Source organism: Kogia breviceps, chromosome 15, assembly GCF_026419965.1.
Source record: "Kogia breviceps isolate mKogBre1 chromosome 15, mKogBre1 haplotype 1, whole genome shotgun sequence".
Lineage (NCBI taxonomy): Eukaryota > Metazoa > Chordata > Mammalia > Artiodactyla > Physeteridae > Kogia > Kogia breviceps.
Window position 1 is genome coordinate 5030815 of NC_081324.1, and position 288358 is coordinate 5319172.

General features: G+C 38.6%; 1 protein-coding gene and 3 long non-coding RNA genes across 12 annotated transcripts; 1 reads left to right on the plus strand and 3 right to left on the minus strand.

Annotated features, from left to right (window-relative positions):
• Positions 1–24951: 24951 nt before the first annotated feature.
• Positions 24952–25614, minus strand: LOC136792709 (uncharacterized). The gene is made up of 2 exons (XR_010836917.1): positions 25443–25614; positions 24952–25137 (listed from the first exon to the last, which is right to left on the minus strand). It is a non-coding gene; the product is annotated as an uncharacterized lncRNA (long non-coding RNA).
• A 4284-nt stretch (positions 25615–29898) lies between these two features.
• Positions 29899–39145, minus strand: LOC136792649 (uncharacterized). Its single transcript, XR_010836741.1, has 4 exons — positions 38115–39145; positions 33226–33311; positions 30379–30572; positions 29899–30253 (listed from the first exon to the last, which is right to left on the minus strand). It is a non-coding gene; the product is annotated as an uncharacterized lncRNA (long non-coding RNA).
• Positions 39146–40149: 1004 nt separating this feature from the next.
• On the minus strand, positions 40150–48959 carry LOC136792648 (uncharacterized). Its single transcript, XR_010836740.1, has 3 exons — positions 48039–48959; positions 41051–41228; positions 40150–40389 (listed from the first exon to the last, which is right to left on the minus strand). It is a non-coding gene; the product is annotated as an uncharacterized lncRNA (long non-coding RNA).
• Positions 48960–49414: 455 nt separating this feature from the next.
• NETO1 (neuropilin and tolloid like 1) lies at positions 49415–154889 on the plus strand. Of its 9 annotated transcripts, none has more exons than XR_010836738.1 (11): positions 49415–50838; positions 52840–52893; positions 53134–53271; positions 58344–58592; positions 105370–105411; positions 105530–105657; positions 114552–114780; positions 138785–138898; positions 141087–141535; positions 142503–142577; positions 143447–146781. XR_010836738.1 is itself a non-coding variant. In XM_067014579.1 (11 exons), the coding sequence occupies exons 1-10, from the start codon at positions 50811–50813 to the stop codon at positions 142561–142563; spliced, it is 1602 nt and encodes a 533-aa protein (XP_066870680.1). In that variant the 5' UTR covers positions 49415–50810; the 3' UTR covers positions 142564–142577; positions 154823–154889. The 9 variants fall into 9 exon arrangements, 7 of the variants coding, with proteins under 7 accessions (XP_066870680.1, XP_066870682.1, XP_066870681.1 ...); XM_067014579.1 differs by lacking the exon at positions 143447–146781 and adding an exon at positions 154823–154889 and having other exon boundaries at positions 140977–141535; XM_067014581.1 differs by lacking the exon at positions 143447–146781 and adding an exon at positions 152825–153196 and having other exon boundaries at positions 140977–141535.
• Positions 154890–288358: the final 133469 nt, after the last annotated feature.

Genomic DNA, 288358 nt, shown 5'->3' on the forward strand with positions numbered 1-288358 from the left:
ATGAAGGAGCAAACCTCTCTTCTCCTGGTGACCTGAGTCAATTACCCCAGCGGCATGTTAACTCTTTTCACTGCCTATTGGCCTGCTGGAATGAGGAACACAACATGACCCGATGCCAGCCATGACTTTGAACTTTGTGATCACTTGCTATGTCCCTGGTACCAGCATCTCCCCTTGGAACCAGGACTTGTTCAAGCAGAGCGTAAAGTGGAGAGGACAGGATGCACAAGTTACCCAAAGGTGCTTCTACCACCTCCTACTGGCTGGCAGATTGAAGTGTATATTGAATCTACTAAGACCTTGCTCATGAAGACCCATCTTCCTCTTAAAGCACGTTCCTTTGTCTGAGGTGACGCTGGGTGAGATCCCGGGAAAATAATCAGTCTCTGAGCTCTGGCACAGTGCTGGTGGCAGGGGCACTGCAGGTGAAGAAGGCAGCCCCGGCACGTGCGCCATGGTCATAAGGACAAGCACTTCCCCCTCCAAGGTGGAAGGCGAGTTATCCAATCTCCCTGGCTGTTCTGTGTGTCCTCTGCAGTGGCTGATCTCTTGGGCGTTGATATGAAAAAACAAATTCCATACAGTTTTGCCTACTTATAGGCTAACTGATAGCAACAACTTAGCACTCTGGAAATTGACTATAGGTGAAGAAGAGTCTGAGAATCTCTCATGCTTGGGAAACCTCTGAATTTAAGGAGAATTCCAAATTATGTCTGTAGACACTCCACAAGCTGGAGGTAAAGCATAACATGTCACTCCTCAAGTGTCGGGTGCGTATAGTGACTGTTAAAGGATGAACGCCATGAAATCCACATTCTTGCTGGACAAGTTGGAGGAATGTCCTTGGCCCAAGAGACTCTAAAGGGCTTGTACCAACCTGGTAAAGACAGGACAGAGGCCCAAGGCGCAAAAGAGTCTGAACAACAAGCCAGGAGCTCAAATTAACCAAACTCTCATTTCAAACAGGAAGTGTGGCATCAGATTAAACTGGCACCTCACAGTCACGTGTCTGCTTTTAATTTAAGGCCTGGAGGCATCAGCTAATTTAGGGTGGGTGTTAACCAATGTGATAAAGTCTGATTACAAATGGCAGATACACCAATGACACATGGCTCTGCCGGCAAGGACCTCACAGTGGGTACAAGAAATAATTTAAATGTTCACAATACAATAAGATTAGGGCAGCATTCCTAAAGGCTATGCAACACAGAAGTGAACGGTCTTGTGAGATGTGCTTGGGCTTCTACCTGAGTTCAAGCATACATCTGTAACTTATTAGCACGGAGGGATTAGAACTGCTTGTAGAAGTAACACAGGACAATACATAGATTACTACTTCAGGAGGTAGGAATTTCCAGTTGCAGAAGGGATGACTGGACAGCCGACTATTTGCCAAGTGTTGTGTGCACAGAGCTTTCAGGTACATGTGCTTATTGCACTAATCTGCTCTCTGGTTATCATCAAACACACTTGTTATAGTTACGCGTGAAAGGAACACGAAGTCATATAATTTTCCCAAGGTCTGTTGGCAGGAAGAAAAGGATTTGAACCCACATCTGAGTGACCCTAGTGTTGACTTCCTTGTCGTGGAACCACATTCTTGGTAACCACCAAAGCTATTCAGTATAGCCCAAGTACCATACACGAAGTCCATCTATAAGATGTTTGTTTAGATGTATCAGTTAGGGTCCAGTTAGGACACTGAAGCCACACCAGTTGTGTTAACAGAATTTGGGAAGAGTTTAACATACATATAATCATTAGCTAGTTTTTGAAATCTGAGAAGACAAAAAAGCAACTCAGAAACCACTGGGCAGTGCCAGAAGCAGCTACTTCTTGAAAGGTTGAACGAATAAAGGGCAGGGAGTGAGAGTATTCGAATTTAGACATTTGAAATGTGGGCCTTTGAGTTGGGATGCAGGTGTCTGAGGAGAGCCTCATCTCATCAGGACCCTCACTCAGGAGCTCAGAGAAGGGGTCCGTGTATCTGTCAAAGGAGTAATGTGGTTTGTAGAAGCGAGCTCTTGCCTAACAAAGCAAAATATGCCAGGATGAATTTGAAGCTGGGAGATAGTAGTTTAAGAACCATCATGCTCATTGAGGCTGCATTTCCAAAAGCCCAGATGCCCTTTTTGATTCTTTTAGAAATTCTTCCCAGAGGTACAACTAGTTATAAGTTACCACCATTACTGAAATTAACTAGTATCAGGAGCTGCTGTTAAGTATTTTGTTTCCCAAATGCCATAATTTACCAAAAGGAATTCAGAATGTTGTTGATATATGATTCATGTTAAATTTTTATTTATAAAATAATAGTTAATTTTAATTTGCATTTTGAAATTAGTGCAGGAGTGTTGGTATTTTTATCATAAACCCATGAGTAAATATAGTTCCTCTGCTGCAAACTTACATAAAATATTTACTTAAGCGTAATTATACCACAAAAGCTTATTCAAATGCCAGGCTCCGTTCAGAGATTTTCACAGTTGTCTTGACTCTAGACAGGAGGGTTAATCACAGTGTAATTACTCTGACCTTAAGCCACATATATCTTTTTAGTTTGTTTTTGTTTTTGTTTAAAAATTTTTATTGAAGTATAGTTGATTTACAACGTTGTGTTAGTTTCAGGTGTACAGCAAAGTGATGCAGTTATACATATACGGTCTTTTTATATATCATGCTATTTATAATGGTTTTCGGCAGACTAGCCTTTCAAATGTATAGGAGCCTATTTAGTGAAAGGAGGGATTACAACTGTCCTCAAGAACACACGGAGATCAGTAAGAAATGGCTACTGGCCTCCACCTACATGCATAATGAGCTTCTGGAGATAAAGGAACTATAAAGAAGCTCTAAGCTCATGCTGAACTGGAATTTCTGTAGAAGATAAGCCAAGCACACAGGAAAAGTACATTATTCACAACATCTCATCAGAACCAAATATATGCTACAATCTATAAGTACAATAAAAATTGAAAGAGAGAAAGAAATTCCCGGTGAGACTCAGGGAAGCTTTCGAGAATGAAGTGGAAACTGAGCTTGACCTTGAAGAATCATTGCCTTCTGCTCTCACTTACCACCTGCGCCAAACACTTTATCAGCACCTGATGGCCTCCCCACTCCTCCCCATGTTAGCTGTCTCTCCATCAGTCTCTGAGTTCCTCCAGGTCAGGAGCTTTGCCTTGTTTACCCGTGAGTATCTAGTTTGCTTTGATAAGCATTATCCAAACAGTGTGTTATAAGGATCTGGATTAAACATTAGTGTTCAAAGGACAGCAGCTCCCATTCTTCCTCAGAGTCTCACCAGGAAGAGAGGTGTGGAAATGCACAGGACCCTATACTAAATGCTACCTGCAATGGCCAACCCTTCCGCCTGCACCCAAGACAGAAGGAATGCGCGCCAGGCAAAGAGAACAGCCATTTATCGTATTCAGTTCAATGAGTTCTGACAGTTGTTTCACCCAGCAGACCAGCGCTGCGAGCAAGATGCTGAATGGTTTCATCAGCCCCCAAAGATACCCCATGCTCCTTTGTAGTCTACCCTCCAGACACAGGCAGCCGCTGCTTCACTGTTATTATGGATTAGTTTGTATTTCATATAAATAGAATCATCTGGAATGCATGGTGCACGTACATATACATTATAGTTACACCACTTGGTGACTGGTTTCTTTCACGCAGCACAATGATTTCGAGTTTCATCCATCTTGCTTCACGTATCATTAGTTGGTTCCTTTTTATGGCTGAGTATTACTCAATTGTATGGATCGTTTGTCTATTCAAGTGTTGATGGACATCTGTGTTGTTTCCAGTTTGGGGCTATTATGAACAAAACTGCTATCATCGTTTTACTACAAGTCTTTGTGTGGACAGTTGTTTTTCATTTCTTCTGAGTAGATACAACTCCTCTTTTTTTATGGCACTATTATTTGGGCCACTTGGTGATAGTGGCTGAATCGATATACAAACAATTTAGCTACGTATCATAAAAGCTAAATCTGATCAGCATTGTATGAATATATTAGAATTAGATTTTTCCCCTTGTGTTAGTTAAATAATTCTATTTGTCATCCAAGTTTATTTTTAAGTATTTAATATTATTTTCAGGTGACCACAGAAACTAATTACAAAAGCAACTAGTCTGTAAAATCAGAATGTCTTATAAGTTGACAACCTATTTTAAATGCAGTTTTGAATAAAGAACATCCAAGTGGACAGCTGGGGCAACAGTAGAAGAATTGCACGGCCACGCATGTTGTGAGTAATTTCAGGCCTCATCTGAAACAATCGTACAAGCAGAAGCGTTCTATCTCAAGTCAGGCACTGCTCAGGGCATATTACTACCATAACAATCTACTCCAGACAACTCCAGAGGTAGGTGTTTTTATTACAGGTGAGGATTATTAAAATTTTAAGTAACTTTTGCCCAAGGTCACAAAGCAGACCCTGGGAGACACAAAAGGGGACTCAGCTGAAGTCACCTTCCCCAGAGGCCACACACAAACCTTCAAAGACTTTACCAAACTTTGCTGATTGAAGGGGGGAACCACGCCCGGCGCCTGACAGATTGACTAGAGATTCAATAAATATAACATTTTATACTTTAACTGAAAAGTGTTCTAAGGACATTTCATTGACATCAAGTATTTGAAGGTTCTTTTAATTGCATTTAATTTTTCAAAATACACCGCCCATCATATTTTCCTTTTATGGTAGACTCATGAGTTGACCGATCTGTCCTGGAAGCAAGTGGACTTCATGTTGGGTGGAATCTCTCCATCCTTGAAGACTTACATCCTAGAAAACAGCCCCATCAGCTTGTTTAGTCAACACCAGCACCAGTTAGTGGTACAGGACAGCCCTAGTCCTGACAGTCTAATTCAACTAGCACTATTGGAATCCTATATCCTTAGCCTTTTGTCTTTACTTTTGCTTTTGAAAAAAGGTAAGAAAGAGGAGAAATAAAAATTTAGCATAGAAGGCACCTTATGTGGAGGAATTGCTATTCCAAGAAGCTTCTATTTGGGGACCAAAGTCAGCTCTGGCCAAGTATAAAATATGCAATAGCAGAACAGGCCAAAATGACCATAGCTCACTGGAAATTGCTCAATAGGCATAACTGACATATGGATCAAGTGACCCATCTCCTCAGCTCACATAAGTCTCTTCATGCATCTGGAGCTGATGTTATCTGGTCTTGACTGAGATTTCCAATAGATTAAATCTCTGCATAATTCATACCCACATGTCAATTTCCATATAAACTTTCACCTCATCATTCTGTTCCTCGCCGCTACAGAAGAAAAAGAGGAAGCCTTAGAGACATCATCGTATGCATCTATCCATCTGAATTAGATGAAATGCAGAGAGAGCTGGCACTTTTGTCTATAGACGGGATTTAGGCAAAGGTGAATTATTAACTCAAGGACAAATAACCCATCAATCTTCATACGGTTAAATGATTTGATAGTCACTTTAACTCCCTTTTATTCACACTTTTCAAGCCCAAGCAAGATATTTAACTTGTGTTATAACTCGGAATGGGAAAGGGAGTAGGAAGCAGGGAAGAGACTTACCTATACTTGAGAAGATACCAAGGCCGCTCATCAAGTCTCAGCCCCACATAAACTGAATGGAAGCCTAAAAGTCTCCACTCACTGACTCTGGATATGCCCTGGTGTGTGCTCCTGAAATAGGTTATGAGAAGAACAGATCTAAATACATTCTTCTCTAACATAGAGATGGAGAAGCTATTTTTATACAATCAGTTTAACTAAAATAATAAAGTTGAAAACTTTCTAAGGATAATACTATTGAGGAGAGGGGAATTTCCCCCTCTACACCTCTTGAGTTTTTGTGGCTGCACTAATAATGAAATTGACACATGACAGATGAAGAGGAGAAAAAAGAACAAATTTTAATTGTGCGCACAGGAGTCTCATAGAAATGGGACCTAAGAAGTGGTCAAAGCAGGCAGCTTTTATAATTTAGATAAAGAAACAATGCATTTGTGAGGACGTGACAAGACAAAGAAACAGGTTTGGGGTGCTCAGTTTGTGAAGAATCTAAACAGAGTTTGGGCTTGAGGTAGTAAAAGAAGTAACAAGATTTGTTTATACTACAGGCTTCTTAGCCTGAATTCCTTATTTCTGATGATCTGGGTATCCTTCTACCCCCAGCTGCATGGAGGGCACCTTTCACATGAGAGATTTATTTCTTGCTTTCAGGGGGACAGTATGGAGGGTCAGAGTGTCCCTCTTGCATTGGCCATTTTTTGAGTAACTTTAAAAATAATCAATATGTCATTGTGGCACATTTTCGGGTGGCCCTTCCTGAGCCCCAACAAAATAGTGCTGTAAATGTAAGAAATTTATTATAAATGCATCATAGATTGCAAATGTTGTTCAGAATCAAGTTAAGAATAAAAACATGAGGTTTTCTTCCCTATTTCCTGTCCTCATTCCCATTCTGAATTATACAAGTTAAACATCAGGCTTGATCTTAAAAAGTGTGAATAAAAGGGAGTTTAAAATCATTTCAAAGTATAGCGATTGATGCGTTATTTGTTCTTGAGTTAATAATTCACCAGTGCTGAAACTCCACCTATAAACTGAAATGTCAGCTTTCTTTACATTTCAATTACATTGTTCCTGAATTTTGCAAATTATAATTTCTTGTACAACTTCATAATCTTTTACACCACTAAAAATATTGATTTTATATTTCTCTCTCAGATTTATAACTTTGTGTATGGTGAATGATGCTGAACTTTGCAAAAACTAATAACTTATTAATAAATACACAGAACTCTTCAAAGAATAATTAATATGGCAGTAAAATAGCATGTATAGCATTGTATCAAAATATTAATACTAAAATGCTAAATTATAAAACTGGTTATTCATTTTAAGGTTTTCTATACAGAGAGAGATAAAAGTATAATACAATTACCAAGCCCAAATCTAACTTTTGATCTAAATTAGACACTGTTTGAAATATATAGCTGAATTTTAAAAACAACTATTTATTCAATACCTATTGAGGGGCTGTTACATATGGTGTTCTCATACTCTGTCTTAATCCAATATGGAGAAAACAGAGTTTAGGCTGGAAAGAAAATTCGAAAAGTGATACTTAGAAGTCATGAGAGCTGAGAAAAATTTCACAGCAAGGAAAGCATATGTGACAATGTAGGACCTGAATTGCATCTTAAAGAAAACGAAAATTTGGGTAGAAGAGGAAGAGAAAGCAAACTCCAGGACAGAGCAGTAGTTTGAGGAACATATGGATGTAAAAGAGAGCATAGCTGTCGGGCACAGCTGTTTGGCTAGAAAATAGATTTCACTTAGGAGAGTAGAGAGGAAGGAACCTGCAAAGTTATGTCATATACTGTTATATTTAATTATAGGGGGTTCTCCTGGAACGTAGCAAACAGCTGATTCTCTGAAGAGTTTTAAGGTCATTCTGGAGGCTAAAATGAAAGCACTTTGTCTATCAGCCCCTCAGTCTTTACTGTTTCCGTATTTCTTCATAAGTAACAGTAGGGTTGGTGCAAAGAACATCAACAGAAGCATGGCTGGGTTGAGCTGTGGGCAAACTATCTCTCACATCAGAGTATCAATGTCAGAAGAGGTATGGGACTTTCGTCTAAATGACATTTTTCCTGGGCAAACTTCTCTATTTGTCAGCCGCACCATTCCCTCTATTTCTATGCTCACTGTTGGAACTTGTATCGTGACAGTCACCCCAGTAGACTGGGTAATTGTCTTTTTCCTTGTCTGTGTTTCTTCCTGGATGTCTACTGAATACAAAATCACAAAGTGTAAGTGACCTGAAAAAGAAGAAAAGGGAATTCTTGCTCCACATTTGGAAAGAAGAAAAGGGACATTAAGAGCAAGTGTAGGAAGGACCATGCTGACCAAATATTTCATTTGCTCCCATACATTTCCCCATCCGTCCTTGAAGTTGGGCTTCAGCCACATGGGCAATTTGAGGAATGGATTGTGCGTGGTGAGGCTGTCATTTTGGAGCTGAGGGATTAAAAATCCAGTGTGCTTGCACCGTTTCTCTTTTCTCACTAGGCAGTGCTTGTAAGAGGTCTCAGGGCAAGATAATGATGAAACTTAAGATGAAAATAACCCAAATATCTGTGACAATTGCCGGACTCACTTGGCGTGTTGTGAGGGTGAGAAATAAGCACTGTTGTGTTTAACCGATGAGATTTTTGTGATTTAAGTGTTACAGCAGCTGGCGTAAATGATTCTGAAACAAATACACATCCTAACCAGCTTAAGACTTGTCGCTCCTGCTTCCTTAAGAACGTTTAGCCCTATTTAGGGTCAAAAGAATGGTTTGCTAAAATTTAATATTGCTGGAGAAATTAATATTGAGCTTTTAAGTATCACCTCAACTTCAACTGCATGAAGACAATAATTATAATCAAAGTTATTCTGAATTTAAAGGTCAAGGTAATAAAAAAACACCTCATCTGAGGAGACATTTACAGGAAGATCAAGTAGCTGATATCATATGGATAATTTGAGAGTCTGAACTTCTAATACTCCAGAGTGATATGTCACATAAGTAAATAACAAATAAATCAGTACTTCAAAAATTCATCTATGCAGAAATTGTGGTTGATTTGATCGAAGAGTGTTCAAAATATTTTTATTGATATAAATTTAGCCATTATCTGTAATATCTGTCACTACTTTTTTTTCTTTACAAAGTCCTTGAATAGAAGAACTATCACATTTGACTTGGACCCTTTAAATAGTTCTTGAAAATATATACAGAGAAGGACTTATTTCTCAAAACTGAAGAATATTACTAATGCAGCTGAATTACTTTGGAGTAAAAGACTTGCTTTTGAGAAAAACTCAGTGATTAGTTCTGTGTGAAGGAAAGTTTTATGTCATTTTGCTAATCACCAAAAAGTCCAAAACCTGTTCTCTAAGGTAGATTAAGAAAATCTTTAAAATGCCATAAGGAAATTACTATTGTTTCTTCACCATTATATTAATTGATGTATCTGTAATTGCTAAATATGAGTATCCCGTGTGAATTGACCTTAAATCACAAGTCAAACAAGACCACAAAATCAAAGGGACTGTGCAGAAAAAGTTAACACAGCCGGCCTGAGACTGGATCCTTAGAAAGTCCTGCTTATAAGGTTGGCCCTTGGATGAGGTCTGGGAACTTGAACTGCAGTACAGTTCCCACCCTTCCTTGATAAGGATAACTCACTGTGTCTAAACGTTTTGTGCAAATAATATAGTTTAGGCTGAAGCTGCTTTCCTCTGAGAGACTGGGAGCTTGGTACATGCTAGACAGAAGGTGCTTATGCAACTAGCCTCCAATAAAAAACGTGGGTACTGAGTCTCTAATGAGTTTCCTTGTAGACTTTTACATGTGTCATCCCATCTTGTCGCTGAGGGATGGAGGGCATCCTGTGTAGTCTCTCCACCAGGCGAAAACTCTTGTTGCCTTGCACCTGGATTCCCCTGATTTTGCCTATGTGCCCTTTTCTCCTTGGCTGATTTTGCTTTGTGTCCTTGCACTGTAGTAAATCATAACTGTGAGTATGACTATATGCTGAGTCCAAGGAATCATCAAAGGTGGAGGGGGTCTTGGAGACCCCTGACACAGTAACAAAAATTACGAAAATTATGCATTTGTCTGCAGATACTTTTCCGTATGAGCCTGTTTTCACACGTGGTACGTTCATGCAAGTCCTTATGCACTTGCTTAGTTGGAAATAGATGGAAACTCTGTGAACAGAAAATCAAATTTCTCCAGAAAAATGAAACATAATTAATTTGATTTCTCAAAAACTAGGATGTGTACAAAACACTGACTAAAAATCATGGTTAGGGCCCAGCTTAGAATCTGTTTCTAAACTAAACATAAATGTCTTATTTCATATATCAATTTGTTGTTTTATCATTCTACAAGCAATTGCTTTACTGAAAAAATATATTTTTAAATAACAAAAGCACATGGGCTGATTTATGATTCATTTTCAAAATATCCTCAAGTATGCATGCAATTTCTAGGCTTTTATTTTGCCCTTTCCACCTCTTACATTATTACATGCTCCATGATCAACTTATTAACTGTACTAAACATTCCTTTAAATCAAAAGAACTACTACTTTGACAAACGCTATGGCACATTTTTAGGCCTTATTTATCTATAACCTACAAATTTGAACTTTGACTATTGGATGATTGAGAGAGGAAATATCATATGGTAAAATAATTAACAAAACAGGCATTACTTATAATTGTCTCTATAACCACATTTTCAGGATAAAGGTACCAAGTCCTAATATGATTGCTCCAAACCTACTCCACATTATAATGTCTTTATACATGTTTAGTTGTTATTAATTGTATGTTATCTACTGTTTATTTGCATCTCAGCTGGTAAGTTCCTTAAATGAACAACTTTGATATATTCATTTTTTATCATCCAGAGTTAAATTAATAATACTCAGTACTTTCGATTATTATTCTACTAGTAGCTTTTCTTATCACAAGTTCCATAAGACCTGTTGACTGTAACAAATTAGATAGAAGGGAACTCATGTAGAGCAGCCCATTTTGAGAACAGGAGCCCAGCCTCGCAGAGTCCAACAGTCTCTTATAAGAGTAATGTAGATGGACAAGGCATGGTTGGTAGAAGGAAATGTTATAGTTTTAGTTATTAGCCTCAATCTTCAAGACCACTGCAAATTTCTTTTTTCTTTTTAATTAATTAATTTATTTATTTATTTATTTTTGACTGCGTTGGGTCTTCGTTGCTGTGCGCGGGCTTTCTGTAGTTGCGGCGAGCGGGGACTACTTTTCCATGCAGCGAGTGGGCTTCTCATTGCAGTGGCTTCTCTTGTTGCGGAGCATGGGCTCTAGGCACGCAGGTTTCAGTAGCTGTGGCACACGGGCTCAGTAGTTGTGGCTCACAGGCTCTAGAGCACAGGCTCAGTAGTTGTGACACATGGGCTTAGTTGCTCTGTGGCATGTGGGATCTTCCCAGACCAGGAATCGAACCTGTGTCCCCTGCATTGGCAGGTGGATTCTTAACCACTGTGCCACCAGGCAAGTCTCCCTGCAAATTTCTTGTATCCTCAATTTGTTTCTCGGGTACCTTGCTTTCTGCATTTCCAGGTTGACTTATTAGTGTTCAACCAAATCAGCAACTCTGGGCTGTTTCTTGAATTTAGCAAGGACTATTCTACTCTATCTTGGTACAGCCCTTACCCAAGCAGAACAAATGTGCTGGGTTCAGCTCTAGGACTTTGAGAATCTCACTGAGACCCCAGACCAGGTGCAGTTTGGTTTCTCAGGACTTACCCACACCTCAGCCAGCCTTAGTGGCTGAAGCTGGTAGACCAGGAGTTCTGACCACTAGATGCCCTTGAAATATTAGTTAATACTGATGCTCACCTCCACTGCCAGGCTGATTCAGAATTCTGATGGAATTCTGAGGCCTAGGTATAAGCATCTATAAAATTTCTCCAGGTTCTGGGGACATATAGCCAAGCCTGAGGAGCATTGATAAAAAGGGTGATCATAAACCTTGCTTTATCAGATTCCTCTGTTAATTGTTCCAAAAATGTGTGCATGGTAAAGTAGCTTGGACAGGAAATGACAGGGACTGGGAAATGAGTTATCTGTGCAGGAGTGAGGGACACAGCCATGGGGGCAGACGTGAGGATGGTAGATCTGAATTTGGCTTCACTGCATAGGAGACACTTGGACCTCTAGCTCTCATGTGTACCTGTAAAATAAGAGTAAGACCATCCCTCTCTCAGGTTTTTGTGAGAATTAAAAGACATCAGTAAGGGTGAATATTATCATGTAAAATGATCAGTAATTAAACTGAAAGCCATTTAGGAATGAGTGTGGATGCATCATAACATTGTAACTCAGCCTTCGGGTTCAGACCACTTGGGTTGGCGTTCTAAGCCTGTCACGGAGCTGTGTGATTTTAAGCAAGTGCTTTAGCTTCTCTAAATTTCATTATTTCTTTCTACAAATGGTGATTTTAGGTGTTTTGTAAACAACAACAGAGACACGCTAGCACAGAACATCCGCATGCCATTGGCTAGTGAGTGGAAGCTGTTACTGTTATTCAAGTGTCTCATAACCACTTCATGCTAACAGTGACCCTGACAGTGTCACTTGAAGTGCAGTCATTATGTGCGACTTAAAGCTGAAAACACCAAAATCCTAGACTACTTTTCTGATCTTCCAGAGAAATAAAAACCTTAAGTATTCAAGTGACTATTTTCGTGCTTTGTTCATTATGCAAGATTTAGTTCTCATGAGATTAGAAAGAGTAATGTTATTTATCGGTCTTGATACAGTGTTGTAAAGTTCATAGAACTTCAGTGCGATGCTGAATGCTTGTAGCAGTGAGTGCATTTAGTCTGAGAAATAAATTTTAGCTACGTCAGAGGTCAGAGAAATATATTCTGTCGGAGGAACGAGTATAGAGTCAAAGATTAATATAGCTGTTGATATTATATTTGATTTCCTACTGTGTAAAATTTTTATTTTACCTAAAACCATAAATTTCAGGTAATTTGTACAAATTATTTTTAAAAATCTGTTGTCAGAAAACGGAGGTGAATAATAAAATGTTTGCTTAGCAATTGTGTTTCAACAAATACAGACAGTAAGCAATACTTGTGTAAATGACATATATGAATGAATGACATTCACGAATATCAGTTTGTGGAAGAAAATGTTATTTATGCTCTTCGGATATGGTGTCCCCACACATTTTCTAAGAAGTACCTTATTTCTGAAAATGTAATGTTGTATCATATTCTTTTCTTTTTTCCTATCTTGGCCCATCTCACAAATCCTCAAAATACACAATTTTTCTTTCAAAATAAAAAATATGTTTACCTATTTATCCTGAAATTTTTATGAACAATTATAATTTTTCCATAAATTTAGAAAGCAATTACTACCATATAATAACACATCCTATCCATTAAGAAAAAAAATTACCAAGTAGAATTTCTTCATTTAGTGAAATGAATATTGTACTATCTTCACTTTTGATTAATAATTTATTAGTAATGATTATCAACACGCTTAAATTCGGTACAACCTAGTCAAAGGGAGAGAAAAAGTGTTTAGTATTCCTAAGAACTGGAATTAAATCTTGCTTCTATCAAAAAGAAATATCAACACCCTTTAAAATCAGCTAGTATTTGTGAGCATCTGTCTACATACTTGTAAAATTAAGGACTTGACCTCATTGTTCCATGAAGTGCTTTCCCATAAATAACACATTGTGTAACACATTGGAAACACTGAATAAATATTAGCAATTTATTGTAAAAAAGACAATAACTTAAGCATCCTCTTCTTCATATTCACTTCAAGTAATTAGTAATACTTAAGTAATCACATGTACCAAGCAATCTTGTATATATAAATGACTTTTAATAAGGAAAATAATTTATAATTAAAGCAATCACCCAAAAGAAATATGTTTAGTAAATTCAGGTTTTCTAAATTCCTAACTTGTCCTTATGTGCCTACAATTTCAATAAAGAATATAATCATTCTCATTTATTTGATTTCATGAAAGCAAGTTATTTTTATTTTCTCATATTTCTTTACATAACATCTAATTTACATTGTATAATGGTCTATAAAAGATTGCCAGACTAACATACATTATATGATTTGAGATAAATTGTTCTGGAAATGATTATAAATTTCTGTTTTCCTAACACTAATTGAATACAATGTTTAAAGTCTTTGGCATCCTTCTGTGTTAATCAGTATTCAGTGGTTGAGAGCCAATGACTTCCCTAGGAATACTGATCAAAATCCTACTCAAGACTTCTAAAATTTGCTAGTCAGATGGGGACTTAATACAACACTGGATTTGTTTCTATATTATTACTTGCTAATGCATTCTAATTCAAAAGTCAGATTATTATACATATACACTAGAAAAGACTGAGAATAGTGGTTAATTGACCTATTTTAGATTGTTTTATAAAATAAATATTTAAAAATTTTACATCTCCCTCTAGAAGACCAGCCTTCACACCAATAACAACTAGAGGAGCTGTAAAAGTGATTTTAAGAATCTGTTGAAATGCATCGGAGCAACCAAAGCAGCACTGACATTAAGGCCCATCATTTTAGAGGAAAGGGAGGCCCAGGGATGGGAGTCTTGTCTTTGGTCTTTGGCAATACTTTTGCAATTGGTGCATTTGCCCATTTTAAGGAGCAGCTGACACTGAGTAGAGCTTTCAGTGGTTTCAAGGAGCTGTAGTGGGAGTGAAAAATGATTGAATTCGGGATTCTCCAAGGAGCATGTACCTAGGTAAGCACACCAGGATTTTATATTGGACCCAATAATGCCCACAATGTAGGAATAAAAGCAAACCTGGTAAGCCAGTTATGAAAAAACTCAAAGGCAAATTCCAGTACCTCAGTCCTTACTTGGTTCAAAATTATCTGACCTCATCTGAACTCCATTGCTGGAAGTATAATTCCTCTCTGGGGGAAAATAAAGTCATCTAGATGCTTAAATTATCTTTATAATGTTTCAGACACAGCTCATTATTCAATCAGAAATAATAATGCATAAGAAAGACAAGAAATGACGAAAATCAAGAGATAAAAATAAGTGTAGAAATAGACACGTGGGACATGACAATATTGCAATTCACCAATGAGAACTTTAAAATAACCATGAGTAATATAGAATATTAAGGGAAAATAAAACACTACTAGAGGTAATCAAGAGAAATTGTGGAAAAAATATAAAAACTGAAACAAGACAATAAATGGTTTTAACATTAGTTTATACACACATGGATAGAGGAACAGTAAGCTAGAAATAGGCTAGAAGAAAATATACACATAAAGGCACAGAGATAAAAACATGAAATATACAGACACACATGGAAGATACAAATAGAATATAAAGAAAAGATCTTGAAACAACTGTGATTGGAATCTGAGAAAAGAGGAGGGAGGAAAAAAATGGGATAAAAACATATTTGAAGATGCATTGTATGAAATCGCTCTCACCCCCAAATATGAAAAAAAAAAACAGCAACAAAAATATTCGCAGTGCTCTATAACCCCAAACAGGGTAAATATAAAGAACGCCACACAAGCATATCACAGCAAAACTTAAAATTTAAGACAAAGAATCTTAAAAGCATCCAGAGAAACATGGACTTCTCAACAAGTAAAGATAGAAGGTTTAAGAAAATAAATAATTACCTTCAAAGTAAAAAACCAAACATAATGCTGATCCAGAATTCTATACATAGCAAAAATGTCCTCAGAAAGAGAAAGACAAATGAGCACATTTTCAGATAAATGAAAATTTAGAAGATTAGTGAACAGCAGATCTGCATGAAAGGAAATAATTAGAGGATTCTTCAGACAGAAGGAAAATGATCCCAGGTGGAGACATGGATATGCCACAAGGAATACAGAGCCCACTGCAAGTAAATATGTGGATACATCTAAATGGCTATTGATTGAATAAAACATTAATGATAAAGTCTTGGGTATATGAATGTATAGAACAGTAAAATAATTGACAACAATTGCACGAAAAAATAGGAGTTGGTTAGAGAATAAACCAAGAGTTAAATTGTTTTAAGGTCCTTGCAATGACTAAGTGTTAAAAGTCTACTATTTGGATTTTAATGTTAATGATGGATTTTATGATTTCCATATCAAACCCTAAAAATTAGTAAAATAATATATAATAGAGGAAGAAAATGAAATACAATAAAATTTGGTTATTTGAAAAATAGGAAAAAAGAAATAAAGGAGTATAAAGAGTTGGGACAAAAAAGTGCAAAGAAGATGGTAGATTTATGCACATATACCTGTAATGACATTAGATAAATGAGTAAAATTATCCAATTAAAACTCTAACCTTATCAAATTAGATTTTACAATAAATCTACTATAAGCTTCTTATAAGACATATCCTTTAAAAATAGAGCTACAGACAGAGGGTGAAAATAAAAATATTTCAAAAGATATATGTTGCAAATATGAAACAAAGGAAAGCTGGGAACAATATACGAAAAAACCCCACCAGACTCAGTGTTCCTTAAGAAAAGATTGCTGAGATAGAAACATTTCATAATATGAAAAAAATCAATACATTGGGAATGTATAAAAAGTCTAAATATGTTTGCGCCTAATAAAATAGCCTCAAAATATCCAAGGTTAAAAGAAAAACAGAATTTAAAAGAGCACCTGACATGTAAAATCACAGTGGAAGATAATAACATGCTGTTTACATGATTTAGTCGTCACTGATTAAAAGTGACGACTAAAGACAGGAACATTTACTCCACGCCTGTCACAGCATCCTTATGAGTTTACAATTACACTCTCATGGGTTTGTTGAATTTTAAATGTGTAATTAACATGTGAAATACCTGGGGACCAAAAAGAGCAGAGGTTTACAATAAATAAATAAGTTGGTGATGCTGTCAACAGCGAAGTATTGTTTACTGTCCTTTGAATAAAAATGAATTCTAGTGATGCCCTTAAAACATCTCGAGTGTGATCATACCTTACAAAGTAAAAAGGATCATGAAAAAATGAAAATAAAGAGCCATGAAAGTTCATGTAAACATGGAAAAGGTTATAGAATCCTGGAGAAACAAGTTGACAAAATGAGGACTACAAGAGGCCCTGGAGGTTTAAGAAATATATGCACGTTGTTCCATAAAACATGGAAGGACCCAAATTTGTAGCAAATTCCACGGCAGTTTTAAAGTTGAGCTGCTATAGTAAACTGGGCATTCTTGATACTTGAGCATGGAATGTGTGCACAGGGAAAGAAAATAGCATTGCACTTTACAAGCACTATATTGTAAGTGGAAAATGCAATGTCTTAAAGAAAACTGTATTTTAAATTGGCAAAAAAAAAAAAAAAAAAAAGAAAGAAGTGCACAAGCTAGTCCATTCTGAACTACACTCATAATACCCCTGAAATCATAGCTTTCAGAATAAGTGCCTTATCAACTTGAAAATGAAATTCTGTAGTATTGTGCTGAATTAGCTCTCAAATAATCTAAACTGAAATTATATTACAAGGAAAAGGTTAATTTGTCAGTTTCAGTGATTGTCAACTAAAAAATTTGAAATCAATAATATTAATATCATTTCTCATCCCATTCTTTATTTTCTACTCTATGTAGAAAATTTACATCATGCCTTTATATTTGACTAACATGGAGGTGCTTTGTATGGGAAGTAGAATCTTTACTACTATTGTTTCCAATTTGTTAGTTAACTAAATTAAAGATACTTTTAATAAAACTAAAAATGATTATTTCTATCTTTACAATTTTCAATAATAGAGTTTTTGTCTGAGAAAAAAATTTAATTACTTGGTAAGGTAGCTGTTTCCTGAAACTCTGTCAAGGATGATTTATTGTCATTCTAAAAGGGCCCAATCAATAAGTTACGGAATGTCATGCATGGCACAGATTTCTAGTATTTACTAAAGACAAATGGGATGGAAGAGTTACGGACGTTTCCTCTTGGTGCCTCGCTTCCTTCATCTCACAGCATTTTAGTGCCAAGATCTGCTCCTAGTAGGGGTTTCAGTCTGGGAAGTTCCCCGCTCTGTGTGGACAATCTGGATTTGCCTGACCAGAGTTTTGTTACTTCCCTTTCATGGTCAAACTCACCTCTGTGCTTCTGAATCTGGATAGGTAGTTCTGTAGCTTACCACACATATAAACAGTGGTTTTCTAGAGGCCTATAAGTTTGTAATTACAATCACAAGTTACAATTTCAGGTATTAAATATCCTATCCACTGAAAATAGTGATGAGTGAAGAAAATCAAGATAAAAATGCCGTTACCGTTAGCCTATTACCAGATTTCTCATGTCGAAGGTCTTGTGCTCAGAAACCAATTTTAACAGGAATCCAGTGAACATCAGTTAGAGGTTGTGGCACTTCACTGTGTGCTATTCCTACTGCTTATTATATGAATAAGATGCTATTTTCCCGTGATGTGCTATCAATGTCTTTGCTGGATGTTGAGAGAAACCACCATGATAGTGAAAAATAAGCAAGAGCTTGACTTGCCCCAATCAAATAGAAAGCTGTCCTCCCATATGGACCTGCTTTGACTATTGTTTAATGTCATAAACCAAATTTCTCAGTAGCTGTTGTAGAACGAGGCAAAAATGATGGACTTCTACACTTCCGGAAGAAGGGTGGAAATTCCTCCTTTGCTTATTTATTTATCACGCATCTTCGCAGAATGAGTGGTAACATATCTTGTATATTTCAGGGACCTTACTAACCAAAAAATATCTTGCCTTTCTTCTTTTTCTTGGATATCCCTAAAGACTAAAACCTCACTCCTTTATTTAGAGATTTCAAATTCTCTATAGAAAGTTTGTGTGTGTGTGTGTGTGTGTGTGTGTGTGTGTGTGTGTGAGAGAGAGAGAGAGAGAGAGAGAGAGAGATTTCATACAAAGAGAAAAAGAGATACCATATACTCCTTAAATACACTAAATTTAATTTGAGGCGGGGTAAAATATAGAGCCACTGCTTCTCAAAATTCTGAATGGGTATCTGGGAACTCTAAGCCAAAGCAACTTATGAAAAAAAAAACCCACAAAATTTATTTTACATGCCTCATTTTATTCATAAAATTAGAATTTTTCTATTGTTTTGTTACATTTTATTACCCATTTCACATAAACATATTTTCTCTTTCCCGTAGGTTTAAGAGAAAAACTCAGTATTATTTTTCAGTCCTAGTAAGATCAGCAATCATTAAAGTGACTATCATTAGCTCATAAAAGTCTAATTCTGGTGATTTTGGGAGTCAATTTTACATTTATTATACTTATTTATGGATGGGTTTGTTTATTTCATGCTGAATTTCACTTGGGGGAATCTCTGAACAAATTAAACTGTTACATTTTAACGTAAATATATATCCATGTGGAGGACAGCTTTCCAAAATGATCCACGATCAATTATAACAGGAAGGGTCCACATTGTCTTGCTTTCAAAATGCTAACAGCATTATTTGTCAAGTTGTGATATTTTAAATTGAAATTGAAGAGGTGTGGAAATCTTTAAATATATACAGAAATATTCAGCGAGGACTCGATACACGTAAGGCAGTATATTCAATGTCTTGAGTGCATGCTAAAACTTTTTTTATTTGTCCAACTAAGATCATATCCCAACACTTTGACATTATGTCCTTGAAATTCTTGTTGAAGGATTCTGAGTAAGCTATCATTTCTTCTAATCAAAAAATGAGTAGTTTTGTAGACCTAATACTAGTCCAGTGTAAAAATAATAATAAGTAAGAGGTCTAGCTTAATCTATTAGAAAAGTGAATGGATGTTTTCACGGAGATGTAGATTTCAATCAGTCATTAAAGAGCTTTCATCAAGGCTGATTTTGGGTGGTAGAACTTTGAATCAGTCCTCAGCTTTCTCTGCACTAACCACATAGCAAGTGAGTGCCTTTGAGAGCTTTGCTGATGGTGATGTCCGGGTAGCTACAGAATGATGATGGAATGACGGCTGGCTTTATCATTCCCTATTCAGTTGGAATGTGAGAGCTCTTTCAGTCCAGGGCAGCTGCCACTGGCTACAATTCCATTTGCAACCATACCGGATAAAAACAGAGCATAAGGCTAGTGAATGCCTATTTCTTTTCTTCCAGAAACATCATCACTTTGCAGAAGTTTATATAGTCAAAGCCACTGAATCCATCAGTTTTTGTAAGAATGCCATAACATACACTGAGTTATGTTACAATACTATTCTAGTCATGACACCAAAAAGGAACACGGTGAAGAAAATGCTAGAACAAATCAATATCAAGTGTTTTTAGTGGATTACATATCACTTAAATACATGGAAAATCATTTACATTGAGGGTCTTCTACCTTTAGGTAAAGGAGATGCAAGAGTTCTCAAGACATAGCGCCTATACAAGAAAGCACTTTTGAATCATGCCATTACAAAGCTGTGATCAATGCTGTGGAATGGACAATACAGGCTTCAGAAGATACAAATAAGAGAATGTTTCCTAAAGAAAATTAACTTTAAGACAGAATATTAATGAAGAGTTGTTATTAGCCCAGTGAAGGGGATAAGGATGGGGCTTGAACCAGGTAGAAGTTTCAAAATGACATTAATCAAAATAATAGGTAAAATATGTATCACCTATAATATATACTAGGCATTGTTCTAAGTACCTTTCTTAAATTAACTCACGTAGTATTCGTAAGAGCCTTGTGAGATAGGTAACATTACTATTTCCAAATTGTAGATGAGGAAGTTGAAGCCCAGAGATGTTAATTAACTTCCCCCAATCACACAGCTAATAATACCGGCACCAGGTAATCTGTCTCCCGAGTCTTACTATGGCCATAGTCCAAAGGAGAAAGCCTCTCTGAGGTGTCAAAAAACTCTTTAATCAAGATACACATATATCCCTCCTGTCTCATTAAAAGGTACATTTCCAATAACATTTTGCTTCTTATGCAATTTACAAAACTATCATATATTTATGTTGTTTTGATTATCTGTTTACCAATAATAATTATAATGCTACTCCAATTAAGAAGAAAAAAATTGACAACAATTTAGTGTCACAAGAACATTTTAAGTTATATACATATATATATAAATTTATATATGTGTGTGTAGTATACAACCAAATACATATATATCTACATATTTATGTGTTTAGTAAAATATTTTCAAAATTAAAGCATATTATTTTAGGATGGGACACTGGAGGGAAGGTAATATGCAAATAGAAATTCAAAAAGGAAAATGCAACACTGTAAAATTCACAACTGTTAAAGAAAAATTTTTTCCTGTATGTCTGTTTTCTTTTTGCGGTACACGGGCCTCTCAGTGTTGCGGCCTCTCCTGTTGCGGAGCACAGGCTCCGGACGCGCAGGCTCAGCGGCCACGGCTCATGAGCCCAGCCGCTCCGCGGCACGTGGGATCTTCCCGGCCCGGGGCACGAACCCGTGTCCCCTGCATCGGCAGGCGGACTCTCAACCACTGCACCACCAGGGAAGCCCGTTCTGTAGGTTTTAAAAGTATTATGAGTATTGAGTGATACTGGTGTCTATAATCTATGGTATATATAAGTGAGAGAAAATAGTTGTATTTCGTGTGTCAATATTGCAAAATACGTCCTTTATAACTATTTAAATTTGAGATGAAAAACACAAGATACCAATTTAAATGTGAGAGGATCATGCTCAAGCACTTAGTGAAAGGATCTGTTTTCCCTCCAAAATCTAGAAATTTTATTCGTCTTACCTCCTTCCCATCACACTGAAGGACAATGAGATAACCTTCAATTTGGCCCCATCCAAGAGAAGGTCACAAATAACCACCCGGAGGGCCCGGAGGGTATTAGGAAAAAAATTAATTACTCAGGAGTTACTGATTAAATTCTTAATACACAGGGTATGAGAAATTAACTTATAATGTTTTTAGATTACAAAATGTTTTGGACGTCTGTATCTTTGCAAGGCACATCTTGATGAGCCTTTTGGATTCTTAGAAATGACATGTGTCTGCAGATGGGATATTTCCCCAAATAATTTTTTTAGAAAGAAAAGACCCAAGAGATTTGTTCTCCTTTTCATTTTCACTGAAGTTCAACTGTCGTGAAATAAAAAGTATTTGGCAATGTATCTTCTGAGATTTTTAAGAGCTATATGTCTATGGCCTGGCAAGCTGCCAGAGAAGTATTCCAAATTCAGATGAAAACAGGTTATGCAGAAAGAGCTAACCCCGAGTGACTCAATAATGCTCATTGTTTGAAACTCATGAGAGTTAAGTACACTCTACAAGCCACTATCAATGTGACAGAGCTGTTTAATTCCCTTTCTATTGTAATTATAAAAGAGGTAATTGTTGCTTCTCAACAGTGGAAAACTTTGTCTACGATTGTTCCTTCAACCCCACCCTGTGACAGATGGAGGGGGGCAAATCCTCAGAGAATGGAAACGGTTCCCAGAGACCTTGTCTTGTTTCTGCTTTCACACCTACCAGGTAACCCTAGGTAAAAACAATAACAGAAATGAAAACTTCAAAGTTCAAATTTCAAACTTTCTAAAAGCAGAAGAGAGTCTCTGGGCCAGCGTGGAATCCATCAGTGTTCTCAAAGTGAGGTCCCTGGACCGGCAGTGTCAGCGTCACCTGGGACTTGTTAGAAATGTAAATTCTTGGGCCCCAACCCAAACCGACTGAGTCAGAATCCCTGGGGAGGGGTCCAGAAGTCTGTGTTTGAACAAGCTCTTCAAGTGATTCTGATGCACCCTAGGATCTGGGAAACGCTGGTCTGGAGGAATGTCCATCCTCTTTGGAGTGATCAAGCCCTGAATTTTAATCCCAGTTCTGACCCTTACGATGCATACGGCATCTTCTCATTGACTTAACATCTCTCAGTTTTAGTTTTGTCATCTATAAATTGGAGACAATATCAACTGAGATGATGTTCTTGCAGAGACGATGAGGGTAAAACACCCTCTCAGAACGCATGGATTGCTCCCAAATCAGCAAAACTAGCAGTGTCCTAGAGGCAGATGATGAGAAGGGAAAAGATTTCAAGCCTAGGACAGAAGACACTCTGTTAGCAGAATCAGATGTATAACTGCACAAATGTTCTGAGAAAGAAAGCTATTCCTGGTGGCTGCTCTCTACCAAATGCCACCAACACACCCACCCATGCTAAAGGGCTAATAATTTGCCTAAAATGGATTGTGTTGCGTCTTCCCAACTGGTCGGGTGCATTCTCTGAAAATAACATGGAGTGCCACACACAAGACCTCAAGAGTAAGAGTATCTACACAATTTGGCAGAGGAGACCGGCAAGTTGATATCATTGTTGTCTACATCAGATCAGGATCATTACTTCTGTTTACATTTCAGTGTGAATGAGTTTTTGAGTTCACTTGAACTGGGCTGCATCTTCTCAGATAGATGGGTGTTTATGTGTCCTAAATATTTAATATCCACTACTCTTCACGTATGCTCATTGTCTTTACAATGAAAGGATTCTACGTGTTTGTTCATGACTGTATCCCCAGCACTTAGAAGTGTGTCTGAACATAGCATCTGTTCAATAAATATTTGTTGAATGAATAAGCTTGTCTCTTTGCCACTTTCATTAGTATATAATTTTCAATATATAATTTTCAAGATACAGTTTTTTCATTAGAAATGAAATTCTCTCCATTTTGAGAAACAATTTCCAAAATTTTACATTATCAGAAACCTATCCTTCCTGTATGCTGAAAAGTTGAGTCCTTTATTAGAACTCAACACTGTAGCCCACTTTCCCTTTTTATTTGAAGCACTGCAAAACGGCAACCTAAGGAAGATGCCTTTGTTTTCATATGATCCTTTTATTTTAATATTCAACATTTAAAAATTAAAAGTACATGATGCCACATGAAAATACAGGAGAAGACAATTGCTCGGTTTTCTACAGTAAATCTCTATTTGGAATAATAAAAATAGTCAGCATAGTCAGCAATCCACAGATCTTGTAGGAAAAAAAATTGACTTGAAGAAACTGCATAGAAAAAAGTGAGACATCCATTTGCTTTTACAACCTCTCTGACAGAACGGTCAAGAATACCAAGAACAAAAAAGGGAAGAATACAGAGCTCAGTAGGACAGGATCCAACAACTAGAAAGCCCCGAAGGAGGGTGGTGTGAGGGACTCTGCCTTACAGGGACACTGGGGTAAATGTAAATCATTGGCTTATTGACAACATATTCATGAGAGATTTCTTGAAAAAATAACCAAAACCTGCCACTGCAGTCAAGTAACTCAAGAAAGAAGAAAATAGAAAGGATTAGATTTATGGTTCTGCAGGTTGAGAAAAGTTGAAACTATTTTAAAGGAAAAAATTAGGAGAAAATAAAGGCATGAGCTTTCTGATTTTATGTCAGGAAAGGAGCAATGGGAGATTGATACTCATTTCTGCTTAACATGGGTTATGTAGAATTTGGCACTTCAGTTATTTTATTCCTGGTTTCTCTTATTTTCAAGAATGTCACTTGTGTTCATATCCTTAAAATGACTGGAATGAGGTGTATTTGGGGGTGGGAGAGATATCTCTGGGGTCATAGTTCACAGGTTTCTGTATCACCAAGGATCTCACTGTGGAATTTGGAGGATGAGTCAGGTCTTCAAGGTCAGAGGTCAGGGGCATGGCTTCCTGAGGTAGGTTATCTAACCCACTGCCTGAGCCACTGAGTTTACCGGCAAGACCATAAATTATATATTATTATTTAGATGTCCTAATTAGGGAGCCCTTCCACATCATTGTGCTTGGACAAAATCTTATGTTTGACTATGGTGTGGACATTATATTACCCTAAATCATCCCCTCACTTAGAAAACACAAGCTGGGTTTGCACAGTGTGACCTCTGACCTTCACAGACTAAACTGTTGCCTACCAAAGTCTTATTATACACACTTCCATCCATGGATTGTATTTTCTTACAGAAATTTTATACAGCCTTCTCAATGTCAGATCCTTCAATTCAATTTAAATAGTGTTTTGATTGGCAGATTCCTTGAATGTAGCAAGCTTTGTTAACAATATTATTTATTCTCACTTTCTTCTGGTTTGAGAATCCTTATTCGTCTGGAAAAGAATAATTTGAATTGATACTACATCTTTTCATTTCTAAGCAAGTAGCAATCACACTCTCTTGATGATGCTGAATAAAAGAGATTTATCCAAGAAAAGTTGACACAATTTCCAAAAACTTGAGAAGGTCCTTTAGGTAGATTATCCTGTATGAGCCATTCATCTATGGAGCTTATGGGGGAAGTTAACACAAATAAAGATGTAAACACCTGCCAATCACAAACAAGAAGACCAAAAAACACAGTGGTCTAAAATAGATGTTTATTTTTCTGTCATGTCACTGTCCACCCATTTCAGGGAGATAGATGGGCAACTCCTCTTCTCGAGTTCATTAAGGGATCCAGGTTTATTCAATTAAACTGTTCTTTTATCTCCAAGGAAGACACCCATCTCTGTGTAGTGGAAGATGGATCACTGGTATTTCTGCATTCTGGTAGAGTGGAGGAGAGAAAGGAAAGTCCCAGGACTAACGATTCCCTTCCAGCCTGAGTCCAGGACTTTCCCCACTCTGTGGGGAAGGCAGAGGCAGGCATTAGAGAAGCACAGAGGGATGACAGTCCCTGGTGGGACTGAATATATCTGTGTATCTACCAAAGGTAGTGAAACACTTGTTTCCACTGGGATCTGTCTGGATTCCCTGACCACATGGGCAAGAGAAGACAGTGGCTAAGTGGGAGGAGCCTTCTCTTCTCCTGAGCCTGGGGTTGACCAGGAGACCAGGAGGCATAGACTCACTCTTGGTGCTTGGACAGTGAACTGACAGTCCCCTGATGGCCAGCTGCTCCATAATCAGACCTCAATGGCAGATGACATTGGCATTTGCAAATGACATTTTCAGCTCAGGCCATCCATCAACTGACTATGAACCTCAAAGAGTAGGTAGAGAAAAATAGTAATATCAAAGAGCTGAAACCTCATAAAACACCCATAATGACATAGAGCAGAGGAAGTTGACAGAAGACGCCTACATATATAAACAAATAGACAAAAAATTAAAATTCAGGAGTACATACAAAGATTCAAGTACAAAAGACTTCCTAGAAATATGTTTTTTTTCTAAAAAAAGGTTTAAAAACAATATATACTATGCTATAGTATGACTGTGTGTATGTGTGTGTGTATATATCTCCTTGGGGAGATATCAGCCATATGCATACATACATCCCCATATCCCCTCCCTCTTGAGCCTCCCTCCCGCTCTCCCTATCCCACCCCTCTAGGTGGTCACAAAGCACCGAGCTGACCTCCCTGTGTTAGGATGCTGCTTCCGACTAGCTAAATATTTTACATTTGGTAGTGTCTATATGTCAATGCTACTCTCACTTCACCTCAGCTTCCCCCTCACCCCATGCCCTCAAGTCCATTCTGTATGTCTATGTCATTATTCCTGCCCTGATGCTAGGTTCATCAGTACCCTTTTTGTTTTTTTTAGATTCCATATATATGCGTCAGCATACGGTATTTGTTTTTCTCTTTCTGACTTACTTCACTCTGTATGACAGACTCTAGGTCCATCCACCTCACTACAAATAACTCAGTTTCGTTTCTTTTTATGGCTGAGTAATATTCCATTGTATGTATGTGCCACATCTTCTTTATCCATTCATCCGTCGATGGACACTTAGGTTGCTTCCATGTCCTGACTATTGTAAATAGAGCTGCAATGAACATTGGGGTACATGTCTCTTTTTGAATTATGGTTTTCTCAGGGTATATGCCCAGGAGTGGAATTGCTGGGTCATATGATAGTTCTATTTTTAGTTTTTTAAGGAACCTTCATAGTGTTCTCCAAACTGGTTGTATCAATTTATATTCCCACTAACAGTGCAAGAGTGTTCCCTTTCCACCACACCCTCTCCAGCATTTATTGTTTCTAGATTTGTTGATGATGGCCATTCTGACCAGTGTGAGGTGATACCTCACTGTAGCTTTGATTTGCATTTCTCTAATAATTAGTGATGTTGAGCATCTTTATGTCTTCTTTGGTGAAATGTCTGTTTAGATCTTCTGCCCATTTTTAAATTGGATTGTTTGTTTTTTTGATATTAAGCTCCATGTATTTGTATATTTTGGAGATTAATCCTTTGTCCATAGTTTCTCCCATTCTGAGTGTGTCTTTCCATCTTGTTTATGGTTTCCTTTGCTGTGCAAGGCTTTTAAGTTTAATTAGGTCCCATTTGTTTATTTTTGTTTTTATTTTCATTACTCTAGGAGGTGGGTCAAAAAAGATCTTGCTGTGGTTTATGTCAAAGAGTGTTTTTCCTATGTTTTCCTCTAAGAGTTTTATAGTGTCTGGTGTTACATTTAGGTCTTTAATCCATTAGGAGTTTATTTTTGTGTATGGTGTTAGGTAGTGTTCTAATTTCATTCTTTTACATGTAGCTGTCCAGTTTTCCCAGCACCACTTATTGAAGAGGCTGTCTTTTCTCCATTGTATGTTCTTACCTCCTTGTTGTAAATTAGGTGGTCATATGTGCATGGTTTATCTCTGGGCTTTCTATCCTGTACCATTGATCTATATTTCTGTTTTTGTGCCAGTACCATACTGTCTTGATTATGTAGCTTTCTAGTATAGTTTGAAGTCAGGGAGCATTTCCACTAAGATCAGGAACAAGACAAGGATGTCCACTCTCACCTCTCTTATTCAACATGGTTTTGGAAATTCTAGTCACAGCAATCAGAGAAGAAAAAGAAATAAAAAAGAATACAAATTGGAAAAGAAGAAGTAAAACTGTCACTGTTTGCAGATGTCATGATACTATACATAGAAAATCCTAAAGATGTCACCAGAAAACTACTAGAACTAATTAATGAATTTGGTAAGGTTGCAAAATTAATGCACAGAAATCTCTGGCATTCCTATACACTAACAATGAAAAATCAGAAAGAGAAATTAAGGAAACAATCCCATTTACCATAGCAACAAAAAGAATAAAATACTTAGGAATAAACTTACCTAAGGCAGTGAAAGACTTATACTTGTACAGAAAACTATAAAACACTGATGAAAGAAATCAAAGATGACATAAACAGATGAAGAAATGTACCATGTTCTTGGATTGGAAGAATCAATATTGTGAAAATAACTATACTACCCAAAACAATCTACAGAGTCAATGCAATCCCTATCAAATTACCAGTGGCATTCTTCACAGAATTAGAACAAAAAATTTTACAATTCCTGTGGAGACACAAAAGACCCTGAATAGCCAAAGCAATCTTGAGAAAGAAAAACAGAGCTGGAGGAATCAGGTTCCCTGACCTCAAACTATACTACCCTATCCTTTTAAGTGTTCAATCCTTTCAGAACTATGTAGACATAAGTGATTTAATCAGAAGCCCATCCTGCAGGCTACTAAAAGTCTTCTCAATAGACAGAATAAATGTATTTAGAACTAAACTTCTTTTCAGGGAAGTGGTTGTTACATATACTTGATACATTTCAAAATATTTAAAATAACTATATCAATTTCAATAATTTTTGTCCCTGTCAAAGTTTAAATGATAATCTTCATGAATGCATGTCAGTGCCCCATGTGCCATATGCTATAAATCCAAGGAGATTATTGAATTTAGTTATCAATATTTATACAGTAGTTTTTTTGACAAATGCTCAGAGAATTGTAAAGTAGCTATTATGTTTAGAGATAAAGACTATGAGATAGATTTGCTTCATATTCCAACAATGTTTGCTATTGTTTTAAGCCTATACTGTTGCCATAGTTACAGCATGAGGCTCAAAAATCCTCTCTTCTTTGTAATATGTTAAAGGATAACTTTATAATATTCTGGTAGACTATAATGTTCACCAAATATACCATCATATAAATACAGTTCTTATTTTACTATCAACCCCACTATATCAAATATGAAATGAACATGAATTTTTTTGATATTAACTATGAATAATAATGCTTAATATTTTAGGGATTCTTATCAAAACAAACTAAAGGAAAGGGAGAGAAATAAAATAATTTTTAGTTTAGTTGGTTTTGTTACACTATTACAATTATGCATTATCATTTTTATTCACAGTACTCCAAGGCACCCATTTGTTTTTCCAAATCAATGCTTGAAAATTAGAATACAATTTATAATTTCTACATCAGTGGAGACTTATTGTGTCTTTGAAACAGTTAACACTGGAAGGAAGCTCTTTGAATGGTGGCCCTCTCTTTCCCTCTTCCCGTATCTCAGATCTCTCAGACTAAATGTTCTACACTCCCCCTTCACCATCGAATTCTGTGTATGATGATTAAGTCACTTATCTTTTCAGTCCTTACTTTCTGCCTTGAGAATGCAAGGATGACAGAGAAGCACATTTGACATTTGACATCCCCCTAGCAAAGATGGGAAATGAATACGATCGGATGTTGTGAGAATGAATGAAACCGCATCTGCAGAGAGAATGTTAGCTTTTCAAGAAAACAGCTAGCACGTTGCAGGTTGTCTGTTGATTGTAATTAATTCTTCAATTAGACAGGCAGGCATAAAAAAGAGCAAACAAATGTAAAGAAACCCCTTGCCCCAAATGCCAACTGCTAAGAACTTTTTATCTTGAACTTTCTGATTTCCATTCTGCCTGTGCACTTTCAGGACAAGGTGAGTGCATTTGCAGCAACGAAGGCTTTTGTTGAATAACTGAATCACGCAACTCTTCACAAACCATCTACTACCTATGCCTGCCTGAAGTTGCCTCCCTGCTCTAGTGGCTAATTCCTTAAACATACCAGTCATCTGTCACACTGAAAAGTCCTATGAACGGCTTCAACATGATTGTTTTTTCTTTTCTTTTCTTTTTTTTTTAAACATCTTTATTGGAGTATAATTGCTTTACAATGGTGTATTAGTTTCTGCTGTATAACAAAGTGAATTAGTTATACCTATATATATGTTCCCATATCTCTCCCCTTTTGCGTCTCCCTCCCTCCCACCCTCCCTATCCCACCCCTCTAGGTGGTCACAAATGACCGAGCTGATATCCCTGTGCCATGTGGCTGCTTCCTAGATAACATGATTGTTTTTTAACGAACAAAGAAAAGTGGTCTCTATTTATTCCTTTCATTCTCTTGAGGTAAAGAGATTTGTTCTCAATTTAAAACCAAATACAATTATCAATATCCCTTGGAAATTCGACTTAATTAAAATGCTCTGGTCATAAAATCTGCCAAATAAAAACTTGGTTAGGTTTTTCAATTAACTGCATTTAATTAGAATTATATAATAAGAAGTAGAGCTGCTTGTGGAGCTTATCTTAATCAAAGAGGTTTGGGTTTGGTCAAAATAAAGAGAACATTTAAAAAGGAATGGATATCAATAGGATAAAATGTTTTTCTTTCCAAGTTAAGTCCTCATCTGGCTGACACAACAAAGGAAAAAGTCTCACGTTCTTGTTTAGTCTATTGTCAGGAATGTATTCTCAGGACTCAGGTCGGCTGCAGCCTAATTCCTGCACACCTGCAGCCTCAAGGCTGTAGCTCAGTCCACAGGGCAGCTCTGTGTTTGTACCCAGCTCAGACCCAGTTCACCAGGCTGTTCTCATGGCACTTACCTGAAAAGGAAAAGGTCATAAAAAGCTGGCATGTATATCCTAGGATTTATGAATTTTATTTTCCTCAGTTCAAAAAGACAAAAATAATCTCTATAGTATTAAATTACAATGCAACAACACCTTACCCCAGTCCTTAAAAAGAAAGGATAAAAAAGTGTGTCATTACGAAAAATTATGTGATCAAGGTGTGTCATCTGCACTTCTCTTTGAGGTCCTGGAAATTATTTTCAAGGGTGTTGACAATAATTACGTATGAACATCATCCCGACTTGAAAGCAGGCTTCTTTCCATGCAAATCACATCTATGACAAAACCTAAGGAAATAAAATGTCTTGAAGTCAGCTTGGATATTGCACATTTAGAAGCATAGGTTAATATTTATAAATTTGCATGAGAAAACTTTTGATGCTCACAAAATCGTAAATTTTAGGGTAAAGAGCTTTGTTTCTTGTTGCTCAAACTGCTGTGGAAAGAATAGAACCGTATATTTTAGAGTTGGAGGCTTCATCGCAGTCCTCTTGATCTGGCATTCTGGTGAAACAGGGCATTTTACAGGAAAAGGGAAAGGCAACTTGGCATAGGTCATGGCTTGACCTAGGTCAAAGGGAAGACCAGAAATGTAGACACCTGAGCCTAAAGGTGTGCTACGTTGACTTAACTGAACAAGATACTACTTGTTTGCTTGCTTTTATTTCTTCAATTTAATTAATGCATTTTGAGACTTTCTATGAAAGTAATGCTAACTGCTATATCACAAAAGCAGAGCAGACGTTTAATTGTTGCTCACATAAAGTCCAATTGGTGACTGTCATAAGGTGCTTTTTCTTCAAGCAGAAGCTGAGCATAGTGAGTGATAGAAGAGCCATCCATGGTCTAGAATTCGGTGATCTCTCAGCATAATTACATCTGGCTTGCTGCCACCCATTCTTAAGCAAATTTGACGGTGGACAAGTCTTATAAATGTACCAAATTTCCTACAGTCTTTTACATCATTCTTAAAAACACGAAACAAAGTATGGATAAACAAATACATGAGGAAGCCTCCAACTTGAAGTAACACCTAAGGTTCCTAGTAAGATGAATAAAAACAAAACCAAATAAACATACCAAGGTGAAATCTCATAATATTTTAGATAATCAGGAATGGTGAGAATATTCTGAATGTTTCCAGAAATTAAAATGCATTTAAACTACACACAGGAAAGAATCTCGAACTTTTTTTTTTTTTTTTTACTACTTCTTCTCAGTACCAGACTCTAACTGCTTTCAAAATACGGAAGAAAAAAATATTTCCAATCTAAAATTTTTTACCTCACAAAACTATCAATTAAGTGAAAGTTAAATAAAAGACTTTTCAGTCATAGAAAAACTCAGAAAAATTCTTTCCACTTGCAAGTTTTTCTCAGGAGATTACATGACAATGTGTTCTAGCAAGCAGTATATTAAACCAAAAAAGTGTTGGATCTTTGGATCTGATGTATTAGTTAGGTCACTGGTTACTCTAATCAACTGAAAACCAATAAAAACTAGCACCGAGCCAATTAATATTAATAATAATAACAACAACAGGTTGGGTATTCTTTAGTCACTTGTATAATAGTTTAGGGGCAAGGTTTGTTTTAGGCTCAAACAATGCCACCCACAACCGATTATTTTCCTCCTTTAGGTCACCCTTCCACCTGTTGACTCAATACTATCTCTTTTCTTTTGACTGCAAGTGAACACGACAGATCCAGACACAGCGTCTTCTTAGGCTTATGTTCCTGGGAGAAGAGAGAGCTTTTTTCTCACAAAAAATAAGCAAAGGTATAAGGCTTACCTACTCTCTTGGCCAAAACTGACTACTCAGGCCACACTGGAATAAGAGGAATTAGATTAAATGATTTAAACTATCAATTCCAATGAAATCACACTGAGAGCGGGGTAAGGTGATTCCCTCAAATAGAATCATGGATAGAGCTAGGAAGGAAAATGAATGTCAAGAGAGCAACAAATGCCAAATATCCACTACACTTGAGAAGCAAGAAATAGTCAATCCATTTGAAAAACAAATGAGTGAAAGAGTGTCAGGCTGTAAAACCTGGAAGGCAGCTGGATCTATGTGGAGCTGGATGAGAGAATGTTCAGGTTAGAGATAAAGAGAAAAAAAATTCCCCTAGAACACTTGCTAAATTAAACTTTTCAAAAAACAATTTTATTATAGAGGGGATATTACAATTTAAAAAGTCAGAAACTCCAATGAAGAAAAAAAATTCTAGGTGAAAGACACATAATCATGGTACATTATTTGACTTTGCAGTGAAGCATTATTTCCATGATCATATTGTTTTACACATTAAATATTAATTGTTTAAGTTCATACAATACGAGTCTCACCAAAAGAAGCAGGGGAGGTAAAGTGGAGTGAAAATAGCTAAATCTTTAGCTCTCATAACAAGAAGCTAATAGGCAGTGTCTAACTTTGAGAACTCAGTATATGCAGTCTAAGTAACTTTGGAGATATGGGTGTAACAACACAAATAAAAAGCTAAAGGATGAAAAAACTATTGCCTTGGAGAGAAAGAGGTAAAGAGAAAAATAAGTTGAGATGGTTGTTTCACATTAAAACTCCATGTTCATGTATTGTTTGGGCAAAATTAACTTTACTTTTTAAGGATAAGCTCAAGATATCTGTTGGACCAATGTCAACTCCAGAACCACAGTCTTTCAAATTAAGAATTATCCAATATTATATCAATTTTTTAATAATGAGTAAATTTTTGTTTTTTCTTAGATTTGCTTTTCTGAACAAAATATCGCCAAGAAATAATATGGAAACAAAATAGTCATTTTCCTTCTTGCATTCTGCTAAAGCTGAGTTCTTACTTATCACTGGCCCAAAGCCTGTAGAGTCCAAGTTTTGGCATAATGGATCAACAACTGAACATAAACAATGGAATTGATAAATGGGAGTTTGCACTGTCATACCTTTACAATCCATGAATGGTTTCTTCTGTCATCTATGAAGTGAAATAGTCTTTATCATTCACCTTCTCATAGATATTAGAAATTGTCTTCAGGTAACAGTAACAGAGAAAGATAGATCAAAATTAGTTTATCTGATCCTCTTCATTTTTCTACAGTTTAATTGTATCTGTAATGAACAAACCCAGCAACCTTGAATGAGAAAATAAGAACGTATTATGGCACAAAAAGGCATATGCAGCTTGAGCGTGAACATAAAGGAAAGAGAGAGGAAAGGAGTGTCTTGCAGCTTGTTTCCATCCCACCTATGTTTCTCATGAACATATCTATGTGAATACTGCAAGCCTGTTTTAGTCTTGACTGGTGGGTATCACCTCCTTCTCCTCCACCTGCTGTTTCTCCAGGCACATGGTTCCTCTCCCAGCAAGTCTCTGCATTACACAACTTGTAGCAATGACTTAATGCGAAACAATATTTTTGCTATTTGATAATTCTTGAAACTGATTTAGGAAAAAGGGGATGGGGTGAAGTATGACATGCCCTTCTGGCATTACTAGCTGCAAGTTATGCATTTGACGTTTTATTTTCCTAATACCTAATCCATTTTTTTTGTGAATGTCACGGGGTACTTGTTCAAGGCCCCAATATTACTGAAATTTTTTTCATCATAAATGTTAAATTCCAATTCAGATAAATCTATACACAATTTTAAAAGCTGTATAATCACAAGCTAAATTTCAATGTGTATTGGAGAAAAATTACTGCATATTTTATTGAAAAACAAAACAACAATAGCATGTATTATTCACTTACTGACAATTCTGGAGGTAATTTCAAACACCCAATGATTTCATCAACAACACATTTCTTTCAATACTCCATACCGTCATCTTCAGATATTAACTTTAACCATAAGCTTGCTCCCTTATGGTCAAAGTGGCCAGGAAATCATCTCTTTATACAGCTTCAGTTATAAAGATTTATAAGATAATGCTCATAATTGCTGTGGATTTGCCTCTAGGCTGACATAATAATAAAAAAAATAATGGATGATATCATCTTATAACTCACTATTGGCTTTTCCTATAAAACAAAGCAGTTATTTATCAATAACCAACTAAAACATAGTGATGATGTTTTATTTCTTAAAATAAGCAAATTATATAATTTCTTTTGTATTTATCTAAAGAATATTTTGGTTAATTTAATTTTCCAAAGTTGGGTCTTACTCTTAAAATTTTTCTAAATGGAGATTCTAGAAATTTGATTAATTTAACAGATTAACATCATATTTAAGTCCTATATTCTACTATCATGTCAATTTTCTGTTTATTCATTTAACCTTTAATTCTTTCACATATTAATGCAGTTTATTTATGTTTTCAACTAAACAAATGATAACATAGTGGAGAGGCAACATGATAAAATGTTCAAATATGTGGATTCTACAGCAAAACTTTCTGTGTTTGAATCTACTCCTTGGTATATCATTCAGTCTCACCGTGTCCAAGTTTTTCTGTCTGGAAAAAAGAGATAAAATGCACATACCTCATAGGGTTATCATCTTTGTGTGAGTTAATATATGTAAATTGCTTAGAAGAGTGCATGGTTCCTAATAATTACTAAGTACAAATAAACAAATAAATATACACAGTCGAAGGAAATGATATACTGTTTCCATAATTGCCACACTTAGCTGTTTGTGTATGATTAAAAAGCTCAAGCATCAAAAGCAAAAATAGGCAAGTGGGACTACATCCAACAAAAAAGCTTCTGCACAGTAAATAATCAACAGAGTGAAAGACAAACCTATGGAATAGGAGAAAATATTTGCAAGCCATATATCTAATAAGGAGCTAATATCCCCAATATATAAGGAGCTCCTACAATTCAATAGAAACCCCCCCCCCAAATAATCCAATTTTAAAATGGGCAAAGGACTTGAATAGATATTTCTCAAAAGAAGACATACAAATGGTCAATAGATACGTGAACAGATGCTCAACATTACTAATCATCAGGGAAATGTAAATCAAAACCACAATCAGATATCACCTCATACCTGTTAGGGTGGCTAACAAAAGAAAAACAAAACAGAAACTAACACAAGTGTTGGTCAGGCTGTGGAGCAATTGGAACACTTATATACTATTGATGGGAATGTAAAATGGTGCAGCCTCTATAGAAAACAGTGTGGGGTTTCCTCAGAAATTTAAAAAGTGAACTACCATAAGATCCAGCAATCCCACTCCTGGGTATTTATCCAAAAGAATTAAAATCACCATCTCACAGAGGTACCTGGACTCCCGTTTTCACCGCTGCATTATCCACAATAGCTAAGAGGTGGAAGCAACCGAAATGCCCATCAGTGGATGAATGGATAAAGAAAATGTGGTATATAAATACAATAGAATATTAGTCAGCCTCAAAAAAAAGTAATCATGCCATATATGACTACATAGATGAACCTTGAGGATATTAGTTAAACAAAGAAGGATATAGTGCATAATTCTGTTTACATAATGTATCTACCGTAGTCAATCTCACAGAAGCAGAGAGTAGAGTTGTGGTTGCCGGGGGCTGAGATGAGGAAGCAATGGGAGTTGCTGTTCAATGGTATAGAGTCTCGGTCACACAAGATGAAAAAGTTCTAGAGATCTACTCTACAACAATGTCCATATAAATAACAGCACTCTACTGTATACATACAAATTTGTTAAAAGAGTAGATTCCATATTATGTGAGGTTTTTTAAAACCACAATTTTTTTAAAAAGAGTTCCATCAATTCAAAACCAGAAAAACTGGGTTTGTTTTGGGTGGATATACCACACAGCCAACGGTCAGCTGATGACCTATATTCTCCATTTTCAAATTCTACTCCTGATAGAACAAACCTAAAGAGTTTGGGCTTTGTGCTACCACACCTGCTGTCAATCTGCCTGGAATAAGATTTTGTCAGACAAAATTACTTTAAATCATATTATATCAATTAGGACTCTTTGCCTGTGCGAATGACAGTAAATCAATGCACGCTGACTTTTGCAAAACTGAACTTATATTGACTCATAAAACCGAAAAACCCAGGAGTAGTACTTTAGGCACAATTTGATCCAGAAGCTCAAATAATTTGGAAGAATTTGTTTCTGTTCTGCTTTTCGCTCTATTGGCTTTTTTCCCCGCGGGTCCTAACCATCCCTAGGCTCACTTTTTCCTTTCTGGCAGCTGCCCGACCCTGAACGCTGCATGCTTCTTTCCAAGTACACCTGTGTTATCTTATAGTACATACGTACCGTATACATAATATATATAGTATATTATCCTAGGTAACATAAATATATATAGTATATAAGCACAAAATTATCATTACTGAGCAGTCCAGTAGGTTCAGTAATACTCAACAGACCATTTAGCCATATTATTAAAGCCCTAAGGTAAACATCCATTTGGCTCCTATTATGTGCAGATCACTGTACCGATGGACTCTGTCTGAATATTTGACAGAAACAGTGTCATTGTATCATTTGCTCGATTTGCTCAGGTGTTCATCACTGATCAGTCACTTTGGCCGAAGAACTTAATGTATTAGTTGGATGACCCTAAATCACCTTCTACCCTGGAGGCAGGAGTGGAGTAGTATATTTTTATATTTTATACTGTTTAAGGAAAGTGCAAACTTGTTATATTTTAATAATCTCTTTAAAAACTCTGTTCCATATTTCATTTATTTTATCCAAATTCTGCTTACAGTAAGGGGCTTTAATTTCATATTCAGTATTCCAGAAGAGCAGATTTTCTTTTCAAGCACCTCTATCCATATGTATGTAGTTATGAATCCTGAGTTATGTGCCTAAAACTTTAAAAATGAGTCAAAGGTATATACTAAGAATAAATTATTTTAAAAATCCTTATTGCTAAAGGTAACAAGAACTATATGTTTCATCTTTAAAACAATGTCCAGATTGTCTAAGGAAATGCAAATCCTTCATTTCAAAAAGATAGACAAGCTGGTACTTGAAAGTAAATTCTAGATAGATAAGATATTACATTCTAACATATGTATAAATATTCATTTCCTATCTATCTACTATCTATCTAATATATTTTCATTTATTAAGCACTTTTTTCCCATTTTGGGGAATCAAAATTGTAATTATTTTATTCTTTTTGAAAGTAATCTATACTATTAGTATTATTACCTAGGTAAGTTGGCCTTGGATGTGCAAAGCATATCCTGTGGCTGTGTAAGGAGTGTTATTTTAGGACAGCACATTGGCTCTTCATGAATCAGTCTGACCTTCTTCTCTCACTCCCTGGCAAATCTACTCTGTTTATTCAATACCGAACCTTCTTGAAAAGGAAAACAAACACTCAAAAAGAAGAGGCTTTATATAAGAGCTTTGTTCCTCCCTGGAGGATTTTGTCATCTGAAAACTAATTTGGGAGAAACTCCAAAAACAAACAAAAAAGATAAATGTCTACTCACTAAGATGATTGTCATGACCACAAATGTACACAATACATTTAGCATTAGTTTGATTACCCCTCTGAATTATTTGGAATCATTCCTAATATGCATTGTAGGCTTCTGCAGCTGTAGCATCTATTACAAATATTTTTTCCCATTTTTAGAGTTGAGGTTTCAGGTGGAATCTTCATGGTAGCTATATGAATATCGTGGGGAACACCTCATTCAAACTTGGAAATAAAATTGTTTTGTGGAGCAAAAGAAAAAGCTAACTGGGTATAAATCTAACAGAGTGTGTACTCAGTGTACAAAAATATGATGAGCTCTATTTTCTTTTTGCTAAACTCAGTCTACCCTCAAGCTCTAACATTTGCTCAAATACAGGAAGACAATTATTTTCTAAATTGAATATACATAACCACTTACGATTTAAAACTCACTTCCCAAGGGCCATTAGCTGATTCTCGACTGACGACTAGGCTCAAGGATCACCATGTCCCAATGGCGGAAATTCTGTTAGTGTTTTGAAGGGAACAGAATTATTAGTAGGACTTGGGAATTAATGAGCAGGTGCCATGCTTCGGGACAAAATGTAAATATCAATAAGACATTTTTGACATGGGGGAACTTTCCTATAACTCAGAATTTAATGACTTGACAAGGACATCTAAAGCAAGCACTAAAGCTACTAATAACTCACTGGAATATCTCTCTGAAGCGTTAAGAAAACAATGGCTTACAATGGATCAGCTGGAGATGCTGCTTTTGAGGGCAGGTAGCACCCTCAAGAACCCTTCTCAGTTTCTGCTAATAATCTCTTTCATCTCAAAATGGAGACAGGACTTCCCTAGTTAAGCCACGCTGAGATGTGAACCTAGTATTTGGTCTTGAACCTCGTAGCAGGTGAGGTTGGATCTTGAGAGAGCAAGCATCATTCTGTACGGCATTTGCCTTGCAGTAGGGAATTACATGGTTTTGAGACAAGGGGAGGCTGCTTTTCTTGAGCAATTGTAGATGAGACACCTGAGCTGACCCAGATGATTTAGGGAAATCTGAATGTTCAAAGTTCCCAAGCACAGCCCCCATGGTATCTCCATCATGGGTCTCAGGGTCCCACTTTCCTACCCCAGCCTGACGTTAATATATAGATAGTAGCCACATGGCATATGCCAAGGCACCCTATTCTGTTTTCTATCCCAAATTTCCACAGTGCATAGTTGCTGGTCATCCTTCAGTATACTCCATATCCAATCCTTCTTGAGTTGAGCAATTACAAAAGAAGCCAGATGCTCTGGACAAGAGTAATACTTGGGATGGGGCTATTATGAGCTGGGGCAAGGTATAGGGAATGGCTAACTCAAGAGGGAAACATTACAGTTTTTCTGACCCAAGACACACTCCAAATTCCCATCACCTAATTTCAGGTGGAGAAGAACAAGCTAAGACTTAAATTTTTGTTCTTTCTTTACATAAGCATCATATCAAGACAGTCCCAAGGGAATAATGAAAAATTTCACAATTGCTGTGTAAGTACTCTGAAAGGATGCAAGGCATCTGCATGAGATAATCTGAGAACATCACACACTAATTTAGCCACCAAGTGACTATTCCTGAATGAATGACCTCAGGTCAGACCAGCAGGAAAACTACCCAACTGAACCCAGCTCAAATTGTTGACCCACAAAATCATGAGCTAATAATGGATTATTGTTTTAAGCCATTAAGTTTTGAGTTGGTTTATTTTATAGCAATTAATAACTGACACACAAGGAGAATATATTAGAAATATTGAGCATAACAATAATCATTGTTAAAATGTTAAATGAGGGCTTCCCTGGTGGCGCAGTGGTTGGGAGTCCGCCTGCCGATGCAGGGGACACGGGTTCGTGCCCCGGTCCGGGAAGATCCCACGTGCCGCCGAGCGGCTGGGCCCGTGAGCCATGGCCGCTGAGCCTGCGCGTCCGGAGCCTGTGCTCCGCAACGGGAGAGGCCACAACAGTCAGAGGCCCGCGTACCGCAAAAAAAAAAAAAAAAAAAAAAAAAATGTTAAATGAGTCGATTGAAACAGTCAACATTGAAGTACTGTCCCTGAACGTATCAGGAAAAAAAATTCTTGGATATGAAGAACAGATGTAAGATTATGCACACATCTCAGAATGAAAGAGGGGTAAGATAATAACAAAAAATGGGAAGAAATATTTCATGTTAATAATAACAAAGAATGTTATAGGACCTCGAACCAAAAACACATATGAATACTGAACAGAATATTTTGGAGAAAAAATAAACAGCTAGAATAACAATAATAAAATTTAATAAAATCAAATGCAAATGAACTTTCTAAAAGATTATGAAGAAAGGAAAAAAGAAAACAACCAATGCAGATCAACAGATCTCAGAAAACAGATCTCAACACAGATCTCAGAAAATAAGAATTATATTGACAACAATCTTCTGAAAAGAAACATGGGGCACAAAAAAGTCAATAGAGCTATATTGTTAGTGTTAAAGAAAAAACACTTTGAAACTGAAATTTAAAAGCATGTAACCTGGGCTTCCCTGGTGGCGCAGTGGTTGAGAATCCGCCTGCCGATGCAGGGGACACGGGTTTCGTGCCCCGGTCTGGGAAGATCCCACATGCCGCGGAGCGGCTGGGCCCGTGAGCCGTGGCCACTGAGCCTGCGCGTCCGGAGCCTCTGCTCTGCAACAGGAGAGGCCACAACAGTGAGAGGCCCGCGTACCACAAAAAAAAAAAAAAAAAAAGCATGTAACCTATCACTTAAATTCAAGAGTGAAAAGAAAGATATTTTTAGCATACCCAATTTTAAAGACTGCTTAGATGATGTGTTATAGCAAGAAGAATAATGCCTTCAGGAGGATATATTATTGTATTCTGATATTAGTTCTGTATGTTTATCCTTTGAATTTACCAGTTTTGTTTTTTGCATATGATGTATTTATTTTTAATAAATGCTTAATAAGAGTTTAAAATGAGTAATAAACTCATTTTGTTTGTTACGTTGAATTAAATTTCTGCTTACATCAAATAAATTGAGCTTATGTTCATATGTTCCCAACTTTTGCTAATTTTAAATATATTTAAGCAGTCAGTTTCTGAGAGGATGTGTTAAAAATCTTAAACTGCAATTATTATTTCATATAATTCACTATTTTTTCATTTGTTCTTTTTTACAAAATGTTAATCAGGCTAAATTTTAGCTGTATATATGGTGAGGAACATTATATCAACTTGTCATATTTATTTTTTTCTATAAATATATAACAACTATTTTTTCACATGATATTTCTTTTGCTTTGATTCTATTTACATAATATAAAAATTGCCATCTCAGTGTACATACCTAACTGGGACATCTTTTGCCCCACAGTGGCCACACCCTTGGTCTCCCTTTAGTTTTTTTGTTTTTGTTTTTGTGGCCGCACTGCTCAGCTTGTGGTATATTAGTTCCATAATCGGCGATCGAACCCGGGATCCCTGCAGTGGAAGCATGGAGTCCTAACCACTGGACCGCCAGGGACCTAAGGACACATACAGACGGAAAGTGAGGGGATGGAAAAAGATATTCCATGCAAATGGAAATCAAAAGAAAGCTGGAGTAGCAATTCTCATATCAGACAAAATAGACTATAAAACAAAGACTATTACAAGAGACAAAGAAGGACACTACATAATGATCAAGGGATCAATACAAGAAGAATATATAACAATTGTAAATATTTATGCATCCAACATAGGAGCACCTAAATACATAAGGCAAATGCTAATAGCCATAAAAGGGGAAATCGACAGTAACACAATCATAGTAGGGGACTTTAACACACCCCACTTTTACCAATGGACAGATCATCCAAAATGAAAATAAATAAGGAAACACAAGCTTTAAATGATACGTTAAACAAGATGGACTTAATTGATATTTATAGGACATTCCATCCAAAAACAACAGAATACACATTTTTCTCAAGGGCTCATGGAACATTCTCCAGGATAGATCATATCTTGGGTCACAAATCAAGTCTTGGTAAGTTTAAGAAAATTGAAATCGTATCAAGTTTCTTTTCTGACCACAACACTATGAGACAATATATCAATTACAAACACATGGAGACTAAACAACACACTACTTAATAACCAAGAGATCACTGAACAAATCAAAGAGGAAATCAAAAAATACCTAGAAACAAATGACAATGAAAACACGATGACCCCAAACCTATGGGATGCAGCAAAAGCAGTTCGAAGAGGGAAGTTTATAGCAATACAATCCTACCTTAAGAAACAGGCAACATCTCAAGTAAACAACCTAACTCTGCACCTAAAGCAATTAGAGAAAGAAGAACAAAAAACCCCCAAAGTTAGCAGAAGGAAAGAAATCATAAAGATCAGATCAGAAATAAATGAAAAAGACATGAAGGAAACGATAGCAAAGATCAATAAAACTAAAAGCTCGTTCTTTGAGAAGATAAGCAAAATTGATAAACCATTAGCCAGACTCATCAAGAAAAAAAGAAAGAAGACTCAAATCAATAGAATTAGAAATGAAAAAGGAGAAGTAACAACTGACACTGCAGAAATACAAGGGATCATGAGAGATTACTACAAGCAACTCTATGCCAATAAAATGGGCAACCTGGAAGAAATGGACAAATTCTTAGAAATGTACAACCTGCCGAGACTGAACCAGGAAGCAATAGAAAATATGAACAGATCAATCACAAGCACTGAATTTGAAACTGTGATTAAAAATCTTCCAACAAACAAAAGCCCAGGACCAGATGGCTTCACAGGCGAATTCTATCAAACATTTAGAGATGAGATAACACCTATCCTTCTCAAACTCTTCCAAAAGATAGCAGAGGGAGGAACACTCCCAAACTCATTCTACGAGGCCACCATCACTCTGATACCAAAACCAGACAAAGATGTCACAAAGAAAGAAAACTACAGGCCAATATCACTGATGAACATAGATGTAAAACTCCTCAACAAAATACTAGCAAACAGAATCCAACAGTACATTAAAAGGATCATACACCATGATCAAGTGGGGTTTATCCCAGGAATGCAAGGATTCTTCATTATACGCAAACCAATCAACGTGATACACCATATCAAAAAACTGAGGAAGAAAAACCATATGATCATCTCAATAGATGCAGAGAAAGAAGCTTCTGACAAAATTCAACACCCATTTATGATAAAAACCCTGCAGAAAGTAGGCATAGCGGGAACTTTCCTCAACATAATAAAGGCCATATATGACAAACCCACAGCCAGCATTGTCCTCAATGGTGAAAAACTGAAACCATTTCCACTAAGATCAGGAACAAGACAAGGTTGCCCACTCTCACCACTCTTATTCAACATAGTTTTGGAAGTTTTAGCCACAGCTATCAGAGAAGAAAAAGAAATAAAAGGAATCCAAATAAGAAAAGAAGAAGTAATGCTGTCACTGTTTGCAGATGACATGATACTATACATAGAGAATCCTAAGGATGCTACCAGAAAAACTACTAGAGCTAATCAATGAATTTGGTAAAGTAGCAGGATACAAAACTGATGCACAGAAATCTCTGGCATTCTTATACACGAATGATGAAAACTCTGAGAGTGAAATTAAGAAAACACCCCCATTTGCCACTGCAACAAAAAGAATAAAACATCTATGAATAAACCTACCTAAGGAGACAAAAGACCTGTATACAGAAAACTATAAGACACTGAGGAAAGAAATTAAAGATGATACAAATAGGTGGAGAAATATACCATGTTCTTGGATTGGAAGAATCAACATTGTGAAAATGACTCTACTACCCAAAGCAATCTACAGATTCAATGCAATCCCTATCAAACTACCGCTGGCATTTTTTACAGAACTAGAACAAACAATTTCACAATTTGTATGGAAGCACAAAAGACCCCGAATAGCCAAAGCAATCTTGAGAACGAAAAATGTAGCTGGAGGAATCAGGCTCCCTGACTTCAGACTATACTACAAGGCTACAGTAATCAAGTCAAGACTGTATGGTACTGGCACAAAAACACAAATATACATCAATGGAACCGGATAGAAAGCCCAGAGATAAACCCACACACATATGGTCACCTTATCTTTGATAAAGGAGGGAAGGATACACAGTGGAGAAAAGACAGCCTCTTCAATAAGTGGTGCTGGGAAAACTGGACAGGTACATGTAAAAGTATGAAATTAGAACACTCCCTAACACCATACACAGAAATAAACTCAAAATGGATTAAAGACCTAAATGTAAGGCCAGACACTATCAAACCCTTAGAGGAAAACATAGGCAGAACACTCTATGACATAAATCACAGCAAGATCCTTTTGGACCCACCTCCTAGAGAAATGGAAATAAAAACAAAAATAAACAAATGGGACCTAGTGAAACTTAAAAGCTTTTGCACAGCAAAGGAAACCATAAACAAGACCAAAAGACAACCCTCAGAAGGGGAGAAAATATTTGCAAAGGAAGCAACTGACAAAGGATTAATATCCAAAATTTATAAGCAACTCATGCAGCTCAATAACAAAAAAACAAACAACCCAATCCAAAAATGGGCAGAAGAACTAAACCAACATTTCTCCAAAGAAGATATACAGATTGCCAACAAACACATGAAAGCATGCTCAACATCATTAATCATTAGAGAAATGCAAATCAAAACTACAATGAGATATCATCTCACACCGGCCAGATTGGCCATCATCAAAAACTCTAGAAACAATAAATGCTGGAGAGGGTGTGGAGAAAAGGGAACACTCTTGCACTGTTGGTGGGAATGTAAAATGATACAGCCACTATGGAGAACAGTATGGAGGTTCCTTAAAAAACTACAAATAGAACTACCATATGACCCAGCAATCCCACTACTGGGCATATACCCTGAGAAAACCATAATTCAAAAAGAGTCATGTACCAAAATGTTTATTGCAGCTCTATTTACAATAGCCAGGACATGGAAGCAACCTAAGTGTCCATCAACAGATGAATGGATAAGGAAGATGTGGCACATATATACAATGGAATATTACTATGCCATAAAAAGAAATGCAACTGAGTTATTTGTAATGAGGTGGATAGACCTGGAGTCTGTCATACAGAGTGAAGTAAGTCAGAAGGATAAAAACAAATACTGTATGCTAACACATATATAAGGCCCTGCCTTTTAAAAAAAATAAATTTATTTTATTTTTGGATGTGTTGGGTCTTTGTTGCTGCAAGCGGGCGTTCTCTAGTTGTGGCGAGTGGGCTTCTCATTGCAGTGGCTTCTCTTGTTGCGGAGCACGGGCTCTAGGCACGCGAGCTTCAGTAGTTGTGGCTCGCGGGCTCTAGAGCACAGGCTCAGTAGCTGTGGTGCACGGGCTTAGTTGCTCCGAGGCATGTGGGATCTTCCCGGACCAGGGCTTGAACCTGTGTCTCCTGCATTGGCAGGTGGATTCTTAACCACTGCACCAGCAGGGAACCCTTTTTTTGCCTTTTTTAAAAAAGATTTTATTGGAGTATAGTTGATTTACATTGTTGTGTTCAACAAGTAAATCTTGTCTTTTATTATTTTCTAAATCATCCATATAATATCCAATAAATTGTTATAATAATAATACTTTATGTCTTAAACTAGCCAAAGCAAGTAAATTTAGGTGATGCTATTAATTTATATACTTAAAGATAACAAAATTATACCTAACCCATAAGTATCATTCACACATCTAATTTAGCAATTTTAAGTAGTTTTGTTTTCTTCAGTGGATGTTTTGACATGGAATATGTATATTTATTCTTCAGCTTAATGTATTTTCTAAATATGATTAAATCTCTTTTTAAACTCTTGATGGAAACTCATCTTCTCCCCAAAATAAAGTGAGTGGATATAGTATGAAGGTGCCTCCTTTACAAAAAAATGCACTTTTCAATCTCAATATATATCTTTAGAAATGTTCTTTTAGTTTATGCTGATTTACAGATTACTAGTGTTTAATTAGGCCAGCGGTTACTAAAAAATCTCAATCTTATTTTTATAAGCTACTGTTAATTAAAAATGAACCAGAAGAAAAATAAAGGTTTTTAAAAAAAACGTTGGCATAGATTGGTAGATAATGGAATTATTTTTATTCCCCTCATATTTTTCCAGACATAATAATACATTTTTCTTGGAGGACAATTAACAGTAAATATGTAGCAACATAGACAACAGCTACATATCTGCAAGTATAGGTGAAAATTGGTTGAGTAATGTGCTATGAAAGTTCTTGCCCACAAGAGGCTAATATTCTTGTGATATAATACAATATATTCGTACTAGGAAGAGAATCATATTTTATATTCCCTAGTCATTTTCATAACATATCCTGTCTGGTTTAAATGTGAGATTTCAAAGGTCCTATCTGTCTTTTATTTTATGAAGATTTTCTACTCTGTCAGGATATATTTACAGACTGAAAGGAAATGGCTTCATCAAAACTGCTTAAAACCAGTTTCATACTAGAATATTGCAGATAATTTTCCCCAAAAATTCCATTATTTGGCAGCAATTATTTATCAGGTGTTTTTGATAAACTAATATTATGACTTGTATATTGAGTTAATAAAATGGAAGAAACAGAACTTTATAGCTCAGAACTATGTCAATTAAAATATGGTAGGAAATTTTCAAGAAACTAATATAATACAGAATGTATCAGAAACACTATTGATTTTGGTCATTTTTTTTTTTGGTAACATCACTTATTTTAGCTATTAAAAAAAAACCTTGAAGATATCAATACTGCGGATGAATTAATGAAAGATCCCTAGTGGGCCTGGAGCTCTATTATTTTCGATAGAGAACTACATGTATGTAGCTAAATACTACTTACTTTTGAATCAGAAGAGCAAGTGTCCTACACCAATTCTTTATAGGGTTTTGGAAATCCTCCTTATCACTCATTGTTATAGGGTGCAGGCTCAAAGGAAACCAGTGACAGTGTAAATTGGGTTCAAGAGGCATTAATTCTGCCATATGTCCTATAAGTAGTCTATACTGCAATGCTAACTTTGGAGAACTGTGGCAAAGCACCCTCTTCTTGGACAGCACACTGAACTTATAAAAGCTATCAGTTTATAAGCTCTCTCTTTCAACAAAATCACATCTTGAAATTTGGCCATATGTGTGCAAAACCTTCCCTTGGAGAAGCTGAACTTTTCCCATATGTCAGCTTTTCTCAGAAAGTAAAAACTCGTGGGTCTCCGTCAGGGAGGCAGCATTACTCAGCAAGCGGTAGTTCAGAACTCAAAAATGAGAAGAGAGTTTGCCAAGCAAGCAGGATGTGGTGGATGGTTAAAAGTACTTGTGCATGTGTGTGTGTGTAGGAAAATGAATGGACTCTTCAAGGAAAAAGTTGCAGCCATAACCTGGAAGGATTAGGGGAGGAGAGCAAAAGCCTTAGCATCTGCTTGACTCTGTCTCTTGGTCAGTGAAGAAGTGAATACAGGACCTGAGAGCCTCTGTCATGGACCAGGTCTGGGATATACACTCTCATTCCATCAGCACTGAGGTTAGAGCAGTTCAATCCTTCAGCTCCAGGCACAGCCCAGGAGGCAGGCCCCGATTTATGAGAATTTGATCTCAAATACAGACATGCTGGCCAATGGGATATGGGAAGAATAAAGACATGGACAAAAGTTTTGGGTGCCCCTCTTTTTTTCCCCCTGGGATTTCCTTCCTGAATTTCCTGGATCCCCCTTCAGATGCAAGGACCACCCATTGGTCTAGGAATATTTCAGTGGCCACTCCCTTGGCTACATTACAACGACCTGTGTCCTGGGAAAGCAAAGAGAAGGGAAAAAATGTTAGACATACTTGAGTGGACGGATTTAGCAAAGACCAACTTTCCCTTCTACCTTCAAATTGCTATTGAGAAATACAGTGGTTTCCCTTAAGAAAAATGTTAACGTTGCCACTGTTTCATTGAAGGATATTTTTTTTCCAAAAAATTATTTTTGTAAATAAGATTTTTGGATGCAAAAAATAATTACGATCCATTCTTAAACATGTCAACATTCTACTACCAACTTGCGTCATTGACCAGTTTTCAATGACCCTCCCTCCCCCATCGGTGACCTGTTTTCTTTGTCATCTATTCACCATCTACTAACCGCTCTAATCATGCACTAGCCACTCTTTTTCAACTCCTCCCATCCACTCATCCCCCCCGCCCTAACACACACACACACACAACCCCCGCGCTGGCACAAGAATCGCACGTGGGTCACACAACTCTTTCAGGACCTTCTGCTATTTTCCCCTTTGATCCTTTTACAAGTACATACGTGGGCAGATACACACGGATTTTCTGAGCCGCTCCTCCGGGCTCTCCATCCGTCAGCTCACCCCTTGCTCCTTTCTCGAGCCTGTAGCTCCTCTTGCAGGCACCAAGTTCAGATGGAGTTGGCGTTCCGCGGGCGCGCAGTCTCTCTCCCTCTCTGTGTTCTGTCTCTCCTTCTCTCCCCTCCCCTTTTCTCTAGGTCTGGCGGTCTGGCGTTCTCCTTCTCTCGCTCTCGCTCTCCATTCCATCCTGCCCCATGTACCCACTTTCCATTAAATGGACGGAAACACACACACGCCCGCCCGCACGCAAGCACGCGCGCGCCCTTCTCTAACTGATCACTTTACCCCACCGTCGAGGGCCTGCAGCTTCCGAGAATCAAAGGGCCAAAAGCTTGATGGAAGGAGTCTTCGCGGTTGCTTCCAGGGCTCGGGGATCTCCCCCCTCCCCGGGCCTTGGGGGTGACCTCATTGCAAATTATTGACCTGTAGACCTCTACCCTCTCCCAGCGGCTCTGCAGGGAAAATGAGGGCAGGACAGCAGCGAGCGTTCACCCGCACCCGCGCGCACGCACGCGCCCACGCGGGCTGCCCCGAGCCGCAGCAGCAGGTGCCAGAAGGTGGAGGTCAGGCCGGAAGCCCGGCGGCGGCAGCAGCCCGGCAGCCACCAGTCTCTGGGCCACTCTCCCGGTCCTTGCCTCTCTCTTCTGCCTTTTGAGGTGACCCTAGTCTTAGCAGCAAAGCGCCTCTCCGCTTTCTACCTCCTTTAATTCTCCCTACGCCACCTCCTCACCGCCATCATCCCCAACAGGAGTCCCAGTCCGGTCTGCGGAGTGGGAGGCACGGGGGCTGCGGCTGAGCGGCCCTGGGGTCTGGCGCCGCCGAGGCGGGGGCCGGGAGTCGCCGGCCTCTGCGTGGCCCGGAGGTGCGGCTAGTAGCGGCCGGTGGGCGCGGGCGGAGTCCGCAGCGGCTGGAGGGCGGGACGCAGCCGGGAGGGTAGGAGGTGGCGCTGCAGCGCCCAGGAGGGACTCCCCGCTCCGCGCGCTCCAGCCCTCCTCGGGCCGCCCCGGGTTTACTGTTCTTCATATTCATTTATTTGCATTTTACAAACTGGGGTTTTTTTCGGAGCTATTTGCCTACCAACTTTTTCTTTCTTTCTTTCGTTCGTTCGTTCTTTCTTTCTTCCTTCCTTCCTTCCTTCTTTCTTTTCTTTCCTTCCTTCCTCTCTCTCTCTCTCTCTCTCTCTCTCTCTCTCTCTTTCTTTCTTTTTTAAAATTTCCTCTTCCTCTCCGAGTTGAACGGCTGCGCGCGCGCGCGTCTGTCCATGAAGGGGTGGGGTAGGAGGTGATCTGTGTTTGCCTTGGGGGTTTTAAATATTTTGGGGAGGGCGAAGGAAAATTGCTAGAAGCTCGTGTCTTTGCAGGAGCAGTTTGTTACGGGCGACCTCCGCGTAAGGCCAGGTGATAAAACGCGAAACTTTTAATGCTGCCTTTGCCTCCGGCGCGCCCCTGCCTCGTCTCCCAGCCCGAGACCGGAGTGAATGGCAAAGCCTTCACCCCCGAAGGGAGACAGAACCCGTTTCTTCTAGACAGATGGAATATGAGGGGTGGGGGGACAGATCGACCGGAAATTCTAATCGTTAAAAAGTGACAATTTGAGCCCCGAAAGGGATTTTCACATGGCGGCCCCTCCCCCTCGCACGCCTTTTATCCGGCACGAGGATGCAGCTCTGGCTTTGCCGGCGCCCTTCTGGCCCCCTCGGCCCAGGCTGGCCGAGTGACGGATCCCAGCCTGGTCCTCCCCCGTCCCCCTCCCCCTCCCCCTCCCCGGGATCGGAGCTGGTGTGCTGTACTTGCTGCTGCCGCTGTCGCCGCCCCATTCCGCTGCGCACCAGCCCCGGGGGCGCCGGCCGCGCGGAGCGGCCCGGTTTCACGGCGGCCCCGGGCTTCCCGGAGGGCCGCGCAGCCCCAGGCGATGACTCAGTCGCCCACCTGGTAACTGTCATTTTCCCAATCCCCCCGCCCCCCTTCGCCACCTCGGTGCCCCTCCACCACCCTCCGGCCCTCCTCCCAGACGCCCACCCCCCCACCCCCCGCTCCTCTTTCCGCGAGATCGCAGAGGTGGCGCGCAGCCCGGCGAGCCGATGACGGACCCCTTCCTCCGGTCTTCAATGCCTCAGCGGAAGATCCCCAAGGGTTGGAGAGACGAGCGCTGCTCGACATCCTCCCGCGGAGGCTGCTCCGACCTGCTGCTCGTGGTGTATGAAACTGGGGACTGAGCGAGCCCCAGCCGCAGCCGTCCGCTCCGTGGCTGCCGTCGGTCCGGACCGGGCCCCCCTCCTCTCGCCGCGCCCGCCGCCCGGCCCCGGCTCGGGACGCCCCAGGGCTCGCCCGCGCGCCGACTGCCCGCGCGCCCTCCTGACGGCTGCGGCTGCGGCGGTGATGCAAAGGAGGAGGGTGCTGCCGCCGCCGGCGCTGATGGTGGCGCCCGGCGCCCGGGTGTGAGGCGCGCGTCACGGCGAGGATGCTGCTGGCCTCGCGGCGCTGAGAGGGCGAGCGCGAGCCCGGGGCGGAGGACGCACGGGTCCGGATCTAGCTGCCGTGTGGGCTCCGATCTCCTTCTCTCCTCTCTCTCTTCCCCCACCCCCCCGCCTTCATTTGCTCTTGGTTTGCATATCCAAAACCCCTCTCGACTCCGACCTCTCCCCGACCACTGGAAGTCTCCCTGTCTCTAAATGGAATTAGTGGAGATCGGAGCCTCGGGTGTAACGAACAGACATGATCTATGGACGCAGTTTGTTTCACAGTGAGTACCTTTCCCGCCGCGCCGGGGCTCTCCGGGTGCCGTCCTCCCCGCCTGCCCTCCCTCGTGGCCGAACGCGCAGGGAACGCCTGGGCACCGCCGCGCTCCCGCCGGACCGCGCAGGCCCCGCGAGTCTGGGGCAGATGTAAACTTTCTGTATCGCAGCATCGTAGAACCGGCGTGCGGGCTGCGCAAGGCGGTGGTCACTGGATCGCAGAGTCTGCCGCGGAAAACCGCCTTTCCGTGGGCAGGAGCATCCCGGGGCACAGCATGGCGAGTAGTTCGGGGGTGGGCACGTGCGCAAGAGCGAGGTGGCCTGTGGCAAGAGCGAGAGAGCTGACCTGATAGTTCCTTTCGGGGGCTTCTGGAGCTCGGCCGGCCCGCCTGCCCACCCCGTGGGTAGTTTGTGGTTCACCTGAACGCAGCCCCCGAGGGGAGGGCGAGGGCCAACCTCAACTCTTCCGGAGAGTAGATAGCCCTCTAGTGTTGCTTCACGAGTGTGTGGTGAGCGTGCAACTGGGGCGGGGTGGGGGGGAGAGGATTGGAGGAAAATAGTGTCAGAAGTCATCGAGTAAACGGCAGTGTAAGAAAATATATTGTGGAACTCTCACAGTATAAAGCAAGGATTAGGGTGGCTGTGCCCCGCAGTCAAAGGACCGGCTTGGCCGCTGTGTTAATCACAGTACACGCTCCACAATGTGATTCCAGCAGAACAGGAAAAGCAGAGTGAAAACACCCGAACTCCAGCTTGATACTGATGGCTGTACACCCGGGTGTGTGCGCGTGCGTGTGTGTAGGTGTAGGAACACTGCAAGTTAAAGTAAGACTTTTGTTTTCTTACCTGAACACAGACAATAGCAACGACTGATATTTTAATCTAAAAGCAGAGAGCCAGGCTAGAGTGCAAAGTACAATAATTGACATCATTGCTCAAATACTAATAGCAAGGCCCACATACTTTTCCTGGAATAATCTTTAAGCATAAATTTGTAAGATCCTGTAGTGAGCTTTAGTTAAGGAAAGCATTGTGAATTATACCTTCCCTTTTCCAAATGCGTTTTTAAGTGGACGTATGATTTATACACCTAATGGAACTTAGGGCTTTTAGGTAATCAAGCCAAAAAAGTCAATGATAACAACAGAAATAGAGAATGAAAAATCAGAAATTATGAAGACTAGATGACTGTCATACTTTTCTCAGTTTTAGGCTTTGCAAAAATATTAAGTAAATCAAGGATGTGGAAGTAAAACAGAAGGGCAAGTTTCAGTGGTCTTCGTAGATTTACTGTTAAGTTACAGATCAGAGGCTCTTTCTGATACTGGAAAAACTGACTCAATAAAATGCTTATAGAAATAACCTTTCTCAAAATTATAAAATATTTCTGGCTAATACTAAATGTTAAATCAAAGTTAAGGCTAGAAGAGATTAATTTCAGAGCTTAGAAAATGCTGAGGACTGGGGTTACTTGGTAGTTCATCATTTTATAAGAAATACTTTTAATTATGCTGCTTAATGCCTTCAATCCACATTCGTCTGTTTTTCTTCTGTTCCCCCCCCTGGCCTGCCAAAGGATTTTGCCTAAGTATTTATTTTCTAAAACACAATAACATGATGAAAATACAACGTTTCCTTTTCACCCTTTTACCTGCTGTCCCTCTTTTTTCCTTTAGAGATGCTAGCAAGGTCATTGCTGTAATGGGACATTAGTAGGTGACAATATTGACTCTTTAGTCTTGAAGTCTGCCTTTGCCTTAGGAGTTTGGGTCTCAGCCATTCCTAACTGGCATTACTTCCTGAGGAGATTCCTAAGTTGTCCTGATTTGTATGTTTTGTCAGTACAAATTTGTACCTTTTATCAGTTTTTGCAAGTTCTGAGTCTACTCGGAACAGTTAAAAGTAATAATCTTCTTTGATATCATTTTACCTTTAAATTGTTATGATGTTATAGAATTTGATCATTTTGGTGTACATTAAGCTTTCTAATTTTTCTTTTTTTGTTTCAGTTGTAGCAAGTTTAATCATCCTCCATTTGTCTGGGGCAACCAAGCAAGGAACAGGTGTGTTTCTTTGGAAAAATGCAAGTGGAAGACCTCCAATCACTTGCATTTTCCTATTTTCCCCACATTCTTAATATTCCAGAATATCTGAGCATTTTATAGTGTGTATAATTGATTGGTTTTGACTAAGACACCTTTTAGAAGTTAATTTACTAATGGATATTGTAAGAATGTCCTCTCTATTTTTAGTTTTATAAAAAAATGGATAATGGCTTTCAAAAAAATCTTTTTTTTTTCCAGAAAAGCAAAGCACCTCGGAAACGCAGAAGTCTGTGCAGTGTGGAAGTTGGACAAAACATGCAGACGGAGGTGTCTTCACCTCTCCGAACTATCCCAGCAAGTACCCCCCTGACCGGGAGTGCATCTACATCATAGAAGGTGAGGAAGCCAGTGCCAGAGCTGGAGAAAACATTCAGCCAAGTCTGGCCACCTCTAAGCTTTGGATGGACAATATGCATATAGACATTACAAAAATTGGTTTTGGAGACCATACACATAACTATCTCTGAGTGAATCAAATAGCTGTAAAATCTGGAGTCCAGCTAATTATTGAAATTATTAGTAATGGTTTATAAACAGGTAAATTCTGGGAAATAAAAAATCAACAACAGTTTATTTCACAGTTCATGTAATTGATTTGGAATTCTACATTAATGGAATGGATGCATGGTTGGCATGATAGTACCTAATGTGTAACAGTTTTGGCAACTAGTATTTTTCTGGTTAATAATTAGGAGAATAACCCATACATTTGTTATTTTTTCTCTTAAATAATATGAAGCACAAAAAAATATATTATCATCAGAAGTACCTCTATGGTCATATTTTCCAAACGTCAACCTGAATAGCAGTTGCCTTAGTTTGTGTCCACAAGTGATATTTTCGTACTTTCATGCCAAAGTCAGGATTCCAAATGATGATGCTTCTTTTCATCATTTTTTCCCCAGCTTGAAGGATAAAAAGTGCTGAAAAAGGGATTCAGTTCTCTTTGAACATTTTCCATTTCCATTACCCTCGTAGACACGTCTCTATTAAGGCCGATACTGATACATGAACATTTCATCTAGTGATAGAAGTTTTCAATATTATGTGTTAGTACTTAATAGCCCAAAACTTTCAACCTCCCCAACCCCTGTGCCCCCCCAACACACACACACACACACACACACACACACACACACACTTCCCTTAACAAAGACGGTATTTATGTTCCCTGTTTACTTATAAGCAAGGGACATGTTAATTTGATAGATCTTTCAAATTAAAAGATGTTCTGGTTAACTGATTTCAAGAATTTCATTTAGAAATGATTCTTTTTGTAATTTCTGGACCAAGATCTTTCCTGTCTTCTTGTCATGCTTCAAGTTGAACTTTTAGCAAAGATGCACCATATTACAAGAAGAGAAAGGAATAAGCTCTGCTAATAAAAGCATAAAGCTGAGAAACTGAGCTCTGGCAGATTTTCTTCCTCTTATGATAGATAGAAAAGGAGACTGAAATGTGGAAATTCTGGGTTAAAATTAGCTGTTCTTTCTATCAAGTTAATATTACATATCTGTTTTATGTAGTAATACATATACTGTATAATTGTATCGTGTAGTTCTAGTTTAAGATCCTTGGCTGATTGAATTTGAGGATGTGAAAACCCACAGATTCAAATACAGAGGGCCAAGTAAGGGACTTGAAACTTGAGCATCCTTGGATTTTGATGTCCAAGGAGGGTCCTGGAACCATCCGCCTCCCCTCTCCCCTGCTTCCTGCAGGTACCTAGAGATGACTTGTGTATATATACATATATATACATATACATAAATATTTAATCATAGAAATTTGGTATTTTTGTTATCCCTACTGTACATATAAGGAAACTGAGGCACGGAAGGGTTAAATGTCTTGCTTAACTTCATATAACATAATTTGTGTTTTGAAGCAACAGTATTTCAAAACTACAAATGATTAAAAAGAATAACATCAACTAATTCTCTTGTAATTCAGAAGAAAATCTTTGCATGTTAATTGTGTTTTCATGTTTATTCTTATTGATAATTTAAATGCATTGCTAACATTTGATTCTAATATCATGCACATATTTGCATTCGTTTGTAGTCATGTCAAGGACAAAACTTAAAGTTGGGAAATAAATAGAACCTCCTGTCACTGTTAATCATACTTCTATACCCATCTTGAAATACTTCATACTTGTCTTTTTTTCCATTCATACATTCATTTAACAAATATTTGCTGAGCCACTCTTGTTTACAGAGTATTGAACAAAATAGACATGGTACTTGCCTTATGAAGCTTACGATGTAGCCTGGGGACTATGCTTTTTTCAGTAAACCATCTAAAGTGGCCCCGAGATGAGCAGTTTTGGAATAGGGAGAAAGATAAGAAGTCTGTAAGGAGGAAGAGATGCTTGCACTCAGTTTTAAAGAACATTCAGGAGATAATCGTCCTCTGTGTGGAATAGCATGTGCAGAGGTTCAGAGACGCGGTGAGGTTGGTTACACACGTGTTGTATCATAGGGTGTCTGCAGAGGGTGAGGAGAGCAGCAAGTGAGGAGTCTACAGGGCAGGTGGCCTCAGATAAAGGAGAACTTGGCATCCATCTTCCACCAGGCAAGTTTGGACTTTATGTTATAGACAAGCGAGTACCATGGAAATAACTTGAGAAAAATAATGTGAGATTTTGATAAAGAAACTGGAGGAAGAGAACATAAGCTGAAACTATTGTGAAAGACGGACTAAACCATAGGAGAAGCCTGAACTACAGAAGTGACATTGATGGTGGAGTCAAGGGAACAAATGAGAGGTATTTGGGAAGCCGAGTCTTGCATGACTGGATGAGAGAATAGACAATCTCAGGACTCTTCTAAAGTTTTGGCTTGGTGACGTGTTACATGGAATTGCCATGTCAGATAAGGAATAGAGGTGGAGAAAGTGGGGGTTAAAGGAAAAATAATGTGTTCCATTTGGTGTTTATGGAGATGTCTCATGAAGAGATTGGATGTGTGATCTTTAGTTCAGTGCATAGTTCTGGGATAAAAATATATATTTAGGGCTTCCCTGGTGGCGCAGTGGTTGAGAGTCCGCCTGCCGATGCAGGGGTCACGGGTTCGTGCCCTGGTCCGGGAAGATCCCACATGCCGCGGAGCAACTAAGCCCGTGAGCCATGGCCGCTGGGCCTGCGCGTCCGGAGCCTGTGCTCCGCAACGGGAGAGGCCACAGCAGTGAGAGGCCCGCATACCGCAAAAAAAAAAAAAAAAAAAAAAAAAAAAAAAAAAAAAAAAAAAAAATATATATATATATATATATATATATATATATATATATATATTTATAGGTGATAAATATAGTGATTACTGTTGAGGCTGCTAGTATGGATAAAATTACCCAAAGTGTATTTGGAGCACTTTAACTCTTTTGGAAAATACAGATGCTTGGGTCTGCCTCCAGGAATTCTGATTTAATTGGGCTTACATGGAGCTGCAGATATTATTATATTATACTCTCTTTCCATTGGGCTGCTAGTGGCATCCAGAGCCCTGGTCTAGAAAGAGAGGAAAGGAGACATAGAATAGATTTCTGGAAAATGACATGTAAGGAGGGCAGAGTAAGGAGAAAGTCACCATGGACTGTGAAGGAAAAGCCAGAGAATATCAGGATCGTATTTTTTTTTTGTAAGTCTCTAATTTTCAAGTAATCATGTGTCTCAACTCTATATACATTTTGATACTCATGCATGCAAGGCTTTAGTTTTAAAGCCATTCAAGGGTGATATTCAATATATATTTAAGAACTGGTGTGGAGGGGACAGTAGTCATTCAGAATGATTGCTGACAACGTGGGAAGCAGGCCCTGCCGTGCCAGGACTTAACTTTCAAGTTTCTGGAGGGGATTGGTCTTTAAAGAGGATCAAGGGGCTGGAAAGCAACTGAAGGACTCAAGACAGCAATTTACTAACTAGGATAAACGTGTGGATATTTCAACAACTGTAATGGCTATTCTGTGGGTACTCTGGCTGAATATCAGCCTGGAACGCCAGAATTTTGAACAGTTTTGACCATGACAAGGGAAGAATGGAAGGGCACTAGCAAATGCATCCATGTGGAGGTTTATGGAGCTGCTCACCCTATCAGGGTCTTCCATGATTATTTAAAGAGCTGTAAACACATTTACGAAGATAAGTTCATTTATAATTCACCCAACAAAGATTTTTTTTCTTTTTGAGAAATTCTCCATGACAAGTATTGTGCTTGAATGCTGAAAAAAGAAGGTGAATAGATATGGGTTTTGTCTTTAGTAAATAGATGTCGAGAGGAGATTTTTTTTTTTTTAAGCAAGATTTTCCCACATAAACAGGAGTTGGATTGGAAGTATATATGTACTCAAGAAAGTGGGAAAACACACAAAAGCCTAAAAGAGCATGCTGTCTTAGAAAACATTATACGCCTGGAGTGGCCTGAACTTAGGCTGTATATGAGGTGAAGTAAGTCAGAAAGAGAAAAACAAATACCGAATGCTAACACATATATATGGAATCTAAGAAAAAAAAAAAAAAAAAAGGTCATGAAGAACCTAAGGGTAAGCTGGGAATGGAGACGCAGACCTACTACAGAATGGACTTGAGGACACGGGGAGGGGGAAGGGTAAGCTGGGACAAAGTGAGAGAGCGGCAGGGACATATATACACTACCGAACGTAAAATAGATAGCTAGTGGGAAGCAGCCGCATAGCACAGGGAGATCAGCTCGGTGCTCTGTGACCACCTAGAGGGGTGGGATAGGGAGGGTGGGAGGGAGACGCATGAGGGAAGAGATATGGGAACATGTGTATATGTATAACTGATTCACTTTGTTGTAAAACAGAAACTAACGCAGCATTGTAAAGCACTTATACTCCAATAAAGATGTTAAAAAAAAAAAAAAAAAGACCTTGGCAGGGTGAGTTGTTGGATACTTCTAAGAAACCTATATGTCAAGTGAATTGATCATTTTCCTATAGCTGATAGAGCGTTGCTGAATAAGTTTAAACCTGAGAATGACATGATAATATTTGTGTTCTAGGAAAATTCCTGTTAATATCCCTTAAGGCGTGGGAAAAGTGGCAGAGAGATGCCTCTCTACTTTTTAAACCTGAGTTAGCAGGTTTTCACAAAGCCACTGTGATTTGTCCGTTCTGTGTTAGATATTGAAGTGGTCATTTTATATCAGATAATATTTTGTGCAGCACCATCAGTTTTAAGAATCATCCCTTAGACATTGTTATAGAAATATTATCTCTTCGGATGCTAAGAATAACAAAGTTGCTTAGCGTTTCTATGCATGTCACAGTCAAAATTTGGTAGGAGTTATTCAGATAAAATCTGAAGTAAAATCAGAGAAACCAAACTACGGATTTAAAAAGGACCTTCTAGACATAATCTTTCTTTTTTTTTTTTTTTTTTTCAGCTGCCCCAAGACAGTGCATTGAACTTTATTTTGATGAAAAATACTCTATTGAACCTTCTTGGGAGTGCAAATTTGATCATATTGAAGTTCGAGATGGACCTTTTGGATTTTCTCCAATAATTGGACGTTTTTGTGGACAACAAAATCCACCTGTAATAAAATCCAGTGGAAGATTTCTATGGATTAAATTTTTTGCTGATGGAGAGCTGGAATCTATGGGATTTTCAGCTCGATACAATTTCACACCTGGTAAGTGGGGGCTTGTTTTTTTCCCTATACCTTTTTCTTCCTTGGTTTTCTATCTTCATACTATAAGAACTTTTGTAAGACAACTTTATAATTTCCAGAGTTTCCTGGTTCTATTTAAAACCAAACCTACAATACTTTCTCTTTTCATTTCATAAATTCTGAAAGGAAAATAATTTTTCTTTAAAATTTAGCCTACACTAGAGGCACAGCATAGTGACTCAGGGGTCTACGTGGTCATCAGCAACACAGTTAATTAATTGGACTTCCATTATGCTGCAACGTGTAATTTGAGAGGCCATCTGTAATAGAGAAACGAATTATGCATTGAATCCCAAGAAACTTGAAAAGGCAATTGCAATATTGTAAAATGTATCCATCAAAATGATCTTTGGAGAACTCAAATAAAAAATTCATTTGTTCTGAAAATTATAATTTTTTTTTCTCTTTTTTGAAAATTATAATTTTTAAAGCAAATGGGTCTTAGTATAAAGCAGTGAGTCTAATCTCTTTTTAGAAATGCAAATTCCTAAGAGTTGTGGTAAAAGGAAAAGTGAGCCCCGTAGCAGCCAAATACCCATTTGCAAGGTCTGGCACCCATTAGCTGTTACTATATAATTATCTATTCTATGTCTATTTTCCTTTTAACCTGTTGATATTAAAAAGGGCCTCTGATGTTGACTGGCTCACTTTATGATGAGTTATCATTTAATACAATAAAAATTGGTTATATTTTTAAACTGCAAGAACATCAGGCTGGAGCAATTTGAGATTTGATGAAGTCACTTTTTTTAATGGAAAAATGACTCAACTAACATAAAGGAAATTATTTATTTATAATTACATTTTTTTTAAGTTTGTATGTATTGTTTTACTCAGGTTATAAAAGACAATAAATTAAATTGGAATATATGTAAAATTTGTTCAAGTTTCCATTCCAGGTTTACAGAGGTAACATCAGAGCAGGGCTATGATGCTCAGGTCAAGCATAACATTTTTGAAATAATTAATATCAGATTAATGATGGCTTTTATTGTGATACTGTGGTTTAATAATATAATAATTAAAATAAGTAAGATATTAACCCTACCATATGCCTTAGCCTTAAACATTAGGAATGTTTTTATAATATTTCTAAGAGATTGTGGTTTTTATTATGCGTTGCTAATATTGGATTGTTCACAGAAGTCATGGGTATTTCACATGTGGCAAACAAACTAACTCGATGTGTTCCAGAAAGGTGTAAACACTGAGATTACTTTATTAGTGCTAGAGTTTTCAATGGAAATATATATATATTTTTTCTTAACTGCGAATTTTGAGTATAACTAGGACCTAAAAATAATGGCACATGGTACGATCTAGGCTTTTGTAAGTTATATTTTCACCTTGAGACTGGCGATCATGGGAACATGTGAGGATCTAAAACTGTAGTTGCCTTAGAAATGTAGGGTCAACTAACAGACTATCAACTTAAGCCATTCTATCCACGTTTCTAGCTCTACTTGAGATACGTAGATGGTGGCGTTCAATCCGATATCCTAGGTTTTCCTGAGCTTCTTTGCTCCCGGGCATTGTTCTTTGCTCCTTGTTTCTTTAGATCCACCTTGCTTCATCTGTAGAAGGAGAAGATTTTATTACCAGGAACATCTGAATCGGAAGGGACTGTGAGGAGGTGATTCCATGGAATTAAGACTGAGTTAAGGATAGACTGAGGCTGCTGTCACTCAGAGAAGCTTGAGGGAAGTGTGCCGGGAAACCTACGCTTGGCATCTGAGGGGAAAGTAGGACCCTAAGAAGGAGTTGTGTAACACTTCCATGACTGACACGCTATGGCCCAAGGACATTGCCTGAGTGGCACAGTTCCTTCCATAAAGAGGCAATATTGAGGAAGCCACTTCGTTAATGTAGGAGGAAGCGGGTATAGGGGTGAGTGATCATCTAGACAGCATTTAGGGAATAAGGAGTCAGGCAGGCTTTCGTTTAATTTGGGCTTCATTTTTACTTGGTGGTATGCTTCAAGCGGTGACCTGTGGGAATTGAGAGAGTTTCTCAAGTCAACTTCATCATTTACGTGATAAAGCATTGCTGACATCTTGAGGGCCCCAGAGTGGGCCGCACGTTGGAGGAGAGACCTTCCCACCAAGTCACCCCAAGAACTGGACTCCACCACAGCTGTGCGGGACACTGGTTTGGAAGCAGATTGGGCTTCCAATTCTAGCTTTCTTATTTCTTCCTTGCTGTAAACTCTGGACATGATCCTTCATGTTCTATGCTTCAATATTTTTATTTGTAAAGTAGGGCTAATATTGATTACTCACAAGATTGTTTGACTATCGACCAATGCATATTTACGGATTTCTTCACTTCCTGTAAGATCTCAGCTGTTGATAGCTATTATTGTATTAATTTGATCACGTGTCCTTTAAAAGTAAAGGACACTTGGCATAGTTTATTGGGAGAGCAAGTGTCCCAGATTTTTTAAATTACACCTTCTCTTTCCCTGATTTTTTGGGGATGGATATGCAAAACTAATACCTACACGATGTCACTCTTCCTTATTAGGTTTAAGTGGGCCTCAGCCTCCACATGAGGGTTATAGTTATTTCTGATAGCAGTCATAAAATATGTTACAGCAGAAATAGCAGTAGAAAGGCTAGGTGGTCTTTATTATTTTTGAGAATTTACCATAATCGGGGATCTGGATCTTAATTTACAGTCCCAGAAACTTGATATCAGCACAGCAAGAATGTACCCACTCTTAGGAATGAATCACATTAACCAAGCTAAATATACATATATACATACCTGTGAAAGTACACGAATATATGTGTACGTAGATATGAATATACATATATACATGTACACATGCATATATGTACACACATATAAACATACATACACTTTTAGTAAGAATTCTTAGAATCACACAGCTCAGTGTTTCTTGTAAGCGACCACACATGGGCATCCAGATTTATAATCAGAACATTGTACAGTGAGTGTGAAATCCAAATACTGAAGCATGTTTAATAGCATCCGGCGAAGGCACATGCTGATTCATCTTGATACCATGGACCATTTTTCCCAATGATGCTCTAGGTCCCAAATTGCCATGGGTCAGTACCCCTGTCCAGTCCTCACCTTCAGCCATGCCTGACCGGGACACTAATTTGTGTCAACTCTTATCTCAAAACTTGTTTCTATCTCTTAATATCTGAATGTCTTTGACTTCCTTTCCTAGTCAACTTTAAAACATAGCCTTTTAATCGCTAGCTCCTGTGTTCCTAGGAGCTACTTCTGAACTGGTGGTCGATGAGAACTAGCCAACTGGAGGTCATGGGTGGACCTGGAGGGCAGGAAGGCAGAGCCAGAGAAGACGCCACAGATACACACTTAAAGGCGTTTTCCATCTTCAGACACGTTCTGATGACTCCGCAGTTTTTATGTTATGGATGTGGTTGTTCGTAGATACTGTGCCATTTCCCTGGGTCCACAGCACGATGGTGAATTGCCTAGGAGTCCAGTCTAGCATATGCACAAGAAGGTTTGTGACACTGAGCTACAGTCAGAGAGAAGTCAGCCTGTCAAACCCCCAGGGCTTGCAGAAACGAAGGACAGTGTGAGGTTCGAAAAAGGGCCAAGGAACCCAGGGCCCCGGTGGGAGCCTCCGGGTGATGGCAGTTGGGAAAAGCTCTCTTCTTCCTGTGCCAGCACAGTTGTGTTGTGAGCTCTCCTCAACACACACTCTCCTACTTCCGTGAAGAGAAATGTCAGAATCACTGAAAATGTTAAAAGTCACATGATGGAAAATTTGATAACCCACAGATAATTTAACGAGAAAACATACAGAAGTGTCCATTGCAATAGACTGATATTGTTTGCTCATCTTAATAATGTTTTTCTTAAAAACATTTAAACCAAATGTATTATAGAAAAATGAATCATGAGAAAATATTTTATAACGAAATTACCTTAATAATACTGGGATAACATTCACCAAACTCACAACGATGATTACTTTAGATGCTGTTGGAGTGCGGTGGATGAGAAGGAGCTGAAGGGAAGAAGAGAGAGATAGTGAACTTCTATCAGCATTATCCGTAAAGCTTAAATTTTTGAAAAGGATACAACATTGTTTTTGTTACTACTAATGTAAATAAAATTATTTAAGATACATCAAAAAAAAAGAGAACATACCATAGTTGGTAATTTTTAAATGAATTGTTATTAGAATTTAAAATGTATTTTTAAATGAATTTTTAAATTTGAATGGAAGTTTAGAAGAGAGAATACCGTTTCTCCACAATCTACATTTTTTTTTTTTTTACACTGAGAATGCCTTTTAAGTAGAGATTAACTCTTCCCTGCATCCAGCTGCCCCCATGCCTCAATTTTCTTTGTTACTTGAAAATATGAGCTAAGGAGAAAACATGTAACTGTATTCGCTGTATCCCCAGTCCAGAGGCATTATCAAGGACTTTATTAGATATTAAGAAAGAAGAACATCCAGGATGTTCTACTCTTGGGGAAAGTAACCCTTTCGATCTCTGTAGGAATAAATATCTCGTTAGTCTTGTGCTTTCCTTCCTAATGGAGAGATTTTCTCCTCTTTACAGACCTAGAATGTGATATTTTTGGAATCTTCCTCTTTTGATGTTATTTTTTCTGAACTAGTTTTATGAAACAAGGTTACACACACCCTACTGGAGAAATTTAATTTAAGGATTATGCCTCAAAGTACCAAATAGGTGAGGTCGAGTTAGGTATTGGCTTGGAAGTGAGTGGAGTTGTTAGCTGTGTTGAAATTATTAGAATCTTTGTACTTAGCACCTTTCATCTGAGCAGCCCGAGGCGTTTTAGGGAAGTTCAGCCCAACTCCTAGCCTCCTGAGAAACTCCATGCTGATTGACTTCAAAGGCAATGGAAAGGATACACTGCAGTACAGTGATTTAAATTGAGTGTTATAAAAAGATTTCCATGCATATTAAATGAAATATATTATTTAGGCAAAATATTGTCATGGACTCGATGTTACTTTAATTATCGAATGCAGTGCTTTTCCTCTTTCTGTCTGAAATGTGAATGCATGTGTGAGTATTAACCATGTTGAAAATTCCTAAATTTTCTTGTCTAGATAATCAGAGTTCAGATATATGCTTTGGTGAGAAAGAAAAGAAATATTTCACCTATCTATTGGTATCAGTTTTTCAATAGCTAAACTTTAAGTTGAATTTTGCACTAAAAGATGAAAGAAGTAAAAGGGGTTAATGTTAAATTAAGGACTTTATCTGATTACTTTATTTTTAACATAGAAATAAAAGGTTGAATACATTTAGGTCAGATAGTATCGTATTGTCTTTCTATTATATTTACACTGTAGACCCAAAATATTCTAAAGGCTGTCAAATGTATGAAACAAATTCACATTTCTCGTTGAGGCTTATTTTTCAAGAAATGAAATTAAAAACTTGAGAGTCACAGTAGGGACAAAATTATCAATGTGTAATAGTTACCAAAGATATTCGTGTGAGGGCAATTTCGTCTATCTGTCCTTACTCTCTTCTGCCCAGCCTGTGACTTGGTTGGTCTGATGTGTAGAAAAGAAAGCTCAAGAGGAAGGCTGAGGAATAGAGAGAGAGGGGGAGGGAGGGAGGGAGAGAATGCTGTTTGGTCTAGGTGGGTGTTCAGGAGAGAAGTTGAGAGTGGGAGAGAAAATTTCCAGGATTAGCTCCCATCTGTACAGAGAATATTGAAAGCAGTGGCAAAGGAGAAGGAACATTTTTGAAGAAGTTTCCTGTATGGAAAGAATGCCTTCCTTATCTTGTTGTTTCCTGGAAAGGTGGAGCAAAGTGTTTAGGTGTGTTTATATTTATTTAGTGGTTAATTGTTGGACTGCACGTTTTTGAATATGGTACATTTGAGACTGGACCACGTGGAGTCTCAGGTATCTTTCCATTGTGGGTGTGTATTTTCGTTTGATCTGCAAGAGACCTTGAAGTTCATCTCATTCAGCCTTTTTATTTTAAAGATAAAGGAACGAATGTTCTAGAGAAAACGTGTTGCCCAGGCTCATGAGCTCTGTGTAGAAGTTGAGTTACTGCTTGTTTATCAGTTATATAACCACTGTGCTGATACGCCTTCTACAAAGGGGAGAGATCATGACTTTAATTACATCACATGTTGCGAGTACTTTCAGTTTAGTTATATTAAGAAATTTAATTAAGGGCTAATACTGTATCCCCCATATTTCACCATTACTGGTGTATGAATTTTAAAATTCACCTTTCCCATGTTGCCTGAAATGCCTATTCATTCCCAGTGATGAAAAAGGCAGCAATTTGTCCTCCCTCCCTCTACCTCTATTATAAAAATCTGCCTTTTCAGTCCTCCTGAGCTGGAAGTGTATGATCCATTTCCTGTTCTCAAATATCTGCTGTTACTGACCTGGTCAGTTGTATGTATAACGCTCTCATGACTTGGAACCTATGACTTCCGTGCTGAGTACTCAAGGGAAAAACTAATTTCTTTCTCCTCGATCTCCCACAATTATCCCTCCTTCCTAATACACGTGTCTCTTTGACTTCTTCTGTGGCCAGTTGCCTCCAGCCGCCAACACCATTCCTCTCCCCAGCGCTGCTGCATACAGCTGTCATGTTAAGGACACTAGGTTGAGGGAGAGAGAAGGTCTGATTCCTTTCACATTCAGACGCCCAGGAGCAGAACCATACCCAGAAATGGGTACCATTTACTACTTCCCACAAGGGGGTCTTACGGACTAGCCCTGATCACGCATTGATCGGTCATAACGTCACCTCTGGACCCAATCACACAGTTGTGCCAACATCCAAGGACCAGCGTCCACCCTTCACGAAAATTGTCCTAAAGAGAAATGGTATCGTTTGAGCCAGAGAAACATTCAAGAAACAAAATGAAGAAATAATGCATATGTGCTATCTCCATTTTGCGTTCTCATGTTTTTTCTAGGTATCCATAGTTATCAGGCTTTTTGGCAAAATCTTCTCCTAGAAAACTCTTAACATTTAACTTATTAGTGCATATTCAAGAATTATGTTTTTCAAATGATAACATCCTACGTATTTTGCCTAAGAAAATATTATAATCTAGGCTTTTCTTTTTTAACATTTTTTCACAATAATTTGCTGATAGTTTGAGGCTTATTATTGTATTTCTGTGTAAAATAAATCAAACAATTATCAGGAAAACAACCCACAGTGTTATTTTCTTGACCAAAAATGTTTTTTATATTTTATCATTTGTATGCCATCATAGCTATTGAAGTATAGCTCATGTAACTATTCTTAAAGTGACTTCACAGAATAACTTAATTTTCACTAGGCTGTATTTGCCACTTACATGTATTCAACAAATATTTATTGACTTACTATGCTAATACTGTAAAAATACGGTATGTGCAAGACACTATCCTCCCTACAATGAGTTCAGTTTCTATAAGAAGAGAAAAATCATGCGTAGTAGACAGAATAATGCCCTTCCCCTTCAAGAAAAAATGTCTATGAGCTAATCCCTAGAGTCTGTGAATATATCTGGCTACAGGACAATGGGAACTGAAGATAGTACATTGGATTAAGAATGCTAATCAATTTACTTTAAACAACAACTTTGGATTATCTGGGAGGGCCCAGGGTAATCACGAAAGCCCTTCTATGTGTAAGAGGGAGGCCAAAAAGTCAGTGTTGGAGTGATGCAAAGTGACCAATACTCATATGGCCATTGTTGGCTTTGAAGATGGAAGGGCCCATGAGCCAAGGAACGTGGGCAGCCTCTAGAAGCTGGAAAGGCGAGGAACGGATGCTCTCCTGGGGCCTCCAGAAAAGGAACAAACAACACTTACGGACACCTTGATTTTAGCTCAGCGAGACCCATTTCAGATTTGACATCCAGAACTGTAAGATAATATATTTGTGTTGTTTTGATTAACTTGTGATGATTTGTTATAGGAGCAAAAGGAAATTAATATAGCAAGTAAGTCATGTTTAAAATATGTGTTAAGATATGAGAAGTGTTGGAAAAAGTAAACAAGTGATGTAAGAATTCACCATTGAGACAGAGAGTATAACAATTTGAGTCTATCAATTCAAAATTTTAAAATAGTTTTGTTCCAGATATAAAATATCCAATGCTCTCAGCTGGACTTTCCTATACATAAATTGATACTCTATTTCTATATGTATGTATGTATGTATCTCTCTCTCTCTCTCTCTCTCTCTCTCTATATATATATATATATATATATATATATATATATATATATATCTTTTGATTTTATGTAAATGCCATCTTTATGCATAAATATGGCAGAAACCCCAACAAAATAGCAACTTGCGATTCTTTCCAAAGATGTGCATGGGATGGTGGTATTTTTGTTTGTGGCAATAATAGCTATTTGTAGAACCTGGCACTCTTTAAACCTCTGCCTCTTCATGGCATATCTGCCTGATGCCTTTGCTTCAAAAGAGCTATGCTGTCTGTTCTTGCTTGCTCACTTGGCTAGCTTCCCACCATTCCACAGCTATGCTGACTTGCTTGAAATTCTGCTTCAGTACATCCTTATGGCATTTTCCCTTTCCAACTAATTTCAGACACCTCACTTCAACCAGACTACCACAAGAATTACAGAGTGATTATAATATAGTAGGACTATTCACAGTCAGCAAGGCAAGTGCCACAAAAGAACTAAACTTGACTTTTTTAAGCAGAAGGACATATTAGTCATACATATGTCACTTATATTCTGTTGTCTATTGATCATAACCCACATCAGAAGACGGCTCTATTCCCGTGGAACTTTTCTTCTGAAATTTGCACTTCAAAGCCCCAAGGAATTTCTCTAAGTGATTCAAAGAGAGATGAGATATAGAGATCAGTAGTATCTTAAAACATTCCCAGACTCTATTATGCTTGCTGGTGCAGTCTGCAAGGGAAGTGTATTTCCTTTAGCGGATTTGGCAGGCAAACAAAGTAGAATTTGTAGAATGATCGATGGCTGTGCTGATGAACTAAGAAAGCAGAGATGGGGGCTGTATGGGAATAGTAGGTAAAGTCTGAAATAGAGGGTTTCCATGGGCATGAAAATGAACCAGGCTTGCAGAGATCTGCTGTCGTAGATAACTGTTTAACTGGTGAAACAATTATTCTTAGCTATTTTTCATGTGTAAATTACTTTCCTTAATAAGCATTTGCAAATAATATTTACTTCTCAATTTTAAATTAAAAGAAGATTGTCATTTAAAAATAATACAACCATGCTTATTTTTTGTTGACAACTGTTTTACCATTTGTATCATTTCCATTCTGTCCATGTCACGTGTTATCCTCTTGGGTCTTCTTGCACTTCTGTGGCCACCCATTCCTTCTCAGCTCCTCTCAGTACCCTGAGCAGTGGCTACATGCCTCTTTCCTCGACAACTCGTAGGTAATGTGTCTCCCACTAGCTTCTACCCACCGCTTACCACCTTCTGTTCACAGGCTGCTGAGTCCCTAGGTTCTACATTATATGCCTCCTGACTCTGCCAGCCCCATTTTTTTGGTCTGCTCCCACATTTTCTGGAAAAAAATTCAGATATCATTTCCATCCTAACTATTTAGGAGCCCTTGATAGAGGAGAAATGTCGTGATTATACGACTAATTTGGGTGTTCAGTTTCCTGTTCAAAATGTCAGCGTTGGTATTTACGTTCTTTGGGCTGAACTTTTCGCGTCTAGTTGGAATTGGATATTGGTTTTTCTTCTAACAACAACTTACATGCTCCGTTTTAGATGATAAAGTAATCCACAATAAAGCCAAACTTTTTGTTAACTTCAGGCAAATTGGTTCTAAGGATGTGATTTGGTATGTTTTCTCATTAGCTATGGATGAAATGTTCTTTTATGCCTGTGAGGTACCCATGTTCTAGAAAAGTTCCTCATGTTTTCAAGTTATCTTCAATGTAACCTATCTTTCCTCATCAGGGAAAAAAATTAATAATTTGAGGCCATAATTTCAAATACTTATTTAACTGAGAAGAGTTTCGTTTTGGTATTTCCTTTCAAATGTATAGGAGAATGATCAGTTCCTTTCAGAGAATGTCGGCACTTTGCTAAATCTTTGTCATAGTCTACCTGTATGGGTCTTCGGTTTTTCATTTCTGCATAAACCTATTTTTCTCAGTTTCATGGTTTTCTAATAGTTTCATATTATATGTACGTGTACATATATATGTATACATATATATATATATTAATACTTTTATTAAACATGAGCAAATATGGGCCATAGTGCTAGATTGTCTAAGTTTTGGCTTGGAAACCTTCTCACTATGTGACTTTTGACAACAGCAGTTTCCTTAATGTCTTAGAGTTTCAGTTTCCTCATGAGACCAGCATTTGACACGTTATCATTATGGATTTTGCTACCTAACAATAGAGTCAAAATGTTAACATTACTTCCCATGTGACATGATATTCCCTGAGATCACATCTAAGCCTCTGATTCATTATTTCATAGATTCATTCAGCAACAGTAAAAGATTATTGACCCATAATTGGTCCAGACTGTACACTAAATGCTGAGACATGAAAATGATTGAGATGCCGAATCTCCTCCTGAGGAACTTATCGTGTATTTGAGGACATGAATACTTATACCCAATACAGTGAGTGCCATGGCAAGTGTACAGAGTGCTGGCACCTAAAGGATAGGCGGAGGCATCAGCGGATGTGGTGCGAGATGTGCACCTCAGTGGCACCTGCCTCCACACCCCTCACTGCATCCTCTGGATGGATCGTGTGTCCCCCTGTGCTCACCCAGCCATAGCTCCATTATGCCCTTGGGACATGCATTATAACACATCATACCAAACTTCTCCAGGGGAAGGAGCTTTGGTTCACACCTTTAAAATTTCTAGAGCCTCTTCAGTGTCTAGCATTAGCTGATATTTACTGAAATTTATATGAATGAATATCTAAATGAGTTAATGAATGAATGAATAGAGCTAAGTAACCAAAGAAGGTAGAACGAATGAGATGCCAGGTATGGAGAAGTTGCTAAAATGTATAGCAGGTAGTCAAGACCATTTGGAAAGTAGATGTGTGGCTTTGAAAGGAGAGAAGTTGAGGTGAGACTGATTCAGATAATGAATAGTTTTGTGAGCCATGGTAATGATACATACATAATTTTAGGTGAAGCGGGAAATATACTAATATTTCAAATTGAACTGCAATTTTTGAGACCTTTATTGCAGGCCTGTGATTTATCAGAATGTGGAGGATGGATTGAATCGAGAGAGAATAGAAGCACAGGAAACAAAGATAAACAATGAAAACAATGCAGGTGAGAAACTGTAAGAACCAAGATGAGAGTAGCGTGTGCAGCAATGTAGTGAAAGAAGAAATGTGGAATCAGTGAGATTTAGTGACCCATTAGGTGTGCATGTTGAGAACGAAAAGTAGAAATGACTGAAGTTTCAATCCTTAATGATTTGGTGATTATGTCATAACTTCTGTTGGAGAATAAAAGGATAGAAAATGCTATGTTTGTTTTTAAAGATGTCGAAAGAGAAATACCAGTGTGGTATCTTTGTGGGCACATTGCAAAGGCTGTTAGCAATTGAGAGCTGATGCAGAGACAGGCAGCCAGGGAAAGTGAAGAAGTGAGCTAATTGGAGGACTAAGCACAAAACCCCAACTAATTACGAGACCCCAAAATTAAAACGGAACATGATATGAGTTTGAGCTAATACTCTTGTCTAAGTAAATTCGAATACAAAATTATATATTTTGGAATTTTACATTTTATTTGGTCTTGGCTTCTTCTTTTTGGACAATTTTAGCCAGTAATCAATTGGCATCCGTTTTTCTTTGAGTATAGGTGAACTTTAGCAATGCATTTTGTTTTTTGAAATAAGGGAAGAATATTTCTTCTGTCTCATGCTTGGAATCTTCCAATGATTAGGGACCTTTTCCTGAATGATGGAGAGACCTACTTCCATGAGACTGGTTACAAAAGATGAACTTCCCTGGGATACTTTTGAAAGGTTCAAGGGTAGATGTGAGCTGTACTGCATATTAAATGACAGATCATTTAATAATATTTTCATTTCCTTTCTGTGTGTCTTTGCCATACTCCCTTTTAGGAATGATGTCATTTATTTATACTTACTTTTGAATACGTAATATCTCAATTATCAGGATGATTTCAAGTGTCCCGCAAGATTTGAAGAAGTACATTTTGTTTAATTTAATGAAGGGGCCAGGGGTGGGAGGGAGAAAAGAAGAGAGTTACTTTTCTCTATTCATTATTTCCTTGTCATTCAGACAGTATTTACTACTTTATCTGTTGCTTGATTCTATTGGATGTATGCTAATTGCAATTGCAAGCTATAATATTGTAAAACAGCAATGGTGTTCACTCGTGGCTACAATTAAGATGGTAGGGATACGAAAGGGGAAATAATTTTGGAAAATAAAAATTAAATATATCCTACATATTTATAAAAAATAATTACTTTCTTATCAAAAGTATTTGGATTGTTTATTAGATAAAACATCTCCCAATTTTCTTAATGAAATTGTCCAGCAGAAAAATACGTGATAAATGCAGTCATTCAAAATTAATTTAAATGAAATAATAGTATGATTAGGCAGTGATTCTTGCTTTCTACAATCTGATTATAAGATATTCATCTTCATAAAACTAATGAATTGTTGAGTTCTTATTATATGCCAGTGGTTGTTCTAAGCATTGTTTCATTTGATTTTTATAGCCCACCTATGAGGTATTGTATCATTGCCATTCTTGTTTTGAATTTTTGAAAAGAAATATTTAAAATGTTTAAATATTGTGCTCAAGGTCATCTCCCTAGCAAAGCTGAGATTTGAACACAAGAAATGTATATATTTAGGTATTATGCCCTGCTGTCAACAAATGTCTATTTGTGTCAGGGCTAAACTTCTCAAAAACATTGACCATTTTTCACCCTTTGTGACTGTAGGGCATTGAGGTGTTTTCAGTGATCCTAGAATTTATCCTTTCTGTATATTTTACCATCTTTCAGACAACAGCAACATTTGTCCCTGTAATAATTAAGCAAAAATACCCCCACATTTTCCTTGGATTTTTAAAACCATAATTACAATATATTACTTTTATCATTGGCTTCATCATCATATAAATCATCAATAATAGTAACCAATAATAAAAATAATATGACAATTTATATCTTATGAATGAACTTTAAACCATACAAATGCTATTCATATTTGTGAAGTACATTATAATATGCACTTGCCATAGAAAATAATTAGTTCATTCAATCTATATGTTGTCAACTAGTTTTAAAAAGGTGAATAACAATTTCAGATGCTGAAATAATCATGGACTACTTCATTTTGAATATTTCCCCCCATAGGTGTACTACTTTAAATTTCTGTGTCTTTTTTTTTCAAAACTAATTTTTAAACGATTTCAAACTTAAAGAAAAGTTGCAAGTACAATGAACATATCTTCCCACCCTCTTACAAACCTTTTCAGAATGCATTTTGTTTTAGTTAAAAAGTGGTATCAATTAGCTTACCTGTTCACTAAATTTCAGAAATAACTTAATATATTTCCATCACACTTTCTTGACCATGAATGTCAACATGATACAACCCCTTGTTTTAGTTGGTGGTGACAGGTGAGAGACATGCGACACAGTAAAAAGAACACAGCTTTGTCGTCAGCCAGGCTGAAGCTAAGACTTTGCATCTGGGAACTCTGGCAACATAGTGGCCAAAAGGACACAGACTGGGGAAGTAAGGTGAGCCTTAGTCAAGCTGCACTTAGGATACTGTCCAGCTATTAACCAAAACATAACAATCAGCCTTTCTGATCTCATTGGCCATCTGCAAAGTGATTGTTACATTGACTGTCTGATCCAGTTTTGCAAGGATTAAGTAAGATCCTATGTGTGTAACCTGTTTGGTAGGATCCTTTGCACCATCTTCTCCCACCTTGGGCCTGTTTATGGACGGTTAGAAAACCTTTGGTCCAACCATACTAGAACCACAAATATAATAACAAAGTTGTGGATCCGTAGTGCAGATTTTACTGAAGGTTTCTTGTGGAGCTGGGTTAGGCAATTATTTCAAATTTTTAAAAATAAAGCACATTTTTAAGTATTTATTTTAAATATTTGCTTTCCCTCCAAATATTCTCTTCCTCCCCTAACCTCAAATGCTTCTCAGTCTTTCCATAAGCCTGGCTTCAGCCTTGGGCTCCCCAATCCCTCCTCTCCAGCTCCTTGATGGCCAAGCAGCAGCTAAAAGAAGAGCTGCCGCCAAGAGAAGCCTGCCAAGAACTCTTCCCCCAATTTATGCTGCTGGTAGTGGTGAGGAAGGGGCCCCCTCCTTTGGAAGATATTTAGTACTGTGCCCGGGACTACAGGGGTTAGTGGGTACTCTACAAAAGGTGGCTAATGGCTTTATATTCAACTCTTGCGCTAGTCACCACTCATCTGCTCTACTTAGTGACTACCAAGCTTTTCGTTAGTCTCCTGCTGTGGTCATTTCTACTGTCAATCATTCTACCTTGAATCCCTAGAACAAACGCTGGTATCACTAGAAATTTTACCTTCCCTTAAATTTACATGAGCCATAATCTTATACCTAGATTATTTGTTAAATCCCAGAGCTTGGTTTCCAAAAAACTCCTGTTTTTTTCCTTGACCCCTGAACATGCTGCTGGAGCAAACTCAATTTTTTTATGAAGTTATATAATGTATATTTGTGGAAAATTTCTCTAGGCCACTAACAGACTTTCTGAGATCTTTATACATCATCTTCAATAATTATGTCCCTATTGCTTGTATCACTGAAAGAATAATCCTTGAAATATGAAATATTTGGCATGTAATGTTCGTTCGTTGGGATGTTTGTTTGCTTTTAATTAGCACTCTGATAAGGTGTACGATGGCTTCTAGATGTAGGGCCAATAACTGCTACCTGTAGTAATTGGATGTCACTAAACCAAAGACTCATACTTCAGAGTTATTCTAGCTTCCTGTGGGAATAAAAGTCACATTGACCTAGGCTAAAATGGAGATAGAGAATCGTGTGCAGTTCATTCATATCTTCCATTTTTGTACTTTCCCACTTCTTCTTACAATGCTTCCTTCCCCTCATCTGTTTTCAGGGTTCACCTTAGAATCTTACTTGCTGTCTCTTTCATGCAGATATTTATTCTGAATTAGTGTCCTGGCTGGAGAATGGCCCTATAAACCAATCTCTACTGATGAGAAATATTATCTGGTGAGGAATTTTATTCACCTCAGCCAGAGCAATCTGCATTTTAAATGGTGACTTACAAGGACTGAAAAAATATGCTGGCCTCGAAGGAATGAAACATGGAGATTTTACTTCTAGGCAATGGGACAGAGTATGGAGAGGTAGAAACAGCTTCTGACTGTGAGAGCATTGCAGAATCCTTACCCCTGGACTCCATGCGTTCACTCACCGCATGTTCACCGAGCACCTGCTATGTGTAGGCACTTGGAAATACAGACACAGAGACTGTCTCTGTCCTCCGGAGGCAGGAGACTAACAGACAGATGTAATTGTGGTACATATAAAGGGCTAAGGCTGAATTAAAAACGGGAGCAACTTAATAATAACTTTTCTTGCTTGACCATGAGAGCCTCAGACAAAAATTAGCCTTTTCCCTCTTTTCTATTCTTTCAATGTGGATAGGATCTCTCTATGTACACTCTTTCTATATCTTAGGGAGAATCTATACTTTTTTTGTGACAAGAATTAAAAGAACTAGGCATTTTCAAGGTATTTGGGGTGTTCTACCAAACTGAGAGAAAGTTATTTCACCTTCAAGGCACATAAACACAGCACCATGTTGCATGACCCTGGATTCAGAACGGGGCCGTGTGACCTTGGGCAAGTCCTTCACCCCTTTAGGTTTCCATTTGCTCATTCATAAAAGGGGTGCGTAGAACTTGCTGTCATCCAGTACTGTTGGAGCTCTAACATGCTAAAATTGTAGAATCATTGACTATCTCGTTAAAACTGGTTTTAGAAACAGTGATCACTTGATTTTTCAAAACAAATTTGTGTTGTTTTCCCTGTTCCCCTGTTTTATAGGTGAGCAATTTGAACTTTGGAGCATCTCTTAGTCAGTTTGGGCTGCTGTAACAAAATATCATAGACTGAATGGCTTATAAACAACAGACATTTATTTCTCACCGTTCTGGAGGTTGCAAGTCCAAGATCAAGGCACTGGTAGATTCAGTGTCCAGTGAGAGCCAACTTCCTGGTTCATAGACAGCACATCCTTGCTGTGTCCTCAGGAGGTGGAAGGGGGAAGGGGGAAGGCATCTCTTTGGGGTCCTTTTAAAGGGCACTAACCCCATTCATAAGGGCTCTGCCCTAATGACCTAATCACCTCCCAAAGACCCCTACCTCTTAATACCATCGTCTTGAAGATTAGGTTTTCAGGGTAATGATCACACCCACTCTTTCTAACTCTTCTATATTCCTTTTATTCAAATTGGGAGACTACAGGTTCAGATTCTTTACTTCGTATATTCAGCATCACTTCCCCTTGCTGTTATTTAGTTATTAACAATAGTTCTGCCTTAAGAAAATGATCATTTATTTTATTTACTTTTTTTGGACGTTACAGTAAAAGAAGTTTAAATTTGTTAAAGGACACGTGGTTGTCGATGTTTTGTGGAACAGTAGAGAAAATACGTAACAGGCGACGTCTACTTCGGTTCTTTGTGCATTATTTCCTTTAACCTCCACATCACCCCTAAAAACTTAAACATTATTATGACTATAACAGGATGTAATTTTCCTGTTGCTTGGAAATTTTTGTCAAAACCTTACAGTTGATAAATATATGTTAAAAAAAAATTCTAGAGACAACTGTTAGATACATCCATGTCAAATGTAAGTGACCAAGATTGTGCTTCACATTTTACTGCCCACTCCCCAGCAGCCTTTATTAAATAGAAAGCTGAAAATTCACAAAGTCTAAGAATAGGAGAATTTTTGTCCTGGTGAGGGATTCTCTAAGCAAAACCAGACTTCGAAATTGCTGATTCCTGCAAGAAATGCAGCACCCCACCCAGATGTACTGGAGCAGTGCAGGAGAGAGTGAGACCCTAGGGGAACGTCTGTGCCCAGGAGTGTGGAAGCGAACGTGAGCAAAAGCATGGTGCCTGCGTCTTACTGGAAGCTAGTCATAGGCTAGAGTCAATAGGGTAGAGCAGCCAGATGGCCCTAGGAGTATGATCGAGGAGTAGGTCAAGGCCGCACTCTCTCATTTTAGACAGCGCATTTCCTGTGGGCCGTTGGTCACTGCCCAGCCAGCTGGACTATCGGAAGTAAAACCTAGAGGTGTCACAGCAATTGTCTCAAGATGTCGGTCAAAGAGAATGAGTGAGGGAAGAAGGGTCCAGTCTGCTTGCCTAACTGTGACCTGTGCATGAGAAGTACCCTCAGCCATTCATCAACAATCAAGAGATAAGCAACTACAAATTTCATCAGCTAAACATACAGACTTCTGCTCCATTTCCTTTAACCTCTTCCCCAACCAGGCAGTTGCAGAAGATGAATGGCGCATGGGAACCGGAAGAAGAAAGACCGACCGGTCTCCCCTTTCCCTCCACAGGGTCCACATAGAGACACCTGTTAGGATGGAGATGGGGGAGGGAGGATGCTTTGATGATGTGCAGCTATTGGATTTTGAGGAGCTGAAATATCGGAAAGTGAGTCTTCATGATCATAGGAAGAAATATCTTAGAAATTAAAAAGCTATAGGATCCTCCCAAGCTCCCATTCACTGGCAGGGAAAGAAATGTCTACATCAGTCGAAGCCTGTAGATGGAAGTAAAATAAAGTAAGATTATTCCTCTTTGAAGTCCATAGAAATAAACCTAGTAAATTGGTTCGGCATATAACTATTTTCCTATATTAGAAGGAAGAAAACAGAAGCTTAGAAAAGTTTAAAAACTCGCCCAGCCTCACCCATTTTACAGGTTTCAGTAGAAAAATTAAAATCCCATGCAGTGTGACCCTAACTCTTGCTTTTAACTCCTATGCAGTACTTCCTAAGAAAATTAAACTGATAAACTAAATGCAGTCATAGATATCTTCACAGTAAGGAAAAACAATATTTTGACAATTTTTACTTTGCTGACTAATGCAAAGATTGTTTAATCTTAAACTCAAGCCATGGATGTTCCTTCATTTACCTTACTGCACTTTCTCTGGAAATCCAATTCCGTAGAGCGCTGCTTACCAGGGATCCCCCAGATGTACACTAGCTCTTATATTTATGATGTTCAAACTTGAACTTATTAGTTCCTCACTCCAAATGAACACCACACACTGAAAATTCTCCCAAGCTTGTGTCTTTTCCTGTGTTCTATTTGTTGTTATTCAACAGTACCGTGGTTCACCCAGAAATTCAAATCCAAATTATATGAACCATATTTAATTTTCTTTTTCCTACTCCCTAAGTTCTCATCACTCACCAAGTTCTTCTGAATCTATATCCTAAAAGTTCTCCTATGCTTTTCATCTTCTCCATTCCTACTCACATTATGTTTGTTCTGGCCCTAAGTATGCCTCATCTGGCCAAGTGTAATATCCTGTGTCCTTTTATTCAGACACATTTTCCCCGTCTCTCTAACCCACTCTTGCCAGAGTTACAAGAGAGAATTCTAATTGTAGCCATCTCCTGATTAAAACCATTCAGCAGCTTAGTTAACCATTCCTTATCATGACACTCACGGGCCTTAACAATCTGACGTCTGTCCAGGTTTCCTCCACCATCCTTTGTGACTCAAGTCCTCCATTCACAAAAAACTATTTGCAATTACACTCTTCTGTGCTAACGCACGTTTCTCCTGCCTAGAAGGTCTTTCTCAACTCATTCATTTATGTATGGCACTTAGTAATCAAGTATGTATTGTGTACTTGTTCTGAGTCACTTTCCACCGTACTGGGCACTGAGATCCACCGATGAGCCAGACAAGTACACACCTTCGTCTTAAAGATAGTCAATATCTAGTTATAGATTTTAAATAACATATTTTAAATGATTAATTAGTTACAACAAGTCCTGGAACCAATCCTCCATGGATACCTAGGGATGACTCTATGTATATCCCTCTCTTATTGCTCTTTCGCACTGCATTGTAATGAACTATTTACGTAATTTTTCTCTCACTGAACTGTGAGATTCCTAAGGAAGTAACTGTGAGTCGTACTTGTGTTCCAAACATTAGCCAAAGTAGCAACATATGGAAGACTATGCTTCGAGTATTTCCTTCTTCTCCCCCATTTATTTCTCAACCCCCTCCTATTTTTACTTGCATGTCCCAGTGTCCTCTTCAAATTCAAGAATATCAATATTGCCTTCCCAGAAGATTACATTTTTCCTTTCGTATTTCACGTTTGGGATAATGGTGTCACCAGTCCCTTGTCCTCTAAACAACAAGCTGTGCAGTTATTCACCATTCTTCCCTCTTATTTAACCTCCGCATGCTTCAGAAATGCTCTCTGATTATTTGTTGAATCTTTGCCGTACCTTCCTACCTCAGCACTGATTCCAGGCCCTCCTAATTTCTTATCTGAGTTACTACAACAGAGTTTTAACTTGTGTTCCTACTTTAGAATTGTCCCTCCCGTAGTACCCAAACATCTGCTAGAGCGGGCTTTCTAAAATTCACAGCTGCTCATGGTACTGGCCTAATTAAACTCCTTTATTGGTGGCTCTTTGCCTCCAGAATAAAATCTAAACTCTTTGGCAGGACACACAGGGTATTTTGTGATCTTGCTTCTCTAGTCTGATGTCTAGATGCTCCAGCGCTCCGAACTCTGATCTAAAGCATCTTGAACCACACTCAGAGCACCCAATGCACGACTGTGCCACTGAAAATGCTGTCCATCTAGATGGTTCCTCCACTTAGCAAATGTCAGATAAAGACCACGCTCCTCTGTGAGGTACCTCTCGTGCGTATCCCTACTCAGGCGTTCATGGTCTTTCTATTACAATCTTAGTTGTCACTCCATCCTCCCTGACTGGCATACTGTGAGTTCTTCAGCCCAGAAATTGTGCCCTAGGATTTAAAAAAATCACCAGTGCCGGGGAATTATCATATATTTAACATATTTTTGCCCAACCAGAGTGCCAATAAAAACTCAAGGTAGTATTTTATTTTTCCAAACAATGAGAGATTTGGAGATGATTTCAAGGCCCAAAATAAATACAGAAAAAAATAAATGAATTACAAAACATGAATTTTCTCTAGCTCCAACCTCATTATGATCTGAATTAAAATGTTATGAAATTGACAACTAAATTATTTTCATTACTTCTGTGTTTCTCATAAAGAAATTAATATTGCTTAGAATAGTTGATTAACTTCTTAAAATGTCATATAACTTAAAAGTGGAATTGGAGCTGGGGCCCAAATATTTTTTTCTGTGTTATATTGTCTAGTATACACTGTACTTCTGTGGGAATGGTTTGCATTAAATACTAGAAATCTGGCATAAAGTTACACATATTCAAATCCTTTTAACTGCTGTTCTAAAGATTTTGCTATAGCAAAATATAACCTGTGTTTCAAAGGGAAGTAACTCACTTTGGAGAGTTTGGTTAGAAACCTGCTCCATCACTCTGTAATCACTTGGCCTTCGGTGCCCTTCAGATCTCTCACCTATAAAGTGGGAACAACACCACCGAACTCATCGGGTTACTGAGACTATTTAAAATATAAGGCATGCAGAATTTTTGGTACACTATGTGGACTAGATTGCTTAATAAGCATTGATTGCATTTATTATTTTTCTCTAGATTACACATACACACTTGAATCTTCGGTGCACATTTGAGCAGGAAACATGGTTAGATCTGTCTCCAGGGCAGGAAAAAAAAAAATTTCCAGTGGACACTTTTAGTCATATGCTAAATGCAACCTGCAAATTCCCTGTTTTGACTGACTGAATTATTTAATTAAAAGATTGTTTTGTCTTATTTTTCCCTCTTTTAATTTTACATATCAAAATCTACTTGCTGGTTGTCAGGGCCACCAGAGAGAAAAAACTAGGGAAGGGAAGTGATAAGATAGTAACTTTTTGTTTTCTCTGAAAAGCTCTTTACCACCTTTTGCCATGTTCTTGTTAGATTACTCACCATTAATTATTAAAAGTACAGCTGTCCCTGCATTTTACCCCGTTGAGAGATAATGTTCTTCTTTCATCAAATGTTTCTCTCTTGAATCTTCCTAACCTTGTTGACTTTTCTTTAAATTCCTATAGCGTACCCTTCCTAGACTATATCCCCAGATTTGGCAGTAGTTATTTTTTTATTGTTGTGTGTTATTCTGTAAGTTTCGTGTTGATATGTTAAATGTTCCTAGGTAGGTTTTACTTCCCTTGATCTGGTTCTGTATCTTATTCAGTGCCTACGGTGGTTCTTTTGAAATCAATGTATACAGAATGATTATAGATAGATGACCAGTGAAAAGAAAGTACAATAAATACTTTCAAAACCTTTAAATTAATAACACATTTCAAATGAACAATGTTCAAACTGTCCAAAAGTATTTCTAACTTTAGCTCATTTTGTTTCAAGTTACCGGCATAATGAACCACACATTAAAAAGTTGAATAAAATAGTATCACTTGCTAGTAAAAATATACCATTATTAAAACCAGCTTTTTATTACATTCCTATATAAGTAAAATATACATATAAACACCAAAACTATAAAATTTTAAACAGAAAGCTGAATTATAATAAACGATATTCAGTCTATTCATTGCTAGCAGCTTATATAAACGTGCGGGCAGCCAGGGGAGTGTACTGGGCTAGTCTAGTCACATATCAATCCCTTGGATCATGCTAATAAGCCAGAAGATGTTGTGTAACGGAGATTATAAACATCAACTGCCAGATGTTACCTATGAGCTCAAGAGACAGAATTATAAGCCTTGCAGTATATGGGTTAATAAAAGCCTAAAGAAGATGACTTGGTTCTTTCTTAATTCATATGCAATATAATTTAGAAGTGGCTCTTCCTAAAGAATAAATGTAAGGAAATAAAATCCGAAGTGTTTATATTTCCCTGAAAGAAATTTGATCTTTATGAGAGTTATGTAAACTACTCTAATTTCAAACCTGAGACTTATTAACTATTGCAAGCAATAATGGTTTTCCTAAAAAATATTTTGAGTCCTGCTGAAATGTGTAGGATGTTATGAAATATTTTTGTAAGTAAAGTTCAGAGACTACATTTGTGTTTTATTTTCTAAGAATTACAAAACATTTTATGTTGCACCAAAATTTAAGAGTAAGCACGTGGTAGAGCTAGCAGGAATTCTAAAGACCTCAACTAGTTCTTCTATCAGTTACTTATTCATGCGCTAGGCACCGGAGGTAACAACGAAATGAAACGCATACTGCTCATATCCTACCTTAGGAGATAGAAGGTACAATGTGATATATGTCATAATAAAGATAACATATGGTTTAAGGAAGAGAGCTTCCTGAACTCAGACGAGGCTAGGCAACAGAGAAACATTCTCAAGGGGTAAATCCAAATCCTATCTCGAAGCACTTAGAAGAGGAAGCACTAGGAGGAAGGTAGAACAGGCCTTCCAGACTCTTGGGCCACAATGCCCAAAGACAGAAATATTGCTATTGCTTTTCCATCAAAACAAACAAACAAGCAAAAAAAAAAAAAAAAAGAAAGAAAGAAAGAAAGAAAAACTGCAAGCGATTTGGCTTGGTTGAGAAAAAGGCTGTGCACAAAAGTATAATGAATGATGTGTTTGGAAAAGTTATCCAAGATGAAAGTCAGTATTTACTATGCTAACGTATTTGAGTCTAGTCTTGAAACAGTAGAAACCACCAAAAGATTTTATGTATGGAGATGATCATAGTTGAAACACAGAAATATTGTTGGATCATAAGATAGATAGAAAGTAAATTGGGAGAAGGTGGACTTGTGTATGAGTCGGGAAGCTGTAAAAGATGTCCAGGTGAATTAACATGAATTCTAGTGGCAGCACCAGAGATGGATAGGAAGATATAGCTTCAAGAGTTACAGAGATGTTAACATTTATAGTGTATGTTCTCTGATTATATGTTAGGAGAAAAGACAGTGAGTTACATGGGAACATCTTTGGTTTGAGGTGTCTTTGAAATACAGAAGTGAAGTAACCCCGTGTTTTTTAATTATCTGATGCACCAGACTGTAATTCTATGCAGAAATCAACCATTTTTAATTCGTTGTCATAGCTCCACTTGTTGAATGGAATTTTAAGTTATAGGAGAGATCTGATCGGTGGAGTGAATTGTGTTAGTCACTGACACGGGGGTGGGAGTGGGAATCGGGGGTGTAGATCATATCGCTCAGCAAAGAAATATCAAGAAAGATAAAGAAAACATTTGAGTAGGTGTGTTGGCAAGAAAACAGACATGTTGCTGTTTGAGATACCTAAAATAAGTACTCTGATGGGTGGCTAACTAGCGTCAGAGCTTCAAGTGGTGGAGTGGGGGTACCAGAAACCAAGGGAAAGAGACCTTTTCAAGTAAGTTGGTCTGTGATGTATAAGATGGAATACGATTATCAATCCAATTTTTTGCATTTAGAAGAACTAATTGATATTTCTGTCAAATATAATTTTCCTGAGTGGTTAAGGTAGAATTCAGACTGCAGAGGATTTAGCAGTGAATAAATCTGGGCAACTAGAGTTTATCATGTAGAATCATCTTCAGGAACCTAGTCTGTGAAAGGAATAATGTGATGGGAGTATGAAGAAAGAGTAGGTGTTTGAATCTGAGGCACAATGCAGTGTTAAGGAAGGGGGCGGTTAAAGTTCATCTTTTGTTTCTTCTTTATGCAAGACTTGGCTTCACTAGGAATTAGCCTTAAGACAGGTTTTTCTCATGCCTTGCTTCTACCTGGTGAAATCCACCTCCTCCCTGCCCATCCGACCCCCCAAACGAAATCTGCTCCCCCAGAATTCTGGCAGTCTTCTTTATTATATCTGCTCATTGAGGAATCTCAAGCCAAGCAACAGCCCCTATGGCCTTTGTTTTTTGGGTCCTTTTTCTACTTCTTCCTTGGGATCCTTGTTTAGATATCCCAATCCCTTTCAGTGCCCAATATAAGTGATATGACAATGGTTTTCTGAAGACATATGTGGTGTTACCGACTTTGCTGAAGTTCACACCTAGATGCCAGCCTCAGTTTCCGGTGTTTGGATACTGTCCATGGTGCTGAACATGTGGACGCAGATGCCACAGCTTTTGCCAATTTCAGCAGCACCGTTCCCACTCTCTCAAGCCCGAGCCAATATAGCCCTGCTGTTCCTATCTCATGTGGAGGCTGCTTCCTCACCCATGCTGCTGCTTCCCCAAATCTGTGGATGACTTATGTACTCCATACGATAGGATGATAAAGCAATAGATATTTTAGTACTTCCTCTTTGATTTCAGCCACATATGTAGCTCTGGGGACTGGACTGAGACCATCTCAGAGACGTACACTATGAACTCTTCCAAATCGCCCCTTCTTCTTTATTTGTACAACCAGGAGTCTCTCTTTTCTTGCGCTGAGGTTAACTTTCCCGTCTGTGGATACACTCCAAAGGTATTCAGATGTATCTTAACCTGCCTGGCTCAATCCTGGGGTAATGCATTTTAGCCTCAAACTATAAGGCAGTGCTCACCCCTACACACGGGCATGTTGTCTTTAGAGCTACACAAATGTGACAGAACGATACACCAAAAGCAGGACTATCTTATGCTCCTGACTAAAGAGCAGTATGTGTGTGCTCCCTCAGTTTCAGAGAAGCTGGCCAAACGTCGTTTTGTTCCCTAGGGTTTTTCAGCCCTTATTATTCCATTTATTTTTCAGTCTTCCTTTTGGCAAAGGAAGAAATCATTTGCTTGAATTCCTAAAAGTAAACATATGTTAGAGTGAAACAAACATGGATTTACTTTAACAGCTAAAGTAGAAGCTGGATGTTAAAATATGCATTTAAATTTCACAGGTTTGAATAATGTCAGGTGTGTCAGGAATGTGCTAGGACTGTGAAAATACAAGAATAATAATAATAAATTGTATTATAATAAGATTTAATAACTAGTTGGAGTGTCTTGGATATGTCTGCATCTTTATTCTTCCAGCAAAGAAACTGAGAATCAGCTTGTCATGTTCCACCAAAAAAGATCGTTGTTGGGATTTTGGTTGGTCTGTAGATCAGCTCGAGGAAAGCCAGCATTTTTAATATGTTGAGTCTTGCATTTCATGACCATGGTGCATGGTTATAACTTTCCTCCTATATAGGTCTTATCTAATCTCTTTCACTGCCATTCAGATCTAAGTCTTTTAAAATTTCTTCCTTGGTCCATTCTTTTTTTGCGGTGTGGTTTTCAATTTCTAAATGAAGTTAATTTATTTTTGTTATTAACTTCTAATTTAAATTGTATTGTTATCAGAAAATGTGGAGTGTTCCTTGTTACCATGTCCTTTGTTTTCTGACCTTTCCTATTCTCGGATCGTTTTTCTTTGGGAATTACAACCTCAAAATTTCCTTTAGAGCCAGTCTCTTGGAGGTAAAAATCTTCCCATGTTTACTTACTGTCTAAATGTCTTTATTTCCCCTTCATCCTTGAAAGATCCTTTGGCTGACTGACAATTCTAGGTTGACAGGTATTTTCTGCCAGCTCTTACTAGATATTATTTGATGGTCTCTTGGCTTGTGTTTTTGCTATTGAAATGTCTGCCATCACTCTAACTGTCATTGCCTTTAATTGACATGGCCTTTCTTTCTGCTCCTTCAAGGTTTTATCTTCATCTTCTGTTTAGGGATTCTACTGCCACGTGTCTACATGGATTTCCTTTTATTTATTTATTTTCCTGGAAGATATTTTACCTTCTAGATCAGCAGCTTCATATTTTCATCAGCTCTGAAAAATGTTTAGCCATGATTTTTTAAGATATTGTCAATTGTGTTCTTTAACAAATTTATATATGCAAATTCCATTTTCAATCTCCTTGTTTTCTTTTTAAATAATTTCTTATTGTATACTTCTTTTTGCAAATGTCTCTTTTCAAATCATCACATATATATCTACAGAAAGTATATTCTGTATTTGATGATTCCAAACTCCAAGATCTATTGTATGTTGTTTCTGCTGGCTGCCATGTAGAATGATGACCCTTCTCCTTTTGTGAGCTTTTTATATTCTCTTTGAATCCATTGCCATGTGTGGAATAATTTATGGAAACTTTCCTCTTAAGATGGCTTGTCCTGCTTCCGATTTTTTTCTGCCAGTAGCAAATGCTAACACCTGACCAGTACCACTTCAGCACCCTCGAAAATGTTGGTTTCCAAAGTTCAGACCTCCCATAGAAGTGTCTATATAGGAATCACGCATCAGCAAAACCCTCCTTTTCAGCATGCCCAAACGTTCAGACCAATTTACGTTTGAACGTCTATCCCCCCAATTCCCTTCTCCTATGGGCCTGTCTACTTGCCCTGGATTCCAGGTGTTTGTCTCTCAGCTACTGCGGGTCACTTCAGCCCAGCTCCCTCGGTGCAGCAAGGGCTCAGCTCAGGCTTGTAGGATTGTTTGAGCCTGAAGGTCATCCTGTGGCTAGTGGACCAGTGAGACCTCCATGCGTGTGATTGTCGCGGGACTATCCTTGGGGAAGAGTGTGAGTGCGGTGCTTCTCAAAACTTCTGCTCAACTAATATGACAAGAAACAGAAGTCCTCAGAGTCATTGTCAAACAGTTATTTTACTATGAATATATTGAACATCAAGAAAAAAATAGGCTAACTGTAAAATCCTGCGAACCCACTTCCGAGCCTTTACTAATATTGGAAGTTTACCGTTAAGCAGGTAACTTACAAATTTGAGAACAGCCACTAGGTGTATAGAAATACTGTCTATGGTTTCCAAGCCAGCAAAGAATTAGAAGGGAACACAGAAAGCAAATGGAAGGCAGGAAGATTGGGAAAAGGAAATGTGAAGAAAAAGAAGGTTTAAGAAAACACAAAATTTGGTGGCAGAAATAAACCCACATATGTTACTAATGAATATAAACAGAGTAAATTCACCAATTAAAAAAAACTGAGAAGTGGATTAGATTAAGGAAAATGTCAGCTATATAATACTTATAAGAAACAAACCTGAAATTAATTAGAATATACATACAGGAAGATAGAAAATTAAGGAATATAGAAAGATAGAGAGGCATTAATGAAAAGAAAACCACTGATTTCTGATCTCTTTCCACATCTACCATGATTAGCTTAAGAGTTCATGGCTGGAGATTTCTTAATTTACTGGAACTTTCACGAGAATATGCGACAACTTTTCTTGTTCTGTTATTCTAAAAGCAAGATGTAGTTTTATATTTAATCCAAATCTCTCTTATGGTACTTTAAGTCACTTTCCTAGTCTGAAGAAATGAAATAAATATTTGGGAACTATTCTCATGCAATGAAGTCCTCATGACAACATGTCCCATTGTTCAAAGGGGACTCTTAATTCATCTGGAGCAAGTATACAGAGCCAGATAACTGTAAGTTCAATTTGAGATCATAATTCTAAGATTGAGACTCACAAAAATTTCATGAGAAGAGAAACATAGTAAGAATAGAACACCATGGAAATATAATTAGAAATAAAGCTACCTTCAGAGCAGACCCAGTACGTGATTTGAGTGCATTACTTCTTTAACAGTTATTTCATGAGTACCCACTAAATGTTAGGAATTTTGAGAACTATGTTTACTGAGATTAAAACAAACCAAAAAAACTCTACCTACTCTTAAAATACGTATCTACTCCATTAGGAGTTTTGGATGAGTATACATTATTGCTATAGAATAAAATGCTGTAATACAGACATAAGGTTGTATAATAAAGTCAAGCCCTATTCCCAACAGAATATTTTCCACATGGCAGCCCAAGTGATGTCTTAAAAACATAGTCAAAGTCATTCCTCCACACAACCACCCGCGGTTTTTCTTTTCCATCAGAGCCCTTCCATTGCCAAGATGCCCTTTAGTAAAGGGCTAGAGAGTAAATATTTGGGGGCTGCACAGCTTCTGTGGCATTTACTCAGCTCTGCCATTGCGGGGGTAAAGCAGTTCCAGACAATGCGTAAATGAGTGGGTGTGAATGTATTCCAATAAATCTTATTGTGGACAATAAGATTTCTTTGAATATCTTTTTTTTTGGTGGGGAGCAGGGAGGAGGGCGGTTGAAGAACTTATTGCTACTGCTGCTTTTGTTTTTCTCTCTTTTCCAGAAGTTTGATTGTATATGCAGCTTTAATAATTTCTTTCTTTAAATAGCTTAGAGAACAGTGTCTGCCAAGAGTTAAGTCTTCAGCTTTTATTCCTATGACAACACATGTTGTTTTGATAATAGTAGCACTATTATTATCTATCTTACAGTTAAAAGGTGCACAAAACTCGGGGATAGAAAAGTGTCACTCTATTTCATAACTACAATTCTGTTCTTGACTCTGAGCTCATAGTTTTGCTTGGCAGTAAACAACTTCATCTTATCCAATAAATTTTCTCTTTTTTAAAAGTCATAGTCAAGATTCACCTCAATTCTTTTGATGCCTCCTCTGCAACTGGCTCTTGCTGTCTGCTCCACTTCCCAAGTCCTGCAAGGAGACACAGGAGGGACAGCGCTCCTGACAATGTTGGTGTTTTGTTGCTGCTGTCAGGGCACTGTAGCTGCCATCCTTGCAGTCTGATCTGTGGCTTGGGCTGTGCCAGGGCTCGCTCTCCTACGTGGCCCACTGGTCAGTCTGCAGCTACCTGGCTTCACGAGCCCACGTGGGCTGACTCTCTTACCCGGTCCACCTGTCTGCCTCATGATCAGCTATTCCTCTGGTGCCCCTCTCTCCCTGCCCCCTTCGGCCTCGTGAGACTTGAGCCCCAGTCAAGCTCCTGCAGGACTTCTGACATCCCCTCTGTATCTGTGAGCTACACACGCATTCCCCTCTAGCTGTGAGAAGTCGGAGATGTTACAAGACCTCTGCTGCTCTCCTCATAGAATCTTCGCCTGCTGGATCTGGTAGTAGGTATCTGTGGTCACCCAGGTGTCTAGGGAACGTCCCTCACTCATCAGACCCCAGCAGGGGAGTAAATTAATCAGCTTCTCTGCTCTTCAATTTATAGGACATTGGGACAATTTAGGAAACTAACAGGAAGCCAGCAGGTCAAGGTCCAGTATGTAACCTAGGTGAGCCTGAGCCCCGTGTCCCATCACAGCCCTACACCTTTCTCCTTGCAGTTCCGTTACAGTAAATCTTAGAAGGGCACTTTAACCCCGTAGCAAGGAAGAGTGTGGACTCTGGGGTAAGATTACCTGCATTCAAATTCCAGTTTTGCCACTTTTGGGAAGCATAACCTTCACCAATTTTCTCAGTCACCTGAAGTCTTACTTTCTTCCACTTTAAAAATTGGGATGATAGCCACCGTGTGAGATAAGTATTACTTTGAAGATTCGTGAGGTCGTCCGTGCACAGGGCCTGGCATATTGTGAGGGCTCACTAAACATTGCATGATTCTTCTGAGATGGTTCCTATACTTTTATTTATTTATATGGAGAGGAAGACAGAAAGGGCAAAGAGAGCTCAGCTCCAGGAGACAAAATATAGGTGCTAAGGAATAGACAAGATGTAATGTGTCAGCTAGATTTAGGGCTGTCTCTTAGGCAAGAGACAGGCAGGAGAGAGACGCAGGACAGATTATGGAGACCTGTGTGTCATCTGTATTGGTCAGGGTTCTTCAGAAAAATGGAATCGAAGATACAGGCGTATATAGGAGATTTATTATAAGGAATTGGCTCATATGATTATGGAGGCTTAGAAATCCAAAGTTCTACAGCTGGAGACCCAGGAAAGCTGATGGTTTATTTCCAGTTTGTATCCCAAAGTCTGAGAACCAGGACAGCCAATGGTGTAGTTACGGTATAAGTGGACAGGCTCCAGAACCAAGAGCCAGTTTGTCAGTTTGAGTCCAAAGGCAGGAAAAGACTAATGTCTTAGTTCAAGCAGGCAGGCAGGAGGTCTCTCCTCTCCCTCTCGTTCCGTTTTTGTTCTGTTCCAGTCTTCAGCTATTCCATGGACAAGGTCCGTCCACATCAGGGAGGGCAATCTTCTTTACTCTCTTTACCAATTCAAAGGTGAACCTCATCCGGAAACATCCTCGCAGGCACACCCAGAATAACGTTTGGTCCCATGTCTGGACACCCCATGGCCCAGTCAAGTTGACAAGTGATCGTGGCAACATCCTATGTGTTTCCAAAGGAGGACAGATGTCTACTGAACAAATGGCACCACTAGTAAGAGCAAGTGGACCGGGACGAAGAGGGACAGTTACCTACTTAGGTAAAGATGGCAAAGGATAATGCAGCCTGCATATTCTGTAATTGATTTTGCTTTCCAATCTGGGTGCTTTCCAACATGTTAATCTCTCTGTTGAATTGCTCTACCTGGAGGTACGTTGTAACGAGTTGAAATTTTAGAAACAGGAGCTTATAAAATTTAATCCTCACACATTTATTGTTGATCTTTCCTGAAACATGAAAAGTAAAAATCATTTATCCTTCTCTCATTGTCTCTGTATAAATTAAATGAACATCAGTGAGCTATCCATATGTCAAAGGGCCTTTCTGAAGTTTTTAGAGTAGCTTATAAATTTGAACTTTCTCACTTATGTAGCTTTAATGTGAAACATATCTTTTACTTCCTTCTAGTACAAAAGCAGAAACAGAACCCTCTTAATTTTTCTGGTGCCAGAATAGTGGCATCTATAAGTTTGAGTTTTTATCGCATGCATTTCACATCGACAAAATAAATTTTGAAATAAAGACTGGGAATGGTTTCATTAAATAGAATGAGCTGAGAGCATTAGTACCACTGATATATAAATTCAATATCTTGAACTTACAGTCTTTTTTTTTTTTTTTTTTTTGCGGTATGCGGGCCTCTCACTGCCATGGCCTCTCAGGTTGCGGAGCACAGGCTCCGGACGCGCAGGCCCAGCGGCCATGGCTCACGGGCCCAGCCGCTCCGCGGCACGTGGTATCTTCCCGGACCGGGGCACGAACCTGTGTCCCCTGCATCAGCAGGTGGATTCTCAACCACTGCGCCACGAGGGAAGCCCTACAGTCTTTTTTATATCAAGTATAATTCAAGATTAATTTTATGTATTTAAAGAAAAAGTAGGGGGGAGGACCAAGATAGGGGTATAGGATTAAGAGATGCAATCTACTATGTATAAAATAAATTAGCAACAAGGATATACTGTACAGAGTAGGGAAATACAGTCATTTGGGGGTATAATCTATAAAAATATTGAATCATTATGTTGCACAACTGAAATTAATATAACATTGTAAGTCAGCTATACTTCAATTAAAAAATAACCTTTTTTACTTTTAGTATATCTTATTTAGAAATTTCCCTACATTTAACATTGCTTTTTATGCTTAATATTATTTTATTACTGTTGTTTGTTTCACTATGAGGAAAGTTTCATGGTAGTTGACAACTATCAGAAATTTCAATGTATGAGGATAGAAATTTTAAACATGCAAATTAAGTGAAATTATAACTATATGAAAAGTTTTAATGTTTTTAGTATTTCAAGTTAGTTTTTTAAATACAGATTTATATTTTTAGTGTTGGTAGTCTTAAGATTGATTAAAGGCATTATTGCTAGAACAAAATTTAGAAGTGTTATGAAAATATCTCATTTTGAAATAAACCCTATATCGAGGTCAAATATTTTTGTAATCATAGCACTACTTAATCGTGAAGTGTTAATCAATTCTCAAAATTTCAGCAATTATACAATGTTTTAGAAGCTCATCATTTTCTGTAAAGCAAACAGTATCAAATATATAAATAAACTAAGGTTTGTTAGAAATGCGTATACATCATTGGAATGAAATGTGTCACAATCTTCGCATGTCACAGTTTTATATGGCAGACATCTCTTATCTTTGTTGCATTGGACATGATTACCACATGATTGCTGTGGCCTTACATCCAAGCACTCCAGAACAATTCTCAACATAATTTGAAAGGAAAGTCGAGAGACAAAAATAAAGGGAGAAAGAAGATGAGAAGGAAGAAGGGAGCAAAGGCAGCCATGATTTAGATTTGCATGGCTTTACAAGTCAATGTCAGATAAAAAAAGAAAAGAGAACTCTATGGGATTTATGCAAAAAAAATTCCATCCAAATCAGTGGAAAAATAGAACTCATTGCAGAGGTGTATGTGTGTGTGTTTTAGGGATAGACTATGTATACATACATAACTGCCTTTCCATTTTTATATTTTTAGCTTATTTTAATTTTCCTGTGCTGTTAATATTGGAAAGTTATACACGTGATAAAATTACAATGACTATCATGGGAGTTTCAAGAGAATGTATTACTTGTTGGTTTTATTTGACTAATAGATACATGAGAAACTCTTTTTATAAAGTTATAATTAGCATACTATTTTATGGTATAAAATTTTCCCAAAGAAATATTGTAATATAGATAGTAACATTGTAATATATATTTTTATCAAGTCAATCATATCTCAATAAGCAATGGATCCTCTAGGATAAAAAAATGCCTCATGCGTGTGTGCGTGTTTGTGTGTGTGCGTATGCTTGTATGTGTGTGTTTATTTATTTTAACGCCTTGTGTTTAATTCTAAAATCTGAGAATATTAGGCTACTTAAGGTCTTCTTTTCTAAAGAATAGTCTTAAAATGGTAAAGGGAATATTTTGTTCTGAAAGCAAAACCATATATTCTTATTTTGAGGAAGAAATACACGAGAAGCTTCTACACGTTTTCCACTCTATGGCAACCGAAGACTAATATTATTTAAGACAAAAAAAGAATCGACAGGTCTGTGTGCAAGATAACCACAGTTATCTCAAGGCTCAGCTGGGTGAGCTGAGCACTGGATGAGCCGATGGACTAGCTCATCCACACAACTCTTAACAAGGCTCACTCCTCGCTGGCCGTGTGCGTTTCTCTGCGTTTCTCCATTGGGTAGTTCATAGTAAGTCTGTTTATGGGGTTTTTAATTTCAGTTATTGTGATTTTCTTTTCTAAATCGATTTGGTTGTTTTTCAAAAATGTTGGGCTCTTTTTGATAACTAGTCCCTGCAGGTATTTTCAATCTTGTTAATAATTTCTTTACAATATATTTTCATGGTTTTATCTACACACTTCCTGAATTTCTTGTTATTGAACATTGGTAAATTCTCCAGCTGTATTCCTGCCTCTTATTTTCCAGGGACATGCTCTAGTTCTTATATCCTGATCATTGTTAAAGAAGAATATATTTATTATCTGTGTGCTCTTCCTTTTGCCACTGACTTTGGCAAGACATTCCTTCATCTTCATCATTTTGTTCAAACTTTTCTCGAACCTTTTTTTGGTATATCTTCATAAAGAAATCTTCCCGTGCTCCTTTGTTTTTCTTTTTTGTACTTTCTTTGAATTGTTTCCTAGTCCCTTTCATGTGTCCCTGTGCTGTGGTAAGCAAGTGGCCAGCAGGGACTTAGCTATGCATGGGTCCCCCAGAGGAGGAAGTCTTGAGAAGTCTAGATTGGTGTCATTGCCGGTGATTCCTGGTATTGTAGAATGGGGATTCTAGGGCTCTGTGGGAGAAGTGGGGCTTCTCAGAGTGATAAACCTACATTTACTTCATACCCCATGGTGTAGGACCTCCTGGCGATGGCCACGTGTTAAGTGGATCCTTAGCCCGCTCTCATTTTATTCTCCTTACCTGCTGGCCCACCTCTAAATTCAAGTTCTCCTGGGCCATAAAGTTCATAACAAATAATGGGAATTAAGTATAGGAGGAGTGATTTTCTTCAGATTAACTCATTGTGGGCAGTTTGTCCTGGAGAGTACTATACACTGCTAATTTCAGGTCTTACATTAGGTCTTTGATCCATTTTGAGTTGATTTTTGTATATGTTGTTAGGTTAAGGGTCAGACTGTATTATTTTGCATGTGGATATACAGTTTTCCCAGCACTGTTTGTTGAAAAGATGGTCCTTTCGCCTTCAAATGTCTTGGCACTCTTGTCAAAAATCATTTGACCACATATGGGAGGACTTACTTCTGCATTTTACATCAGTTCAGCTCAAAAATTATATGCAAAGCACTGGATAAAGGAGGGACTAAGGCAGAGACTGGTTGAGATTCTGATGCCTAAGCCTTAGGGCTAAGGCAATAAGGGTTGGGACTGAGATCATAGCAGACTAGAAAAGGAGGTTGGTAGTGAGAGATTTTACAAAAATATTTGAAAGCTCTTAGTATGTTGCTGATGAAAGAACAGTGTGAAAGAGTCAAGTTAGTTTTGTTTTTGAAGTTTTCAGCTCAGGGAATCATGAGAAGGCTAATGATTGATAAAAATGAAAAGTCTAAGGAAATAAAGCTAATGAGATCTCATCAATCGTACTCTCTGACTAAACAGGAGAGACCTAATTCTCTCCTTCCAACCTGAAATGTACGATATTGATTTATATTGCTATAGACCATTACTTTGGGAAAAACATGGATTATTTTCACACCTCCTAATGAAATAACTTTAGGTGCTCTTATATTTGAAAGAAAAATGAGCAAAGGGAATGCAGGTTTAGCAACTGTCTCAATAAAGAGCTGGGTCTTAAACTGTAGTCTAAAGGCAAACAAACTATTTCAGTTTTTATAATGCAACACTATTTTCACAATTACACAAACTTTTTTTAAATACCAGTGGAAAGAAATCAGTATAGCATTATTAAAAATTCTAAGACCCATCTCCATGAACACTTCAAATTGTGCTTGATATAGGCTGAAAATGAACTTGATTCTTACAATCTTTAGGAAATGATAGATTTGGGGGCCGAATGGACCCTGAGAGTCCAGCTCTGCCTGGGGCTCCAGCAACTATAATTCTCCCCAAGATGGAGGTTACACTTTTGAGAAATAACTCTTTCTCAGAGATGGAGGGTTTTAGGCAGCTCTAGTCTAACTTTCTTAACAAGTGGTTCAAAACTAGGTACCCAACTCTGATCACCTGTATTCTCAAGTGAAATACTCATTAAAAACACTGGTTTCAGACACTCATTCAAACCTGCAGAATCACTGTGATATTGAGGACATGTGTACCAGGGAGATGAAAAGAGATGTGAGAAATGGAGACGGAAAGATTATGAATTTTTTGTAACTGTTTAATTCCCCTAGACTTAAAATGGACCATGTTACTTGCTAGTGGAGAATGCAAAAAAGTGATGATCTTTTCAGTTTTCAGATAGTTGCATACACCTAGGAGTAGACCTCTGAAATTGCCAATTGCGATATTAGACACACTGCTTCCTTACATGGCTTCATACATATTTAGATCAGCCCAATTTTACTGCTATCTAAAATTTGGATATAATTTTTGAGCTAAATTGACATACAAGGGCTTTTTGTACCTAGTCTATGTTGTTATATATTAAGGGAAAAATGGATATCTGGAAATTTACCAGGTATCCAGCATTATTTGGATGTTTATAAAAATCCAGTAAGAATTATGTTATGAATTTTCTGCAGAAATTCTCCAGCTGATGTCAGGCATTTGAGATGGTGAGATGAACTTCCCAAAGTTGAATACTTTCTAATAGAAATAATTGCAGTGTGAAGAATGTACAATGAAACTACAACAATGGTATTTAATTTGTAAATAATGGTTTTAGAACCACAATAATATTTTAGGTAGATAAAAATAATGTTTCAGGTATTTATCATCCATTTTTCACCCAGGAGCTAAAATTCTGAACTGTGCATGGATGAGATAACTTATATTTACACATCACTTTATACTTTAGGAAATCTGTATCCTATCCATTATCTAGTTGATATTTGTGAGTCCTCTGCTTTGTGCCAAGGCCGGTTCATATTTTTATCCTAATCTCTTAGACAGAAGCCTCAGTGTTGTTACATAATACAAGTTCAACATCATCAAACTTTCTGGTGAATTCTTCCTGATGAAATTAATATTTACCCTACCTTTTGGTTTTATAGTTTGGTTTTCCTTTTAAGTCCATTTTGTTTACTAGAATATCATTACAGTTTTCCATTTTTTAATTATTTGACTGGCATATCATTTTGTGCCCTTCTAATCTCAGTCTTTCCACATCACCACGCGCTGCCCATGGCTTTTATATAAAAGTGTGTGGCCGGGTTTTGGGATTCGAAGAGCAGGAGGATAGCTAGAACTCAAAGATCCCGACCTTGGTGAAAGGAGATGAGAGTTGTGATTGAAAAATAAGAACACACTTACATTTAAAGACCCAACAGGGCTTCCCTGGTGGCGCAGTGGTTGAGAATCCGCCTGCCGATGCAGGAGACACGGGTTCGTGCCCTGGTCCGGGAAGATCCCACGTGCCGCGGAGCAACTAAGCCCGTGAGCCATGGCCGCTAGGCCTGCGCGTCCGGAGCCAGTGCTCCGCAACGGGAGAGGCCACAACAGTGAGAGGCCCGCATACCACCAAAAATAAATAAATAAATAAATAAATAAATAAATAAATAAAGACCCAACAAGGTAACTTCAGAGCCTTGTCCAGACTGGCAAAAATTCAGCCTGTGCAAGTCATTCCACGGGCTTCTCCGGGATTGATCGGAAGGAGCCTGCTGCGTGCTACCACACCCATCGATCGCCACTGCTAGCTCTTGGCTTTTGGCGTTTGCTCTTTTATTCTAGTCCCATTATGGCTCTACTTGCCCATGGGCCCTGCTAGTGCCTGGCAGGAAAACTCTAGTGTCCTTGCCAGGGGCACCAACAGAGGACAATCCCAAAGTTTCCAGTTAGAGGCTGTTCCAGTTCTATTTAGAAGGGGCTAAGGCTCATCAAATTGACTGGAAGCACAAAAAAAATCTTGCCTTGAAGCTAAATTTGCTTGGCTTGTACCACTTTATGTGTCCGTAGTATATTTACTTAGCTGTAACTTATAAGGCTTTTTCAGGATATCTGCATTTATATTTTTAAATAAAATTAAGAAAATGTAATATTTTAATGAAATATTTTAATTTTTTTCATTTTCAGTGGTGTAATTATTTAGCATACAGTGACTTAAGTGGGACGAAAGATACTGAGGTAGGATAATGCCATCCCTCACCTCGCACACACACAACTTGTGGTGCCACCCCTGCCTTCAATTCTTGGCATAGCAGAGCCAGGAGGATTCTGTTCCTCTGCAGCCATGTGCTACACGTGCTGGCTCGGGTTCCAAAACAATTAGTTATTCCCAGACTCTCAAATTGCTCTCATGAAGTAATTTCCTGTTCTGACTCTTCTAGGCATAAAACCTCAGATCCAGTTTCATACTACCTGCCAAAATATTTACCCTGAGCCCTTCTATGGTCAATGTCCCACCCTTCCTCCTGATTACCAGACCATGCTTGCTGTGCATGTCAAAAAACGTGACTAGGTATTGGGAAGGGTGTAAATGGGAAGTAATGGATAGAGAGAGGAGGACATTGGAGGTGTTTTAGTCACTAACAGTGCTGGCACCACAGTTGTGCCAGCAAGAAATGTCCATTAAATCAGCTCTAGTGAAGAAGATGGTTCAGAAGATGGACTCATTTATTTGTGCTTTCACGTGATTTAGGAAGTCCTTATGAAGCTGAATCTGGCCTCTGTACCGTGACACCGAATTAAATCTTGGAGACAGAGTTTTGGGTGAAATAGAAAAGAATAGCTTTATTGCTTTGCCAGGCAAAGGGGGCCACAGCAGGCTCATGCCCTCCAAACTGCGTGTCCCGACCTGGAGGGGCTAGTGAGAAGCTTTAGAGGAAGGGTTCAAAGAGGGCGTGGTCAGCTCGTGGACGTTGTTCTGATTGGCTGGTGGTGAGGTAATGGGGAGTCAGCATCATCAGCCTTGTGCTTCCAACTGTCTGGGGTCTACGGGCTTGTGGGCAGCATACCGCTAACTCCTCCCACCTGGCAGGGATTTCTGTACCTGCAAAACAGCTCAAAGATATTGTTCTGTGTATCCCTTTTTAGGGGGAACCAGGACCCTGCCCCAAGGCTGCACTATTTTTTCTTTGACTGTTCCTCCCTGGTCTCTGCATCGCCTCCCTTCCTTAATTAGCAACTGTTTGGACCTGCTCCTTGGAACTCAGGGAAGGTCAAGGAGGCTGAATGAAGCCCATTTCCTGTAATCAAGAAATGGGGGACACAGAAAGGCTTTTGTGCCCAGGAGATCGTGCTAAGTATCACTTACTGGATGAATGAATGAGGGCATTCTGAGAGAATTTGGTGGCAAGGGAGCGGTTTGCTAATAATCAATCAAGAACTTCCCTGGTTTCCTTTGAACAGAAAATTTAATATGTTCTGTGATAGCTAATTCAAATATACAAACACCAAACACCAGTTTTGGATGATCTAGTTTTTAAAAAATTGTCTTTATTATTCTTTTGGTCTTCTGATGATTTCTTCTTCCCTCCTTCCCTCAAGGTTTTTCTCTATTCTGTATAGTAAACACATCTTTTCTGCATAGAATAATACTATCGCCTTGTGACTATCAAGAACAAGCATTGTAAAAGCCTATTTAATATGAACACAAGCAAAATCCAGCACCAGCATCTGTGCATTCATTTTATAAGAAAGAATATATTTTCTCAATATATTTAGAATGATGAATACAAGTATCTTGAGGAAACATAATATATTACAGCTAAGTAAATAAAATAAGGAAGCAATGCATCTCTACAGGCCATGCAAATGTCAATAATATTTTATGGGGCTTGCAAGCTTCCCTCCTAAAATTCTCATAAATTTTGATTTCTAAATCTCATATATGAATAAATTTTATGTTAAACTAGAAAAAAAAGAGTCATGGTATGTAAACTCTATGCCAACATTAAGACCCTTAGGGAGGCAAACTCAATAAGAAGCTGTAATTGTCATAGATAACAGTAATCCTTTAACAGAGGCTTAAAATAATTGTGCTCTGAATTTTGTACTAGAAAGATGTTTCTTCTAGAGAAGAGTGAAATAAATTGGATTAGTCAAATACTATGATGATGCAAGCTATCTTAGTACTGCGCTGTCAAGTTTTTGTTTTCTTGCAATCGATTTTTCAAGCAGCATCTTAAATTCAGTTAACTGATTTCCAAAAACCACAAACAGTGCTTTTCAGTCTTGACTAGGAAGCAAGGTGTCGTCAGTGATGGGCTGAAGGCAGGTAAAATAGGACAGGAAAGCACCCATTGAAGTGGGCAGTTCGTTTTGATGCAAAAGCTGATTTAATAAAGATACGTGTACAGACATTACAGGCTTTCAAAAGTAAGCATAGATGATAAGTGGAGACATTAGTAGCTCATGGCATAATTCAGGATGTGTGAGATGGTGGAAATTTGATGAGAATATTGATTGTCTTTCTCTAAGACTAGCCCATCAGGTGGTTGAGCTGTGTGTTGCAAACATATTAAAGTATCACAGTTGATTTCTATAATCAGAGGGTTTTGCAGGTATAGTTACATGGCCACGTCAGGCAATTACATTTTCCCATAACTGTTCTTCTAGCAACGCTGCTGTGCTCTGTGGTATAACGGCACACTTGTGCTATAAAAGCCTAAACCAGCATCTTGATTTTAGCTAAGAAAAATATGTTTCAGAACTACTTCGTGATTTGTTCAAAGTTTTAGGTTTAGGTTTTGGATCAGAACAAGTTTATTTTTCTAAAGTTGTTGAACCCCCATTTTGTTCATTTGTAAAATGAAGATGCTTCTGATTTTGATTTAGTCATAATCTAATCAGATAAACAATAATTTACTGAAAGTCCAACTACAACGTGGCTAGCATTGTGGAAACTTCCTTGGAATATAAAATAAATGAATTGCACGGTCCTGAGTTAATAAATTGTAAGTTAGATTTTTGTTGGGAGAAGGCATTTACCCATAATTCAAAGATGCGGTTCATTCAGGCAGAAGTTCTGAAGTATTTTGTTCTCAAAAGCCCTATCTTCTCTTAAAAAAATACTGAAGACCTCAAAATGCTTCAGCTTATTTAGCTATATCATTCAATATTTATCATATTAGACATTTAAACTGATAAAGTTTTAAATAGCTATTTATTAATTCCTAGAAAAATTACCCTGAAAACCAATTATGTGTTAACATAAAGCATATTTTAAAAACTGATTAAAGTGAACATATCTATTAATAAATATTAAAATAATAATTAGGGGAATTACACTGTTTCACATTTTTGTAAATCGAACGTCTAGTGTATTAGGGGACAGCTAGATCCTCACATGTGCCTCTGCATTACATCTTTGCAGTGTGTTCTTATGGTTGAAGTATATGAAGAAAATTCAGCCTCACAGAGAAATGTAGATGGAAAAGGGAAGAGTGTTTTCATAGCCTTTTCAGATGGATACTAGTGCAAACCTCAAAAAGTGATAGTTTCTTAAAGGTTAGTTGCAACGGGGAACGTGAAACTGTATCAATGGAGTTTTTGTATTCTGTTAACATTAACATCTATTCATGTGTTTTGCTCTTCAAATGCCTCTTTAACCCATGCATAATTATTTAACAGCAAACATCACTGGATGACAGTTATTGGATCACGGTTATGCTGCTCTTCCAAATACGAACATGTTTCATTTTTCAATGTCAAGAAGCACACTTGTTCACATAAACAACAATCACATTGAAAAATTATTTAAGTATGAGGAACTGTCAGTGCACAGTGATGGATACATTTTTGTTTGCTCGGAGGTGGAATTTTATCTTTGGCAGCAAATATTTTCAATTTGTTTTCCTTAAAGTCAAAAGATTCACTATGTTCTTCCTGCAGAAAAGATATGTATTCAAATCGTTACATTTTTAAAAATTAGCAATTTTGAGTGCCTCATCAAGGAGACTTTAAAGTAAAATTGTTTTTTTACCCCCCGAGAATGCATGGAGATGACTTATACAATGAATACTAATAGCTAAGGTTTGGTGCCATTGTCTTGACTCGGGGTAAAGCATCAGCAGTTTTATTCACCACTGCCTTTGCACTATCAATGCAACTGTCAACACAGATGTTTCAGTATGTCATAAGATTTAAAAGTCATCCAACATTTGGATATTTCAGTATTTCTTGCATTTGTTGCCAAGCATTCGCATGAAAGAAGAACTGTGATGATTGGTCCATGCTGACACTGAACGAATTCAAGGAAAATAAGCAAGCTTAGCCATGTCTGTACATCTGTCTATCTGTTAGACAAAAATAAGGCTCTGTAGAAAGATATTAACTCTGTTTTCTTGCTTAAAGCTAAAACTTTCTATCAGCAAGTTACTATATGGTTGGAAAGCAACGGGGTCCTGGGTTTGTCTTTTTTTTTTTAACTACTTTTCAACCAGTAAACATTCAGCAATGGCAGCTGACTAAAGGCATTGCTTTATTAGTTTCTCAGGTCTTATGTGTGCTTCTCCAGCCAATACAATACAATAACCTACTTTGTAACATGTTTCAGTCACTGTCGTTTTTCTTTTTTTTTTTCTGTACGCGGGCCTCTCACCGTCGTGGCCTCTCCCGTTGCGGAGCACAGGCTCCGGACGCACAGGCTCAGCAGCCATGGCTCACGGGCCCGGCCGCTCCGCGGCACGTGGGATCCTCCCGGACCGGGGCACGAACCCGCGTCCCCTGCATCGGCAGGCGGACTCTCAACCACTGCGCCACCAGGGGAGCCCAGTGACTGTCATCTTTAATTTGAAAAGTGTAACAAATGACTTTTAGCTTTTGATTTTGTTTTGTTTTGCAATATTATTTTTTGTTTATTCAAAATTTTCCCAAATAAAAAGTTATATGTAATAACTATATAATTATATAACATTATCTCATATACTTTTACAGCTATTATATTAACATGTGTTATTTCACCATAAAATAAAAAAATTATTATTTTTTTTTAATATTTAAAGACTCATTGTAGACCTTTATTAGGAAAATTAGAAGACTTGCTTTCTCAACCCAACTGCACAGTTTAACATCTAACGATGCTAAAAAAGAAATTGGAATAACAGAGTTCTCTGACTCGTGGAAGTGAAGGATCCACTCCAAAGAAACTTAACTAAAGTCTAAATAAGAAACAAAAGTATAATGAAATCTGTTCTTTCCCAAGCTTCAGAGATGTTAAAATTTAACTGACTGTTATGCAATAGGACATTTTTGAATGGTATTATTGCATTTGTTCAGTTGTGGCATAATTTTGAGGTCAATCATTAAAGAAAAAGAACTGAATTTTTCAATCATAAATGTGATGAACTCTTTAAAATCCGAAAATTAGCTGTTATAGCTTTCAAATTAGATATGCAAAAGCCACCAAAGCATCTTACAAGGTAAACTGTCACAGTGGCTGGAGAGGCACACACAATACTGAAAGTTTTAGCTTTTAAAGAGCATATTAACATCTACATTTAAAATATTCAATACTTCCCAATTATTTGTCTCAAAATAATGTTGCAATCAAACTGTCACAATAAAACTACCAGAAAATATTTTTCTTCCTAAATCACAATAGGGCAAATTATTGACATCAATAAAGCTGAAGGAAAGATAGCTTTTGTCTTCTTTTCATTTCTTATGTGAAGCTTTTTCATTTTATTCAGAGTAGATTTCTCCTTTCCATAAATAAGAGACCACTTTGAAATATCAGTTTCATTCTTTTCTCAAACTTTGGATATAGACAGTGTAATCGTGATAGAGAAAGTGAGGTTTAGTCTCCTTCGTCTCTGACAAATGTCCATCCTTCACAGTAAGAAACCTATATTATAAATATATTTTATTTCAGGGGAAATACTATTAAATTTCATAGTACACTTTTATCTATGTGTGTGTATTTATAAAAGAGGACAGAGAAATGTACTAATTCTAGCTGTGCTTCTATGTAGGCTCAAGACAAAATTCAAGATTTCAAAATTAGAACGTATCGGACAAAAATGGGGTTACAGGGATTATAGCAAGGAAAATTAAAGATAACTTGTCATTTTAGTAGGATTATGAAACACTTTAGCCTTTGGGTCTCATGAAAGGGTCTCATGGACCCTAGGAGCCCTTGACCATAACTTCAGCCTTGAACAACGCTGGGTTAGGGGAATAATAGCTGTAATAACAACAACAGACAATCTAAAACCTCAGTAATTTCACATTATTAAAGTTTACTTCCTGCTGATTTAGCCTAATCAGGGAAAGGCTGTGCTTCACACATTCATTTAGGAATTGGAGCTGATGGGGTTCTACGTCGTCAATGTCTGCCTTCTGAGGTCGAGCAGGGGAGAGCAAAAGTGGGAGTGGATAATTTTTTCAAGAAGTTTTTATGAGCCCAGCCTTCAAGTAAACTTCAACACTTTGTCCACATTTCATTAGACATGGTATCCCCAGTTGCAAGGGAGGCTGGAAACATAGTCAGCTGTGTGCCAGGAAGAAAAAGATGCAGGTTTAGTAAATGGGAGGTCAGTCTTGAATATAGCACCTAATTTGATAGATTTCCTGTGAGAGCCTCTGAATTGGAAAAGTGTAGGTATAAAGCATTGTACATATGTCAACAATATAAGAAAATCAAGTCGGTGTAATGTAAATTCAATAACGTTCAATAACATTTATTGTGCACGCACTATGTCCAAGCAGTGTCCTTGGTCCTGGATAAAGGGAGGAAGAATAGACATAAAGGCCCTTGTAGAGCATACTTTTTTATAGTCTAGTGGGAGTAGGTGGTCAATAAAAAGCTAACAATTGGCAAAATAATAGTGAATTGTGATAAAAGAAACCATGAAGGGAGAAAAGAAAGTGGGAGTCAACTCTGCCTTGGAGAGGGTCATCCAGGAAGACCTTTCCTCAGAGATAGTTGAGCCAAGAACTGAAGAATGAGAAAGGTTCACAGGTGCAGAGCCCCGGGGAGAGATACTGAAGACAGAGAAAAGAGCAAGATCAAATTGCTGAGGAGGAGAACAGCCTAGAATGCTGTAGAAATAGAAAGGGTCCATGTGTTTTGAGAGGAAAGAGCAGAGATTAGCAGTCTAGGGTGTGTTGGCCCAGGTGGTCTGGGGCCAGAACACACAGGACTTTATACTCCATTACAAAGAGTTGTGGCTTTAACTTAAGGACAATGGAAAGCCAGGTGCATTTCATGATTTGATTTCTATTTCTAAAAGTTTATTCAGGTTGCTTAGTGGAGAATAGATTTGGGGAGCTGTAGAGTAGTAGATGACCGTTAAGTCCAAGGTCATTGTGCTTCTACATAATAATTTATGTCATTGTCCTAGACAACCTGAAGCAGTAAGTCAATCTCAATACCCTTAAATTCATTGTAGGCTATTTTTTAAAATTGTGTCATTTATTTTCTGGCGTTTATTTTACAGCTCGTAGGGGCCACGTGTTATTGTGATCGTGATATTACTGGTGCCTAATTCAAATGGAATTGCAGAAATGATTTTTTCCTAAAGAGTTTTTTTTTAAAACAGTCAGTGCTCTCACCATTAATACAATGACAAAAATACATTTTCAATTCTCAGAACTGGAATTTCTCTCAACGTTGTCTAGCATGAGTTATAAAAATGACAAATCTTCACCTTCAAACTAGAGAGTAGAATATTAACAACATTCTCACAAAAATCATAGCAACAGCCATGCAAGGCTGAAGCATTCTCATCAAAAAGGAGATAGTGAGTAACAATAATGATCATTATGAAAAATAGTAAAAAGGATATAATAAATAATAAAGAATCCAGTTAACTGGGGTCGGCAAGCTTGATGGGTGGGTCTCTTCAATACCAATAAAACTGCTTAATTGTGACAGCCAATCTGAGTAATTCTATACCAAACTGTTCTTTTCTTGTACATAGTAGGTATTACATATACATTTCTTGAAAGAATAACCAAACATCCATTGATTTAGATGAAGGAAAAAAAAATCTCTGCCAGGAGGAGGCCTGATCCAAAGAAACGATGTTGCCCTCATTTCTATTTCTTTCATGGATATTGCATACACGTATTTCTTTCTGTCTTTCTTTTCCAAAAAAGCAAAAGAACTGTTTTCAAAACAGTTATACAAAGGAATTTGTATCTTGATTCAAAATTTATTACCACTGGTATTCTAATAGTGTCCTGCAATAAAGTGAATCTAAATAGGTGATATAACTAAATTGTAGGGGGACCAATCCAGGACTTTCAGATTCGACAGATCAGTGCACATTACTGTTTAGAAACAAACACACAAAAAATTAAATATTTTCTTTACTCAGTAGAAACAAAAATCTGTGGTGACGATGAGTACCCTAGTGAAATCAGCCTGCGGTTATGGATTTGGTGAATTCACACACACGGATGCACTAGGAAGCACACTTAGGTACACGTGGACATACACGCACACATGGTCTTAATATCCAGAACTAATTCTATCCAGAAAGAGTGCTAACCTTTCATATTTCAGCCCTAGACCATTATTGAGTGGTGTCTTATGAAACATTTCTAACTTTGTAAGATTTTTGATTCATCACTAATACCATAGTAGCAAAAAGTAATTAAAATTCACAATCATCTTTTATATTGAATACCATGTGTCTCCAAGATAAATCATAGCCTCTGATGCCCTCACCCATAAACAAGAGAAAATCAATTCAAAGTAACTGAGACTATAGGGATGTGTATTGTTTCCAAAAAGCAAGAAACCCAGAGAAGTGCAACTCCAGACGAGGTGAATGCAGTGCCCCAGTGATATTCTTAAGGACTCACAGTTCTCCATGGTTCTATTCTGTCCATCGTAAGAGTCAGCATTTTCTTACCTTAGCATCTGTCAACATCACAAGTCGCCCACCACACATGATCCCAAAGGCGCCAACACAAACAGGACCACAACTTGAGTCCTGCCTTATGTCTATTATCAAGGAAAGCGTTCTCAGAAACCCTCCAGTAGGCTCACCTTTATGTTACCCTGGCTGTATACCGACCTCACAATCAATTCCAGGAAATGGAAATGAAACTACCATTTTTGGCTTATAACAATTAAGATGTTTCAGAGGCTCCTGATAAATGAAGCTTCCCTGAAGCGCACAAATGATCAGAGAAGGACAGACACCTGGACTGGAGTAGATTGAAAAGACCGGGGAGAGACTGGATGTTGAGAAGACATTGCAGAAGACTGAGTGGTAGTTTGAAAACCAGCACAGGAGGAAAAGTGACGGTAGAAGATTTGATGGAAACAGGATAGGGGCGTCAGCCAGGGGAGAAGGGCCCTAGGATTTACATCTTAACTTTGTGCTTCCAGTATTTCAGTTGAAATTGAATCTTTTAAACCAGACAAAATAATTGTATCTAGAAGAGATGGAAGTTTACCCAAACCTTGAATTGTCTATGGATACATTTTACAAAAACATCTGTTGTCTGATTATAAAGAAAATGAGTAAGATTTTTACCTGGTTATTAGATGAAGTGATGACACGGGAAGGTTTTTTCAAATAGCTTCTTTTAATTGATAAAAATCCCGTAGTAATAATATTACGTTATGTAAATTACGATTTCAGTCTTAACATTATCATGCACTTTTTATTTAATCATTTAATTTCCCCTAGCATGTTTTATAAGGCAGATTCCTGAATAATTTAATGGTATCTTACTCAACCTCATTTTAAGTCACAAATGCAGAATAAGACTAATTGTCTTTTTCTCAATTTTTAAGATCCTGACTTTAAGGACCTTGGAGTTTTGAAACCATTACCAGGTTGGTAAAATAGATATTTAATACTGTTGAGAGGCCTTTGTTTTCTGCTATGATATATACTTTCGGTTTACTACTCAAGCTCCGTTTTTGTATGTTTGTTTGGCATTTCGTTATTTAGTGTGTGAGTTTGAGATGGGCGGCCCTGAAGGCATTGTGGAGTCTATACAAATTATGAAGGAAGGCAAAGCTTCTGCTAGCGAGGCCGTTGATTGCAAGTGGTACATCCGAGCACCTCCACGATCCAAGGTCAGTCTTAAGGTGAAATGCAGGTTTGACAGTCGGCTTGCAAAGTGTCTCCAGTGTGCACTGCTTTGAACCAACTGGACATGCTTTGTTCATTTCAGAGAGCAATCATAAGCTATCATTTTCTTTTAGTTTTGAATTGCAAATCGTCTTCCTCTGTTTAATGTAACTTTCAAGGTCATAAATAATATGGAGAGGATGTTGAAGAGCTCATTGGATAACCTGGAGAAGAGACTCTGGGGTAAACCTACCTCTCTGAAAAATGCATTGAAATGTCATATATAAATTATGGTTCTGAGCATAACTTATGTCCTTATTGTCAGTATCTGTAGTTTACTTGCTTTTTAACCTCAAATCATATCTATGGAAGAAATTGTCCAGGGCTCACAAAGTCATGTGTCTCTGGAATATAAAATAAACCTGCAACAGGGCTGAGGGACAGTGGTGATTAGGACCATGAAAAAGGGACAGCAGGTCCTTAACTGCCTATTAAACTCCTTGACGATCATCATGAGAAAATGTTGGTCCAGCATCACCAAGTCCTCCATTTTCTTCATAATATGTCCCAAATCTAGAATTTATGTTGATTACCTTGATTTTTTTTTTTTTTAAATTTTTTGGCCATGCTGCACGGCGTGTGGGATCTTAGTTCCCCGACCAGTGATCAAACGCACACCCCCTGCAGTGGAAGCGTGGAGTCTTAACCACTGGACCGCCAGGGAAGTCCCTGATTACCTTGATTTTTAAATGTTGATGATAAATTTTAAAAGTGGGAAACATCAGATGTGTGAAACTAAATGTATTGTGGGCCAGATTCAGACTCAGATCACTGTTTTGGAAACACTTGTTTAGAACAACCCTATTCATTCTATTATGGATGTATCTTAAGAAATATTGGGATGAGTAATTTTGTGCCAGTACCTGTCACAGGTTTAGAGTGTCTATTCGCTTATTCTCCCTTTATTGTCATCCTTCATTCATAGAATATAGTTACAACCAAGTTTTACTTATTTATTACATTTGGAGTTGCCCACTTATTGAGATTGAAACAGTTTATTATTTAATTAATTGACTCAGTGATGCTATAAACTCTCAAGCACTGTGCTGAGGAAATGAAAAATTGCGCTGTCCTCATGTTTCCAGTTTAATCCTTAGACAACTATGTATCAAAATAATCCATGGACTATGACAAGATCATTAAGGTATTTATAAGGTGTAGTAGAGTGAGCGAGAAGACCACATATAGCTGGTGAGGAACATCAAAGGTGGAATCAAATTGCATTGCAGGGCATCCTCTGAATCTTAATGAGAAATGGTGCTGTCAGGTAGACAAGGTGGGAGACTCTCCGTGTAGAGTGAATAGCATCTGTAAGGTCATGGGATCGTAAGAGAGCCTGCTTTTTCAGGAATTAAAGTAACTGCATGTGACCAAATGAAAGCAGAACTCTGGAGGTGAGTGGTTAAGCCGAAGGGCTCTGTCCATTCCCCTAAAGAGCCCGGATTTATCCTGAGTGCACTAGTGATACCTGGAAGGGTGTGAAACAGGAAAGTGATGTGATCAGATCTGCATTTTTGAATAACAGATTTTCCCTGTCTAGAAATGACAGAGGTGTTAACACCTCAAGCTAGATACAAAAGAATTTGATGGCTGGATATTTAGGATGAGGGAAAAATAAAACTCATCTCTGAGGGAGTTGGTATTTCAGGAAATATTTTTGTCCTTCTTCACTTGATTTCCCATGAATATGTCTTTGGGGTTTGCATATAACTTGGAAGTGTGGAACACTTTCCCCAAACTTCTGGTTATGGGGGTTCAGACCACGGTCCAAGTTCCAGCTTTGCCACTGCAGGTCTCTTTGCATCTGAACAAGTCTTTAAAAAGTGAATTGCGCTATGAAGAAAGACACAGTGATTCCTCCTTCAAAAAAATATCCAAGGCTACTGGTGACATAAACCCAACCCACTACAAAGATAATGTGAGAGCTACATTGCAGTTCATTGTGCTCCCTCACATAAGCTGTGGGTTCACATGTGCTATTTATTTTCCTTAAACTCTATGAGTGAAAGATTTTTTAGATTTTTTTTTTCAACAGGGAATATTTGAGTCCCACCTCATGGTCATAACTAGCACCTTTGTCACCTCAGTCAGTGTCAAAGAGACAGTTTCTATGGAATTGCAAACACACAACCATTTCCTTCCAGCTGGTAAATAGACTGTCTTCTGTACAATTGCAGAACAACAATACCCAGTGTACCTGCCTGTTACAGAATTTGGCATTCTGTGACCCAAAGGGGAAGCCGCCTGCAGAGCTGGACAAAGATGGCTCTATTGTGACAGCCTTTCTCTGTTAAATTAAAGGTTAGGGGATAGGAAGTGGCTTTGAATAACTGTCGAGAAAAGCAAGAACTGGAGATGACGGCCTGTGTGGGCTTTCTATTTATATGGAGTTCTTAGCGGCCTCCAAAGCACAAGTTAAACCTGAAATGGCTCATGCGGATATTTGCATAACTAGTGACAGAAACATATTCCACAATGAAGGTGCTAAACAGCTTACTGGGGTTCTATTAAAATTTGCATCAGGACTTCCCTGGTGGCGCAGTGGTTGAGAATCCGCCTGCCGATGCAGGAGACACGGGTTCGTGCCCTGGTCCGGGAAGATCCCACATGCCGCGGAGCAACTAAGCCCGTGAGCCATGGCCGCTGCGCCTGCGCGTCCGGAGCCTGTGCTCCGCAACGGGAGAGGCCACAACAGTGAGAGGCCCGCGTACCGCAAAAAAAAAAAAAAAAAAAAAAAAAAAAATTTGCATCAAGTGTATATTACTTCTCAGCCTTTTCACAAACAGAAAATACAATATCTGATATTTCCTTCGTTTGAGAATTGTAATACAGATGATCACCTTTAATTAGAACGTGATTAACCCAGATTTCTTAGAAACTGGAATACCAGAGCCAGAAAGAAAGTTGGAAATCCGTTACTGACGTGCTCCTTTAACAGAGGAATACGTTGTTGAGTCGGGACAGAGAAGTTGGTTAACGATGGGATGTCGAAATATGCCTCTGTAAGCAACGCTTTGGTTTTCATACAGATTCGAGTAGGAGAGTATCATGATGTCTAGTTCTGGATCTGGTCCAGTAAAGAACCACTAGAGAAGAACGTTGGATGAGCCAATCGTGGTAACAATGTTAATTTCATGAGGGCTGAGACTTATTTCTCTCCCAGTACCAAGAAAAATCTGTCATTCAGTTAAAACTTGTAGAAGAAATAAACTGATGCATATATAGCTAGAAAAATGGACATGGTGACAATCTTCAAACCTTTGAAGGACTGTTAGGCGACAGAAATAAGAGGATAAGGCTTAACCTGCATGTTTTCAAGTACTGCAATTTAGTTGTATGCTTGAATCTAGAGAAATATTCAATATAAAGAAGGTTTTTGTTTTTTTATTTTAATAATGGAGATGCCCAAAGATCAAATGAGATTCCATGGGAGGAATCCAAGTAAAGTTTGGCAGGGATTTTGTATAATAATGAAAAAGTCAAGTAGTTTTTTGGCATAGATAATATTAAACTCCTTTTAAGACCCAAACTTGACGAATCTGTGATAAGTAACTGCTTGAATATTTGATTAGTTAGTAAAAGGGCTGAAGCCAGTTCTCCACGTCCAGACTCGAAGTCCAGTGTGATGTCACAAAACCACACTATTTGGAGAAATTGTCCAATTTGTTAAGACGAGAAAATAAATAAGTCAAAAGACTTTTAAAAGTGTATACATGAAGATAATTAATTTGATGATTAAGGTCTTGGGAGAATAAAACTAGCTTTTATTCATTACCCATCATTTAAAACTTCAAATTAATTTTTAAACGTTACTTAATTGAAAATACTTTGATTAAAATTAGGATAAAAAACAGAAAAACTTGACAAACACAATAAATCAATCTTTTATAGTGAAGTTGAGTTTTCAGCCTCATATGACCTTAGCAAAAAAACGCAGTCCAGCTCACCAATACTTCTAACCTATAGATAACATATGGGCATTGTTTAAAGCTGCTCAATTTGTGGTAATTTGTTATGGGATCAAGGAGGAAATTAATGCATGCAACAGGCGAAGGGTAGCAACAATAATTGATGACAATGGTAAGTTTAGGGATTCTAAAGGTTGAGTCTGCCCTTATCATCTCCAAAATGAAAGTAAAAATTGGGTAAACAGATTGAAAATCTTAACTGATTAGATAACTACCAGTGTTAGGGTTCAACTTTGTTTTTACATGAAATCTCAGTTTTGTAGCATCAGATTTTGGAGGGTTACTCAGATGGACCTGAAATATTTTGATACTTGTCTGTGCATGCCAGAAAATCATTTTAATATGGTTGTATTTGGGTTTGTTGTGTGGGGTGTGTGTTTTTTCAATAGTATGATGTTCTGTTTTTTTCCTCCAAATAAAGTGCTACCCTCTAGATTCATGGGATATCCTACCTAAAATTATAAGGCCTGGCAGGTCCAGCCACAAATGAAAAGCAACCACAGAAGTCCTGAGCTACACGCTTTTTAGAATGTAGCTTTATTTATCCAAGTGTAAAGCAATATGGAAACCGTGGTTAGTGTTTCTCAGACTGTGGTGTATTTAATTTGTATTTATCATGGAGAAAATTTTTCTGGCAAATCTTAAATAATGGCGCCAAACAATGTTTGTATTTTGCATATCATTGTGACATGAGAGGAGAGAGCCAGTTGAATGGTTGGTATTACACGTTTGTAAGTATGTTAACTTAGTAAATCGTTGGCTAGATTTACATGCTTTAAGTATACGAAAGGGATTCTGCTGTCAACATTAGCATGATTTGGAAGACAGATATTACTAGAAATTGTTTATGTGTTCTGAAGCCTCCCACGTCCTATTCAATAAATCATTTTGTCAGCTCAAACTCTTTGTGATTGATTAGAAAGAAGAATGCAACAAAATGATTCACGGAGAGGCGATTGTAATCTGACTATTTTACTGGAGTTATATATGACTCTGTTGATCACTTTCTCTTTTCTTCAGCAGAGAGACTAACAAGCTCTCTGTGGTTTTCTACCTTAAGTAAAAACATTGTCATATGGCATTCTTCCCCTTAGTGATATTATGGCACAAGCTTTAAGCTGATGAGATATCATTTAAATCCTAATGTGGGGGGGTTTTTATATGATATATACTATAGCTAGTGTGGGAAAACTTGATCACTTTTCTGGCTAATGGCATTTGGCTTTTGCAGTAACAGCTCTGTACCCAGTAAAGCTAATACCCACTGGGATATTTTATTTCTTTTTTTTAAACTATTAAAAAAAATTTTTTAAATGATTGAATGCTTCAGAAGTGAATATATAAAATCTAGTGACTGTAATCGTTCACTTCCTCTATGAATAGTATTCTGTCTAATAAGAATAGTCTTTAGATACAGAAGGTTCTTAGACTTCAGCCATTGCCCTTCATGTAAGAACGCAAACCATTCACCTCCCGTGGAAGTTCACACTCTCTAGAACTGTCAAATGAGAAAACATGGGCCAAATATGCAAATTGTCTTTCTAACTACAGTGGTATTCTTCTATAAGATAATCTTATTTTTTAAAGAAAATTGAAGACAGCCATTTACTTCAGAGACACACATTTATTTTCTGTGAATGTTGTTCATTATCTCAATCGTCAATATGTTCCTTAGCGCCTTCAGAAAAATAGAAATGATTTTGCTTTGCTTGCTTATTTGTCGATTTTGTAGGAGTTTGTTTTTATTCGAGACTATAACATTCTTTCTGGAATATCGGTCTTTGAAAATTTTCAAAAAAATGATATGAGGCTGCATAGTTTGATACTAAGGAGAAAAGTGTCAGGCATATCTGAGTTAAATACAAATCTATTACTAAAGGGCCTGTGTCACTTTGAGAAAGTTACTTAGCTTTTGTAAACCTTGGTGTGTTTTTTCATTTTAAAGTAGTTATAACAACAGCGTGTATTACTGTTGAGAGATTTGAGTGAAATCATGCGTTAGCTCTTAAGTTATTGCCAGTACATGATGCAAATACTAAGTTAGTATGTTAAGTTGTGTTTCTGAAATAATTGTTCGGAGATGTTCGGCCACTGAATCACTCAACCTGAAAATGTCACAGGATCAAATATCTTTCTTTCTTGAATTAGTCAAACGGTTACATTATTTTCTTTCTCTGGGGATGGTGTTTGCTTTTTATAGCTTTGTAAGAACATTGGAGGGAGGGGTTTTCAGTTACCCTACTCGGTGTTTTCTCCTGTTAGTAACTATGTATGTTTACAATTGTAATTGCGTATTCTTTTGAGGTCTAATAAACTATGTTGGAGTCTGTATAGTATTTGAGAATATAGATATATATTTGATTTTTGTTACATTTAACAACTTTTTAACTTTCTAAGAATACCTAGATTTTATAGGTATTTACATTTTTTATATTTTTATAGTGTTTTCTATTTGTTTACTTTTATTCAGGATGGTGCTAATGAAGAGCTCTTTAAAACAAAAGTTGGCCGATTTTAATACTATTTAAGGCTCTCACGTTGATTTACTTATTTTCCTTGAGCAAGCGATTTTGTCTCCTGTGCTCCAGCTTCCTGGTAAAGGTCATCTAACTACAGACCCAGTTCCTTTTTACAAATCCTTGTGAAAATTTGAAAAACAAACCAGTTAGTAGAAACTTGGAAGGTTTAACATTTTCAGATATGCCTTCCTAGGGTGGACAATTTGGAATTTTCTGGATAATTTTCAGGAATGTAACATTTGGTTGGGAAGAGTGGATCCAAGATGGGCTACATGAGTAATATTTGAACTTTTCATAGAATAAAACAAAGCAATGATGGAGGAATGAAGAACGGGCAGGCTTTCTTAGGCTGCATGGTTTATAAGATTGCAGTAATGGCAGTTAATTTAAAGTCAGTATCAAAGTATTTGGGAATTTGGGGATAGCTTCCAACTGAGATGTTACAGATTGCATATACATGAAAACCTGCTCACCATGCAAAGCATAATGAAACTACAGTGCTTTCCATTGTTTCTTAGTTTTGTCCATTTCCCCCTATTTTTCTCTTTTTGTTCTTCCTCCTGAGAGTTATATGAGGATTTCCTGCCTTGGGACTCACATTTTATTTACACTCAATTCCTTATTAGTCTGCGACATATGACGTATATGCCTTTATGTCATAGTTTAGAGTTATAAATACCTTGTTTTGAAAATTATTGCATGTCATTTTCTACTGCAAATAATAAAATGTCAATTATTCTATGTAATTATCGTGATTTGTGACACTCAAAACAAAGTCTGGTGTATAGGTGCCCAATAAATATGAGACAGATGCTGAAAAAATGAAGTGAATAAAGAAAACAGAATTTCCAATCAGCAGGCCGTTAAATGTACATCCGTGCAAATTTTAGGGAGTGCGTGCTTAACATACGTAGCACGTGGTGTAATACTAAGAATCAAACAAGTACACCACCACCCCAGCTTTTCGGGAACACACAGTTTAGCAAAAGGTACATATAACCTGTAACTAAAGCTTAAAATATGTTCAAAATACTTTAGCGCAAAGGGAGAAGCATGCCGCTGTGGTTGGGAAGTGGGAGGAGTGAACATTCTTTTTTTAATATTATTATTATATAAGTTACAGGTGTACAGCATTATAATTTACCACCTGTGCACTCTACAGAGTGGTCACCACCACAGGTCTAGTTACCATCCATTCCCATACAGTTGACCCCTTTCACCTGTTTTGCCCACCCTCAACTCACTTCCCCTCTGGTAACAACTAATCTGTTTTTTCTAAGAGTTTGATTTTGTTTGTTTCTTTTATAGATTCCACATATGTGTGAAATCATAGCGTTTGTCTTTCTCCACCTGACTTACTTCATGTAGGCATAATACCTTCCAGGTCCATCTATGTTGTCACAAATGGCAGGATTTTGTTCTTTTTTATGGCTGCGTAGTACTCCATTATACATAAATATTTATCACTGGTTGAATTAATTGTTTGTGATTTTTAATGCACATTTGTGCAGAGTCAACTAATATCTGTTGTTCTTAAAACAGTATGTCTGAAGCAATATAATATTGTGGAAGGATTATGGACTAGAGAGTTTGAAGGAACTTGTATCTAATTTGCAATTTATACCATCCGAGTCTGCATTTCCTTAACATGACAATAAAATGTGCCACTTTATAGAGTTGTTGGGAGTATTTAACAATAATCTATAAAGTAGGTTATACAGTACTTTTTACACATTAAGTGTTAATTGAATTTTTATTTATGTGGACTTAAAATGCCTTGACCCTGTTACGGTGAGAATGGTCATAGATTTAGCTGTGCTTTTTAAAATATTCTGAACCTCAAAAATGAAACAGCATAGTTATGTGAAATAATCTAAACAAAGTAAAATCAGAGACTGTCTTTTGAAACCATTTCTGGCTTTGTTTGATATTAGTACAAATTATTTATTTCCATGCATTTTTGGAAGCCAATTGAAGCCACGGAACTATTAAAAAAATGTATCAGGAATATTTAAAACACATTTGTGCTGATTAAAATAAAACTGTGTAAGTATGAAAACTAATAACTGATTCCAGATAAGTTATGAGAAGAAATAAGGATCATTTGTGTAAAAATACTCAGCTATGGGAAATGGTACATTTACCTAAAGAAAGGACAATAACATTTGAAAACAATTTTAAACGCAAGTTGATCTGAGTCATACTTCTTTACTTTCCACAGAGAAAAAATAATAAGACTGATTGCAATCAAGACTGTCTTGTGAGACAGAAAGAGGAAGGAAGTTCTGGTGCTTTGTGAACTACTTTCCCAAATTCCTTCTGGGAAATTATCCTATCTTTGTTGTTTTACAGATCTACTTACGATTCTTGGACTATGAGATGCAGAATTCAAATGAGTGCAAAAGGAATTTTGTGGCGGTGTATGATGGAAGCAGCTCCGTGGAGGATCTGAAAGCCAAGTTCTGCAGCACCGTGGCCAACGACGTCATGCTCCGTACAGGTCTCGGGGTCATCCGCATGTGGGCGGACGAGGGCAGTCGCAACAGCCGGTTTCAGATGCTCTTCACATCCTTTCAAGAACGTAAGAATCTCTACACTTCACTGTTTATCCTTCAGATGTGTCCAATGATGCAAATCTCATAAACTGTTAATGGTGTTTTCTTCATGCAGTTTGAGCACAGCAGGCTGAGCCTTCGTAAGTTTTTCACATCGCTGAGATTCCCTTTCCTTCACTTTGGTCCAGGGACAGGAGAATTGCATATTACCTTTTGATGACCTATATCAGCATATGCATCATAGCCTTGCTTAAGACACTTCACACTATTCAATTGGGAAATGATGGATTTTGTTTGTCTTTGGTTTAGCTCTTACCAAGCTATGGAACTGAGGCAGCAGCTTCCAATGAAGTTTAAGTCTTAAAACCCTAAATAGAAATATTTGGTAGGTTCTCTTTGCTAAGGTTCTCTTGCTGTCCCATTGATTTCAAATAGGTCTGTGACTACAGAGCTCCTATCAAAGTAGGCAAAGAGGGAGAACTGCTTGGGAAGAGAGTAAATAGAAAAAGTTCCAGAAAATAGTTTAAACGGCCCAATGGATGACACCCAGAGTTATGGGCAAAGCACAGAAATTTTAGAAAATCATGTTCTAACAAATAATGAATTATAGTAATAGATATATGTTTGAACTGTCCTTTAGAAGCTTTGAATAATTCATGTTTAATAAATTTATACAAATGAAAAATAAACCTAAGAAATTCACCTTTAAGGAACCAACACTTTACCAGTTGAAACTATACATTTTTTTAAAAGAGAAAAGACAAAATGTTTGTGAAATGTCAAGGATCTCTCAGTGATAGGTACAGCAGTCACTGTTTTTTCAATTCATAAATGTTAAATGTATTAGACGATTACTTTGTATCATCAATAAACAGTTTGGGCCTTAAGTCGCTCTTTAATTACCCAGTTGGAGAATTCTAGGGCCCCAGAAGTACTGAATGTCACTCAGTCTTTCTAAACCTTGATACCATCACAGAGTATGTTAAATCTCCCACCCAAGATTATTGCAGATTTCAACCGCATGTTGCTATCTATGTCTTTGTTTCAGGAGTTGATCAAAATGTTAGAACGAGTGCATCTTTATTTCAGCAAGGTATCTGGCCAAAAAACGCTCATCATTTTCCTGTTTAGAATTTGAAGAAATTCAGGCTGTAAGATAGCACATTTGGTGTTTTCACCGATGATTGCTTTACCATATCCGGTCGATTGTGCCTTTGGAGAGGTGCAGAGTGTACACCTGGATAATCACAGATTGAGAACTTTCTAATTTAAGTTCTAGTTAATATGTTAGTTGATATAATCAGGTTTTTAAAACTATCACAAAAATATGCAATTTTTATCAAAGCTATGCCATAAAATGTAGTAAGGATAAATTAAAATATGTATTCTTACGTTTCATATATCAAGTAAAGAAACTCTGACTCCTAGGAATTCCTAAGGTTTTATTGCATTCAAACTCAACATAAGCCAATACTTTTTAAAATACTTGACAAAAAATATCTAATGCAGTATTGGCTTATATTAAGGAAAATGGCAATAAGCAGCTCAAAGAAGATACTCCTGTAGGAAGCTGCACTGGTCAAAATGCCAATTGCATAGCCAGTTCTCTTCTGGGTGTTATTACTGAGGAGGAGAGTCATCAATTAGAAGAGGCTGACCAGGATGCAGAAGCATCTAGAATCATGGGAAAAGGGCAAAGGAGAAGGAATGTTTATCTTACAGATTTCTTTTTTTCAAAATGTCAGGTAACTACGTTAGACTTAGGTGGGTGATATGGATTAATGTTAGAGAGGTAGGATTAATGTTTGTTAAATTAATTATAGGAAACTATTTGAGTGTAATTTAGGAAGAAGCAATGTCTAGATCATGGGAGCTGCAATATTCCAAAATTGAATGGGTTCCCACAGAGGATATTCCACAGAAGGATATATGAGGAATGGGTTCTCATTGGGTGTGAATGGTGTAGGGGAAGTGTCTAGGTTGGATAGGGGAAAAGGAAAACTAGCTAACGTCTAAGGTCCCTTTCATCTCAAACGTTAAGACCTGTGAGACTTTACAATTCTGCTTATATAAGAAATGGTGAATTATATCATACTGTGTATATATCATTAGAGATATTTTTGAGCTAAATGACGGAGTTTTCATTCTGTAATTAAATGATCTCTGGAAGTCATTCAAGTGGGTGAACTTTCAGTGACTAATCCAGAAGAAACAGGGTATTCTCCCTAAGCAAGCCACTTAATGTTCCTACACAGTGGATGGATGGACACGCTCATTTGAGTATTACGTAGCAGTTGCCGTGATTATCTCATAAATTTACAGGAAGCTTTGATTGAAACAAATTAATCCTCTGTGTCATGTTGCCTATGCAGTTTTGTTACGATATTTTGTTTTTTCTGCCTTGACTAAAACTGTGCAGAATTCTACTATTACATGCCTACGATCAAAGTCAGCATGTGATGGAGTATATGGGTGTAGACTAAGTATTTTTGCTTTGAAATCAAGGTATCCCTGATAAGAGATGAAAGGTTTCAAAGCAACAGGAAGTAGACTTCAATCAATTCTTTTATTCAGAAATGGGTGATTCTAATCTTTATTCCACATACACACACATATGGAATAAAGATTAGAGATGTGAATCAATGACCAGCTTTTTCTTACTCAAATCATTAGAAACCACCTTGATATTTTTCTTGGTTCGTATGTTTATTAGATGGTATCCCCAGTGCAGTGTTGAAAAGTGCTTAGGGCATAATCAACACTACTCTAATATCTGTCAAAACGTCTTATATTAGGACCACAGGATATTTTTAGGAGTTAGATAAGAGCTTAGAAGCCATCTATTTCTATCTCAAACATTTTATGAATTCGAACAGAAAAGGGAAAGACCCAGGGAAGTTAACTGACTTTCCCTGAATACCCTCAACACCATGCTTAATGATTTGAAAACAGCACGGAGGCAAGAATGTAAGACCTGACTAATGGATGCAAGTGGGAATATATTTTCAACTCATTTTATTTTTACATTTGTATCTGAATAAATTACAGTAAAGGGAAAGGATGAGCGTCTAAGAGAGAGGCGTAGAAATTCTTACTATGAGTCAACCCACTTTGAGGTTTCACAGGCACCTTAGAAGAATTTTTAAAGTCTGGATTAAACGCCAACATTTGCAACAATGAAAAATATCCTCTAATATAATGGGAGGAATATAAGATCACTGAATTGAGAAGTATTTACCTTCAACTGTGTCATGAGAAATAACATCTTCCCTAGATAGGTCCTCTAAATACCACACTCCTGCCCCTACTGTCTTGCTAACTCTGCACCTCAGCCTTTCCTCAGCTCTGCCTGAGGTTTGCTGCCCCGATTAATGGTATCACACTGCTGTTGGCTGCTGTTAGAAAACTGTTTAGAACAACTTTGAAACCTATCAGCTAGAGAACAAACAATCAGCGTTATCACCAAATAGGCACTGTCTTACTTCATTAGATTATAGTCTTTTTAATACTTCAAATGGCATTTTATACCCAGATTACTCAGAATGCTCAGTCCACTTTTTTTTTTTTTTTTTTTTGCGGTACGCGGGTCTCTCACTGCTCTGGCCTCTCCCGTTGCGGAGCACAGGCTCCGGACGCACAGGCCCAGCGGCCACGGCTCACGGGCTTAGTTGCTCCGCGGCATGTGGGATCTTCCCGGACCGGGGCACGAACCCGCGTCCCCCGCATCGGCAGGCGGACTCTCAACCGCTGCGCCACCAGGGAAGCCCTCAGTCCACTCTTAAATAATGTATACAGTGGAGCTGAACACATACATGGGCACCCGAAAAAGACCTCAGAATTTTAGGTATTAATTTTGGATGGTATTCTCTACGAAAGATGACTTATTTAAACTTCAAATATATTCTGAAATGAAGAGGAAAATGTATTAACCACTGTGACTAATTTGCTTTCTTGGGTCAAAAATCAAAAATTATGAGAGAGGATCAGGTTAGAAACACAGCTGAGGATAAAGAAGAGTGAATCCAACTTGAGATAAAGATGGAATAGTTTGAATAATTCTCACATTGATATTGAAAGTGTGCTATATTTTATTTTAGTGACTCCATTTAAGATTGCCTATAAGAATAGAGTTTTACACATTTGCATCACTTTTTATAAAGACGTTGGTCTTGATCTAAAAAATCATCTAAAATTTTTTAAATTGATTATGGTTAGTGTAATTTCAATGTTGAGCATACTTATACATGAAAATGCATGATCAATTATGATAGAACTGTATATTTAAGTACTGTATATGTATAATGGAGACATTAGGGAAATGTACCTCTTCACTTTGAGTCACAAGCCAGATTTTCTGATCCAGCCTTTTCCTGAACACACCGTGGATTTGCAGTAACTAGAACGAATGAATACAATAGTAATATCTTATTGTGACTTCGGAAGTTCTACTTTCAGCTGCTCTTCGGCTCTTACTTACACCATGATAAAAATCTCAATCACTTAATGCTTGATTAATGGGCAGCATATTTCTGTTAAAAACAGACATGCAAGTAAAAAGAGATGAAAAAAAAATTGTTCATTTTAAAGATGTGGGAATAATGTTTACAATAATTTGCTAAGATGAGATTATGTATTTTGTTTCATATCAATTTATGGCAAAAGGCCATAGAGTCTAAACTACAGATTTATTTACAGTAAAGAAATATACACACAGTAATATTTAATTTCAAAGAGGAATTGAATTGAAGGATTCTGTGGAAGGCACAGAATCCTACAATATCTTTTTGTAATTAAATTACATTCCATGGCAAAAGTTATTTTGCAGATGTAAATAAGGTCTTAGTCAATTGATTCTGAGTTCATCAAAAGGGAGATTATCTTGGGTGGACCTGATCTCATCAGGTGAGCTCCCCAAAATAAGGTGAAGCAGGAGTCAGAAAGACTGCTGGCCTGGAACAAGAAAGCAAACAGGTATGTCGTGAACTGCCTGCCTGTTACAGGGGTGAACCCTAGGAGCTGAGAACATCCCTAGCCATTGACTGGCAAGTAAATGGGGACCCCAGGTGTATAACTGCAAGGAACTGAATCCTACCAACAATCCGAAGAAGTTAGGAAGACACAACCCTGAGAACCAGATGAAAACCACAGCCCCAACCGATGCCTTGATTTCACCTTCTAAGATTCCAGCAGAGGGTCCAGTACTTGGGCTTCTGAAATTGTGTGACACAAATTGGGTGTCATTTTCAGATGTTAAAATTGGGGTGATGGTTACACGGCAACAGAAAACTATTGCAGATTTTGGTACTGTATGTGAGATGCTGCTATAACAAATACGTAATAGGTGGAGGCGGGTTTGGCATCAAGCAGTCATCGTAGGTTGGTTGAATTCTGAGAATAATGATAGAAAAAGCCTAAATGCCTGAGACAAGTGGTTAAAATATACCTGGACTTGGAGGGCTGCCAGTGGGGCTCAGATAGAAGTGGGGAGTATTTATTAGAAACCGGAGGAAGGGCAATCCTTGTTTTGTAGTGGCAGAAAGTGCGGCGAAATTGTGTCCTGCAGGGATGTCAGAAGGCAGACTTGTAAGTGACAAACATTGATTCTATAACTAAGTAGATGACTGAGAAAAGTGGTGGAGGTATGGCCTGGCTTCTCTTGCTGCCTATAGTAACATGAGGAAGGGGAGAAATAAATCTAAAGAATTGTTAAACTAAAAGGAATTAGGACTGGATGGTTTTTAAAGCCCCAGCTTCTCCAGGTGGCAGAGATGTTAAAAGTTAGAAATGACGCTGAAAATATGGCAGAGGAAAAAGGCTGAATATGACCGTATAACCTTTGCTCAACCATCAGAAACAGCAAAAGATCTCAGTGTTTAGTAACTAAAAGGCCCTTCAAAGAAGAGGTTAAATTTGGACCTTATAGATCCTCTAAGTCAAGCTAGAGGGTCTCCAGGAGGGGAAGGGTAATGACCTCAGCCATTACAGTGGAAACCAAGGGGAGGGAAAGGATTCTCTCAAATAGATTTAGGGGTGTGGCATTTGTCTAAGAGAACAAAGCCCAGTGAATTTCAAGCAAGACCCACAAGGCTCTTGAGAAAATTATTTCAGCAGAAACACTCAGCTTGGACTGAAAGGGAAGGAGAGAACCAAATGAAAACAGTTATCAGAACCCTAAAGCTCTAGTGGCATGAAGCGATCTGATACTACCAGTCAGCTGCATATCCATGTTACTTTTCATGAAAAAAGAAGGATGACTCAGGGAGCAGAACTGAGAGCCTGGAGAGCAAAGTCCACAGCTACAGAGACATAGTCCTAGAACTGGAAATAGAGTCAAGAAAAATCCAGCCTTTACCCTGCTGGATTCAAGACTGTTGTGGACCAGTGACTCCTATTTACTCTTCATTCTCCTTTGAACCAGAATCTCTGTAACTATTTTCTGATGCCCGTCTAACCATTGTGTTGGGAGTTTGGGGAAGGCGGCTTGGCTCTTTGGTTTCATGGGTCCACATGGAGAGGGACTGTACCTCGGGAACTGAAGTCCAGACTCCTTCAAGGACTGCCCCCAGCAGGCTTGTCTGCACAATATTTAGGTGCCTTAGATGGTGAGATTTCAGACTTTGAGCTGGTGAGATTTAGATGAGATTTTGGACTTTGAGTTGATGCTGTAATAAAACAATACTCTTGGGAGTCTTGGGAAAGTATGAAAGTATGGGTTCATTTCTGGGCTCTCTGTTCTGTTTCATTGATCTTTGTGTCTGTTTTTGTGCCATAGTGTTTCTGTTACTGTAGTTTGTAGTATAGTCTGAAGTCAGGGAATGTGATACCCCCAGGTATATTCTTCTTTTCAAGAGTGCTTCAACTATTTGGGGTCTTTTGTGGTTCCATACAAATTTTAGAATCATTTGTTCTAGTTCTGTGAAAAATGCCATGGGTATTTTGACAGGAATTGCATTGAAGCTGTATATTGCTTTGGGTAGGATGGACATTTTAACAATACTAATTCTTTTAATCCTTGAGCACGGTGTAGCTTTCCATTTGTGTCATCTTAAATTTCCTTCACCAATGTCTTCTAGTTTTCCAAGTACAGGTCTTTCACCTCCTTGGTTAAATTCATTCTTAGGTACTTTATTCATTTTGATGTAATTATAAATGGGATTGTTTTCTTAATTTCTCTTTCGGATAGTTTGTTATTGATACATAGAAGTGTACCAGATATCCTGGTTGGTCGGACAATACTCAACAAATATTTATAATAATCTTTATGCCCTTTTAAAAGAAATTCTAAAGGTCAGGGATGGAAGAAGTCAGAGACATTTTAAGCTGCAGCCAGTACTCCTGCTGGCCTTAAAGGAACACACTGCCATGTTACAGAAAGGGCCATGTGACAGGAGAATGATGGGGGCCTTTAGGGGCTAAAAATGTCCCCCAGTTGGCAGCCAGCAAGAAAGCAGGAACCTCAGATCTACAGCCACAAGAGACTGAATTCTTCCAGTAGCCTGAATGAGCTTGAAAGAGGCCTCCATGCTCCAGATGAGAAGAACCCAGTACAGCTGCCTCCTTGATTTAGCCTTGTGAGATCATAAAGAGAGACCTCACCCAACCCAGACTTCTGACCTGCATAGCTGGAGATATTAAGAGGGTATTGTTTTAAGCCCAAAAGTTTGTAATAATTTGTTACTCAGCAATAGAAAGCTGAAGCATATTTGTTGTAATGATGGGTGATTTTTAATAGAATGGATAACCCAAATGCAATCTATATACGTTACTTAATATATTGATTAAATATATTATTATTTAGTAATGTATTACTGTTCCTAAATTTGGTAGTTCAAGACTTTTGACAAGATAGAATTATAGGCAGTATAAGAAAAATAATCACTCCAACATCAGCTTGAGCTGATGTTGAGCAACTACTACTGTTTTCCCTCGTCATTGATAAGTTTTCGTTTTTATACTTCGTGTTCCTCCATTTATTCTGTCCTTCCTTCAAGGAACGACAAGGAGGTGCCCAGGCACTGATGGCATGAAGATGAATAAGAGGGTTGCTCCTCTTGAGGTGCAGCCGCACTCATTCAAATTGAATTCAAGGGTGTAACTCACTTCAGAAAACGTTCCCTTGTATCCGCTACTCTGTCCCTCCCGCCACACACTTTCTCATTTACTTCAGTAAATTACCCACTAAAACACTGTATTCTAAGAAGGCAAATTCTCTTCTTGTATAGCTTTTGGGGTTTTTTTATAAATGTATTTTATTTATTTATTTATTTATTTAGGGATGTGTTGGGTCTTCGTTTCTGCACAAGGGCTTTCTCTAGTTGCGGCGAGCGGGGGCCACTCTTCATCGTGGTGTGCGGGCCTCTCACTGTTGAGGCCTCTCCCGTTGCGGAGCACAGGCTCCAGACGCGCAGGCTCAGTAGTTGTGGCTCACGGGCCCAGTTGCTCCGCGGCATGTGGGATCTTCCCGGACCAGGGCTCAAACCCGTGTCCCCTGCATTGGCAGGCAGATTCTCAACCACTGCACCACCAGGGAAGCCCCCTGTATAGTTTTTTTTCTCCAGCGTTTTTTTATACTAGTAGGATCCTTACTCTTCTGTCACCGTAATTGTTTATTATTTTACTCTTCAGTTTTATTATCTTAGCTTTTCTTGTCTGGAACACGGTTTGGCCTGCCATCTGCCTCCTGTATAGCCAATTTGCATTCTGTCCTAGGTAGTGCAAATTCCCAATTTTGTAATGCACCAGTAAAATTACCATATCACCTCAATAAACTAAATTTCATGGCTCCTAGGGGGAAAAAGGTATATAGATTTTAATTTGATTATTACTTTAAAAGTGCACAGAGGTCAGTAACACTCTGAGCAAATACACCAAAAAAAGGTGGATAATAATCAACTCACAACAATAATATTTAATTTTCCCTCTAGAAAAATCTAGGCAAAACACATTTACAAGTTTGGGTTAAATGCTAAGATCAAAAGGCATTATAGTCTGTATGTACTTCAGCAAGGAAAGAAAATTGTAAGTGCTAGAGGGAGCGATGTGACCGATTACAACATAGATTTAAATGTAAATTGACATTTTATGGGTATAGATCTCCATGCCTCATCATTATGAATTGGTGTATTTTTAAAAGATTAAGACCACTTTATTAATACAGGAATTATTTACTTATATATGTCTTATAACAGTGTAAATACCAGATGGCATAGATTTAAATATCAACAGTACACAAAATATGATGGGAAAATTGCTGACTCTTTGTCAGGTTTGGGCATATCTCCATAAAGTAGACATAAAACACACTGTAGGTAAGGGAACATATCACTATATACAAATATACAAAATTCAAGATGTATTATTATTTAAATTTTTACATTTAATTTAAATTAAATTTAAATAAAAAGGAAAAGCTGAACTGGAGGACAATTAGCAACATAAAGGATAGGCAGTGGGCAAATATTATTATCCTGTAAAGAGTACAGGTTGTAGGGTATGTAACCTATAAAACCACTGAATCACTATGTTGTACACCTATAACTAATATAATATTGTAAGTCAACTATACTTCAATAAAAATAAATAATAAATAAGCTACAATAAACAAAAAAAGAATACAGATTATATAAGACAATAAGAAAATGTTATATAACAATAGAAAATGGGGCAAATAAAGTAAACAATTAATTCATAGAGAAGCATAAAAGGCCTACTGGTATAGGAAACCAACACCTATTCATATTAGTAAACAAAAAGACATAAATTTCAATAAGAATGAGACATCATTTTCATCTATCAAATTGTTTTAAAAAATTAGCAATGATGAAATACCCAGTTTTGGAGATGGTGTGGTGAAATGAAAATTTATGTATGCTGGCAGGAAAATAAAAGTTTTCTTAATTTAGCACTATATATCAAAATTCTAAAACAGGTAAAAAACAAAAATAGAGTCTTACCTGTTGATCTAAAAAAATGAGTCTAAGAATAGATACTAGTGATGAGAATGTTTAGAATCATTTAAAAAATGAAAATTGCCTAAATGGCTTGGTTAAATGGTTCTTGAAACATGCCTATATGCTTGTAACTTCTATGGTGATGTGTTAGATGGATACTGACAATGTATTATATTAAAAAATAAAATTCTAAAAACAAGTGGCAAGCAAAACACATGTACATTACAAATATATTCTTGTAAACATGTGTGATAAATATTTAATATACAGTATCTATTATATATGTAATGCATATGTGTAGTAGGCAGTGCAAGTAACTGATTATTTTTAGGATGAGCCTTATTGATTATCAGTATTTTATGATTTTTCTACAGCAAAAAGTTGTTGTTTTAGTAAACATTTTAAAAGCAATAAATATAATTTGATACGACTTTCTGAAGGGATTTATTAAATCTAGGAAAACAAGATATATACATTTTTTCTTTTTTAAATTTAAATATATTTGATTTACAATACTGTGTTAGTTTCAGGTATACAGCAAAGTGATTCAGTTTTATATATATACGTATTTTTTATCAGATTAGTTTCCACTGTAGGTTATTACAAGATATCAAGTTATACATTATCTTCTTTATTGCGAAAATTAAGATTCATTTATGATTTCAGAAAACAATAATTGATCATTGGAGGTTTTGTTGGAGGGGTGATAATTATGCAACAGCTGAGGATACCACATTTCTGTCTCATAACATACTCTTTTAGACTTAAGAGTCACTACAGCCTACGATAGAATTTCTCCACCATTTTACCTTAAAGACACACTTAACTGAGGGCTGATTTACTGCACGGCAAATGCTGATGGCCAAGCCCACATTTCTGCAGGGCCCTTAGAACAGTAGAGGTAGAGTAGCATCAGCCCTTTCTCTCACAGGTGATATGAATAAATGTTTGCTCTGATATTTTGCACTATGTAAATAATTAGAAAATGTTGCTCTTAACACAGTTCCCAGCTAATAGTGACTCACAGATTGTCAGGGTGTCCTGGTTCCAAGCTGTTGCTCTTCTACCTCAGAGATCTCTTTCTTCCCCCTTCCCGTTTCTGACCTTTCCTTCCCCATTTTGATATTGTGCAGCCATAGCTACATCTGTGGAACCTAGTGGGGCAGGTCTCTGATTACCCTAAGAAGTCGGCTACAAGTTCTCCTGCTGCTGCTGTAACAGATCACCACTAACTTAGTGCCTAAAACCACACAAACGTATTATTCGAAATAGGTTTCCCTGGGCTGAAACCAGGGTGTCGACAAGGCCACCTTCTAGGGGAGCTCTAGGGAAGAATACATTCCCTCACCTGTGTTGTCCCAGTCTCTGAATTCCTTCTATTCCTTACTCGAAGCCAGCAAGGTATCATCTTATCTCTTTTTGCTACCTTGTTAAGTCCTGTTCTGTCCCTTGGAGCTTCCAAGGGAAGCTTTTGATTACGCGGGCCTTTGATTACACGGGCCTTTGATTACACCTTTGATTACACGGGCCTTTGATTACACGGGCCCCTCCTGGATAATCCAGGCTAATCTCCCCATTTTGAAATCCTTAACTTTATCACATCTGCAAAATCCCTTTGCCATAAAAAGTGACACTCACAAGTTCTAGGCATTAGGGTGTGAACAGACTTGGGAGCCATTATTCAACTAAACACAATAGGTTCGATTTTTTTTATTTTTATTAAACTGACAAACTCTTGTCTGGCATTATGAAAACATAACTTAGTTGACTTGAAGACCAACGGTTCATAATGCCAGATGGTAATCGTTTATCTAAACACATGTTCCCTTCATTCCCTACCACTGAGTAAATATTCTTCTGTATAAAGAAATTATTTAAAAATTAAACATCTTTGCACTACAGAAAAGGAATGTATCATGAAGATATCAATATGTACTTTTTGGCAAGTATACATGTGTTTGCAGATTTTAAGATTAATGTTAATATTTTAGAAAGAAAATCACAAATCTGTCATTTGAAAAAATAATTTTTGTTGTTTAAAAAATATGAAATAGGATGAGAAAAGTGTGTAAAAGCATGAATTTGGTGCTGGTCAACTAATTTTTCCATTTTCCTACCTGTAACACCTTGACATTAAACGTGAATTCTCCAGAAAATGAGGAATCCTTACAGGACAGCTGTAAGTTTTAAATATATGTGTCTAGAATGGAGCAAATAGTCAATAGATGGTTCTACTATTCTGTCTGTTAATGGGATAACAGTATACTGAAACTTTCTAGAGTCAGTCGTTTCTTACTTTCAAATATAATGAGGCTTTTGAGCAAAGGAAAATGATATAAAATTGTGTTACGCAGGCCTCTCACAGTTGTGGCCTCTCCCGTTGCGGAGCACAGGCTCCGGACGCGCAGGCCCAGCGGCCACGGCTCACGGGCCCAGCCGCTGCGCGGCACGTGGGATCCTCCCGGACCGGGGCACGAACCCGCGTCCCCTGCATCGGCAGGCGGACTCTCAACCACTGCGCCACCAGGGAAGCCCTAAAATTGTGTAATCTGCCAGAGACTGACCCTTCTCTCTTTCTTTTTAAATGTTTAGTTGAGTCCTATTGTACCATTAAAAAAAAAAAAAAAAAAAAAACTGTCAGACATATCTCATATTTGAAGTTAATTCTCGATGGACATTTATTACTGGATATTAAGTTATTTGGTCATTTAACTCAAATCACTGAAGGAAAGTTATACATATAGATATATAGTTTAGTGATATAATTAAAATTTAAAATCAATTTCCTCAACTAATTTTTAGACTAAAAAAATTAAATAATTTTGGCTACCATATTTATATGTTGAATTACTTAGAAAATTTTGTAGACTTTTCATTGAACTTTTTAGATCAACATTGTCTTTAGTTAAGTGTCTGCCATGGATCCTGGGACAAGAATAAAGGCAGCAAATTCCTTGTAATTTTTGGTAGGATCCTTGGGGATAATATATATTGATCTCTTTGATTCTGGCTTCACAGCTACATAGTTTACGTCTATCAATGAAAATAAACAATGTATGTTTGCTATGGAGAAAGGAAGTTATTATTCCAAATCGCTAGTCTTTGAATCACAAGCCTGAGGCTATGGCGCTCCTTGATGCTTGGCTTTAATCCTCATTTACTGCAAGTCCTCCTTTGGGGAGCTGGCCTGTTCCATAATGAAACCAAATATACATTAATACCTTTAACAACACGATGAGTCTACCCTAACAACTGTTGCATATATGTGTGCATCAGCTATGGAAACAAACCCTGGACCCCATGTCCAAGTCCTAATAATAGAGTGCAGACCCCAAAGAAATATAATATCCTAGTTACTGTAACTAGGGTCACGTCTAATTGCACACAATGAATATATCATGGGGTAGCTGACCCAATGCAGACGTAATCATAGTATAAAAATGTATAATAATTTCCTGGCATCAAATGGAATGGATAGATCGTGACATGGTCCTTGCCCTCTGTGAGTAATGAAATGGTCTCTATCTATGGAATATAATTTTCTCCTGAAGGTGCTTCTCTTTTCAGAATAGCGTGTCTTTTGGAACAGTAGGAATATGCAATTTTAGCAGAGAGATTGGGGGGATCTAATAAATGTGAGTGGGATTAGATTGTAAATAGAATTCCTTGTATTAGAAAAAAGATTAAGCTATAGCTTAATAATAACACTGGATATTTTGACTGATAACTAAGTCACATTGGAACATAGAGTTTTGGAAGCAGATATTGATTTTTCAAAAAAAAATATATGAAGCTGATGAAAGAGGTGACGAGAAGATGCACAAACCTATTTCTGGCCTCAAATCTGGTCAGCATTTTTCAAGTAAAATGACATTTCCTCTAATTGCATAGCCCAAGGGCCATTTCATGTTTAAAGTATGGTGGCAGGGAAATTATTCCATTCATTTTGGAAAAAACAAAACAAAACATTTGTTTTGGGAGGCAATTCTAATGGCCAAATATATTTAATTTTTTTTACATTTTCTTTTTCTGTAATTAGAATCTCACCATTAAAAATGGTATTCAGGGGTTTTCCTGGTGGCGCAGCGGTTGAGAGTCCGCCTGCCGATGCAGGGGACACGGGTTCGTGCCCCGGTCCGGGAAGATCCCACGTGCCGCCGAGCGGCTGGGCCCGTGAGCCACGGCCGCTGAGCCTGCGCGTCCGGAACCCGTGCTCCGCAACGGGAGAGGCCACAGCAGTGAGAGGCCCGCGTATCGCAAAAAAAAAAAAAAAAATTGGTATTTAGCAGCAAGCTCTACATTTTTTTAATCCAGTTTTTGAAGCCTTTGAAAGCTGGCGCAGATGCTTACTCATAATTGGGATCTCTGATGTTTTAGATATTTTCTTCCATCAAGTTCGTGAAGAAAAGTTTAGCTATTCCTTAGAAATTAGAAGCATTGTTAGAATTTAATGAGAATATGGCATATCCATTTTACTGCTTAAAGAAGTTTTGTTCCAGTGTCTCGTGGACAAGTATTTATTAAGGGCCTACAATACGGCACCTGCTGTTCTGAGCGCAGTGATAAATTAGTGACCAGAACAACGCCTTTGCCTCTCATTCTTATTAAAGGAAGCTAATGATGTACAAGTGAGTTAATTTAAAAAGATGAACTCACATCCTAATGAGTGTTGTGGAAAAACACAGCACGGGGCAACGTGCTGGAGAAGGATGTGGGCGATCCTGGGTTGTGCTGGGCGATCGTTGGACTCAGAAGTAAGCTGGGCGAAGGTTTGGGGGAAGCGAAGGCGCACTAAGGCGTTTGAGATTTGATTTCACTTTATTGGGAAGGGTTTGGAGTGTTTTAAAAGGGGACGAAACTCCATCCGATTTACACTTAAGTATGCGAGGCTTCTCCGGCCACTGTGCCCGTGGATCCGTGTAAGGGACCATTCGGGGGAAGACAGCTCAGAAGTACCAGTGGAGACGTTACCGAGAGCCTGGAGTTGAGAGAGAGCTGACAGACCCACAGGACAGTTTGCTGTGGGTGCCGGGGCAGGGAGGACTCAGCGGTGACCCCGAGCCTTGTGCCTGGAGCGAGGCGATGTCCCTTTTGAATGTCAGGAGGGCGTGTGGGAGGAGAATTGAGGCAGGGAAGAGGAGTAGGGTGATCACCGTTACCTGAGCCCATCCAGCCATATTCCATCTGAGATGGTCATTGGGATGCCAAGTGGGGATGTTCCTCAGGGATTTGGAGGCACCGAACAAATCTGGGTCTCAGATAGGAGTCAGAGACGGAAGCGTGAGCCCATGAGAATGAAGCCAAATCCAGCCTCTGTACTCTGACACCAGATTAAATCTCAGAGACAGAGTTTTGGGTGAAGTAGAAAAGAATCACTTTATTGCTTTGCCAGGCAAAGGGGGCCACAGTGGACGCATGCCATCAAAATGTGTCTAGACCTGGAGGTGGTAGTGAGAAGTTTTATAGTCATGGTTCAGAGAGGGGCGTGGTCAGCTCGTGGACTTTCTTGCGATTGGTTGGTGGTGAGGTAAGGGCGAGTCAGCATTATCAACCTTCTGCTTCCATCCAGTCGGGGGTCTACGTGCTTGTGGGCAGCATACCCACGTTAATTTCTCCCACCTGCTGGCGGTTTCAGTATCTGTAAAAACAGCTCAGAAATATTTAGTATATCCCTTGAGGGGGGACCCAGACCCTGCCCCTAGGCTGCTCTATTGTTTCTTTTGACTGGTCCTCCCTTCCCTAATTAACATATATTTAAACCTGCTCCTTGGAACTCGGGGTGGGTCATGGAGGCTGAATGAAGCCTATTTCCTGTAATCTAGAAATGGGGGGACACAGAAAGGCTTTTGTGCCCAGGAGCCCCACGGGGCCCTGCTGGGTATCAGCCAGAGGGCCTCAGAGGGCAGGGGAAATCACCTTTGCACCTGAAAGATCAAAATGATTATTGAATAAAAGTAACTGAGTTTTTCAGTGTGTCAGATTTTGCTATTTAGTAACAATTGATTACCTAAATATATAGTGTAGGTACCTATCACATTTACATAGTTATAATAATTTTCAGCTTTGTTCCCATCTCTCAGGCAAAGAAAGTGATAGACTGTAGAGCCTCTTGACTGTCAGAAAATTTTAATAAATCAATATCTTCAAGGGTGATACAAGCTGAATTCAGGAAATGAAGCAAGGACATGTAAACGTACTCCACGCTCTTTCCTCTTTCTGACGCTTCTCCATGCATTTTTGTGACCATTTCCGCTCCGAGTTATGATTGGGAAAATAAGAATTAAAAAGAGCAGAAGTAGAAAGCTCGAAAACGTATGTGTGTGTGTGTGTGTGTGTGTGTGTGTGTGTGTGTGTGTGTGTGTGGTCTATTCTCACACAGGCCAGCACATAGAGGCCTGAGCTTTTGACAAACCTCAAATTAAAGAGGTTAAAAGATCAGAATTTGAGAGGAGCAAGAAGCAAGGAGAATACCTGTAGGATGAAACAAGATATGGGTTGGGGGCAGGGAGACGGGGTCGGGGGTGGGGGTAGGGGGGCCGGAGCATCTGATCTGAAGCCCCAAGCGGTTTTTAAATGGTACAATGATTTTTAAAGAAAAATAGGATGGAGCATCACTTCTATTTCCAAATTTTCTTGATGAAATATGATGTAATTTGACTTTGAACAGATCTACCAAATGATAGTTTCATTAACAAGAAAGCAGAGGTATTTGAACTATCAAGGTTCCAGAGAGAAATCTGACAGTTTTTATTTCCATTTTGTTTTGACTTTCCCTGAGTGGTATTTCTGGACTTGAAAAGAAAGGTAACGGGTGAGGAAAGAAATGACTCTAATAGAATGAGCATTAAGTGCTGGTAGCATTAAATAGTCATTATGAATTACGTGGCTTTTAATTACAGAATTGGAACAGTATTTATAAGCATGTGACATGATACCAAAAAATGATGGTACATCCATGATTAGACCTTTAACATTATAAAATATATGTTTGGTGATTCTTTAGTATATTTTAAAATAGAATTTCCTTTATTTTGAGTGTGTGGCTGCCCTTTTTCCTCTTGTCCTCCTCAACCTAATTAAAATATGCCCCAAATATGTTTGTTTGTCTCCTGATAACGTTTTTACTCCTTAAGAATCAGCAATATGTAGGTATAGAGGTGGTTTGTCTCAGATGCCGGCATGATTTAAGCATCTTGAAGGACTGAAACGCTATTTCACTGAAGAATGGTAAATGCCCCCCACCTAGTGGGACGAATGAGAACATATGAGGATTTAAAAGTAGAAAAAACGTCCAAAAGAAAACAATGAATTCAGTGAAATATTGAGTTCATTAAGTATCTTTAAAAAATAATAAAGTATAAATATTATGTGAAACTCTTCTTTTACTGGTTAAAATTTGAAAGATAAAATAGACTTGTTTGGATTAATATTTGGCATTTTTTCATGAAAAGTTATCAGATTTTTCCCAATCATAAGAAGTAACTGTATGTGTATATGTTTGTGTATATACACACATATGTATATGCATATATGAAAAAATTTCCCAATGAAAATTAAATATAACTTGTAAATATCCTAGAAATAGTCATTGCTAACATTTCAGCTGAATATTTCCTGTAAAATGTTTCATATGTTTGTTTGCGTGTGAGGCTTTATAATTTGAAACAACTTGTATCCTTATTTTTCACCCAACTCAATAATTTCCATACTATTCTATGACTCCTTAAGAATCAAGAATCCTACCACTATAATGATTTTTGAACACTGGGGCAACACTTGCCAAGCTTCTGTTTTTGATTTTGTTTTTGTGTTGTCTGTTAAGTGGTATACAAATAAAATTGGAGATATTTGGATTAAACAAGGTTAAACATACGCTTTTTGTTATATGACTTCTCTGAACAAGGTGCTGAGAATCACTAGAAGGGAGACACACAGGAACACACTGTATTTCCCTGTCTTCCGACTCTGCAGTACACATCTTCCTTGCCAGAACAAAATGTTGTTTTGGAATATTTAGATAACTGTTCACTTAAGGTATTTTGAATTGAAATTTTAAAATTGGGCTTAAAGGACCTCTAAATAATTTCAAAACCTGCATCTGTGTATTGTGTTTCTCTGTACTGAAAATTCTGTTAATACAATTGTAGGACAAATGTCACTTTTATCCAAGCCTCAGTTTCATAGGATTACTAAAAACTTCAGAACACTCCTGGATTTATATTGGAACCAAAAGACCAAGATCTATTCTCTTTTACACACTGCTTGCCTTGGTTTCCCAGGATGGGACCTGAATATCTCTCTTTTACAATTTGGTGTTAGAAAATGCATGTTATCTTGATGGTCTTGTTATTCTGTGAATGATGGAATATCACAAATACCTTACATAGCGAAACCTTCCTCCTATAAAGTAGTACAAACATTTAAAATCTCCATTTGCTATTGTATTGATATTTCACATGCGTAGATTCTGTTTTGCTTCTTTTTTAGAATTGAACTTTAATGATATTTTACACTGGGTATGAGTGTGGCAAAGAAATATACTCCCAAGATGTTAAAATATGTCAGTCAGGAAGTCATAGTTTTAGGAAAGTCCTGGGCATGTCTAAGAAAGGTGTGTTTATTGTGTACTTGGATATAAAAAATGGAGACTGTTTATAGACTCTTTTTTTTTCTTTTTACATGTAAATAGTACAGTAACACAGAATCAAAGACCTTGAAGCTGAAGGGCTCTGGTGTATTGTTGACTTTGTTTTCACATTCAAGTATATTACTAAGCTCATATAGTGACTTTTAGGAGAACAAGAGGATAAGAACCTTCTGCAAATTGTAAAGTTAATTGTTTGTATTACCTGTCATTGTGCTACTTCATGTAATGTCAGAATTAATTTAAAACCACTTTTTTTTTTTTTTTTTTTTTTTTTTTTTTTGCGGTACGCGGGCCTCTCACCGTTGTGGCCTCTCCCGTTGCGGAGCACAGGCTCCGGACGCGCAGGCTCGGCGGCCATGGCTCACGGGCCCAGCCGCTCCGCGGCACATGGGATCCTCCCGGACCGGGGCACGAACCCGCGTCCCCCGCATCGGCAGGCGGACTCTCAACCACTGCGCCACCAGGGAAGCCCTAAAACCACTTTTTGAATCACAGAAGGGAGTTGTCCGCTTGGTCCTTGGGATTGAATTTTTGCGAAATACATAGTGTGCTAGAATAAGGACTTGGAAGAAGATATGGTAGGAAAATTATTAAAATAAGCATTCCCCTGTCGCTTTTGAGAAAAAGATGTTTCATTATGCATTAGTTTATTTTGCAGTTTCTTACAAGTGACTGTAAACTGGGGTGTTGAAGAACTGGTACCCACAGGCAGGGCGGAATGCACTGGTGTGGTATGTCCAGCAGCACCCCTTTAACTCTGGTTGGTTAGTTCCCATGAAGTAAGGGTTGTTAAATATTTTAAATATTACTCCCAATATAATCTCTTATTGATCTATGTAGCATAGTCCATTTAATTATATTAATTTTATTACAATATTTTACTATCTAAAGAATAACTCTCTGCTGTTTCGTCACATGAGAAAACAAACAGTTCTATGTATAACTCATCTTTTTAAACAGCATTTATTGCGTGCTCTTCTGCATGAAGGGCTGTGCTCTGTTCTTTCAAATTTGCATTCTCATTTAGTCTTAACAAGAGGTCTGTGAATAACTATCGTCACTTTACAAATAAGGAAATTGAATATAAATCACTTAACTTTTATATCACGTATCTCCTTACACTTATCCCATTATATAGATGTAAACTGAAAAGTGGAAAAATTTCAGGAATATTTGCTCAAGGTGACACAACTTAGAAGTGGTGAACCCAGGATTCCATCTCAGACATTTTGAATTCATAGCCTCCGTACAATCCTTGCCTTTTAGAACAGCTTACAATGTCAACTACAGTGCTTGCGTCCCGTATGGCCGGCACTGCCCTGCATTCTTTGCTTAGTTCAATCACGTAGGGAAGCGTTATCTGTCTCCCTGTTTAATAGATGTGGTAACTGAGTAAGCGTTCATGGAAGACGTGATCTCTCCTTAGGAATTATCACTCCCTACAGCCTGAGACGCGGCCCCACCCTCTGTAGTGTTGTCAGGACTCTAGCCCAGGATGAAGTGCCTGGAGAAGCATTCTCTAAGCTTCAAGTTCATGGCCAGTTAACCTGGTCCAAAAAGGATGCTTTGCACAATTGCGTATGTGTCAGTGTATGAGAGAAGAGGGGAAAGTGGAGAAAGACTCACTTCGCAGTGTTAAAGTATCCATTTTCTATGTTACCCCAATGATTTAAATCAATAACAGTGCTGTGCTTACACATATGACATTCTTGTGGCTGACTAGTATATTTCACTACATTCCGCTTCTGGCTTTTCTCAAAAAGAAACACTTAGCGTTCGATCCGGAGGATAAAATGGTGGTGTTCAATAAACCCTTCCAGAGAAGTGAGTTTGCAATAGCTGCACTCATTATGTCTAAATACGCTTGTAAATAATTCAGAGTCAAAAAGCAGTGCGAATACTTTCTTCCGTGTACTTAGTTTTGAACATCAGTATGAGGATATGTTTGCCGTTCTGAAAGCCACAGAAGACCTAGTCCCAGAGATAAGTAGATTCATCTGATCACGGAAACTGCTTGTGTGAGTTACTCTGAATTTTGAGGGTTACGTTATTGGCTGCCCTTTATTATTGGTAAACCTTAATTTTGAGTTTCTTCCAGATAATTTTAGGGAATAAGGGGACTGGTTTTTAAGAGCCAATAGCTTTTGACAATTATATTGAATTTCTAAGTAGAATAAGTTCTCTAAAAATTGGTAGAATATGTGCTTTTCCAGCAATAGTAAGAGAGCCAAATAAATGAATGGGATTTAGTTTCTGAAAATATCACAATTTGTATTGTATTTGAGGGCTAATTCTCCACAGTAAACACACCTGTGAGAGTCTTCTGTTCTCTGGGATACTCAGGTCGGCAGCTTGGCCAGAGCTAAACTTTTGCTCAGTGATATTAATCAATTAAAAATATCTGTTGACTCTTTACTCTAAGCCTAGAGATATTAAGCCACATAAGAGATTACAAATAATTTTTTTTAAAAGCATGTCCCTAGCCTCAAAGAACTCATAGGGAAGGATGATAAGCATATACTAAGTGTTAAACTCTTAAAAATTGTAAGTAGAATGGGATTTAAGGAAAAGATAATTTTCTGATAGGTTGGAATGATACTTTAAAACTGTAAAGATAATACAGTTCTGGTATGATTTGCATAGCAGAGTGGAGAATGGGTATTCCAGGACAGAGAGAGGGAGGGAACCGTATGGCCAATGAACCAAAGGTCTCAGGAGTGTGTGGGGAGCACTGGAAAATGCTTATGTGCGGAGTGTATGCACTCAGACATCCTTGAAGGATCAGTGAGGACATGGCTTGATTGGCGAGGCAGGAAGGTGCCATTTTGTTTTTAGCAGGAGGTAGAAATAAGAACCTCTATTCAACTATTGTGTGTCTGCATTTGTATGAGAGAAATACTCAGATATGCAATATAAAGAAAATTCAGAATCCAATCTATTTTATTTTTGGTGTCTATGAGACAAAATTAATTTTTGTTCAGGGGGTATGTTGTGATACATTAGTTTCTTAGCCACTGCAAGATTTCCTTGTTTGTTTTTGTTTGTTTATTGTTTGCACAGCAGTTCTATAAATGTAGCAAAAGTAAGGAAGAAAAGATGGAGTAGTACTTGGAATAATAGTGATTTTTTTTTTAAGGGAGGATGATTTCAGTTAACTGGCACATTTGCATAATTATTTGATGTAAAGTAGTGTGTCCAGGATGTGATTCATTGACAGTACTGGATGATCTGTTCCATATTCCCAGTCAAACCACCAATATTTAATGATAACTGATACTGGCACATTGATTGGTGTTTTGTAAGACTTCCGCAACAGCAGCACAAACAGAAACAAAATTACATTTGGAAAACTTGGAAGCCAAATCTCTAGTGCATTTACTAACATACTGTTAGTACTGTTAGTACTGACATACTTCACTGTTGCAGAATGCAATGCCATTTTAATCTATATATTTAAAAATTTAAAAACAAACCCATCCTATTTAATAGTAATTGTAATAAATTTTTCAGCTCATTCTGGAATGTCAATAAATATTTATGCTCTTTTCGAGGTATTCTTTACTTGATGGATTAACTGTACTTTCAAAACCACTGCAATTTATCAGGTAGTAAGTGTTTTTTTACATTTTCTACGAAAGCAATTTGCAGCTGCTCTAATCTATTTGCAGAAAACTACTTTTTTGTTCTGTGTACACATTTTGACAACATTCATTACCTGCTAAACAGACCATATCAGTTCTGCAAAATGGTTGACTACAGAAATTCAAATTTAGTTCCTTACCGAAAAGCAGATTTTTGCAGTAATAGATTGGATCATTACATTTTACACTGTAAAAGCTTTACACCATGTTGAAAGCAGGAGCGCAATAAAATGTTCAGCATGATACTTTTCGAAATGACTACTGCATCTGCATCTTTTCTACTCTTTAATACTTTGTTTTTCAAAACCACTATTATGTCTTTTATTTTTCTTTAACCAGGGGGACTTAAAGGCAAACCAAGCAGAAGGAAGAAGAAACTCTCCTGGGAATTGGAACTGGGGGGTGGGGGGGTCGGCCGGGGGGGGGTGGAGGGCTTGGAGAGTCAGGGGACTGCTTGGCTCAAGTTACCTTTGTCTTTGCCACACTTTTTATTTTCAAGACTTGATCATCTTTTTTTAATGATTCCTCTAGGAATGTTAAAATATATTAAATTACCTTACGCAAAGTATTTTCTTAACAATTTTCATTAATATGGAAAATATATTTAAGGAAGACAACTTTCTTAAAAAAAACAAACCTGCGATATGCGGTTTTGAAGGTGAAAATTAATTATAACATGACTGCACTGTTTAGATAATATTGATCATTGATAAAACTTTACTGATTGATGAACCTCTGTAAATTATACGTTTTGTGTCTAATATATTTTTCTAGAATACCTACCCTTAAAAGGGTCACAAAACTATAACTGAAAAAAATCAATGCTAAAATTACATTTTATGAGATGTGTGGGATGATTACAAAGATAAAAACAAAAACTACTTTAAAGGACTGTCTATAAGCTATAATTCATAGTGTAGCATTACTCTAGAGATGCATTATTATAAACAACCAATTACTCTGACAATGAAAGGTGTATTTTTTTGTAATATTGAAGTCATAGCTAACGTTAGACTTTGCTATATTAGACTTGTCACTAACTCTCTAATTTCTATAGCCAAATTGTATACTTCTTGGAATTCTTATTTTACCTTCCAATGCCCTAAATGTGCATTGTAATCTGGAGAGCATGGACCATTGTACCTAAAGTTAGTAGAACGTGTGATATATATGCAAAGTAGGCTAATTTCATCACCGTATACATTTTAAACGTTGATGAGAATAATGTATATTATCTTATGTTGTTCAGAATAAATTTTCCCTTGTTCTGAATCTCCATGATATTCTTTGCTTCTTTCATATGCTTAAATAATATTATAGTTCCTTCATTAGTATTTTGTAAGCATATACTTTCCAAAATATTTCAATATTTCCATTAAACTAAATCTTTTTTGCACAGGACAACTAAATTTATACATACAGAATTTCAGTGTAAAGCATAATGTTATGCATGTGGACGGCACTTAAGTTTTGCTAAATGAATGCACCAAGTTAAATAAAAAAGAAGAAGAAGAACCCATATGGATAATGTACTTCATTTTTATGATGGAAAACTGCCCGTGCCAGTTTTATAAGCTGAGCACATCTAGAAGAACTCTAGCTCTGTTAGTAACACGAGGAATAATTACCGCTACAGCAACACTTCTGAGAATGGAATGTCAGTCCTATCATTTATCTCAATTTGACGGCATATTATCACACTAATCTTTTTGCTTTTAGATTTGCAACGTGAGTGATTTACAACTGAGCATCAGTTAAAACTTTTCTCTTGCCTTTTTCTTCTCCTTTTTAGCTCCCTGTGAAGGCAATACATTCTTCTGCCACAGTAACATGTGTATTAACAATACATTGGTTTGCAATGGACTCCAGAACTGTGTGTACCCTTGGGACGAAAATCATTGTAAAGGTAATCATTCGTCCCTGGAATCTGCAAAATCTCTCTACCTGTAGCGTGGGAAGAAGTTTATCCAATGTTTATATGTATCAGACAGCCTTAAAAATATATTGTATATTGGCTTTATGAACTTCCTGTAGGTTTTATAATTGATTTGTTAGCTTTTTCCTTTGCTTTTACTCTTGCTGTAACCAGAAATTTTCACATTCCGGAATGCACAGTGGACCATCCTTAGCACTTGATGTTCATTGGCAAATCTCCTTTTTGGAGCCTGCAGCAGGGCATTGGAGCTTTTCATGCAAAGCAGGGTTTCCTATCAGAAGCTCCTTCATCTGTGGCTGCACCTCTCACTTATCCAGTCCGTCTTTACCAGACATTGTGCACATACTCTAGAGATAAAGGTGTATCAAAGGAACATTAGGGCTTTCAGGTACCTAAAGCCACTTACCTCGACTTCAATTTTCCCACCAAAATGCTCTTCTTCCTTTCCAATGAGAATCGCTTCCAATGTTCTGGCTTCCTTCTCTCGCCTGTACGCAAAGGTTTGTTTACCTAGAGAGCATCCCTTGGCTTGGTTATGAATGTTGCAAGTTCTGGTTAAGTTCAAAGTGCCACATATCCTCTTTTGTTCAGATCCAATATTAACCAGTTTGCAAAGGAAAAGAAACGGGCAAATAACGCTCCATGCTTAACGTCCAATATCTTCTATTAAAATGCCCTCTGTGGATAGAAGCAGAGAGATGTTGCCACAGTACCCGTGGTCCGTAGAGTCAATAAGAGAAGCCGATCCAGTGTCGACTATTTTGAGGAGATGGGCAATGATCCATGCTGTGTCCAAGGAAGCACTTTGGAATGGATGGGAAATTAAGCATTTTGTGAGGGACCTTATACAGCACTGTTAGGGATTCGTTTTACCTGCCTAAAATGGGTGTGTTCCCATGGTTCTTGGTGGCCCACCTTTTCTCCATGGACAAAACCTCTGCGCCACTGCCCTGGATGGTAGGGTGGGGCAGGGACAGTGGCTCACTTCTCTGGGAGGAACATCCCTGCTTTATGAAGAAGACGCTCGGTGGGGATGGAGAAAGGGGCGATGTGGTCTTCTCAGCTTGTCTCTCCAGGGAGCTCCACACTGTGAGGGAGCTGCAGCCAGTGTGGCCGGGCCCCTGTATTCTCAACCCGCCGGGCCTGGTGTAGACCTTCTTTCCTACCAGGGGGGCCTGGGAGGAGGAGGGGAGACCCCGCATTCCAGCCACTCCTGCCTGGCATCGAGCATCTGCAGTATGGATCTGGGGATGGGAAATGCAGGTGGCTTTGCCCTCCCAGGGGAGGTACTGTAGCTCCAGACGGGGGGCCTGTAGGGAGAGGACGCTTGTGTTGCCTGAAACCACCCTGAGTAGAGCTTCTACTGGGACAGAAGCTTCTATTGGGATACCTTCTATCGGGTGGAGGAACTCAAAGGCCACGGACCATCCCTGTTCATAAAGAAATTCAGCAGATTTTCCTGAATAAATGTACCTCCCTTAAGACAATTTCCAGAAACTTTAAATGTTGTTTTTTAACTTTTACCATGATGGGAAAAGACCCACAGAAGCCCTCATGCCAACATCCCAGAAGTGTCTGTCTTAAAGTGTAATCACCTTCTGGTATCAGAATACTGTTACTTAGACTTCCGTTATCCACGTCAGGAATACATTCAAAACAATGTAGGTATCTTCGTGTTCCCATTAGTGGAGTTTGTGGGGTAGAATTCTTATACCAAGAGAAAAACAGAATTTACCGTTTTTACCATCACCAATTGATTCACAAACGACATCCTAAAGGTTTTATAAGACCTTCTTCACAACATATATATACATTTAAAGTAGGGATGCTGTGCAACGGGAGAGCCGTTTCTAAGGCCAGAAGATAAGGGGTCTTGTGAAAAGTGAAACCTTGTGTTTCTTCTTAAAGACTCGGTTACTTTTAAGAGCTTGAAAGTTTTATGCTCAGCCTGTTTCATTTGAAGTTCTCGACGTGCGTTTGACTACCATATTAACGCGTGGTGGGTTGTTTCTTGTTTTGTTTGTTGTTTCACCCTCGTCAACGTGTAGAAAAGAGGAAAGCCAGTCTGCTGGACCAGCTGACCAACACCAGCGGGACTGTCATTGGCGTCACTTCCTGCATTGTGACCATCCTTATTATCGTTTCTGTCATTGTGCAGATCAAACAGCCTCGTAAAAAATATGTCCAAAGGAAATCGGACTTTGACCAGACAGTTTTCCAGGAGGTGTTGGAACCTCCTCATTATGAGGTATGCACCCTCAGAGGGCCAGGAGCTGCAGCTGACTTTGCAGATGTGGCCGATGACTTTGAAAACTACCATAAACTGAGGAGGTCCTCTTCCAAATGCATTCATGACCATCACTGTGGATCACAACTGTCCAGTACGAAAGGCAGCCGCAGCAACCTCAGCACAAGAGATGCTTCTGTCCTGACAGAGATGTCCCCACAGCCCGTCAAACCCCTCATCCCACCCGTGAACAGAAGAAGTATCCTTGTCATGAAACACAACTACTCCCAAGATGCTGCAGATGCCTGTGACATCGACGAGATCGACGAGGTGCCGACCACGAGTCACAGGCTGTCCCGACACGAGAAAGCCGTCCAGCGGTCAGTATCTATAGATTTTTTGATGCCAACTATAACCTGAAGACTGACATGCTTCCAGAATGTTGTGTTCTATTTTGTCTTCATTTTTCAGTTTCTCTTTTTTATTAATGACTTAAAGCGTAGCATTTCAACTTTTGCCTCTTCTTTTCCTTTTCCCGTGCTCTCCATACTTTTCCTAAATCCCGTTTGTGTACATATGTGTATGTGTGTGAGCACACACAGACCAAAGAGATTTCATTTATTTCTATACAGATATAATATTTATTTCTATAAAAATTATGGCTCTAATTTATATTGCTAATTAGCTTCCATGTGGTCATAAATGTTGCTCCAATCAATATTTATAGATTTTAAGATACGAGATGATATTTGGAAATAATTGCCTTACCAAGATGGTTAACCCATCTTGTTGAATAATTTTAATGTAAAAATAACATATTTTGCAATATAATGTATTATATTTTTGGTATGAAAGTTCAAACACTTTTTTCCACATATCACATAATACTTACATTACAAACTGCATATGATAGCATAGTACGCTAAAACAGTAAACATTGCTATTCAAATGTAGTGAGGATTAGTAGAAACATTTTTCTTTTAATATGGAGACAATATTATCTATATTGTATTATTAGGCCTAAAATTAGTAAAAGTCTTGAGGAAAGAAGATTTAAATTGAGAAAAGTATTATTTAAAATTCCCCAATCCAATCTTCCTATGTTTTGTTTTGCATGTTTACTAGCATTTAGTTTATTTTGTAAATGTACGTAATTCCTCAATTCAACATATATTCTCAAAACCTAAACCACTTTTAGTCGATTTAATATTTTTGCATGCTGATGGAAACAATTTTATTTCCACAGTTTTATGAATTTTTAGGAATGCTTTTAAGTAAATATTTGTGTGCGTATTTATTTTTTGTGAAAATATTACTTTGTTGAATGAAATAGCCATAACATTCCAGGTTCTGCCTCATTGGGTCTCTAAGCAAACATGAATCTGAATACAACACAACTAGGGTCTAAAAAGAAAATTCAAGGTAAGCAAATGCCCTTGGTTCCTTCTCCGACTTTGTTGTACTGTTTTGTTTTGTTCTGTTGAACTTGTCTTGTAGTTTTTTAGGGAATGTGCTATTTATTCATTCTTTCTTGAGATATGTGTTTCATAGCATTTCACAATTAGAAATATACGGGATTCAATGCTGATGGAAGGATGATTCTTAGTATACGTATCTTTAAAATAAATGTTAATATTCTTACCATCAAGCATTGTACTACAATGTTATTGAAAAGGCTGTTAAGTTAATAAGTTAAATTTTATCTATTTTAAGGGAAAGATACAAAAATTGGTGAAGTCTTAAAAGAAATACCAGAAGAAACCCAAGGTTTTCATAATTTACAATATTGAATACTGTCTCAATATAACTGAAGTCAATATATAAAACTGGTAATGATGGTATTGATTGAATTTGGCAACATTCTACTCAAAACTCATACACTAAGTATTCTGTGGTACTTATACACTTTGTGTCCTCTTATTTTTGCATGAATATGTAGCTTATTTCATCAAAATTAAATGCAGCATGTTATGTCAAATTTTATAATATAAAATTTGAATGCTTGGTAATGTAAAATGTTCCATAAATATCAGTTGTCTATGTGTACATCTATTTTGTCATCGGGTACCATAATGGCTTTATTTTTAGCGCTTAGAGTCTATATCTCTATTAGACTAATTTGTCTCCAATTAAATTTGCTTGACGGTTAATCTCTTCAAAACTCTTCAGACCTATCAATTATTCATGAATTAGGTGAATGCATTTCCATGCTCTATATTACTTTGATAAATTGGTGTATTTGTGTGCATATTTCATCGGGAGAAAATGTTTTAACTGTGCTTTATTTTCAGAGAAGAACTATTTATACAAACATGGGGACTGTGAAAAGACAATTCTATAGTGAATTGTGAAAAGTGGACATATTTCTAATTTCATTCCACTGCCTTTATCCAAACTTAAGAATTACAGACACTTGTTATCCCTTCAGCAAGACATCCCCGCTGCACAATGATATGTTCATTTCGTAATTTGGTTGCTGGCCACCAAGTGCTCCTTAGTTTTTAAATACATTTTGAGATTTACTGGAAACTTGAAGAAGAAATTAGTTCCTGACTAAGACTATCCCAACTTTATTTTTACTGTCAGTTTCAATTTGTTTCTATGTTGTTTTATGTCTTTGTTAGATAATTGTACATTGTGTGATATGTGAAAAATACGATTTTGGCTGAACTTTGTGTTACATGTACATTGTTTTCATTATATAGACTGCTTGAGAATAGTGCGTTCCTGAGTGATTTTGAACATGCTACAGTGAAAAGTGAGAATATGGACCATGGAAACACCAGCTAGAGGTTTTATGGACTATAAACATCTGTTGTTGTATTAAGATTAAATGCAGCCAAAAGTACCGAGTAAAATTACTGGATTGCAATAAGAAAAATCTCATTTTTTGTCTTTCCTATATACCCCCATTTCCTTTAAAAAAAAAAAAAAATCAAAGGAAGATACCGAGTTTCAGAAATAGTTTTGAAATCAGGTATTTTACCGTTCATACCCTTCAGTAGAAATGATTTTTGATTAAGCACTTAGCAATATGATTGATTGACAGTTTGAGAAAATACCCTGCATGTCAGTACTGGATATTTGAATTGGAAAAATATCCTTTTTATTAGACACATTGTAAAAAGCATGCATTCTGCAATACTGCTGTTACTCTTCCATTTCCTTGTGTCATATGCTTGCTACTTGTAACTTTTTATATAAAGATATATAAAAATGTATAATAATTTCCTAACTTGAGTTAAGAGAAATGTTTTCTTCTATTAGAGTGATAAAAACTGACTTACGTAAGTCCACACTTTATATCTACTCTTTCCACATTTTAGGCTACAGGATGTCCTTTAGTATTAAGACATACTTCTTCAAAATTTGATTTCTAAAACTTTATGGAGTCCTCAGTCCCCAAGGCAGTCAGAAAGAGTTAAGTTAACTGGAGTAAATAGGATTCCTACATTACATCAAAAGCATATGATATTCTGCAGCAACTGGGAGCATTTTCAGGATGGGCATGTTGTCCTCTTTACGACTAATTTTATCCGAAGAGTTTAAGAAAGTGGACGTTGTATCACTATCAAGCGCATTTAAAAGTGACATGTTTTTGTGCTGATCTGAATGACGTAGCTAGTGAACTAGTCACCAGTAACTTGGTCACCAGGCAAATCAAGCCTGCAAGAAAGAGAGCCAGTATTCAAATTACCATGGTATTGTCCGACCCACAGAATTTAGTTTCAACATAAACATATAACCTCAATATGAGACGTCTAACTAAAGCAAGCACCAAGATCAGCATCTCCTCTTCTAAGGTTTAGGTTTTGCCCAGAATTCTCGATACATGGAATAGCCCATACCTAAAGAAAAAGAATGCTAGTTAAGCATTTAAATATTTTTTTCAGTATTCGAAAATTAAAAACAGTTCATAAAGTAGCACCCTTGCTAGCATACAATACTTACAAGGGGAACAAGGCCCTATGCTGCTTGCATTCTTGCTTTCTTAAGCAATTCAAATTTCTAAAATTCTTTTTACACAATTTCCCAAGTATCTCAAGGACAGTATGACTAGCTCAGACTGTTAAAATATCAATATTTATCTGGCAACTTTAAAAGGAGTTACTCTTACTGTATAATACCAGATAAAGTCAATTAATTATAAAGCATATAAAAGCATGTAATATCTTTTCCACCTTCAAAAACTCAATAAAACAGGAATCATGTCTCTCCTAGATGATGGATCTTATTACGAATCCTATTTACTTATCTAGACTCTTCAACAAAATTATAAACTCAGTGAAGGGTAATACTATCTTTTCTTTCTTTCTTTAAAACCTTAGTAAGATTTTATCATAGACAGTACAACTATGTCACTACTTGAACTATTTTTATTAATTCAGTTTTTATGTGAAAATGAATATAAGTGATATTTGCAAACTGCTTCAAAGTCAGCTGAAAGTATCTATCTTGTTTTATTTACAAAGAAATCCATTAATGGGGAACCACAAATTTGAGATATTCTGTGGCAACATACCCAGAGCCACTGCTCCCATAACAAAGCCTTGGGCTGCCACGCGCATGTGGATCAGGTGAACAGACACTTTAGTATTGTCCCTGCTCTTCAATTTATATAATCCATATGCAACGATTGCTGCAAAACCTGCCAGTCCTGTAAAACAGACAGTCACAAGTATGTCAGATGCATGCGGGCAGGGAATCAAGATGATTTTATCATCAATCAATGTTCTGTTTTTTTTTTTTTATAAGGATGCTTTAGGAGACCATTAACCAGCTAACATACAAATTGAGTTTTTAATTTTTCCCCCTCAGAACTAAAAATCCACGATTGGAAGCAAACAGTAGCAGATCCAGAAAGCTAAGATCATCTTTAAAATGTGGGCTTGTGAAGCCAGTAAATAAATTCCTTTAAGCGTGCCAGGGGAGTTCTTCTCTGTCCTACTTCCATCCCCAAAGGCAATCAGTTAATGTGGTACAGACTGTAATAAACCATAACTGTGAGGATAACAGAAAAAAAAAAAAACTTTATGGAATATATTCTCCTTTTAGAATAGGAAAGTCTTTTTTAAATGCTTTAAAATCACAAGCCCTTTTATGACCCAAATTACACAATTCTGAGTTGTCCTTATACTCAGGCACATATATGATTCCTGAAAGCTTACTAATTATGGTGTGTTTAATATAAATAAAGGAAAATAATATTATAATTAATTGCTGTTGAATTACATACTCTATAAAGTTTGTTTTAGTGAGTGGGTACTTTTAAAATATTGAATGTGTATTCTCAGAAAATAATTTCTAAACCCAGTTTACTGTAAATCTGCTTACCAGCATTTCCCAAACAGCTGAATTCTACAGAATTTTGTCCTACAAACACATAGCCATCTGGTCTATCACGATGCCAACCTGGTAATTCAAGCAAGCTCCGCAAAGCCAATCGATGAATTATTCACACACATCCCTGTTAGGAATTCAACTTCACATGTGTTACAGAAACAAATAAATGGAAAAGAAAAAATTTTCTGATAGAAAAATCAATTATCATATCAATTCTGAATAGTCTGTATTGAAAACATGTCAATCCACAGAATTTGATAAACTGCTAAATAGAAAAAATATATCGAACATTATAAAGAAAGATTTTCTGTTGTTTTGCTATATATTTTATATACATTATGTTGAAATTTAACCTTTTTTGTTTGACTTGACTAATTCTTTTATTATCATGCCTATTTTCATTCCTTTTACTTCAAAGTTGATGCATCCAGAGGCTTTTTAAAGTGATTAGCCATGTTTTATATTACTGTCTCTATTTAGAAATCTTCATAAGAACCTGTACACTTTGAGTGAATAATCTCAAAAAGGATGATATACATGTGAACCACTTACTATCCACTGTCCTTTCAGCTGTCCACAGGACTTCCATCTTTCCAGTTCTTCCTAAATAAGCAGAATCCTTCTGATCTGGTTCACTGCTGAAAGGATATTTGCACCAGAAATCGAGGACTTAAAAAATAGATCCAACTACATTAAGTATAATGATAAAGATAGATTGCTTACATATATTTAATATACAACAGCTCCATAGGAAAACAAAAATATTGAAATGAAGAATAGGCCTCTTCAGTGGTAATACTGAGAACGTATAACTCAACGTATAATTGGGCATTGCCTAATCAGAGAACAAGATAGAGATGGCTCTGAGACAGGGGCCTGGAAGCATCCTGTTGTCCCTGCCTCACCTCTAGATGCTGCATCTTGAGGGTGTAGGGGCTCCATGATGCCTGGGGGTTTCCTGAATGAAGGTCTTTAAAAGCCAGTATTGAAATCTACCAACACGTTAAAAATTCCTCTTTACTGGCTACATTAGACCCTGTCACCTGAGTATCAACCTTTGGTTTAGATTCAAGTGGAGAGACACATGTAGATAAGGCATGAGATAGTTCAAGACTTTCAAGATGTTTCAAATCAAGTTATTTTAATAAATATATTTTTTGACAAAGTGAATTCAAATATTACTTGCACGAGTGCTTTATTAATCTCATAAGATGCTGTCTGATAGCGTAATTACACACCATGTTAGTTAATTTGAAAATAGCTGTTTTTGTTTCATTTCCCTATGTTTGGATTCACTTTCAAAATCTGGGAGGCATATCATGATTATGTGCAACACCTATGAAACCCTGAATTAAGCTTTTTACTTCCGTCCAAGTGCATTTTAGTTGCCTAATTCAAGGTTGGCATGCTGATTTGGAAATATGATTTTTATGTACCTGATTTTATACACAAGCCATTTTTATGCATCATATTGGAAGATAGACATATGTAATATTTGATTTACCATAATTCAATTCCATTTGATTAGATAATTAAAATGTGGCTGTAAACTTAATTGGAGATCAATGTCTTTGAGCTTTCAAAGGGGAACAGTCCACATTGTGGAGATGCTGGCTTTTCTGTTTTGCATTATTTTTTTCACCAAAATTATTTCAATGACTCCATAAACCATTATTCTTAGCATTTAATAAAGTTAGGTTTTTGACATTTCTTGAGTATTCACTTAATATTGAATCAACTTTTTCTATATTTTTCATTTAGGAATTTGGCTTTTCCTCAAATTTGATAGCATTTTTAAAATTCCACGAATGGATTTTCCTCAACCTAAGAATATCTTAATAAATAACAAAATATGATACTGATTCCTATTCCTTAATTAAAGTAATGACAAATTATTTATCTTTTGGTGGTAAAATAAATAATAGTGTTTTATCTTCTGATGAAATTTGTATATTTCAATGATGAAAATGAATCCTGTCAGATTCCAACTCTGGAGGGAGGTTAAATAAATAAAATCATGAAAATATTCTGAATGCAAAATGCATATGATGTGAAAAGTGAGTCTCAGTTTTGTCCAACTTTGCTGAAGCGAGTTAGTTTCTGTATCATGCCTGCCTGGGCATTCTTCTTCCTTTGGCTCATTTTTGGGATCATACTAATGGCCCAGAGGGTCCATCCAAAAAATTGTCAAATAGATAAAATAATTTTTAAAATCAGACTTGAATTAACTTTCAGTTTCTTATCCATTTAATTAATAATTCCCGTTTATCTCTTAAAGGTGGAATTAAGTAGCAGAATAAAATATATTGTTAAAATAGCCAGAGATGTGTTTTTATAAATAATCTTGTTCAACAAATTAGAGCCCTTTGCTAATGTAGAATTATCCTGATTAATTTTATTAATGAGTTTGTTTAAATTGTGCTACAGATTTCTTTAACTGAATTTTATTATTCAAATAAACCCAACAGTGTGATAGAAATAACAAATCCAGGTGACTGACGTCAGGCACTTGTAACATCTCAGCTTTTTTTTTATTATGGCCTCTGGTTCTGTACTTTCTTATGTGTTATTAAAGAAGTAAATGCCTTCTTAGTATGCCTTTAATTCCTCAGACTTCAAACTTACTAGGGCTGGTTTCCAGAAGGTTCTTATTCTTGCACTAGTATGATCATAAAGTTAAACCACTTCTTTGTGTCCATACTTGTGCAGCCAACATGTTCCTGTTTATCCCCAACTTCTATCACCTCTCCAAACTCTGAAGCATGTCGTTTTACGTTGGTTCATTCTTTGGAAAAACAATTTTTTTTTTTGCCCTCTTCTTAATAGACACATAGCTAGACACAAAATGTAAAAGTGGTCAGAAAACATAGCATATAAATTATTTAAAATAAAATTTTCCTTATTATATCACATTATAAAATTTGTGCTATTTATTTGCTTTCTCATGAGTTAAGTTTAGTATCAATATAGCCAGCGTTTTTCTTGAGCCTGTACAATCTATATACCAGGATTCTTCCTAAGTGCTTTGGGGATGAAAATAAAAGGTGACGAACTAGTGGGGAGCATAATTATGGAGCCTTATAGAAGGAAGGGTTCTTAGCGGAGCTCAATAAGGAAAATGAAGCTCAAAATTATTTGCTAAGTTTTCCATCTTGAAAAGCTAATTAGTTGCTTCCTGCTAATCTGGCATGGAAGATGAAGTATATTCAACTGTCAAGAGAATACAGTACCGAGAATGTTTTATAATAAAGAAGTCAGTAGCATAGATAAGGGGGTAAAATATATTCTCAACGAGATGTAGAGATGCTTGATGAATAGTGTCTTTCTAAGCAGGTCTTGAAGATTGAGAACCATTGTCAAATGGTGGAGCAGGGAGAGATTTCCACCTAGAGAAATTAGAGCAGAGAGTAGTCTCCCAAGGCCATGTAAATATTTGAGTTGGCTGGAGCATAGGATTAGACTAAAGGAATAATAGTCAGTATAGTTGGAAGAGCAGGTTGGCGTTTACGTCATGACCTCTGAGTGCAGGTAATGCCATCCAAAAGACTTCACGTTTTAGTCAAAAAAGAATTTTAATGTCTCTTAGCAAAGTTGGGCTGAAAAACTATACTCTAAGTAGAATCCTCTGACAGCAGTGTATTTGCTAAACTGAGTGAAACTGGAATAAATAAAGGAAATCAAAACAATACAGACACAAGATATTAAAAAAGAATAACCGATGGATTGTTAGATATCCAGAAATATCTGTCTTACTTTCTATTTATTTTCTATGATTTTTTAAATTATTTTAAGATCATGGTTGGGTAACTAGCCAAAATACTGAGTGTTGTATGCTAAACACCATTCTGAGAGTTTTTCATGTAAGTATTCCTTTAGTCGTCTTGGCAATTATTATTATTATTAATAATAATAATACTTGTTGTTATGGTTGTTTTATTGTTATTCCATTGTACCTATAAGGAAACTGAAGAGAGTTTTGGTAGCTTTTCTAAGATTGCACAATAAAGAATGCTACATCCAGGTCTGAACTCAAGCTGATTAACCCCAGAATCAGCCAGCGATCCTACTGATATGAATACAACCCTTTAATATTCAATACAGTATGTTTCACTGAAATAAGTTGATACGTATTCATAGAAACCCCATACTTTTGTGTTTTCTCATCTGTAAAAATATGTATTTTAGCAACTTCTCTCCACCCTATAGCTTTTGAGGACCAAACGACAATGCATTGGAAGATACTTTTTATACCCTATGATACATTATAAATAAATCATTTTCCTAAGTCATGTGTAAACTTCATTTTAAAATGGACATGGGACAAAGGTATCACCTATACAGAGCAGTAATGAAAAATAACTTCCAGCCTCCTCTTGTCCACAGTGCAATGTATGATTTACGGAGTCCACTGATTCTTATTTCACTTGAGTGACATCTTTCCCCAGTGCTTATTTTATTGCATCATCTTATTGAACAACATTGAACTCCAGAGCTCCTACGCGGTCCCCAAAACCCTAGTCATCAAGTACAAACAGAAATACTAACACTTGACAGAAAAGTCTGTTTTTCAATCCCAGACAATTGTTTGGTATACATTCGCACGATAGCCTAATAGTGGGATAAGAAAGCCAATAGAGAGGTAGGTAGATAAGTGCACTCTCATAACCATAATTACGGTATAAAAATGTGGTGTGATGCAGTGAAAATAGCTTTTCAACAGGACAATTTCAAATTTTAGTTTCACTTCCTACTTCTCATGTGCTCTTCAGGATGTTGTTGGAATCCTTTGAGCTTCGCTTCCTTTATCCTTAAAATAGAGAGTCTATACCCAATAATGAAAGTTGCTCAGAAAATCAGAGATGACACCATCCACAAACAAACAACATGAAATTGGTGGTACCAATATGCGGGCTCTAGTTTTCACATTTGTGTCTTACTAGTTTGTGGGCAAAATGTCTCCTCTACGCCTGACTTTTGTCCATCTGTGAACCAGTCATTGCTGACAGAAATGGACTTCTCTACCTCCGCGATCAACCTTGGGTTCAGACAACTCGGGAAAAGGCCTCACCTTTCCAAGGTGACATCAGTTTAGGACAGATTCTTAGGACAGGACCAGATGGAAGGGGCGTAGGGGTTAGTAGGTGGGAGAGAACGAGGTGAGCCCTTGCCTCTTAGCTCTTAGTCGGCCAGCATCCGCCATAAATGAGGTTGACACTGGAAAAGACATCAACACAGATATGCTATTAATGATGTGTACTTGAGAACTGCTAATTTCTGGCATTTAAGGATTTGAAAGTTGGTGTCGAGAATGAGCAATTTGGGGATGCTTCAAAGTAACTGTCAAGGGCACGGTCAGTACGGCTCTGCTTAGGTGAGCAAATGAGCACAAAAGTTACATTTAAATAAATAAATACATTCCTTTACTTGTCACAGAGAAGCACTGTCCTGACCTCACACGAGGCTTATATTCATTAGCCTTTCCTTCTAGAAACTACAGAATTAAGCCAGATTCAAAAGTAAACTTAAAGAAGTACGGTTTAATACCCATCGTTATGGGCACATTATCTTTCTCCTTTTTTTAAAAAAAGTTTAATTTGCAGGTGGTGTTTTCAAAATAAACATACACAAAAATGGTGAGTTTTAGAACACACAAATTTAGAATAACATGTAAACAGAATTGCTTGAAGTACATATCAATGCAGTACGCTTACAAACCATGGGTCTCTCTAGATTTTTATATTCTTACATATGCTAACTTTATGAATAAAAGTGTCTTTTTAAAAAATCACTCTTTAAGTGGCAGCTTTTTCAAGTAGATCATTCTTGTTAAGATGGATACTACGAACATAGTTTCATACAATATACTTACCCAACTTTCTGAAAGGACAGTCTTTTTGTGTTAAAAAAAAGAGTAATGAACTCTTGTTAATTGATAATATTGAAGTATTTTGTAAAATATTAATGCACTTGTGAGAAAACGCCTTCTCTCTCTACAAGTACTCCTTTTTTATAGCCAAGGTTTTTCTCCCAGCTATGTTGAGACTTTTATACGATACATATAGATATTTCCTGAGCCTGTGCTTATCCTTTAGTCACTTGTAAACAGGCCTCATTTCTTGAAGGACTGTGCTGGTTTGTAAGAAGTTATATCTCATCTTCAAATCGACTCTGCTCTGAATTGGTAGGGCTGGGACTCTGCAAATGAAATCGTTCTCTCTGCCAGTTGATCCTTCCTGTTCACGTCTGCTAACAGAGGGCAGTAGAGGAAGATGGCAAGACAGATGAGGACCTGAAACACTGTTATGTTTGCCTCCTATTCCCGTCAGCATCCTCTAAGAAGCAGAACTTGGATTCACCGGCAGCCTCCAGCCTCCGAGCACCCCCTCAGAAGCATCTGCACCAGCTTGGCGTGTCCTCCTCAGAGCTCTGAGCCCTGCCTTGGAAGGACTCCTTCTGGACTCTCGATTCTGAAAACTCCCATTCATTTCCATTGTTTCCTCAGTCCTAGAGCGAGCCAGGCTCTGTATGGCTTAATATTGGCTACCTCCTTATTCCCTTTTCATTTTTCCAGTCTTCCAAACCTGTATAACAGATTCCCAGGATCACAGTCTCTCTGCTGATATATCTACCATGTCTTCTGGTTTCCTGACCCGAGGATTATGATTGATTTTAACTGGAATCTTTTTCCTTGCTAAGGGCTTTTTAAAATTCTTCCCTGAGATTCTTTTACTTAACTTATGACAACTTCGCCTAATTAAATTTCACACAAGAATGAAGTGTTTGGCTAAATTATTTCTGGAATATTAGTTCTATAGCATGAGACATTCAATTATATATGAGAACAGATACACATGCTTATAATGAGCAAGTGTTCCCTTTCATGGGGTGGGTATTCCTCAGTTCTCGTGGGGATTTAAAAGGGAGAATATCAACAATATTAAAATGACAGTGAAATGAAAAAGCATCATGGGTCCTCTTTCTAATTTATATTCCTGACCTAAACAGCTCTAGTCAACTCTTCTTAATTTATTTATGTGTACCAAAATCAATTCCTGTGGATCTTTAAATTTTTTCTTTATTCTCTGGGAGTAAAGCCCCTTTTAAAATGGTTGGCCAGTGCCTTCAGGAGAGCCTGGAGACCCTACCCTGGTCTATTAGATGTTTCAGAGCATTTCCTAGGAGGGTTAATAACTTAAATTCTAACTAATCAGCCACAGAACTTAGAAAGTTAAAATTTTATAACTTCAATTTTTCACAGGGAATGACTTCAAATCTAATCACCTACTGATAAGAATTTTAATCTTTCTAAAGTCAACCACTATCAAACTTTTATCTCAAGGGAACAGGGAGACAAATAAATGTGGCTGACAGGTGCATTGAGTAATTTGACTCAGTCTGGGGTCTATCAAATTTTGATTCCCTGCAGTTTGTGACTATACAGAAGGAAAGATCCGTTTTTCTGGCTTAATTGGATGAAACTATAGCTTGTTATGATAAACTCATTTCATACAAAAAAATATTCTCAATACTACTTAAATTTGGATTTTTCCCAGAACACTCACCTGTACATATTCCTGTTTTCTTAGTGAGTCTAGCCAACTTAGCCATTGCTGAAGGTACGAAAAGAAAGAGCTTTGTCTCAAAAGAGCAATGACCAGTGAAAGCGTAGCTCCCGTTAAAGTACTAAACATAAGAAAGCATGGGTGAATGTTCAACTTGTGTGAAACACTGTTCTAAATATTTTACAGGTATTTATCCAGTCAATCCTCATAACAACCTTATAAAGTAGTTATTATTAGCTTTATTTTATAGATGTGAAATTGCAATCCAAAGAAGTTACGTAAAATACCCAATCTCATGTAACTAATAAATAGTAAGGCTTGGATTTAAACTTTGGAGGGCTAGATACAGAAACTATAGTCTTAACCACACATCACCTTGCTTCTCATTGATTACCTACTTCTTAATTTGAAGAAATGGGAAATAAAATGTTAGCCACTCACTTAAAACCACTCTTCCTAACCTAGTGAGCACAGACAGAGGAGAGACAAGGAATAAAAGATAGAAATAACAGTCAATTCTCCTTGAAAACATGCTTTAGGAATTCCTGATGAGAATCACTATAGAAAAATAATGGGGAATAATCTCCATCTGTGGAATGATTGTAGCATGATGCATTGCACTGTCTAGGTTGCTTATGATAAATGTATCTACAGTTTATGGATTTATGGTACAAAGCCTGCTAAAAAACTGTCAGAATCAGCATGTGACTATCTAAGTAATAAATGGCAATGTTTCCTAACTGAAATCTCTCTCTCTCTCAGTAAGCGATGTCCTACATGGCCCCCTTAGAGAGGTCCTGTGCTTAAACTGTGTTGGGTGGTCCCAAGGCAGCTATAAAGGACCGAGAGTCTTGTGTTTGCCTCACCGTACTTCCACATGCTTTACCTTCAACTCATAATTACCTGTATCCTTTGAAGTATTAGTGAATTTTGATCCTGTGTAACCCGTGATTCTTGTATGTCTGATTTGAGAGTCTGACCCCTTTTGCTATATCAAGGAGTTTCCTGCAGTTCCTTCTTGGAACATTTTGGAGTTCCAAGAAGTCCAGTGCCTAAGTTGTATGTTCCTTTGGCTTGTCTTGGTAGATATCAGGGGCATTGTTTACTTATTCAACAAACATAACATAAACAATAGCAGCTCATTCAATAAATATTCATTGCAAGCAACTAGGTGCTTGAAACTGTTTTAGTCACAAAACAGATAAAAATATCACTCTTTTGTGTCATGCAATCTAGTTAAAGGAAACACACAGTAAAGAACAAACAACAATAATGATAAAAACCATTTGTCATGTTATGAACGTGCCTTGCCCCCCAAATTAGGCATATTGGGGGAACAGAGAGTGTTGAGATACAGAACTGGTATTTTATGAGGAAAAGACATGAGCATCTCTGGTAGTGTAATGTTTGACCAAAGTCTTAATGAAGTAAAATAGTGAGCTGGGAATATCTAAGGGAGGATATTTCCTGGAGTTTGGGAAAAGTTTGCCTGATATGTTTGAGAGGACGGTGTGGGAGGAATGGAGTTGAGAGAGTGACAGCAGTAAGAGATGGAGAAGCAGGGGGTGCTGAGATCAGATAGAGATGCTCAAGCAAAACTTAAGAAATTAAATGGGACAGAAATGGGAAGGGGCTGAAGGGTTCTAAGAGAGCCGAGTATGGCTAAGCTCTACCTGGTCTCCTCTGTGGCTGTGCTGAGAATAGTTTTTACACGTGTCGGTGTTGAGGTCAGTGAGAACAGCTAGAAGGCATTCGTGCATCGACAGTGCAGGTGAGAGAGGATGGAGTGTGGTGATCTGTCAGGGAGCAGTCCGGAAAGTCAAAGCCACTGGAAATATCCAAGCCATGAAAGACAGAGCTAGGAATGAAGGTCTTAAATAAGCTGTGGAAAAACCTGAAGGAGCAGAGTTCAGAGAAGTTTCACCAAAGGTCTCAGCCTGAAGCACCAAAGGAGCTCTGATGTCTAGAAGATTCTGCAATTCTCAAGACTCTCTGGAAAACCCTACAAAACCATTGGCGTCTACAGAAGCCGAGTGAGGAGGGGAGTTCTGAAAAACATGCCTGCACATATGGAAAATCATTACACGCCCACGCCTCTGGCTGTATATGTCTTTGGAGGAGTCTCTCCCATTTGGCAATTCTCGCATGAGAGCTCATCACTGACAAATCCTATGATTAACTTACACTTTCTAAAATGCCTTAAATAGGAATTATTACCTCTTTATAGTCTTGCTGTCAGTGTAAACTTCTTTTCCTATGCCAATCATTATTCAGTGGATTGGTAGAGAGGGAAGATAAATATTTGGTCTTACTCTCTCTCTGGAGGTAGAAGTCTACCTTAACATATTTAACTAAATAAATAATTAAATTGCTTATTTTTATATTTTTTCTTCCTACTGGTGTACCAGCTCTTTGAGGGAAAGAAGAAACTTTTTTCATTTTTTGCAACCCCAGAAGATAGCATCATTCCTGGAATACGCTGGATGCATAATTAACACTTTTTGGTTGAATGAAAAACGTTTCCATAATAAGAGGAATAATCGTAGGGCAAGCTAATGCTAGTAGGCTAAAAGAATCAAGACGAACAAGTAGAGAGTGTTATATTAGGGTGATCGACACTGAGAAAAACTTAATTTAAAAAATTTTGAAAAAAGCAACCTACACTGAGAGAAAGTATCCATATGCAATTATGATTCAAATTTGAGTGAGTTTGTGAAGGAAGTATTGGACCAAAAGGGTGTAGTGTGAAGAACAGAAAAGTATATAAGAAGCAGGAATTTTTAAAATGCATGCAGGGCACAGCCAGGCTTAAAAGAGCTGCAAAACATTTTGAGTATACCATTTCATTTTTTCTATTAGTATTTTTTTTTTAATCAGGGAAATCTTTCAACTATTCATGACGGACTTGGAAAAAAAAAAGATTAGAGATTTACATTCTTCTCAAAGTTTACCAAGAATGATTGAATTCATATGCTTGTATTTTTTTTTTGTCAGACACCATTACATTTCTTGGTGCAATTCTTTGCAAATAGACAGCTCAATCTTGTCAAACTCTGAAAGGATGTATCTAAAGATTATCTAAGAAGTTATTTTAGAAATTGTGCTTTTTAAAAACAACGATGCAATGACAACAAAGCCCTTTTAGAAACAGATTACATTCATTGCTTTCCATAAAGTATTCTCAATTTACCTGATGGCCGTGCTCAGATTAGCTTATGGTAGGAGCTGGAGCTTGGTCACAGCAAAGGCAAAACAACATGTGCATCTGTTAGGAGGATCTGATTTCTCAACAATAGACACCTAGTTTTCTCATGTCAGAGTGAGCATTCTTCCTGAAAATGACAAGTTACTAGGAAATAAGATAAGGTTAACTATAAAGTGATTCTTGGACACACATTGTTTTCTTTAATTGTATCCATCCTGACTGTAATTCTGAAGGCAGATACTATTATATTCTCCATTTTACGGGTTAGCAAACCGAGTCTTAAAGAAGTCAACTGATTTATCCAGTTCACAGAGCCAATAAATACAGGGACTCCCAGACGTTTCTCACTGACAAACTCATTTCCACCAAAATGATGACTTCATGTATCGGGCCCGGAGATGTGCTGCTGTTTGATATACATTATCTAATTCACTTCTCAGAACCTCACTATGAAGTGGATATAAGTAACCCCATGCTTTTCCTCGGGGAATTGATGCTCAGTGACACGATATGACTAATGCCAAGGAAAGGATTTAAAACCATTGGGAGGGTTAAAAAGAATAACAAAACAAAACAAAACAATATGCATGCAGCTTCATCTCTATGAAAACTAATTGTCCCATCAACAGTGAGTTATTTATTTGGTTTCTCTTTATAGGAATTAAGTTGGATTGTCTGTTTCTAATGAAGCATCACCAACCCTCTCTACTAGGACTGGAAGCTAGTTTCACAGTACTCCTTCCCTCTTTGGCTCAGGGTTAGAGTTTGTCAATGAAAGGAACTCACATAGGATTTGGAAGGAGGGATGGAGTGGACATTATTCTTCTCAGGAGGTCCCAGTGGGCAGATGCAGTGGCTTCTGGGCCTTGTCTACAAGCTCCCAGTTCTCCATGGTGGTGACCAGACACGGAGGCTCCAAAATCTCCTGAGCTCTGTCTTCTCTCTGACCCCTGTGCTTCAGTCCTAAGTCCTTATGGAACATGTCCCCAAACCTTCAGCAGCTGCCTTCCTGATCTGCACTACTCATCTCCTCTCACATCTGTGGAATCCCCAACTCCTGTAGTAAATTCCTTATTCTCATAATGCTATAGAAATTCTACTTTCCTGACTCAACCCAGACTAAATACAGGTGGAAGATTTGTCCTGTGTCCTGGTATTGCCAGTAGAGGGGCAGTGATTCTTTTCTGAAAGAAGAAGAATGACCATTGGGTGGAACACACTTGAAAATTTTTTAATTATATATATTCCAATACGTTTGCTTAATGCAACCCAGTTAACTGTAGGGAAAAAAAAATAGAAAGCATCATAGAAATATTCCACAAGTTCAAGGAAGCCTGTGTATCTAAAATGAACAATTTTCCCGAATTGCTTTTTCTGATCAAGTAGTGCCTTTGGCTTCGACATGAGGTGAATTGTGCACAAATATGCAAAAGGTTTTGATGTCATAAAAACTGAAATAGTGGGCTTCCCTGGTGGCACAGTGGTTGCGAATCCGCCTGCCGATGCAGGGGACGCGGGTTCGTGCCCCGGTCCGGGAGGATCCCACATGCCGCGGAGCGGCTGGGCCCGTGAGCCATGGCCGCTGCGCCTGCGCGTCCGGAGCCTGCGCTCCGCAATGGGAGAGGCCGCAACAGTGAGAGGCCCGCGTACCGCAAAAAAAAAAAAAAAAAACCAAAAAAAACAAACAAAAAAACCACTGAAATAGTAACAATATTCTTATCAATATCTAGGAATGAGACTAAGGATTTAAATATGCTGACAGTAACATTGGTATATTACATATGACTATATATATATATATATATATATATTTTTTTTTTTTTGCGGTACGCGGGCCTCTCACTGTTGCGGCCTCTCCCGTTGCGGAGCACAGGCTCCGGACGCGCAGGCTCAGCGGCCATGGCTCACGGGCCCAGCCGCTCCGCGGCACGTGGGATCCTCCCGGACCGGGGCACGAACCCGCGTCCCCTGCATCGGCAGGCGGACTCTCAACCACTGCGCCACCAGGGAAGCCCACATATGACTATATTTTTAAAGTTTGTACTCTAGAGAATGTATTTTACTTTTTATTATTAATACGGCTACCATTTATTGAGAACATACAACATTTGAGCCCACTGAGTTTATAAGAAATTACATATATTTTTTGTGATAGGTAATGTAGTACAAGAACATGAAAATAACACTTTCAGGTTAGCACATATTTGAAAAGCCTGGATTTTTAAAATCATAGATTGTAAAGCTAAGGTCTTACTATGTACCAAGTGGAAGCATATTGAACTATATATGATGGAAAAAAACACACCGTCTTGTGTGCAGAGTATACAAACCTAGACATATAAAATGATAGCACTGTCACTGATGCTGTCATAAAGATTAATGCAGAGGAAGTTTTTTGAAAACAAAACCTGCTATTAAATGCTCAGTGCAGTTTCCATTATGAGATCCAGGCCCATCTATCAGTATCCGCTAAATAAAGATTAACAGTCTTCTCTCTATTACCGGTGCTATTTATTCCCATTCTATCTATGTCTCGGAGGAATAAAAGAATCTTTATCCATAATACTGCTGCAAAGTTATTATTGAAAGGAGTTACTATCAATGTATACAGAAATATATAATTTGATTCTTAATAATCTAATCACACAGTTATATACCATGCTGCCTATTTGTGACTAAAACAGATTATAGACAATGTTTTGTTACATGTAAGTGAATATTGATTTGTGAATTCAAAATACAACATATTGAGTACAGTATTTCCAAAGAGAGCATGAAAAAGAACTAGGTCTATAATATGGTAAACGTGTAGTGAACCTTTCCCACACAGTGTCATGGAGAACGGATCGGCGGCACGCTTGCAATTAAGAATATCACTTAAAATGACGCCCCAAACACCTAGCTTCCGCCTCTTTTACTTGAAATGCTGAATCCTTTGCAATCATCACAATGACCGTGATGAATTGCATGCATGCCCAAGAGGAAACCTACCTGGTGTTGTTTGCCTTCACGTATGTTCAACAAGGTCACGCCAAGTATTAATGTATAAAGCTAAAGAATAAAACAATTATCTCAGAAACAAAAGGAAATTGTTATTGTGTTCTTGAGAGAATTGTATCTTGGTTACTTAATGCTATAACTTCTGTAAGATCCACTTTTCCTGTTTACCCATGTTGTTTAACCTTGACCGTGGCTAAAACACGGTTACTGGTGTTCAGGTCGCAGTATCCACGTTTCTTGTGTTTCTATCCGGCGGTACTCACCCCTACATTCCTTGACCCGCCTCCCTACTGAGATAAACATTATTCCAATACGCCAACAATTAGTGTAGAAAACAGTCCTCCCTATAGACTGAAAACAACATAGACGGCAGGTACTATTCACGGTATGTTTTGATTACCTCTCTGTACACATACAGGTGCTAACATAGCTCCAGGGACATAGCAGGCTAACAACGCATATTTGGTGAATGAATATATATTCATTATATTATTCATCAAATGATATAGATACATATTTTAAATAAGAAGTTATGCTTAGTTTTAATCTCTTCTCTCTTTTCATATCAAGGGGCCAATGAGCATTTAAAATATTCTAGACTGACATCAAGATGATTAACTTTACCCGTGTGGTTTCCAGCACCAGGGCATTTTTCTTCTACAGTAGCTTAGCAGCAGTAAGTTATGACCCATGAACTCAATGGCTCATGCAAACAAACTCTCCTTTCATGTCAGAGGTGGTGGGTCGGCTCCTATTGTTCTCCACAGTTCTCATTCGGAAGCTAGTCTGGAGGAGGAGCCCTTTTTGAAGATATACTATTCTCATGGGAGGGGAAAACACAAGAGAGCTGGAGGATATTTCTGACGCTTCTGCTTGGTCTTGGCTTAGGCCACATGCACTTGCATTCCATCAGCCAAACCTGTCACATGGCCAGACCCAGAATCAGTGGGGAGGGATGTAAAATCATCACACAAAGAAAGAGGGAGCAAACAGCTGGAGATAATGACATAGTCCTCCTCTCCCCTCTATAAAACTGTTCCTGTAAAGGAGGAACGTTTCAGAAAATTATCCCCATTTTAAGAATGACACTCAAGGAATGGAATGTGTTATTCAAAATGTTTAATTAAAATCATAGAAATCGGAAAGCTTTTTGTCATCCAACACATTGAATTCGAGCTTTACGATCAAAATATCTGTGAACTTTATAGGTCTCATGGTTACTTGCCCTCTCTGAATCTTAGTGTCAGTATATGTTAAAAAAAAAAAAAAGAAAGAAAGAAAAGTGAACAAAAATACCCACCTTATAGAGTTTTTGTGCAAATTGTATAATAACATGTTTAAAAGTACCAGTGACAGCTCCAGACTTAGAGTAGCACATACTACCCTCCTCTGTCTCTCTCCCTCTTTCCAGCCCCTTCTCTTCTTTAAAATATTGTGTTCTCTCCCTCCTCCTTCCTGCTTTCTCTAAATTACTTTAGGCTGGGAGAAACACTTAGTTTTAGTTTCATTGCTTTGTTCAGTAACTTTTGGCTTCCTGAAATCTGTCTTCCCTTAACTTTTTTTAATCCTGTAGCTACTTGTCACCAACTACCTTTGACAATGAAAGCTGAGGATTTCTTCTCCACCTCCCGGTCCTGAGGCTTCAGCTGATGTTCATATCTTCCTGCAGGCAACATATTCTCTCAGGCTACACTGTTAGATGAAAATCAAGCAGTGGTGTTGCTTTTTCTCTTTAACTCTAGAGGTCGGCTAGGTCACTGTCATTCCTTCAGTCTTTTCCTGGATCGTCCTTCATAAGAAAGGTGTTCAGAAACATATGAGAATATTGTTACTGGCAGCAAGAAACTCAACTTTTCAATTCTGTTCTTGAAGAAAAATCTCTTTTCTCCTGCCCACATTCTTTCAAAGCATCGCAGAATGAAGTGACTGTTTGTACTGTCTTCCAACCTGAAATAATTTGACATATTGCTTCTGAAATGAATCTAAACTTAAAGTCTAAAACTTTAATTAACAAATAGAAGTAATGCTGTACCCATAGATTTCACAGCTTTATGACAGTTTGACACTTTGCTTCTGAGACTCTTGGTAAAAATTAAATGTTTATTAGTTTGACTTTTGACTAGCAACCACAAAAATAAATATGGTAAATATTTGAAGTATTTAATGTCTGTGTAATTATATATGTACATGTTATACATATATAATAAAGCTTCACAGTAAAGTAACTTGATGGTGTTTATGTAAAAATTTTCTCATTTTTATATTTAAAACAATATTTACATGTCCACTTAATCTTTCAATCATGGCTTCATACATTAAATTAATATTTATAAAGTGCAGACTCTGTGCCAGACACCTATCTTGTGACCTAGACATTTAACTATGGACATTCATGTTCTCATGAGGAAGACAAGTAAATAGATAATTACAGTACCATAGATTCAAGCTATGTAGAGATATAAAGTATATTTATACTTGTATAATATAAATATAATTGAGTATCGCGAAAGCAGCTAATTCCGTAAGAAAATTAAAAAGGTATTTCCTACATGCCTGATACTGGTCTGGTTGTTTTATATACATCACCTTCTTATGGACTCGCGGTGGCAACGCTGTTCTCCAGTAGAGGCAGGGATCAAATGCAGGTTTCCTGGCCATGAGGCCTGTGCCACTTAAAGGACTCTTAAGCTGGCAGCCAGAGGAAAATTAGTTTTCCAGCTAAGGAGGCTTGTCAAGGGTTTTCCAAGAAGGAGGGCCTGCTGCTGGTGGTTGAAAAAGAGAGCAGTGTTCCAGATACTGTGCCTGAGAGGCGAGACCAGCCAGCCAGCAGAAGCCAGGCTGTCTAATTTCCACGGTGGTGGTGTTGCTCAGCTTACCTTCTTGTAAATGAATATAACCTCTCACCATTCCCTCTTTTTTTTTTTTTTTTGGCCATGCTGCGTGGCATGTGGGATCCTCCTTTCCCGACCAGGGCTCGATCCCACGCCCCCTACCTTGGAAACGTGGAGTCTCATCCACTGGACCGCCAGGGAAGTTCACCATTCACTCCTGCAACTCAACCTTTGCTGAACGCCATGCCAGATCTCGAGAGAGACAGTGATGAACAAAAAGACAACGGTTCTCTGACTCTGAGAGGCTTGTAGTCACTTGCCGAGGAGAAGAAAGTCATCGAGTGTTCACACAAACCACCTCAAGAGCGTGGGAAGAACAGGATCAGTTGCTTGGGAGGTTGGTGTGAGAGAAACTATCCAGTAAGAGCAGAAAGCAGAGGTCTAATTAATCTGAACCTATCGAATATCAGCGACGCTCTTGGCCTGTGAACCAGGAAATTACTAAATTTCTGTCACTTTTGCGAGGCAGAGTTTTCTGGATCCACTTTAAAATTGCCCATTGCTTTTAACGCTAACCACCGCCCTCCAATCTCTTGTTCTGCAAGCTTCAAGGGTTTCCTAATGTTTCTTTTAGCTTCCATCAGTTCAGACTACAGTTGATCAACTTCCAACAAAATAAGTTCCTCTTTAAGTATCTTTGACGTTTGTCTGGTCTTTCCTGTCTCAATCACCACATATATTATTTCCCATCTATCACCATTACTGACATTAAGACATGTAAGTTTTCCCATCGGACATGCTAGATTAATTCACCTTCCTTTTGATGAAGAACTTTCTGGCCTAAGTATCTTTTGGTGCCCAACTGGCATTGTGGAGAACTGGTCTGCATTATAATAACTTCTATTTTAACCTGAGGGCTTCCGTGTCCTCTTACCTTGTTCTCCATCCAGATTGACTCTTGGCAACCATGAAGAGACTCCGCGTCGTTCTTGCATTCCAGAAATTACCTGACTTTCTCGGTCTGGTGAGGTTGCGTCTCCGTTCTGCTCCCATAGGCTTGAACTAAGCTACAATAGCCTGTCCTTGCAATGATGGATTTTCTTGATTATTTCTCACCATTGTATTTGAATATTTGAGACAAGGGATGGTCCTATTTATATTTTATCACTAGAACCCAGCAAAACTTCTGATGTCGAGTATATCCTACAAGTGTTTATGGAATTTACCAGTGAATGAATATATATTACGGGGGAGAAGATTTCTTCACTCCAGTCTTAAAAAAAAAATTTTACTAAGTATTCTAGTCAAGATTTCCTATATTTTTCTTCAAAAATTACTCTTCATTTATTAATAATTAGTGTGCATTTTGTATGACTAGACTTTTAAAAAGTCAATTAACCCACCTGAACTCCATTACTGTGAGGGAGGGGGCGGTCGGGGCTGTTGGTTTTTCTGTTATCAGCGTTCCCCAAGGCTCATGTGGATGCCCTGAGGGTTTTATCCCTTTTGGAATTTGGGGACTGAAGCAGACACTTCCGGAGGAGTAGCAGAGTGAATTTAAAGGAAAAATGCTTCCCTAAATAACTCAATTGTTAAGCAATATTAATTATCGTATTTATAAATTATGTCATTATAAATTTAATTATAAATTTCCTTATATAAAGATGATTAGCATCTTGGAGGTAATAACAAAAATATGTGGTTTTAGAGAATTCAGATTTAAGGGGACAAAATAGGGCAGAGTGTAAAACTTTAATATAGAAGTTAGCATATTTAAGTCACATTTTCATATTAATTTCTATTTTCTTCAACTCAAATTATTAACATTGTTTTTTTTTTAGCAACTTATTCATGGAACAAATGGAACAGTAATAGATATAAAGGGTATTTCTTTTCAGAAAAAAGAAAGACAGTGATCAGTCTGTTAATTTATATTACTAAGTATAGTGCACTTACATTGATCATTGCTTATCATTTGTTTTTTATACTTTTCATTTCTATCCCCCCCACCAAGAAAGATTCCTGTGCTCTAGGAACCACCATCAGGGTTTCCATATCTACTATTACACATATTTTGTATATAGAAATTTTGCATATAATGCATATTTCTGTATAAAGTGCATCTTCATCCCTTATGAGGAATATTTAACTATTCATATGCATTTATAAATAATTGTCAAGAACTAATTGGTAAAACTGAAAAGATAAAACTGCAGATGAGTGACTATAATTAATTATCATCAAGATTGTACTCAGTATCAAGCCTAGATGTAAACTAACATTTTTACATGACTCTCTCGTCTTTTAGCCTTTGCCAAAATCTTGTTGTCGACCCTCCCCAGTTGGTTCCCAACAAGGGTCCTCCTGCCTGGTGTTGCTCCAGCCAACAGAAGGAGAGCGAGTTTGCTCCAAAAGCAGAGGAAAGCTTTAGGCTCTGATCGAAGAATGGAGAGGTGTGAGCTCGAGCTCTAGAGCGCGCGCCCTCCCCGCAGGCGGTGGGCGGGGCTGCTTTGCAGGGATCACGTCATTGGGGAGGGGGCGGAGTTCGGGGGGGGTGGAGGGCGCAGCGTCCGTGCACAGGGCTTCGGGTGTTGAGCTGGGGTGTCAGCAGCAATTTCTCGCCTGGAGCTCTGGGCAGAAGCGTCCCGCGTGAGGCCTCTGCCTGTGGCCCACCGTGAGCCCGTGAAGTTAGACTCGGCACAAAGGAATAGAACAAGTTGAGACTTTGTTTACCCAGGTTCTGTTTTCATTGGCTGGGAATCGTTATCAGGCTTTGCTGAGACCGTCTCTCTACCTTCTCAGTCTTCTTTGCGAATGACAATGATAGAAAGAGATGGGCAAGCGATACTTTGCCTTCTAAGAAAAGGAAACTGTATCAACTGATCGACACAGCATGTACGTGAGCTTTTGAAACGATACACAGAAGAATAGATAGTCGAGGACTGGCCTTGGGGAGGCGGCAGGGGAGAGGGGAGAGGGGAGAGGGTGCGAGCCGAGAGGCCTCAGAGCCATCCAGGATGAACCGCTGGCTCCACAGATGATAAACCGAGGACCAGAGAGGTCGAGTGGCTTCCCCGAGGTCTCCCGACAGATCAGAGCATACAGCCCCTCTCTCCTCACCGCGCATGGGTGCTGCCAGCGTGATGCCCACACCTTCTAGGAGTTAAACTATGTCAGGAAGAAACAAGATAGATCCCGAGGCATCTGCAAAGCAGACTCCATTTTCCAAGACCAGCTTTTTTATTCGATGCTAACAGAATCTCAAAGGGGAAAACATTGTCTCTTTAAACAAGGAAAAACGTGCACTAGGTCTCTGTAGTCATCATGTTAGGGCATTCCGTGATTTCTTGAGACACGCAGGAACTGGGGAACCTGGGGAGGCCCGCAGGAAATGGATCCTGCAGCCGGGCCGGCCTCCTAACGATCAGACCCGATGACACAGAGCCTTAGGTGTTGCTATTGTCACCGCAGACAAAATGCATCCTTTTGGCTTGTGGAGATTTTGGAGTCCGTTCAGGAAACCAGATGGGTTCTAATGAATGCAGGAGCTGTACACAAGCCACTTCTTCATATTCCTGACTGGCTGCCTGAGATCCATTTGGGATTTACCTCAACGAGTCTATTCCAGGAAACTGCCACGTGCATTAATTAACTCTATGATAGAAATAGGGGGAGCATTTAGAGGGTTGTTAAAATGGCGACGAGAATGTCACGTTCTCAGTTCTCTGAACCTTTTGGCTCTTTAAGAATTGTTCTTCAAGAGAGGGCCGATATCGCAATACCATCGAGAGTTCCTCAGCCTCTGGAGTGTTACCCCTCTCTTGCCCTGTTCTTCAGTGTTCGGAGCAGTGATGAGCCCATTTAAGGGGTCGCCTCCCCAGCCAGGCATGGCCGTGTGAACCAGTTCTAGCCAGTGACATGTAAGTAAAAGTCTTCTGAGTGGGGATTCTGTAAATGCATTGTTTTTTGACCCAAACGAATAGAACTCAGGTGACCCATAAATTTTACCTTATCCTCTTCCCACGTGGATTGTAGACATGGTGCATGAATTGAAGTCGTTATCTTGATCTCATAAGGACATGTTCGTCACCGGGCTGACACTGTGTCTAAAGACCAAATTCCCCTCTTGGCAAGTTAGCTCCTCATTTTTACCCTGAACCCCATGGGCATCTAAGCTCTCCCTGGAATATTCTTGTGAATTAAGTAAAAAGAAGTCTTATATTTTATTGGTCCCTTTTTCTCGCCTGTGATAATGAGTTTGCCCATTGCTGTGAAAATGCAGGTGAAGAAATCAGCCTCTCTCTTTTCCATCAGCACAACCAAGATCAACTCACACAAAGCATTTGTGAGTAAGAAAGAATGTACTGAACAATCAAATACGTGTCAATTAAGGATCACAGGAAGTGTTTCATACTGTTGAACTCCAATATGCATTCAAAATCACAGAGCGGAGATTTTAGTTTTTGTCTTTTGGGATCCCACAAGATGATGATTTTCTTGAGAATTTTTCCGAATAATGATCAGGGTCCTATCCTACTCTGGATCTTTTCTGCATCCCTCAACTTTCACTTTTGTGTCTCTTTGAAAGCTTAAAAGCTATTCCTACTCTTTATCTCATGGTCAGTAGTTTAACTTTCTTTTTTGAAGCCATCATACCAACACAAAACCTGGCTTTCTACCTCACCTGTGTCTTAAAGTATTATGTGTTTCTTTGTTTATATTTTTTAGAAAACTTTTAATTGTTTTGCTCAGAAGAATACTGGTATCAAAACATAAGGATTGTTACTGAAACATGAGGATTGTTTCACTTTTTTATAAGTAAAGGAACAATTTATGTACACATATTAGTATGGATTTATGTCTAGTTTTACATTTCTAAAAATGTCAATTTTTGTGAGCCTTAGTAATTAAATGTCTACTTCAAAGGGCAGATATAGTCTTTATAGTTGGCTCCTAAAATATCAGTAGAATCTCAGAAGATTCTGAAAAGGCAGCAAGTGGGATATCGGACCACCGTTGTAGGCTCTTGGTTGTTATGTAACCATTTGACGTCTCTGGCTCTCTCTGACTTTGTAATCTATTAAACAGAAATAACACTCCAGTCATTATATGGCTTCAATCATAGGCTGCCTGAGACAACAAGGAAATGCCATAAAATGCTAGAGTTGATTTCCTTTTGAGAAGGATGATAAATCTTAGTTTTTAGGTTTGTCGAGTCCATCCCTTTTTCAAACCCAAACTAGATCCGACTTTTGATAATTGTGGTTTGCCTTAAAATTTCAACTCTCAGTATGTACTCTATTAAGAATTAATTCAGGAAATGAGCTTGTTTCCCTAGGCAGTGGTAATTACACCCACGTTCCTATATGATGATTACTGCTAAACTATAAAACCAAAGGCAAGGAGGACTCGCAAACAGACTCCACAGTGTTTTCTTATGTGGGAAACTCCTTATCTAATACACTGCCACCAGCACCCCTGCTAGAGTGAGGCTTCGGGGGGACTCATTTTAAAATACTCCCCTCCCCCCCCTTTTTTTTTTGGCAAGTGAAATCATTTGTAGGTAAAGTGAGAGAAAACAGTGAAAAAAGGTGGTAAGGGATAGAGTTTGGAACGGAGCTGACAACAGTTTACCCAAATTAGCACCCACCAGCCCACAGATACCCGACCAGAATAAAACCAGGAAGGTTTCCTACTTAGATTTCAAAGCATATTCAACCATGGAATGTGAGTACCAGTCACCTGATCCCACTGGAAAGCTGAGCTTTTATATTTTAGAATCAGTATCAAGATTATGTTTATAATCCAGAAGGGAGAAATGCATTTGCTTTATTCTGTTTAATTTCCAGAAATAGTAAAGTCACATAAATAGAAAAAATAGGGGTTTCTCCTGCCTATTTTTGCAAGAAAGAAAACTCCAGTTTCATCCTGAAATACTTATATATTCCTCTGATTAGGTAAGTTGATTTTTTCCCTTTACTACCCAATTATTTTGGCATGAGATACAGAATTACCTTTATTTGAAGGGTATATATCTTTTAGGAACCATTTTGAATCTAAAATTCCTTTCTGTGTAACACGTATCTCTGTGGTTATATCAATGTCCTCTCACTGTGCAGAATATCTTTTTCTCATCCCAGTGAAAAATGGTGAAACGACACACAGAAAAAAATTGCTTAAAATATGAAAACCATTTATTTCATGACATTTCTTAAAAGCATATTTATGGTCAAATGTTAGCTGGAAGCAAATAATTCAGAATTGTGCAGATATAATCGACCACTTTTGGAACCAGGAAGTCCTCACAAATGAAGTTTTACTAAAAACAGTTTATTGTATATAAAACTGACATTGTATGTTACCATAAAAAATAGGTTGAATGATTTTATTGATCTCGTTAAAGAATTAGATGTGAGACTTTTATAGGTCTTAGAATTTTAAATAGGGTTGAAATTGGGCTTCCCTGGTGGCACAGTGGTTGAGAATCCGCCTGCCGATGCAGGGCACACGGGTTCGTGCCCCGGTCCGGAAGGATCCCACGTGCCGCGGAGCGACAGGGCCAGTGAGCCATGGCCGCTGCGCCTGCGCGTCCGGAGCCTGTGCTCCGCAGCGGGAGAGGCCACAGCAGTGAGAGGCCCGCGTACCGCAAAAAAAAAAAGGGTTGAAATTGAGGCTAATACAATTTATTCCTTATATGTACAAAATAATATAATCATTGAAATATTTTTCCAATAGCTACTGTTTATTAACTGCCTACCATATGCCAGGAACTGTGCTCAACAAGTTATAGGCGTTATCGTCTCTAACGCCCACAGCAACCCAATGAAATAAGTATTACTGTTTTGCCCATTTTAAACATAAGAGTTCTGACACTTAGAAAGATGGAGAATCTGGCCAAAGGTTACTCAGCTGGGATTAGACTCACATCTGTTTAACTCTGAAAAGCTCATATCCTTAACAGTACGGGTACTCTCCTGCAATATCCTGCCAATGTTTTATTTTCTTATTTCTTTTGTAATACAAGACTTTTATCTCAGTGCTTCTGGCTAATACTCTTCTTTATGATATTTCAAATGGTTTCTGAATTGTATACGATAAGAGCATGAAATTTTAAAAGACTTCTCCTTGATTCGGACAATGTAATCCTAAAAGAGACACCTCGTTGACTTTGTGTTCAAAATGACCTGCTTTGTAGAAATGCCGCTGCAGAATTCTTGGCATCGTGAGGCTGACCCTTCTGCCTTAAATCCATGCATATCTGGTTGACTAGAAGATCTCAGGAGAGGGGGTCAGTAGCACCTCTCCTCCCCTGACTTAAAAGCTGTTAAGTGCCTTGGTGCGTAATAAGCCATGTGGGTTTCGCATCTCTTCCAAGGTAACGATTTGGGGTTTTCCAGTCTGATGACATATCGTGAAGTTAGTGAGCCTAAAATTTAAACTAGGCTTGAAAATAACGTCCTCAGGAGTCCTCCACTTTATGACTGACTATTCCGTTATTATTCCGGTTCTCCATCTAGAAAATGGAAATTATAATGCTTAGATGTACTGCGGTGGGAGGTTGTGAGTGCTTAATTATATGGATTTAGCTTATTGAAGTCGTAGAAAATTACGAAGGATCCTTTTAACCTCTCTTCTGCTCTGCCAGAGCGATGGGGGACGTGAGCTAATGATTCTCTTCTCTTCCATTCTAAGCACGTGACCTTTACAGAGTTTGAACATCTGCACTTAGGTGAACTTGCTAGTGGAAATCAAGTGCAGTGAAACACGTTGCCAAAAGAAAATGGGCTGATTGGTTCAAAGGAGGCCATTCACTCTTGAATATCATTTATGTATATTTTGTCATCACGATAGTATTTCCTACTCAGTCTTCCCCCAGCTTCCTAACAATCCATCTCCGAAGGGGCTTCTGGCTGTTGTTCAAAGAGCAAAGCACTTTTATTTTTTCCTGGTCCCCTCTTCCCTGTTATATCTACATGGTTGGCTCACAGATTTCAGGTTTCTGCTCAGTCGTCATCCTAACAGAGATGACTTCCACAGCCTCTCTATCGAAAAGAGCAGTGCTCTGTCCTCTTCAGCCCACACCGTCACTCTTTAGCCCTTTATCCTGCTTTATTTCTCCGGAGTGATCATGTTCCCTTAGCACACGGTGTTTGGTCGTCTGTCATCCATCATCTTACTCTACGAAGGGAAGCTTGTGAGATCAGGGAGTTTGTACATCTTGCTTATTGCTGTATTCTCAGGACCAGAAGGGGGCTTGAAACAGTTTAGACATTCACTGAATATATGCTGACTAAATGTAATACTTCTGCATTACACATCCTTCCTTCTTAAGTGTCTGTTTCCAATAATCATGGATGTGGTCTACATTCGATTTGGGGCATTAATAAGGTACAGAAAAATCTTGTCCTTCAGAAAGTCTTACAAAACAATTGTAACTCACAAAAACCCAATTTTAATTTGCTGTGTAAACCTCTGAAGAGAGGGTAATAGAAATATGTGTCTCTGATCTAGTATCAGTTTTATCACATACATATACATCTGAACTTATTTTAAACTCCCTTTGGCATACATGGTCTCGTGGAGACTTGAGATTCCGGTAGACTTGGTTTCAATCTGAATAAGCCATTTGCCAACTGAGTGTTGCTTGAACTATAGATTGGGGGATAATAATACCTACTTATATTTTTTTCTCACGAGTTTATGAAATAAGATCATTTTTAAGACATCTAGCAAAATGACTGATGTATGTTGGGCATCCAATATGTATTAGTTTTCCTTTTTATCAAAGCAAAACATATAAATCTTTATGTGTCTAGGAAACCAGGAAAATGTGTCTAATTTTTCTCCTTTCAGAGACAGGCTAAATCACCTCTAGATGCTTCACGGATACATCTGCTGTTGGTCAGGCTCTGAAAGGATGTTTCTTCTACTTCTCACTCTTGCACCTCCCTCTCTACCTCTTCAGTTGCAATTTCTTTATTTGCTCTTGAGTTTCCTGTCCTCCTACAATCTCACCTGTATTAGTGTTTCTAAGGATTCTGTTCCTGTCCCATCACTCTCTTTATCCCATAAATTTTCCCCCAAGTGGTTTTATTCATTCTCTTCTTTTATTATGACCTATATGCTAATGGCCCTCTAGCCAGCCCTGTCCTCTAAGATTCAGGATCTTATACTCAATCAGTGCCCTGCTGGCTCCAATTCAGTGCTTCTAATAATATTGAAGAGGAGACTATCATTTCCCTCAAATGAAATTGTTCTTCTTGCTGTATTTTTTGATGACTGGATGGCAAGAAGTAGGAAAAGGGAGAAGACACAACTGATGTCTGGTTTCTAGATAACATGGTAGCAACAACTGAGGGAAAGAATAGGGTGACAGAAAACTCCTCACCCTCAAGTGTGGTATTGATTACACAGATGTGTAACTTTCCGGAGAAGCCTGGCAGATGCTACTTTAATCAAGGAATCAAAGTTAACATCCACAAAGATGAGACAAGTCAAATTTGATAGGATGCAATGAAAAGAACACCCTATCACTTTTGTGATATTTGCTTCAAAGACGTGTAACCTGAACCACGTTCTATAAAAACATTAGGTAAACCAAAATGAAAGGATATTCTTGAAAACAACTGGCTTGTAATCTTGTAATCAAAAGCGTCAAGGTCATGAAGTCGAGGAAGGATTGAGAAAAGACATAGCTAATTTTAAGGCATGATTTTGATCTGGATCATTTTGCTATAAGACATGCTATTAGAAAAACTGGCACAGCTTGAATGGGCTCCGAGGATTATATTGTAGAAGTGTATCCATTTTTATTTTTTACGTTTGTTGGTCTTACTGTGATTGCATAGGAGAAGGTGCTTGTTTATAGGAAATATACACTAATATTTGGGACGGTGGGCAACACATTGACATTTTTTTCTGAAATGGCTTGTGGGAGAGAAAGTCCTTTGTAGTGTACTTGCAGTTTTTTCCCTGCAAGTTTGAGATTGTTTCAAAATAAAAATAATTACTAAAGAAAAAGGTTAGAAATTTGCTCATTGCTATACCACTATTGGAAGACATAAACTGTATGGTGACATAAGCAGATTGATGTCTTTGAAAGGTCACTCTGGCTGCCCCCTGGGAAGCATATTTAGGAAGTGAGAAAGTGAAGGGATTGTTACACTTTGGGCATGTACTATCCATTGGGGGAAAACACAGTAAGGTTCCCCTCCTGGGGGAAGAATTGAAAAATGGCAGGCAGCCCATTTTCCAAGCTGACATTGTTCCAGGCCAACCTCTCAAAGTGCGTGACCATATGGAGAATCTCTGGGAAACCCAGGGACCAGATGGGAAGCTATAGCATCTCTCCACAAAATAGGTGATAAATGGCTTTAGGAGCAGATGACCTCCACATGTATTTTAGAGGTTTACTGGATAGAACAGGCTGGAAGATTTGATACAGAGAGTGAGGAAAAGAGAGAAATCAAGAATGACTTACAAGGGTTTAACTTTTAACTTCAGCAAGGGCTTAGTGGTATCATTTATTTCTATGGAGAAGATGGATGCACAATTTGGGGAGAAAAATTAAGAATTCTTATTTTGTTATGAGTGGGCAGTTCACCAAAGAAGAATTTCAATGGCCAATACGCAATATCAACTTCATTAATATTCAAAAAGTAAATAAAACATTGAAGTATTGTCACGTATCAGATAAGTAAATTATTTTTCTTTCAATTTTGTTATCAATCGTTGATGTTTTGGGTAAAGAAATGGGTTCTTTTTAGACTGATGTTAGGCAGTTTAGTTGGAAAGGTCTTAATGGAGAGAAAATATGCGTGCAATAGGGTTACAATAATTCATACTCTTTGAACAAAAAAAAATTCTACTTGTAGAAACTTCCCCAAATGAAATTACTAAGGAGGTATATAATTTACATTAGATGCATATGTGTATGCACGTGTGTGTATAATTTGCATAGAAAAAAAGGAGAAACATATACACCAAAATGTTAAGACTGATCGTCTCTGGATGGTGACATTTATAGTAATCAAATATTTTTATTTTAGAATATGTGTTTATTAACTTATATTTACCTGTCCTACTTCTGGGAAGAGAAGAATAAAAATAAGGATAACAGGGCTTCCCTGGTGGCGCAGTGGTTGAGAGTCCGCCTGCCGATGCAGGGGATACGGGTTCGTGCCCCGGTCCGGGAGGATCCCGCATGCCGCGGAGCGGCTGGGCCCGTGAGCCGTGGCCGCTGAGCCTGCGCGTCCGGAGCCTGTGCTCCGCAACGGGAGAGGCCACAGCAGTGAGAGGCCCGCGTACCGCAAAAAAAAAAAAAAAAAAAAAAAAAAAAAGGATAACAATGTGAAATAAACATTAACAAATAAAATTATAAAAAACATATTTTATGTCTACCTATCACTAATACCCCATTTCTCTTTTAAATATTAACTATAGTTTATGAATTTTTTGGTCTTAAGAACTTGCAACATCAGCTGATGGCAATAAGTAAGCTCAAATTAATGATAGTGTGTTTAGATACATTCTTTTTTCCATGAATCTTTTAACTCTCAACCAATCTCATTGTCTCATTGAATGTTTTATTAGATTTCTATTACTCTTTTTATTAAAATCCCTATTACTATAGTAAATGCGAAATCAGAATCACAAAATTTATTTAATAACAGATGTTTCTGTGGTTGAAGAAAATATATCTTACAATTTTGTGTGGAAAATGTACAATGTAAGTTGTAGACATCCTTTCCAGCATGTAGGTGGCACTACATCCTCGCCTTGTAGCAGTTGGAAACCGCGTATTCCATGGTCTTACCCGGTGGCGAGGATTCTCAGGACTCATTAATTTTCAAGACACACACACTCAGCAGACACACTTCCTTACATGCATGGTATGTGTTCTGCTGTCAGTGGGTTTATGGACCCGGTGTCAACTGGTCTCTCAAAACAATACTAGTGGCCCCTCAAATTCAAATATAGGCATGGCCATCTAGCCACTGGCATATTCTAAACATACTTTTCTATTTTACTCATGTCTCAGCCTGCTTTTGTTATATAAGTGCTTCTTAACCTATTGCACAGAATATTTGGGAGATTCTGCTGAATAATATTTAAGAAAGCTGCATTGCTACATTTACTGTGACTCATGCTGTAAATGCAGTGTGTTACTATTATTACAATCCAGTCAATTGATTTATTAATTGACTACTGGCCCCCAATGGGCATGAGGGTACTGGGCCTTGACTCCATGAAATTCCAGCTGATAACCAATAATATATGATGTCCGGTGCTATCCAGTCCTCTATATTTTCACTCGAATGATATTGTACACTTAAGACATTGGGATCTATCTATCTTTATCTATATATTCTTTATAATCCATGAGAGCTAGAGCCATAATTCTCATTATTCCAGGTATATTTACTAATTATTCTAAATTTAATATTTTGTTAAGTACAACTACTACTATAACATTTAAGAGAATTCTTGGGTTTACGTTAACGTAGTTGAGCTACCCACAAGGCAAAAGTAAAACCTTGCCTTTCAAAGATAAAAGCTGTACCAAAGTTTTGGAAAAGTGTAATTTTGCCGTGAAATATCCATTCAATATGATCACTGTAGTTTCCAAGAAATTTAGTTATGTCATGACAGCTTCAAAAACTGAATCTCTCCTGACGAAAAGTTAAATCGACCCTCTGTACCCAGCTTTATGCAATGCCGTGCTCCTGAAATATTCAATATACATCAAACGGTATTTTAAAGGTACTCAGGGAAATCGTTTGTGCAAGGACCAAAGGATGCATTTTCATATGACTAACTGTTCTCTGAGTTATGTCTTCAGTGAAAGTTAGATTTTGTTAAATCTTGAGTTTCCTATCACAGTTACTCAAAACACTTAACGATATTATTCTGGAGACTGGTTTCATTTTATTCAATGAAACCATATTGAAAACTTTATTAGACTATTTTTTAAATGGTGAAAAATCACTGCGTTCAATGTATTTTAATTACAAAGTAGTTCCCTAAACGTGATCCCTGAGTGATGTTGCCATGATGCTTCTATGTCCATGTTCAATGTTTCTTTGGCAATAAGGCCCAGCAAGGCTTCAGGAAACAGACATTTGGGGTGACACTTTAAAAAGTGGAGGTTTTCCGCAGCTGAATGGAGAAGTGGATCTGATCAGTGAAAGAACGTGTAGGAAGTTGATGAGGTGGGAAGGGTGTTTCGGCCACCACACCTGTCATATGCCAGACGGGGGAGGGTCTTGGCAGCCCCGCTAAGGGATTTAGACTTTATTTGTGGACAAAGAGAGGATAAAGGAAGATTGTGCAAGAGAAGTAATGCAGACAGGACATCAGTGCAGCAGGGCTATGGACTCTATGAGGGTGTTTCTGCAAACTATTTGTTGTATTGTCCAGAACTGGAAAAGTTTGGGCGTGTGGGAACCAATTGGAAAGTGCTACGAGAATAATACCCACTCTGAGTTTTCATGCTTACTTATTTAGAATACATTTTCACATAATATAAAGTTAAATCCGTATAGTATCTTACCACTGAGAAAACAAAGGACCAGAGAAGTTTAAAACACAAGAGGCAGCAGAGTTAGTAAGTGGCTTCTCTGGTCTTAGAATACCAGCCTGTGGATCAGAGCGCATAATTCTACTCAGTAGTTTGTTTTCCCTGCTAGATAATTGTTGTTACAGTGGGCGACAGAGCTCTAAACCCTACAGAGCACTTCCACTTGATTTGATGGTAGAATGTGGAAGCAAAGTTGGGGAGAGCTTATAGCTAAAGACAGTTCTGAATGACCCCATTTACAAGAACTTAACTGATAAGTAGCAATCTAACTTTTTTTTAAGCTTAGGTGGTTAGAGCTTAAGGTGTGTGCGCAGGTACACAGCGTACACACACGTCTGTCCGTAGATAGAACCTACAAATTTTTTAGTTTCATAAAGTAGCGTATTCTGACTTGGCTTTCCTCAAGCCCATAATCCTGATGGGCCAATTTTTAATAAGGAAATAACTGTGTATGTAAGGTAATGGGGAGCCATACTTTTGTAAAATCGTTTTCAAGTCCATTTTCCATTGTTTCAGTTTCTCGTTCAAAACATTTTGACACTTGTGTAATTTACTATTATTGGTATTAAAAATATTGGGGGGGACATTCCATTTTCCTAGATGTCCTACCTATTATATCAGTTGGCTAAGTGTTGCTGTAACAAAGTACCACTCACTGGATGGTTTAAACAACAGAAATGGATCTTCTCACAGCTCTGGAGGCTAGAGGCCCAGGATCAAGGTTTGGCCGGGTTGTTCCTTCCGAGGGCTGTGAGGGAGAATCTGTTCCACGCCTCTCTTGGGTTTGCAGGTGGCTGTCTTCCAGGTCCATTCACATTATCTCCCCTCTGTGTGTGTCTGTCTCTGTGACCAGATTGCACCTTTTTATAAGCACACCAGGCACACTGCATCGGAGCCCACCCTAGTGAGCTCATTTTAATTGGATTCGTTCTTAAAGACCCCTGTCTCCAGGTCAGGTCACACTCTGAGGAAGGGGATTAGGAAAGACTTCAACACAAAGCTAGGAACACAATTCAACCCAAAATACCTATGCTACAGGCGAATATGTTCGTATAGTAGTTATTTATAATGATTGTGGAGATAATTTTAACTCCATAAATGGAACTTTGTTTGACACGTGCATGCTACCTGGAAATTTCTTACCCCTGGTCTCCGTCCTAACGTTCAGATCTCAATCACAGTAGCTTCTCAGAGTAAACTTTTCACATCCCAGTCTCCGTCTAAGATCTTTGCTTTTTGTAGCTCTTGTCCTGCCTGGAATGGGCTGGTTTGTTCCTGTGATCTGTCTGTCTCTCCCCAGTAGGAAGGACGCCCCTTCCCAGCAGGGCTGCTTTCTGTCTCACTCACTACTCTGTTCCCAGGGGAGAGGACAGCGCCTGTGGCACAGAGTGGACTCTCAAATAATAACTGTCGAATAATCACATCCAACTTTAACGTTTTTAACTGTAATCTGGATATGGATCGAGTGCATTAGACGTACAATCATGAAGCCCTACTGTGTGTCTCTGAAAAACCGGGATGAATAACGCATGTCCCTCACCCCCTCACGGAGGCTGTGTTTTTTTCTGCTACTCTCTGCCATGGTTCTATCGGGTCAGACACTTTCTGTGTACTGTATCATTTCCTCTCCAGAGTTGTAGGAAGGTAAATGAACCCTGATTTTGCAAATTTAGAAATCAAATACATAAACATAAATACATCTATCAAACTCATTTTAAAGACTAAGAAACTAAGAATCTACCCGGTACTATGACTTGCCTAATTAGTGACCATACGAAGCCTAAAACTTTGTTTTCAGAAGATTAAGGTACATGCAAGAAAGAAAAAAACAAAAGGGATGCCAGAAATTTTTATGTTTATGTTTTAGTATCTGCCTACTTTATTACGCAGATTTTGTCTCTCGCCACACCTGCTGATGGAAAAGCAAAGGCCCAGTGCACATTCTGTTTCCAAAACAATAGTGTGTTTTCTCTGTGGACATGGGGACTCCTGGGTCTATGGTCAGGTAACCACCACCTGCCTTCTCACAGGCTGGCCTATGGCACCCACTTCTCACCACATCCTGAACTGGCTTGTGTGTCAGCCCAGGAAGTGTAGCCTTGTGCATAAAAATTGAGAAAAAAAAAAAATCGAAGCTCTGATTGACGCTTGCAGTTTGGGAGAATGATAAACAATCTGATTAGAAATAAATTGAGAGTTGGTAGCAGCATGTTCTATTATCAGCTCTGCTACTGACTTGCTGTGACTTTGAGTCAGTCACTGAATTCTGTAATTTCCCCATGTGTAAAATAAAGAACGAAATGATATCCAAAGGCCCTTTCTAGCTCTAAAATTCAGTTTATATTTCAAATTGAAAATATCTGCCTGAAGGCATTAACACATTGTTTACAGTTTTCCAATCAACAACTTTTCAATAAATAAACTGTCTAAGGCAATTTGAATAATAGATCCTTTCTCTCCCTGTCTGTCCCTTTCCTTCTCTCTCCCATTTCCTCCTTTTAGATGAATGATATATGAAGTACACACTAATCATCCTATCTGTTTGCACTGACTTCTGACTTGATTGGTCACATAACTCAAAATCGTTCTCTGCATACCCCATTTTCTCGCCTGAATTAAGGTGTGCTTTCACTGGTGGACTGAGGATATAGATATGCAAGGGAAGCAGCTGTCACTCCCCTGCAGAGGGATCCTCTGCCGTTGTCTTATCTGCATGGAGCAGCTGGCTGGTGAAAGTTGTGCATTGCGTTGATTGATCTACATATGCGTTTATACCTGTCAGTGAGTTTTATAACATCTCCCTTGCATTTTACATCAATAGCATTAAGTAGAGCTCATGGTGTTCATCTGCCATTTGAAATAGCAGATGGCATTTTACTTCTTTTTTCTTTTGTAACAATTACTAGCAGGGTTTTAAGGTACCCATCGTAAGTACAAGCTAATAAATTACAGTGGGTCAGTGGCAGGTATTTGGAGCACACCATCACAGCAATTTGCCAGAACTTTGTCTTTAAAATGACAACCTCATAATTCCCTCTGATATCAAATGCAAAAAAAGACACCTTCTATAAATCCCTCCCAAGCTGTTAACTCGGTGCTTTAAAATGGTTTGCCAGATGTTGAGAAAGTGTATCAACTGCCTTGCTTTCCTCTTTGAAGCTAAATTGTCCTTACTGAGATCAGGGTTGTGGAATTAAATCCCTGTTGTTTCTCTAAACAGTAAAGCCCTTCACAAAAGCAAGCCATTTCTGAAGTCACAGGAGAGTAAGCACATTTAATAGCTTAGGTACCAAGAATGTCTAACAAGGACTTTATAGTTTGATTTACTTCTCTAAATACAGTAGACATTTACTGACTTTCCATTTACATTCTTCTTTATGCAGATAATAATTTATGTCACCACAAAAACTAGTACCTAATGGCAATTATTATTACTAATTACTAAAATAATATTATTTAAAACATTGTACAATCACATCATAATTTTAAGAAACTGATATTCTGTGACTGAGACGATAATTCAACCTTAGTTTGTTGCTATAAATCTTAGTTTACTGGCTTTTGTTTAATCCTCTAGGAATTATCCTCTAAATTCTACAAATATATTCAGTTCAGTGTATTTTCATTCAGTTCAAAACATTTCTTTTATTTCCCTTGGGACTTCCTCTTTGACCTAAGGATTATTTGGAAGTATATCTTTTCACTTCCAAGTGCTTGGAAATTTTCCTATCTTTCTGTCATTGATTTCTAGTTCAGTTCCACTGTGGCCAAGGAACACATTCTGTATGACTGTTTACTGAGCCAGGGTATGGTCTATCTTGGTAAACGTGCCACCAGCACTTGAAAAGAATTCATGTCTTTTGCCAAATTTGGGAACTACTTAACCATTATTTTTTAACTACTCTTTCAGTCTTGCTTTCTTTCTCAGCTCCACCCAGGACACTGATGGCACATACTTTAGATCTTGTGTTATAATCACATACGCCCCTGTTAATCTATGCATCTTTTCCAGTCCATTTCTCTCTTTTTCACACATTAGGTGTTACATATTCTATCTTCGAGGTCACTGATTTTCTTCTCTTTCTCTTTTTCCATTCTATAATTGACCCCATCCAATGAGTTTTTCATTTCATTTATGATATTTCATAGTTCTAAAATTTCCATTTGGTTCTTTGTATCTTCTTTTTCTTTCCTGAAACTTTCTTTCTTTTTTTTTTTTTTATTTGTGCTTGTAATGTTGAAGCATTTTTATTGTGGCTTCCTTAATCCCTTATCGGATAATTCTAGCATCTGTATCATTTTGGTGTGTGGAGTCTGTTGGTTGAATTTTCTCATTTATGCGTGATCGGTGACTTTCAACTAGACCAGGGTGTGCTGTGTATTATAAACGCTCTGGGGCTTATTTTAATCTTCTCTTTGGGCTGACCTCCCCTTACACCCCTCAGACTGGAAGGAGCAGAGAGCATCACCTCCTTGCCGCCAGGTGGGGTTGGAGGTCCAGGTTCCCTACTCAGTGTCTCTTGACACCGGGAGGGGGGACAGGGCTGCTCTGGTCCCCTGTTTGCCCCTCGGCGGCTTGGGGGGGCAGGAGTGCCTTGTTACTGCTCTCCCATTGGTCTCTGCTGACATTGATGGGGTAGAAGCATTGGCCTCACTACTGCCAGGCGGTTGTCCAGTGATGATAGAAACCAAGAGGGAGGTGGGGGGCATCTCATTACTGCTGGTGGGGCTGGAAGTCCAGGCTCTCCTGGCGACATTGCCCCGCCAGGAGGACACTGTCCAGTGGGGAGTCTGGAGCCTGGTAAGATCAGGAATCTAAGCTCCCGGCCCCCTTTGATGGCAGTGGTGGAACGGAGCCCAGCATTTTCCTGCGGTATTTGCTGGAGTAGGGAGATTACTGTCTAAAATATTCTGTTTTCCCAGGATGCCCCTTTCTAGGTCTTTTAGCCAGAGAGAGCAGCCTTTTGTCAGGGTTTTTTCGGTGTCTGTGCTCATTCATGTTTCTGGGTTCCTGGTAGAATTCTTCAGCTCTAAGTCTGGGCTCAAGGAGACCAAATAAAACCCAGGAATGCCGTCAATGCCCTTCTTGAGTGGCATTTAGTTGCCTTCTTCTTTCCACCTTTAAGAATCCTCTTAGGTTTGCTTTACATGCAATGTTCAGAGTTTTATTAGTGCTTAGCAGGAAGACAAGGGGGGAAAAGTACCTCTTCTCCATCTTTACTAAAACAGGAGTGCTCTATATGATTCTTTAAAAAGTATGTCTACAAGGTAGGGCATCCCATTAATTTATTAGAAAGATAACATGTCCTGTCCATTGACAAGTCAAAAAAAATAATGGAGGCACCCTCCCATAGCCAGCAGTGGAGAAGGGTGATGTGGTCCTTCAGAGCCTGGGTTTCGTTGCTGCTAAGAGATAGCAAGGGTTTCGAGGAACTAAGTCACAGAGGGAATGAGCTGGGGACCTGTTACCTGCAGAATAATAAGCTCATATCACCCCTGCAAATACTCACTCTAATCTTCCATACATGACCGATGTAAAATTAAAAAGTGTGCATAGAAGATAATTCTGTTTTGACCAAGACATGATCGTGATTATTGCATTGTGACTATTTCCCTCTTGTCTCTGAAAATGCTTCGACTAACTTCAACTGTCAGCACCAAACACAAATTGTATCTCTACATATGACCCATCCAAATTTCACAGTCGCTCCGAATCGCACTCCACTGTGCTTTTCTCATTGAGATAATGATTTAATGCATGTTGTTTCATACTTTAAAGCAGAAGTATACAATGTGTTTACCACAAACATTTGAGATCACTTCCTTTACTGAAGAAAGTTTAATATAATTTGGAATCTTCAGCATTGAAGTCGCTAGCATCAATGTTATTTTATACTAGAGGAATGTTGGTTGCATACAAAGTAAGTGAATATTTAGCTTCTGGGCATTATCATTCAATAGCTATTATCTAGAGACACGCGGCTCACTTTGGTGCCTGTTGCTTCTTTTTATCACTGTTTATAAAGGTATTTCAGTGGGCGGAATTGACAACTGAAAAAGGCTTTCAAAGAAATGTTACTCTATTTACCTAACTTGAAAGACATTTGGTAAGTGAAATCACAAAAGCTTTTATCTTTCACAGCTGAGGGGCTCTTACGGATCCGAACTCTTTCTCTAAGATAAGGTAGATTGTCAGTTCCGAGTTTTATATTCACTTCCTGAGATTAGTTCAAAAATTTAGCAGTTAAAAAAAAAGTTTATTAAATTCAAGGTATTTAAGTAATTGTCATATAGTTTATTATTTGATCTCTGAGCCCATATAGACATTATGAATACGGATACGAAAGCTGTAAAAAACTCAGGTATGGCAACCAGCTACGTTTCGGTTTGAGAGCAGAGTTTCCTTCCATAACGGAAAGAGCTTGACTTGACTTGGGAGTGATACAGACTTGATTCTGAATTTCTAGTCACAGATGTTTAATTTCAGTTCTCTTACTAAACTTTCATCAAGTTTGTTGCTTCTCCTACAAAATGGGGGGGGGGGTTTATTAATTTTATATATTTGAGTGATGAGAAATAACGTTCCTTTGAGGAAGAGTATTTCAAAACCCTACTCCCCACCGTCCCCCCCACCCCCATCCTGTTCCCCTGTCCCCCACACAGTCTTGGCTCAGCATTGAATGGAAACAAATGTAAAGGAAACAGTATTTCAAGTGAACAACTTCCTACCCTGTTCAAGACTCATTTTACTCAATTAAAACAAGATCACAGCTATTACCCTGCAGCTGCTGCCGCACGCCCTCAGCCAAGTAAAGCAGCCTCCTGAAGTTAAACTAAGATCTCATAGTCTGGAGGCTTGCTGCAGGAGTAAACAGTGCATTCTGCATTTCCAGAATAGTGATGGATCTACTCTTGTATCTTCAATGAAGTATAGAGATTATAGATATCCAGGCATGTAGAAGAGCATCTCTTTCCTCAACTTTTGGTCAGCATCAATAATAAGTGGAAGCTCCTCCGGCCTTTTTAATTGTTAGAATCACTCTCCAGTTTTACTTAAAATTATGTATAAGCGGCAGGAAGATATTTCTCTAATGATGAAATGACTTGAAATGGATTTTCCAAAAACTCTCAAAGCTGAGAGAGTGGAAAGTATTACTGAACATCTACAGGAAAATCTTTAAAAAAACCATTGCCTGTTGTATTTTTTTAGATTCTTGAGAAAGTATAAGAGAGACCTCTACTGGAGTGAATAGGACATACCTTGTTATCAGATGAGTTCTCTGTTTCAAAGCAATAACACAATTTCCATTGCCCTAAGATTTTATACCATATACTTTAGAGATCAACATGTTACCATAGTTATAAAGGTTCATTTATAAAAATGTGTGGACACCATATGGTCAGTTGTCAGGGGAAGGCTAAGTTTGATTCAAAAGCAGAATACAGAAACCACTTAGCTAAATCCAACAAGTGTTGCTTATCTAAATGATAGAGATGAAAGGCCAGCCAGGATACACAACTGACAATTGAATGGTCCGTAGCAGAACAAGATGTGATTTGGACCTGCTCCCCCACTCACTCGAGTAGCTGTGGATGAATAATTCTAAGTGATTGAAAGTCACATAAAACTTACTGGAGCTCAGCTGCACCAATGACACAGCAAGTCCTACTCAGTTTAAAGAAATTTGGAATAATTCCTCCTTTAGCTTAACCTGGATATTTGCTGCATTCTAGCAAGTTCCGGCTGCCATTTAGTTAGCTTTGGAAACTGGAACAGAATACCGTAGACTGGGGGCTTAAACAACAGAAATTTATTGATCACAATTTGGGGGACTGGGAAGTCCAAGATCAAGGTTCCAGCTGACTGAGTCCCTGGTGAGGACGGATGCCCTTCCTGGTTTTCAGGCAGAGAGCTTTCTTGCTGCCTCCTCATACGGTGGTGAGAAAATATCTTGTATCTCTTCCTTCCTTATAAGGATATTAATCCCATCATGATGGCCTCACCCTTGTGACTTGATCTAACCATCAATACCTCCCCAAATTCTACCTCCAAATACTATCACGTTGGGGGTTAGGGTTTCGCTCTGTGAATGTGGGTAGGGAAATAAACATTCGGGCCACAGTATTCAGATGTTACCCCCATTGTTTGCTGTCATTAACTCATGCTGACAAGCCTTGTTCATGTATATACTGAACTTAACTCTTTAGAACCAGAACAAATGTCTTTTAGACCGACATCTGTGGGACTATGCTAACAGACCCTGTTTTCTGGATTTTTAAAGCAGAAATTATGTAAACACTGAGGAAGGCGATAATCTTAGGGTAATAAGCCATGTTATTTCTTTAAATTCACTGGCCTCACCTAAAGTAGCTTCACTAATTTTTAATTAAAACTTTTATTAAGATCATTGTAGAGTACATGAAATCAGAAGAAATGATACAATCTCTTGAATAATTTGCCTGACTTCCCAAATGTAATTGTACAAAACAATATAGAGTTTCACAATCAGGATATTGACATTTACTTAGTGAACCAATGGTATTCAGATTTGCCCAATTATACCTGTATGCATACAAGTATACATACACTCATTACATCTGCCCCAATTTATTATATGTATAGGTTCATAAATCTATCATTTACATTACTTTTTGACACCAAATAAAGCCATCATAGAGGATGTATAAGTCAATTTGCCATTTTCAAACATTCATTAATGCTTACTCACTAATTCATTCATCTTGCCAAAGAACAAATACTGCATGATTCTACTTAGATGCAATAAATAAAACAGATAGAAACAGAGGAGAATGGTGGTTGTCAGGGACTCGGGGGAGGGAAAACTGGGCAGTTGTTTTTCAATGGTATAAAGTTTCAGTTATTAATACACCAAATGAATACGTTCCAGAGCTTGGCTGTACAACACTGTGCCTGTACCTATAGTTAAAAACACTGGGGACTTCCCTGGTGGCACAGTGGTTAAGACTCACGCTCCCAATGCAGGGGGCCCAGGTTCGATCCCTGGCCAGGGAACTAGATCCCACATGCATGCCACAACTAAGAGTTTGCATGCCACAACTAAGGAGCCAGCAAGCTGCAACTAAGGAGCCCACCTGCCTCAAGTAAGACCCGGTGGAACCAAGTAAAAACACTGTATTGTGCACTTAAACATTTGCCAAGGAAGCAGATCTCATGTTAAGGGTTCTTACCACAAAGGAAAGCATAAGGAAGCTTTTGGAGGCAATAGACGTGTTTATTACCTTGGTGGTGATGATAGTTTCATGGGGATATGCATATGTCCAAACTCATTAAATTAATATAAACCTTAGGTATGTGCCATTTTAATAAACCATTTTAACCTTAATAAAACAGTAAAAACACGATACTGGTTAAGACTGTTAAAAACAGAAGGATAAAGGAGGCTTTAGGTATTTGGAATACCAAGGAGTCAACATGGAATATAACTAATTTAAATAAAATGTATTTCCTTCTCTGAAAATTTCACTGGAATGCTTGATGATAAAATGATACGAATGTTATATTAAAAACATGAAGATCTGAGATATTATCCTACTTGCAAGTCAATAAATTATCTTGTGATAGATAGTTATAAATAAATAGATAGAAAGATAGGATAGATAGATGATAGATAGATAAATATATAGATGATAGATAGGTAGATAACAGAGTAGTGCACTTTCAGTTGGATGTCTCTGTGGAGGAAAAGTGATTCTAGACCCCTAACCTGTCCTTGCCTTTTTCCTCTCATTTATTAATAACTTGAAAATTATATTGAGAGTCTGTTTATCTATTTCTCCTATAACTCAAAGCTGAGTACCAGGGAAGATACGTAGCATAACTGAATACGAATGCAAATGTACTCAACAACTTTGAACAATAGGGTGAATTTTAAAACGTTAAATTTAACAGCCACAAAATAACATTCAGAGTTTGGTGTAAAATGTTAATTGCTTGTGGAGAAGCCAGGAGGAACTGTAACTCCCAAACGGTGCATGATGCAAAAGTTGCACGTAACCCCTGTGTGTGACAGTGGTATGCTGTGCCTCCAGGATCATCTGCTACATCTTAGACTAAAGTAATTGAACAACAGAATCTGGAAAGAGAATAGTAACTAAAATGTTGATATACTCCGTTCTAGTCACATGGCATCTGGAACATATTGGTAGATAGATAAGCTGAGGCCCTTCAGAAGGGTAAGAATCAGGGTGAAGCTAAATCCTGTGCGGTGTAACGAAAATTTGAAAGGATGGTGGGTGTTTAGCCTGAAGGACAGAAGTCTTAGGAACACAGGGCCTCATCGATAAGGATTCTGATTATTTTTGCATGTGAATAGGAATAGAAATTATGGAATTATATAGGCTGAATTATTCAAGTTTAAAATAGACAAGTATTTTCTGAAAATGTTGTCCAAAGGAAAGGTAATTTTTTCCCTTGGAAGATACCGTTTATTCAGTAAATGTCTACTAAATATCTACTATCAAATAAAATTTCCCATAAATTGCTGTATCAGATCACTTTTCAATAAATCTAATGCAGGATGAATTTTTGAACAGTTTTAAGACAGACTTGTGTTTTACCAAGAGTACAAGTGAATAATAAAAGCGATCATTTGTTGAAGTTGAGTGTCTGCTCTCTGTGGGTGCTTTTCTAATTGCTCTACATGTATTTACTCAATTAATCTTCACAACAACCCCATCATCGGTGTGTGTTTCTGCTTCACGCTGATTCTCCTCTCTCCACACCACCTTCGGTCGCTCTTTATACACTTCCAAAAAGAAAGGTTTGCCTTCAGGAATTCTGAATTATTGCTTGCATTAGACGTAATGCATCTGTGCCTTAAATATCAACATGTCACAATATTGGTGTAAATCCTGAGAAAATGAGTGGCCTTAATGAATATGGGGCAAATTATTTTACCAGTAAAATGAGTCCTAGTTATATGTTTTAAAAATATAGGAGGAGGACTGCTAAAGAATATTTTTAAAGATAAGATGATAGCCCTCATACAATGAAAAATGAATGCATGCCAAAGATTTTAAAAAGTAAACCATTAAAAGTGGCTCAAAAGATAATTCAAAAACAGACATACATAGACAATCAGAAATGCTGAAATTAATGGCTACTTGTTGCAAAACTTGTCAGCATCCTATGTAATGAGTAGATTCATCTCTTCCATGGAATAGAAATCAGTTAAATTAAATTTATATAAACATTATTTGTCACTTTGAATAAATCAAAACAAAGCTCCTTTATGAGAGTTAAAAATTTAATTTTAACACTGTATATAGAAAAACATCTTACATCCCCACAATTCCCCATGTATGGCCACATAGATGCATAAAGAGAGTATAGCTTTAGTTCTACAACTTGAGCCACAGGTGAGAAGTAAACACAGAAGAGCAAAAATAAAAAGTACACTTCAAATCTCAGAGATGTCCTCCTTCCCAGTGGGCTCTGAACTCTTACATGATTTGAGGTCAAAATAACAAATAATACACACTATCAAATGTAAATTAGATAGCTAGTGGGAAGCTGCTGCATAGCACAGGGAGATCACCTCTGTGCTTTGTGACCACCTAGAGGGGTGGGATAGGGAGGGTGGGAGAGAGGGTGATGCAAGAGGGAAGAGATATGGGAACATATGTATATGTATAACTGATTCAGTTTGTTGTAAAGGAAAAACTAACACACTATTGTAAAACAATTATACTCCAATAAAGATGTTAAAAAAAAAAATAACAAATAGACAAAAAAACTAAGAAACTGGATTCTTTGTCATCTTACTTAGAATAGATTTCTATCATCCATTTACAGATTATCTTCAAATGGTCCAGCATAAAACCAAATCTCCCATCATTGTGGCTACCAAGAGAAAAAAAAATCATTGGTCACATGCAAACCAGAAACAATCAATCAAACCAAGCAAATTACATTTAAAAAAAAAAAAACCCTACAGAAACAGACATTCAGATCTACTGCTCTTTAGAAATCACTCTGGGGCCAAGATGTGCAAGGCTTCACCTGCCTGTGAGGTGGCCTCCAGGAATGCCCGTTACCCCTCCTCCTGTGACACAATCTACCCAGATCTGATGGAGAATCCACTGGGCATCTCCAGAATTATTAGAAGCTAACTTTTAAGGAAGTAAAATTGTGACTCTCACACAAATATAAAATAAACACACCCCCAAGATTATTTAACTCATTGATTAGTGACAAGGCCAATAAGATGGGAAAACCATGTCAAAGAACAATCCAAAAGTGGACACACACATATAAACAATCAGGAATGCTGAAATGAATTTGCTAACTGATACAAAACTACTCATCATCCACAGGACAGGGCATAAACTGTTGGGGACCATCTTTCCCAAAAAGTGGATATTAATTGACTCTCTACCTAATAAAATGCATTTGAATATCTATGAAAAATAATCATTAGCATTACTATCAGCTATTTACAACTTAAAGCATTATAAAGTAGATCAGCTGAAAAACAAAAGGATCAGATAAGCCCTGAAGTCCACTGGACATTCCAGGATTTCACAGAAAGAACACAAAGTAATCTTTTTTTTCATTTTATAGTCTTCTAAGTTTTTTCCTGACATAATTTAATCAAGTTGTCATAGGGTAGAGAATTAAAAATGATTTTATAGCATAGAGCACTCCATGATATTTGGAATATATCTTGAAAGGGGTTCAAAGAAATAAATGACATTGTTAAAACTCACTCCATTCCTGTCTTTCTGAAACAAGTTTTTAAACAATCTGTAAAAACAATAAGATAGAACTAAAATTGTGCTCAGCCCTACCTCATTCTAGCAAGAGATAGTATTAATACACAGATAAATAAAATATTTGAAAATAAAAAACCTCATCTATCTCACTGAGATTCATTTCCAATGAAAGTTTGCTTTTTTATGTCTAATAATGACTAAGACATAGCCTTTGAAAAAATGTATATTATGATGAAAAATCATAGATACCTCTTAAAATACATGAGAGTGTCCATGATGACAAAAATAAAAGTAACAAGGAATGAAAGAACAACAACAACAAAACAATGACGTCATAGGTTTCAGTGATTTGGCTGTGGCTGAACGGGGCCACGTGGCCTGTGAATGGTGGCAGATAGCTGCCAGCCCACAGGTCAGCAAGCTCAGGGGTGGATTCGATAAATTTACGCAGGTACGTGGAAGATATGCACCCATCAGCCCCGAAGAGTCTTTACATCGCTTTCTCCCTAAGATCTTGTGAGTGGGTCTGCATATCTCTCTCTATGTATCATACTTAGTGTAGACTTTGTTAACACTTAGTGTGTTTTTCCAAGATCTCCAAGAACACTTTTCCAAGATTACTGCGGTAGCTTGGAGTCCTCCCCCTCGGTACAGCATTCTCCATCCTCATCTCAGTACATTCTCCAAAACTCAGCCAGAATACTTTTTAAAATGGATATCTAGTAAGTTCCTTCCCCTTCTTTTGATTCCCAGGGCTCTTGGCATTAAATCCGGCAGCTCCCCTCTGCCTATGTCTGTAACCAGAAATTTCTAGCATCATTCCATCTGTTTCTCTCCGTCTCCCTTCCCTCCAGCTCCCTCCCTTCCTCTCAGTACCCTAAACCATCACACTGACTTCTCTCCTGACCTTTGGTCAAGCTGATCCTCCTCCTGCCCCTCCCACCCCCACTTCCTATTCAGCTCCTTCTCACCACGTGTCAGATCAAATGCGTCTGCCTCGGGGAATTCTTCCCTGACTAGCCACACTAGATCAGGTTCCCAATTTTACCTTCCCATCACACCCTACATTGACCTTCATTTCATTTATCCATGTTTGTCAGAAGAAATCCCACAGTTGTGGGATTACTTGATTAACTTCAGTCTCTCACTAAACTGTAAATTCCATGAAGACGGGAACCATACACACGTGCACACCATGCTATACCAGCATCTACTTCAGTGTTTAGAATACTTTAACCTTTCAACGTTTTATAAAATGCAACGAATGAATATTTTATCAGGACAATCTCCGTAGGGGAGGAAAAGGTAGAAAGCTTAGAAATATTTGAAATGTAAAGTAGGGTTTGTTCCAAGCTTTACTTCCAACAGATAATTCGATGATAGAAATCTGACCCACAGAGACAGAATAAAAAGAATGGATGTCCTGTGCTCAGCTACTGGTTCAAGTTAAGATTTTGGTGACTAATCTCTCCTCTTCAGATTTCCTCCGTTTCCTCATTTGTAAAATCACTATTAGGTTGGCTCTGAATGACACCTTCAGGTTCTGAAGTTCAGTGAAATAAGGGGTGGAAACTTTAACTTTAAACAGTTGTATAGCATATTCGAACTGATGTAAACAGTGCTGATTTGTAGCCGGTAGGGAGAGAGAAGTCCTAGAAACTGGCTGCCTATGAGGACAAATAAGTCAGGGCAGAAGATAAAAAAACAGAGAACACATAGAGAAAGCAGCAAAGCTTTTGAAGACATGATACCTGTTTTTCATAAAAAAAAAAAAAAACTCAAACAGGTGAGGTAGGGCCAAAATCAGGCAAATGGCCCAAAGCGGCTTCCATAAGTATAAACAAAAGCAAACATGATAAAACAAAAAACAAGCCAATATGTAGAAATTCAGCTTAAAAATAGTTGCTATAACAATCGTACCCGGAAAGTGATTTATTTTATTCTCTTTGTTCTGGTAGGATATTTTCGAGATTAGATAACCCACTGTGAAATAATTTTAAAGACGTATCCCTTTCCTCTTATCCATGTCTAAAGTAATTCTAACTGCCTCCGCAGTGGTATGAGAATGACATGTCACCAATTACTTAGGACAGCATCCTAAGGCGGAGTATGGTACTTCGGGGAAAGGGAGTAGCTATAATATTTGTCCTGTAACCTCAAGCTCCTTTTGGCAATGTAACTTTATGCAGTTTCACATTAGATAGATATGCCCTAATGAGTCAAGAAATATTTCCTTTAGTACATTTGTCAATGAATTTTAGGCATAGCTTCAGATAAAGTTTTGAAGCCACTAGTTAGTCCACGGGGACATTTTACCGATGAAGAGATATCCTCCCTCCCTCTGCAAATACCCTCCCTTCTGCCATATAATAAGGAGCAGCTGTTTCAAAGATCGAGAACTTTCAAGGTGGAACTTAATCTTACTGGAGTCTAGGAGAAGTTGGTTAATATCTTTGCAGGAACTGAGACAGCACTGTCCTCTTTAGTGTATGTCAAAGAGGAAAGTAATAAGCGGAAATGTTTGACATCACCCTGTCTGATTGAAGGGAACATGGCCAGCTGATGGCTGAAAGCCCACTGTCCCCTCCAGCTTTTCGATTCTATAAATTCCTTAAGCAAAAACTGGGTTGTCTGTGTAAACTTGGGGGCGATAAAATCGTGTGTGTACCCTGTATGCATTCTGCTTCTGCATTTTTGCCAATGAGTTATGTGAGACTTCTATGATGTAGCCTTGGAGGAGGTGCCTTAACATTTGTCAACTAAGCACCAATAATCATTGCCTGGTTATGAAAAAGTTATCAAAGCATATTAACATCGTCTTCCCTTTGGGATATCTTTTCATGTAAAATGCTCCTAATTTTTGTGCAGCCTCTTAATAAAAGCATACACTATAGAGAATGGATAAAGGAAATCGAAAGCCAAAGTAAAGGGGACTTGGCTAATTTGGTCATTTCTTACTACTTGGCAGGGGCAGGTGAAAATTGCTCATCAGGAAGCAGGTAAAACCAAGAATTCAGGCACCAGAGGGGTCAAAGAGAACTGGACCATGGAAAAAGAGAGAGAGAGAGAGAGAGAGAGAGAGAGAGAGAGAAGGAGAAGAGAGATCTCAACAGGAATTGGAGGAGTTAACTAGGGATGAAGTGTTTCTATATAAATGTTTACTATCTTAGTAGTTACCCAGATGATACATGTTTGTATCTTCGTGTAAGTCTTGCTATAGAACAAAAAATTTGAAAATACTCACATAGGATGGTACATTTAAGAGGAAAGCAAGGAAAAGTTTCTCCAAAATTTTATTTTCTGTCTTTGAAAACAGGAATCGAAAGTATGCCTTAATCCCAACCAATAATTTTTTAGAGAGATATTTTTTAAAAAGTAAGTTAGTCTTCATAACCCTTCAAAAGTCCACTGTCTTCACTTCTGTAAGGGAATCAAACTTTTCAGTGTTCATGCATCACAAAGGGCGTTGTGAAGAAAGAGAAAGACAACCTGCAAAAATGGGAAAAAAATTTGAAAATTGTATATCTGATAAAGTCCTAGTATCCAGAATATATAGAGAACTTTTTGCAACTCAGCAACAGAAGAAAATCTGACTGAGAAATGGAAAAGGATTTGAATAGAGAATTCCCCAAAGAAGGTGCCCAAATTGTTAACGAGCAAATAAAAATGTGTTTTCAGTGGCATTTGTAATTGTTTATTGCAGCATTTTTATGATGGGTATTTAAAAATCTTTCCCAGATCATACCAATATGTGTATCATTTTGGTGTTAACATCGATGGATTCTCATTTCTCATGCAAATTGTGATTTTCCTGGTTCTTGGCCTGACGAGTGATTTTCTAATTTATCCTAGAAAGTTTTGACACCGTATTATGAGGCTCCGAATCTTACGTCATTCTCCTTTTCATCCAGGGGTAGCAGCAGCCCGGAGGTGTGATGGTGTGCAGCTTCCCCCCAGGCTTTCATGGTATCACCCCAGCAAATCGAATCATTCTGCCTGCATGGTGGATAGAGATTCAGCTTCACCCTTGGCCCACCCGGCACGTCCCCTTTGAAAAAGGAGCGCTGATTGGCACCAGCCCGGTGCCTCTGAGTGGGGTACAAGCTCAGCTTCCCATTAGGCCACCTGACACACCGGGAGATGAGAGGGGGAGAGAAAAGTGTCCACCAGCCCTGCCCCTGACCACCTCGTTCCCCCCCCCGCAGTGGTACTGGTTGGCTTGAGGTTCAGCTCTCCACTAGGTCCCCCCTCCGACCCCTCTAGGGGATGGGGTCCTGGGGTGCTGACTCTCCCTGCTTCACCCACCTTGTCCAGTCTCATTGATGGTGGGGGGGAGAGGAGCCTCAGCTCACTGTCGGACCCCATCTCTCTCTACCTCTCTGGGAAACCAGATCACCACCTGCTTCTTCCAGAAGCTGAAAGATCAGCTCCCCACTCAGCCCCCAGTAAAAACCAGCAGGACCCTGCAGAGCCCTCCCAGGTACAAGAGCCCCTCCGTATCTCCTGTTTCTTGTTTTCAGCAAAAGGCGTTAGTCTCCCAGGCTTTCGCTGAGTTTCAAGGAGCAGAGGCTCCAGCCCTTAAGAGAACAACAGCGTCACAGGCCTCCAGTTTCCTCCTGGGGTATGTGGTCAACAGCCCGGTACGTATCTTTGAGCTGTTCTGCAGAATCTAAAACTCCACCACCACCCGGGGGGGGGGGGGGGGACGGTGACTATATGCTGACCCCAGACCGGTTGGGACCAGAAGGCTGAGATTCCAGAAACATCACCCTATTACCTCACCACCAACCAATCAGAAGAAAGTCACACATCCTGCAGCCCTCACCCCAAAGTTTGCCTCTGAGAACTCTTCCCCACAACTCACCCCCTCTGTTCCTCAAGTGCCAAGGTCCCTACCCATTCTGCTTCTTCTTCTGTACTTTCAGAGTCTTCTTGTTCCTCTTGGTTGTCCTCTGAACAGGATCTTTTTAGTTGCAAGAGAGAGGAACTAGGAGGAATGTGGCAGCTCTATCTTTGCCAGAAATGACCAATATGCCTTTGAAATAAAATTATGCTCAAATTTTCTGCCCAACTATTGAAAATTAAGTGCACATTCAACAAGTACAATCCAGTATCAAAAAGGCAGAAACTGATTTGATAAAATAATATGGAATAACATGAGTTATTTAACTGGCTCATAAAAACATCATGAAATACATTTACTCTGAAAGCAGTGATGAGATCTCTTCAAAAGCTGAAAAGCCCCACATCTGTGCTTTCTGGTTTCTGTTTATTTACTGGAAACCCTGTCTTTGAGCCAAATCTTCAAGTATATCTCCCTTTGAGGCTGAGTGGCTGTCAAACCAAGAAGATGCAAAGGTGTCTGCTAAGGGGAAAAGGAAAACAAAAATGAGAAAACACACAAGAAACCAGAGATTAAAACCTTTGGATGCAATGAGACATCTGGGCCGCAGGGCACTGTCCTTCCAGGGAGAATTCCTAGTGACTTCTGAGGACATGAGGGATAGGAAATTTGCCTGTTTGGGAACCTCCAAATGTATCAGGGTAAACACAGCTACCGAATGAGAAGCCCCCTGGTACTCTGGGGAACCAGAGACGCAAATATTATTGCGCCTAGGGTACGAGTTTGGCTATTTAACTGCAACATAGACTCTTTCTTGTGACTGTGTGTGTTTTCTCATATCCTTTTAATAAATTCTTTTGTCCTTCTATTTAAGTCAGTCACCATCTATTTCTGTTGCTTGCAACCAAGGATCCTAACAGATAGATAAACCATCCCAAACATGTTCTCCAAACTTGGACAAAAATTCTTTCGGGGCTTTTTTCAATGATATTCTAATCGACAGATGCCTATTTTTATTTACCACGTATGAGAGATATAAGAAATAACTGGTACCATGTTGAGGAAGGAACCTAAGAGATTCGAGTTGCCAGGGAATAGATTTGAAAGTCGTCGTTCTTGAGCCAGTCTGCTAAGATTGGTAAACTTGGATCTGCAAGACGAGGGCGCTCTAAATTATCAATAAGGTTGAATCCTGGATTAGGGACACACAGCCAGTTCTGCTTTTTGGCCTCTCCATATTACCATCCCTTGCCTAATTCATAAATTTTATTCCACAAGCACTTTTGATGAGCTTTGCTTTGTCTCATAAATATTCTCTCTTAAAAGCAATTTTCTCACTGCATGTTCTTCTGGTGTGAACTCATTTCTGGATTTGGAATGACCTAAATTCAATTACATTGCAAGTGAGTTTTTCGGTGGAATATGTTTTGATGAAGAAAAGACATTCTACTTTCCCTATAATTTTCTATTTCAAAGCTAAATTTATTTTTGCTTTTGAGATATGATTACACAGGGGTGATTCACAAAGAAATGAAGAGAGGACACTGTTTCTTCCCTTCCTTCTTTCCGCCCCTTCCTTTGCTTTCTATGTGCTAAACTGAAGTGGACACTTGACTATATATATATATAGTCAAGCACATGTATTTATATACATATATAAAAATACATATATATGAAGTTGACATGATAGTTTCTTCAAATAATATATTAAACCACATATACCTTTTTTTTAAAAAAAAATACCTTCAGTTGCTATCAGAGCTCTAGTTTGGTGGTATTGTAATTCAGACCTATTATTATGGAGAGAAACTTGTGTGAAGATTTGACACGAATTTTTGAGATTCACGGTTCCCTAGGTTTGCAGTCTCACGTTTCTTTGCTTCTCTGTGAGTGCGTGCTCACCGTGCACACCTGCACCACACTGGGGTACTTGACACGAGGCTTCTCTCATGAGCTTTGTTTCACGGGTGTGTTGTCTGTGCTTCTGTGACTCAAAAGTAACAGGCATGGCATTCCCCGTATTGTCAATCCACCATGCATCACTGGCAAACTGAGGAGAATGAGGTCACATGGGGCCTCTGGTCAGGTTCAAACTTGCCCTCGTGCCCTTCTTAATGTGACATGTGAAGTATGGGTTTTGTATGCCCTTTCTCTCTGTAAGTGCTTATGGGGGACTGATGTAATTTTCTGCTTGGCTGGGTAGGAACCAGCAAAGCAGGACTCCTTGTCTCACCATGTCAGCGTCTTCAGTTCAAAATCTGGAGATGGCCGCTGACATACTTCTGCTTTTTTGGCTCAAGGTAAAAACAATTTAGCAGTCTTCAACCAAAAGTATAGATCTGTCAAACGTATTGGAGATTCAGACTTTTAAGGGAAAATTATTATCTTTATTAAATTGCTGGAAGTATAAATTATTTATAAAAGTCTAAAACGAGTTGCAGCTGTGGAAACAAAAAAGTATTATTTCTTCCAAATGACTAACCAGTAACAGAAAACCCAGGAATTTTACTAGAATCCTTTGAAAGGTGAGTGGTGGTAATACCGGAGGGCGGCCACCAGAGGGAGCTAGTGAATTTCACATGAAGTATTTCCCAAGTAGAAAAGAAGGGAAACTTTCTATAAAAACAGAGGTTCTAAAATCTTACTTCGATGACTGGATCTCATCCAATGAACTGAAATTCTATAATTATGTATTGATTTTTTAGTGTGGTTTAAGGCTTAAAATATAATTATTTTACACTAATGCCTGTCCCTTCCCTCTCTTCCTCCGGAAGTTGCAGAGTAGGGTGAGGATGAAAGTTAAAAGGGAAATTTCCTAGATGCTTGCATATACGAATAAGTGCTTTCACCTTCTGCACTCCACTCACAGCCCCCTCCAGATATTAATCACAAATAAAATGCAATATTAACTGCAAAATACATCTTGATATCCTGTTTCCAAATCAGATTTAAAATTCATGGTTAACTTCTAGTCGGTTGATGCACTAACTTTGTGTTATTAAAAGAAAATTCTGTTTGGAATCAACTTGCCTCTTTGTGTAAAGACAATCAGGAGGAGATCCCTGAGAAGAAATTGCAACCCCTTTGTTTCATATGCCTGTCTGTTTAAGGAGGCCTACCTTTGTATCTGGGCAGGTGAGGGACATTCAAGGAATGTGTGTTTGTGCCCCTGTGAGGGGGAATTCTGCTAACGTGCCTCTGGGACCTCTCTTCCTGTGGGCATTTATACATTAAGCATGGTCTTGGGAACGTGAGCTTAACTTATGCTTCTCGGAAGAGCTTAGGGCAATAATTATTTCAGATGTTAATTGGAGTTAATGGAGATGTTCTCTTAATGGATTATCATTTAACCCAGATTGCCTCTTTTATTAGAGTTATTTTATTTATTTTTCTATTTATTCAACATACTGATTTGATTCCACGGACTAGTGCTGCTTCTGGCTAGCTGAGTGCTCTCTACTTTCTGGATTTCAGAATTTCTGCTTCCTGTAGTTAATTTGTGTGTTTACCAAGGGATGGTTTTGTTTCTTCAAAATGCCATTTGTAGTGGCTGAGCTTATCAGCTTAATTATATGATGAAATCAAATGTCATCTAAAGAGACCAACTGTGAAGGAAAATCTAGAGACTTTTTTTCTGTAAAACTTAGGTTGAATAGTTTTGAAAAACTTTGTAAGAACAAGTGAAAGAAAAGCCCCATTTATGTATGAATAAACATTTAAAAGCTGAAGAAAACATGCACAAATTCATCCTGAAGCTGAATCAGATTGCTTCACAATCTCCACACTAAAGAACAGGGAACTAAAAGTTCCATGATAGACTAGATCAGACTTCCATAAATGGACCCAAATGCAAAGGAGGGTTCTGGCCCTGAATTAACAGGCTGGCAAATAAAAATGCATGTGTGTTTCATGTTCAAATATGCTGTGTAACATACATAAGTATCACATTTTTTGATTCCCCAATTTAAACTGCCTTTTTGATTAATTGATCAACTATGAGACACTTTTGGACCAGCAGCATTCAAATGATAATCATGTTTACTGCCTTTAAATTCCCTGAGAAGTTAAATCAATAATCAAGTCAGAGAGATGAAGCAAGTCTAAAATGGAACACATATTTGATAAGGACAGCTGTGTACATAGGTGCTGACCCAGGTTAAAAAAGAATCTACCAGCAGTTCTATTGGAAAAGACAGTCATCAAATTGGTCTAAGATGAATGTGAGGAACTTTCTATCAGGCAAGAAACTGCAGTTTCTTCCAGGACCCCAATGTGAGAAACACTGACCATAACATTACCCAAAAGATAAATTATTGAACAATTGATTCCGTTAATGAGAGTTTTCTCAAATAGGGCAAAATATCAAAATAAACTATAAACTGCTTATTCTTACAGAAGCCAATGTAAAACCCCCTGCAGCCAATCATTCAGTGGGTATGTTACACCATTTATGCCCAGCTGTCTTCCTCTGGTCAGTTCAACCTCCCAGCCCCACCATTTCTGTCATTATTTAACTTTGCTAAGTTCCCTTTTATAATTGCTATAAACAAGGTCCTTTTAAACAGTGCAAACTTGCAGTGTGGTATCTGACACAGTTACTAACAGACCCAAATTTATCTTCAGTTTCTCTACAATAGGAAGCCAACAGTAGACAGACCTATGTTCAGTAACTAGTGTTTTATTATGTTACCTTATTTGGAAATAATCTAGATAGTCAACGAATTTCCATCATTTAATTTAATTTAGCAAAACTCTAAGGTGTAGACTACCCAAGTGATTTGGGAAACTGTTTAAGTAGATATATAAAACAATTATTGTTTAAAAGTTCACCTAAAAACTCTTATTCATTTACATCTATTTAATTCATTTGTTCTTAACAATCATATTTAGATCACTCCTGAAGATTTTAGAAGACATTAAAGCAATTAGCTGTCTTATGTACGTATGTGTATGTGTATGTATGTATGTAACTGCCAACAAATTTTGTAATAAAGCCGAAGTGCTTATTTGACTTTTCGTAAACCTATGTGGGACAAAAGTATTATACTTAATGCTGACATTTCTAACGACACGTCTGCATTAATTAAACCAACAAACATAAACTGCTTTTATTGACTAAAGATTAATCCTAGACTATGTGAACTTGAAAAGCTTTTGGGTTAAGTTGTGTTATACTTTAATACATATAAGTGATTGTTTTAAACCAATTAGATAGAGCTCTTTTAGAAATTAATTTTGGCAATACCATCTGAAAGTGTAAAAATACCACATCTATAATGTACATATATAAACATACAGACAGACACAAATAGAAATCTTTTAGCTTTCATTTCAAAACTTTAGCCATCAGTCAGGTACATTCATTTTTGATACTTCTGACAAACTTCCCCCAAATCAAAATTTACTACTTTATAAATAACAGTTGGAATAAATTACTTTCAACTTGCTTGGATGGCTAAAGTATTGCTATTGGTGGAGAAGGATTTTAAGATTTGTATTTGCTCTTGACAGGCAATCTTATGGCGGCTGTGGTGTAGAGTTTGGTGAAGAGAGCCCTTTTGCAATTTGAATTTTAAAAAAGGTTTCTTTTCTTTTTTTTTTTCCCCTTCTCTCTCAGGTGTTTGTGGGCTGTGTTTATACTTCAAAGAGATGGCAAGATTTATAACTTCAAGACACAGAGAAAGAATGCAAGATTTTTTTTCTAAAGGTTTCAGGGTAATTGTTATTTAAACTTTTCTTGTCTTTCTTAAGTACAGGACAATTTTGTTCCAATATCTTTATGTTTTATAATATCTACAAGCATTTTGAGAACTGGTTTTGGAATTGGTAAAGATAGGTGAGCTTCAACTTGCATGTAGAATTTTACTTCTGGTTTTGTAAAGATTTTCAAGACAGAGACAGTTGTTTCCATTAGTCCTTGAACATTGACCTCAGCTGATCTACTTTCTGATTATTTGTAGGAGGGCAATTTTTAAGAAGGGGAATTTTATGTTGCATTTTTGTTGTCAGTCTAATTTTTCTTCTTTCACCCTGTTAGGGAGTCCCTAAGGCTAACTGCCACATCATTTTCTTTCCTGCTTTTAACTTGGTCTTCCTTAGGTACAAATAAGACAGCTGTTTGTGATCAGAACTCTAAAAATTTTCCTTTCAAATGTAGCCAATTCAAAGGATCCATCATGAATATTTCTGTTTGTTTGCTTTTATTCAGGCCTCTGCCTAAAGTGTTTTCAGTTATGAATAACTGAAGATCCTTTCTCTTAAAACATCAGGCTCCATGAAATAAAGAAAGTGAGCCCCAAATTACGGATGCTTTCATGTAGTTTTGAGTTCATCCATTTATTCCGTCAATGTTGTAGCTTTTAGAGCTGTTTCTTTAAACTGAGCATTATACTAGATAGTGAGGGAAGGAAGAGAAGAGACCCTCACCCAGTACAGAGGACACTGATATAAGGCTTTAGGTTAACGTTCCTTTCATTTTGCTCCGTAAAACTTTTTAACTTCCTGACTTTTTGGTATTTAATTCACAGCATCCTTGACTGTTTAGTATTTCGAATCCATTTGTGCTCTATAATTCATACTTTTCTAAGCACTGGCTGCATCCTTCAGTAAAACAGAGATGCCTGTCTTTGAGGACCTTATGTTCTTACACATGACATCAGTAACTGATGATTAAATCGCAGAGTTAGTTAAAGGCTGAAAGGGCTTTGAAAAAAAAAATGTAGAGTAGAGGAAAGAAGGTTTGGAGAAAAGTTTACAATTTGAAATAAAGTGGAGAGAGTAGACCTTATGTTGCTGTGCCCTTTAAGCAGACCTGGAAGCGAGAGTGGAAATTAACCAGATGCCTATGAAATGAACATTGCGTTCACGGGGGAACAGACGAAAAGCTCAAGACCTGCCATGGGGATTAGCCTGGAGCGTTCCAGGCAGAGCAAAGGGACCTGGTGTAGATGCAGTGAGACAAGAACTAAGGAGCAGAGAATGGTAGAGCCAGGTCATCAGAGTGTGACTGCCCAGCGAAAAGAGCTTTGGCTGTTCAGTACAATGAAAAGCAGTGGGGTGACAGAATCTGATACCTGCAGAGATGGTTTTGCTGCTCCTTAAGGAACAGATGGTAGAAGAACAGTGCAGAAAGAGCGAGACCTGTTCGAAGTCTTCTGCATTAGCCTAGGGGAGAGATAATAGTGGCTTGGATTAGCCAGGTGCCCGTGAGTGAGCCCACATTATTGGGCTCCAGGTACATTTCAAAGACCGAGCCAAAAGGAGTTCCTACTTGCTAGGAGGCAGGTTGACAAAGGGCCAAGTATTTTCTAGTTATTCCTTGGCTACAGAGTACAAATCCGTGAGATGGGTAAAGGATGCGGTGAAGGATTTGGTCTTGAGGGAAGGCAAGGAAGAATCGACCATCATCAAAGTGAGGAAAGCAGCCATTAGAGCAGATATGATGAGAGAGATTAGGATCTCAGTGTGTGCACATTGTCGCCTGGGGAAGTCTGTTAGACATCCAAGCTGATGTATCATGTTGGCAGTTGGACGTATGAGTCTGGACTTGAGGAAAGAGTTCAAGGTTACAATACATGTAAAGCGATTGTCAGCATATAAATGGTATGAGGCTGTGAGACGGGATTAAACTACAGGGGGTAAGGATAGAGAAAAGAACCCAAAACGGAACCCTTGACACTCAAATTTGAAGGATTCGGGAAAAAGAGGAGAAACCACAAAAGTGTTCCCAAGAATGAAAATCAATGAAGTAGGAGGAAAATCAGGAGAATATTGTGTCCTGGAACCAAATAAAGTATGTGAAGGAGGAGGGAGAAGTCGTCTGTGTCGAATACACTGATACTCAAGAAAGATGAGGACAAAACCTGGACTTGGAATTAGCGATGGCGGAGTCACTGGGACCCCGACAAGGGCCAGTGCCCGGAGCAGATTCTCATGTATCATGTTATGAAGTCCCAAATCTTTGTTTGGTCTTCTCTCTCTGGAAATGATGAGAGGATGATTTCCTTCCTAAATGTGCTATTAATATGTGTACAGGTCCCTGGTCATCTTCCCATCTGATAGATGCACACTTTGGTGCCTTTGAATTGACTCCTCTACGGATTCTGGATTTGTTTGTTTTAGCTGCGGGGGGCGGGGTTGGGGGGAGGCATTGTCATCCTGGAGTTTTTCAAATTCTTTATCTTACTCTAGCGAGGAGATCTGAAACTCTTTCTTCAACTAGGTGTGTTCTTCTAAAGAGAGAAAAGGGAGATGAGGCATCAGAAACAGATTAAGCTCCCTTAACTGTATTGTCATATTTTAGTAATAACATGCATTGACCCTGTACAATACGCCTGCTTTGACTAGTTAGAAAATTAATTTAGTAGTTCTCTACTTTGAAACATACTAGGCGGTGTAGCATATAATTTAGGGGAGAACAGAGAATCCTGATTATTGACACCATTGCTAAAGTATAATACAATGACTGCCATAGACAGGAACTCAGTGGATGCCATTAGTAGAGCTCTGTGTTGAAAATCATAATAAAAATTCCGCATTGTTCTTTTATTATAGCCTGATATAAATTACTGACCAAAATAAATAATTGCAGTAAGTCTTACCTCAAACCTCAGAAGGTAAGATTAAGCAGTTCGGCTATGTTCAATGATTCCAATATCATAATTTTATTTGATGAAGAAATAATTCTATGGACAGACTTCCTATCTATGTGTATATCTGTGGTATCAATCCCTTATTATGTAAACATACTTTGGTATTTAGACAATACATACACTGATATTTGTATTCTTATGAATGTTTTCTGGATGTGGGTGTAAGTTGCCCAAAAATTTGAGGAAGAAACAACAACAAAGAAAAGTTTCCACAGCAAGATATATCCAAAATGATTGGGTATAGAAGTAGCTTCCCATAAATTGAGATCCCCGCTGAACCCTGTGGTCAACAGTAACCTCACCCAACTGCTTCTTGTGTATCCCACAGAGTGGGAAATCACTGTTCCTTACTTTGGAATTTGCTTTGCATGCCTTCAGCATGACACAAGTATTCTTGGATTTGCAAACATCAAGCCTAAATTGCCTTAGGATGCATTGGGCTAAATGTGCAAAAATGTGTGTGTAGCTAGCAAAGCCAGTAGGGCTCTGACGTTCACACATTATCTTGTCATGTATACCTCGCTGCAGGAACACAGGAGAGCAGTAAGGAACCGACGTTTGCCTGAGACTGATCTTTGTGTGCCCGTCTCATCCTCATCTCTTAAGTACATCCCAAAGAATCCTGATGCCCAATTATCCTAGGCACTGAGGCCCAGAAGTGGAAAACTTTAATTGTTTCTCTAAAGTGAGAAGCCACTTGAACAGCAGAATCAATTCCAAACTAATTACTCTTCCTCGGGGTATCCCTATGAGGTTTATGTAGTGTTTAAAAAAACCCCAAAATACAGTCCTTGAACTTTAGGTGGGCCATGTGAATTGAAGTTCAGAATCAAAAGAATGTTGTTTTCTCTAAGTAATTGCAGGCTGTCTCGTGGGGAAAGCTGAACTACAACTAGAAAAGCAAAACTGTTTCCAAACAGTTTTCACAGTTAATGTGAGTGTATCAGTGAATACTGTGTCACACGCTGGGTGAAGAGATGAAGTGGACAGAGAGGTAGGGGTTGAGCTTTCTATTTAATTTTCGGGGAAAGATGCCTTCGTTTACTAGACTGACGTGTCCTCAGAATGGTAAAATAAATCCATATTATGCGTGACTGTATGATTAAATGGCTATGTGTTCACCAAAAGCCATTCTCATCTTCCAGAAACTCATAAACAGCCGATACCAATCACGGGCCAAGGGTTTTGTAAAAACAATATATTGAAGTATAGTCGATTTACAAAATAAAGGTTTTTATGTTTGAGAATTCCTGAGAAAGGAGGTTTGTTCTCTACCCACTGTTGACCAAACTCCTGAGAGACAGTAATGATAAAACCTCTAGATGGGTTTGGGGAAGCCGGGAGCAAGGGATACTACTTTTCTTCCTGGAGAATACCTGGGGAGAAGGTGCAGCTCAAGTTTTGAAACTGCCTGTGATTTATCTAGGCAGCTAGATCTGAACCAGCTTCACAGATGCTCTCTTGCCTTCGTGTAGAACCATAGGCTGCTTCCCACAAAACCTGGATAAGTGTGTAGAACATGGGGAGAGAGAGACAAGAGGCCTGCATGTAGATTCTAGGGACGGCTTACAAGCACCTAAGAGGATCACTGAATGAAGACCAGGTAGGATTGAAGACCAGGAGGTCTCCATGGAAGTCATGATACAGACACTGAATGAAGACCAGGTAGGACTGAAGACCAGGAGGTCTCCATGGACGTCATGATACAGAGACTGACAGTGAGGAGCACATATGGCTTCATCCCAGAAAGTCACAGCCGCAGCGCTTGGGCCAAACTAAGCCCCTTAGAACAAGTTATCTCTGTGGTACGCCACTTTCTGCTCTCTTTCTTTCTCATCCCTAAAGCTTGGAATACAGCTAAAATGGCTGGAAATCCAGCAGCCATCTTGTACCATGAGTTGATCTGAAGATGAAAACAAATGCTGAGATGGTTCAATGGAACAACCACAGCGGGTCCTGAATGAGGTGTGGGAACCCTCACACTAGTTTGCTCACCTCTAGGTTTATCTTACACGTGGGGTAAAAATTCCTCTTGCATTTAGCCACTTTATTGTATTTCATTTATCCTTTAAATGCAACAGAACCTAAGCCTAGTTGCTTGTGGCCATCTCCCCAGGGTCTGCCTACTGGGTTTGAAAGGCACGTCACACAGCTGCTCTCAAATATCTGTTTACAAATCCGGCCCATTCGGTTTTTCGGTGTGTCCCTTATTTCCCGCAGGTCCCTCAGGCTGCCTCCCCGCATTTACCACATCCTTCCCAGAGACACCAAGCTCCACAAAAACAAGCAATAATTAGGGCATAGTGAGAGCTCAGTTCCTACACTGAGCTCTGGGGAAAAGTCTCTGGGAACCAGTTCTGGGGAGAGAGAGAGAGAGGGAGAGACAGAGAAGGAGAGAGAGACAGAGAGAGACAGAGAAGAAAGAAACAAGGAAGGAAGAAACAAAGGAAAGGAAAAAACAAACAATCCAAGAACTTATTTTACTAACTGAACCGAACACTTAGTGTGTGTGTGTCTCTGTGTATGTGTGCGTGTGTTAAAATTCCACCTCTAGATAAAGAAAATTCTAGCAAGTAAGAAATTTAAAGCACATAGCAAGCAAACTAACAAAATACGTAGCAATGAGCGTTTGTTAGTTTGGGGCTTTTGGTTTTGGTTTTTCATTTGATTTGCTTAATGCAAGTTTGTATTTTAGGAGCTGTTTCTTTCTCACAGAGTTTTAAAATCTTAGTGCAGGTCACTCGGCTGTAATACAACTCTGAGTATAGATGAAACTATGACGATGCTTGTTTTCACCAATAGGCAATGGCAGAATTGAAGAGAGAAACAGATTTTTCTAACTACCATCCAGGGGCTCTTTGTGTTCAATTGTGGGAAGTATTTATTATTTTTTTTTTTTTTTGCTTTTTTTTTTTTTTTTTTTTTTTTGTGGTACGCAGGCCTCTCACCGCTGTGGCCTCTCCCGTTGCAGAGCACAGGCTCCGGACGCGCAGGCCCAGCGGCCATGGCTCACGGGCCCAGCCGCCCCGCGGCACGTGGGATCCTCCCGGACCGGGGCACGAACCCGCGTCCCCTGCATCGGCAGGCGGACTCCCAACCACTGCGCCACCAGGGAAGCCCCCAGGAAGTATTTATTTTTATTCCATGATATTATGAAGAAATGGATCATACTGATGAAATGGATCCAGCCAGTGAATGAGAAGAAAAAAAAAAAACGTTATCTTGATTATTCCACCGAATGTTGGAGCAATGGAAGTCCATCTTCAGAGTAAACGCAGCAGGAGCTTGGGCGGTTGCCCTGCCAACAAGCTGAGAAAGCTGCTGTGTTGGAGGATGGAGAACAGGCTGATTTTCACACTTCTGAAGTGTTAAAGCAAAAGTGGGCTTTGTAAGGTTTTGAAAATGCATCTCTTTAAAATGCTGCAAGATATAAAGTGGAAACCACCCAAATGTCCATCAACTGGTGAAGGTGGTATAGCCATACAATGATATATCATCCCCGGTGAAAGGGATGCAGTTCGGATTCACATTACCATGTGGATGAACTGCGAAGATTTTAACCATCACAATAACTTCGATTGTGATGGTTACACTCGTCTGTGAACAGACTAAAAAATATGGAACTGTACAAGATGAAATGGGTGAATTTTATGGTACATAAATCACTCAATAAAGATATTAAAAAGAGGGGGAAAGTGGACAGAAAATATTTTTAAATAATGCAAGACCAACTTCTTGAATTAAAAGTCATTTTCCTTCACATATCAGAAATGAATTGCCTCTACTCGGTTGTTTGAGCTTGTATCATATGACTCTAAAGCAATCATACAGTTCACCGCATTTAACTATCTAAATTATGCAATCTGGCTAAATCCACGGTTACATGACACAGCAAATATTTTCCTGTGGAACAACAAGTCCATTTTAAAATAACACATTTATAGTTAATTTAATAAGGGTGTTTTTTTTAAGCGATGAGGACCAAAACCCAAGTTAACTTAAATGTGCCCAAATGGAAATGCATTTATGTAAATGACATATGAATTATTCAGTATTCAGATGCCAATCTGAATTTGCATTAAATTATATGGATAGAGGCTCCCCAATCTTGACACAAATTAAACGTTTACAGAGTTTGGCCCTCTCTTCTTCCCTGCCCTGAGTGGGGATTAGGGAATGACCTTCATTATACATAGTTGGGTCTTTCCATTTTTCCCCAAATGGTAGGCAGTAAACTCTGCTTGAAGCTATTGCTTTAAAGGACATCAACCAAATGTCATTATGTGCATATATCTGTAAGTCAGTCTTAAGTACTGTGGGGAATGAAAAGAAGCCCCCAACCCTGCCTTCAAAGATCTTAACTTCCAGTAGGAGAGACGTTATTGACCAATGAGAAGTTAATAAAACTGTTCTCAGAGGATGAGCCCTTAGATGATACCCATGTGAGTCTTTGAGGCAGCTTGGTATCTATCACAGGTCTGAAAATATACACAAGTTAAGTTCAAGTAACATATAAATTCAATCCTGTTGTCAGCTATGCACAAATTTTGACACGTGCAATTAACTATTTCTGCTATTCTCCTATTATATCTGTATTTTTAAACCTCTATGGTTCCTATCTAGGCCCCAAGCAGCTGAGAAAAAAATTTAGGGTATAATTTCCATTTCTCTTTCACTCTCCAATTTGGATTGACTTACTGTCTGTCCTTTAAGCTCCTGGCAGTAGATTTGGTCTTAGAAAGAGTAACCAATAGAGGGCAGCAGAGAGGAGTGGTGGTGGGCCCATTGTGGATTCTAGCCCAAACCTCTATTTGTGTACTAATTTCTCACACTGGGAAATCCTGATTTCACTTTTTGTTTTTTTTCTTTACGGTCACTGACACAAATGTTCTAGTTATTTGTCCTTGGGTCTTCTATGTTTGGTGGCATTGCCTCTGTCCACTTGTCCTGTTTTCATATATAATTTGGGGGGAGGGGAGCTTCCTCCTTTTTTCAAATGATCATTCTTTAGATAATTACCTTTCTTCCCATCAGACCTTGGATATGCATCCCTTTTACCCCTCTCTCCCCATCATGCCAATCTATAGTCTGGTACATCTGTTTTGGTTTCAAAGATTACAGAAAATTATCTTGCACATAAAACAACCTCCCTGATGTTTATTGCCACTTTTAAAATATACATTGAGTGAATCGGGTGAATTCTGAGCCAACTAACAGTGTTGGAAATTCTGTGAAGTCAGGGTAGCACTGTAAGAAATAAAATGCAAAAGTAAGTGTAATTTATACATCATTGTGTTACAGCGAAAAGTGTGAACCAGGACCCTGGGTGAAGTCTGGATGACGTGGGCTGACAAGGCCCCGACAGTCTAAGGAAAGGAATTAGAAGCCCCTCTGAACTAGGTATTCAATTCTTCACTTTCCTTCAGAGGTTACAGGATAAGCTCTGAGGAGCTAGGGCTCCCCCTGAAGCAACATGCATCTCAGCGATATTCTACCCTTTGAGATTTTGCTGTCTACGCTCAGTGGTAGTGAGCAAAAGTGGAAGGAAAGCTTTCTTATGTCTGAGTTGTTATTTTTGCCCGTTTTTCAAGTCCGCACCAACCTTTGTGCTCTCGTCCCTTTCACAGGCCAATAGGGATCCATTTTCCAGAAAAGTAACAGCAGTTCAGTCTGAAATGTTTTAAAAAAGGAGATGGGGAGGGGAGGTTTGGAACCGACAACTAGATTGCTAGAAAGGAGATATACGGAAGATATAGAAAGTCGTTACCTCAACATTTCATAAGCAGAACAGACACAAAGAGCTAAGACCTCTCTGAGGTTCAAAAATACCAAGGACATTTTCCATCTCTGGGACACAAGGCCAGTGTAGGGACAGAAAACGTGGTGGTCCCGGAGGTCCCGGTCACTAAGCCATCGAGGGAGCAAGTGAACAGTGACCAGAACAGCGCCAGCCCCAGCGCAGCGTGGGGTGCAAAATCGCCCACGGCAGTAGCCCGTGCGTCTCCAGAGCCAAGGAGGCGCCCGTCCACGCATTTCACTGTGGAGATGGTCTAAAATGCGAGGCATCTGTCATGTATCACAGAAGAGATAGCTGGGAAGCTGGAAGGCCTTGCCTGTTGACCTTCCTAAACACGTTTTGCTTTTGACTGCTTTTAATATAGGTTCACTTCTTGGAACAGTTTTTGGAATTCTCTGCATTTGCAAAATCCTTAAAGGACCAACTTAATACCTACTTATGAAATCTGTTCTCTATGTAAGACATTCACAGAAGACATTCTATATGTGTTGATATATTCACACCAGTGTCAAAAATCTACTTACATTAACTTACATGCACAAAGGAAATGCAGTATAACTTTTTTGTATTCTATCTTTGATTCAGCTCATCCTATAAGCCTCACCCCAGTGGGTACTAGAAAAATTAAAACAGTCTCTCAGTCTCTCCCAGTTTTAACAGTTTCCTTTCCATAAATAATCTCCAACTATCTCAGTTCAATGCTTTTTTAGGGATGATATAAATCAAATAACTTGGTTCCCAGTAAATGCTCAGTCTTTCAGAGGTCTGCCTTCTCCACCTTCTCCCCAGATTGGGGTCTGGGGGAAACGCGGGTGTTAATGTGTGCTCATAGCCCGTAAAGTGGAGGCAGGAGGGAAATCCTGACCCCTGGTTGGTCCTGGGGTGGGTGCCATCATCGTGGTCTACGAAGCAGCTCTTCTGCTAGCTTCCCAGAGTTCTGTGGGCATCGTCTGATGAAGAGCGCGACTTGGTCAGGACCCAGTGGGCTTTCCTGTTGCGTTGTCCTCCTGCAGGTGACAGCGTGTGGTTACAACTCTCATGTGATGTCTGCCCCACAGCTGGCCCAGAAGCCTTTTCTTTCTTGTTTATTTTCTCCCTCTGTAGCTAATTGGCACATCAACTGAGAGGCTTGGGGGAACTCCAGGATCCTTCCTGCCCCACAGGGGATAGACGGATTCCAGGAATGCTTTTTCTCTGTCCAGCTGGGCTGTGCTCTCACGTTTGTTTCCTGAGATGCTGCTCCATCGACATTGGTGCACAGGCTCCCCGGGCTGCTGTCTCCCGCAAGATTCCTAGAGGACAGAGGTTGAATGGGCTTCCTCTTTTTCAGATTCCCATTCCAACTACTTACCTGCAGTGGTGGTTTAGAGCATATCCGCAGATACTTTGACACTCTTTACACAAAAAGTGGTGTTTAACCTCCCATTGCATATGGGTTGTCCTTAGAAACTCTCCTCTAAAGAGTTGATACATTACTTTTTAGGCTAGCCAGCCAAGAGGAAACTTTCTGCTTCATCTCTTGATCTCTCTCTCTCTATTGATTCCTATTGGTTTTGATCTCTCTCTCTCTCTCTCTCTCTCTCTCTCTCTGTGTGTCTCTCTCTCTGTCCCTCTTCTTCATAATTCTCCATGTAAGAAGTCCAGCTATCTTGAATGTATCAGATTGAGAGATAAGGTGAAGGGACTACACAGAGTTAGACAGAAATACCCGAGGAGCCTCCGATACCCCCCGCCCCAGATGTTGAAATCTTCCCAGCCTGGCACCAGCCCTGTGACACAGCTATCCGTCCAAAGATTCTAGCCCTCGCTAGCGTTGGCTCAGCTGATGCAGCATGGGGCAGAGCCTTCCCATACTGCTGATACAAGTTATTTTAAGGCATTAGATTTCAGGGTGGTGCCTTACAAACCTGTAGTAACTGGAACACACCTTCACCTTCCCTTTAGGACTTGAGCTGGAGAGGAAAGGACAAGATCTCTGTATGCCAACCCTGCTTTCTCTTGATCAGCCTTTCCTTTCCCGATTACCTAAAACCTGAAGGTATAGGCTTTCTATCTCGTCCTCAAGCCTTGCTAAGGTTTTTCCTTCTTAAAGTCTGTGATTAGTTTAGCAAAGCCTGCCTCTTGATCCATAAAATGAGAGCTAAAGAACTCCAGACAAATGTATAGTTTTATTTCAACAAAGCTCGGCTTTCAAGATTATTGTCTGGTGTAGGATTCAAAGCAGTCTGTGATTTGAAAGCTGGTCTGTGACTCTTCTGTTCATTACCATATTCTCCTTCCATGGGATCTTTGCGTAGCCAAGGAAAGAGAAGGCAGCAAGGAAAGGCAACCTAAGGAGGAAATGATGATGTGTCATTTCGTCAAAATTAAAATAACACCTACATTAGACAAAGAAGCAGAAAACATATTCCTTGTCTTCGAATAGCTTTTGAGTTATTTCTAGAAGCAAGAAACAGATACAGAAAGTTACACACTCACTCATACACTGAAAGCTCCTCGTATTGTCAGTTTCCAAGTGAGCGACGCAAAACAGTGTTTGCATATTCGGTGAGTGAGATCATTTACGATTGGAGCTATGAAAGATGGTTTCAGGAGGGCCGGACCTGAAAAGGTCCCCAAAACCAGACAGACAGAAAAACAGATGAAGAAATAGGAAGGGTGACCAGGCAGGGGAAGCAGGATGAGGCGAGCAGAGACATAGCATCTGGAAAGCAAGACGTATATGCAGAGTAGCGCCAGGCGGAATCTGAGAGAAGTGCTTGTGTACACATCCAAGGGACTAGAGGAAAATCAGAGCAGTGAGTGGTAGTGGGTTGAACAAACAGCTGAGGAATTCAAGCATTATTATCCTTATTGGTGTAATAGGGATCTAGGAAAAGATTTTGAGCAGGAAAATGACATGGACTGAACATGGTTTAGAAAAATGATTGATTCGGCCAGTAATGCATGAGATGATTTCGAGTTGTCAAAATGCTGTGCGAATCCACAAGAGGCTACGCTGCAATATATGTAAAGTTCTTAAGGCAGAGAATGGCAGGATGTAATTGTTCGATTAATATTAGTTATTGCTTTCAATGTCACTTTAATTCTGGCTGACATGAATAGGGAAGTTGTATTCTTTTTTTTTTTTTTTTTTTTTTTGTGGTACGTGGGCCTCTCACTGTCGTGGCCTCTCCCGTTGCGGAGCACAGGCTCCGGACGCGCAGGCTCAGCGGCCATGGCTCACGGGCCCAGCCGCTCCGCGGCACGTGGGATCTTCCTGGACCGGGGCACGAACCCGCGTCCCCTGCATTGGCAGGCGGATTCTCAACCACTGCGCCACCAGGGAAGCCCGGGAAGTTGTATTCTTAAAGAGGATGGTACTGTATCTCGATTTGAAAAAATGAGTAAAATTTATAAGTAAATAGCTAGAGTCTCTATTAAGAAAATGTAGGGGCTTCCCTGGTAGCGCAGTGGTTGAGATTCCGCCTGCTGATGCAGGGGACGCGGGTTCGTGCCCCGGTCCGGGAAGATCCCTAGTTAAAAAAGAAAGAAAAGAAAATGTAGTAGCAAGAATATAGTGGAGGGCTTCCCTGGTGGCGCAGTGGTTGAGAATCCGCCTGCCAATGCAGGAGACACGGGTTCGTGCCCTGGTCCGGGAAGATCCCACATGCCGCGGAGCAACTAAGCCCGTGAGCCATGGCCGCTAGGCCTGCGCATCCGGAGCCTGTGCTCCGCAATGGGAGAGGCCACAACAGTGAGAGGCCCGCATACCGCAAAAAAAAAAAAAAAAAAAAGAATATAGTGGAAACAAGAAGGTGACATGACTGTTGAGGTTCTACGTCGGGGTCAGTTTGGTTAGATTATCCATCGAGGGTACTCAAACGTCAAATTTTGTTTGGAGACAAATCACCATATGCCGTCAACATTCTGGTAAATAATTTATATAATAATAATAACAGCTTAATATATGCTACGTACTATAGTGAACACTTTATATTTTCCCAGTGCAGTCCTCACAATAAACCATGAGATAAGCAGTATCGTTAAGCCTGTACCACAAATTCAGGTTAGTTGCAAATCTAAAAGGTGGTATATTTAGGATTCAAACCTGGCTCTGTCTAACTGAGCCTGAGTTTTAATTATTCTCTTTATATCACTTTAGGTTTTAGTGAGTCCAGGGGGAGCCAATAAAGACTGTAGATCAGGAAGGTAATATAAATAAAATTGTAACTTCGGAAGGTTCTGTTGGCTCTAGTGTATTGGATAGATTGATTGGATAGAAATTAGAATCTGGAGCCCAAGGAAGAGGGTTATTACAAGATTCTGTGCAAGTATTGAGGACATGAACCGTGATGGATGTCATAGGATTAGAGATGGATCAAGGGTAGGTACAAACAGGAGACTGGAAATGGAAGACGATGGTGATATTTCAAAGCATAGTAAGATATTGATAGCAATATTCAAAAAAGGAAATACAAGAGGCAAATATGGATTGTTAGAGCCTGGGAGGAAGTGATGGAGAGGAGAGTGGACGACAGTGGAATTGATTTCGAATGTGCCTTAGTTTAAACTGTTATCTATTACAACGTGGTGGAAATATGTCAAAAGTTGTTTAAATATAGTCTGGAGCTCAACATGTAGGAATGAGTGTGTGATCTATATATAGCCTTTGAAACGTCTGACAGCATTTGAGGTAAAGTGAAGGTATGTAACTTTGGGCCAACAAAATCAACCCAAAATGGGTGATGTGAGCTATTCTTATTAATGTTTCTCCGAGTTACCTATCTTAGAACTGATCATTCAGTGTTTTCATAGAACTAGGTAGTTTTCTAAATCTCAGTAAGAGGTCAGATGTCTTTTCTTATAAGAGCATCACAACTCCAAATGTGACCAAATTAACCTAAAGCTGTGTTTTTGGCAATGGGAACAGATCTAGCGCAAGGAAGTATTATAATGCTGAACACCTGCCAGGAGACTGGTAGGAAGTTCTGAATTAGGAGATTGGATCGTGAGGATTTGTCAGCCGGTAGAAAGAAAATTCTCTGATGCTAATAACTAGTCCTCATTATCTTGATAAAAATCACTGTAAAATAAAGAACTGTGATTCGGTCAACTACTACAGCTTGCTGTTTCCCTGGAAAATCATTTAACTCCTTTTCCCTTTGCTCTAACAATAACCTCCTGGTCATTATTTTGTCCCCAGCAGGGGGACATGGCATTGCTGGGCAATCGGCAATCTCATGAACCCACAAAAAAGATTTCTTCCTTGGGTTGTGCTTATCTCTGGGAAATTGAAACAAACACGTGTAAGAAAAATCTACACAGCAGACCAGGTGCTGGATTTAGAATGACTATATAGAGAAGCAAATTCCCCTCGAGGCAATTCCTTAAAAAAAAAATTGGTCATCTCTTCTTATAGCTTTTTTCTTGAAACATGATATAAACATGGTAGAGTTACATCTTTGTAGTATGTAAGATTGCCAACGGGAAGGGGGTGGAATGAAGAGAAAGAGAGAGAGAGATACAGGGAGACAACCTTGGAAAAAACTGGAAGATTGATAATATAAGGAAATGGAAATGCATTGGGATCCATTAAAGGATAGAAAGTGCAGTTAGGGAGAAGGATGAGGAAACTATCATTCTAGCAGCCAAAGCAAGAAATCGTTTGTAGGTCAAGTGCTGCAGAGGACAATGTTACATAAGGAAAAATAAAATTCATTGAATTTGCGATTAGATGGTTAAGAAAAACATGGTTTGGGTAAACGGTCAGAGACACAGGCTAGATTTTAAAGGCATGTAAGGAGTTGCGGACGTAGAGAATTGTGATGGCAGTCGATTCTTTTTCATAAGTCTGATGTCTAGAATTAGGTAAAATATGAGACTATGGCTTGTGGCTAGAGAGGAGGTTTGGTGGGCTTTTGCCGGAGGGAATTGGCAAGGTATGGTGTGGGGCAGGGCAAAGGTCAGCAAGGTGAGCGTGGAAAGTGCAGGCTGATTCTTTTCCCTGGGGGTGGATATCCACATTGTTTCCCCAAATAGAAATTGTACTTTACAACTGACGCTGTTACAGGAAATGTCCTTATTCTGGGAGAATGCTCCTTGAAATTGCATTCTTGAAAGTAGATATCTATAAAATGTTATGACAACTTCTTGAACAAATGTCACGTTTTGAACTTTCATAGCCAGTGTTCATATTTCTACAATCTTCCCAATGTCAGGATATTTTATTTTGGCAAATTCTGCATGGTAGAGAATGGAGTGATTAATGTCAGCTTCTTAACTGCAGGAACCGGGATTCTCCCCCCGTCTCTGTTGCAATGCAGATGAAGCTTGTGCCATTAACTAGGGCTTATCATGAAAGTCCTGGATAATTTGAGTGGCAGCTGAGGATTTTACAAATAGCAGATCAATTCAAGTACCTTTCTCTGAATCTTTTTCATGACAGCTCTGCATAATCTGACGCTCTTAATGACTCCCTCCTTCTTGAATACACTCTTCCCAGGAATTTTGCTTTCTACCTAGCTGAGTTTCTTTCCCTGAATCTGAACACCCCTTTTTGTTCCTCGAAAGTGGCTCCACCCAGTGTCTCACCCCTGTTTTGGATTTATGGCAACTTTCACCCTTTTTTCCCCTCTTTTCTCTAGAGATATTTTCCATCATTATCTCATCCAATCTGATATCTATCACATTTATATGACTTGCTCTTATGTTTTATCAGTGCATTTACTGGGGGGTTTTTTTTTGCACAGCTTCCCAAATTTTATTGCAAAGTCTATCATCACTTCAACATGTACTTGTATAAAACTCACCTCTGCCAATATATATAAATACATATATATATGAAAAAAGTATAGCATATTTGACCACAAAAATGTTAAAGCAAACTATGGTTCAAAAATATCATAAGCAAATGACAAATGAGGAAAAATATTTTTATCAAAAAAAGATTCATTCTTAAGAAGCTCTTATAAACATATTTCTATCAACACCCCAGTAAAAAGATTGGACATGAACTTACAATTTACCAAAAAAGTTATTAAACAAATAAAAATGATAAATATTCATACTCTTTAGTAATAAAAAATGCACGATTTAAACTAAATGAAAGATATTTACTCCCCCAAAATAAGCAAAGATGAATTCAGATCAATACTCGATGTGATCAAAATTGCAAAGGAACACTCTTCTTTAATATAAAATGTAAAAATAATGCAACATTTTCTAAAGGAAAATGTGTATCCAGAGACAAAAATATTTATAACTGTTGACTCAGTGTTTCTATTTCTAAGTTTCTACTCTAAAGAATAAAAATCACATATTTGCATCAAGATTTGGATACAATGATTCTCACCTTAGTAGTACTGCCATCAGCATGAAACAGCCCTCCCAAAGCAACATTTGCCCTGATCCCATTCTAAATGCTAAGTGGCCAAGGTTTGCCTGCCTGCACTAATGAGGGCAGTTTCATTGTTCGTATCACACTCACATACCCCAAACTGCGGTAAGTCCTATTAATTTCACAGGAGACATAAAACTGGACATAAACCTGAGCAAATGTACGGGAACTCCATCAAAAATCCTAAATTATGTACATGTGCATGCTGATGTGGGTGGCTCCACCATTTCTCTCCTAGCCCATGAGGGAGCTGACCTTGGACAAAGATGCTGTAAGACTAGCAGACTTAAAGTGTCTAGACAATCTAGGAAAAAAAAAAAAAAAAAAAAGGAATGACAATGAAAGTATATGCAAATGTCTGATTACCCCGAATTATTTTGTTTTGGTTCCGTAATTTTGAAACATCAGGTCTCTTGTAGGGAGTCAATAGAGTCTATTCAATCATTTTTGTCCACCTGGGTTCCTCTCATTCTGTATAATTAATATGAAGCCTTGGTGGCATCTGTCAGAGTTTACAGTCTGCTGCATCCTTCATTCTGTGGGTGCTGGGCTACACCCTTCTATTTCTCTGAAGACATCCTTTGTTACATACACATACACACACACACACTCTCACACTAGCAGTATAAGCTAAAGATGAGAAAAGTACTAGTTGGTCTCAAAGTAATATTTTTCTAATTAAAGCTACATTACCTTAAGAAAAAATTGCACATTGACTTTATTATAAATACATGACAAGGTAATGTCGAGATGCTGTCCTTAAAACTTTCACCCCTTAAATCTTACTTGTTGAATAGCCATGTCTACAAATAATGAGCTGAGTTTGAAACGGAACCTTCAAAATAAAACCCAGGCTCTTGAAATTCTAGCAGTCTGGTCTAACAGTGTGCTGTCGAAGCAGAGAACACAGAGGAGTCGTGATCTAGCCAGGAAGCATCAATCAGACATCACATGCTGGGGAGAAGGCTCCTCTCGCTCTCAAAATTCTCAAAATACCACTGAGTTTTAGTTGCTGGTGCACAATGTTGCTTGTTTCTGGGTAGTGGAATACCCGGTTGCTAAATAATGCATTGGTAACTCTATTGATAGAAGTGGATGCTGCTTTGACAGGGAAAGTGTCTAGATTTCCTGTTGTGGCATGGGAGATTAGGTGGCATATGTCATTTGAAAAGAGCCTTGCTAGCACAACATATTTCAGAACTACTTCTCCCTTGGCAAGTCTAAAATAGACATGTGGGAAATAGCAGATGATTCATGGACCACTTGAAATTTAGTCATAAGCATAAATGTACTAAGACTGTCCAACAGGTCTTCACATTCATCAGCAAGGATAGGGGCTGTAATTGGGTTAATCCTATGAAATTGGATATAAAAGTGGAATAAACTGAATGTACTTGGAAACTCTTCTCCAGATCTGCAGGGATATATTTTTATTTTCTGTGAGTATTGGAATGAAATGGGGCTGGGGTAAGAGATGAAATTTTAGGTTTGAGGGAACTTAAGCATGTATCCTAGAAAAAAGTCGGCTCCTGGAAATTGTGGAATGAAAGACAACAACCAAAAGATGTGATTATTAAGAATTAAGTGTAATCCAAAGTACTTACAGGTGTTTTCTTAATAATAAGCATTCCTTTAGAACTTATTGGAATCTGAAGACTGTTTTGCAGGTCAGTTTATTTCAAGGGCATTCCTTTTGTTTACATATAGTATCTGTATATAATTGCATATTATACTATATATGTTATCAGGTGCAACTACCGGAGCCTGCCTCACTCGAAACTTGAGTTTTCTGCAAACCCTCCAAGGTTTGCTATAACAAAGGACTTTCCCTGCTCTTTCCCCAACTGGGATGTTCCTTCTCTTGATCTCTGCTGTCCCATCTCAGCTGCCTTATCCTGACCACCTAGTTCAAGGCACTCCAGTAGTTCTGACTCATTTCCCCTTTTATGTTTGCTTCACTCATAGCACATACCATAATCTGAGATTGTCTTATTTATGATTTGACTTTTGTTTGACATCTTTCTTTCCCATTTCTCTCAGGGAATAAAAGCTCCCTGAGGGTAAAGTCCTGGTCTATCCCTGTCAATCACTGGGGAACCATGGTGGCTGGCAATGGTAGATTCTTAATAAATAAATGTTGACTTCATTGAATGAAGTCTATGTATCAGGTGCCAATTTCCCTCTGGGGAAAAGAACACGTAACTTGGGCTCTCACAGAGCCACAGTTATCGTGTTGACAAGGAAAGACTTCCTGTCAGGGCAGCTGTTCATTCAAAAGTGACAAGTAGCACACTGCTGTCACTTTCCATTCACACCAGCCTGGTGCCTGAAAGAACCACCAGCTGCCAGTGTCGGACTGAGGCACGGCTCAGAAAACGGAATCGGAATCTCAGAATTTTTCATTCACAGTCATCAAATTGACTGCTTAACAATCTGATTCTTGGCAAACTTCTTCTTCAGACACTAGTCACTGGTAACCATTTCTTACACTATAGATAGATGAGGACCATTTTTTATTTGTTCTATGGCATAAGCACTGGGCTTTGAGAGGTGTACAAGTGTTTAAACTTATCATAAGTGATTTCTGCACTTAAGAAAATAGAAACATATATAGGACATATTTTACAATTGTTTGTCAGATTTGCTGAGTACGGTACAAAATTCATGAGAAAAAAAGTTTTCTGGGGATTGAAACCAAGATGGCGGAGTAGAAGGATGTGTGCTCTCACTCCCTCTTGTGAGAACACCAGAATCACAACTAGCTGCTGGACAATCATCTACAGGAAGACACTGGAACTCAGCAGAAAAGATACCCCACATCTGAAGACAAAGGAGAAGCCACAATGAGATGGTAGGAGGGGTGCAATCAAATTTTGCCACAGCAAAATCAAATCACATAACAGTTGGGTGGGGGACTCACAGACTGGAGAACACATACCACGGAAGTCCACCCACTGGAGTGAAGTTTCTGAGCCCCACGTCAGGCTTCCAAACCTGAGGGTCTGGCAATGGGAGGAGGAATTCCTAGAGAATCAGTATTTGAAGGCTAGTGGGATTTGATTGCAGGACTTAGACGGGACTGGGGGAAACAGAGACTCCACTCTTGGAGGGCACATGCAATGTAGTGAGTGCATTGGGACCCAGGGGGAGGGAACAGTGACCCCAGCGGAGACTGAACCAGACCTACATGCTAGTGTTGGAGGGTCTGCTGCAGAGGCAGGGGTGGGGGGCTGTGGCTCACCATGGGGACAAGGATACTGGCAGCAGAAGTTCTGAGACATACTCTTTGGAGTGAGCCCTCCCAGAATCTGCCATTAGCCTCACCAAAGAGCCCAGGTAGGCTCCAGTGCTGGGTGGTCTCAGGACAAACAACCAACAGGGAGGGAGCCCAGCCCCACCCATCAACAATCAAGCAGATTAAAGTTTTACTGAGCTGTGCCAACCAGAGCAACACCCAGCTCTACCCACCACAAGTCCCTCCCATCAGGAAACCTGCACAAGCATCTTAGATAGCCTCATCCACCAGAGGGCAGACAGCAGAAGCAAGAAGAATTACAATCCTGCAGCCTATGGAGCAAAAACCACATCCACAGAAAGACAGAAAAGATGAAAAGGCAGAGAGCTATGTACCAGATGAAGGGACAAGATAAAATCCCAGAAAAACAACTAAATGAAGTGGAGACACGCAGCCTTCCAGAAAAAGAATTCAGAGTAATGATAGTGAAGATAATCCAGGACCTCGGAAAAAGAATGGAGGCAAAAATTGACAAGATGCAAGAAATATTTAACAAAGCCCTAGAAGAATTAAAGAACAAACAGAGATGAACAATATAGTAACTGAAATGAAAACTACACTAGAAGGAATCAATAGCAGAATAACTGAGGCAGAAGAACGGATAAGTGACCTGGAAGACAGAATGGTGGAATTCACTGCTGCAGAACAGAATAAAGAAAAAAGAATGAAAAGAAATGAAGACAGCCTAAGAGACCTATGGGACAACATTAAACACAGCAACATTCACATTATAGGGGTCCTAGAAGAGGAAGAGAGAGAGAAAGGACCTGAGAAAATATTTGAATAGATTATAGTCGAAAACTTCCCTAACATGGGAAAGGAAATAGCCACCCAAGTCCAGGAAGCGCAGTGAGTTGCATAGAGGATAAACCCAAGGAGAAACACACCGAGACACATAGTAATCAAATTGGCAAAAATTAAAACAAAGAAAAATTATTGAAAGCAGCAAGGGAAAAATGACAAATAACATACAAGGGAACTCCCATAAGGTTAACAGCTGACTTCTCAGCAGAAACTCTACAAGCCAGAAGGGAATGGCATGATATATTTAAAGTGATGAGAGAACCTACAACCAAGATTACTCTACCCGGCAAAGATCTCATTCTGATTTGATGGAGAAATCAAAAGCTTTACAGACAAGCAAAAGCTAAGAGAATTCAGCACCACCAAACCAGCTCTACAACAAATGCTAAAGGAACTTCCATAAGTGGGAGACACAAGAGTAGAAAAGGGCCTACAAAAACAAACCCAAAGCAATTAAGAAAATGGTCATAGGAACATACATATCGATAATTACCTTAAATGTGAATGGATTAAATGCTCCAATCAAAAGACACAGGCTTGCTGAATGGATACAAAAACAAGACCCATATATATGCTGTCTACAAGAGACCCACTTCAAACCTAGGGACACATACAGACTGAAAATGAGGGGATGGAAAAAGATATTCCATGTAAATGGAAATCAAAGGAAAGCTGGAATAGCAATACTCATATCAGATAAAATAGACATTAAAATAAAGAATGTTACAAGACACAAGGAAGGACGCTACATAATGATCAAGGGATCAATCCAAGAAGAAGATATAACAATTATAAATATATATGCACCCAATGCAGGAGCACGTCAATACATAAGGCAACTGCTAACAACTGTAAAAGAGGAAATCGACAGCAACACAATAATAGTGGGGGACTTTAACACCTCACTTACACCAATAGACAGATAATTCAAAATGAAAATAAATAAGGAAACAGAAGCTTTAAATGACAGAGTAGACCAGATAGATTTAATTGATATTTATAGGACATTACATCTAAAAACAGCAGATTACACTTTCTTCTCAAGTGTGCATGGAACATTCTCCAGGATAGATCACATCTTGGGTCACAAAGCAAGCCTCAGTAAATTTAAGAAAACTGAAATCATATCAAGCATCTTTTCTGACCACAACGCTATAAGAATAGAAATGAATTACAGGGGAAAAAATGTAAAAAACACAAACACGTGGAGGCTAAACACTACATTACTAAATAACTAAGAGATCACTGAAGAAATCAAAGAGGAAATCAAAAAATACCTAGAGACAAATGACAATGAAAACACGACAATCCAAAACCTATGGGATGCAGCAAAAGCAGTTCTAAGAGGGAAGTTTATAGCTATACAAGCCTACCTCAAGAAACAAGAAAAATCACAAATAAATAATCTAACCTTATACTTAAAGGAACTAGAGAAAGAAGAAAAAACAAAACCCAAAGTTAGCAGAAGGAAAGAAATCATAAAGATCATAGCAGAAATAAATGAAATAGAAACAAAGAAAACAATAACAAAGATCAATACAACTAAAAGCTGGTTCTTTGAGAAGATAAACAAAATTGATAAACCATTACCCAGACTCATCAAGAAAAAGAGGGAGAGGACTCAAATCAATAAAATTAGAAATGAAAAGGGAGAAGTTACAACAGACACCACAGAAATACAAAGCATCCTAAGAGACTACTACAAGCAACTCTATGCCAATAAAATGGACAACGTGGAAGAAATGGACAGATTCTTAGAAAGCTATAACCTTCCAAGACTGAACCAGGAAGAAATAGAAAATTTGAACAGACCAATCACAAGTAATGAAATTGAAACTGTGATTAACAATCTTCCAACAAACAAAAGTCCAGGACCAGATCGCTTTACAGGTGAATTCTATCAAACATTTAGAGAAGAGCTAACAACTATCCTACTCAAACTTTTCCAAAAAATTGCAGAGGAAAGAAAACTCCCAAACTCATTCTATCAGGCCACCATCACCCTGATACCAAAACCAGACAAAGATACTAAAAAAAAAAAGAAAATTACAGACCAATATCGCTGATGAATATAAATGCAAAAATCCTCAACAAAATACTAGCAAACAGAATCCAACAACACATTAAAAAGATCATATATCATGATCAAGTGGGAATTATCCCAGGCATGCAAGGATTCTTCAATATACGAAAATCAATCAATGTGATACACCATATTAACAAATTGAAGGAGAAAAACCATATGATCATCTCAATAGATGCAGAAAAAGCTTTTGACAAAATTCAACACCGATTTATGATAAAAACTCTCCAGAAAGTGGGCATAGAGGGAACCTACCTCAACATAATAAAGGCCATATACAAAAAACCCACAGCAAACTTCATTCCCAATGGTGAAAAGCTGAAAGCATTTCTTCTAAGATCAGGATCAAGACAAGGATGTCCACTCTCACCGCTCTTATTCAACATAGTTTTGGAAGTCGTAGCCATGGCAATCAGAGAAGAAAAAGAAATAAAAGGAATACAAATTGGAAAAGAAGAAGTAAAACTGTTACTGTTTGCAGATGACATGATACTATACATACAGAATCCTAAAGATGCCATAGGAAAACTCCTAGAGCTAATCAATGAGTTCGGTAAAGTTGCAGGATGCAAAATTAATGCACAGAAATCTCTTGCATTCCTATACAGTAATGATGAAAAATCTGAAAGAGAAATTAAGGAAACATTCCCATTTACCATTGCAACAAAAAGAATAAAATACCTAGGGATAAACCTACCTAGGGAGACAAAAGACAAAAAAAAGGGTGTGGAGAAAAGGGAACCCTATTGCACTATTGATGGGAATGTAAAGTGATACAGCCACTATGGAGAACAGTATGGAGGTTCCTTAAAAACTAAAAATAAAATTACCATATGATCCAGCAATCCCACTACTGGGCATATACCCAGAGAAAACCTGTAATTCAAAAAGACACATGCACCCCAATGTTCATTGCAGCACTGTTTACAATAGCCAGGACATGGAAGCCACCTAAATGCCCATCGACAGATGAATGGATAAAGAAGATGTGGTACATATATACAATGGAATATTACTCAGCCATAAAAAGGAACGGAATTAGGTCATTTGTTGGGACGTGGATGGATCTAGAGAGTGTCATACAGAGTGAAGCAAGTCAGAAAGAGAAAAACAAATATCGTATATTAACGCATATATGTGCAACCTAGAAAAATGGTACAGATGGACCAGTTTGCAGGGCAGAAATTGAGACACAGATGTAGAGAACAGACGTATGGACACCAAGGGAGGGAAAGTGACGGGGGTGGGGGTGGGGGGGTGGTGTGATGAACTGGGCGATTGGGATTAACACATATACACTGATGTGTATAAAATTGATGAGTAATAAGAATCTGCTGTATATAAAAAAAGAAAAAACCTATTTATTAAAAAAATAATAATAAAAAATAAAAAATGTTTTCTGTCCCCCCACTCTGTAACTTTTTGCTGCTTCAGTTGTTTTCTCATTGCAATTGGGCTTAATTGCAGTTTTGTTTATATTAAGCATTGATAATGATCATGTTTTGTTCCCTTAAATGGGGTAAATACTTAAGATACATTTTCATATATATTGTTCTTCTGCATAACTGAAACCGAAATCTTAAAGGTGAAAATTCAAGGCCAATTTTATTGTCACAGTAAGAGTGATGAGAGTAAAATTTCAAGTGAATCTTTCATGCCAGGAGTTTACAAGTGTAACTTTGCTCCTTAACCATGTCAGGTAGAAATAATTTCCATTTTACATATGAAAAACCAATGGTTTTTTCATGATCCTATTTTGCAATGGAATTTCTTCTAAACTTTTTTTTTTTTTAACTGTACACAAGTTTCTCAACCTAAGTATGAAACCAGGGGTCTGTATTTTCTATTACTTTTTTTTTTTTTTTTTTGTGGTACGCGGGCCTCTCACTGTTGTGGCCTCTCCCGTTGCGGAGCACAGGCTCCGGACGCACAGGCCCAGCGGCCATGGCTCACGGGCCCAGCCACTCCGCGGCACGTGGGATCTTCCCGAACCGAGGCACGAACCCGTGTCCCCTGTATCCGCAGGCGGATTCTCAACCACTGCGCCACCAGGGAAGCCCTCTATTACTTTTGAAAGGAGTGAGAAGATGAGCTACCCAAAGAATCTGCATTTGCCCACCTATCTGGCACATAATAATTAAATGTGTTTCTCATTTTTTTTGGCCACATTACATTACCTTACTATGTTGACTTGTTAAACGATCAGTTCTGCTGTGTTGTATACGTTACTGAATCAGGGGGATAAAAATGCCTGCTTATGTGAAAATAACAGAATGTGAGATCTTTCTTCAAAACCTATTCACCTATGATTTGAATACTTTGGGGAATATATTCTTTAAATAATGCTCTGTCTTGCCAAAGAAAAATAAACATATTTGAGTTTGGAAAATGTAAATTATAAATATTAATATATTAAATATCACTGGTTATTTCTGATATGAGCCGTTTATTTGGAAACTTCTAAAATGGAAAAAAGGGTGATTTTCTTTTTAAACAGTGGCATCTAACTTTAAAAAAAAAGCTTATTTGATTCAAGATAAAGCTATGTTTTTTTCCTCTATATTCCTAATTTAAATGATTTGCAGGTATAATGATATTGTAATCGTTTTTAGAAACACTTATATTTTCTCATTTGCTTTCTTCTATTTTCCCATGGATATTCATGAAGATAAATACAAATGATTACTGACTTTATTTTCTGATATGACAGGACTGAGTATGGTTTGAGATGTTGTTTCTTGCAAATGATAACCTAGGAGATTATGTTTAAATAGGGACTTTCCATCAAACCAAGTTAGACTTTTGAAAGATGAATATTTGAGTCTCTGGAGCTTTGAATGATTTTGTTTCTTTGCCCTCTCTAAACTCCTTACTTGTTTGCTGGTTTTAAAATAATTAAGGTTGATAATTTTCCTGAAAATGTCTGCCATGTATTCTTTTATAAAATATTATTATAAAATCAGTTGGCCTAAGGAAATAAGATGAAAAACAATAATGGCAGGAAAATTATAACATGCTAACATATGTATTTGCAACTTTACTTTGAAACGTGTAGGAAGTGACCCTCCCTAGCCCTCACCCTCCGATGTCCATCCACTTCCTTATCAGCTGTACCTTCCATCCCATCTTGTCCAGAATGAAAGAAAATTTAAAATGAGGCCTTTTTTCCCTGTTTTCCTCCGTTTTGTAACCAGTAATTCAATTAGAACACTTTAGATGCTCAGTAAATTGTTATATAAATATTTGTTCATCAAAGTTAGGGACACTGGGGTTTTTTTTTTAATTAATTAATTCATTAATTTAAACTTTTCATTTTATATTGGAGTAGAGTTGATTAATAATGTTGTGATAGTTTCAGGTGTACAGCAAAGTGATTCAGTTATACATATACTTGAATCTATTCTTTTTCAAATTCTTTTCCCATTTAGGTTATTACATAATACTGAGCGGATTTCCCTGTTCTATACGGTAGGTCTTTGGTGGTTAACCATTTTATTTGTTTTTGTTTTTTGTTTTTTTTGTTTTGTGGTATGCGGGCCTCTCACTGTTGTGGCCTCTCCCGTTGCGGAGCACAGGCTCCGGACACGCAGGCCCAGCGGCCATGGCTCACGGGCTTAGTTGCTCCGCGGCATGTGGGATCTTCCCGGACCAGGGCACGAACCCGTGTCTCCTGCATCGGCAGGCGGATTCTCAACCACTGCGCCACCAGGGAAGCCCTAACCATTTTAAATACAGCAGCGTGGACATGTCAATCCCAAACTCCCTAACGATGCCTTCTCCCCTCCCTTCCCCCCCGGTAGTGTGAATAAGCCACACCAAGGGTGTTGGTGCTGGTTTTACTTTGAGATCAGGATGAATGCCGCTTGAGTTCAGGTGTACTTTTACTCATTCAACAATTTTCCAGGTAGGAACGCTGTTCAGGAAAATATGGTGATTCACAGATGACTAAGAGACAACTCATGCCCTCAAAAAAAGCACAAAATTAACAAACCTAAGCCATGGCAGAAACAGAGAAAAAAATACCTTTGGTAAATATGGTCAAGAAAGAATTGGCTCATCTAAGAATGAACCACCACTTGGTTAGTATTTGTTACTCTCCTCAGTTGGATTTCTGAAATCTTTGAGAGCAGATTCTAGGTTCCTGGGAGAGATAAAGAAGAGGGGGTTTCTAGGCTATTTGCTCTGTCACGTCCTATATCCTAGAGTACGTGTGAAAATGTATATGAATAAATGGTAAAATTTTATTTGAGAATAACTAAAGGATATTACTTTGTAAAAATATCTTACGGGGCTTCCCTGGTGGCGCAGTGGTTGAGAGTCCGCCTGCCGATGCAGGGGACGCGGGTTCGTGCCCCGGTCCGGGAGGATCCCACGTGCCGCGGAGCGGCTGGGCCAGTGAGCCGTGGCCGCTGAGCCTGCGCGTCCGGAGCCTGTGCTCCGCAGCGGGAGAGGCCACAGCAGTGAGAGGCCCGCGTACCACAAAAAATATAGATATATTTATATCTATCTATATATATATATATATCTTACGGCCACAGGAGGCCACTGTGACTGCAATTATGAATCCCTGAGAATAGCTTGTCTTGCAAAATAACACAAACTACTTTTTAATATACTGCTCTATCTCTCCTCCTCTAGGTTCCTAAGGCACTTGTTTATACCTCTTGTAAAACATTTCTATCTGCATATGCATCACATCCCTTGTATTGTAAATCCCTCGTGGCTTCTTAATTCTTGCATTCCCAGCAAGGATACTTTTTATATGGTGCTCAGTCAACATTATATGGGATGAATGAATGAATGAATGGCAGATGGTAGGTTTTAAAAATTAGCTTCAATTACATCATAATTTTAATAATTATGGGGATCTTGTCTAATTTATCTGGGTGCATTGCATATGACACATGACACATAGATTGTTTCACATAGTAGGTAAAGAATAAATGATATTTAATTGAATTAAATTACATCATTGACCATAATAGCTGGTTAGTAAAATAGATTGAAAAGGCAGTGAGTGCCCTAAATACTGTCCTACGTTTTCACGTAGATCAGCAGGATCCTATCGTAATTTATTTCTCACAAAACCACTGGTTACAGAGTGATGCGGTTCAGGGCAGGCCTCCCCCAAAGATGCCACATTAGCATTTGGATTATTTTGAATTACAGTTACTTAAGAAGCAGCAGGTTCCAGAAGAACACTCTGACCTGCCTTTGTCCCCCTGGCAACAGGATATCAATCTCCCATGTGAAAGGTACCCTCCCAGTGCCAGATGGTGGAAGGCGACCTTCTCACCTGAGATAGAGGATTTAGGGCTGAGAAGGCTGTATAAACAAACCTGTTACTTCTTCACCAACTTACTACCCCACCACACCCAAACTTCTTTGCATTGTCAATTCCTCATAAATGTATTGTTTCATCTAAAACATATAAAACTGTCTGCTTTGGTCACTCCGTTGTGTCATATTTCTATGAGTTCCCATAAAATTTATTTTTCTCCTGTTAAACTGTCTTATGTTAATTTAATTTTTAGACCAGCCAAAGAACCTAGATGATAAGAAAGGAAAATTTTCCTCCCCTGTAGGAGCATCTTAAAAACCCTTATATATTCTGGAAAGATGAATTTAATGTATTGGTCAAACGTTAGTTTAAAATTACAAAAATTGGGCTTCCCTGGTGGCGCAGTGGTTGAGAATCCGCCTGCCGATGCAGGGGACACGGGTTCGTGCCCCGGTCCGGGAGGATCCCACGTGCCGCGGAGCGGCTGGGCCCGTGAGCCATGGCCGCTGAGCCTGCGCATCCGGAGCCTGTGCTCCGCAATGGGAGAGGCCACGACAGTGAGAGGCCCGCGTACCATGAAAAATAAATAAATAAATAAAATTACAAAAATATACATCTGTTTATGTCTAAATTCTTATTATGCGTACAATACAAATGTTTCCCTCTTTCACTGTATTTCAGTTTATTAAATTGTTGTTTAGTGTTTGTTTTTTAAACTAATTTTTAAATATTTTTAATTGATAGTACTTTAAAGATAAATTTGTATGACACCACAATAAAAGAAAATAATCTCAAAACAAATTTACTCAGATGTAAATTTACTCAAGTGTTATCCTCCAGACACTATTCTTACAGACCTATGTTTAGACACATTTGCCTACTAGGGATGTTTGATGTTTTTAATCTACTAATTAAAAAGTTGTTTCTAAATTAGAAATGAAGCAGGATGATAGAATGATAGGAAAAAAGCAAATAGCCTAAACTGGAGATAAGTCTAATTTAAATTCAGAAAGAAATATTCTAGTACTATTAAAATTATCAATCAGATAATGCCATTATTCCCTTAAAATACATAGGTAAAATCCTGTCAACTGCCCATTCAAACTGCATCCCAAAGACATTGTGTAATGCCGAAATTTGTGCAAGTTTGAACTGAATTCCTGAATGAATTTCACAGGAATATTTGCAGCTCTATTGTTGGTGAGATATTCTGAGATGTGGTATAAGACAGGATTGTCAAGCTTTATGAGGAATGAATTTTGGCAAATGATGGATGGTCCAGAGAGACTAATTCCATGACTTCTCACCCCAGATACAAAAGCAAGTTGGGATAATGTCAGTGTGGTTTTCATTCCCTAATGTCTGTAGTATCACTGATGTGGAGGAGTGGAGAATGACACATTCCGTGTCCTGACACGTTTCCCAAGTACCCACTTCTAGAGAGCGCTTTCCGGATATGAAGTGGGTTTTGTAATGAATAATGGAACTAGTTCAGATTAAGAAAAATAGGAAAATATTTTTAAAATATTTACTAGCCTTTCTTATTTAATAACTATACAATGCCTATGTGATCTGTTTTCAACTTTGTAATTTGCAAACCCAAGAAAGTTGAACAGGGATCGTAGAATTTGAATCAACACTAGGGATCAAAACAAAATGATACATCTCTTTCAGTTTGTCTCTTTCCTTATTTTCCAGAGCTCAACTGCCATAGATAGCACCTGAGTTGATCTGTTCCCATAAGAAGGCAGATATAGATTAATGCAGAACTTTCTGGTTGCTAAGAAACAGAAATGCCCATTAAAAAAAAATTGAGCCGTCTCTTCACTAAAGAAGTTTGCAAAGCACCTAATCTCCTTGTTAGTATGTTTGTGACACAGAGTTCCTCCACAGGAAAGCATATTTTTACCGACTTCCTTATGGAGAGGAACTAGTAGCCTACTATTAGACAGGTAACAATTTTTCTTAGTTACTATAAAGATTTTAGTTTTACGGCAGAAACATTTTCATAACTGCTTTTTCTCTTTTGTGCTTGAGAATTCAGTAAGGACTATTCCACACAGCATGTATTTATTTATTCTGAAATAAATACAAGCATCCTAGGTCCTAAACTCCACTGCAGAGCCTGCCTTCTGAGACACCTGCCTGCCACAAAGACCTTTTTCTTTTCTATCTGATGTCAGGACTGACTCCATAATTTGCAGGTTCTCTTGTAAAATGAAAACTCGAGGCATTTTCTTTAAAAATTATTAAGAATTTCAAGATGGCAATGCAGAGCATTAAACCAAGCATGGGGTCTTCTAAGTGCAGCCCCTGTGTGACGATGCAGGTTCCATACCCACGGAGCCAGCTCCATTTAAGGAGAAATGACAATTTTCATCCAGAATTTAAAGAATACACAATCATACTTCTGATGATTTAGCAGAACAGATAATACAAGGATAATAGACAACAGTTTTAGAACCATGCAGATAGACTCCTGGTAATAAATAAGTGACCCATTTAGTAAAATAATTTGACAAGAAACCTAATTTCATTAATGTCTGTGAAAAATGGACGGACAATGGTTAAGCTATACATGTGTGGAACAGAACAGCTTTTATTTTAAATTTGGACCTTTGAACACTCGTAGCACAAAGACAGTGAAATCACTTAAATTTCTGGAAAAGCTCCGAGCTTAATCAAGCCCATGTGACAGTGGTTCTAATGGGAGAGGCCCTGTCCCAGGTGTTTTGCTTGAATTCATTCATTAGTTGTTATCCCATCCCCCATCCTGCTCCACAATTAGGCACTGTCATTCCGATTTTACAGATGAGGAGACTGAGGCGGAGAAAGGAACGCCAAAGTCATGCAAGTCAGAAATAGGAGTTAGAGCCTGATCCGTGGAAATCTTGATGCAGCATCCCACCTAAGTGCTACGCCGCACAGAGAAGAAAACCGTTCATGAACATAACAAAAGCGGAGAATCCACACGGGCAGTTTACAGACACCTCTCTTAGATTTGCCTGGCTAAAGGTTTATCCACTTTCTGGGGGAAAGAGGTTGAAGATGAGTAGCCAAAGTATTCCATAGAGTGTTTTGAAATGTTTTGAGTATATGGACACTCATGTACGCCCACTCACAATCCCACGTATGTGGAAGCCCGTTTGAACAGAAGACTAACACAAACTCTGTGCCGTCACATTTCACAGGGCTTATCCACACACCCTCTCCATTCATTCACTTACTATCATCATAGTCTTAAGTCAAAGCATCTATCTCCTGGCCTCATGGCCTCACGCTGATTGCTACAGATAATTCCTGAGACTTAGGGGACAGCAGCTGACATTGGCAACCAGGGTACCGGTGTCCATAGTGAGTAGACAAAACCAAGAAGCATAACTCCCCTTATGGAATAGTATTTGAGCAAGGTACAGTCCTATCAAGGCCTTCCGAGCAGCAACATCTCCTTACAAAAATAATAATAAACATTGCATTACCACAACAAATAATACGATATGAAACTCTTGTATAAATATGAGTTTTTTCTAACTTAGTTTCTTTTTGAAAAACCTCCTAGAATAACATCTACTCTGTAGTTTGTGCTATATTAAATTTGCTTAAAAAACATTCAAACTAGTATCCAGAATATATTTATCTGTTCTGCTATGGATTGGCTTTGGGAATGATTTCAGTTTGAGTCTATAGTGCTGCAATGGGTATTCTTACACATAGCTTTTGGAGGACTGTGGGTATATATTTTTGAATACCCTTTATTTCTACACATTGGAATAGTCTACAGTGTGAGAATAAGTCAATGCCAACTGTGTGCAACAAGATGGATTAATCTCACAAAAATAATGTTGAGTGGAGAAAAGCCAGCCACAAAAGAGTAGAGACTGAATGAGTCCATTCATATCAAGTTTAAACACAAACAAAAAGAGTTGTTAGGAACTGAGATATTGGAGTGAGACAAACGCCTTTGGGTTCAGATTGAGCCACATCCACCTGGAGGCCTGAGGAGGAGGTTGGATGAAGCCATAACTCAGGCTCAGTATGTTGTGAGAACTAGTGGTCATCAAAGCAGAGAGTCTCCATTTGCTGATTTGCTTTCCATCTGCCATTTTCTGGGTCACAAGCCTGATTTCCTTTTTACACATCAAGGATTGATGACTAGCTTTTCACACAAGTTCATGGCTAAGAGGCATTTTTCTTTGATATCACCAAACTAACTCCCAACTAACTTGACTCTTATATGAAAGTCTACCATTACCCATATAACAAATGATGTTTCCCTTCCTTTATGACATTGTTCCCTACGAATGAAAAAATCTCTAAAAGTAGTAACAAATTACAACTTCTCCGGGACAGAGATCGTTCTTATTCTTCTTTGTAAGCACAATGCCTTGTACATGCCTTATACCAGTTTTTGACCAGAAGTTAAAAAAAATGAATATCTGCTGAATGTGAGAGAAACTTTCAGTGGTTACGTGTTGACATGAATGAATTCTAGATTCTTTCCTGAGAGGTATTTTCTACTGGAGAGACAACAGGAAGAGCTGCTCTCACTGGACCACAAAGTTGGGAAATGATGGTAGGCTGGGAGCTGGGATAAACGACTGAAAATGAAGGCTGAAGATGTAAAAAGAAAGTGTGCTTTCTACACAACTTTGCCCAGGAATAGCCTGAATCTCAATGCATCTAAAGTACTATTAAAATAAAAATACAACAGTTGGTCTAAGAGACCAGAGAATATGTGTTTATTATATCATTCTCAGACTCATTCTTTTATGAGTCTATTCATATATTTAAGGAATAATCAGTGAGTTGGTACCTTGTACCAGGTGTGGGCATAACTGATACAAGAATGAGCAGAAAACAATTATAGTCCATGAACTTCTAGAGGTTGAAATGTAGGTAAAGAGAATTTAAGGAATTGTACAAGTAAAAATAAAAGTATGAAAGTGGTAAATGCTAAGAAGGAGAGAAACCTGATTTTATGAGAATATATAATGGAGATATCTAATCTAGCAAGTCTTAAAAAGAGAAAAAAGAGTCTGAGATCTGAAGCATCCATTGGAAGAGAAAGGTTGTGAGGCATTTTTAGACAAAGGAGAAGAATGTGCAAAAGTCATGTGGCAAGAACCATGGCACATTTAAGGAACTAAAAAATTTACTATGGCTGAGAGCACTTCAACATAGGTTGGACAGAAAGATTGGAGGGGTATATCCAACACCCCTTGCGGGGTACATGAATATTTTTTTGTGCTTGTTCTAAGAGAAAAGGGAAATTTTTCAGATTTACATTTTAAAAGAGTATTCTGACTGCTCATAATAAAGAGTTTACAGTTGATCAAGAGTGGATGCGGGAAGATGAGAGAAAAGTCTAAGAAACATGTTTATTTAAAATATATTTATGGGCAAAAAAAGCAGAATTTGGTGACCGACTGGACACAAGAAGTGGAAGAGAGGAAGGGGATGATGTCAACTTTTGGGTTTCTGGCTTGGGCAGCTGATCAATCATGGTACAATTCCTAACACCGGGAAATGCAGAAAATGACAGTAGCTGAGGTTAATGAAGAATTCTTGGTTTCGTTTTTATCATATTGATTGTGAGATGTTTTGGAGGCACTCAAGTGAAAGTGTCAATGTGTTAACAGCCATTATAACATCACAAGTCATGTAAGCTCTCAGGATGGATTAATACATGTGGCTCGTTACACTGAATGTTAGATCCTTGAACGTATGACCGACATATTTGTGGAATAGCTCATCTAACCAGGATTACTGACTTGAAAATATTATGAAAATATTCAAGATTACAAAAAGTGGAGGCAACAGAATAATGAATTTACATACACTCATCACCCAGATACAACCATTTTCAAGATTTTGCTAAATTTGCTTTGTCTCATTTTTTTTATTATTTAAAAATTTTTCTCTTCTGAAACATTGAGTGCCATTTACATACTTCATTATATGCCTTTTAAAAATATTCCAGTATCACATCTAATACAAATACCATACCTCATGCAATAAGCCATAATAAAAGTATCATTCTTAATATAATTAGTGTTAATTCTTTAATGTATTGACTACCAAGTAATAATAAAATTTCACAGCTACCAAAGTCTTCTTTAGAATGTATTTATTTGATTCAGGTTCCAAAGTCCAGACCTTGCCTTTTTATTATATTTCTTCAATCTCATTTATTTGACACACTGCACCCACCACAGCTACAACTATTTCTTTTTGGTCACGCCACTGGTGTTTTGCATAAAGTGGATTGTCTTATAAAATACCTCACATTCTGGATTTGTCAGAATGATTCATTCGGATCATTCAACTGGTTCTGCTGTTTTACTCATAAGTGACCGTTAGTTTCTGAGGATTGATAAGGTTCAACATTTTGACAAGAATCTTTTATAGGTGGTGTGATGTGCTTCGCTTTACATCACATCAGAATACAATCAGCTTTCCATTTTCAGTGTTGTTCAGATTGTTTTGTGTGTTCAACTGGGGACAGGTTTATCTCTTTCCTATAAAGCTGGCTACCAACTTTTCACGTAATTGCTGGGAGGAGCTTTATATGACTCAGTTTTTATTAAATTTTGCCAAGTGACCATTTCCTAATCTCACCATTCCTGTCACATGTAATGGGTAGAATTCTTCCGTGAAGAACTTTATCAAATAAATATATATCTATTTGGATATCATAAAATACAGTCTATACAAAAAGGGCTTAATGATTGACTTCATCAGTCTAATTTTCAGAGGAAGGCTTCATGCGCTTACTATTTCCACTGATGCCCCAAATGGTGTTACTGCTGCTGCACTTTTCTAACAGTTCATGTCTTCGTGTCACATTTTGGTGATTTTCATGATATTTCAAACTTCACTCTTTACATTAGTTATGTCTTTACATTAGTTATGGTGATCTGTGATCAGTAATCTTTGATGTTACTATTGTCATTACACAGGCATTTTTTACCAATAAAGTACTTTTAAATTAAGGTATGTACATTTATTTTAGACATAATGCTGTTGCACATTTAATAGACTACACTATAGCATAAACATAACTTTTATACGCACTGGGAAACCAAAAATTTGTGTGACTCCCTTTATTGTGATATTCATTTTATCTTGGTGGTCTAGAACCCACGGTATCTTCGAGGTATGCCTGTACTTAGTTCTTACAATTTCAGCCAATGAGAGTGTCATCAAGTTGGCTTCTGTGTCCTTAGGTACCATCACTCCATCTGGGACGACTGCTTAACTTTCTGTCACAATATGTCTCTGTGTCATATTGTGTATTTCCTATGCCAGCGGTCCCCAATATTTTTGGCACCAGGGACCGGTTTCATGGAAGACAATTTTTCCACAGACTCATGTGTGGGGATGGTTCATCAGTAATGTGAGCGGAGGGGAGCGATGGGGAGTAATTGGGAGCAGTGGGGAGCGGAGGGGAGCGATGGGGAGTGATGGGGAGTGATGGGGAGAGATGGGGAGCGGTGGGGAGTGGTGGGGAGCGATGGGGAGTGATGGGGAGAGATGGGGAGCGGTGGGGAGTGGTGGGGAGCGATGGGGAGTGCAGATGAAGCATTGCCTTCCCATCCATTGCTCACCTCCTGCTGTGAGGCCCAGTTCCTAACGGGGGTTGGGGACCCCTGTCCTATGCCACATTTGGGAACAACACTGGTTCGTTTTAGCGGGGAATGGTATTTAGAAACCACTTTCTGCCCGTGAGGGTGTTCATTATTTTTCTATTAGCGTTGCTTCCAGACTTTTGCAGAGGACAGAGTTAAGATGTGCATATTTTGGGAAATTAAAAGAAATCATGAGTTCATACAAATATTTTCAACTCAAGTTTAGCACTATTTTTAATTAACATCTTTGATTTCTATATCAGTATATTTTTCCTACACAAAAACTAGATCACTAACAATCTGAACATCATTATTGAATTGCCTTATCCTCAATGAGACCTATAATATTGTTTCAAAATAATCTTAAACTATTATTATCAATAAATAGACTAAAGATCAAAGTCTAAGTTTAAAATCACATTTAAGATTTTTTTTTTGTAGTTCCATTTGTCCATACATATTATTGTGGATAGACAGCCTTAGTGTTCCCATCTTATTTAAAATTGTTCTTTTCTAAGAATGTTTATTTCACCAGCTTCAGCAGTCATTTGTAGGTTTGTTTTCTATTCTTATGTACTGATTTTCTTTCCTTTATTATTTAATTTAATTTTTCAATATGTGATTCATTTAAATTTTTCAAAGTTAAAACAATAAAAGATATATTTAGCAGTATTGTTTCCCTCCTCATCCTCTCATCTGCTATCTACCTTTACTTATAGGTAACAGTTTTTATTAGTTTTTGATTTATCCTTATAACAGTTTTATAAATATAACCAAATATAAGTACCCATTTCCCTATCCCATTTCTTATACAAAATATAACATATTAATATATGATTTTTCCAAAACAAACTGTAGAAAGGAGTAAGACAAACATAGTATAACTAAAAAAAAAAAAAAAAAAAAAAACTGTTTTCTAAGAAAATGAAGAGAAATATCAATAATTGAAAAGATATGAGGCTGCTACTTCTTACTGGGAAAAGATTCATAGAAATTACCCTTGGATTTATTGATGTAAAACACCAACTATAAGATTACATGTTGTTGCTGCTACATAATAAAATAGCACTGAGTAGAGAACCAAACCTGGAAATTTTTTCAGAACAGCCCAATTTATGTCTACATCTCTGTTTTGGATGAAAACATAAATGTTTACCCTTATAAACAAACTAAGTTTGCCTTTGAATCAATCATGGGTAAGACTTGAACAAGTTTCATGCATAAACCAGGTTGTTTGGAACAGAGGCTCCGCATGGAAGCGTTGTAAGATTTTTTTTAAAAAGGTATATATAGAAAGCTAAATTTGAGCAAGATTGTAAATTTACTTATATATCACATGAAATAATTAGGATAACCTACTAGTTAAAAATTTTCATAGTTCCCCAGCAACCATTGGAAAATGGTATAAACAAAGAAATGCTTTAGGAGCAATAATCCTTTTTAGTATGGGTGCAAAGAGGCAAAGTAAATATTTTTAAATCCTAATCCAAGTGTCAGTTGATGGAGATATAGTGCATGTCTTTGGTAGCTACAAGGAAACTTTATGCTTCAGGAACAAGGAAGGTCCCAATTTTGAGAGGGGGAGAGAAGGATTTGACTGCTGACCTCCACGGAGCTTCTCTCCCAGCCCAAGTTACTCTTAAAATTAATTGGACAGAGACTTGGAACAAGTGCTAAATACACAAAGTAGATGTGACACAGCTGGATGTTCTTTTTCAGATTCTAGATCTGCTTGTCATCCCCTTTGACATTCAGACTCCAGGCTGTTATTTCCCAGCAGATTTTGAAGTAAGCTCTGTAGATGAGTTAGAAAATATGCTCCAAAATTGCTGCCACATCCTTAACAAAGGATGGTAAAAACCTGTCTGATAATCACTAAGATTTCAGGGAGAGAGATTCACCAAAGCACCCTCACTTTCTTGTGATAATTCTCAAGCTGGAAAAAGCAATGTTTGTTTTCTTTAGCTTTCCTAAAACTTTTATTTTTCTAAAGCTCCTTCCAATTACTCTCTGCCCCTACACTGTCTTAATACCAGCCTCTTTTTGTATTTGACAACTTTTTATTGAAGTTTTCTTTTCTGCACATTTAAGTAGTATGTAACCTAAAAAGAAATTATAATATTGCAAGGTGCATTGAGCATTAATTGTCAGGCTGATTTGCCAATATAGGTACTTATAAAATTATGTATGGAAACCATAAACTATCTCACCAAAATTAAACATTCGGAATGATATTAGGGCAAGTCCAAGATGATTATGCAGGAGGTAATTAACGAGATTGTTTCAATTTAGCTGCTGCAATAGAGAATGGAGCATCTCAAAGAAGAGGGAGAAAACTTGGTGTTTTATAAAACAAGGGGGTTATGAGGGAGGAGGGAGATGGGTCTTGCATCAGACTATCTAGGGACAAAGTGGTCCCTTGTGATTAGCCATTTTACTGAAAAAAAAAAGGGATGGGGGATTTCTTAACCATCCTTCTTTTCTGAGAGCACAGAGCTCTCATACAGCTCATCTTCTGTCCCCCCTGTTGTCCAAGATGAGTCACTGGACAACACAGGAAGTCTAAGCATCTCTTAGATGCTTCCCATGTGAAAGAGTAACCTATTAAATAAACTGATTATTTCTAACACCTCTCTTTTTACAAGGTGAAAGAACAAATCTGTTGTGGTTTACCAGGGACCATCTGGGAAATCTCGGAGACAGTTTTGCTCAAAAAAAATTTTTTTTGGTTTGAGGAAGCAAAACATCAAAAGTTGTCAGCTCTGAAGACCTGAATAAGAAAGGATCATAGGTTACTAAGAAATGATAAATGGCTACCTATTTAACAAAAGTGACAACCAAATATTTTAAAAGCAAACATAGAGGGTAAAGACGCTTAGCTCTTTCATAAGTGAGAAACCTTTGTTTTTAGAAATAAGCTGGGGCATAATCTCTTATAAATCACAAAAGATTACTCTGGTAGAACAGAATCTTTGCAGGTAGATTACACAGAAGGTAAACTTTTATAGCCTCTAAGAACATTTCATTATAACAGAGAAAAAAACAAATTCTACTTTTGCATCAGTATACAATTTGATACTCAATCTCTTTTTGAAAATCTTACAAATAAATCCACCAAACCTTAGCTCGTTTTGTCAATGGCAACCAAAATTCCCCGTCTGAGACTCCTCGTTAACTTTCTGTACCCATCCAGGTATTGTCCTACATGTCACTGTTTTCTCTTTCTGGAATAACAAGTCATTTCATTGTAGGACAAAATTACCTTTTTTCCCTTAACAAAAACTCATCCTGCATTTCTTGCACACAAAGGTATACATTTCTGCCTCCATTACTACCAGTGGAGGTCTCATTCACATGCATGGATGTTTTAACCACAGTAACTTCTATTCCACAGAGAAAACTGGAAGGTGAATAAATGCGAACTGTCTGTCACACACACCAGCCTTCTGCATCAGACTAGCAAAGCTAATGAATAATATCTCACAACTTTTTATAGCCATAAACATCCCTTACAGTACAACGTCTCAACGTGCAAAACTGAACAACTTCTCAAAAGCAGAACTGAAGCTAATAAGTATAGACTCTCCGTAGCATATAAAAATGAGACAAAATGTATATATACTTAAATTTATGCTTAGTAATTAATGTGTTAATATTCTAGCTTAAAAATGATGTAGGTATCTAATAAATAACCATTAAGTAACTCAATTTAGTCTCAGTCTAAGATGGGATAATTTCTTAATCTTGGTTATTTTCTTGGAATACAGAACTCAGGAGAAGTTCAATATTATCAGGTACAATAGTGCTAAATGTGGAGGAAATTAAAAAGTTAACTCTTTGGGAAACATTCTGGACCATTTCCACTGTTGGTAGTCACCAGGAGTTCTTTGGATTGAAAAATAAGTCGTGGGTAGATGAAGAACACAGTCAGAAACTTGCAAGATTCACTCTCTCACAATATTGAAAAAAAAATATTGTAAGATTGAACCTTACATTCCAGACAACAGCAGCAGCCCCTAAGTGGGCTAAGTCTCCGTGTTTCTTTCTGGAATTATTAGTTAGATTTTTATCATTTGTTACATTGTAGACATTCATCTGACCATGAAATAAGTCAATTTATTTTACTGGTCACTTTTCATAGAGAATCATCAAAAACAAAACAAAAAACACTTAACATATGCATTGTGCAATGCAAACTTTTATTTCAGTAGCTAACTAAAAAACCTCAAATCAATAAGAATCCATTTTATACTTTCTAATCCACATTTTAGAAGATTTTTTTATTTCCTTGAGTTGTTAACTGACAAACAGGAAGCCTATCTGATTTACATGTGTAGTCAAAATAGTCAGACTCAGGCCACTACACCTGCATTATGCTTAAAGATAGAGATACGCTCTTGTAATGCATAGCGATATTAATTTGAACAGTCATTGTTAATATAAGGTAATTTAAAACCCTGAGTAGATACAGTTTTCTGAAACAATTTATGTATATTTTAGCTATCAAGAAAAATTAGCCAACACCATGAAAAAGAGTGATTCAGTAACATGTAAGTTAACTATATAGTAATTTGTCAAAGACTCAAAAGCACTTTATATTTAACTTCATATTAAATCAGTGATTTGTTTTTTCAGTTGACAACCTAGAATTTTATGTAGGCTATATTTTAATGTCAATAGTTAGATCACTGTGGATATGGTATATGAATATTTTACATTTTAAAATAAATCTTTGGTTCTTTCAAATAGGACATGCAATTCTCAAACTACAAAACCCAATGGTGTAAGTCTTTCCACTTTCCACATAATTTGTTCTCTAATGAAGTCTTAATGTACACCAAAAAAAAAAAATTGTTATTTGGCCATCTAGTGCATTCAACGAATAAAAGAAATCATATCTCAGAATTAATAATCTTACTTGCAAACTTTAACAATCCATCCTCATGTTTAGATACTCAAATTAAGCTAATTGTTAGATGACATATATGAATAGAGAGCGCAAAAATTATTTAAATGTATTATTTATTTTAACTTTGAGATTTAATTTATCTTAATTGATTTATTTATGATAAAATGCATAAATAACTTTTCAGCTCAATGCATCTTTTCATTTGGTTACAAAGTGGCTGCTCATGTCCGAAAGGCACCGGCATCCGTTTCCGGTAAAGCTTATTCATAGCTGACTCAGGTAACTGTGCCTTAGTGGCAGCCAGTTGTGCAGCAAGCTGAGAGATGTAACCACGGCTATAAAAAATTATGTAATAGGGAAAACATGATCCTGGAGGCCATTTGAAAATCTTGTTGACAGAGTGTAACAGAAGCCGCAGTCTCTCACAAAGGAATTTCAAAACACATAGCTGGGCTAGAGAGATATATTGTCTTAAAAGGCATTTTGAATATAAATTGCATATACTATGAGACACTGAAAAGGAAGACAATAATATGAATTTGAAAGGCAACAGTGTATAAAAATAAGTCTGACACTCCATTTCTGGAGTCAGCAAGCTTGGGATCTATGAGGCTTTCAAAGAAGTAGATGAGCAGAAAACATGTAAATACATGTGTCCCCAGGGACCGTTGTGGTGATACTGTCCAAACAGGTGATTTTCTGCATTCTGAACAAGCTGAATATCTGTCAAGAGACATATTTTCTCCCCTGTGCCATGTCATCTTCTACATTCTCCCCCTTACAGCCACCCTCCTCCTGAGTACACTGTTACTGGGTATTAGGGTACCGCAAGTAAGCATGGCTTCCGTGAAGTCTTGTATTATTAGGGTACCGCAAGTAAGCATGGCTTCCGTGAAGTCCTGTATTATTAGGGCATGTCACACAAAGGTGGAAATGAGACAACAGAATAATCTTCAACAAAATGTGTGAGAAAAATATCCCAATGACCAATAATAACTGTAAAATACATGGTGGGATACCGGCGATGTGCCAGTCATTGGGAAAGGCAACGATGATGGTACAGAGTAAAAGGCATCCTTCAGTTCAGCAAGGTATTTATGAAGTCGTTATAATGTGAAAACCACTGGGTGGGGCATCTGAACCTACCAGGAGGGAAAAGGAAGAGCCTTTGTTAAAGAACTTGCTGCAGGCTGCGTGGCACGCCCCCTCAAATCCATGTGTTGAAGTCCTCATCTCTGGGACCTCAGCATGAGTCCTTATTTGGAAATAGGGTCACCGCAGATGTAATTAGTTAAGATAAGGTCATACTAGAGAAGGCTGGGCCCTGATTCAGTATAAAGGGGAAATTTGAACACAGAGACACACACAGAAGGAGAACACCATGTGAACATGAAGACAGAGATCATGGTGATACAGCAAAAGCCAAAAAATGCCAAGGATTGCTAACCGACCCCTGGAAGCGGAGGAAAAGGCCAGAACTATTTTCCCCTCAGAGTCTTGAGAAGGAACCAACCCAGCTGACACTTTGATTTTGAACTGGTAGCCTCCAGCACTGTAGGAAAATACATTTCTGGCATTTAAGTCCTGCTGGTAGTACTTCAGGGCAGCCCTAGCAAACTCATTCTGCTTCTGGGAGGAACAGATACAAAAGCACCTACATGAGACACAAAACAAGAATACACACCGCGAGAGAAACGCAAGCAAAACCAGTCCTGGGTCGGGGTAGGTGGGTGTCGCAAACCAGAACAATCTCCACAGAAAAGGGTGACATTTAAACTAAATCGCAATTGACAGAATTGGGGCACGTGAGGAGGTTTTTGACGCGAGGAAGACATGACCACAGAAAAAAATACAGAAAATGTGTACCTCAACCGAGGGAGGTAAGTTCCTAAAGGAAAGCTGGGGCCACCTGCAAAGGCCTTTGAATGTCAGGATGAGAGGCTGATATTTAATTTGGGGACAGTGGACCTTTAACGTTCTTTGAATTCACACAGCAAGTGCACACACACACAAGCACATGCACCTGCACAGGTATAAATGAATTATTTGATAATTTAAGTCAGATTTACGGACTCTGAATGTGTTTATTGTGATTATCGTGTAGGACTGCCATGCGGGGTGGGGCTTTTGCTATTGGGTTATGTATTGCTTCAAAGGAGTAATATTCTGAAGCCTTTGTGTGTCAAGTATTATTCTAGGTGCTGGGGTCCTAGCAGTGGGCAAGACAGAGGCAGCTTCCTTCATGGAGTTTACCTTCCAGTGGAGACACATACACAAAAATAGACATCTGGATATTTGATATAAATGCTATGAGAAGAAAATTCTAGGTGAAGGAAAGAAGATAATGGGATGTTTATTTTTAGATAAGGCCATCAGGAAAGTTTTGGAAGGGGAGATATTTGAGCAAATACCTACAGAAAAAAAGGACAGAGACATTGGTCTCTTCAGGTACAGGTATCCTAGGGAATAGCTCATACAGAGACCCTTAGATGGGCATGTGCTTGGTGTTGAAGGAACGGGGCGGGGTGGCCAGGGTGGGCGAAGATGGGACAGAGGAAGTCTTCCAAGACATAGAATTAAAAAAAAAAAAAATTATCTCAGAAAAAGCCACAGATAGAGTCCAAAACATTTAGTTCAAAAAGAAAGAAAAATCGGGATGTTTACTGGGGAAGGTGTTTATAGCAGGCAGGGCTAGGAGTTTGCTATTTCAACCACTAAGGGGTTGGATGGGCCTTGGATGAAACCCAGCCGAGGAGGGTGTCGCACACAGCAGGGACTTCGGATGGGCCTGTACGTCCCCAGGGAATGACTATGACAGGTGGGTGAGCGGAGGTGGCCGGCCGGCCACGCCTTTCCCTCCCTGGACCCCAGCTGTGAGCAACCCGACTTAATGACACGGAGGAGGGGTGGAGCCTCCTGCAGCCGCGCATGACAAGGATGGCCAGACAGTGGGAAGGCGATGAAGAAGGCAGCACCCCAAGTTTATTCTGAAATGGGTTAAGGCAGGCTGGTCCCCGTCTAGCTAAATGAGAGTCACAGGGTGGGCACCGGGCTGGGAAAGTGGAACCTCTCACGTGAAACTGATCCATGGCATGTCACAGAAGCACTGCTATTTTGCAGCTTCTCTTTTTTTTTTCTTTTGCTTTTTGCGGTACGCAGGCCTCTCACTGCTGTGGCCTCTCCCGTTGTGGAGCACAGGCTCCGGACGCGCAGGCTCAGCGGCCACGGCTCACGGGCCCAGCCGCTCCGCGGCACGTGGGATCCTCCCGGACCGGGGCACGAACCCGCGTCCCCTGCGTCGGCAGGCGGACTCTCAACCACTGCACCACCAGGGAAGCCCCCGCAGCTTTTCTTACTTGTACGTAGAGACTGTGTCAGGTGGCTTTCTGTGACAGTTTGCTCGGGCAAAGGACCGCAGGCTGGGAGACCGAAACATCAGAAATGCATTGTCTCACAGTCTACAGGCTGGAAGCCTGAGATCCAGGTGTCAGCGGTGCTGTTTCTTCCCAGGCAGGCCTCGCTCCTTGGCTCGTAGATGCCACCTTCTCCCTGTGTCCTCGCATGGTCCTCTGTGTGTGTGTGTGTCTCTGTCCTAGTCTCCCCTTCCTACAAAGACACCAATCGTGCTGGCTTAGGGTCCACCCATACAACCTCGTTTTACCTTAATTACCTCTTTAGAGACACCGTCTTCAAATACAGTCACATTCAAGGGTCTTGGGGGTCAGGACTTCAACCCATGACTTTGGGGGGGGGGGCCAATTCACATTTTCTATTTACAAAAATGCATCCTTGTTCCGATAGTAATAAAAACGTCAGTCAGCTTCCGCCACGGGCCTACGCTCAGGCATAGAACCTTCTTTCCTCCTTCCTTTTCTTCCCGTTGGCCCTCACCTGTGCCCCTCACCTGTGAACCAAGCCTCTCGGTCCCTCCACGGTGCACAGGGCTCCTTGCACAGGGACATGGCGGGGAGGATGTCTTCTCATCAGATTTGCAGGCTTCTCTGACTCACTTTCAGGCTCCACTGACGGCGGGCTGGTGGAGCTTTCATCAGGAATTTGAAGAAATGTGAGATCCTCAAAATCAGTGCTTGTAAAGGTGGATCCGTGCAGGTGTGACCGCAGCCCGGTGTCTGGGAGCCTCAATGCCGGGGACAAGAGGGCAGGTGACAAGCGAGTGCTTCAGAAGGGAGATAGTGGTGCAGGGGGTCCTGAGGGGGAGTGGAAAGAGAGAAGGGCACATATAAAAGGAGAACCGCTGGTTCTTTTGTTCTCCCTGCATTCGGCTCCCCAGGAGAAAAGAAAATGGAGGTTAAAATGGAGATTTATGCAGTGTTTCAAAAGCTATGGAAGAGAAGAAAGGATTCTTATGAAGGATTTCTCTTTCCAGGATTTGTTTACAAGAAACAAAGCAGTTGCCCGATGAAAAGTAATGTGAGAACTGTTGTTATAAATTCACCAAGAATAATTCTAAGATATTGCTGCAGTCATATAAGCCTCCGAGGGAAGAAAAATTACAAATATGTGTAGATGGCTCATTTAGGTAAGAGGTTGCAAAGCTTGTTGAAAGAGTTCGGAGAATATGCCCTCAAATATGCCTGGGCTAAATACCCTTCTCTTTGGAAATAAAATAGCTGCCAGAAAGGCATCGATTAGATTACTGCTCCACGTGGCTAGAAAAAAACCTTCTAATATGTTTAATGCTCCCAGTGAAAGAGACAGCATGATTAGGGAATGGAAGGCTGATTAGGGGGGTAGACTAAAAAGACAGAATTCAAACACTGAATTGAAAAGGAGAGAAGGGACTCAATCCCCTACTCAGACTTTCAAATTTAGAATCAAAAACAGATCGACATAGGTCATGTAAATACCGGTTTGGCTAACAATGCTTTCTGGTGACACACCTATGCGAAATGTCATGGACATTGAAGTATAATTAGCGTGGTCTGGCGTAAAGGAAGCTGTGAAATCTGGGTTTGGTGGTTTGGGGGTGGAGGTGTCTAGAAGCAAGAGAAAAAGAGCTTTCAACTCTTCTAGTTTTGAGTGACTTGAATGCAAAAGAAGTAGCCATAACTGACCCTACAGGAGAAAGGGAACACTGCTATTCTTTCTCCTTAAAAGCGATGTTAATTATCTGCTCAATGAAAAATGCATACATGTGCCTCTCCAAGTGAGGGACATGTGTCCTCATCGAGGAAATCCTCACAGGGTTTGTATCCATTTGCTGGGGCTTCCATAACAAAACACCACTCATGGGTGCCTTAAGCAACAGAAACCTATCTCACAGTCTGGAGGCTAGAAGTCCCAAATCAAGGTGCTGCGAGGCTCGGTTTTTCTGAGGCAGTGAGGAGAAATCTGTTCCAGGCCTCACTCCTTGGCTGATAGACGGTCATCTTCACGTTCCCATGCCTTTCTCCCTGTTCATGACTGTGTCCGCGTTCCCTTTTCTATAAGGATACTAGTCATATTGGATTAGAGCCCAGTATTGGATTAATGATCTCATTTTAACTTGATTACCTCTGTAAAGACTCTATTTCTTAGTAAGTTCACATTCCAAGGTACTGGGGGCTAGGAATTCAACATATGAATTTGGGGTGGGGAAAACAATTCTACCCTGTCATGCAGACCTACCTCGGGCATCCGAGAACACAGGCACCCCTCCCCACTTGCCATCCTGAACCTCAGCCGATGTCTTATCCAGGACAGAGGTAGTCTACTGTATCCTGTTTCTCAAGCTGCTAAGTTTCTTCTATGCTTAAACAGTAAGCCATTTACACCCACTATAAAATACACTAAAAGCAATACTGCCCTTTGATTCTAATATCTGAGAGAGATTTTAGATTTTATACTCAGATATGTGTCCAAAGTCTCAGTGTCCTCAGAATCATCACTTACAACAGCTTCTGCAGGTGCCCCAGCCAGGACAAATACGTCTGCATCTTCGGGTACACACAGGTGTGTTTACAGGTGAATACCACATCCCCCAAAGAAAAATCCAACAGATTCCTATGTAAGAAAATTATGTCTTGCTATACACTAATAATCGTGGCAATCTATAATTAACTTGTTCTGCATTGACGAATAAGAAAATGCATAAAATTGGTAACAATGGCTTTTGAAGATTATTTCACTGAAATGGTACAATGATTATGAAAATAGTTAGCAACCTAAAACAAAAGCATTAAGATTATACTGGACTGGGGCTTAAAAAACATGCGAGAGGAAAAGGTGGAAGAAAACACTCCCATTCTGTCTTAAGGTATCCTAAGAATTTATGACATTTTCATATCAAGGACATAGTGGGAAAAGTGACAGCCAGCGTCATTCCAGAGGGACTGGTTGGTTAAGTCCACACAGCTGACTGCATTGGTGCTACAGTGATCGAATGTTGTAATACTTGATCCAAAGGGAATGAGACCGTGATGCTTTAAGGGGGCTTTGCTTTCCAGTTTTCTTGGTAGTGAGTCTGATAAAGAGCAAACATGATAAGTTAGAAAGCTCTGAACTAGTGCATAAGCATCCTTGTTCCACCCACACAGAACATGGATTCGAAGTATATACGTTATCTTATATATGTATCATCAGTGCCTTTCAGGGACTCGTGGGAAACATTCCCTAAATTCCTGTTCTATTTGACGCTTCTTTCTTTTTTTTTTTTTTTTTTTTTTTTGCGGTATGCGGGCCTCTCACTGTTGTGGCCTCTCCCGCCGCGGAGCACAGGCCCCGGACGCGCAGGCCCAGCGGCCATGGCTCACGGGCCCAGTCGCTCCGCGGCATGTGGGATCCTCCCGGACCAGGGCACGAACCCGTGTCTCCTGCATCGGCAGGCGGACTCTCAACCACTGCGCCACCAGGGAAGCCCTGACGCTTCTTTCTTATCACTGAGCATGGGTCAGTATGAAATGACATCATTTCCATAAGAAAATAAACCCATACTTTTACGAAACTTATAAAAATCTATTAATAAAAATGTATTATTTCATGTTTCAAGCTATTTATTTTATTATCTCTAGGTACTTGTTATGACAAGTAGAAAAACTTTAGTAGAAGCCAGTTTGCTTCGTATTCTAAACTCGCTTGGCCTTGTTAACAGAAGGTCAGTAATTAACTTCTGCATTTTGTTCAGAAGAAATCACGAAGCATCCTACCAAGGCAGGAAGGGTGAAAGTGAAGAATGTGTAGAGTCATAAATTAAATACAAGGATGCCAGTAGCTCTACACCACCTTCAAGTGACACTTTACAGCACCAGAAAAGATGCGCGTATGACAAAGTGGGTAAAGTAATGTAATCTCACTTTGCTTGATTGTGAATTAATTTCAGTTAGAAACTTCTTTGGAGAGAGGAAGAAGGAAAAGTCGTTAATTCATTGTGAAAGGTAGGGTCAAGTGTTTAGATATGACAAGGACCTAATTAGATACAAAATGGGGAGACATATTCTCCTAGAATGTTCTCTAATCTGCCAAATTCCTTTCTTCTGTGGCAGGCTTAGGTCTTAAGGATAATGTTTTACCTTGTATTACAATTAAGTGCATGCCACCCCTCCTTGGTCTAGCCAGACTAAAAATTATCTCTACACAAAATATGACTAATTAGCTGTGCCTCTCCTAAAACACATGTATTCCAACTTATAAAGGTAGCTCCTCCGATGGATAGCCAGCTAGCTAGCTAAATAGAATAGTTTGAATCATGCAAGACAAATATAATAAAAAGCAGTGATCTATTATGGTGTTGTCTACATTATTGGAGAAGGCAAATTCACTAGTCCTCATTTTGTACAAAATAATGAAGAAATTATGGAAGGCTTTTGACCAAATCAAGCGGAGGAATAAAGCAGTGGTTGAATCAGAGCAAGGGAATCATCTGTGGGTCTCTTTATTTTTTTTCAATTTGGTTGCATGGGGTCTTAGTTGTGGCAGGTGGGTTCCTTAGTTGCAGCTCACAGGCTGCTTAGTTGTGGCTCGTCAGCTCCTTAGTTGCAGCACGTGGGCTCCTTCGTTGTGGCATGTAAAGTGTTAGTTGCAACATGCATGTGGGATCTAGTTCTCTGACCAGGGATCGAGCCTGGGCCCCCGGCATTGGGAGCGCGAAGTCCTATCCACTGCACCACCAGGGAAGTCCCTCATCTGTGGGTCTCGTTTAAAGGCAGACCATGATTCAAGGTCCCCGCCCACGTGACACCATGCCAGTGGCCTTGAAACATGCTTTGAGGAGAAGTAAATCAATGTAGATCACTGATTCCCAAATTTGATTGTTCCTTTTCAGAACTCTGTCTCCTGCCCCTGTCTTCAGGATATTGATGCAATTGGTTCCGGATGCAAGCCTACTGTGTGAGTCTATGTGCAGCAAAGTTGGCAAACTACTGGGGTAAATAGTATTCTACCTTTTAGAAAATGGCAAGGATTATTTTTTCAGACAAGGTGAGTCCAGAGACTATTTTTTCCCAAATAATAGCTGAGTCATAAGGACACTCTCAAATAATTATCTCATGTCTTTTGGGGTTTCCCATTGAAACGTATTAGATAAACTATCATTAAATTTTGGTTTTATGAGTTTATTTCCTTGGATGATGCAGTGGATAGATCATTTGGGGTTAGAAGTCTTAGCTAATAAAACATTTCAAAGAGAGGGTCTGGGGCTTCCCTGGTGGTGCGGCGGTTGAGAGTCCGCCTGCCGATGCAGGGGACACGGGTTCGTGCCCCGGTCCGGGAAGATCCCACGTGCCGCGGAGCGGCTGGGCCCGTGAGCCGTGGCCGCTGAGCCTGCGCGTCCGGAGCCTGTGCTCCGCAACGGGAGAGGCCACAACATTGAGAGGCCCACGTACCACAAAAAAAAAAAACAAAAAAAAAAACAAAGAGAGAGACGGTCTGGTAAAAGGTCACAGGTGAACTTGAGGGAAGGAAAGCAAATAGTACAATATGAAAAAAATAAATAATATAATTTTTATTACCAAAAGTCCGTTACTCTGAAAAAGGCAAGAGTAGAAAAATAATAAAATATGAATGCTTGGATTAGCATTTTAAGGGAACCTTTGAAAGCCTTGAATGATTCAAGAATGTACAGTGACTACTTTTCGCATATTGATCTGCAGTGCTACCTATTTAGTAATTTAGACAGTGAATCCTCTTTTTAAAAAAATTCACCTAATGAATTAAAACCTGGAATTTGAGAGGTCTGGTTGAAAATTCTGATGACTTTAAGTTATTTCAAGTGCTAACAGTCCCATGCCATTGAAGGGATATTTTTATTATTTATAGATATTGGAGATATTGGAGATTTAAATGAGAACGTTTTTGCACAACCTAAATACAAATTGTAGAGTATGTTACATGTAAAGGAAAATGTAAATAATTAAAGGAAAGACAGGGCAAAGAAAAGAAATGGAACTAATTTATTGAGATTTCTCCTTGTGGCATGAAACATATATACAGTTCCCCATTTCATCCTCTCCGTAAGCCTTGAAGACAAGCTTTACTATCATCTAAGATGATCTAGCATCTACAGATGACGGATCCTTTTGTAACCTCACCCCAGTAAGTGGCAGCGCTGCAATTGGCCTCACTGCACGGAGACGGGGAAACACATAAAGGTGTGTGTACCAGTCAGGGTTCACCAGACAAGGAGAAACTGCAGGAGACACGTATGAAGAGAGTTATTACAGGGAGTCAGTGTATGTGATTAGGAGGCTGGCTAGGCAAGTCCAAAATCCACAGGGCAGGCTATTAGGAAGGACAGGCTAGAAACTCTGGCAGGAGCTGAAGCTGCAACCCACAGGCAGAATTTCCTCTTCTCCTGGGAAACCTCAGCTCTTCCCTTAAGACCTTTCAATGGATTGAATGAGGACTAGATTCAAACAGTTGAATCATCTAGAATCATCTCTCTTGCATAAACTCAACTGATTATGGGCTTTAATTTGATCTATAAGAATCTTCACGGCAACACTGAGATCACCATTTGGTTGACTGACTGGGGTCTATAGCCTCAATAAGTTGAACTGACCCCATGGTGTGGGGATGGGGTCTGGGGGAAGGAGAAAACAGGGTTTAGAAGGAGCCTCTATAAAAGCTAGAAATAGACAGAGGTAGGGAAAGAAAAATAAAAGAACATGGAAAAATATAGAATCGGTTAAAAAAGGTGAAAATATTATTGGAATGGGATAAACATAAGCCTAGTGAACATATGGGGATGCTGAGAAGAGAGGCCTCCTTCCCTCCAAACCCAGAGCACAGCCTCTGGGCAAAGGGCCTTGTAATCAGTCATCCACTCCCTTGTCTTGTCAGTGACCTGATTGATCCCAGAATGTATTTGAAGGAAGAAGTTTAAACGCTGAACCGAGTGATGTTTCCATGAGATTTGAACGAAGATCTAAAATTAACTCCATGTTGAAGCTGGGGGTGTGATGGCTAAGTTTGTGTGTCAGCTTGACCGGCTTAAGGGATGCTCAGATAGCTGGCGAAACATTGTTGCTGGCGGTGTCCGTAAGGATGTTTCTGGAAGATGTTAGCATGTGATTCAGTAACTGAGTAAAGAAGATCCATTCTCACCAATGAGCGCAGCCCTCATCAGATCCACTGGAAGACACCATGGAACAAGAACACAGAGGAAGGCCAAGTTCTCTCTTTGAGCTGAAATGTCCATGAGTTCCTGCTCTGGGACATCTGGACCTCCTGGTTCTGGGGCCTTCAGACTCTGGAATTTACAGCATCAGCCCCTTGGCTCTCAGACCTCTGGACTTGGACTAAATTATACCATCAGCTCTCCTGGTTCTCCGGCTTTCAGACTGCCTTCCATGCCATATCTCAGCTTCCCATGGGGGCCGATTCCTATAATAAATCTTCTCCTATATGTATCTCTATATACTATTGGTTCTGTTTCTCTGGAGAACTCTAACTAGAGGGGGGCGGTGGATTCGAAAGGGCTGTTAATTGTTTTGTCTCATACGACAGAACCAAAGAAATCAGTCGCAGCAAGCAAGCAGTCTGTCTTCCAAAGAATAAAGATGAGGGCAAGTGGTAGGTTTAGCCCACTTGCGAGGCCCACCATGGTCTCGGGAACATAGAGCGAGGGCATCATCAGGAAAAAGAACGGGAGACAAGCTTTAAGCTCACGGCCTGCAGCAGCGAGCGAACAGGAGGAAGCTCACCTCTGACCCTTGCCCTCCTTAACTGACCTCCCGTGTCTCCACCGCCTCTCTCGACCACACCCTAGACTTTGTCTGCACGTGGAAACCTTTCATCTTTGAAACCTCGAGGTCTAATAAATTGCACTAAGTCTCATGGCCTGGTCTTGCTTCTCTCTTACAACCAAATTCCCACAGTGCTTAGTTTACCCTCAGGCCTCACGGAGTTCCTTGTATCTCGATTCCACGCTTCCTTCACCCTACCACCTCCATTTGAATCCATATTGAGGAACCCAACTCCTTCTTACCCCATCCTCTCTTTCACTCCTGATTTTCTAGAAGCCCACCCTACACACCCCAAATCTTGGGATCAAATTTGTAACTTCTTTTCTCCCTTCTCTTTGAATCGTTTTTGTGGCTAACGTTTATAATCCTAAATGATCAGTGTTTTGTAGTATTAAAGAAAATAAACTCATATTACCAAAATGTAATTAAGCTCACCTAATCCATTGGACGGGAGGTCTGGGTTTCTGTGCAAGGCTGGAGAAAAAGGCAGAACCGTGAACGTGCGTGCAGGGACAGGTGGATGGGTGCCAGACTCAGGCAGGGCCCCCAGCAGCTCAGGCCCCTTCAGGAGCAGCCGAGGCCACGCCCCTCTCCCTGCTCCCCGGCCCAGGGCGGCTCTCAGCCTCTGCACTGCGGGCCACCTCCTTCCCCTCGCTGAGAAATCTGACCCACGGGGAGCAAGCTTTCTGCTCTCAATCCACACTTCCACCTCTAGGCATACTCCCTGTCATTTCACGAGTCTCCGTGTGTCCCCAGTCAGACTGGAAGGCAAACCCCACGTTGGTGCCCTTGACCCTCTTCCCTCAGATTGCTTCAGGGACCTTGATTTCTCAATCATCCCTTCTTTCTCCAATATCTTCAGCCGTTCTTTTTTCGACTGGCTCTTTCTCACAGGCTAAATGGGCCCCGATGCAGATGTCCTATGGAATCGCAAGTAGTTTATTTCTCCACACGAGTCTCTAATTTGATTGATGAGCACACGCTGTGCTTCTAGGAAAAAAACCCAGAAAACTCTTCATAGAAACAGAATTGAAAAGTCCAAATCTAAATTAAAGTAAGATATATCAACAGAAGACTCTATCCTTTATGTACACATAAAACATAAGTTATCCTAGAGTCCTCCGTGTCAGGATGTGCATTAGCAAAATCACAGGTCAATATTGTGACCTTCTTGTATCCAGCCCTGTGAACTTTTCTGAACTTTTCCTAACTCCATTCTTGTCCAATAACGCCTTTTAAACGTTTATTTAAAAAATAAATGTAACATTCTGGCTTTCATATAGTGAAAGAAACTTTAAGGAGTAAATACATAAAGAACACACTTTGTTAAAAAAGAAATAGAAATTAATAATGACAGAGATTTCAACACTACTGCCACAGCAAATTCTCAGATAACTTTGAATTAATTTTTTAAAAATCATGCAAAGCAGTAATTATATTGGTATTGATTCTGACAGGTTTGTTGGACATCTCTTTTTTATACTTTGTCTTTCTCGCAATGTAATATTTATCATTTCGAAATGAGTAAGATATGTAAGCAAGCCAGTCACTGTACTTAGTGTTTTAAAACTTATGTCTAGCTGGGTAGTCAGTATGTCAATCACATGATGACAACTGATTTTAATCCCTTTTTTCTAAAACCTCTGCTGAAGCTCAACACCTGTGTCACTGGTTCTTGGCATATTGACGGTTCCTTTCAAAAAACGCATCCTTTCAGCTAAAAACTGGCCAAATATATCAAAGAGCTATCAAACAGAGCAGCAGCTCTTTGACAATGCCAGAAGGCCGGAGCAATAAATAAGTATTCTGTGGGGAAATAATTTGAATTATACAGGATAAATATAACAAACATAGTGATCTATTGGCATATTGTTTACATGCTCTTTAAAAAAATTTTATTGGATTTGTTCTTCATGACTTGTTTTAGCAACTGCTTAGCCAGTTAGAAGTGAGAAGGTTACGTAGGACTTAAACAGAATTATTTACCTGAAGGAAATCAGTGATTTGTTATTATACTATAGGTTACTTGACTGGATAATAAATGTACAAGAATATTTACAGAATTTCAGTAACTCCATTACCATGAACTACCAGCCCTAAGACAAAATTAGTGCACCGATGCCATAGTTCTATAGCCAGAGACTTTTGTTGTTGTTATTGTTTTGCTTTAATTTTATGTGTTTTTTTAAAAGAAAATCAAGTCAATATTACAGTCATCTCTACCCAAATACAAATGCATTCGTTAATGGGATATTAATTTCTAACGCATTTCCTATTTATTTACCACGATCATTGCTATTGAAACTTTGAAGCAACAAGGGTCCCAGATAGCCCGTGACCCTCACCTTTTCAGGTCTCACAATGGCTTTTTATTTCCACTCCTCCTTCCTGTCTCATCCACTGGTTTCCAAGATGATTGGGTTATATCTTGTCTCTCTGCCTCTTTACCTAAAATTCATGTCTCAACTCTTTGTATCTTAAATGTGAACTTTTTCCAGTAGAGTCAGCAATAGCATGCTAATTGCTAAATGTCCCCTTTTAAATCTTATTGTATGACACGGCTATGCCTTGTTTTTGCTTTTCACCAGTTACTTATTCTACATAACTCCTGAAGCAATCTCATGCATGCCTGAGCCTGAGTAATTCTGTCTGCTAACTCAGTACTCGGCCCGACCTGTACCCCAAACTCCAAGATTCCTCCTCCACGTGTCCCATAGGTATTGTAAATACACTACGTCTAAAAGGGAACTCGCTACAATCCCAATGAACTCATTTCTTCTCTTTTACGTCTGGGTTTGTTGTGATAGACATGTTTCCTGTCAACCAAACTAGAAACCTGGATACTATCCTTCGCTTCTCTTACTCTCGGTAATCATTCGTAATCAATTTCCATGTTCTTCAGATTTTGCTCCTTAAATATCTCTTACACTTTCTCTTCCTGTTCGGACCACCGCCCTTGGCTGTTAAAGATCAATAACTACTGCAAATGATGGCCTTGCTGTCATCCTCGTCTCCAGTCTCACCTTCTTCTAATCAGTGAGCCACACGGCAACCAGAACATGGACAGACAGTGCAAAGCTGACCGGAGCAGCTTCAATGGCTGCCTAGCTGTCCCTTTTGTGCCAAACAAATTTCGCTGGCTCCTAAGAAGCACAATTCTCAGTGTTTTAGGAGCTGCTTCTGCCTGTGTTTTAGTCCCGTCTCCCTGCACCTTTTCTTCCTGTGTTTCATGCTTTGGGCTTCAGCTGTAGTGAAGGATTGGATCTTCCCTAACACTCAGTGATGCTTCAGGCTCCCAGAGCTTCCTCTCTGCATCTGTCTGCCTGGGAAATAGTTCCCTTCCCTCTCCTGGGGATGGGTAAGTCCTTTTTCAGTCTGCAGTCTTCAAAGGTCCAATAAGATGCGACCAGCTGCATTTATCGCACACTCTCACCCACCCCCAGAAGAGAGATCCCTTCAACTCCTGGGGCTGTGCTCCGCCCTCAGCCAGGCTCCACCCCAGAGCACTGAACGCTTCCCCCCGGAAACCTGTCTTTCCCACTAGTCTGTGTAGTTCCTGAGCTTAGCACAGAACACAGAAGAAACTCAAAGGAGAAAAATTTTGGGAACTAGATGGAGCTGGTGGTGTACAACATTGTGAATGTGTAAACCGCCTCTGAGTTGTTCACTTCAAAATGGTTAATTTTGTTGGTGAATTTCACTTTAATAAAAAAAGAAGTAGAAAAAAATACATTTTTTTAACCGCTTCATTCAAAACATTTAGATACAAGGGTGAATTAGGACCTAAGCTCAGAAAGACACTGACTGTAAAATGCTCTTTTAGAGGTCAGAATTCACTGATTCAGTAGAGGGGCTGTCGCAGAATACACATGACCTCCTCTCACTTGTTTGAATTGTCAAAGTCTGTGGTAACAGACTCCCTTGAAAATCTTAGCTCTGAGTAAGTGATAGGATGGAAAATTTCCTATGGGAATTTGTTTTGGGTGAGATAATGTCGCAAATGACTAAGGCATGCATTTGCTTGTAGCTGAGTGAGCCAGCTTACATAAGGGCAATTTATAAACTCAAAAGTCCGATTCCAATACAATGTAATCTTTATGATGCTTATTGTCAGAATATTAGGTATGGACAAACACTGTCTGGGCTAATACTCAGAGATTCTGAACACACGTTACAGTAGCCGACATACATACTTACAGGAAAGATGTAATTCATTAATTTAAACAGGTATCGGATGCATTGTCATTTCAGAGGCAGCTTAGTATAGTGGAGGGAATACAGAGGTTGAAAATGATAAACTTAGCTTTGAGTCTCAGAAATGCCTCTAATTTAACTCCAGACCAGCTATATTATACACGCTCACTGAGCTTTAACTTCTTCATAGAGATACTGGGTCATACATATTAAATCATTCTGTAAAATGTGAAGCACATTCAAATGCAAATAATCATTGTTATTGATGTCAAACGCAAAGTCAGAGTGGCCTGTATCTTCCACAAATATGCAAAAATTGTGGGATTTTTAAAGTATAAACAATTTATTTTATTATTTCTTTTAGAAATAAAAGAGAGAGGAAAAAAACTTTCCTAACTTATTTCATAGGCTTTTTATCTGCTACACTCATAGTTATACATCCTTAATTCACTTTTCTTTTGGCTATAGAAAAAAATTGTTTGAGAATCAAATGTAATTGCATTAATAACCCTCTGTCTTCCTTTTCTTTTTAATTTTATTTTATTGTGGGCAAAACCTTAATTCACTTTTTAAATGAGCAAAGTGAAGGGGTGATTGATAGCTAGTTACATATTAAGCGAATAGCGAAACATGTTAGTGTATTTCAACTTCCGTAGGAATGACATTTAAAAGGTTTCATCTTTCTCTCATATTTTCTATTTATCTTGAAGATATTGCCACTTGGTGCCAAACTTATTTCAGGGAATACCTCTATAAATCTGAAAAAATGGACAGAAAAATAAATTAAAACCTGAGTATTTTTGAACTGACACACTTGATTAAACCTCCATAATATATTTGTTATTTGAATTGTGTGGATGTGCTATTGTCATTTCCGTATACAAAAACGCCTCGCACCGTATCTAATTTTGTGACTTTTCACACATTGCGACTGGATAGTATGTTCATAGAGATATTCTGCAGTTACAGTCTGGACATTTGAGCATTCTAACTTCTCATTTAGATTTTCTTCCTATGCTGTTGCAGAAAAAAAAAAAAAAAAAAAGAGTTGAAATAGAATTCCAACTTGAAATCTCAGCAGTAACACCCCCGAAGAACTGTTTCACTTATTTTATGTTGGAGAACTCTCTTAGATAGTTAATGTCTATTTATATGGTAATTGCTCCCCAATATATGTCTACTTTTTCTCCTTTCAGCTAGATTCCATTTTCGCCTAATAACATCAGTCACTAACGTAGTGTGTGAAGTACAATGATCTACATGAATAGCGCTGAACAGATCAATAAAATGTTCAAGTTTAGCTTAAGCCGAATGCTTAGCAGTTCATGAATTAAAATGAGATGAGAGAATACTCGTGAATAGTAGGTCATTTCTCTTCTTTCAGTGATTCCTTGGGAAGAGCGGCCCTCATTTGGCAGTAATACTGCCTCCGCTCTGCCCTCTGCCACCTCCAGCGGACCTCTTGGCACCTTCTGAGAAGTTAGGGAAATAATGGTGTTGGTAAAAATATTCACGGCAGTTTCTCATCTTTAGGGCATTGAACTCAAATGTTCCACTCACATCATGTATATTACAGAATAAAAAGGAGAAGAAGAAGAAACAGTCATAATTAACAACATGAAAGAACATGAGAAATAAACAAGAGAGAGAAAAACTACAAATACTTTAAGGTTTTCCTATTCCATTTTTATTTTAAAAAAATATTTATTGAGCACCTACTATGTCCACAGAAGTCTTTTATTATTATTCTGGTGATATAGTTGCAAATAAGGCACGTGACCTTCATCCTCTCATTATGAAGTATGTAAAAGCAGCATACACACATGGCCCTTTGGAGGAGGAGGCATCTGAATTGAGAGCTGAATGAGAACAAAGAAGCAGCTGTAAATGTGTGGAGGAGACCTTTCCTAGGTGCAGAGAACGTGTGATCCAAGGCCTTAAATCAGGACCTGGCATTTTGGATGAACGAACAGAAAGCTGCAGTGTCTGGAGAACAGTGAGAGGGAAAAAAGTGAGGTCAGTGAGCTTGGAAAGAGCCATAAACATTGGGCCCTGCAGGTCATGGTAACAGGACTACAAGGAAGTTTCATTCAACAAACAAGAAATATGTTCAAAGCACTTAGCAGAGAATCCCGCACAGAGCAAAAGCTTAATAAACATGGGTCCGCTGGTTTCAGCTCTGTCTGTACGATGCAGTTGCCCCAGTGCAAAGCCTCAGTCCAATCCCAGAGATGAAAATTGACAGGGACGGAAAGGGCTGGAACATGATTCTAACACAAAGCCAAGGCTAAGAATTACTTCCTTAGATTTTCTTATAACTACCAGTGGTAAGAAAATTGACTTGGTTCCTTCATAGCCAGGGTTTCTCAGAGATTAATAGAACCCTGGACCTCTTCCATCTTCTGAGGCTCCTGGTATATTAAAAAAAGAACAAATATCACAATGGGATTATAAATCTTGTGATACTTAATTTGTGAGATTGATGTTTTTAAGGCGAAAGAAAGCTGAAATTCAGTGTCTTTTATGATTCCCAGGGAAAATGGAATTTGTCATTCCTGCTTTGGCAAAGCTCTAGTTTTGATGAAGTTCTGGGAGCAGAAACACCCCACCCATGGCAGAGCAGGAGGGGCTGAGTGCTTGCTTGTATTTGTAGGGTAAGTGTGGGGATGGGTGACAGAAAATCACAGCCTCAGTGGGGAGAACCCAGAAATAGCAGCTGCTGTTGTTTAAGGAGAGTGGCTTCAAAACACCAGGAGAGAGCCCAGGCAGACCAGGTTAGATGACTGGTCTCTCTCCCTCCCCTCTTTTCTGGGGTTGAGTTATGGAATGGTTAGAAGACAAAGCCTGGAAATTCTGAGTTGAACACGCATGGCGCTATGGACTGAATGTTCGTGACACCCTCAGAATTGGTATTTTGATACCTAAACCCCAATGTAATGGTATTTGGAAGAGGGACTTTGGGGACATGACTAGGTTTGGGTGAGGTCATGGGGGGTGGAGCCCTCATGCTGGGTGGGATTCATGCCCTCACAAAAGGGGATGAAGAGCCCAGACCTGTCTCTCACCAGCATCTGAAGACACAGCTAGAAGATGGCCAACTACACGTCGGGAAGCGGACTCACCACACTTAATCTGCCGGCGCCTGGGTCTTGGACGTCCAGCCTCCAGAGCTGTGAGAAATGAATGTCTGTTTTTTAAGCCACCCAGGCTGTAGTATTTTTGTTATCGCAGCTTGACTTGACTAATACACGTGGCACAGAGAGAAAGGCTGCCTGCCCGGCTCTTTGAGGGTCTTGATCAGATCAGAACCCACCCCATCCTGGCAGGTCCAGTCCCTGCCCAGGAGGTCAGGTTCCGGGCACAGTTTCTACCCTGCCCTGCCCCATGTACCTGAAGATTCCTGCTTAGCTCTCACAGGGGCTGGCAGGAAGGAGGTGGTCCGGGAAACAAAGTGAACGTCAGCAGAGGTTGCAAAGCCTGCATGAGAACGAGGCTGAGCCATGAGCAGAGCTCGATTTCACATTTTCAAATATTTAGACATAGAATGCAAATGTTAGCTGTAGGTCTCAATCAGGTGCTACAATTGTAAGTAAAATTGTGATCTTTTCCTTAAGGACTAATTGTCATCTCACTCTAGATCTCAGGGTTTGACTAGTATTTAGGCTGAGCATGACCACAAATGTCTCCCAGTGTTACTGTTTTTCCAGTTGGTTTTGCACTGGGTGTGTGGGGGCCCTGCTCTTCAGGGGTTCTTGCACACACTCTCCCACACCCACACCCACCCCCCCACACACACAAATCACGTGCATTTGTTAACATTGCTCAGTGTTGGAACAGTATCACCCATAGGCATCTTCTCTTCTGGATCCTGTTTTCAGGCCCCAGGAAAAGCTCCACATCTCTTGCCTAATGTCATAGAAATAACATGTTTCTGTTTCCAAACACCATGAAGTCTTAATGGTTAGTGCTTCTCTGACACCTGAGTGAACAAGTCTTAAAGTGCGGGGAAGCTTTAGCGGTGGAAGCAAACCACCAGGAGGTTCTCTTCCCCACAAAACCCACGCTGTTCCTTGATGAATCAACACTTCAGGTGAGGTCAACCCGAAGACAGCAAAGAGCTTTTGCCTGCAAATCAAGTCATTCGTTCACCCCTCTCTCTTCCATCGTCTGAATCTTTCCCAATCTCTCTGTACGATGCAGTTTTGTACTTTCTCTTAAAGCACGTATACAAATAGTCTACGTTTTTCTATGTCTTTAGGAAACTTTGTGTCACTGTATTTGCCTAAAGCCTTATCTTAAGTTGGTCAACTCAGTTAAGCAGGCATTTCTGAATCTTTTAAATGATTCTCGTTTTGCTTTATGTGTAAGTTTGTATTTTGACATTTCATTTTTAATCTCTAAAGTGCCTAAAAGTTTTTGGAAGTAAGAGAGAAATACGTCCTAAATAAATACATGAAATAATCAAATAATTTCAAAGCAGACCTTATGTGATATTCAACTAATTTACCTTATCCTTATCCTTTTCAAAATAAATAAAATATATTCATAATTCCTTAATACTAGTCAAGCTTCATGTAAGACTTAGTCACCCTTATAAAATAAGATGTGTTTAAACATAAACACACATAAAACCAGGTTGGTTATTAATCAGTTGACAAAAATACTGTGGCCAGAGGCTCACGGGAACCTAAGACCAATGGGTTCAGTATTTGCTAATTCAGTCTCTGTAGTGACTTTATATAGAACATAAGTACTGGGAATAACGAAAATCAAGTATACCTACAAGCAAGTCCAACGAAAGATGCACAGGCTGTCAGAAACTTTAATACAATATTAAGGAATTTCAAATAGGTATAACAGTTTGAGATATGTACCATGCTCATGTTTTATAAGATTCAACACTGCAAAAATATCAGATAGTCACAAATTGTTTATATAGTTAATAAAACCTCCATTAAAGATAACATTTTAAATGGAGTTTGACAAAATGCTTCTAAAATTTACATGGGAACGCAAAGATCCAAAAATAGCCAAAGCTCTCTTGAAGGAGAAGAATGTGGGAGGACTTGAACTGCCATATATATGAAGCCAAATTCTAAAGCATATGGTCCTGATGCAAGGGTAGACAAAGAGAACGAGGTAAAAATAGACAGCCTTCAAATAGCCCCCTGCATATATTGACACTTGATTTATGACACAAGAAACACTTCAAAGCACTGGAGGAAAGGTGGTTCTTTCATATGGTGAAATCTCCTCAAAGATTAAAAGGAAAAACCTTGAATTCTATTCCATATCATTCACAGAAAAATAATTCCACTGGGATTGTAAATATACATGCAACACACACACACACACACACACACACACACATACACAAACTAATCAACTAAACAAGCAAGCAGATACATTTAATTCAATGAATAGGATATCTTCATGATTTCCAAATGAAAAAAATATTTAAACAGAATACAAAAAATACTCACCATAGAGAATAATATTATAAACTGAATGGCATTAAACCTAAGATATTTTGTTTATCAAAATTCCACATTAAAAAAGTGAAAATGATATTATTTGCAATGAATATAATCACAAAGTGCTGTTTCCAGAATATACAGAGGAATTCTACATTTCAACAAGAAAAAGACAGAAAACCCATAAGAAAGTGGGCCAAAAATATAAGCAAGAATAACCAAACATAAACAGATGCAAAGGGAACCACTGAAATGATTCAGCGGTCAGTATACATGTGGAAAGGTGCCTTACCCCACTAGTGACCAGGAGAACAGCCACTGAACAATGATAAAATTCACTATGCAGCCACACGAATGGCTAAAATTCAAACAGCCAAAGGCTAGCACAAATGGAAGACCACAAAAATTCTCATATGTGATGGTGGAAGTGTACATTGCTTTATTCATTGAAGAAAATAGGAAATATTGATTAAGCTGAAGATGCTGATTCCCCATGACTCAGCAATTTATTCTTCAGTGTGTACTATTAAAGAAAAAGCTATTCTACACAGGCTAAGCCAGTAGGGAAGACTTTATTCAAGATTCTTGCAATGGGGTTATTGCAATAGAGGAGAGAGATTGAGCTCAACTCCCAATACAGTAAAGACAGTTGGGTAATTATTGACAACTAGCAGAGTGAGAGGGTCAGTGGATGGAAAATTACCAAGAGGGGACCCCAAGGGTAAGGAGATTCTTGCTAAACTGGCAGGCAGACCAAGGACTCAGACATCAAAGGTGGGAGGTGAGGAACTTGATTAGATATCAAGGGCGATCAGATTATGAAAGGTGGGGGAATTCTTGCTAAACTGATGAGCAGGACTCCTTCGAAGACTGGGGTGAGGCGGCTAAGACAGGAATGGGCCATGGTTGAAGTCTAGTGGAGCAGAGGGTGGAGGAGCCTGCCTGAGGTTCGGTTACGGAGGAGGTCTTTGTCACACCCAGCCACAACCTATGCCTGTGTGCTCTAGGGGAGACATCACATGAATGTTCACAGCGTTATTATTCATAAATTCCAAAACAAGCTCAGTGTCAATCAACAGCAGCAGAATAAATAAACTGTGGTGTAATTATACAACGTAACACTTCACAGCTTTGAAATGAATGACCTACAAGTATACAAAAAACGTGAATGAATCTCAAAAGCGTAATGGTTAATGTGAGCAAATGATGGCAGGTAAAAAACAAACAAACAAACCTATGTATGATTCAATCTCTATAAAATTAAAAAGCAGGCAAAGCTATACTATATTGTTTAGAGATATAAACTTGGTAGTAAAGAGAAAAGTAATGAACTGATGATATTACACTCAAGTAAGTGTCTACTTTTAGTTGATAAGAAGGAGATTATGATAGAAACAAAGCTACAGTGGGTACTGGTTTCCTGGCAATATTCTAGTTCTTGCTCTGGGTTGTGATTATATGTATGTTCACTGTGTGATAACTCAATAAGCTGAATATTTTTTCTTTCATGTACTTTTCTAAATGAGTTTATATTTCATAATAAAAAGGATTTAAAAATATATCTGAATGAAATTTTTAGCATTTTTAATAATTATAATATTGAAAATGGAGTTTTCTGATATTTGTTAAAAGAAACTTTGCCAGTCATTTTTTCATATTAACATCAGAGATATCATTAATTACGGTACCACCTATATATTTTTTCTAATTTTTCTCTATGTGTGTATCACCAAACAGTTTTTAAATGAGTAGGTTGTGCTGCTAGAGTTGTGCTTCTTGGTGAAAAGGGAGAATCAAACTCCAGTCTTCCAGACCAGTAGTTGCTAGAGGCAGAGGGTGGAGGGTTGCAAAAATGGGTGAAGGGGATCCAAAGGCACAAACTTCCAGCCATAACATAAATAAGTCACGGGGCTGTGAAGTACAGCATGGTGGCTACAGTTCATATCGTGTTGCATATTTGAAGGTTGCTAAGAAAATAGATCTTAAGAGTTCTCATCACAACAAAAAATATGTTTTGTAACTAAACGGGTGACCGATGTTAACTAGACTTATTGGGGTGATCATTTTGCAATGCACAGAAATATCAAACTGTTATGTTGTATACCTGAAACTCATATAGTGTTATATGTTATTTATATTTTGATTAAAAACCAAAACAAATTTAAATGGTTTAGAACATAAAAACTCCAGTTTTCATAGTTCTATTCAGGAGTATCAATCATTGACCTACTCCAATTCAAAAATATTTTATTTTCATTATTCCCTGAAGTTTACACCTCCTTAATTCAATACTGAAACATAATATGACCAGAAATCCTTAGGGCAATCAACCAATGGTTTATATTTCAAATTCCAGAGAAGATTTCTACCATTTTCTTCAGTAGTGGTTCATAAGAGTACAAAGGCAGTCACAGTATTCTGTGACACCAGCAGGGCAATTAGTGGTCTGATTCATTGCTACTTCTCTTACTCAAAAACAATAAGTAGATATCTACATGGACAAGCGTTGTACTACATACTGGGCATAAAAATGAAAAAGTTATCATTCATAAGGATCCATCTGAAATGGAAAGCTGGGTGACACAGGAGGCCTTGATCTAAGAGAGACAGTCTCACAGTTTATGGTTAAATTTAACCTTTCAACCACTTTGAAGAAATAAAAGGTGAAGGGTGCTTTCAGGAAGGAAAAAAAACGGTTGAACTCCATCAAGATTTTATTTTTATTTCGTGTATTGCAATGGACTATACTTTAGGAGAAGCACATTTTCCTTAAACCTCCACCATTATTGCATTTTCTAGGCAGATGACACATTAAATAATTTTTATAGGAAAGAGGGCTGAAAAATCTATGGATTGAGTTCTTCCTGCACTACAGAATAGTAAATACCACAAACCCTCGTAGCCTGGTAACAAGGCTTTTAAAAATTAAAAATGAAAATGGTTTAAATGGAAAGCAATAGAAAAGGAGACTAAAATCTAAGGATCAACAGGAACAAAACTTTATGAGCATGCTTAACACAAGGAGAGGACAAGGGTATCCCAGTATATAGAAAAGAGGGTCTTCAACTGTGTAGACAGTTCTTTCAGGCTTCATGGAATAACATTAAGTCATGCTCTGTATGACTGTTCCCTGGTGTCTCTATTACCTCAATATAAGTGGGGAATATTTTGTATATATACATCATGTCATCTTTGAATAAAATTTAAGTGTCTTAAAAAACCTAGTAGTAATTTCTTTGCAAATATTTGTAAAGAGAAGATGAATCCCTGGCTGAGTGGGTTTATATGAATTTTTTAACATAGTAACACATATGGTAACTTCAATATTGAAATTTTGAACACTTTAAGATTGCAGTATGCCAGATACTTGTCCCTATAACAATATTGCAGGCATTAAAATCTCCAGTTTACAAATGAGTGACCTGAAGCTCCAAAAGGTTACCAAGTTGCTAAATCACCCAGCAAGGGAGATGCAGAGCTGATGTAGCAACCCAGGTCCGTCTGACAGCAAAGCCCGCATGGTAACTACAAGATTGCAAGACCAGAATTTTTGAAGCATAACACATCATTATTAATCAATGATCAGAACTGGATTTGAAGACGGTTTTAACTTGCTTTGTTCACTTTACAGTGCTATAAATTGATTGCAACAGTGTTATTCTTAGTGTAAACTATTACAGTATATGTATTCATTATATTCAGAGAACAACATATGTCTTAATAGTTTTTAAATGTGCACTTTCAAGATGGAAATGGAATCAGTTGCGATGAATCCATCTGTATTGTTACACTAATGTACATCAGAAATAAAATGAGCCCAGCAAATAGCACACCACACGGGCTACCTGGGGAGTTTTACAGGCTGGGCTCTAACTCATAGAGCCATTCCACAGGCTGATGTATTTGAGAAATACTAAAGTGCTAACTTAATAAAATATGATGCAGTTATTTAGATATTGGATATTAATGCAATTGTTTTCCTCTATTCCTGAAGCTCATGTTCAAATAAGAGGTTTAGTTGTAGTAAAGAGAGGTCAGCGTGGACTTATTCATGATTTAGGCTTTATGTTTCCTAAGATCATTGTTCGTTTAAGTCCTACAGAATGATACTCTAATACAATTAAAGTGCATAGGAAATTAGAGTGAAATGATACTATGAGAATAAATTTTCTCCCCGTACAGGTACACTTAAAAATATAAGGTTTTATGATTAAAAACTAATTTATGGCAATTGCAGAGTATCTTTTTTAAAAGAGAAATCAAAGAAGAAACTCAAATGCTCTAAAGATAACCATTGCTAATAGATTAGGAGGTTTATTTTCATTCTTCTTCTATATATTGGTATATTTTTTCATAAATTTATATAATATTGAAACGGCGTGTTTTTCAGCCATTTTATTATAAACATTTCCATTGCTATCAACATTCTTTAATTAATGTAACTTTTAATTGACTGTATTTTTAATGGAGTTAGCATAATATGCTAAAGCAATTTCTTTCTGTTATTCCCACTTTAAAATTTTTACATATAATTCTGGGATAAAAATAATTGTACACATGTGTTACACTCATTTAAAAAAATACCACCTTGGTAGTTCTTTAGATACAGAGTTATTGAGTCAGCAGAAATAATTTGTTTAAAACTCCTGAAGTGTGCTTCTGGGTAATATTCCCAAATCCTAAAAGCGCCTTTAGGAAAAAAAAACATTATATTTATTTTCCTTTCCTCAGATCCCAGTATAGGATCTGGCACAAAACTGGCACTTAATATAAAGGTTTTAAGAGCAGGACTGACTGGTATTGCTTTGAGAAACGGAACCATTTTCTAGTCTTAAGCAGTGCTGAAAATACTATTGTAATGGCATTGAGGATAGTTATTCTAAAACATTTCTATTTTCTCATTTCGTTCTGCATAAATTTTAAGAGTGAAAGTGAGCATTTTTATATGTTTATTATCTACTTGTATTTTCATTGTGATACATATCACTGTGCACTTTTAAAATATTGGCAAAAGTTCAAGTGAATAAACTGTGACCTCTATTTGGTGCAGCATTTTGGCCTGACAACACTTATGAACTTGAGGTGAGGCTGCTTTACCCATTCTGAGCAAAGCGTGCCTGCTCGCTTACCTCTTGCTTCCCTTTTTGCAGTCAATTTCACATCCGGAGGCTCACATTCTGAAAAAAAAATAGGGAGCAAATATCTTAGTAATAAGTCACATACATAAGGCCATTAGGGGAAATACAGACACAGGGAGCCGTATATAAATACTCCATGATTGTGCCAATGGCTTAGTTAGTTTTAGTTTTAAGTTTTAGCCCTAGTTTTAAGTTAACACATTTTTGTCTGTTTTGTTCTCTAGCGTATAGTCAGTTCCTGGCCTATAATATATTCTCAATAAATATTCTTAGATGAATGACACAATTGACAGACAAGAAAAATTGAAGGATCAGGTTCAGAGTTAGGGTGACAAGGACTGGTGTGTGTTATAATTCAGGAGAAGACTGGTAAGTGTCCTGCTTTAGAACCTTCTAGGAATAATGACTCAGGTCACCAGTCACTGCACATCTCCTATTCTCTTCCTTATCTCATTTTTCCCAAACCCCAAATCCTACCCCTGGCTCCTCTGAAAATTCCAGCCCAAAGTCAGCAAAAACACCTTTGTCCTCAACCTCTCTGCAGACTGGTCCTTCCGCTTCTAGCTTTCCTGGGCTCTTCCAAGGATGCCCCAAAGACTCTGCTTCCCCACAGCCCTCTGGGGGGGTGGTGCTCTTCTCTCCCACAGCCCTTTCACTACAGGACCTGCAGGAACGGACCTGCTTTCTCCTCATTGCTGCTTTCAGATCATACTCCTCTCCTCCTTTCTAAAAACCTGCAGCTTTGAGGCACATCTCAGCAGATTTTATCAACCACTACTCTTCATTGTTGCTGTTATGTGTGGATCCTCTACAGATTCTCCCTCATTTCTAGATGTTTTTAGCTCCTGACTCACTACCACTCTGTCCAAAATATCCCTTACATTTGTAGCAATCCGCATGTTCCTGTAGATGACCTTTCCAACACCCTAGCCTCAAGGTTTTTAAAGTCCTCTCCTCTGATGACCTTACGGTGTACACTACCTAGATCACTTGCTCCCATGGCCATTTCCTGACTTGGACATCACCAGTGAGGATGGACCCTCAATTATCTCAGCAGCATGCATCACACTCCTAACCATCACTTCCTAATCCCTTAGCAGCTCAGCTCCAACCACCTTTCAAACCCACCAGGTTCTCAATCTGTTGATCTGATGTCCTCAGTGACCTTTCTTGAACTACCTAGGCTAGACCCATGATGACTCAATATAATCACTTCCGTGCATACACTCTCAACTCCTCACTCTCTCATGCTTTATAATTGTCACCTGACAACACCAAGGTCTGACTTAATCCACCACCTGCTTGCGTGCATTTCTACCGTGAGCATGGCTAAAGAAATGTACACAACCGTGAGGACTGAACTCATCCTTAAAATGTATCACCGGGAACAACAAACTGCTTCTTATATGACGCATGACAACCATCTCCTATTTCATTTACCTTCCCATTCTCTTCTCCTTTCTCCCCAGACTCCAAGCATCACTTTCCCCATTTTTATTCTTGGTTTTCTATTCATGGAGGAAATCAAGCTTCAGAATAGAAACTTGCAAACTCCCACTACCATGTCTATTCACTTTCTGGCATCTGCACCCACATGCTCTGTGTCCCTGCTGCTCATATAAGTGAACAAACCGTGATCCCATCTAAGGCCACCCCCTCCTTCTGTGCACTAGATTCCATCACCTCCCACGTGCACAGGGATAGATTTCAGCCATCCCCTGCTTTAGACAGAATCGCTTTAATTAATTGTGTTCTTGTCCTCACTCCCCTCTCCAGCTACCACATATTTCTTTTCTCCCTTGGTACCAAAACTCCTCCAAAGGAGTGTCTAAATTATAAAATTGCTAGAAGATAAACAAGGGAGAAAGTCTTAGATGACCTTGGGTTTGGTGATGACTTTTGAGATACTACACCAAAGGTGACCCATGAAAATTAATTAAAATGAAAAACTTCTGCTGTGAGAGACACTGTCAAGAGAATGAGAAGACACGCCACAGACTGGGAGAAAATATTTGCAAAAGACACATCTGATAATGGACTGTTATCCAAAATGTACAAAGACCACGTAAAACTCGAGAATAAGAAAAACTTGATTTAAAAACAGGAGAAAGATCTAAACAGATGCCTCACCAAAGAGGATATACAGATGGCAAATAAGCATATGAAAAGATGCTCCACATTCTTTGTCATCAGGGAAATGCAAATTAAAACAACAATGAGATACCACAACACACCTGTTAGGATGGCCAAAATCCAAAACTCTGACAACACCAAGTGCTGACAAGGATGTGGAGCAACAGAAGCTCTCATTCATTTCTGACTGGAATGCAAAACGGTGCAGCCACTTTGGAAGACAGTTTGGCTGTTTCTTATAAAATGAAACATATTCTTACCATACAATCCAGCAATCACATTTCTTGGTATTTGCCTAAAGGACTTGAAATCTTACATCCTAAGAAAGACCTGCACATGAATGTTTATAGCAGTTTTATTCATAGTGGCCCAAACTTGGAAGCAACCAAGAAGTCCTTCAGTAAGTGAATGGATAAATAAACTATGGTGCATCCAGACAATTGAATATTATTCAGGACTAAAATAAATGAGCTATCAAGCCATGAAAGGACACAGAGGAACTTTAAATGCATGTTACTAAGTGAAAGAAGCCAGTCTGAAACATCTGCATACCCTATGACTCCAAGTATACAACTTCCTGGAAAAGGCAAAACTATGGAGACAGTAAAAAAGATCAGTGATTTCCAGGGCATGGGGAGAGGGAGTAATGAACAGGCAGAGCACAGAAGATTTTTATGGCAGTGAGACACTTCTGTTTGATCCTTATACTCTTTTGCTTAATATTTCACTTTTAATAGGATATTAAGTTCACACTTCATTTGTGACAGATACATCCACCTCCACCCCCCACCAAGATAGTTATTTTCTTGCTAGATACCAGCAACCAAACTTGGGTTATAGTTTCCAGCTGCTCTTGCAAGTAGGTAGGGCTGTTTGAGTGGCTTTTAACAATGGAATCTGAGCAGAAGTGACATGTATGTGTCCTCGGTGGGGAAGATGTGCTTGACTCTTTCTTTAGGTTTCATCTTCCAATGATTTATTGAAGACAAGTGTGGCAACTTTGCTGAAGATCATAAAACCACAAAATAGAGTCTGGGTCTTTGAATTACCTCTTGGAGGAGAGCTCCCTTGCTGAACAAGAACATCTGTTTTAGACTTTCTATGAGAGAAAAGTAAATTTTCTTGATGTTGAAGCCATTAGGCAGGCATGTTTGAGTTTTTTTGTTAGAGCAGATAGTATTGCCCTAACTAATAAATAATTCTCAAATAAAATCAAATGTCCTCTGTAGACGATGGATGATAAATCTAGCATGCCATGGAAATTCTTACATTAAAATTTAAAATTTTCATGTAATATTATGAGTAGAAAAAGCTGGAACATATTCAAAAATATTCATTTTACTTCATAAAAGTTGTATAATTGTCAAAGATCCCTCTTTCCTATTCTTTGACATGCCTACGTTCAGAAAATATATTTCTCTTTTGTTTTTCATAGATAATGAAAAAGATAATGTATAATTTATGTTTGTGTTTTGTAGGAAACTGGTAAAGTTTACTAAATTCTAAAGCTCTGTGGTAATGATATTCTAATAACCGAGTGCTTTTTTTTTTTTTTTTTTTTTTTTTTTTGTGGTATGCGGGCTTCACTGTTGTGGCCTCTCCCGTTGCGGAGCACAAGCTCCGGACGCACAGGCTCAGCGGCCATGGCTCACGGGCCCAGCCGCTCCGCGGCATGTGGGATCTTCCCAGACCGGGGCACGAACCCGTGTCCCCTGCATCGGCAGGCGGATTCTCAACCACTGCGCCACCAGGGAAGCCCCCGAGTGCTTTTTTAAAAAGCACTTGGGATTTGTTGAGTTTATCTCATTAACATCAGTAATGCTATTCTAATTCAAGATACCAATTCATTGATTATTGCCATGGACAAATTTAACAAACATTCAGGAAGTGGCATAGATAAATTAGCATTCTAAAACTCTTCAAGTTTCACACTATGGTCAGAACACAATCGTAAATTATTTTTCAATTTTGTGTTTTTCTAACTGCATTTTAAAATATTTTAGTCATCTTTCACTGCATCATACTTTAAAATACCAAAGCCACTGTCCTGAAAATATTCATATTTGTGCATAAAACCCTTAAAATTTTTTTCAACCATCCAGTAAACACATACACACATATATATATATTCAATCCTTGTTACTCATGGATTTGTTACTCTGTATTTGTGAATTCATCCTTTTGCTAAAATTTAACTGTAACCTCAAAATAAATATTTGTTGGCTTTTTTTGCAGTCATTCACAGACACGACCAGAGCAGCAAAACATTTTAGTTACTTTCCCAGCTGAGGCTGCACAAGACAATGCTCTCTTTTCTTACTTCAGTTCTCAGGCTGGAATCAAGCTCCCTTTTCTGTAGGTTTTTGTTAGTGATTTTGCTATTTAAAATGGCCCCCAAGAACAGTGCTGAAGTGCCAGCTATTGTTCTGTTAAAAGATAAACTGAGGCATATCACAAATTTTAAGAGTTTATTTGAACAGAAATTGATTTGAATTGGGCAGTGCCAAACAGGAAGTGGTTAGGAGTACACAAGCAAGAGCTGAAGCAGTGCAAGGATGTTATGAACTGGATGTAGCTTTAAGGCTGGTTAGCTCTTTGTGACTGGTTGTCCTTAGGTTTCAATGCCAAAACCTTGAGACATTTCCTGGATTAGACTTTGGTTTACCTACAGAGGCCACCAGAGCACGAGACTTCCCTGAGTTTAATGGCCTCCTTGTTTAATTAATTTAACAGTTCCTAAGCACCGGAAGGCTGTGATGTGCCCTTATGGAGAAAATACATGTGTTAGATAAGGTTTTTTCAGGCATGAGTTACCGTGTGCTGTTGGTCGGAGTTCAATGTCAATGCGTCAACAATAGATATTAAATATCAGTCCCTGAGACTCTTCCAGTGGATTGGTGAGTTTCTCCCTTTCTAGACTACATATCTGAATAAAACTGATTTTTCTTCATGTCTTTATTTAAAGTGAAAAAATTTATTGCGACAGATTGATTCCAAAAGCAGATAAAAGAATCTCGCTGTCTTATATTAAATGAGACATTAAAAAGATTTGCAACAATGCAAAACAATACCATTCTTCTCACTAAATTATTTTTTCTTTTGGTAAATACAATTTATTTTGGTAAAATTATGTTTTTGTTATAAGACATTCTTTATGTTAACCTCTAATGGGTTCATCATTATTAAATGCATTAATAAGAATTTTTCTAATATGATGAACATTGATAAATATGACCGGTGGCATGCTGGTACTCTGACTCTCTGGGGAAAAAAAGTCCTGATCTGAGGTATGTGACAATTTCCTTGTGATACACACTCCAGTGATGTGTGATGGTAAGCATTTGATAACTTGTTCTCTGAGAGAAGTTACAACATAAATGTCTCCATGAACAAGTGACACAACCTTGAAACAACAAATCCTTGAGTTGGAACTTCATTCATTAATATAAATGGCTTTTAAGCTGAATTAAACATTTTTTAATACAAGAAGATTACTTCAATTTTTTTACACTTTTTATAATACAATGAAATACTTTATAATCTTCATTATTAATGTTTTTTATTTTTTGTTGTTATTTTTGTTTTTTTGGATTTTTTTGCGGTACACGGGCCTCTCGCTTCTGTGGCCTCTCCTGTTGTGGAGCACAGGCTCTGGATGTGCAGGCTCAGTGACCATGGCTCACGGGCATAGCAGCTCCGTGGCATGTGGGATCTTCCCAGACCAGGGCAGGAACCCGTGTCCCCTGCATCGGCAGGCGGATTCTCAACCACTGCGCCACCAGGGAAGCCCTATTAATATTTTTTAAATCAACAAAGCAACAAATCAAGCCTTACTTGGTAGCATTTGTCAATTGCTGTGGTGTAAATATTCCTTCCATGGCCAATTTCAAGCCACCAAACTATCATCCAACAGGCAGTGATGAAGACATGTTGGAAAACATAGGAAGAACACTCTTTGACATAAATCACAGCAAGACCTTTTTTGATCCACCTCCTAGAGTAATGGAAATGAAAACAAAAATAAACAAATGGGACCTCATGAAACTTCAAAGCTTTTGCACAGCAAAGGAAACCATAAACAAGACAAAAAGACAACCCTCAGAATGGGAGAAAATATTTGCAAACGAATCAACTGACGAAGGATTAATCTCCAAAATATATAAACAGCTCATGCAGCTCAATATAAAAAAAACAACAACCCAATCCAAAAATGGACAGAAGACCTAAATAGACATTTCTCCAAAGAAGATATACAGATGGCCAAGAAGCATATGAAAAGCTGCTCAGCATCAATAATAATCAGAGAAATGCAAATCAAAACTACAATGAGGTATCACCTCACACCAGTTAGAATGGGCGTCATCAGAAAATCTACAGACAACAAATGCTGGAGAGGGTTTGGAGAAAAGGGAACCCTCTTGCCCTGTTGGTGGGAATGTAAATTGATACAGCCACCATGGAGAACAGTATGGAGGTTCCTTAAAAAACTAAAAATAGAGCTACCATATGACCCAGCAATCCCACTATGGGGCATATACCCTGAGAAAATCATAATTTAAAAAGAGTCATGTACCACAATGTTCATTGCAGCTCTATTTACAATAGCCAAGACATGGAAGCAACCTAAGTGTCCATCAAGAGATGAATGGATGAAGAAGATGTGGCACATATATACAATGGAATATCACTCAGCCATAAAGAGAAACAAAATTGAGCTATTTGTAGTGAGGTGGATGGATCTAGAGTCTTTCACGCAGACTGAAATAAATCAGAAAGGGTAAAACAAATACTATATGCTAACACATATATATGTAATCTAAAAAAAAAAAAAAAAAAAACAAATGGTTCTGAAGAACCTAGTGGCAGGACAGCAATAAAGACGCAGATGTAGAGAATGGTAATTCTCTACATAATTCGAAAAGAGTCATGTACCACAATGTTCATTGCAGAACTATTTACAATAGCCAGAACATTGACAGATGAATGGATAAAGACGATGTGGCACATATATACAACGGAATATTACTCAGCCATAAAAAGAAATGAAATTGAGCTATTTGTAGTGAGGTGGATGGACCTAGAATCTGTCACACAGAGTGAAGTAAGTCAGAAAGAGAAAAACAAATACCGCATGCTACACATTGCCGCCAGCCGCGGCGGGTCCTCAAAGTGCAGCAACAATCGACGACAGGGGGTAGGGAACTGAATGCACCGAGGTACGGGATCAGAAGGGCACAGACAACTGATGGTTGCAAGGCAAGTTTAACAACAAAGCTTAGCCATATATATACACCCCTAAAGCAGGGAATTTGCTTAGTCACGCCTTATCGGCATCAGCTGGTTGATTGGCTTCTCGGCTTCTCCCTCAAAGGCACCAATTTCCCCTCCAGGGTTGCTTTTCCTAGCTTTAGGGAACAACCAGGGACTCCCAGTAACTGAGCAGGTCCCTGGAGCGATTTGGCCAAAGGCCATCTCCTTTTTTACGTTCATACCATAAAGTCCAGGATGCATACCAAGGAGAGTACAGTCGGGCCCTGAGGCTTATGAGGGTCTTAATGGCGCCTTCCTCAGAGGGCAATGCTCGCCACATTCCCCCCTCTTTTATTTTTTAAAGCTTGATAATGCAATTTCAACCCATACACCTCCTGACGAAGAGCAGCGAGACGGCCAACAATAAAGCGTAATAAACAAGGTAATGCAATTAACATCAACAATACACATGACCCCACGGTAATCAATCCTGTGAGTCCATTTTGAAACCAAATGCATTGGATTTAACCATTGAAGCTGATCCAAGAGTCCTTGAATTAGTTGTTGGGGCCCGTCTTCTTGTAGATGAGCTTCTTGAATTGCTTGTATTTCCGCATTAAGTTTTTGTATGTTCAAACGAATGTGTCCATCAGTGCATACACTTATTCCAATGAATCGTTTAAGTCTTTTTTTAAAGCTTCAGATAATTCTAGCCAAGCTTGTATGCTAGTACTATGATACCATGGTATCATATTTACAGGCAGCATTACATAGGAAGGTTGTTTTAACATCATAACAGAACAAGTTCCTTTCAAAGGCAGAAAGCAAGTACTAAAAATACAATTCTGACAAGTTATATTATATCCTAAGGAACCAGAAGTAAACTCAATCTGTAAATCTCCTATTAGCAAGGCATATGAGGGTGTAACACAAGTAATAACCGGTTGATAAGAATAAGACAATGCAAACTTCCCCAAATCCCAATGCTTATAAAAAAACCAAACTATTATCAGTAACAGAAACTGAAGAAATTAGAATGGTACCATTATTATAATTTAAGGTGCACCAGATTTGAGAATTCAAAATCAGATTGGGGAAAATCAGAAGGAAAAAAGGAGGGAAACTTCAAACTTGTAACAGCTTTAACTACCTTTAAACTATGGCCGGCCAGTAAAGTCCCTTGTCCTCCTACATATATTTCAACACAAACATAGTATCTTTACCAGTCTCATTCTTTCCATTTTTGTTATTGTTGCCCTGTGAAATCATTATTTCTAGAACAGCAAGAAGATGTAAAACTTTCTCAGCTTGGTAGGTTAATATATCCAGGTCTACGAACAAAAAACACACTACTTGGGCAAATTTTTCTTCAAAAGGTTCTATGAACTGAAAAAGTTTTTCACCAATGGATATGGCTTCTGTATACTGTCGGACATGATACAGGAGGACTGCTTAACTGTAATACAACATACTGTTTTCAGGATCATCTAGTCCATCCATTTCTTCAACAGCCGAGTGCACCTGATTCTTCAATTGGTTAAGTGTCTGTCTTAAACTATCTGTTGTTGTCTGGTTACTTTTGAAAAACTCAGCTACTGCCGTATTCAAAATTATTTTATAATCGTCTTTGTTTATATCTTGTAGGCAGGCAAGATGTTGCAGACAGACATCATAATTTCCAGCTGTGAAAGCCTGGAAAGCACTGGTGGACAACTCCTTCTCTAAATCAGTGATCTCAGGTCGCTCCTTGGATACTTTTTGTCCCATATTTTTTTTTTACTTCTGACTATTGCCCCGAGTTACTATCAACTTTACTATGTGGCCGCACTTTCACCCTTCACTCCGGGGATTCACCTACCGAGATTCAGATGTCCCTCTCGTCCGGTCCCTGTTCAGACGCCACTTGCCGCCGGCCGCGGCGGGTCCTCAAAGTGCAGCAACAATCGACGAGAGGGGGGTTAGGGAACTGAACGCACCAAGGTATGGGATCCGAAGAGCACAGACAACTGACGGTTGCAAGGCAAGCTTAACAACAAAGCGTAGCCGTATATATACCCCTAAAGCAGGGAATTTGCTGAGTCACGCCTTATCGGCGTCAGCTGGTTAATTGGCTTCTCGGCTTAGTCACGCCTTATCGGCATCAGCTGGTTAATTGGCTTCTCGGCTTAGTCACGCCTTATCGGCATCAGCTGGTTGATTGGCTTCTCGGCTTCTCCCTCAAAGGCACCAATTTCCCCTCCAGGGTTGCTTTTCCTAGCTTTAGGGAACAACCAGGGACTCCCAGTGACTGAGCAGGTCCCTGGAGCGATCTGGCCAAAGGCCATCTCCCTTTTTACATTCATCCCATAAAGTCCAGGATGCATACCAGGGAGAGTACAATCGGGCCCTGAGGCTTATGAGGGTCTTAATGGCGCCTTCCTCAGAGGGCAATGCTCGCCACAACACATATATATGGAATCTAAAAAACAAACAAAAAAATGGTCATGAAGAACCTAGCAGCAAGATGGGAATAAAGATGCAGACCTACTAGAGAATGGACTTGAGGATATGGGGAGGGGGAAGGGGAAGCTGGGACGAAGTGAGAGAGTGGCTTGGACATATATACACTACCAAACGTAAAATAGATAGCTAGTGGGAAGCAGCCGCATAGCACAGGGACATCAGCTCGGTGCTTTGTGACCACCTAGAGGGGTGGGATGGGGAGGGTGGGAGGCAGGGAGATGAGAGAGGGAAGAGATACGGGAACATATGTATATGTATAACTGATCCACTTTGTTGTAAAGCAGAAACTAACACACCATTGTAAAGCAATTATACTCCAATAAAGATGTTAAAAAAAAAAGAGACAGTCACACTTTGACATCCTTCATGTTTTAGCCCATTCAGGCTGCTAAAACACCACCGACTGGGTGGCTTATCCACAACAAATGTTTCTGAGTTCTGGAAACTGGAGGTGCAGGATCAGGGCTTCCCAGTTCATAGGTCTCACCTTCCTGCTGTGTCCTCACTTGGTGGACGGGCTGAGGGAGCTCTGAGGGGTATCTTTGAAAAGGGCACTAATCCCAGTCATGAGGCTCCACACTCATGACCCATCACCTCCCAACAGCTCCATCTCTTAATCCCATCACATTAAGCAGTAGGATTTCAACACAGGGATTTGGAAGGGACAGGAATATTCCAGCCATACCACCTTGGTTCAGGACCATCTTCTACTAACCTTTCAAAGCTCATAAGAGTAGTGACTCATTACATTGGTCTGGTTTGATGACTCTTGTCTGTCTGTTTGTTTGTTTGACGCCACCACTTGGCTTGCAGGATCTTAGTTCCCCCACTAGGGATCTAAGCCAGGCCCCCTACAGTGGAAGCATGAAGCCCTAACCACTGTACCACTAGGGAATTCCCAAGGTTTGATGAAAATTTGACCATTCAATAGACTAACTTAACTGAGGAAATTTAATCTGTGCTTATTGCACCTTTTTGGCTTCCTGTTTCAAAAATGGAAATCTAGTTTTATTCAATTGCAATGTAATCTCTGGATTCATAGTACGTGTTCATTATTTTCTAAAGCTGAGTGTATGTTTGCATGTGTGTAGGTATAGGTACATCTATGTCTACATCTAAATTTATATAACTATCTGTAAGAGTGCTCATTTTAACGTGAGGCTTCCCTAAATATTAAGACAAACACTTTACAATGGTATTACCTACACTACTAGTCACACATCATTTGCCAAAATAAGAAAGAAATCCGAAATTCAATGTCCTAGAAGCAACTTGCTTTCAATTTCCTGTAATTTAAAACTAGCAACTGCCAGCAGGTGTAACCAAGTACATTTCAACTGTCAGACGGTTTCAGAGAGATAAATAAAATCACTAAGGTAACCAGCTTCTAAAAACCCTGTGAATCATGAAGGCATTTTCACATAACGTCAGACCTAAATTATACTTGGAAGCCTAAAATTTTAAACTGCCTCCTTAAAAATAGGATTCATTTTCCACTATTGTCTGTTTCCCAAGGCTGTAAATATGTATTTAGCATTTGCTATATTGGCTCCTTTTTAAACCCCAAATAAAAACAAAATAGTGAGATGAAAAAAATATTTCACTGTTCTTGCACCAAAGCTAGTCAAAGAAAAGTCCCAAAACATGTCAGTCAAACTATGTCAAATGTGTCCCTGGCCACTTTAATACAACAGATGACATACTGAGAATTGATGATTAAACGGAAAATTTGAACCGTATCTTTATCCTGGGGGAGAGAAAATATTGTATCTCAATTCATATGCTTTCTTTTTCTGCCTCTATGATTGCATTCCTCAGCTAGAGACGTGCTGTGTCCTCTTCATAACCATTACTCAATTCTATTTTTGTTCCTGCGTCTTCTACACGGCCCTCCTCCAGCCCAGCCATGCTTGTCACACACCGTATCAATCCTCACCTATCACACACACACACTCAATTTATCTGATGCATAGCTTGTTTCAGATAGCTGTCATCTGTTGTAAATGAAGTCCCAAATGTTGCCTTGCTGACTGTTTCCTACAGATAGTACCAGGCACGACAAACAAGTAATGCAATTGTACCGTGCTGTGACCTCCTTCTGTTTGTACAGTACAGGAACTGTACGGGAACTGTACTCTGACGATGGTTTGGTGACTTAGCACTGCAGACCACCTGCCAAAGTTCACAAAAATATGCCTTGTGTCTTAGGACACAGTTTATTTCCCCCAAACTGATGGATAATAATAATTCCTGGGAGCCTCCAGAGCATTTTGAGATGAATGTTCATGTACCTTTCAGCCTTCATGCTAATGCACAAGTTGCTGCTGCATGGACAGAGGGGAAATTGTGAATGAAACAAGCAATTTGTTATACTTTCCATATCCACCTGACAGAAGAGAAGGCCCTTTTCTAATGTTTTTCTCTGTCAAGGACTGCTGAGAAGTAATGCAGACAACGATGGTGGCGGCATGATGATTTTCTGCAGCTTTCTGAAGCTTGCCAGTTGCAAAATTACTCCTGGTGCAAGTTAATAAATAATGTATGCACTGTTAATAGATCCAAATTCTTAAGTTCCTGTTAGAGAGAGAGACTGTGTGAAATCGTCAGAGAAGTGCTGTATTAAATTGGAGTGGGTAGGAGGAAGAGAGAGACATTGAGACAGAGAGAAAAGGAGAGAGGAAGAAAACCGAACATGTGTTCAAGTCATGGATGCTATTTTTACTGTAAAGACCTAAAGCTAATAAATTTTAAGCAATCAGAAAATTTTGTTCCAGGCCTTGAATATTTTTATATAACATTAAATATTTATATTTATATAATTTATATTTAAATTCCCTTCCAGTTTGAAAATTGATATCTCATATTCCCAATAACTTTGTGAAAATTAATTCCAAATATCTGATTTCTTTGTTTTGCTTCCTGATACTGACTTCTAGACTACCTTTTTTTAACTTAAGGGAAAGACAACATTTATATATACATTATATATATATATATATACACACACATATATGTATATATATCTCATAAATATCTGTATCTATCTTTCATCTCAATACCACTTACACCTGTTACACGATGTTATGCACAGTAATTGCGTCCTTTTTAAAACTTTCGTAATATAGACTTTCATGTTGTATACGTGTCTACTTACAGGGATCAGCAAACTTTCTCTATAAAAGACCAGTTAGTAAGTAGTTTAGGCTTTGCAGCCGTGTCGTCTGTGTCACAATCACTCGGCTCTGCCACGGTAGTGAAATCAGAAGGTGATTGATAAACGAGTCAGGGTGACTGTGTTTGGTATCTGGGTCATAGTTTGCCATCACCTGTCCCAAGGAAACCATAACCCGATACAAAATTTATTCCAAATTTTTCCTATAATCCCCCAGGCTATTGCAACATTTTTTGAAGGCTTTGGAAGTTCTCCACTGGCTGAAGAAGCATGTCACATATTGTACGTTAGAGGCACGAAGACCGCCCCACCCTCTTCGTTGTGCACGTGGTGGCTTGCTCGGGTACCTGCTGGAACAGACGGGAGTCCCTTTCCCTCCTGCACAGGTGGGCGCTCTCCATGGCAGGTTTGCATTCCCAGTGCGGGAGGGGAGCCGGCACCCGTCCTCCTTAGGCTGGATGTGTGGAGGGTAGCTGGATGTGTGTGTACACAACCCTTTGGCTTCTGAAGAACAACTGCTTTGTTAGGCGCTGCCAGTGAGAAGAGGGCACAGTTGGGAGCTGGAAGAATAAGCATCATCCTCTGTCTCTTCTCTGTTCAAGGAGCTCCTTCCTGGGTTCAGTGCAGAGAGCTGATACTATTATCCCCATGGAGAAGAGGACCAGAATGATAGATATGTGATCAATGAATATATAAAAAATTAACAAATGCCACAGAGGAGAGTGCCTTAGACTGACTACAAATCAAGGTGCTTTGTACCTTTCTTTTAACAACCTTTCAATGCACTTGTTTGATTTCAGCGACACCAGGAGACAGCATTTAAAAATGACTTTTCATCTCCTATACCATGGGAAGTGCCCTTTCAAAGTCTAAACAAAGTAATGTCATCTGTGTCTGTGTGTCACCCAGCTTTGCATTATGCTCCGAAAAGTCAAATGAATCTGTTAAGCTTGGATGCCATTTTGGATCCAGGCTGGTGGCTGTGATGAAAGTTTCTTCCTTCAGATGATTTTCAAACAGACACCCAAACCCACGTTGACCAAGTGCCCCATCCTCTTGTCCTTCATGTTACCCTCTCCTGTGATGATTAAGGAAGGATTTTTAAATTTAAATAGTCCATAATGAGTTATATTTTATATTAAAATGGAAGCAAACCATAAACACATAAACACTATCAAATCCAAAACAGCACCCCCTAGGGTGTATGGTCTGAGTAAGTCTTTCCCTGCTTCTCAGATTTGTTGAATGCTCATTTCACCTGGTCCAGGCAGGCTGCAGGGAAATCACCCTTTTCACTTAAGGAAAATGAACTTGCAAATCACCAAGAGAATTGGTTAGTGCGCCACTGCTGATTGGGTTGCACAAAATAACTAGCGTAATGCTGAGTGAACACCCACAGCAATCACATCAAAAACTCTGAACCTCGCTGGCCCAGGGAGAACCGGTGGGCTGTGGGACGACTCACTGCTTCAGACTGCACTTTATAGCTTTAATTTCTACAGATTTTAAAAAATTAATTAGTTTATTTTTGGCTGCATTGGATCTTCATTGCTGCGCGTGGGCTTTCTCTAGTTGCGGCGAGCGGGGGCTACTCTTCGTTGCAGTGTGCGGGCTTCTCATTGTGGTGGTTTCTCTTGTTGTGGAGCGTGGGCTCTAGGCTCATGGGCTTCAGTAGTTGTGACACGTGGGCTCAGTAGTTGTGGCTCGCAAGCTCTAGAGCACAGGCTCAGTAGTTGTGATGCACGGACTTAGTTGCTCCACGGCATGTGAGATCTTCCCAGACCAGGGCTGGAATCCATGTCCCCTGCATTGGCAGGCAGATTCTTAACCACTGTGCCACCAGGGGAGTCCTTCTACTGATGTTTTAAAACATTGTATATACAATAACACGAGAAAATATTTGTAAGATTACCTATAAGTTAACTTCTGATCCTGGAGTGGTCCTTGCTTTTCTTACCTATCCTTTGCTGCGATTCTTGCTCTCCTCTCTTGCTCCTTTGGACAGCTGTATTGCCACAATGTAGGCGTAATGAAGCAATAGGACCAGCTGCTGGAGTAAATGGAGCAGAATCCTTGCACATCCTCTCGTGAGAACATCTGCGAGTTTGGGAGATCCCCAAGATAACCCTCAGGTTGAAGGAGCTAGGCAAAGCTGTTATACTCACAGTTACAGTTTATTACAGTTAAGGCATATAGACTATAATCAGCAGAGGAAACAGTGTGTAGGACAAGTCAGGAGAGACCAGGCATGGGGATCCCAGTCGTCCTGTCCCAGGGAAGTTAGGCCAACAGTGATTATGTGTCATAGCAGTGATGTGTGACAACACTCAAGGAGTACTGCCAGCTGGGGACACTCACCCACTCAGTCACATGCACATAACCTGCCACCCACGTGGCTGATCTTAGTCTCCAGCTGCTCCAGATGTCACACTGATACCACCTGGCCAAGGACCCCCCATAGAACACACTGTTAGCATAGATTTCTCCATGAGGATGCTCAAAGTTGTAGGCGTCCCACATTCCTTAGGGAAGCCCTGCATGGAAACTTCTTTATCGCTCAGCTCCTCTAGGCACCATTCACTGCCATGTTTCATGCCATCTGTTCGTTTTTTAAACTGAAGTATAGTTAATTTACAATGTTGTGTTAGTTTCTGATGTACAGCAAAGTGATACAGATCAGTGATTCAGATATACAAATTATTCTTCTTTCAGATTCTTTTCCATTATAAGTTACTATAAATTTTTGAATATAGTTCTCTGTGCTTAATAGTGTGTATCTGTTCATCGCAAACTCCCAATGTATCCCTCTCACACCTTTCCCCTTTGATAGGATTGTTTTCTACGTCTGTGAGTCTGTTTCTGTTTTGTAAATAAGTTCATATATGTCCTTTTTTAGATTCCACAAATAAGTGATCTCATATGATATTTGCCTTTTTCTATCTGACTTACTTCACTTAGTATGATGATCTCTCAGTCCATCCATGTTGTTGCAAATGGAATTATTTCATTCTTTTTTATGGCTGAGTAGTATTCCATTGTATATACATACCACATCTTCTTTACCCATTTATCTGTCAATGGACACTTATGCAACCTGTTCATTTTTGCCACTGCTTCATCCCTGAATAGCCGGTAGAAGATTAGACTCTCTCTGCTCTTCACCCTGACCCTCATTCTTACTTTTTCTCTCACTTTCATTTAGTTTGAATTTATTTTAGAAAAGAACAAAGACGTATTTAAAAATCAAATTAAAATAAAGCAAAGGGGAACGCACTATGTTTGTCACATTTTTTCTGTCTACATGGCAAACAAAGATAAGGGCTCCACTGGAAATATTACAGGATAGAAAATAATATACTTTCCTTCTTCAATAACTCTCTAGATGTCAATACAAGAAGGCCAAACATTTCAGTTTTTATGAGTGTAGTTTGAAAGCATACATCTATATATCATTTTGTTCATTATCTCATATCCTTAATTATAACTCTGTTGGTTTTAGGATTTCTTTTTGACGCCTGCTTGTCCCACGTCTTTCATTACGGTTCTGCACCTTCAGCTTATAAAGCACTCAGAATCTATCCATCAATCATTTTTTGCAAGGAATACCTTCATTTCCCTTTGGTCTTACAGGAAATGGTCTCAGTAGTAAAGTCTTTTCATTACTGAACAACCCCCATGCACCTTTACTGCTGTGCAATAGAAATAGTGATAGAAACGGACTTTTTAATGCTGAGGAACTACTACCTCTTCCTCCAGCCCAGACCAAAATTACAGCAAATGGGCCTTTAAATCACGAGGAATTTTCTCTATTTTTTTCCCTTTAATTCTTTTAAAGATAATAGTAACTTTTAGCTCTGACTAATTGAAGTTCATATGCATATGGGGTAAAACATTCTCTGATATAGAAGTAGAAAACCACTAACAATAAGACCACGTTTAGAAATTCAGATCTGTCATTTTCTAGCTAGATAAGATATTTTCCCTGATGCTTTCTTTTTCCTTTTCGTCTGAATAATTACCATCAGCATAAGAATTCCAAACTTATTAGCTTGTGAAAAAGATTAAATTAGATCCAGCCAGTAGAGTCTAGGTTACGCTGCAGTACTCAACAACTCCAAACTTCAGTAACTTATAACACAAGCACCTGTTTCTCCCTCATGCTACTTGCAGATGGTAATTAGTTACGGTTTCTGTTCCATATCTCCTTGCCAGTGACCCGGGTGATGCAGCAGCTGCCATCCCAAACACTACGAGTTGCTGTGGTAGAGGAGAATAGCTCAGTTCTGGGACATTTTTTTACCAGCCAAAAGCCACTGAAGCAACACCCACTTCACGTACCTGTTCTCCTGAAGCAGCACGCCTCCACTCAACTACAAGGGGCCCCAAAGTGCAAACTCCCCTTGGGAATGATTTCGTGACCGACTTACTGACTCCATCCTTAAGTCAGATATTTATCTAGATCATTGCTGAGCTCATAGTAAGGATTCACTGAAGTGTAGGTATCATGGTTATGACTTTGCCACAAGACTATGAAGAAGTCACATGGCTGGCCTTTCAGTTCCTCTGAAGAGGGAGGGATTTCTAAGCAGTTGCTGTTGTTTAATTTTACATTTGAGTTTAAACAACTTTTAAAATGCCCATGATAAATAAAAAGGAAAGAGATTATTTAATATAATGTGAAATGTGGTTTCAAATTTTGTAAAATAAGATTATACATCTTCCGCCCCGACACTCGTGCACACACGCACACTCAAGGGTTCCTAGTGACTTTCTCTGATCATCAATAGATGTTCCCCACCCCACCCCCCAAAAAAAACTAGTTTCCTTCAACTGATTACGTTAAACAACAATTAAAAAATCTTTGAATACAAATTGAAGTGATTGTGTGACATTCTGTGAGTTCCCCGGTCGCCAGCCCCCTCCTAACAGGACATATTCAAAGCAAAGTACTCCCCATTTAGACACCACCCTGCGCCTTTAGCTCTTTGCATAGCTGATAGTCAAGGATTAAGGGAAAGCCAATGCCCTTTTGTACTTATTATTTTTTCTATTTTTAAGTAGTAGTGAGGAGGAGTGGACCATACAGTGGTTGCAGTGCTGAGAGATGAGCCTTCATACCTTTTTTTTTTTCCTTTTTTTCAAAATTTAACCTTTATCCCGGCTTTGCCTGACATTTTAGCTGAAGAGTAATCAGAGATCGCATTTAACGTTTCGTCACGGAAGTTCTTTCACCTGAATTTCCCATTTTATTTTCTTTGAGGCATTTAATTTTGCTCAGTTGGTGAGTTATTTAAGCTCACATTCCTGTGTTCCAGTCTTCTCATTTAATATACCCAGGTTAACAGGAACAACCATTTAATATGTACCACTTTTAAGCAGTAATTCTAAACTCTGACACTTAATCCCATTTCTTGAAATTCAAAAGGAAAAGGAACAATGGTCTCACTGAAAGTCACTAGAAATCATCCTCTTCAAAGTCTTTCTTTTTTGTCACAGTTATTGTTTTGTTTTGGCCAGAAGTCCCGAAGGCTGGCAAAGGAGTTTACTTTTCTCTTCAAAATTACTCTTGTCACTTTCTTCTGAACATCTGCGAGGTAAATCAGGCATAATAGATTTCAAATTTTATAATACATTTCAGATTGACTGCTCTCATCACAGCCAAACCAAAATAGGAAGAGCGTCATGAAAACAACAAATATTAATAGTCTTCTGATTTTCACTCCCTTTAACAGTTGTAGTCATGTAATACTCTGAGGATTATGAAGAATAAAATATAAAAGAGATTATGTGATTAGTTATTAATTCTTTCCCTGCAGGATTGAGAACCAAAGGATACTATAATATTTCCTCATTATAGCAATATGCACTTCCCTTGGAATATGATCAATTCTCATTGAGGCATGGTAGTGAAGGATACGCATAAAGCTGAAAAAGACAGTTGTCTTCAAACCTCCTTTTAGCCAAGTGTTTCAAATCTCTCCCAGTGCACGCCTTTTATTAGAGTTTATAACATCAATCGGAATTAATAGTGTGATTTTTTGCGGGTCAATTTACATTTTCTGTTTAGCTTTCTAAACTTGAATTGTGGGCTGCAGTCTTGTTCTGCGTTCATCACTCCATTGCATCCCATAGTTTTCTTGCAGTTAGATTATATAGCTACCAAGTGGTAAATTAGCTGTTGCTACTAAAATGATATAAAGATTTGTTCGAGCTTTCTATCACTAAAATATATTTTACACTCATTTATCTATTAAAATTACACTTTTGGGGCTTCCCTGGTGGCGCAGTGGTTGAGAGTCCGCCTGCCGATGCAGGGGACGCGGGTTCGTGCCCCGGTCCGGGAAGATCCCACGTGCCGCGGAGCGGCCGGGCCCGTGAGCCATGGCCGCTGAGCCTGAGTGTCTGGAATCTGTGCTCCGCAACGGGAGAGGCCACGACAGTGAGAGGCCCGCCTAGCACACACACACAAAAATAATAAATAAAAATAAAAATGACACTTTTATTGAGTGAGCATTAATACACACATACTCATGTGTAGTATTACAAATTGCTAGTCCATTTCCTAAGCTGGTCTGTTGGGACCTCTCATTATTTTTCCTGGGCTGTATCTCTTATTCACCCTTTATGCCTGTAGACAGAGGTTTGTGGCTTCTTCTTTCACTTGCTTGTTTCAATTTTGAATCCCCTGAGGGAGAGACGTGTGGGGGTCCCTACTCTGAACCTCTGAACTATTTCTGAACTATTTCAGAAACTCTGAACTATTTCCCAAAGTCGCCCTTGGAGTTGCTGGCCCCAGGATCCATTTTGGCCTCTTATAAGTGAAAAAGTACGTCACAGGTCTGCAGCCCCGGAGAGACACACCCCAACATACACTTTCTCCGCCCTAGTCCTGAAGTCAGCCCTCCCTTTCCACTCCTATAGACAGCATCTCCAGAATCCAATCCCTTCTCCTTGCCACCGCTTTGCACTTAGTTCACATAGACACTTATGTCAGAATACAGTATATTCAGAAAATGTATTTCATGTCTTTTAATAAAAACGATTTCCAAAGTAATGCAGTCACAGTAGCAAATTTAAAAATACAGAAGCACATAGGATTAAGCAATTCTAATAATATAATTTCCTGCCTGTCATCATCTTTTTCAAAACGATTTTTGTTTTCTCCCCCTTCCCCTTATGATTTCCCAATGTGTAGACAACATGATTAACTGTCTAATCATAAACTTATCAACTTTATTCAATGTCTATTGATTTCCTGCGGAGAAGATGGGGATTTAGCTCAATAACAATAACCCCCTCTAGTTTTCCTCTGACAATCAATGTTTAAAAGAAACATAGTATTTTAATTATATCATTTGTTGCTTTTATCCCTGGAAATGATGTATTCTTTTTCCATAATTTTAGTGTGCATCACAACATCTTTTATGAAAAATGAGATCACAAGTGTCACAGTCTGGGAGTTTCACTTGTTTGTTTGTTTTTTCCCATTATCAAACTGATGGCATCATATTATGAAAAGGTTGTTTCAAACCACACATTTCAGCAAGAAGTTTGTTGATTGTTTTATACATTTTGAAAAGAAATATAAAGTATTAGATATCCGTATGATAGCTTAACTTAAATCTCTTTCTTCTATTAAAAATCACTTTCCCTGGTGGACATGTTAATAAGCGGTGAGATTCAGAAACACTGACAAAACAGTACAGACGAAAGAGAAACACGAGGCTAAGAGAACAAGGAACTGGAGAACAAGTTTAATAACAGAAAACAAAACAAAAACAAAACCCAGCATTTGACTTTTTTACATGAAAAATCAGCACAATCGTACAATCATGAGAAAGTTGACCTCCTACGTTTAAAGCTTCACTTGAGCTTTCTTGCTGTATAAAGTGAATCAGGAGATGAGGACCATTTATTTCTTTAATGAAATAAACAGCAGTACTAATGAAGGGTAACCTATCTGATTAATAGGCCACTCATATAATTTCACATTGTGCACATATCTATAAATCTCAGTAATTCGTACACTATTAACTGTTGAGTACTTTTTCATTCTTGTTTCTACAGAACCTACACCACACCTGTGTATACGGTGAGTGGCCTTGGCATCAGTTCCGCTCTGTGAAGATGTACAGGCTCAGATGAAGGTGTGCACCTGAAGGGTATCCGTAAGGGTCGACCTTCCGTTTCTGAAAGCTTTGTCAGATGTTCAGTCTGCCCCTTCTGTTCAATTCTATTTCAGGTAAGAGTTATAGTTTTCAGAAATACAAAGGCTCACAAACAGAAGCGCAGGATTAAAACGATTTCCAATCTTCTGTTTCCACATCGGTGTCTCCTGGACCAGGCTACCGAAATTTGAAACCTCCCCGCCCAAAAAAAAGAAAACAAGCAAACAAAAACCCAGAATCTCTTCAATGGTATTTTTCTTGGTGGGGTAATAAAAAAATTATCTTGGGGCTTTCCTGGTGGCGCAGTGGTTGAGGGTCTGCCTGCCGATGCAGGGCACGCGGGTTCGTGCCCCGGTCCGGGAGGATCCCACGTGCCGCGGAGCGGCTGGGCCCGTGAGCCGTGGCCGCTGAGCCTGCGCGTCCGGAGCCTGTGCTCCGCAACGGGAGAGGCCACAGCAGTGAAAGGCCCGCGTACCACACACACAAAAAAAACCTTAACCTCTGAATTTTTTCTTTACTTATTTAGATAAGTTTGCCCATTAGTCATTTCTGAAAGTGCACATGAAGACATATGATAGAATTACCTAAAATTGCTCTTTAACGAGCAGCAGGTTCAATTTATCAATATGCAAATAGAAGTAGAATTCCCAACAAGCAAAGGCGCGTGTTAGATGTGCTGAAAAATCACAAAACAAAAAATGTTACGGTGCCTGTTTGCGAAGAATTTACAGTTTGTTGGTCGTCAAGACATGCAGATAACTAATTCCAGCGCAGGACTCGCATATAAGCACCATCAGAGAGATGTGAACAAGACAATAAGAATATCACATACATCATTTTAGGGAATTATTTAATGCATGGATATAAATCATGAAATATATTAGGATTAGTCTAACATTTAAAAACTATTCTGCGCAGAACATCTTAACATTATGAATCAAACCAAAACTTAATCTAATTCTCAATATATACTGAAAGCTTCCTAAAGGCACATAGAGGATTTGGAAAAAAAAAAAAAAAAAACTATTAAAAAAAACAAAACAAAAC

Excerpts from the sequence above, each read along its gene's own strand:
- NETO1 (XM_067014579.1), top strand. The coding sequence starts at position 50,811 with ATGATCTATGGACGCAGTTTGTTTCACA. Across the intron at positions 53,272-58,343 it reads GTGCATCTACATCATAGAAG|CTGCCCCAAGACAGTGCATT; the intron begins GTGAGGAAGCCA and ends TTTTTTTTTCAG. Across the intron at positions 105,658-114,551 it reads GAGCACCTCCACGATCCAAG|ATCTACTTACGATTCTTGGA; the intron begins GTCAGTCTTAAG and ends GTTGTTTTACAG.